Here is a 232,808-nt window from a genome sequence, read left to right as displayed (position 1 = left end):
AATTGACAGTGCCAAATTTAGGACCAATTGCTCAAACAGGGCAGTCACAGCCCTAGGCTGGGGTTTTTCCACCTCTAAGGCAAATCAAACCAGCCAGACAAAAATTACTTTGGTTTCACCCCACTGCTAACCACAAGTCACACAAGCAATTTCCTTAGACACTGCAGTCTCCCAGTATCACCACCAGTGCCACTCGTCTTGGGGATGAATGGTTATGAAAACCAACACCCCAGTAAAAGAAAAATGTTCTCTCGATCCCAAAGGACCAAGCCCCAGACCCAGGTCAATACATACATCAGATCTTGCCCACAAATCACGCTGTTGCCAATCCTTTAGAATAGAAAATCTAAAGGTTTATTCATAAAGGGAAAAAGGTAGAGATGAGAGCTAGAGTTGGTTAAATGGAATCAATTACATACAGTAATGGCAAAAGTTCTTAGTTCAGGCTTGTAGCAGTGATGGAGTAAATTGCAGGTTTAAATCAAGTCTCTGGAAAACATCCCCAGCGGGGATGGGTCATTCATTCCTTTGTGCAGAGCTTCTGTTTGTAGCAAAGTCCCTCCAGAGGTAAGAAGCAGGACTGAAGACTAGATGGAGATGAGGCATCAGCCTTATATAGGCACTTCCAGGTGTAGGAACACTTCTTTGTTCTTACTGTGGAAAATTACAGCAAAATGGAGTTTGGAGTCACATGGGCAAGTCCCTGCACTTTGCTGAGTCACAAGGCGTATCTGCCTCCTCTCAATGGGTCAATTGTGTAGCTGATGGTCCTTAATGGGCCATCAAGCAGGCTGGGCAGAGCTAACACCAACTTGTCTGGGGTGTCACCCAGAACTACAGCACCAATTTGGAATACAGACAGTATACAGTCAATACTTATAACTTCAACTACATAATGATACAGACAGCATAACCATAACCAGCAACCCAGAACCTGGTCTTAGACATCTTATATGACCATCTTTACATAAGATTTGGTGCCATTACAGGACCTTGATTGCAAGCCATGTTCTATATGGTCCCAGTTTATATCAATAACGTCACACCTCCCCACTGAGACCATTGCGCCTTGTTCTGCCACCTGGTACCACTGAGAACTGTCTCGATTCATCCTTTTTGGAACCTCCTTTCAGGTATCTGAAAGCAGCTATGAAATCCCCCCTCAATCTTCTCTTCTGCAGACTAAACAATCATGTGCTCCGGACTCCTAACCATTTTTCTGGCCCGCTGCTGGACTCTTTCCAATTTTTCCACATCCGTCTTGTAGTGTGGGGCCCAAAACTGGCCACAATACTCCAGACGGGGCCTCACCAATGTCGAATAAGTGCTTCAGAATTGATTCTTTGAGGCTCTGCTTCATGATTTTTCCAGGGACTGAGGTGAGGCTGACTGGCCTGTAGTTCCTCGGATCCGCCTCCTTCCCTTTTTCCAGCCATCCGGGACCTCTCCCGATCGCCATGACTTGTCAAAGATCATGAGGCGCTGCACTGGTTAGCTTGGCGCTGACCATTCTTTGGCCACATGGCATCCCGCTGGCATTTCCTCCTGTGCCACTCACAGCAGGTATTGTGGTGCGGGAAGCCCCTGTGGCATGGCAGGGCCTGAGCCATGCTCAGGGACTAGACAGGCCAGCGCTCACACCAGGTGTCTGCCCAGGTTGCCGGCACATTCAGCACCAGCTGGCTCATTAATGGGCACATGCCAACCTAGAGCCAAGTGCTGCCCTTTGGGCCTGGCCCAGATGGGTAGGCTCTGTGACGTTATTGATATAAACTGGGACCATATAGAACATGGTTTGCAACCAAGGGCCTGTAGTGGCACAAAATCGTATGTAAAGTGGGTCATATAAGGTGTCTAAGACCAGGTTATGGATTGCTGGTTATGATTATGCTGTCTGTATGTCTGTATCATTTTGTAGTTGAAGTTATGAATATTGGCTCTATCCTGTCTGTATTTCAAACTTGTGCTGTGTTTCTGGGAAACATCCCAGACAAGTTGGTGTTAGCGCTGCCTAGCCTGCTTGATGGCCCATTAAGGACCATCAGCTACACAATTGCTCCATGGAGAGAAGGCAGATACGCCTTGTAACTCAGCAGGCTGTGCAGGGACTTGCCCATGTGACTCCAGACTCCATGTTGCTGTAATTTTCCACAGTAAGCACAAAGAGGTTCTTACACCTGGAAAAGCCTATATAAGGCTGATGCCTCATCTCCATCTGGTCTTCAATCCTGCTTCTTACCTCTGGAGGGCCTTTGCTAAAAACTGAAGCTCTGAACAAAGGACTGAATGACCCATCCCAGCTGGGGATGTTCCAGAGACTTGATTTAAGCCTGCAGTTTTACTCCATCACTGCTACAAGCCTGAACCAAGAGCTTTGCCATTACTGTATGGAATTGATTCCATTTAACCAATTCTAGCTCTCATCTCTACCTTTTTCCCTTTATGAATAACCCTTTAGAGTTTCGATTCCAAAGGATTGGCAACAGCGTGATTTGTGGATAAGATCTGATGTGTATATTGACCTGGGTCTGGGGCTTGATTCTTTTTGGCTTTTTCCTTTATTGTGGTGTTGGTTTTCATAACCATTCATCCCCAGGACGAGTGGGACGGGTGGTGATACTGGGAAACTGGAGTGTATAAGGAAATTCCTTGTGACTTGGGGTGAGACCAAAGTCCTCTTTGTCTGGCTGATTTGGTTTAACCTTAGAGGTGGAAAAAAACCCAACCTAAGGCTGTAACTGCCCTGTTTTAAGCGATTTGTCCTGAATTGGCACTCTCATTTGGGTCCCACCAGAATCTCATCATCTAGCACAGGCTGCGATTCCTCACCCACCTCTCTCTGTGTGTGTGTGTGTGTGCGTGCGTGCGCGCGCCCTAAACCCTGCCTGTGTGGGTTACATCTGGGGCACATCACACAACTTAAAACATTCCTTGTATGTAACACTCCCCCCGTCCCCCCCACCCCGCCCCACAGCAGTGCTGAAAGCCCCTGGCCCACATGCAGCTGTGCCCATGGCCTGCAGGGGGCAGTGTTTGCACGTGGAATCGCTCGCCTGGCAGGACCAACCCAGGGCCCCTCAGCACAGATCGCGCCTGGCTGGGGAGCCCAAGCCCCACGTTTGGCCTAGAATCCCATCAGCTCCCTGGCAAAGAGCAATTACAGGGCTAGCGTGAGTGGGCTGCGGGTCAGGAGTGAGGGGCACCGGCAGAGCTGGGGGGAGGGAGGATGAACTCAGTGCTGGGCGAGCAGGGGGCTGCAGGTCGGGAGTGAGGGGCATGGGCAGCACTGGCGGGCGGGGAGGGCAGGGGGAACCTCATGTGTGCGCAGTCCCTAGGGCGCCAGACCCTCCCCATCCCCACCCCCAGCGAACAGCCCTGGGTCGGGTGAGGCTGTGCCCGCCGTCCCTGCGGGGGGGAACCAACCCCCACACCCCAGCCAGCCTCGCTCCAGCCGTGAGCCCAGTGGGCAGCTCACCCTGCCCCACCCCAAGGGCCGCAGGCCTCTGCCCTGGGACCCCCCCCAGTTGCAGCCCCGGTCTCTGGCAGGGATGCTGTGGCCGCAAGAAGTGACGCTCACCCCTGTGCTGCTGATGTGGGTGAAGCCGCGAGTGCAGGGCGGAGAGGGCAGGGGACTCTACGGGGGGGGGGGGGGGGGCGGGGAATGGGACCCTGCACTGTGGGCTTCCAAGGAGCTGCCTGGCCCCCAGCTTCCCCCCAACCTCCCTGTCACTGCCCCCCTTTTCTCTATAGCCCCCCCCCCCCCCACAGTAGGCTCCGTTTTGTGTGCACTCCCCTGCCTCCATGCAGCCATGGACACCCTGCCCCCCCCCCCCCACGTGCGGGGTGCACACCCTGCCCCACACACTGCCCCACACGTGCGTGGGGCGCACACCCTGCCCTGCCACCAACGTGCCCACACACACACACTCCCTGCCTCACTCGCGGGCCAGCCGATGCACGAGGCCAGGACACCAGCAGATCCGGGATAGACAATATATATTTTACTCTTTAAAAATAAACCTTCCAGCCCACGGCTACGGGTCTGTACAAACTACAAAAATAAACCTTTCTTCTTTGTAATATAAATAATTTATATGGCCGGGCTGGGCCGGGGCTGGGGCACCGCTCGTCTCGGGGGGGCTGGGGGCAGGCTGCCGCTTGGCGGCTCGGGGCAGTGGCCCCACGCGGTACTGACCAGCCTCACCCACTGGCCCAGGAGGGGACAATCGCTGAGAAGCTGCCCCCATTGCCGCTCTGGGCAAGGACCCCAAAGGAAAGCCCCAGGCGTGGGCTGATAGGGGCCCTGGGGCTGGGGGGGGTTAAAGTGCCAGGGAACAGAGAGACAGGTGCCAGCAATTCCACACCAACCCCCCAGGAGCCCAACTGGTCCCGGCATGCCTCCGGCGAGTGGCCCCAGCTGCAGGATCGGGGCCCGGCCGCAGGGGGTGGGGGAGCTCAGCCTAGCGGGCAGGGTAGGTTCCTGTTTTTCAAAGGCTCCCTGATCTGGCTGCAACTGCACAGGTGGGTGTGCGGTCACGCAGGGGAGTTGTGCAATCGCATGAGGGTGGGGGGGGCTATTTGGAGTACACCCCTCCCCCGCCCATCAATTTCTGTTGGGCAGCATCAAGGCCAAGGCACCCCATAAAGGGTGCAAGAGAGACATAGGCGGTACCTAGGCCTTGGATGAGGGGGGCACATCCTCCTCCAATTTGCCCCAGATCTCCTTGTTTCCCTGACCCCCTTCCTGCCAGGACCCCACCCACCCCTGGCCATCAAACACACGGGAGGAGCCCTCACAGTTTGGTCTCACAGCCGTTTACAAAGGAGGGTGGGTAGCATTGTCCCCCTGGGGAAACTGAGGCAGGAAGGGAGGAGGGGCTTTTCCCACGGAGTGGGGAGGAAAAGCCAGGTGTCCTGAGGCCCAGGCCTGTGCTCTAGCCGCTAGGCCTTGCTGGATCTGGGCCCTGCTGGTGTCAGGATTTAGGTGTTCAAGTGAGAAAATGACCTTTCCCTCAAGCACGACTTTCCCTTTTCAGTGACTAGGGTCGAGATCATTCCTGTCTCCCCAGGTGGGGGCACACGGCCCCTGTTCCAGCCCCTCGCGTGAATCCAGGGCACCCCCTGGGCCAGAGCTCAGCCCCCTGTCCCAGGCTGGGGAGGGGTCAGATCTCCCCACTGGGGCTGGCATCTCAACCCCCTGCAGGGGGGTTGCTGGGCCCATCCCCAGACACAGCTGCTCCCCATCCCGGTCTCCCGGGGAGCCCCACAACTCAGTGCTGGGGGCGGGGTAGCAAGGCACAGCCCCAGCTCATGCCCAAGGATCCGCTGAGCCCCCCACCCCTCATATGCCAGTGCGGAGTGCAGAGCCCCAGGACAAGGGAACAGCGGAGTGGGGGACAGCTGGGGTCAATGGGGAGAGGGAATGGCTGAGGGGCACGGGGGGTGGATTCTAGCTCCTTTGCCAAGGCTCCCCAGGCTGGTCCTCCAGCCCGCAGCTGCCCCCAAAGTGGTAAGGGGCTGGCGTTAGTGCTGCAGTTCCTAGGGGGCAGAAAAGACACCTGGTCTGGGAGGGCGAGGGTGAGGGGGGGATACAAACCGAGACCCCGGGCCAGGCTGGGGGCGTCACGGCAGCCCCTGGGGGGTTCGCCCAGCCACACGCACCTTGCATAGAAACCTCGATGCAGCGATTCACCAAAAGGCCCAGCTGTGCCCCCCTCCCCAGGGCAGCAGCCCCCGCCAGCCCAGCCGTCTCCTGCTGTGGGGTCAGGGGGCGCTGCCAGGCGAGGTCTCCAGCCCAGCACAGAGCAATAAAAATAAAATAATAATCATTAATCATTGGGGAATAGCAGCACAATGCAGGGATGGCGGCAGCCCTGCTCCTGCCCCCGCCCATGGGCACTGCCGTGCTGGCAGCGCCTGGCGCAGGTCACAAGTCCAACAGCTCGCTCCAGCTCAGCGTTCAGCTGGTATCCATGCAAGGGTGCCAGTGCTCGCCGCGTCTCTTCTCTGCTCTGCCCGCTCCCTGGACATGGGCGCTGGATCCGGACGCATGGCAGGCGTCAGCTAGGAACCACGGCGCTTCCCGGGGCAACCTGTGCGGACACACAAGGCAGCTGGGTTAGCCGGATCCCTCGTGCCCACCGGCTGGACTATCAGCTCTGCTGGCTTCTCCAAGGCGTCTGTTCGCAGGGGCCTCCCACACGCCACAAGCACGCATGGAGTCGACATGCTCCATGGCCCACGTGTGCACCCTGCACGTGTCCCTGTCTGCGGGCACGAGCGTGCAAGCCCACTAGGTACACTTCTATCCCGATATAACACCAATTTGGCTATAACGCGGTAAAGCAGTGCTCCGGGGGCGCGGGGCTGCGCACTCCAGCGGATCAAAGCAAGTTCGCTAGAACGCGGTTTCCCCTATAATGCAGTAAGAGTTTTTGGCTCCCGAGGACAGCGTTATATCGAGGCAGAGGTGTATGTGCGGAAGTGCACTGTGTGTGTGTGCACACCATTTGTGTGTGGTGGCATGCATGCATCCTGCACGTGTCCCTGTCTGCAGACATGAGTGTGCGAGCCCCATGGGACTATGTGGACGTGCAGCATCTGTGTGTGTGCAAGTGTGCACCATCTGTGCCTGTGGGCAGGTGTGCACCTTGTGCGTGTCACTGTTTGTGGGCACGAGCGGTGCATACACAGCTGCTGCTTTGGCATCAAATTGCCCCGTGGCACCAGGGCCTGCCAGGCACAGGGAGTGTACCCCAAAGGCAGTGCTGGCCGCAAGATAGCCCCCGGGGCAGCCGGGCACCGGCACAGCCTGGCAGGGGTGGGGCGAAGGAGCCCCTGGCAGGCTCACCTAGGGCCTCGCGGAGCCATCTGTCCGTCCCGGGTGGTGGAGCGCGAGGGTCTTGGGTGCAGTCGAGCCGGGGGTGCAGCAGGCAGGCGGGCTGGGCTCCGGGCAGTCCGACTCGCTGTCCTCGTAGCTGTCATGGGTGTAACCCTGCAGAGAGCCCGGCAGGGGTGGGTGCAGGGCCAGCGTCACAGAGGCCATGGCTGTCACCGTGGTGTAGCTGCCGCTGTAGGTGGAGAGGGCAGTCCGCAGGGGCCGGGGGGCTCGGTGCGGGGCAGTCCTGGCGCCGGGGGGGCCGGGCCGGGGCAGTCTGTGCTGGGGCAAGTCCCTGAGATCTGGGCCGGCCGATGGGAGGGAATCGCTGGCAGGCAGGGACTGGGGCTGGCTGGTGCTCGGTGGCTCTTTCTTCCCCGTCGGCTCCTGGTTCTCCTGGTAGGTTTTCACCACCTGTGCAGGGCAGAGACTCTGGTGAGTCCAGCAAGAAAGCGGGGGGGGGGGGGCAGGGGGCTGCTAACAGGGGGCAGCCGGAGGCCCCACCCGGGAGGCATGAGGACAACAGCTCCCTCCCCCTCCCCTCCCTGGCCCCACAGACAGTGCAGCCAACCCCTGGGTGCCATCCCTTCCCAAACGCTCCCTTCCAGAGCCTGGCAGGGGCTCCGCGGGTGGGTGGGGCTGGTGCTGTCTGGCAGGAGCTGAGCAGGAGGGGCACCACACCCGCACTCACCGTGATGGTGGGGAAGCTGGGATTCTTGCTGGCCTGCACCAGGACCCGGGCCGGGGCGGGTGGCAGGATGTAGGTGCCGGGGTCGTAGGGCTGGGGGTGGGTCAGCCCCGAGCCCGCAGTGCTCTCCAAGTAGTACTCCGAGTCCAAGGAGTCCGCGAAGGCACCGGGCCAGGCCGGGGGCGGCCGCATGTAGAAGCCGTGATGGCTGATGGGTGGGGGGATGGGCTCTGGTGACGGCAGGCGGCTGCCATTATCAGCTGGGATGACCTGGGGGGAGGAGGGCACAGGGTGAGACAGGAAGGCAACGGGATGCCCAGAGGGTACAGAGAACTGGGCTGGGGGCACTATCAGGGCCAGGGCTGGACTTTCTCAATGGGCTCCAGGCCTGCAGAGGCAGGCTTGGGACAGGTGCCCCCGGTCCAGCTCAATCAAGCGTTAACTCTGAAACCTAATGGTGGTGGTTTTAACTTCAGCACTGATCATTCTCCAAGAAACATCTCGCTCCCATGGGCTTGTGGGTAGAGCCTGTGGGTGTGGGCGCTGCCAGTGTGAGGCACAGACCCCTGATTCCTCCTCCCCCATCTGACCCCGGCACCCAGCAAGGCAGAGGCACCTGGTGGCCATGCACCTCTTCAGGCACTAGTCTCCACTCCCTGCCAGGCCCCATTACAGAGAGGCTCTGGGGGCTCTCACCTCAGCCGGGGGCCCGATGACTGACAGCAGGACAGGCAGCAGCACCAGGCCGTTCAGGAGGCCCAAGACAGTCAAGACGGTGAGCACGGCAAAGAAATACCTGGCAGAGGAGACGGAGTGAGAGGAGCCCGGCCGCGCCATGGGCATGGGGCATCCCAGCATGCTTTGCAAACAGGGCCCACCCCCTCAGCCCTCACAGGTAGAGCCTGAACAACGCAGAGGCAAATGGGCCTGGGGGGCGCACAGCACGCACACAGCGGGGCATTGCACCCCACATCCCATGACCCCACCCGGCCCTGCTGCCCTAGCGCGGCCTCTCTGCTCAGCCTCCCAACACCGCTGCCCTCATGCACCCCTGCACGCTTACGCACACCCATAAATCCCCCCGGGCACACCTGCATGCACCCACACTCCCAGGAACCCCTGCACGCTCACACACACCCATACACCCCTGCACGCTTACACACACACCCATACACCCTCACCCCCGGGCACAACCGCATGCACCCACACCCCCAGGAACCCCTGCACGCTCACACCCATGCACAGACACACCCCGGGATACCTCTGTACACTCACACACCCCCACTCCCGGGCATCCCTGCATGCTTGCACACAACTGCCCCATGCCTGCACACTCACCCATGCCCCCCCACACCTGTGCACCACTGCATGCTCACACACCCCACACATCCTCCCCCCGGCACTCTGGGCACATCTGCACCCCTGGTCTCAGCTGCATGCACCCCCAGGCCCCGTCTGTACACACAGGGCTGAGCTAAAGAGGCACTCTCCCCTCCCCCGCGCTGGTACCTCAGGATGAAGTCGAACTCGGAGCCGGCCAGCATGAGTAGGCCCAGCAGCGTGGAGAGCGCCCCGTCCAGCACGGGCGCCAGCGTGTGCTCCAGGGCCAGGGCCGAGCGCAGCGGCCGGCTGCCCATGGCCGTCAGGAACCCCTGGAGGCAGGACACGGCTCAGCTTTGGGCCGGCGTGGGCAGAGAGACGGACTGACCCTGCCCCTCCCCCCGGGGCCAGCCAGACTGACCCTGCCCCTCCGCCTGGGGCCGGCCAGAGGGACTGACACTGCGACCCCCCGGGTCCGGAAGGACAGAGTGACCCTTTCCCTCTCCGCTGGGGCCAGACGGACAGACTGACCCTGCCCCTCCCCCCGGACCGGCCGGACAGACCGACCCTGCCCCTCCCCCTGGGGCCAGACATACTGACCGTGCCCCTCCCCCCGGGCCGGCCAGACATACTGACCGTGCCCCTCCCCCCGGGCCGGCCGGATTCACACTGTCCCTCTCCCCAGGCCGGCTGGACAGACTGACCCTGCCCCTCCCCCTGGGGCCAGCCGGACTGACACTGTCCCTCTCCCTGGGCCAGCCGGACAGACTGACCCTGCCCCTCCGCCTGGGGCCGGCCATAGGGACTGACACTGTCCCTCTCCCTGGGCCAGCCGGACAGACTGACCCTGCCCCTCCGCCTGGGGCCAGTCATAGGGACTGACACTGTCCCTCCCCCTGGGCCGGCCAGACAGACTGACCCTGCCCCTCCCCCGGGCCGGCTGGACAGACTGACCCTGCCTCTCCCCCTGGGCTGGCCGGATTGACACTGTCCCTCCCCCCAGGCCGGCCGGACAGACTGACCCTGCCCCTCCCCCTGGGGCCAGCCAGAGGGACTGACACTGTGACCCCCCAGGTCCAGACGGACAGAGTGACCCTTTCCCTCCCCCCCGGGGCCAGATGGACAGACTGACACTGCCCCTCCCCCTGGGGCCAGCCAGACTGACACTGTCCCTCCCCCCGGGCCGGCCGGACAGACTGACACTGCCCCTCCCACCGGGCTGGCCAGACAGACTGACACTGCCTCTCCCCCTGGGGCCGGCCGGACTGACACTGCCCCTCCCCCTGGGGTCAGACGGACTGACTGACCCTTTCCCTCCCCACCAGGGCCAGACAGACAGACTGACCCTGCCCCTCCTCCTGGGCTGGCCAGACAGACTGACACTGCCCCTCCCCCCTGGGGTCAGACGGACTGACTGACCCTTTCCCTCCCCACCAGGGCCAGACAGACAGACTGACCCTGCCCCTCCTCCTGGGCCGGCCAGACAGACTGACACTGCCCCTCCCCCTGGGGCCGGCCGGACTGACACTGCCCCTCCCCCCTGGGGTCAGACGGACTGACTGACCCTTTCCCTCCCCACCAGGGCCAGACAGACAGACTGACCCTGCCCCTCCTCCTGGGCTGGCCAGACAGACTGACACTGCCCCTCCCCCCTGGGGCCAGATGGACTGACTGACACTGCCCCTCCCCCCTGCGGTCAGATAGACAGACAGCCACTGCCCCTCCCCCTGAGGCCAGCCAGACTGACACTGCCCCTCCCCCTGGGGCCAGCCAGACTGACTGACCCTTTCCCTCCTCCCCAGGGCCAGATGGACAGACTGACCCTGCCCCTCCCCCTGGGGCTGGCAGTAGAGACTGACACTGCCCTCCCCCCCAGGGCCGGACGGATGAACTGTCCCTGCCTCCACCCCTCCCCCGGGGCCGGCTGGACAGACTGACACTGCCCCTCCCCCTCTCCGCACCCCCAGGGACGGAGGGTCTCCAGCCAGCTGGGCTCTAGAGGTGGCTGGTGCTGGCCTGGGGGGCAGCTGGGCTCTGTGGGGGATGGGGGTTTGTGCCCCTTTCGCTATCGGGCCCTGAGGGCGTCTCATGGCTGAGCACTTGCGAGTGGAGCCTGCCAGTGCCCCAGGGCTTCCCAGCTAGGCTGGGGGGGGCTGGGTTGGCTGGACACCCCCAGGCTGGGGGGCGCAGGGAGACGGTGCTCAGTGGGGGGCGCTGCCAGAACAGGTGCTGCCCTGGCCCAAATGGGCTTCTCCCCATCTTTGTGGGGCTGCGCTGGGGGTGGTCCCCCCAGGGGTCCTGGCGCTGCTGGCCCAGGCGCCCCCACCCGACTCACCAGGGCCACGTGGACGGTGAACTCGACGCCGATGCCCACCGAGGCGATGAGGATCACGGCCGGGATGGCGCTCAGCTTGATGCCCATCAGCCCCATGATCCCAAAGAGCTCGACCGTCATCATGGCCAGCACGGCCACCTGCCGGGCACGGGGGAGAGTCAGCCAGAGAGCAGGGACCGCCCTACGGACCTGCCCCAATGCATCCGCCCCACGGCCCTGCCCCATGACATCCATCCCACTGCCCTGCCCCACGGCCCTGCCCCAATGCATCCGCCCCACGGCATCCATCCCACTGCCCTGGCCCAATGCATCCGCCCCACGGCTCTGCCCCATGGCATCCATCCCACTGCCCTGGTCCAATGCATCCGCCCCACGGCTCTGCCTCATGGCATCCATCCCACTGCCCTGGCCCACAGCATCTGCCCCAAGGCTCTGCCCCATGGCATCCATCCCACTGCCCTGGCCCACAGCATCTGCCCCAAGGCCCTGATCCGCCCCATGGCCCTGCCCCAATGCATCCGCCCCACGGAATCCATCCCACTGCCCTGCCCCACAGCATCTGCCCCAGTGCCTGCTGCATCACTCTGCACCCTCCTGTCTGCCCCACTGCACTGCCCCACGTCCCTCTGCCCTACTGTTCTGCCCCATGGCAGCCATCCACTCTGTCCCAGACAAGGGCCCAGATGCCAGGGTGACGGGTGCCCAATTGCCATGAACGATACCAAATACAGATGCTTTGCCCAGCTGCCTTGGAAGGACGTGCCAATGGCGGGGGGGCAGGGGGGGAGGCAATCAGATCCGCTTGCCTGGAGCCCAAGGGTCAGGGTGGGAACAGCGTTCTGGGCAGCAGAGCCGACTGCAGGGTCAGGGCCTGAAAGCCCCCAGCCCAGCCAGGGGCAGGGGAGCTATGCCAGGGACCCCCAGGCTGGGTGAGCGCCGGTGCCGGGGGGTGCAAGCCAGGCCAGGCCAGGGAAAGGCACTGGCTCCCTGTGCCCAGCTCCGGGCTGCGTCTGGGAGCTCCCGGTCCGCCCCTGGAGACGCTCGGGAGGCGCTGGAGGGTGATCCAGGCCGGGGGCCATCGGGCGCTCCAAGCGGCCCGTCCGTGAACAAGGCGCCCCAGGCGAGGTCTCGAGTGTCTGAACCCCACCCCGTGGTGTCCCAGGCCCATCCCAGCCCCGGGCGCACTCACGATGATGCCAGCGGTCCAGGGGTTGAGCAGCAGCACGGCGCACACCAGGAAGGTGCAGGCCAGCACAATGCTGACTGCCAGCAGGAACCAGTGGCGCAGGCCGATGTACTGCTCCCAGAAGAGGAAGGGGTATCCGCTGGGGTAGCTGGCCACGCCACGCTCCCGGGCCGCCTCCTCGCACACGGCCCGCACGCTCTCGATGGCTTCCACGAAGTCCGCAGTCTGGCGCAGGCCGCTCAGGTAGAAGGGGAACTGGGCGAACTCCAGGGGCTGGGCTGCAGGGACTGGGGAGAGGGGGCAGCGAGGGTCAGGCGGGGGGATGCCACGGCCCCTGTCCCCCTGACACTGCCCTCTTCCTCCTCCCACACCAGCGCCCGGGCCAGCTCAGATGGAAGGGCAACACGAGAGCGGGGAGCTCAGTACAACGAGGGTGCCAGCTGGTGTGTCCAGCTGGACCCTGTGTGGTGCGCTGGCACATGGTGGCAGGACCCTGTGTGGCACATGGGGGTGCCCGGCCGGACACTGCATGGCAAGCTGGTGCATGGGGCGGTGCCCGGCAGGACCGCATGTGGCGTGTGTGGGGTGTCTGGCAGGACGCTGCGTGGTGCGCTGGCATGTGCCCAGCCTGCATGTGCCCGCATGTGCCCAAGCATGCCCACGACCACACTCACTTCGCAGGTTCTCGCCAGTGGCATCGTACTTGTCGTGGATCCACTCGGGTGGCGGGGGGTAGAAGTTGGCATGGGAGGCGGCGACGCCCAGCGGGTCATTGCTCACCCACACAGTCAGGCAGATGTAGAAGGTCTCTGGGGGGATGATGCCGTTCTCGTCGACCAGGCGGCGTGTGGTGAGCTGCGGGGAGCAGATGGGCACGGGTGAACTGTGGGGCCGGAGGGCCAGGCCGGCTGACAGGCGAGTTCAGGGCCAGGCCAGGCTTTCGGGCAGGGCACGGGGTGAGCTGCAGGGGCCGGAGAGCCAGGCCGGCTGACAGGCGAGTTCAGGGCCGGGCCAGGCTCTCGGGCTGGGCACGGGGTGAGCTGTGGGGGCCAAAGGGCCAGGCCGGCTGACAGGCGAGTTCAGGACCAGGCCAGGCTCTCGGGCTGGGCATGGGGTGAGTTGCGGGGGCCGGAGGGCCAGGGAGGCTCAGAGACGAGTTCAGGGCCGGGCCAGGCTGTTAGGCAGGGCACGGGGTGAGCTGCGGGGGCCGGAGGGCCAGGCCGGCTCAGAGATGAGTTCAGGGCCGGGCCAGGTTCTCGGGCAGGGCTGGGCATGGGGTTGGCTCACCTGGTTGTAGTTGAACGGCTCCTTCTTGTCGCCCGTCTGGATGAGCAGCTTGTAGGCCAGCGCGCCGTCCTCGGAGCCGTTCCGGTAGCTGTCATGGGTGATGCGCCCGGCCTGCCACTCCTTGTCAAAGGCGGCCTGCAGGCCTGGGGACAGAGCGCAGGGGTTACGGGGACAGGCGGAGACCACCCCACACTGCACGGCCCTTCCCAGCCGCAGGACAGCGACACTGGATGAGCAGGGGCTGCCCGTCCTGCCTGGCTGAGCCGGCCCATGGGCACCTCCATGCCCACCCCCTGATACTGCTCAGTAACCTGAGTGCTGCTCCCAGCCCAGAGCCATGGCTGCAGCAGGGCACTGAAGGGCAGAGCGGGCACAGGAGGGGCTGGGTCCGTGTGCAAGAGAAGCACTGTGCGTATGTGGGCCCCAGGCGTGGCCGCGTGGCACAGAACTCTGGTGTGAGAGCCCAGGGGTGGGTGCATGGCACAGAACTCTGGTGTGTGAGAGCCCAGGCCATGGCCGCGTGGCACAGAACTCCTGGGTGTGAGAGCCCAGGGGTGGGTGCGTGGCACAGAACTCTGGTGTGTGAGAGCCCAGGCCATGGCCGCGTGGCACAGAACTCCTGGGTGTGAGAGCCCAGGGGTGCCCGCGTGGCACAGAACTCCTGGGTGTGAGAGCCCAGGGGTGGGTGCATGGCACAGAACTCCTGGGTGTGAGAGCCCAGGGGTGGGTGCGTGGCACAGAACTCTGGTGTGTGAGAGCCCAGGCCATGGCCGCGTGGCACAGAACTCCTGGGTGTGAGAGCCCAGGAGTGGGTGCGTGACAGCCCACGTGCAGGTACTGTGGCTGTTCCCCCCAGATTTAGAGATGCGGGGGCAGGTTATCCAAACCACGCCGGCCAAACCTGTAGGCTGGCAGCAGGACTCCAGGGCAGGTGGGGGCAGGCGGAGGCCGGCAGGGGCACACAAGGCAGGTGGAGGCTGGCAGGGACAGACAGAGCAGGCAGAGGCTGGCAGGGGCACACAGGGCACGTGGAGGCCAGCAGGGCAGGCGGAGGCCGGCAGGGGCACACAGAGCAGGCGGGGGCTGGAAGGGCACACAGGGCAGGTGGGGGCAGGTGAAAACTGGCAGGGGCACACAAGGCAGGTGGAGGCCAGCGGGGCAGGCGGGGGCCGGCAGGGGCACACAGGGCAGGTGGGGGCAGGTGAAGGCCGGCAGGGGCACACAGGGCAGGTGGGGGCAGGTGGAAGCCGGCAGGGGCACACAGGGCAGGTGGAAGCCGGCAGGGGCACACAGGGCAGGTGGGGGCAGGCAGGGGCCAGCAGGGGCACACAGGGCAGGTGGGGGCAGGTGAAGGCTGGCAGGGGCACACAGGGCAGGTGGGGGCAGGCGGGGGCCGGCAGGGGCACACAGGGCAGGTGGGGGTAGGTGGAAGCCGGCAGGGGCACACAGGGCAGGTGGGGGCAGGTGAAGGCTGGCAGGGGCACACAGGGCAGGCGGGGGCCGGCAGGGGCACACAGGGCAGGTAGGGCAGGTGAAGGCTGGCAGGGGCACACAGGGCAGGTGGGGGCAGGTGAAGGCTGGCAGGGGCACACAGGGCAGGTGGGGACAGGTGAAGGCCGGCAGGGGCACACAGGGCAGGTGGGGGGCAGGCAGGGGCCGGCAGGGGCACACAGGGCAGGTGGGGGCAGGTGGAAGCCGGCAGGGGCACACAGGGCGGGTGGGGGCAGGTGGAAGCCGGCAGGGGCACACAGGGCAGGTGGGGGCCAGTGGGGCAGGCGGGGGCCGGCAGGGGCACACAGGGCAGGTGGAAGCCGGCAGGGGCAGACAGGGAAGGCGGGGGCAGGTGGAAGCCGGCAGGGGCAGACAGGGCAAGCGGGGGCTGGCAGGGCACACAGGGCAGGTGGGGACAGGAGAAGGCCGGCAGGGGCACACAGGGCAGGTGGGGGCAGGCGGGGGCTGCCAGGGGCACACAGGGCAGGTGGGGGCAGGTGGAAGCTGGCAGGGGCACACAGGGCAGGTGGAAGCTGGCAGGGGCACACAAGGCAGGTGGAAGCCGGCAGGGGCAGACAGGGCAGGCGGGGGCAGGTGGAAGCTGGCAGGGGCACACAGGGCAGGTGGAAGCTGGCAGGGGCACACAAGGCAGGTGGAAGCCGGCAGGGGCACACAAGGCAGGTGGAAGCCGGCAGGGGCAGACAGGGCAGGCGGGGGCAGGTGGAAGCCGGCAGGGGCAGACAGGGCAAGCGGGGGCTGGCAGGGCACACAGGGCAGGTGGGGACAGGAGAAGGCCGGCAGGGGCACACAGGGCAGGTGGGGGCAGGCGGGGGCTGCCAGGGGCACACAGGGCAGGTGGGGGCAGGTGGAAGCTGGCAGGGGCACACAGGGCAGGTGGAAGCTGGCAGGGGCACACAAGGCAGGTGGAAGCCGGCAGGGGCAGACAGGGCAGGCGGGGGCAGGTGGAAGCTGGCAGGGGCACACAGGGCAGGTGGAAGCTGGCAGGGGCACACAAGGCAGGTGGAAGCCGGCAGGGGCAGACAGGGCAGGCGGGGGCAGGTGGAAGCCGGCAGGGGCAGACAGGGCAGGCGGGGGCTGGCAGGGCACACAGGGCAGGTGGGGACAGGAGAAGGCCGGCAGGGGCACACAGGGCAGGTGGGGGCAGGCGGGGGCTGCCAGGGGCACACAGGGCAGGTGGGGGCAGGTGGAAGCTGGCAGGGGCACACAGGGCAGGTGGAAGCTGGCAGGGGCACACAAGGCAGGTGGAAGCCGGCAGGGGCAGACAGGGCAGGCGGGGGCAGGTGGAAGCCGGCAGGGGCACACAGGGCAGGAGGAGGCCAGGGCAGCTGGAGGCTGGCAGGTGCACACAAGGCAGGTGGAAGCCGGCAGGGGCAGACAGGGCAGGCGGGGGCAGGCGGAGGCCGGCAGGGGCAGACAGGGCAAGCGGGGGCTGGCAGGGCACACAGGGCAGGTGGGGGCAGCTGGAGGCTGGCAGGGGCACACAGGGCAGGTGGGGGCAGCTGGAGGCTGGCAGGGGCACAGAAGGCAGGTGGAAGCCGGCAGGGGCAGACAGGGCAGGCGGGGGCTGGCAGGGCACACAGGGCAGGCGGGGGCAGGCAGGGGCCAGCAGGGGCACACAAGGCAGGGGGAAGCTGGCAGGGGCACACAAGGCAGGTTGAAGCTGGCAGGGGCACACAGGGCAGGTGGAAGCCAGCAGGGGCACACAGGGCAGGCGGGGGCAGGCAGGGGCCAGCAGGGGCACACAAGGCAGGGGGAAGCTGGCAGGGGCACACAAGGCAGGAGGAGGCCAGGGCAGCTGGAGGCTGGCAGGGGCACACAGGGCAGGTGGAATCTGGCAGGGGCACACAGAGCAGGAGGAGGCCAGGGCAGGTGGAGGCCGGCAGGGACACACAGGGCAGGTGGAAGCCGGCAGGGGCAGACAAGGCAGGAGGAGGTCAGGGCAGGCGGGGGCTGGCAGGGGCACACAAGGCAGGTGGAAGCCGGCAGGGGCACACAAGGCAGGCGGGGGCTGGCAGGGGCACACAAGGCAGGAGGAGGCCAGGGCAGTTGGAGGCCGGCAGGGGCACACAGGGCAGGAGGAGGCCAGCAGGGGCACACAAGGCAGGGAGACCAGGGCAGCTGGAGGCTGGCAGGGGCACACAGGGCAGGTGGAATCTGGCAGGGGCACACAAGGCAGGAGGAGGCCAGGGCAGGTGGAGGCCGGCAGGGACACACAGGGCAGGAGGAGGCCAGCAGGGGCACACAAGGCAGGGAGACCAGGGCAGCTGGAGGCTGGCAGGGGCACACAGGGCAGGTGGAATCTGGCAGGGGCACACAGAGCAGGAGGAGGCCAGGGCAGGTGGAGGCCGGCAGGGACACACAGGGCAGGTGGAAGCCGGCAGGGGCACACAAGGCAGGAGGAGGTCAGGGCAGGCGGGGGCTGGCAGGGGCACACAAGGCAGGTGGAAGCCGGCAGGGGCACACAAGGCAGGCGGGGGCTGGCAGGGGCACACAAGGCAGGAGGAGGCCAGGGCAGTTGGAGGCCGGCAGGGGCACACAGGGCAGGAGGAGGCCAGGGCACCTGGAGGCCAGCAGGGGCACACAAGGCAGGGAGACCAGGGCAGCTGGAGGCTGGCAGAGGCACACAAGGCAGGAGGAGGCCAGGGCAGCTGGAGGCCGGCAGGGGCACACAAGGCAGGAGGAGGCCAGGGCAGCTGGAGGCCGGCAGGGGCACACAAGGCAGGAGGAGGCCAGGGCAGCTGGAGGCCGGCAGGGGAACACAGGGCAGGTGGAGGCCAGGGCAGGCGGGGGCTGGCAGGGGCACACAAGGCAGGAGGAGGCCAGAGCAGCTGGAGGCTGGCAGGGGCACACAGGGCAGGAGGAGGCCAGGGCAGGTGGAGGCTGGCAGGGACACACAGGGCAGGTGGAAGCCGGCAGGGACACACAAGGCAGGAGGAGGCCAGGGCAGGCGGGGGCCGGCAGGGGCACACAAGGCAGGGAGGCCAGCGGGGCCAACGGGGGCCTCACCTCGCAGCCAGTCCTGGAAGTAGTGCAGCCACATCTTGGGCGGCTGGCGGGCATGGTCACGCACCACGTGCTGCAGGGCACCCAGGGCCCGGTGCAGGCCGTACAGCGCCTCCTGGGAGCTGGGGTAGTGGAAGCCGCCCTTGGTGGCGATGAAGACGTGGTAGAAGGAGAAGTACTTGGACTGGGTGGCGATGAAGGCGTGCTCCTTGGTGCCCCGTGGCACGATGTCCGTCAGGTACAGCCCGTCGTGCACCAGTGTGCTGCCATACAGGCTGAGGCCCAGCAGCGCCAGGAACAGCAGCACCACGATACCCTGGGGACGGGGAGTCCGTTAGGGGGTGCCCAGCACAGCCCCCTGCCCTGGCACCAGACCCTGCCCTGCAGCACAGGCCCACAGTGGGCACCCAGCTTCCCCCAGAGTGCCAGGGAGCCCCCAAGCATTCCCCTGCACAGCCGGGGAGTTAGCCCCAGGACTGCCAGGGTCCGCCCCAGCACCCCACCTTGCACCCCTGAGTGCTGAGGGAGATGAGGGGCCCACATGAGCCGGGGGCGGCAGGCCCAGCCCCCCTACCTTGGTCTGAGTCTGCAGCAGGAGGGGGGCGTACTTCTCCCTGGCGAAGTTGGCCAGATTCCAGCGGCACAGGGGCAGTGGCACGCACTCCCGGCCCCCCTTGGCCCCGTCCAGCTGGGCCAGCAGGTCACGGGTGGAGCTGGCTGGGGCGAAGAGCTGGGAGCCCAGCGGGTTGGCGGGAGCCAGTGGCGCAGTGCAGACCTGGGCGGTAGGCGGCAGGATGGTGACAACGTGCCGACCTGAAGGGTCGCAGCGGGCGAAGGCCTGCACCGTGGTGGTGATCTGGGTGCTGGTGGCCACGGCCGGGTGCCCGTAGGGCGAGGGGTGAGAGGCGTGGGTCTCGTTGGCATCGGCATACTCCTGCGGCTGGATCTGGATGACACGGGAGGAGCACGGGCTGGGGGAGGAGGAGCCAGGGGACGTTCAAAGAGCTGCGATGGGTCCGGTGCACCTCTGCCCACGCACGGCTGCCCTGGTGGTCGCTGCACCCACTGCTGGGGCACAGCACCGCCCCTGCTTAGCGGGGAGTGGGATTTCTCCCTGGAGCGACCCCCACTGGCTGCCCCAGGAGAGGCGCCCAGCTGCGGTCAAGCCAGGGGGCGAGGCCCCAAGCACTCCCCAGAGCCATTGCTTAGCCCTGCCAGCTGGGGCCTGATCCTGGCCTGGCAGGATGATCTGCACAGGGGCTGCCTGCGGGCGCACGCTCAAGCCCAGCCGTGCCTGGCATGTGGGCTCTGCCGCCCATCGCCGTCCCTCCCGGAGCACCGCACAGACCTGGCTCTGCTCTGGGCACCCCCAGCCTCCCTCCCAGCACAATGCACAGCCTGGCTCTGCCCTGGGCACCCCCAGTCCAGTGCCCGGAGCACCACACAGACCTGGCTTTGCCCTGGGGACTCCCAGCCCCCCTCCTGGAGCACCGCACGGGCCTGGCTCTGCCCTGGGGACCCCCAGCTCCCCTCCTGGAGCACCGCACGGGCCTGGCTCTGCCATGGGCACCCCCAGCCCCCTGCCCGGAGCACCACATGGGCCTGGCTCTGCCCTGGGCACCCCCAGCCCCCTGCCCGCAGCACCACACGAGCCTGGCTCTGCCCTGGGGGCCCCCAGCCCCCCACCCGGAGCACCACACGGGCCTGGCTCTGCCCTGGGCGCCCCCAGCCCCCCACCTGGAGCACCACACGGGCCTGGCTCTGCCTTGGGCACCCCCAGCCCTCCCGGAGCACCACACGGGCCTGGCTCTGCCCTGGGCACCCCCAGCCCCCCACCCGGAGCACCACACGGGCATGGCTCTGCCCTGGGCACCCCCAGCCCCCTGCCTGGATCACCACACGGGCCTGGCTCTGCCCTGGGCACCCCCAGCCCTCTGCCCGGAGCACCACACGGGCCTGGCTCTGCCCTGGGCACCCCCAGCCCCCCACCCGGAGCACCACACGGGCCTGGCTCTGCCCTAGGCACCCCCAGCCCCCCACCCGGAGCACCTCACGGGCCTGGCTCTGCCCTGGGCACCCCCAGCCCTCCTGGCAGCGGGAGACGGCACCTGTAGAAGCAGCACAGGACGTCGAGCCGCTGGTCCTGGCGTCGGTGCAGGTCCAGGCTGAGGATGGCCGGGAAGATCAGCAGCACCATGACGAAGTTAAACACCACCACCACGGCAGCCTGCGGGGACACGGGGCGCAGAGCTCAGGCCACGGGGCTCCAAGGGTTAAGCCCTGCTCACTACCCTGCTGGGGAGCCAGGGTCTGTGTGTCCGACACGCGTGTGAGGCCATGTCACAGCTAGGCCAGTAATGGAGCCTGGGTCTCCATGTGTGTCTGACACATGTGTGGGCCCATGTCACACCTCGGTCAGTAACAGGGCCTGGGTCTCCATTTGTGTCTGACACATGTGTGGGTCCATGTCACACCTCGGTCAGTAACAGGGCCTGGGTCTCCATGTGTGTCTGACACATGTGTGGGTCCATGTCACACCTCGGTCAGTAACGGGGCCTGGGTCTCCGTGTGTGTCTGACACGTGTGGGACCATGTCACACCTCAGTCAGTAATGGGGCCTGGGTCTCCATGTGTGTCTAACGTGTGGGGCCATGCCACCTGCAGGGAGAAGGGGCGCAGGGCGAGGGTGGGGTGTGGTGGGTGTTAGGGGCTGTACCCGCAGGGAGAAGGGGCATAGGGCAAGGGTGGGGCCCGTACCCATACGGAGAAGGGGCGCAGGGTGAGGGTGGGATGGGGTGAGTGTTGGGGGGCTGTACCCGCAGGGAGAAGGGCCGCAGGGCGAGGGTGGGGTGGGGTGGGTGTTGGGGGGCTGTGCCAGCAGGGAGAAGGGGCGCAGGGTGAGGGGGGTAGGGTGGGTGTTGGGGGGGCATATCCGCAGGGAGAAGGGGCGCAGGGCAAGGGTGGGGCCCGTACCCGCAGGGAGAAGGGGCACAGGGCGAGGGTGGGGTGAGGTGGGGGGTGGGGGGCCGTACCCGCAGGGAGAAGGGGCGCAGGGTGAGGGGGGGTAGGGTGGGTGTTGGGGGGCCATACCCGCAGGGAGAAGGGGCGCAGGGTGAGGGGGGGTAGGGTGGGTGTTGGGGGGCCATACCCGCAGGGAGAAGGGGCGCAGGGTGAGGGGGGGTAGGGTGGGTGTTGGGGGGCCATACCTGCAGGGAGAAGGGGCACAGGGCAAGGGTGGGGTAGGGTGGGTGTTGGGGGGCCATATCCGCAGGGAGAAGGGGCGCAGGGCGAGGGTGGGGCCCGTACCCACAGGGAGAAGGGGCACAGGGCGAGGGTGGGGTGGGGTGGGTGTTGGGGGGCCGTACCCGCAGGGAGAGGGGACGCAGGGTGAGGGTGGGGCCCGTACCCGCAGGGAGAAGGGGCACAGGGCGAGGCCCGTACCCGCAGGGAGAAGGGCCACAGGGCGAGGGTGGGGTGGGGTGGGTGTTGGGGGGCTGTACTAGCAGGGAGAAGGGGTGCAGGGTGAGGGGGGGTAGGGTGGGTGTTGGGGGGACATACCCGCAGGGAGAAGGGGCGCAGGGCGAGGGTGGGGTAGGGTGGGTATTGGGGGGCCATATCCGCAGGGAGAAGGGGTGCAGGGCGAGGGTGGGGCCCGTACCCGCAGGAAGAAGGGATGCAGGACGAGGGTGGGGTGGGGTGGGGGGCCGTACCCGCAGGGAGAGGGGACGCAGGGCGAGGGTGGGGCCCGTACCCGCAGGGAGAAGGGGCACAGGGCGAGGCCCGTACCCGCAGGAAGAAGGGACGCAGGGCGAGGGTGGGGTGGGTTGGGGGCCCGTACCCGCAGGAAGAAGGGACGCAGGACGAGGGTGGGGTGGAGTGGGGGGCCATACCCGCAGGGAGAGGGGACGCAGGGCGAGGATGGGGCCCGTACCTGCAGGGAGAAGGGGCACAGGGCGAGGGTGGGGTGGGTTGGGGGGCCGTACCCGCAGGGAGAGGGGACGCAGGGCGAGGGTGGGGTGGGTTGGGGGCCCGTACCCACAGGAAGAAGGGACGCAGGACGAGGGTGGGGTGGAGTGGGGGGCCGTACCCGCAGGGAGAGGGGACGCAGGGCGAGGGTGGGGCCCGTACCTGCAGGGAGAAGGCGCGCAGGGCAGGGATGGGCACCAGGGCTGCCATGAGGAAGGCGATCATGTTGCTGATCGAGGTGAGAGCCACGCTGGTGCCTGTGCGTCTCAGGCACTCACCCGTCCGCTCCTGGGGGGGCAAACAAACAGAACAGATCACCAAGTGCCCCACGCCCACCCCCATCCCCCAAGGCAGGTCCCCCAGTGCCCCGTGCCCGTCCCCGCCCCCACGGCAGGTCACCCAGCACCACGCACCCACCCCCGCCCCCCAAGGCAGGTCACCCAGTGCCACGCGCCCACCCCCGCCCCCCACAGCAGGTTGCCACGTGCCCGCCCTCGCCCCCTAAGGCAGGTCATCAAGTGCCCCTTCCCCATCCCCAAGGCAGGTCACCCAGCACCACGCGCCTGCCCCCGCCCCCTACGGCATGTCACCCAGTGCCACGCGCCCGCCCTCGCCCCCCAAGGCAGGTCACCCAGGCCAGGGTGGCCTCACCTTGAAGGGGATGTGCTGGCTGGTCTCGGTGAAGGCGTGAGCCAGGAGGAACATATCGTCCACCCCGATGCCCAGGGCCAGGAACGGCAGCACCTTTGGGGACAGAAACCAGCCTCCATGCTGAGCGTCTGCAGCCGGTCCAGCTGCCACCACCCCAGCGCTGCCTCTCCCTGCACCTGAATGCGCCCACCTCTGGGGGAGAAGCACCCACCCCAGCTCCACCCGGAGAACCCAGGATCCCATGGGAACAGGGCAAGGGATCCCCAGGAGCAACCGACACAGGCTGGGGCACAGCCCCCCCGGTCTGCCTCCCCGTAAGGGCAGCTAGCGCCCCGCACCAAGCTCAGATGCTGGGGAGAGCGCCCCCTACTGACCCCCCACCCCACTCCCTGCAGCACAGCGCCCCCTAGTGCCGCACCGCGGTATTGGGACCAGCCCTAATGGCAAGGGGGAGTGTGCCCCCTACTAACCCCCCACCCCACTCCCTGCAGCACAGTGCCCCCTAGTGCTGCACCGTGGTATTGATGGCGAGGGCAGAGTGCCCCTCCTGAGCCCCATGCCCTGCTCCACAGCACAGCGCCCCCTAGTGCCGCACTAGGGCATCAGGGCCAGCCCTGACGGAGAGGGCAGAGAGCTCATGTTATTCCCACAGGTCTCCCATAAGGCTGTGAAGCCTCTCCCAGAGGTGCCAGCTCCAGCCCCCATGCAGGAGGGTGAGCAAGGCCCGAGAGGCAGGCAGGTTCTCCCCATGGCCCTGCCTGGCCCTGGCGTGCGGTACCTGGGTGGTGGCTGCATTGAAGGAGATTCCCAGCAGCGAGCAGAGCCCGAGTCCTGATGCCACGGAGAGGGCCACCAGCAGGACACCGGCCAAGCCCACAGCCCCCTGAGACTTGGAGCAGTCCCAGCGCAGCATGGTCACACAGGCGTACGCCAGCTGGAAGCAGAGCAGAGTAGAGCAGGGGCAGGGTTAGCGCAGGCGGGCGGGGTTAGCGCGCGTGGGTGGGGAGGGAGAGTACCTACCATCAGAAGGTAGCCCCCGGCCACGCGGATGGCGCTCACATCCGAGAAGGATTTCATGATATCGCTGAGCGTGGTGGTGGAGAAGGCGTGGACACGCTGGGAGCTGTTCTGCGGGAGGGACTCCTGCGCCAGCTGGGGAGAGATGGGGCCTCAGAGACACGGCTGGAGAGCAGCGTGAGGGCAGCTCCCCGGCCATGCCACACCCCTCCCAGGGGACAGCCCTCCCACCACCCTCCGCCTTCGCAGTGGGCAGCCCACCCCTGCTACGCCACACACCTCCCAACAGCCAGTCTGCCCTCACCACGTCCCTCCTAGCAGGCACCTGACCCCCTTCTACGCCCCTCCCAATGGGCAGCCCTGCCGCCCCCCACCACACACCTCCCAGCAGCCAGTCTGCCCCCACCACGCCACTCCCAGCGGGCAGCCTGTGCCCTCCGCCACGCCACTGCCAGCATGCTCATCCCCCTCGGCACACTCACACCCCTCATGGCGTGCTCACACCCCCCTGGCATGCTGTGATGTTATTGATATAAACTGGGACCATATAGAACATGGTTGCAACCAAGGTCCTGTAGTGGCACCAAATCTTATGTAAAGGGGGTCATATAAGGTGTCTAAGACAAGGTTATGGGTTACTGGTTATGATTATGTTGTCTGTATGTATGTGTCATTTTGTAGTTGAAATTATAAGTATTGGCTCTATACTGTCTGTATTTTGTATTTGTGCTCTGCTTCTGGGTGACACCCCAGACAAGGTGGTGTTAGCTCTGCCTAGCCTGCTTGATGGCCCATTAAGGACCATCAGCTACACAATTGACCCATGGAGAGGAGGCAGATGCGCCTTGTAACTCAGCAGGGTGTGCAGGGACTTGCCCATGTGACTCCAGACTCCATGTTGCTGTAATTTTCCACAATAAGAACAAAGAAGTGTTCTTACACCTGGAAAAGCCTATATAAGGCTGATGCCTCATCTCCATCTTGTCTTCAGTCCTGCTTCCTACCTCTGGAGGGACTTTGCTACAAACTGAAGCTCTACACAAGGGACTGATGACCCATCCCAGCGGGGGATGTTCTCCAGAGACTTGATTTAAACCTGCAGTTTACTCCATCACTGCTACAAGCCTGAACTAAGAACTTTGCCATTACTGTATGTAATTGATTCCATTTAACCAATTCTAGCTCTCATCTCTACCTTTTTCCCTTTATGAATAAACCTTTAGATTTTCGATTCTAAAAGACTGGCAACAGCGTGATTTGTGGGCAAGATCTGATGTGTATATTGACCTGGGTCTGGGGCTTGGTCCTTTGGGATCGAGAGAACCGTTTTCTTTTATCGGGGTGTTGGTTTTCATAACCATTCATCCCCAGGGCGAGTGGCACTGGTGGTGATACTGGGAGACTGGAGTGTCTAAGGAAATTGCTTGTGTGACTTGTGGTTAGCCAGTGGGGTGAAACCAAAGTCTTTTTTGTCTGGTTGGTTTGGTTTGCCTTAGAGGTGGAAAAACCCCAGCCTTGGGCTGTGACTGCCCTGTTTGAGCAATTGGTCCTGAATTGGCACTCTCAGTTGGGTCCCGCCAGAACCGCATCGTCACACTTGCTCACCCCCCCCCACATGCTCACACACCCCCGGCACACTCACACCCCTGGCATGCTCACAGATCCCCGGCACACTTACACCTCCTGGCATGCTCACCCCCGCTCTGACACTCACACCCCTCCTGGCATGCTCACACCCCCCTGGCACACTCACACCCCCAGCATGCTCACACACCCCGGCACGCTCACACCCTTCCCAGCACACACAGACATGCACACAGATGTGTGCACACAGAGACCCCGCAAGTCGCACCATGCTGCACTGTTGATGAGCAGCCACCCCCCCGTCCCCTCAAAGGGTGGGGATCGGCCCCCCTCCTACCTCCACAAACTCCCTCTGCCAGGCCTCCAGGATGGCAGCCGCCTTCTCCTCACTCCAGCCGATGTCCTGGATCTCGTAGTCATCCCTGAAGTGCTCATAGAGCTGCCGCGGGCTCATGAGCAGGAACATGCTCTGCAGGGCCTCCGCGCTGCCGGGACAGGACACACCTATGGGTCCAGGCTTGGGCCCCATAGTGCCCAACGGAGCGCCCCAGCCTGCCCCGCGTCCCTCCCAAGCGCCCCAGCCTGCCCCGCGTCCCCCCGGAGCGCCCCAGCCTGCCCCGCGTCCCCCCGGAGCGCCCCAGCCCGCCCCACGTCCCTCCCAAGCGCCCCAGCCTGCCCCGCGTCCCCCCGGAGCGCCACAGCCTGCCCCGCGTCCCTCCCAAGCGCCCCAGCCTGCCCCGCGTCCCCCCGGAGCGCCCCAGCCTGCCCCGCGTCCCTCCCAAGCGCCCCAGCCTGCCCCGTGTCCCCCCCCAGCGCCCCACCCTGCCCTGCGTCCCCCGAGTGCCCCAGCTGAGTGGCCAGCCCCACCCCGCTTCCCCTCACCCTGAGCACGCCAGTCGGGCAGCCGGCCCCGCCCCCAGTGTCCCCCCACAGCTCTCCAGTCCGCCCCGCGTCCCCCCCCGAGTGCCCCAGCTGGGCGGCCGGCCCCACCCTGCGTACCCCCTTGAGCTCCCCAGTGAGGCAGCCGGCCCCACCCCGTGCCCCCCCCGAGTGCCCCAGCCGGGGGGCCAGCCCCACCCCGTGCCCCCCCCGAGTGCCCCAGCCGGGGGGCCAGCCCCACCCCGTGTCCTCCCCCGAGCGCCCCAGCCGGGCGGCCAGCCCCACCCCGTGTCCTCCCCCGAGTGCCCCAGCCGGGCGGTCAGCCCCACCCCGTGTCCCCCCCGACTGCTCCAGCCAGGTGGTCAGCCCCACCCCGAGAGCCCCAGCCGGGCGGTCAGCCCCACCCCGTGTCCCCCCCGAGTGCTCCAGTCGGACAGTCAGCCCCACCCCGAGCGCCCCAGCTGAGTGGCCGGCCCTGCCCCGTGTCCCCCCCCAGAGCGTCCCGCCCCATGTCCCCCCTCCCCAAGCGCCCCAGCTGGACAGGCGGGTGGCCCCACCCCCAGTGTCCCCTCCACAGCACTGCAGCTGGGCAGCCCCACAACGCAGCAGAGCCCTGGGCTGGCCTAGGACACACGTGGCTCGGGGGTTTGCCCGTCCCAGCGGACCCAGCCTGGGCACGCCCTGCTTGCTAGGAAGGAAATCTGGGAATCCCAAGTAGCTCGGGGGCAGAGGGTCGGGCCAGGCAGGAGAGAACTCAAAGCGCCTTCGCTCTCCCAGCCGCCGTGGGGGCTCGTCCATGGCCCCACACAGGGGGAGCCTGAGGCCCAGGCCTCCCCCACCCCCCGTGCCCATGCTTACCTCAGCAGCCTGCCCTGGGGGTCCTTCGTGGTGCCACCCAGGATCAGCTCCTCTTGCCAGTGCATGAATTTCCGGGAGAAGCCGTGGCAGCCCCCCGTCAGCTCGGCAGGGATGTCAGGATCCTGGGGGGGGCAGGGGGTGGGTGAGCACAGGCACAGGAGCCGGGGGAGCCAGGCCGTGCACCTCCCAGGCCCAAAACGTTGTGAGGGGAGGTGCAAGGGGCCCAGCTGTGCCCTCAGCTGCGCGGGTGTCAATCCGGAGCAGAGTCACCTTGGCAGGACACGGCCTGAGGCCTCCCAGCTGCCAGGAGCTGCACCAGGCAGGCAGGAGCTGGGGCAGGGTCCAGGCTGTTTACAAGACCCGAGAGACCGCCTGGCTGGCACGGCTCTCCAGCTGCCTCGAGCCATCGGGCACGGCTAAATTAGGAACCGACCTTGGGGATTCTGCACTTTACTCTGCCGGGGGAGCAAAGCCACTGGCTCTGTGGACCCGCAGGGCCCAGGGATGTGGGGCCCAGCACTGTCTGCCGGGCGGCAGAGAAATAACCCTGCCAAAGCACTAGCTGCCGGCAGAGGGCCCCACCCTTGGGGAGGCAGGGGGGTGTCTCTTCGCTCTCTGGTTCCTGCGGCCTGGCAGTCTCAGGGGTCACTGGACGCATTGCAAAGGGGTCAATGCAGCCCTGGCAGCCCCAGAAAGGGCCAGGGGACACGGCATCGAGAAAGGGATGGAGACGGAGCAAGGAGAAGCTTTGAGACTTCCCCAATTCCCTGGCAGGGTTGGAGCCGGGGCCAGGGCCACAGGGACGGCCTGTCTGAAATACACGGCCGGCTCCTCTGTGGCTGGCCACGGGGGACACCAGGGAGTGGCTGGCCCTGCATTTCACCCTGGCAGTGTCCCCCCCGCAGAGCCTGCGAGCTGAACTGAGACACACACACACACACACACACACACACACACACAAACGGAAGAGGCGGGGACACACACACACAGACAGGCAGGGGACACAGACACACACAGGCAGGGACACACAGACACACAGGCAGATACACACACACACAGGCAGGGACACGGACACAAACACACGCACACACACACAGACACAGGCAGATACATACACACACACACAGAGGCAGGGACACAGATACACAGACACAGACACACACACAGGGAAGAGGGGGTGACCCCCCTTCCCCTGTGTCCGGTGGCACCCACCTGCTGGCTCGGCCTGTTGGGGGCGCTGGCGGGGCACGCGGGCTCGCGTGGGTTGAGGCAGGGCCGCTCCACGTAGGCCTGTCCCACCTGTGCCTTGTCCAGCAGCTCCCGGAAGCCCTCCAGCGAGGTGAACTGGCCCAGCTCCTCCAGCAGCTGCACGGGGTCCAGGTTCGTCCACTGGATGTCCGGCCGCCCCCTGCCAAAACAAGAGCACACGCCCAGAGAGTCATGCACCCGGCCACTCCCCTGCAGACACCTGCCCCTGCATGGATGGGGGCCCCCTGCACTGGCACCTGCCCTCTGGCCATGCCCAGGCTAGTAATGCAGGAGGGTGCCCTCTCATGGCCCAGGGGCTGGCGGCACACAGGGCTGGTCCCCAGCCACCCAGAAACCTCTGTCCCAAATCCCTGGGTCCCTGCGCCCAGGACTCCCCTGCGGGGCCGGCCAGGCACCACCACTACCCGCTGCAGGAGGGACTAGGGAAAGGGTGGGGTGGGAACTGTAGCAATGGGGTTTTGCTGCCAGGATTTGCCAACCCCCTCCCCCCTGGCCCTCCACCCCACCCCTGTGCAAGGCGGCTACCCCCAAAGCCAGCACCAGATGCCAAGTCAAATAGCATGGCTGATCCTGTTACACGCCCCCGGCCCAGCGCTGCTCCCGGCCCCTCCTTTGTGCCACCAGTCAGGGCAATTAGCACCCGCGCCCTGATGTCTTGATAGAGGGGAGCAGACGGCCGGGACGGGGCCAGGCAGAGGGAGAGGGGCAGCACCCTGGGGCAGGCGGGGGAAAGTGAGAACAGACTGCAAACTGCCGCCCAGGACCTCCACCCCTTCTGATCCCCACTCCTCCTCACACCTTGTCCCCGCCCTGCAGTCCCCACCTCTCCTGGGCCTCCCCGTGCCTTGCCCCCCAGCTGCTGATGGTGCAGCAAGGATGTAGCAGGCACAAGGGAACAGTGTCTGGCACCTGCTGCTGACCTGCTGGGCGACCCTGGGCAAGTCCCTCCCCCCGTGCCTCAGTTTCCCCTCCCACCCTGCGCCAACCTCTTCTACGCAGGATGTAGGCTGCTTGGAGCGGGGGCTGCTTGCTGCCATGTCTGTGACCCCCCCGCAGCCTCGCCCTGCCAAGGGCAGCCCAGAGGGCATGCCAACTCCCCCCGCCCCCCCGCACACAGCACACTGGGGCTCCAACCCACAGGCTTGAGCACAGCCAGGCCCCAGAGATCCCTGGGAAATCACAAAGGGCAGGGGAAGAGCTGGTCCCCTGAAGTGTGTGGGGGGCAGCTGGCCACGCCCTGGGGGGAGGGGGTGGGAGCTGGGATGGCCTGGCTCCTCAGCCATCTCCTCACTGTCCCCAGATGCAGGGACCCAGCAAAACTCCATCCTCTGAAGCCACCTGGACCCCCAGTGCACACCATGGGCACGGTCCCAGCTTGCTCCCTGCAGCCCTCACAGACCGGCTGAGAGCCCCGTCCATCTGGACTGGGACCGGGGTGGAGAGGGACCAGCGGGGACCCACTGGCGCAGGGGCTGCAGGTAGGCAGACCGACAAGGGGTCAGACCCCAGGAATCTGGTGCCCCTGGTGTGCGGACAGGAAGTGGGGCACGTCTGAGTGGAGCAGGGGGAGCAATGCCCGGGCTGGGAGGGCTGTTATCAACTCCTCCCTCTCCCGTCAGCCTGGCCGTTCACCCCATCCTCTGCCTTGGATCAGGCCCTGCCAGCTGCCATCCATGCCATACACTAACACCACACCAGCTAGGATCTGCCGCTCGCCTGGCCCCCAAGGGATGGGCTGAGGGAGCCTGGCACGATGTCCCCGCAGCACAGCCACCTTCTTCTGCCTCCTCCAGCACCGCACGGGGGACTGCAAACCAAATCTTTGACCCGCAGCGCCTGAGAGAGATGGGCCAGGCTAAGGGCACAGCCCAGCAGGACAGGGGCACTCCACAGAGAGGGTGAAAGCCACACGTCAGCACCCAACGGACTTGGCCAGCCCGGAGGGACTTCGGTAGCCATGGGGCTGAGGCACAAGGCAGATGGCAAGCAAGAGCTCTGCATAGCTTGGGTAAGCGACACGCCTCTGGGGGGGTTAGGCGGTAACCGTCTTGGAGCACGTGAGGCGTGTGGAACCTGCAGGGGAGCAGGGAAGGGCGACCCGGGTGTCTCGACAAGTTCAGCGGGGAGCGAGCCGGCGAACACACCCCAGAAGGATCCAGCCGGGAGTGACTCCGACTGCGGGGCCGGCTTCCGAGGGCAGGGTGGGAGCCCCCGCACCAGAGACGCTGGCCTGGCCCCAGAGGTTGGCCCATAGGGCACAACCCTGCACTGGTAGCCGGGGATGAGCATGGTGGGGCCAGACCCTCTTCCTCTTCTATGGCCCTGTGGCTAGAGGTGGGCCCAGCCACCGGAGGATCGAGCTAGCACTGGAGATAGGGACTAACCCTGGCCAATGGGCACCAGCCACCATATGGCCCTGATCTCGGGCTGGCAGAAGCTGGGGTCTCCTGTGCCAAGGACTCTCCTGCTACTTTGGTCATGCAGGTCGGTCCAGCCATGCCGGCTGACGGGAGAAGGGCACCATGGGTCCAGTGTCTGCATCTGCTTGCTCCAGCTTCCAGCAGGAAGGGCCCAAGGGATTCTGGCGCGTCAGGGAGGATCCGGAGCCGGCCTTTCCTTGGACATGCCAATGCCTCTTCATCTTCCTGGTGCCCACGGGACCAGCCGGGCGCAGCAAAGCGGCGCTACCCCTTTAGATGCAGTCTGCAGCCCCGGCCCCATCTCCTGCTCCATGAGCTGTGCAGTTGGTTCCCGCCCGATGCCACAGCTCCATCCCCAGGCTTGCCGGGAGAGGGGGGAAGGAGAGCCAGGGGCCTCCGAACCACCTTGGCTAGGCCCAGCGAGGAAGTGGCAGAGATCCCGGTGGGGGAGCTGCTCCCAGTTCCTGAAGATGGCAGTGGACGTCCGTCGCAAAACGGCCACAGACCCGCATGGGGTCCGAGCCCGCAAGCACTGAGCGCCCTGTCCGCTCACAGCGTCGGCCCTTCGGTCCCTGAGCAGATGCTGCCTGATGGGGCAAAGGGTGTCTCTGGGTCTCGGCTCTGGCCTGCCCTCCGCTGTATTTCCTCCTGGTCCCACGCGAGAGCAGGAAGCAGGGATGGCATGGTCCGCGCCGGCTGGCAGGGGCCTGCGTCATGTCGGGCGAGGTCTCCTTTCTCATAACGAACCGAAGGAAAGAATAACGAGCTCTGGGAGGAGAAAGGAAGGGCAGGAGCCGGAGCGGGAGCGAGACGAGGCGGAGAAGAGCTGGGCGTGGGGAAGAAACTCCCTCCAATAATTCACGGCGGCTGGCTCGGAACTGGGCGCGCGCTTTGAGATTCCCACATACCAAACCGCACTGCTGCCGCTGCCGGAGAGCTCCTTTCTCTGCTGCTTCTTGCTTCACTGAGCCAAGGCAGCCGCTTTTGTTTTTCCAGCGAGGGCTGCGCTTTGTTCCCCCTCACGGTGCAAGGGGGAAGAGAGGCTGAGGTGGAAGCCGGGGTAGGGGGAAAAGATCGGAGAGTTCAGCCCCTGTGCACTGAGACCCGCTCACGCTCAGGACCAGGAGAGAGATCCCCTTTCCCTCCCACCCGGGGGCTGGGCGTGGGGCAGAGAGGAAGGAAGGAGTGAGGAGCTGGGCCTGGAAGAGGGGTGATCCCACCCCGGCTCTGCCTGCTCCCCGCTCCGCTGACAGCTTTGGAGCACGATCACAAGATCCCCTTTTACCAGCCAGGGTGCTGTGGCCTCCCGGCTGACTCTGACCCCCGGCATGGCAGATCACAGCCCCCCAGCCACATTTTCCCCTGCTGCCAGCACCCCGTCCTTTTGCCACCCATCCCAAAGTCAAGGGGGTGGGGGGAGTTGCCCAGGCTTTGGGGGGGAGGTTGTTTTACAATCCTTCTCTCCCTTTATCTACTAGCGTTTGAAAGCCCCCAGGCCCCCCTTCCCTCCCACTCTCGAGGGGCAGCAGGCTGAATACCACCACTATTTCATTTGTTGGGCAACTGGCGGCTTTCAGGGCGGCATTAGCATGAGAATGCGGGCGCTGCCGTTTGCTGACAAAGGGCCTCGCAGACAAACAGCCGTGTAAACAGAAAGAATGCCAAGTATTGTTCCCCACTCCCCTCCAGACCCCCCCATGCACCCTCAGGGAAACCTGAGGACCAGCCCAGGAGAGAGGCGTCAGGGCCCACGATCTGGCAGTGGAGCCTGGCGGGGGCAGCCCCAGCGGCTAATGCACCCAGCTGGGAGCTGGGTTCTCCTCCTAGCTCTGGCACTGAGCCACCAGGCAACCTTGGCCAACTCTCCCCACCTCAGTTTCCATGTCTGGATAACAGGGACAGCGACGCTGACTGCTGACATTTGGTCCCCTCTCTGAGGTGGGTGGCTATCAGTGTCCACATGTACAGATGGGGAAACTGAGGCACAGGGCAGCACCGCAACTTGCCCAGGGTCACTCAGGGAGTCAGCTGAGGAGCTGGGAACCCAGGAGTCCTGCATTCTGCTGCTCACTCACTGGGAGGCTTAATTCAAATAGTGAATAGTGCCTGTAAAATACTTAGGGGTCTCGCAGCCTCTGTACCACCCATCCCTCCAGGGGCAGCGCCAACAGGGCTGGCACATGGGCTGGGCACAGAGGAGCATCAACTCAGCTACACAGCACTGTGTCCCAGCCCAGGGCAACAGCCTGCACCATAACCAGGAGGCCCTTGGCCCTGCATCACCCGCCAGCCTGACACGTACACAGGGTCACAACCATGCCCTGCCCTGGGGTGAGATCACACGTCTGGGCTCGGCCCCACAGGCAGTGAGGGTGCGACCCCCACTGGGCCTGCTGCCCTCTGATGAGCCATGGGCCAGTCCAGGAGCAGATGGAGATGCCACATAGCCTGTTGGGCAGTAACCCTGCCCCCAGGGTCAGGCCTACAGGCCCAGCGACTATCGCCATGGGGTGCCCAGCTACTGGCGGGAACTACGGCTTCCCACAGCCTGGATCTGGGGTGGCCACCGAGAGGGGAGAGGCTGGTTAGGACATGAGGCCCCCGCACTTGATGCCCAGTGCCCAGGAGCCTCCTCACAAGCTGGGGGGCACTCAGAGGAGAGCCATAGGAAGGGTCGGGAGGCTGGAGGAGGGCTGTAAAGGGAGCAGCATGCACAGTTGGCGGAGTGGCGGTCAGGGCCACGCAAACAGTCTCGAAGAGCTGAGCAGGCACAGATCCCAGCGGGTGGGCAGAGAGAAGAGTCCTACGTTGACTAGCCTGGGAATCCTGCCAGCTCCTGCAGGGTGGCCGAAGTGGGGTACCGCACACACCAGGGTCCCCGGGCGCTGGTGCAGCAGCTAACTGGCAAGCGGTAACTGGGCAGAGCTGGTCACGTGCACTGCCCCATCGATACCCTGCCAGCCCAGCCGGGAGCCCGCAGGCAGACCCCACTGGGAAAGGGGGACCCAGCACCTCCCGCAGACCAGCGGGTGGAGGGTACTCACGGGAGGTAGGCGGAGCCTCCTTGCAGCTTGGCGCCGTCCCAGAAGCAGTCCAGCGGGGTCAGGATCACACAGGGGAAAAGCTTCTCGATCATCTGGGGGGGGGGGCGACACAAGGGGAGGGATCAGAACCACTGCTGGATCCCCGGTGGCACTATCACCGCCACCCACATGCTTCTTCCCCTGCCGGCTCCGGCCCCCACCTCCCCAGCCCTGCTCCCTGCTGCGGGGGTGAGAGCCTTCTCCTCTGCAGCTCCAGCAGCCTCCCTGGGACTGTCCCGCTACGCAGAGCCAGACCCTGCCCCCGTGCCTCTCTGTACTGCATACAGCCAGAGCAGGGCCAGGCCTGGATCTCGCACTGCGGCCAGACAAACTCTGGACCCAATCCAGCCTTTTCCCATCGCCCTCGTGCCCCAGGCTCGCTGCCCCTGCGGGTGACACCAGTGCGTGGGGCCAGCCGCCCTGCAGAGCGGGGCCTGGGCAGCAGGACGTCAGTGATTTCCCGGGCACTTCAGAGCAAGTCCTGCAGTGCCGATCCAGTCCCAGGGCCTCACCCGCTCGATCATGCCGTTCTCAATGATGGGGACACCAGATTTGTAGCAGATTTTGTTCAAATCCCAGGATCTGGGAAAATAAGCAGAGAAATGAAAGGAAGGTGAGAATGGCGGAGGGAGCTGTACGGTGCTGGGCACTGGGGGGGAATCAAGAGAGACAAGATCATTAGGAAGCATTAGGAGGAGCAGGGCACCAGGAGGGGACTGGGCTGGGGCATCAGGAGGCAGAGTGGAATCCAGACCCTGGGACCCCCATGGCCCGTGGCCCTTTTGCGTCACACTCACTTTCCATACAGCGAGACTTGCACCTTGCTGGCTGCCAGCGCCGCCTCGAGGTGCAGCTCCAGCGCCTCCTGGGTGAGGACGTTCTCCCCTTCCTGTTTCGGGGTCTGGATCAGCATTTGGGACGTGTAGATGGATTCTTCCCCCAGCTTCTCTTTCGTGTACCTGAGCTCCTGGCTGACACGGCTGCCGGCTGGGGAGAGAACGAGAGAACTCCAATTAACACGCCGCCCCCAAGGTGGCTGGGGACCCTCCCGGAGGCAGCTCCCCCCAGCGGACGCCCCCTAGAGATGAGACTGGCTGGAGCTCAGCTCTGCCCAGAGCACTTGAACGAGGGGACATCCAACGAAATGAGGAGGCAAGAAATTAGAGAACATGTTTTTACACAATGCAGGATTAACCCGTGGAACTCCCTGCAACAGGACAGCCCAGAGCTCAGCGGGGGATCAGATTTTCTGTGGATCCTGAGACCTGCTGGGCCTACAAATTTACCCCAATTGTGAGCTCAGCTGTAAAAAGTTCATCAGATGTTACAATAACCTAAAATAACCAATGCTGGTGAGCAAAGGTCCGAAAGGGCGACAGAAAAATGGCCCTAGTCTAATCCAAAAGGCCAAGCTGACCTCACCTGAGAACTGGGCTGAAATGAACTGGCGATGTGCAGCCGGAAGTTAATATGCCAAAGTTGGTACATCCGATAGTAGGCCTAACTGGTGGACAGACAGGGCTGGGCTGGCCCTTGGTGGGGCCTTAAAGAAAGAGATTTGGTGCGGAAAGACATAAAAAACAGACAGAGGCTCCTGGAGTGAGCCCCACCGTCCTAGCTGCCACCCACACTGCCTCCTGGGGCCCCGCGCCTTTGTCACGTTGATCCCAAGACGTGTCCTGACCACAGAGAGACGGACTCGGCCGATGTCGCCACCCCATCGGCTCCAGCCGCATCCCAGACACCCGCTGAGGGGACCGTTCTGACCATCTCTGAGACCATTTAAACCGACGGTCAGACGAGGGGGCTGACGGGAGGGGAATGGAGCCTGCGTTACAATAAAAGCTGTAGTTTATCTTTGGCATTTCAAAGGCTTTAGCTGGTTTCCCTTTAACGGAAGGTTAGAAGGGTTTTCAGGGTGCGTTTGCTGTGGCACAAAGTGGGCTGAGTCTCTGTCTACCAAGCCCCGGGGTTTGTGTAACCCTGGGCAATGACTGCATTACGTTATGGGGCACCTCCCGCATACACCAGAATAGAAACAGAAGAGGAAACAAACCCTCCCCCCCCCGAGCATGTCCTGCCTGAGCCGCCTTGTACGCACGGTTACGCTGCACGCACCCTGTGAGCAAGGCGCCCCACCGGTAAATACGGACACACGTGTTTGCTTTCGCAGCACCTAGCGCATGATGGCGGTTTGGCTAAACCCACCCGACCCCCGAAAAAAACCCTGGACAGATGCTGTCCTGGCTAGGCAGGATGTCTGGGAACTGACTCGATTCTCAATTCTCAACGTGCTGTCACATTCCTCTCACTCATGGGGTGCCCCAAGTCGAGACCCACCCCCCCCTTCCTGCGCTAACACAGATGTGGGAGAGCCGTCGGAGCGAGACGAGAGGGACGGGCTCTTCCCACCTAGCTGGGACCAGCTGTGGGGTTTCCGTACCCCACTGCATGCTCTCTGGGGCAGGGAATGGTCCTCTCTGTGGTGGGGCCTGGTGCTGGCTGGCCTCTGCACACTGAAACAAACAAACAACAATTCCTTCTTCTTTGCTGCTCATTAGATAAGTCAGACTGGCCCAGGAACCTGCCAGCCGCTGGGCCTCGGCTGGGCCTGTCCCTTGCTGCAGGCAAGGGGTGCGCTGTGGGTTTGACCCCAATCTCCCTCGCGCTCCTTACAAATTTCAGTCCAGTGACGGCAGCCAGATGCAAACTGCAGAGACACAGCCCACCCCAGTGGGTGGCTGGGACCCTGCACATGAACCTCCTTTGCCAGCGTCGAGCCTGAGGGCGCCTGGGGAAGAACTTGTGAGCTACCAGCCTGCGTTTCAGGATGGCGTCAGGCAGGCCTTGCTCCGCAGTGAGGCAGACAGAGGCTGGGATGGCAGCACTGGAGCTGCTCAGACAACCTCTTCGTTTTCCATTCGCTGTCCCCTAAGTTCCGCTCAGCTGTGCGGCCGCACAGCTGCCTATTAAGCCCTGCGCAGGGGCTCAGGGCTGCAGCAGGGAGAGATGCCTCTCCCCAGCGCTGACTTGCCACACCGGGCAGAGGCGCCTCTCCCTGCCACCCCAGCAGCTACCTGCCACGCTGGGGAGAGGTGCCTCTCCCTACCGGCCCCAGCACCGACCTGCCACGCTGGGGAGAGGCACCTCTCCCTGCCACCCCAGCAGCTACCTGCCACGCTGGGGAGAGGCACTTCTCCTTGCCGGCCCCAGCACCGACCTGCCGCGCCGGGGAGAGGCGCCTATCCCTGCCGGCCGCAGCACCGACCTGCCGCGCCGGGGAGAGGCGCCTATCCCTGCCGGCCGCAGCACCGACCTGCCGCGCCGGGGAGAGGCGCCTATCCCTGCCGGCCGCAGCACCGACCTGCCGCGCCGGGGAGAGGCACCTCTCCCTGCCACCCCAGCAGCTACCTGCCACGCTGGGGAGAGGCGCTTGTCCTCGCCGGCCCCAGCACCGACCTGCCGCGCCGGGGAGAGGCGCCTATCCCTGCCGGCCGCAGCACCGACCTGCCGCGCCGGGGAGAGGCACCTCTCCCTGCCACCCCAGCAGCTACCTGCCACGCTGGGGAGAGGCGCTTGTCCTCGCCGGCCCCAGCACCGACCTGCCGCGCCGGGGAGAGGCGCCTATCCCTGCCGGCCGCAGCACTGACCTGCCGCGCCGGGGAGAGGCGCCTATCCCTGCCGGCCCCAGCATCGACCTGTCACGCTGGGGAGAGGCACCTCTCCCTGCCACCCCAGCAGCTACCTGCCACGCTGGGGAAAGGCGCTTCTCCCTGCCGGCCCCAGCACCGACCTGCCGCGCCGGGGAGAGGCGCCTAATCCTGCCAGCCCCAGCACCAACCTGCCGTGCCGGGGAGAGGCGCCTATCCCTGCCGGCCGCAGCACCGACCTGCCGCGCCGGGGAGAGGCGCCTAATCCTGCCGGCCCCAGCACCGACCTGCCGTGCCGGGGAGAGGCGCTTCTCCCTGCCGGCCCCAGCACCGACCTGCCGTGCCGGGGAGAGGTGCCTCTCCCTGCTGGCCCCAGCACCGACCTGCCATGCCGGGGAGAGGCGCCTCACCCTGCCGGCCCCAGCACCTACCTGCAATGCCGGGGAGAGGCGCCTAACCCTGCCAGCCCCAGCACCGACCTGCCATGCCGGGGAGAGGCGCCTAACCCTGCCAGCCCCAGCACCGACCTGCCATGCCGGGGAGAGGCGCCTCTCCCTGCCGGCCCCAGCACCGACCTCAGAGGGGCGCCTCTCCCCTATCCCGGAACGGCTGTGGCAAGAGAGGGCTGGGGGAATCCTCTCTCCTGACTGCAGCCCTGGGGCATCCTGCACCTCAAACCCCTCATCCCTGGTCCCACCCCAGAGCCCACCCCGTGCACCCCAACCCTCTGTCCCAGCCCTGAGCCCCCTCCCGCACCCTGAGCCCATTGGCTCCACCCCCACCACACATCGCCTCCATATTGGTGCACATAACATTCAATCCGCACATGGACGTAAAGAATTAGAGGGAACATTGGTCCAGGCCCATGTCACCATCAGCCCTGCGGCTGCAGCTGGGGACGGACACGTTCAGCCCCTCCCACACAGCCCACGCTGGCTCCTCACCAGACGCAGGCTCTCCAGCCGCTCACTGCCTCCGGCCTGCACCCCTGTAGCCATCCCAGAGCGTTCCTCGTGTCGCCCCTGTCTGTCGCACGCTGGAGAAGTTTTGGTCCTTCCTTTTGGGTTGTCTCTGCTCCTGCCCCATCCAGCAGCGGGGCCAGAGCTTCTCTCCAGGGGACTCATTTCTGCAGATCGCTCCTTTGATCTCCCACACAAGGCGGCTGCAACTTTCTTATCAAGCTCGTCTTTGCCTTCCCCCTTCTACCCTTGCTCTCTGGCACATCTGACCACGACGGACTCATCTCCTGCCCTTTCCCTCGTGAGCACCCAGCCAGTGCACCGCGCTGCTGAGCGGCCCGTCTCCATACCGTTCCCATCTCCCGTCAGAGGAACAACCTGTTTTCGCTCCACTCCCTGCAGCTCCAGGCATGCCAGAGAGACACACCGCCGTGCGGCCCTGCTCCCCACTAGCCCATCTGCCATATTGACCAGCAGCTTTCACCAGTGCCACACTTAGAACCACCTTGTGAATTCAACCCAGTGGAAACCGGAAAAGCAGATTTATCCAGCTGGGCCCACCGTCCAGCAACTCCTAGATTCAGGCAGCCCCAGCCCCTCCTCTGACGGGCCCCTCGCTCCCCTCTGGTCACCACCCAAAGGCGGCCAATTGCTCCCGCCGACCACCCCCGTCTCGCCGGCTGCCAGAGACCGGACCCATTTCTACACCCTGCTGCACTTCTAGAACATTCCAGGTTTTTCCCTCCCCATAGCCTGGGGTCTGGTCGCTTCCATTTTCCCTGGAGAAGCCCTGAGATTTCCATTCCCCAGCTGAAACCGCAGCTCGATGTCTCGGCTCTAGCTGCCTTTCCCATCTCAGCTGGGGCCAGGCCAATCATTTCAGGAGAAAGAGGAGTTCAACACAATGGCAGGGGGAGGGGGGTGTTTTCTGGAAATAAAATGGGGGTTTGGCAAACCTGACACTTGCCCCTTCCTCTAAAGCAGCTGGCACCAGCACCAGGCGGGGCAGATCAGCCGCGATGCATGCGCGCTCAGCCAGCCCGACTGGGCACAGCCTCTGCCCGGTTGCCGTATTCCCTCTGCAGACTCCCCCAGTGTGCAGAAGTGGGATTTGAATCCAGTTCTCCGGAGGTCCAGGGTGCTAACCACACAGCCTCTTTCCCCTCCACGCACCCTTTCCATGGCCGCTCATCCCAAGGGTCCAGCTGGACACACGTGTGGCCAGCGCAGAGAGCGCCAGCAAGCACAGCTTTGCAATCGCTGGCTCCCTGGCCCAAACAGCGCTATTCCCAGCGTCTCCCCCTCCAGCACCAGAGCACCTGGGGGAGGAGGGTGGGACGCTGCTGGTGCGTGTCAACGTGGCGTTAGGGGCGCCGCCCGGGTGTGACTCTGCAGGAGCCTTAGGCTGCGTTTCCAGCTCTGCTACAGGACATTGGGCAAGGCTCCCCCTCTGTCCAGCACCAACTCTCCTCCCCGGGGTGGCGGCAGGCTGTGGGGGTGCTGTGATGAAAGGGGAAAGGCACAAGTGCTCTTGCTCTTCCCCCAACCAGCCAGGGCCCTCACATTCCCGTCCACCTGAAATGGACCATAGCAATGGCAGGCCCGAGAGGGGAGAGGACACCCCTCAGAACGGGCCTGGGATGGGATGGACTCCCTGCAGAACAGGGCACCCCACGGAATAGGCCCAGGATGGGATGGGGCACCCCACAGAACAGGCCAGGGACACCCCACAGAACAGGCCCAGGATGGGATGGGGCACCCCACAGAACAGGCCACGGACACTCCACGGAACAGGCGAGGGATGCCTCATGGAATGAGACTGGGACGGGACGCCATGCAAAACGGAGCACCCCATGGAACAGGAGGGGGACAGGATGCCATGCAGAAGGGAGCATCCCACGGAACAGGCAGGGGACAGGACGCCATGCAGTACGGGGCATCCCACGGAACGGGCGGGGGACGGGACGCCATGCAGAACGGGGCATCCCACGGAACGGGCGGGGGACGGGACGCCATGCAGAACGGGGCATCCCACGGAACGGGCGGGGGACGGGACGCCATGCAGAAGGGGGCATCCCACGGAACGGGCGGGGGACGGGACGCCATGCAGAACGGGGCATCCCACGGAACGGGCGGGGGACGGGACGCCATGCAGAAGGGAGCATCCCACGGAACGGGCGGGGGACGGGACGCCATGCAGAACGGGGCATCCCACGGAACGGGCGGGGGACGGGACGCCATGCAGAACGGGGCATCCCACGGAACGGGCGGGGGACGGGACGCCATGCAGAACGGGGCATCCCACGGAACGGGCGGGGGACGGGACGCCATGCAGAAGGGGGCATCCCACGGAACGGGCGGGGGACGGGACGCCATGCAGAAGGGGGCACCCCACGGAACGGGCGGGGGACGGGACGCCATGCAAAAGGGGGCACCCCACGGAACGGGCGTGGGACGGGACGCCATGCAGAAGGGGGCACCCCACGGAACGGGCGGGGGACGGGACGCCATGCAAAAGGGGGCACCCCACGGAACAGGCGTGGGACGGGACGCCATGCAGAAGGGGGCACCCCACGGAACGGGAGGGGGACGGGACGCCATGCAGAACGGGGCATCCCACGGAACGGGCGGGGGACGGGACGCCATGCAGAACGGGGCATCCCACGGAACGGGAGGGGGACGGGACGCCATGCAGAACCGGGCATTCCACGGAACGGGCGGGGGACGGGACGCCATGCAGAACGGGGCATCCCACGGAACGGGCGGGGGACGGGACGCCATGCAGAACGGGGCATCCCACGGAACGGGCGGGGGACGGGATGCCATGCAGAATGAGGCATCCCACGGAACGGGTGGGGGCTGGGACGCCATGCAGAATGGGGCACCCCACGGAACGGGCGGGGGACAGGACATCATGCAGAACAGAGCACCCCATGGAACGGGCAAGGGCCACCCCATGGAACAGCCCAGGACAGGGCACCACATGGAGGGCTGGGCCTGTCCAGGTTTCCTTTTCTCATTCTGTTTATTATGGTGGCACCTACAGCCCCCCTGCAGCCGGGGGCCCCACTGTGCCAGGCACCGCCCATGCCCCTGCCCAGATCTCACAATCTAACCCGACAGGGCACACTGAGGGAGGGGGTGGCATGCCACAGTCACCCAGCCAGGCAGTGACCCATCTGGCACCCAGCCCCCAGGCTGGCCGGCTGCTGGCCCCCCGTTTACAGTCAGTCCTTCAGGCCGCAGCCACTTGGCTCCTGGAAACGCGAGATGGATCAGTCCTGAGGCACAGCTCCCAGCAGGGAGCAGCCTGGAGCTGGGAGGGAACGCACGCAGCGGGCCCCAGCCTCAGTCCAGCCCCTGCCAAGGGAGCAGGATTGGGACCACGCTCCATCTCTCCAGCTTACGGCTCAGTGCAGCACTCTGCCAGCTCTGGCTGCCAGCCAGCGCACGGGAGGCCAAGCGCAGTGAGAGCGAGACCACAAATAAGCAACAGAATCTTCGCCTTTAATGACTTATTTCTTTCATGCTTTTATTTTTCCATCCCACCCTCCCCACAGGGCCCCAGGAACAGCTGGGGACAGTCGGATGGCAGTTGTGAAGGAGGCCATGCCAGGGAAGGCGGGGGAGCCATGGTGCCTGTGAAAGGGGACAGGGAGACGCAGGGGGTGCTGCGTGGGTGTTGGAGGAGGCATCCAAACCACTGCCAGCTGTTTGGGAGGTCAGGCAGGAGGTGCACTGAGCTGCTCCGGGCTCAGCCCAGCCACCCAGGAGAAACCCAGCATGGAGAGAGGGAAAAAGGGGAGGGGGAGAGAGATGGGGGTTATGAGGATGGACAGACAGCACCCGCTAGCGAGCGTGCAGGCCTTCTGTCTAGCCCCTCCTGCCATGCACTCCCCAGGGACCCCTCAGCGATCCTGCCCCCCCGAGCCCCGGCCATCCAGCTGCTGGGGATTTCCATGGCGCGTCTGTCGTTACCCCCCATTGCCACTGCAGGAAGAACTGCACATCTGCAAGTGTTGGGGGGGCGTCCCTTGTAATTAGTGTTAATTTGGAACAGGGCGCTCTGAGCCACGGGAGAGCTTCAAAGGCGACTGAGGAAGCCTCAAATTCCAACCTCCTAATTAACCAGGGAGCGAGATGAAAAGACAAGGCCGAAGCCCAGGCCTGCCAAGCGCACTTCAAATGGGAGGCTCGCTGGCTGGCACAGGGGGTGCGTGCCCACCCCGGCCCCCCAGATCTGAGCTGAGGGAGAGCCACCATGCCAGTCCTGGCTGGCTGCTGTAGCCCCAGGGGTGAGGGGACTGCACAGGGGGAGGGGAGCATGCAGTGGGGGGAGGGGGCTCTGCCAGCCAGCAAGATAGCAACAATGAGCATGTTAATGAGGAGCGCTATGCAAATTCGTCTTTCCTCCAATTAACAAAAGGAGCACTTGGCTTTCTCATGCACAGGGCCCCTCTGGTTCCAGCCAGCCCCCCCACCCCCAGCCCTGCATGGGGAGCAGTCGGGTTCCAATCTCCTCTGAGTCCTGAGGGCCTGGGGTGGCAGAGCCTCCCACTCCCCCTTGTGCTTCAGCATCCAGACACGGAGAGACCCTGCCGCCCCCGCCCCCCAGAAAACCCATGAGGCTGAGGATCGGGCACAGGAGCCTCGGGGCAGTGCCTGAGCCCGCCCCCCAACATGCTCCCGCAAAAGCCCAGCTCCCTATGGACCTCACCCCACACCAGACCCAGGGCTGGGTTAAAACCAGGGACCCCTCATATCACTGGCCGAGCACGGCCTGGCCCGGCACAGCGGGCAGCGGATGGACCCACCGGGACCAACAGGGCTGTGCTAGTTCTGGTGCCAATCAGCCTCCAAACACAGCTCCCGGAGGGGCCCCTATTCCCTCCCAGACAGTCGGACCCAGTGCAGTGGGAGGAGACCCGGAGCCCTCGCGGCCACGCACCCCATGGGCAGCTGCTCTGCGTGCGCCAGGCGAGGGCGGCGTGTACCCAGCCGGGGGGCAGGAGCAGACAGGCTGCACCCTGGTCTGGTGCCCAGAGCCACATGGGCTGAGGAACGCAGCCAGGAGCGGCTGCTTTCAGAGACATTCAAGCTGAGGGGGCCCTGCCCCCCAGTGTGGCACCAGCTCCCCCAGGCAGCTTTCCCAGCAGCCGCCTGGGACAGAACCGCTGACCCCTCTGGCCAGGGCGGCGTCTGCACGGCAGCCTCCCCTGCAGCCGACGATCCCCATAATTACAGCATCCTCAGCTCTCTGACAGCGCCAGGCACCTCCTCCCACTCAGCCAGGCCACCCCACTGAGCGCGCCAGGCCTGGGGAATTACCACCCCTCTGCCCATGGCTCGGTCTGGCCCTACCCCCTGCCCCTCCCCGAGCAAACTCTCTCTGGGGCATTTCCTCTGTCAGCACAACTCGCAGGCCAGCAGTGGCTGGAGGGCCCAGCTGAGCTCGGGGGCCCATTGTGCCAGGGGCTGCACCCCCGCCCCCTGCCCCACCACAGCCTCCAGTCTCAATGCTAGGCCCAGGCTTGGTGGGGAAGATGCTGGGCTAAGCTCACCCAGCAGGCAGAGCCAGGGACATGAGGCAGGCGTGCAGTAGACCACGCTGCCCCCCAGCTTCCCCCTGCAGGTGCCCAGGCCAGCAGCCGGAGCTAGGACCAGGTGCCCACGGATGGGCAGAGAGGTGGGGCTGATGCTGCGCCAGCCCAGTCCACGCTACTCTTTAGGGGCACTCTCCTTTGATTGCTATAGCAACAGCATGGCACCCACCTGCCATCATCCAGGCCTGCTCTGAGCTGGGGTGCAGATTGGTACCCCCGGAAGTGCCCCCTGCAGGGCCTGATGTTGAATGCTCCCAAAGGAGCGTCTCCTGCCCCGCCTCGCACAGGGGATGGACCCGGCCCCCTGCCGGGGGCCCTGCCCGTCTCTGAAGCAGCATTGCCCTTGGTGCCCTGCTGGCCGAGGCGTTGCCCCCCCTTGGCACGCAGCCCAGCAGTGTGGCCCAGCGGGCGGGTATTTCCTGGGGGTTGGGGCATCACCACAGGGTCCCCCTGCATCTCTCAGTGTTGGGCTCCCAAGTTCCAGGGGACGCATCAGCATGGAGCTAAATGGATGGGTAAGGGGCACCAGGGAGAGGGCTATGGACCACATCCCACCCCTCAGGCCCACTGCTCCATCGCCCCCACCCACCAAGGAGCCAGGGGGCCTCCCTGGAGAGGCTGGGCTGCAACCTGCCCTCCAAGATCTCCCCAGCCCCCCACATCCAGAAGGGGCAGGGAGGTCCCCATGGCTGCCGGAGCCCTACACACAGCTCCACTGTCTGCACCTGCCATCCATGGGTTCAGACCCAGGCTGCTGCTGCCTGGGATGGGACGTGAAAGGGGACCCGAGGCCACCCCAGCTTTTGCAGGGCAGCACACCCAGCGCTGCAGTCACTGCAGCAAGAGAGTTTTAGGGCCCCCCTGTTCAGGACGGGGGGGATCACCACAACCAGCCAGCGCCCCTACACTCAGCCTCCAGGAGCTGAATTCATGCCACAATGCACTGCCCCTCGCTGCCTCCAGCAGAGTGAGCGAGAGGATCCAGACGCTGGTGTCCTGCCCACACTGCTGCCAGCTGCAAAGCCTGGCAGACTTAGCCCCAACCTGCCACTGAGCCACCCAGGATGCCCTGAGCCATGCCCCAAAGCTGGGGAGCAGAATGCAGGCCATGTGGACACCCAGCAGCCAGCCAGCCCTACAGTGCATTCACACCCCAGCTGGGAGAGGGCAAGTGGTCGGTTGGAGGACAGGGCAGGACAGGGCTGGAGCTGGGCAGTGTGGAATTGCATACGGAGCCCAGGTGCACCGCTGTGTACGCCATCAGGAACACGGCATAGCCAGATGCAACCTAACCGGGCAGGGAGAGCCGCTCTCGCCAACGGGGCCTGTCACCACCAATACCCCTCAGCTCCTTGCCTGCCCCTTCGTGCTGCCTGCCCCCCTCCCCGGCACTCATACCTACAGCCCAGCAGTGCACCGCCTTGGGGGTCCTGAAGTCACACGCACACACCCCGGCTGGCAGCACCCCCTATCACATGCCCTGCCAGAACCAGCACTGGTGCAGAGCCAGGAGCTCAGCCTGGGACCCACCGAGCCCTGGGCCTCCCTGCTGAGGCTGCCGACAAGGGGACAGCAAGAACCAAGGGCGATGGCAACTTCTGGGCCTATGGGGAGCCTGGCTGAGCCCCCTCAACTCATCACATGAGCCACCCAAGAGCCTTGGCCGGGAGGCAGGGCTGGCAAAGGCTGGACCCCGGCACCTGCCCCTCTCCCCCAGACGCTCCCGCTCTAATGGCGGCCACACGAACGGAGCTCCCAGGAAACCTGCCCACCCGTCACAAACCCCCTTTGCCCCCAACCGCAGCATCAACCCGCCTGGCCAATTCAGGGGCATTGTGAGCTGATGGGCCTGCGAACCCGGGTCTCCCAGCGGGCTGCCCCCCACTGCACCTCCCAGAGGCTCAGAGCACCCAGCAGGGCTTCTATGGCAGGGCGCCCAAACTGCCCCCTAAACAAAAAGCCCCAAATATTGAGACTGTCCCAATAAAATCTGGTCACCCGACTTAGAAATCTATAGGCTGAGTCGCCCAGGAGTGATGATTGCAATTCCATCCCCAGCCCTGGCAGGGCAGCGAGGAGTGGGGGGACAGAGTGTCAGAACACCTGGGTTCTAGTCCCCGTGCCCCAGGTTTCCCCACTGGCAGCAATGGGACTAAAGATCCTGCAGAGCAGGGGGCGAGGCTGTGTGCCATACTGTCTGCTAAGTGCTTTGAGATCCTGGGATAAAGGGCAGAAATCCCAGGGTTGTTCCAGGCACAGACAGGGGGAAATGGCTCACCCAGATGACAGGCCCCGTGTGAAGCCAGCTGTCTCCACGCAGCTGGGGGCTGCCAGGCAGACGAAGAAAGCCAGGGCCAGGAACACAGACAGACGGCAGCCTGGGGGCTCTGGATACTGGGGCTTCCCCAGCCCACAGCCATGGAGCTGCCCGCTGGGCTGGAAACCACTATGAAGCATGGGGGTCACTCTGGCACCTGGGCACCTCCAGCTATGGGGCACACTCCCCAATACCACCCTACAACCTGCCATGGGCTTGGAGCCCTGATCAGTCCTGCTTGGGCCCCTCCCTACTGCTCAGGCTCCCAATTGCAGGAGATCTTAGCCTGAGCCCATCACCCTGGTATCTGGGTTCCGGGAATCTCCTCTCCCCTCCCTGTGACAAGCCCTGTGGTAGCAGTTACTGGCACCCATTGATTTCATGGCTCCCCCCACGGCGTGCTCAAACATTAGGGTCAGGCCTGTTCCAACGGGGCTGCCCTGCTTTCGTACCTGCGGGCAGCCGAGCGGCACCAATATGGGGCCATGGCATGGGTACAAAGTGCTGCAGGGCTCCTGGGCTGGGACAACATGGGGCACCCAAAGTCCCCCATGTGACACACAACAGCATCACACACAGCCCGCCCTCCCCCCAGCATGATAAACAACAGCGTCACACGAAGGCTGGGCCACCTGATGTAACACACAATGGCATCACATACAGCCCGGTCCCCCGCGTAACATACAATGGTGTCACACACAGCCTGCCCTTCCCCCAGCATAAGTGTCACACAAAGGCCGGGCCCAATAATGTAACACAAAACAAACAGTGTCACACGCAGCCCAGGCCCCCCACGCAACAACAATGGTATCACACACAGGCGACCCCTCCCAACACCCCCGTGTAACACACAACAGCGATGCACACAGCCCGGGCCCCCTGTGTAACACACAAAGGCCAGGCCCCCTGACATCACACACAGTCACACAGCAACACGCCAAGTGGCACCAGAGCTGGCTCACCTGAATGATTTAGATAATAATGTGGCACGGAGAGGACACTTACAGAGTCTATGGATGATACCAAGCTGGGAGGGGTTGCAAGTGCTTTGGAGGACAGGATTAAAATTCAAAACGATCTGGATAAACTGGAGAAATGGCCTGAAGTAAATAGGATGAAATTCAAGAAGGACAAATGCAAAGTGCTCCACTGAGGAAGGAACAATCAGTTGCACAGATACAAAATGGGAACTGACTGCCAAGGAAAAAGCACTGCGGAAAGGGATCTGGGGGTCAGAGTGGATCACAAGCTAAATATGAGTCGATAGTGTAACACTGTTACAAAAAAAGCAAGCAAGCATCATTCTGGGCTGTATTAGCAGGAGTGTTGTGAGCAAGACATGAGAAGTCATTCTTCCACTCTATCCGTGCTGATTAGGCCTCAACTGGAGTATTGTTTCCAGTTCTGGGAGCCACATTTCAGGAGAGATGGGAACAAATTGGAGAAAGTCCAGAGAAGAGCAACAAAAATGATTAAAGGTTTGTCATAAACAGATAGCTAAGGGTTAACGTCTCTTTCACCTGGAAAGAAGTATCTGAAACACCTGACCAGAGGACCAATCAGGAAACAGGATTTTTTCAACTCTGGGTGGAGGGTTTTTTGTGTGTGAGTCCTTTGTTCTTTGGTCTTCTGCCTGCACTCTCGGCTATGAGGGGATTTCTATTTCCTGCTTTCTAATCTTCTGTTTCCAAGTTGTGAGTACAGAGATCATAAAAACAATAGGGGTTATTGTTTTTTTCTTTTGTATTTACATGTCTATAGTTGCTGGAGTGCTTTGAATTGTATTCTTTTTGAATAAGGCTGTTTATTCATATTTCTTTTAAGCAATTGACCCTGTATTTGTCACCTTAATACAGAGAGACCATTTTTCTGTATTTTTTCTTTCTTTTTACATAAAGCTTTCTTTTTAAGACCTGTTGGAGTTTTTCTTTAGTGGGGGACTCCAGGGAATTGAGTCTGTGCTCACCAGGGAATTGGTGGGAGGAAGAAGTCAGGGGGAAATCTGTGTGTGTTAGATTTACTAGCCTGACTTTGCATACCCTCTGGGTGAAGAGGGAAGTACTTCTGTTTCCAGGACTGGAAATAGGGAGGGTGGAGTTCCTCTGTTTAGATTCACGGAGCTTGCTTCTGTGTATCTCTCCAGGAACCCAGGGAGGGAACACCTGGAGGGGGGAAGGGAAAAGGTTTATTTCCCTTTGTTGTGAGACTCAAAGGATTTGGGTCTTGGGGTCCCCAGGGAAGGTTTTTGTGGGGACCAGAGTGCCCCAAAACACTCTTAATTTTTTGGGTGGTGGCAGCTTTACCAGGTCCAAGCTGGTAACTAAGCTTGGAGGTTTTCAGCTAACCCCCATATTTTGGACGCTAAGGTCCAAATCTGGGACTAGGTTTATGACAAGGTTGAGAAAACATGAACTATGAGGGATGACTGGAAACACTGAGTTTGTTCAATGTGGAGAAGAGAAGACTGAGAGGGGACACGATCACAGTTTTCGAGTACATAAAAGGTTGTTACAAGGAGGAGGGAGGTAAATTGTTCTGAGGCTAGGACAAGAGGCAATGGGTTTAAATCGCAGCCAGGGCGGTTTAGGTTGGACATCAGGAAACACTTCCTAACTGTCAGGGTGGTTAAACACTGGAATAAATTGCCCAGGGAGGTGGTGGAATCTCCATCTCTGGAGATTTGTAAGAGCAGGTTGGACAAGGGATGGTCTAGATCAGGGGCAGTCAACAGGAGGATCATGGACCAAGTCTAGACTGCCAGACGCTTCTGGACAGACCACACAATCATCATTATTATTGTCATTGTTGTACTATTTTCTCTAGAGTCTGGACCTTGACTGTACCTGGCTCAAGAAACGTGGCCCTTGACAGTAAATAATTGATTATCGCTGGCCTAGATAATCCTTAGTTTTGCCATGAATGCAAGGGATGATCTCTCGAGGTCCCTTCCAGTCCTTCTATTCGATAAGAACCGTGACATCACACTGCATCACACGACATCACACCTTTCCGCCAGCTGGGGCAGGCTAGCCCCTAGCCCAGCCCCTTCCATGGCCCCCTCCCACGGCCACTGCTCCAGGCTAGCACCCCCAGGCCCGGAGCACCAGGAGGGCGGGTGACACGGCCCGAGCTGGGGCCACCACACAGGGGGAGCCACTCAGTGGGAAGCAGGAGGGGGGCTCTGGAGGCGGACCATGGGTGGGGACACATCTGGCTGTTTGGAGCAGCACAGCCTCCCCAGCCTACAATACCTGTCGCTCATGTCTGGCGCCTCACAATGACACACCGTGACATCATGATCCCCCACGAAAAGGCGGGGGTGGGGGAAGACACGCTGGGCTGGGGCTCCAGCAACCAGAGTTCAAATCCCCACTCTGCAATGTTGGGTAAATCCCAGGATGTGCGAGTATGCACACTGTTCCTCAGTTTACCATCCATGCAATGGGGCTAATAATCCTGCCTTTGTCTGTGTAGCCTGGGAGCTCCTTGCTGGCAGCGGCTGCCTCATTGTGTGTCCAGGCAGCACCTAACACAACAGGGCCCTGAGCTCAGCTGGGGCAGGCAGGTGCTACCATAAGATACCTGGTAAGGGCCCCACTCAGAAGTGGCCCTCGTGTGTGCATGCCCCCGGTCTCTGGGGTATTTCCCACACCCATCGGTGCGCAGGAGGCCACGCAGAGCCATGCACAAGGTTTAACAGCCCGGCCAACTTAAATACAACAATCTCCTCCTGACTGCACGCAACCCCGCCCCTGCTGGGGCCTATGGCATGACACTGCCAACCCCAGGGAGTGCCCAGCATAACAGGCCCCACTTCTGCAGCCAGGAGCAGCCCCACAGCAGCGATGGAGCTGCAGCAGCCACGCTGGCCAAACACAAGAAGGGAGGGCAATAAAGGGCTGGGGCGGCCACCTGACTGCACCAGGCCCTTGCTGGCCCACGAGGCTGCTGGGTTCTCTGCTGCTATGAGCTGAGCCAGGCTTGACTTAAGGGCACATGAAGACGGGTCCTTCGCTGCCTAGGATGTCGCCAGGCTCCCTGCTCCTCTCCTGCCATCCGTCCAGCCCCAGCAGGGGCCAGCCAAGGGCCTGCCCAAGTCCAGTTAGTCCACGGGGCCCTTTCCAACAACATGCTCGGCTCAGGCTCTAGAGAGGAGTTGCCCCATTGCACTCCGCTGGGAGCTGGCAGCCCTTCCCTGCTCCAGGACGGGCCCCAATTCCCTTTGGGACACAGCTATGAAAGCATGGGCAGGGGGGCAAACGAAAGACATGCCCCCCCCCCAGCACTCACACAGACACACACGTGCGCGCTCTGACTCAGCTTGCTAGCCCCAGCCCCGAGGGCTGCAGTGCACGCAGGCCGGGGGCCACCTTCAAAGTGTTGTGGGATGGATTAGCGGGATTAGGGAGCGGGTGAAAGGAGCCGTGCTGCTCCGGAGGAAGTCGTGCCGAGGGCAGGCTAAAAGAGCCATTTTCACCTGGCCCGCCAGCGGCCGCCAGCTTCGCCTGTCACAACACGGCCGCAGGGGCCCTGCTCTGCTCTGCAGCCCCTGTGTCCAGGGGGGGAGGGAATACTGCCAGTTGGGTGCCCAGGATGGGCACTGGAGGGGTGGGTGGCTTGCAGCCCCCCTCCAGTTCCTCCCCCTCAGACAGCCCCAGTGGGGAGTCTCCCCGCACTGCTGGAGGGGGCAGCAGCTGGGGGTCCTCCTGGTAGGCAGAGAAAACCCCGGGCTGGGGGATGAATGCCGTGGACTGTGCCCCCCACAGACCCTTCTCTAACAACCCCAGCCCCCCAAAAGCAGGTTCTCCCGCCGCCTTTCCAACCAGACAAGGCAAAGGGCGACCAGCTTCCCAAGCCAGCAGAGGAGCCGGGGACCCAGCCAGGCCTGTGCCTCTCGGCGCCAAACAAACATCTTTATCAGTAGAAAGCCCAAGGGCTGGCTTGGTGGGGGAGGGAAAAGGCCTCTCCTGAAGGAGCTCCCAGAGCCGCCGCCGGGGATGAGGGGCTGCGTGACCCCCCAAAATATGGCGGGGGGAGAGAGTCGGTTGGGAACCATTCACTGCTAAGACTCCTGTCAGCACTGACATAAATTTCCACTGGTGTTGGAATTTAGGCCCTGGCTATTTCCATATGTATAGGGCTGCCTGGACTAATTATGCTAATCATCTCCTCTGTCGGGCGCTGTGAAAAATGGCTGCATTAGGCACTCCACTGCCTGCTAATGTGCCTTAATGCAGGGCTGAAACATACATTCATCCCCCTCTGAATGGGGGAATTTTTCCACTTTGCTGCCTTCATTCAGGCACGAAATGAAGGTTTTGAACTCAGACCACTTTTCCAGGCCTGAGGAGGAAGCAGAGAATAAAACTCTTCTTGGCCCCTCTCCCTGCCCCCACCCCCACCCCAAACAGAAAACACCAAACACTAAAACCAAACACTGCTGTCCACAAAACTCTTGCTGGGTCTTTAAAAAAAAAAATCAGCAATTTTTCCATCCATCACAAGTGATCAATCGGTCACTCGGGGGTGGGAGGGGGCCCTGAGAAGAAAGCCAGGAAGATACTTCCCCCCACCATAAAAAACCCAAAGATTTCTGCCCCCACGCAGCTTTGACAGATTGAGCCGGGCTCCAACTCTGAGCTGGCTTCAGACAAGAAAGCGCCTTTCACAGACAGCCCCGGCTGCAGGGAGAAGATGCTTCAGAGCAAATGTCACAGTGGAGGGAGCAAACAAAGCAGATTTTTAAGCTAATGGAGCAGGCCGTGGGTGAGCTGGGGGGGCAAGGTGAGGATCTTCTGCTCGCTGCCTGAATACAAACCTGGTTCCCTCTTTTGCTGGTGCGGAGAGCGAGGTCTGTCCCTGAGAGCCTGGGCTAGCGTACGGGTCGACCCTCCCCCACAAAAAAGCAGGGTCGGGGGAAGGCGGCAGAGTCAGCTGAACGACACGTGAGGCAAAGGAACCAGGGCCATGCTCTGGACAGGGGCAGCAGCAAAGTGGCAGCCACAAAAAAGTCCGGAGGAAAAATGATCTTGGGATGCCAGCCAGAGGTGGGCGCACCTGCCAGTCCCCTCTCCACGGGGCAGCACATAGCAGGGGGAGGAGACACGCTCAGGCAGCTGAACTGCGCCAGGTGCAGGCTCCAGCGAGCCTCATGTCCCATTGCCAGCTCTCAATAGCCGTGGGATTTTGGGGGGCACCCAACTTGAGCCATTCCCGCGGGCTAGAGGTTCACAGGGCGGCTGCTCAGCATTTCCCGACAGAGCAACTCCCGCGGCATCACAGCGCCCCAGGTCGGGCTCCCAACTTCCCCCCGGAAAACAGAGCCTGTGCATGGTCTCCCATTCACTCTGCTGCCCTCACCCAGAGCTCCTGACTCCTTTGACCGCAGCTAGGAAGTGGCTACCAGGGGATCCAATGTGACTGCCCAGGCTGGTTGCCTGTGACCTCCACTGCCCACACCATCCAGTGACAGCCCTGATGGACTATATCCCCCCCCCCCCCAAAACGCTACTCCCCCTCCCCAGGCTAGTGCGCCGCAGCATCCACAGACACTCCCCTCCCCCCCATGCACATACTGACTCCGGTGGGCCTGGATTCCAGCAGCCTGGCTGATTCCTCGCAGCGCCTACACCTGTCCTCCCGCAGGCCGGCTCCTTGCTCAGCCGTTAGCACCCCCAGTGCCTCTCTGGAGCCTGCCATTAGCCAGGAGACCACCCAGCACTGCCAGTGCCCTCCCCTAGTCTCTGCTCTGCAGACACTGCCGCTCCCCTCCTGCTGGATTTCCTCGGCCCCGGGCCCAGCTGGGAGCACAGGCCAGGATGCAGCTCCCGGAATGTGTGCAGGCCCCCAGAACACCTCCCCAGCCCCCCACACTGACCCTTTGACAGGTGGCTTCATCCCTCCCTTGTTTTTCCTCTTTCAAGGGGCCCTGCGTGGAGATGGCAGGTCATCTCCAGCGAGATCTCCTGGACTAGGGACCCGTTGCCCAGCTCCCCCTCAGTGAGCTGCATGTGCCCAGGGGTTTGTCCCCCTCCTGCCAGCCCATTGCGGGCCAGGACAGTGCCAACGCCTCCCCGAGCAGACAGCCCCCTGAGCCATGCTGGCTCTGTCTGAAATGAAGCCAGGCAGCTACAGAGAGGCCAGCGATGCCTGCCACACCGGGCTGGCTGACAGGCCACCAGTGCCTCCTGGTCCAACCCCAGCCAGGGCCGGGCCTGGCACTCAGGGTCCAACAGCGGGGCACATGGTACCAGTCTCAGGTGCGAGGGGTCCAGCATGCACAAGGGCCTCCAGGGGGCGCTGCTGCCCAGGAGCTCGGGAGCTGTGGGGGGGACCTGCAGGTGGGATCTCGGTGACAGAGGCTGACCAGCACCTGCCAGACGGCTTCCCTCCAGCATCTGCTACCCAACTTCCCTCTGCCCTCCCGGGACCTCCTCTTCTCTCCCTTTCCCTAAGTCCCACCCCGCCCTCCCCAGGCTGATTCGCAGAGGCCAGGCTCAGAATCGCCCCTCTCTGCCCCCTTGGTCCCACATACCAGAGTTTAGGGGCAGTGAGCCCCTCACTTTCCACAGTCCTTCCGCCGGGGACAGGGAGTGAGGGCGATTCTCGCACGCCAGGTGGCTGGGAAGCTGCTGCACAGGGCACTGGGCTGCTCCAGTTAGAGGCTAACGCAGCCTTCCCCTGACCCAGCTCTTGGCCCCATAAATCACCCCAGCTCAGCAAACACACTCAGACAGCCAGGAACAGCTGTCAGGTGGCCAGAGGTAACTCAACACTCAGCCGGGGGGTTCAAAGCCTCCAAGAAGCTAATCGCTTTAGAGGCACCTAACTGAACATTTCCACAGGCAATCCCAATTTACGGGCACCGTCATCTCTTTTCCCATTCCCATTCCCCCCCCGTGGATCAGGCCGGTCAATAACCCCTTCTCCAGCACAGGCATGGCCTGTATGGCCCAGGCTGGTTTCCATCTTTCCACGTGCCACCCCTCCTGCCTCCAGCGGCAGCTGAAACCCTGCCATGTTCCCTCCCTCCACAATGGTCCCGATCCTGCTGGCCTGGCACAGGAGGCGAACTCTCACGACAGGCTCCATCATGGGAATGGAGCGGGCCCCTCACAGGCCGGTCTGATGTCAGCCTGCCCCCAAGAGGAAGTGACTGCAGTGAGAGGAGGCCGCTCGTTCGATCGCGGGTGCCCTTTAAAGTCCGATGGTAGAGAGATACCCAGATAACCCTGGCAAGTGACCTGCACCCACATGCTGCAGAGGAAGGCCAAAAAAAATCACAATGTCCCTGCCAATCTGACCAGGGGGAAATTTCTTCCTGACCTTACGTATGGCATGAACCTGTAGAAGAGGTGCTCATTGCCACCTTACAGCCCTGGCCCACCCAGCCCCATGTCTGATCTCCAGCTGGGGAAATCTCTGAGGAAGGAGACAAAAAATCCCAGAATTCATTGGGCAGGGCCGGCGCTATCATTTAGGCAGCCTAGGCAATCGCCTAAGGCGCCAGGATTATTCGGGGGGCGGCATTTTGCTCGGGGGGGTGGCAGGCGGCTCTGGTTGACCTGCCGCAGTCGTGCCTGCAGACGGTCGGCTGCTCACGCGGCTCCGTGGGACCTCCCGCAGGCATGACTGCGGCAGCTCCACCGGAGCCACGGACCAACGGACCCTCCGCAGGCATGACTGCGGCAGGTCCACCGGAGCCGCGGGATCAGCGCCGGGGGCGGCGAAATGGCCATGTGCCTAGGGCGCGAGAAACCCTAGCACTGGTCCTGGCTCTGGGGGAGGGGAAATCCCTTCCTGGCCCCTGCCAGTGGGAGTCAAACCCTGAAGCATGAGTGTTGGGAACACAAGCCCCAGGGCTGCTGAGCCTGGCCCCACTCCACCGTCACAAGCAGTCCCACCAGAGAGTCGTGTTCATACGTATCCTCCCCTCTCTTCAGACTCATTACGTTGTTTGCCCCCCACAACTCCTGTCAGGAGGTTGTTCCCGAACCTGGGCCCTCCGACGGGGAGAAACTTTCGTCTAAATTTCCAGCCTGAATTGGCCCCTGGCCAGTTCGTACCCATTTGTTCCTGTGCCAGCACCACCCTTCACGTTAACGAGCTCGTCACCCTCCCTAGGTGGCGTTTACCCCAAGCGTATTGCAAGAGAGCAAAGATCAAGTCCCCCCTCAGCTCCCCCAAGCTCCTTTCAGCAGCCAGGCCCTCAGTTCCCTGATCATCCTCACAGCTCTTTCCTGCACCAGTCCCATCCTGGGGCAGGCTCCACACAGCAGCAGGGTGTGTGGCAGGGTCTGTGCTGCATGCTGGGGCCTGCCTGCTTCCCTCCCCCCACGTAACAGCAGAGTCAGACCCATGGACCCATCCCTGCCATCACCTTCTGGAGAAGCCCAAGGCCATGGCAGCCAGCAACAAGTCCTGGGGCTTGGAGCCCCTTCCCAGGCTGGGGACTTGATCAGTTGCTGCTGTCGTCCATGGCTCCGGGGGCACCCTCTCCCCCCATAGGCATGCTCTGGGCAATGCTCTTCTGCATGCAGGGCAGCGGGTAGCTAACTGCATTGTCAGGGAGCCAAGCGCTGGTGCAAGGTACCCGCCCGACAGGACCCGCGAGCCCTTGGCTTCTCCACAGGCTAGTGTAAGCTTCCCATATAGCGTCCTCGGCCTGCGGGACACGGCCCTGCAGTGGGGAGAGGGGACTTGAGCCTGCCTGGCCCATTCTGTCCTCAGTCTCTCTAACAAAACTGCTCTAGGTCTGCTCAGTGCCCGCCACGCTGGCGGCTGGTTTGGAGAGGGACCCTTGGCACCCCCACGCCCTGGCCGACATCCGATCCCAACCCCTCCATCACCAGTGACCCGGATTCGTGGAGAACCTGCAGCTCTACTCGTGTGACCCAGTGACAAAAAGAATCAAGGACTTCAGCTGACCCAGCTCCACCCCCATCTCGGACCAGGGCTGATCTGCTCTGGCCATTCCTTTGCAGCTGATTTATCATTTGCCCCCCAGAGATACAAGCAGCAGCTGCCCTGAGCTGCCTCGTACCAGAAAATCAAACCCAGCCCTTCCCAAAACGGAAGGACCCCTCGCTGCCACCCACCCCGCCCCACTCCTCCCGAGAGGCAGGACCGGGGCCAAGCCACTGCCACAAGATCTAGCCCCCATGCCCACTTGATGAAGGGGTCAGCCCTGGCTCAGCAGACTGATGGGAATCCCCAGGGCACAGGAGTAGGGCCGGCTGACGGAAGAGCTAGACGTGGCCCAAGTCCCTGTGGCAAGGACTGTGCCATTGCCCCGCTGGGAACCAGGAGTGAAAGCCATTGGAACGGGACACCCTCAGGGAACAGCAGGCAGCAATGCCCGTGGGCAGAGTGAGCTGCCTGGGCCCTGACCAGTGCACAGAGCTTGGCTGCTTGGAGGTGTGATGGCAAAGGAATCCAGGGGGCAGCTGTTAAGCACAGACATAGTCACACCATTTACGTCCTGAGCCCAGCCACTCCTTCTCTGCAACAGCTCCTGACCTGGGCACAGCATCTCGCCCCGGCCTCCTCCTTGGGGGGCCCACCCACGACCCCTAGAGAAGGACAGCAGTAGAGTCCAGCAAACACCTCTCCTGGAACTTCCTGTCTCCTGGGTCTCCGTCCCGCATGCCCCTGCCTGGCTCCCAGGCAGCAGGAAGGGAGCTGAAGCCAGGAAACCCTGCAGAGCAGATTTCCCTGCACCGGGGTGTTTTGGTAGGATGTGAATTCCAGACTCCCAAACCCACTAGCCAAGGCCCCAATCCTCTAGCCACCGCCACAGGCGAGCTAGGCACGGACGGCCAAGGGGCTGCTGTACAGGGTGAGAGGCAGAGAGGAGCAGCTCTCTCAAGAGCAGGGCCATGGGACTAGAAAGAGTCTGACCCACATCCCACGTTAGCACTGGAAAAGCTACTGCGGCCTTCGTCTGCACCCAGGGCCCAATCCCACCCCCGGTGAAGTCAGTGGGATGGCAGGGAAGTTCTGATGGACGACGTCGCTGGGCGAGCCACTTTGATCCTACTGAACCGCAACAGAGCCAGATCGATGCCCAAGCACCTGCAGTGCCCATGCAAACACCCCAACCATCAACATCAAGGGGCCCCCCAGGACCTCGGCCACCAGAACCTTCCATCGGGTCCCGATACGCGGCCCAGCACTGTGCCAGGGGACACTGCAGCCACTGGCCTGCTCCGGATTCTCCAACAGCACTTACACCCTGCACAGCTCACGAGCAGGGCACTACACTGGGGCCCTCTTTGCACGGAGTCCCCCCCCACCATCTACCCATCTCTGAGCACCAGCACGCTCAGCACTGGCCAGACTATCACATCAAGCCACTGCTCAGAGGAGTTCAGTCTCGGAAGCACAGATCTGACTGCACATGCTAGCCTCAGCCGGGTGATCATCTCACAGCCAGAAGGTTCACATGGCATCAGCAGATCTCTCTTATCGGCAGCGCTTGGCACTACCCTCTGCCCATTCAAAGGACTGGGCAGATGTCTCCCGACGCCACCTTGCAGCGTGCTACTAAGCAGGTAAAGGCTATCATCTGCATTTCACAGATGAGGAAACTAAGGCACAGAGTGACCACTGGAAATGCCCAAGCCCAGCGTGAGAGTCAGAATTGGACCCTGCCTCCTGAACCCACGACTGTTCCTCTAACCCACACAGCCCATCGCATGCCCGAAGCACTCGCAAAGCCACTGCCATTGCTCAGAGCGCCAAACAACATCCAGGCAGCACAAAGCGGCCTCTTGGGTGAACACGAGCTAGCACAGAGCAGCCCTGAGCCAGACAGCATGGCACCCAGGCCAGCCCCTGGCACATACAGAGAATCTCAGAACAACCACAATCCTGGGCTTCTGTGTCACCTGAAACTCCCCCTGCGCTTTGAGCTCTCACACGGAGCAGCATGAGCTTCCAGCAGGATAGCGAGCTGTGTCAGCACACCTTGATTCAAAGCACCTCTCCCCACACATCTCTGCCCCCCCATGCTGCACTGTTCCTATCCCCCACTCCCCTTTGAGACTCAGAGCCCAGCTCTCATCTCCCCCAGGAGCACATCTGAGATCCTGGTTCCTTGCCCCGTTCAACAGACACCAACCTGGAAAGCTACCAACGCCAAGCCACCAAAATCCCACATGGTACAGCCTCGCTTTGCATGCAGAAAAAGGCCAGGGTGTGGGTGTGTGTGTGGTGTGGTGTATTTCCCGTCTTCAAATGCTGAACAGCTGCAGTTGGGGATGGATTTTTTTTTTGGCATTACAAATCTGTGTAATGCAGAGGAAGGACGGGGGGGAGATAAGACCTTGCCTCCTTTTCTTAACAGCCGCTCAGACACCCCTCTTCTCTGTGTGAAACAGGTGTGTAAACTTCACTGGCATTCACGGTGGGGAGGGAAGGGGGCTCTTTTAAAGGGCTGGGCCAGTAAAGTTGCTTCTATTGTTGAACAAAATCCAGGAGTAGTTCAGGACCACACATGGAGCTGGGGGGCGGGGAGGGAGGAGCGCTGTAGCTCAAAGATGGCTGACACAGCCGGAGGGTGTGAAAGTCCAACCTGATGTGGCCTCGGAGAAGGGCTGCGAGAAGAGGCTGCGCGGGTGTCCCAGCGGCAGAGAAGCCAGCGACCCTGAGAACGGAAAAGTCCTCCCGGAGCAGGAGAAGGAAAACTCGGAACACCCAGCAGCCGCGGGGAGAGCGCAGAATTCCAGGCTGAACTTATTAATAACAAAGGAATCATTTTTATCAAATGTTTCCACTAGGAAATGAGGCTTTGCTCTCCTCTGCCCCTTGCTTTCGGCTGTTTGTGTTCTCACTTGCTTCCCGTCTCCTTCTCCCCTGGGGGGCGCAGGCGCACGTGCCCCGAGCCAGCCCGTAACTGACAGCGCTGTCAGAGGTTTCATCATCTCCTCCGGCAGCACCTTCTGGATTTTCCTATCAATAACACAATATCGGAGCAGGGGCCTGGTGGTGTCTCATTCGCGGAGGGAGAATTTAATTACACACGCCTCCGCGGAGACACGGACGTGCATTGACAGCGATCCAGCTCCCACACAGAACCCCGCGCACCCACCATGGCGTGCACGCCCATGCACCTCCCCCCACCCCAGGAAAGCACTCCCATGGGTGGCCCAGAGCTACCGAAATCTTGGGGAATGCACTACTTCATCGGTCTCCTCTCCCACCGGCCCAGCTGTCATCCGAGCACCAGGAGCTGCTCTGGGAGTGTCAGAGGATTCAAGGCAGCAAACACTTCCATAAGGGGCCATGCATTGCTCTACGAATGTTTACACTGGAGGACATGTGTATGATCATGCCCGGACATATATGTTTGCACAGGTTCACATGTTCATGCATGTGCAGCGTGGGGCTCTCCCTTTATGCATTTCTCATATGGCACAGCCGAGGTGTCACAGATGAGACCGAAGTGGAGCAGAGCATGGATCATACAAACACGTATGTGAATGTGCATATGTGCCAAGTGCCCACCCACACCTTGGGAGGGCGCAGGTAGGATCCCCTCAGTAACGCTCTCAGAGCAGCTCAGAGCCGAACCCAGCTGGATTCTGGTTCAGCAGCCCAGGCTCATTCATTTCCTGCCTACAACAGCCACTATTTCCTCCTTCCCCCAGAGGGGCATGGAGATCCCCCCACAGCACCTAGACAGCCCCACAGTGCCCTCCCGCCCCACTGGGCCCAGACAGCCCTGCCCCCACGGCGCTCTCCTGCCCCACTGTGCCCAGACAGCCCGGCCCCCACGGCGCCTTCCCGCCCCACTGCGCCCAGACAGCCGAGCCTCCACGGCACCCTCCTGCCCCACTGCGCCCAGACAGCCCAACCTCCACGGCGCCCTCCTGCCCCATGACAGCCCTGCCCCCACAGTGCCCTGACAGCCCTGCCCCCACAGTGCCCTCTCACCCTACTGCGTCCTCCCGCCCCACTGCGCCCAAACAGCCCTGCCCTCACAGTGCCCTGTCAGCCTACTGTGCCCTCCTGCCCCACTGTGCCCAGACAGCCCAGCCACCACAGCGCCCTCCTGCCCTACTGCACCCAGACAACCGTGCCCCCACAGTGCCCTCCTGCCCCACTGCACCCAGACAGCCCTGCCCCCACAGTGCCCTCCCACCCTACTGCACCCTCCCACCCCACTGTGCCCAGACAGCCCAGCCCCCCACCCCACTGCACCCAGACAGCCCAGCCCCCACGTGCCCAGACAGCCCTCCCGCCCCACAGCAGCCCCCTGCCCCAGCCCGGCGCTCACCTTCCACCCACAGCTGCTCCAGGTCGGTCTCGATGGCGGCGGCCCGGAGCCCCAGGGCCAGCGCGCCGAAGAGCAGCAGCCCGGCGAGCAGCACCCTCCCGCAGTGCCGCTGGATGCTGCAGCCCAGCGCGAAGAGCAGCGCCTGGAACCGGGCCCGCAGCCACAGCGGGGCCTTGGGGCCCACGGCCTCGCCCTGCGGGGAGAGGGGCAGCGTTACCCGGCGCGCCCGGCAGGACCCCGCCCCATGGGGCCGGCTGCGGGGGGGGGGGGTGACAGGTGCTCGCATCACCCCCCCCCCGCCTGGGCCAAGGGGCAGCGCCTCGTCCGCCCGACGCAGCGCAGGGACCCCGGGGATCCCTCTTCCTCGCAGCCCCACAGGCCTGGTTCCCCCCCCCCTGCGCGCAGCATCCCCCACCGGTGCCTCTGCCCTGCGAGACAAGCTGTCCCCAGCCTCGGAGCCCCCCGCCGGCTCCCTGCGACCCCCCCACTGCCCCCGAGGGTCCCCGCGTCCCCCACCCTGCCCGGCCGGCTCCCTGCGCCCCCCCGTACTCCCCAGGGTCCCCGCGACCCCCTGCCCGGCCGGCTCCCTGCGCCCCCTCGTGCTCCCCAGGGTCCCCGCGACCCCCACCCTGACCGGCCGGCTCCCTGCGCCCCCTCGTACTCCCCAGGGTCCCCGCGTCCCCCACCCTGCCCGGCCGGCTCCCTGCGTCCCCCCCCCGTACTCCCCAGGGTCCCCGCGACCCCCCGACCGGCCGGCTCCCTGCGCCCCCCCGTACTCCCCAGGGTCCCCGAGACTCCCTGCCCGGCCGGCTCCCTGTGCCCCCCCCGTACTCCCCAGGGTCCCCGCGACCCCCCGACCGGCCGACTCCCTGCGTCCCCCCGTACTCCCCAGGATCCCCGCGACCCCCTGCCCGGCCGGCTCCCTGCGCCCCCCCGTACTCCCCAGGGTCCCCGAGACTCCCTGCCCGGCCGGCTCCCTGTGCCCCCCCGTACTCCCCAGGGTCCCCGCGACCCCCCGACCGGCCGGCTCCCTGTGCCCCCCCGTACTCCCCAGGGTCCCCGCGACCCCCCGACCGGCCGGCTCCCTGCGCCCCCCCGTACTCCCCAGGGTCCCCGCGACCCCCCGACCGGCCGGCTCCCTGCGCCCCCCCGTACTCCCCAGGGTCCCCGCGACCCCCTGCCCGGCCGGCTCCCTGTGCCCCCCCCGTACTCCCCAGGGTCCCCGCGACCCCCCGACCGGCCGACTCCCTGCGTCCCCCCGTACTCCCCAGGGTCCCCGCGACCCCCTGCCCGGCCGGCTCCCTGCGCCCCCCCGTACTCCCCAGGGTCCCCGCGACCCCCTGCCCGGCCGGCTCCCTGCGTCCCCCCGTACTCCCCAGGGTCCCCGCGACACCCCGACCGGCCGGCTCCCTGCGCCCCCCCCTTAACCCGCCATGATCCCCGCGTCCCCCCCCCGCCCAGCCGGCTCCTGGCGCCCCCCCTTAGGCAGTCCCCGCGTCCCCCTCTGCCCGGCCGGCTCCCTGCGCCCCCCTTCTGCAGTCCCCAGGCTCCACACGCATTTGCTGGGTTGTCTCCCCTCCCTTCTCTCTGCCCCCGTCAGCTCCATCCACCCTGACCCTTCCTCCCCCGGCCATTGGCTCGGGTCAGTGACGGGGGTGCAAGGTCCCCCCGGCTCCCCGCTCCGGCTCCGCGCAGCAAGGGCCAGGCTGGGCAGGGCTGGGGAGGGACCTACTGGCCGCAGAGTGTCACACGTTCCGGGGGGGGGCGCCTGAGGGCCCCGGGGGGATGCGATCGAGGGGCGAACTTCGCCCAAGTGGAGCCTGGCGCAACTCTCCCGTTTGCCTGGCGTCCCTCCCCGGACCCCCTCCAGCAAACCCGGACCCAGGGGCGCCGGCCGCGCTCCGCGCCAACCCGTCAAGGAAAGGGGGGACCGCACCCCTGTGTCCCCCCAAACGGCCGGGAAACCGAGCTTCCAGGAACCGGCCCCCCCAGCCGGGGTACAGCCAGGGCGCGCGCACCTCTCCAGGCGGCTCCCTCTCCGAGCTGCCCGGGACCAGGGCGGGGGAGATTTTAGGTGCCCCCCCGCCCGCTTGGCCGCGGCCGCCCCGTTGCCGTGTCCCCAGGGGCGCCGTGGGACAGGCTCGGCCGCCCCCTCACCTTGGAGATCCGCTTCAGCGCCGAGGCGGCTTGGGCGCAGCCGGCTCCCCGGCCGGGCGGAGCTGAGCTCGGGGCGCGCTCTCCAAAGCCGAGTTCCGAGGCCATGGTCCGGCTCCAACGAGGGTCGAGCGAGGAGGGGCGAGGACGGCGGAACGGCGAGGGCGGTAATCCAAGGGGCAGCGGGCAGCACCCGAGGGCTCCGCTCTGCTCCGGGGGGCCCCTTCCAACATTATGTGGCCAGCCCCGGGGCCATGCGAGCGGGCCCCGTGCGCCCTCCGGCTGGGCTGTGCGCTACCGCCGCGTCTCCAAGAGCACCGGGGTGCGGGGGGGAGACACCCACAGTGGAGCCACACGCAGCCCCCCACACGCGCGGGGAAAACCCCCTTCGAGCCAGCGGCAGCAGCCGATCGTCAACTCTCCCCCGTGCGCCTCGGATCCTGTCCCACCAAGATTTGGAGCGAGCCGCAGCCTCCCTTCCAGATGATGGTGGGGCGGGGGGGGTGATGGGAAAACGCTCCGGTTCCCATTGGCTAAGGAAGAGGCAAATTACTTTGCAAACATCTCCTATTATTAGCTGCTAAGCAACAGCTCACCAAAGTGGAGACGAGGGGAGACCACCCAAGCAGCCCCCTCGCTCCCTCCCTCCTGCAAATCAATGAGGGCAGAGCTGGAGGGAGCGGAGAAGAAAAAACTTCACTAAACACAGGAATTCTGCTCCAGAGCCTTTCAAATGCTGCAGCCTTCCCCAGCTCCTGGCCTGCCTCTTTTATTTGTTATTGCAAGCGGACATGGCCCCATTGAGCCAGCTGCAAACTGTCCCTTGCAAGGAGGGGAAGGGGGAAAATCAAACATCCCCCCCCTTAAACTGGAACAGGGAGAATTTCGGGGGGGGGGGAAGAGCCCCTGGGCTTGGCACTGGAGTATAATTGATTTAAAAAAGAAACACTATAAAAGTTGCAGCAAACCAGGGCAAACAGAAACCCAAGCAACTCTCCCCCTCCCAGTGGCCTGGACGACGGGGTGGCCCAGGCCCAGCCGCGGGCCCAGGCCCACAGGGAAACTGGCTGGTTCTTTTGGGAGTTTGTAGGCAATTGAGGGCACGGACTCCTGGCTCAAGGAAACTCAGCACCTCACTTGCAAGTGGTTCTGGTGGGAAAATGGACGATAGGATTCCCGTGTCCCCCTCCCCCTCACTCCCTGCTCAGGGAAAGTGGGGGGCTGCCCCTTCTATGGACGGACCCTTTGCAAAACGCAGCTGGAGCCTCCTGCACCCACTAGGAGAGTGAGTCCTTGTCCTCAGCCCACTGGAGCAACAGCAGGGTGGGGAAGGCAGAGGGCTGCACCATGCAAAGCAGAGCGCCCCCCCCCCAGCCAGGGGTTGTGGTCAGCGCCCTCCACAAGGCTTGAGGCAGGAGACAGAAAGGAAGAAAAGGATGTGCGGAGGGGGGAGCCCCAAAGGGGCTTAATTACTGCGAACAAATGACCCCTCCCTGCCCTGCTGCGTCTGTGACAAGAGACACCATGATGGGAGCAGCGTCGGGCTAAGGGCCTTGCCCGCTGGACCCCTCCTTTGAAATGCCCCTTTCCCCCTCGCCGACCGAAATGCAGGGCCCTGCCTGCCCCCCGGGAAGGAGCGGTTTTGAGGCCAACCTGCCATCTACTGCTAGATCAATTGGTTGCACTTCGTAACGTGGCGCACAGAGGGCTCCCATCCATCTGCCACAGCCCAGGGCCTTTCAGTGTGACCCCAGCTGCCCAGCCCTTGGACCCGAGGGCAGGCCCCAGGCAAGTCCTGCGCCGTTGGCTGGGCCCAGGACTCCGATAGGGTCAGGCCCCAGGCCCACTGAATCAGCATCGCCTCTCTGACAGCGGCCAGCACCACGTGCTGGGGCGAGGGGGGGGTGTCAGAACCCACCCATGGGGCTCAGCTGTTCCCGGAGCGTGAACCAGTTAAACCAAAGCCCTCCTCCTCCCCCTCCCCTGGGGGGCAGCTCCCTGCCTGCACCACCCCACCCCATCCCACCCTGCAGTGACTGGAGCATTTCATCAACTATCCCCCCCCCCCCAGTTGTGCTAGGGGAGGTTGCCAGATGGACACAATCCCCCCCCTCAGTGGTGGGGGTTGCTGCTCTGTCCCCTTGCCCCTCATTCCATACCTGGGCCGTGAGCACTGGTGTCAGATCCCTTGTGGCCGGCAGCCCCCTCCGCCCGGCTTGCCCCAGGCTGCTCGGCCTCTGCTGCCCATTAGCCAGCCAAGCCAGCCAGGAAGCAGCTGGGGCCTGGAGGGGGGGGGTTGTCCCCTTGACCTTGGTTCCACCCAGGACTGATGTGGCAGCCGCCCAGATGCTCTCCCTCGGCCATCTCCTGAGGGGCGCATGCATGGCAGCGCGTAGATCACCCCGTGCTCCCCAGCAGATTCCCAGGGGGCTGCTCCTGCTCTCCATGGCACCCCGTGGCCAAAAGCCTAGCTCCCCTGGTGGGCTGCATGGGATTGGGGCTGATTTGCTCCTCTTACTGGGAATGTCAATGACCCAACTCAAACCACGCAAAATGCAACCCGATGCCACAGTGATGGGCACCAGTAGCTAATGCCTGAAATTCCGTCCATGTGAGAGTGCTGGGCTGGCCCACACCCAGGTCCACCTCCACCAGACGGTGGCAAACACCAGCTGCAAGAAACCCCCTTGTGGACAAAACTGGCATAACCTGCCCCCAAAAAGTTGCTTCCTAACCCCCTGCAACTGGCTAACACCTGAAGCCCGGTGGGAAGCGTGGCTGCACCCCGGCCACAGAAGCGGCTCTGCTGGGCACCCTCCGAGGGCACCGGAACAGCTGGCTTTCAGAGCCAGAAATACCATTTATTCTCTTAAAAAAGAAAAGGGACAGAATCAGCGCAAGGTAACTGCCCTGACATCACTGCGACGGGACGTGGCCAAAGGCTCGCTTGGTAAACTGCGCCGGGGGGGGGGGCGCACAAGCAATATGGCTTTGAATACGGCTAAATGCAAATGTATCCATTCAGGAATAAAGAATGCCGCCCGTACACAGAGCATGGGAGACTCTATCCTGGGAAACAGTGATCCTGACAAAGATTTTGGGGGGGGGGGCCTGGTGGCTAATCAGCTGAGCCTGAACCCCCAGTGGAATCCTGTGGCCAAACAGGCTAATGCCATCCTGGGGTGTATAAATAGGGGAATCCCACGTAGGAGCAGAGAGGTTGTTTTACCTCTGGACTGGGCATTGGGGTAACCACTGCTGGAGCTGTGTGTATAGTTCGGGTGCCCACGACTCCAGAAGGTTACTGCTAAATTGGAGAGGGTTCAGAGAAGAGCCGGGAGAAGGATTAAAGGATTAGTGCCAGTGACACACTGAGCGTTCAATCTGTTTAGCTTCACAAAGAGATGGTTCAGGAGTGAGCTGATTACAGTCGCCAGCCCCACGTGAGGAACAGATAGGTAATAATGGGCTCCAGAGGGAGGTCTAACATGGGCCAATGTCTGGAAGTTGAAACTAGACAAACGGAGACTGGATATAAGACGTGTATTTGTCACAGTGAGAGTAATTAACCACAGGAACCATTTCCTGTGGGGGATGTGGAGGATTCTCCATCACTGGCCATTTTTCAGTCAAGACTGGCTGTTTTTCTAACAGATCTGTGCTAGGGATCATGCTGGGAGAACGGTCTCCGGCTTGTGGTATCTAGGGGGTCAGACTGGCCTCGTGATCCATGAAGTCTCACTCCGCAATGGAAATGATCGATCTGGACAGAACAGGAGCATCCCCACTTTCTACACTGCAGCTGGTGGCGTCACAAACTTCCAGAGATGCCAGGACTTGGAATGGGGTCTCGTCAGCAGCACCTGGCTGGAAGGGGCTGGCGGAGGGGTGCATTAGAGACCTTGACTCTGGTGTCATACGTCAGTTACAGTGCAGAGGCTGAGGGAAAAGGCCTGTGTCTCCATCTGCAGCCCCAGGACAGTGGAAGACACAGGAAGTGAGGTGGGATCGGGACTTCTTTGATGCCCTCATACATTAAGAGGATGTAGAGCCCTGGCACATTGCATCTGGTCCAGACCCCGCCCCCCTCAGCAATCTGGTAAGGAGCTTTATTAAGAAACCATCTTGGAAAGAAAAAATAATCACAGCCCATCCTTTGTCAGGGGCCTGCTTTGCAGAGAGACAATCCCACTCCAGGATTGTCTCATCCAGAGAAAGAAGAGAGACATCCTTCCTCCTTGGTTTCTGCCCAGGCAAGCAGCCACTCTCTGATTTAGAGCCCTCTGGTTCTGTCTATTCAAACAGAGCTCTCTCTCTGTCTCCACGCTTCGTGGGTTCCACCATCTGCGGTCCCTCCCCAGCTTTTTGCTGAGCTCCATACTGCCTTGGTTATTAACCTCTGAGCATGATAACATGGAGGAGCAGGATCTGGAAGCCCAGGAGAGCTGTGAAAAGCTGATTTCCCGAAGGAGAACTCCAGAAGATCTGGGGATGTGCAGAGAAGCTGCAGGACGTCTTGAGAGAGGTTCAACCAGCAAATTCCTCCCCTTGTCCTCCCTCCTGGAAGGAGATCACCCAAAAGGGCAAGGGAGAGATAAAGCTTGTGCCATCCCTCTGGGAGCGGCCCTGGGCCCAGCAGAGCTGTGGTAACCCTGACTCCAGATGGCCAGTGCAGACTCAGGGAGGCAGCTCTTCTGTACTGGAGAGCGGGTTGCACAGCAGCGTGCTGAAGTCTGGGGCAAGTTAGAAGTGGGAGTTCTGAGCATCCGGAGGGTCACCAGCAGCCGCACTCATGAGTCTTGCCAACACGTCCACCAGGACACAGGTGCCCCAGGAGATGGAGGGGATCTACACAAGGCGCTGCTAAACCCACACCTCTTGGAAGCAGCGGTGGGTTAACACCAGTCCTCTCCCAGGCAGGTTCTCTTACCCTGACATGGCAATGGGCACACTAGACACTACGTACTGGCTAACAAGACAGACTCATGGCCCCCACCACAGGCTGTTTTACAGCACGCTGCATGTGGCACAACAGTTTAAGACAGGAAGTGAATTAGCGTCCAACCCAAATGGCAGCGGCAGGCACCTTGTGCACCAAGAGACTCAGCAACGCCAGGCGTGCCTTCCTGGCAACTCAGCTCGCTCAGGGCACCCGCCGTCACCTCCCCGGCTCATCACCCCTGCTCCGTGCTCTGAACTGCTGGGCTGAGATCTCCCAGATTCACAGTGCCGTGGGGGCAGCAATCCGCGCACACGGGGCCTGGGGACTGGGCCGCCTGACCCGCTGGCTCTGGCCCTACGCTACAGGATGAAGGTCTCCATTTGCATATTATTGCTCACAGCCTCTGCAGGCCACAGCCCTGGGCTGGAGACCTCAAGCGGGCAGGACGGTGCACCCAGCAGGGGGCAGCGTTCCTCCCCCGCCCCGTAATACGTGGCGCCGTACATAACACTCTCCCATTACGGCCCACTGCGGCTCCGCTGAGCCTGACCCCGGCCCCTGCCGCCTGTCAGGGGTCTTGGAGACGAAGCCTTTGTCAGAGACGGCCCCTTGCAGCTCCAGTCATGCCAGGCTGGCTGCCCCAGGAAGAGTCACCGTAAAGTCAGGGAGAGGGGAATCAGCACCTATAGCCCAGGGCAGGGCTCTTAGGGCAGCCGGACAAGCGGAAGGGACGGTCACAGGGCAACTTCTCCTGGCTGACTCTGACCCCCCCCCACCCGTAAATTTGTCTCAGGTGGGAGCAGTGGGGTTCCCAGGCCCCAGGGCTCTGTGAAGCTGCTCCTAGGGCAGCCTCCCAAGGCTCCCAGGTCCCGAGTGAGCGCCTGCCCCGGCGAGGATCAGCCCGGAGGTGCTGGGGAAAAGCCGGCTGGGTTGGGCCCAGCCGGAGAGCAGGGAGGAACCATGGTACACAACGCAGGGAGCAGCCAGCCCCCCTCAGACTTCCATGGGGCCGGGGCTGGCGGGAAGCGCATGAGAGGGGGCCCAGCCAGTTAGCCCGTGGCCTTGGGGAGGGGATGCTGGCTAGGAGAGCCAGCAGGGACCAGATTCCTGCCGGGGGAGCCCTGCTGCCAGCGTGGCACGGTGCCTGGCGCAGATTGGGCTCCGAGTGGCTGGGAAAGCAAGAGCAGAGTGGGCAGCATGGTGGCCATGTTAACATGGGCATCGGGATCTAACCATGGTCCATACCCCCCGCCCCGCGGGAGCAGTCGATGGGCACCAGGCAGCTGTAGCGGGTAGGTTCAGTGACACTCAGCAGAGTCCAGCTCATGTCGCGTCCCCCCCCTTTCAAACTCCACCCCAGGCACTGAGCACACCAAGGGACTGGGCTGCTAATGCCTGGCCTGAGCCCAAGCCCGAGCCCCTGCCCTGCTGCGGTCCTGGGGGAGCCTCCCAGCATGCAGTGCCGGTCACATTGCTATGGGCAGCTCCGGCACACCTCCAGCGTGGCAGGCTCCGGTTCCCAGCGACAGCCCATTCACCCAGCACCCCCTGCACAGAGAGCCAGTGCTACGTGAAATGTCCCCTCTCTGCCAAGCCATTCCTGCTCCTGGCTCCAACAAGATCCCACAGCCTGGCCCGTCCTTCTTCCAGAGCCTCGCTAGATCCCGCCCCGCTGCCTGCTCCATCACTGGCGGGTCTGCTGGCCCCCCAAGGGCATATGGATTTGTCCTCACAGCACCCCTAGGAGGCAGCAGGATTAGTCCCGTTGCAATGAGCTGGCTGCTCTGCATCACCACTGCCCCCTCTTGCATGGAATCAGAACTGCTCAACGGCATGTCATAGGCCCTACACTGCCAGCAGGGATTCTCCTCTAGCTGCTGTGGGAACGGCCTGCGGCTTTGGAGCACGAGGCTGATGTGGCCATGGTGAGCAGGCCGGGGACACGCAAGATGCCACAGGAAATGAACAAAGTGAGACAACTACACCAAGGGAGGGAATGGCTTCCCCTCTGTCCCACAGCAGGTAAATGGCAGAGCAGGATCTGCACTCAGCCCTCGCGATGCACGAAGCTCTGCCCCAGGTCTGTCCCTCATGCCCCTGCTCCTCCTCAGCCCCAGCCCTGGGCCTGAGCCAGCGCTCGTTAGCCAGGAGCAGCTTCAGCAAAGCCAGTACACGTTCCTCGGGCACCCAGCTAAAGGCTACCTGCCCCGGGCACCAGCCTGCAGTGCCAGCAGTCAGTGCTAACCCAGGGCTCTGAGGCAGCAAATGGGGCCTTGTGGGGGGGGCAGCTCTGGAGGGGGAGCCACTTTGGAGCGTGGGCTGGCCTGGTGGTAATGTGGCAGGGAGCTGGTTCGGATCCCAGCCATGGCCCTTAGTGCCAGCTGGCAGGAGAGGACTTCAGAGTCACTGACCCTCTAGCAACCCCATCTGGCCAGTGAAGCGTGTGAGTCTGGAGCAGAGGCTGGGATTCAGGAGAGCTGGGCGGGGGGGGGGGTCTATTCCCAGCTCTGCCACTGAGCTGGTGGGGGTCCTTGGGCATGTCACTTCATTGCTCTCTGCCTCAGGTTCCCCTCCCACCCTTTGTTTGCCTTGACTATTTAGATTGGGAGCCCTGGCAGGATACCACTGACTAAATGCCATTGTTGGACCGATCCTCCATGAATTTATCTAGTGCTTTTTTAACCCTGTTATAGTTTTGCTCTTCACAACATCCTCTGGCAAAGAGGTCCACCGGTTGACTGTGCGCTGGGTGAAGAAATACTTCCTTTGGTTTGTGTTAAACCTGCTGCCCGTTAATTTCATTGGGTGACTCCTAGTTCTTGTGTTATGGGAAGGTGTAAATAACAACACTTCCTTAGTTACTTTCTCCACACCCGTCACGATTTTCTAGACTTCTGTCATATCCCCCCTTAGTCGTCTCCTTTCCAAGCTGAAAAGTCCCAGTCTTATTCATGACATTCTGTACCTTGGGGAAGCACCCTGTCACCCCCATATTCCTCAATTGTTTATAATTTTGACTTTACATACAAAGCAGGCCATGTAAGGGATCAGGGGAGAGGATATGATCTGCTGAAAGTCATTTCTCTCTCCATACCTGTGTATCATTAATGCCTATGAGTATTGTGTAGCTGGGTTGTCACTAAAACACACTGTACGTTGGGGAATCAGCCTGATATTAGCTCCCCAGAGGCAACAGCAAGGAAAGTAACCAACACCCAGTGGGGTGTCAAACAGCCCATCAGCAACCATTGTCCTGCAAGGGAGCTGCAATGCAATGACTCCCCTGCATGGAGCCCCACCAGAGGAATTGCTCAACCTCGCCTGGAGACTCAGCAATGGCCCCAGACGTGCCTGGCCTTGTGCTCCCCAAGCACATGGACTGAGAGTATAAAACAGGCAGAACGGACACATACTGGTCCCCTCTCCTGCCCCCACCTATGCTGCAAGCAGCCAGGACGCTGAGAAGAAGACAAGCTTCCAGCAGAGGAGACAGGCTCAGGTTTAAGGAACAATCCTGTATATTAAGGACTGCAGTATCCAGTGGGGTGAGAAAAGCTGCTGAATCTAGTTGCTGCCAGTCTAATAGGGTTGAGAGGTTTGACTGCCTGCTTGTATTTGCTTTGTTTTGGTAACTAACTCTGACTTTTTGCCTATCACTTAAGATCACTTAAAATCTACCTGTTACAGTCAATACATTTGATTATCTTTACCAGTGAGTTTGTACGAAGTGTGTGGCAAATCTGCAAAGGCTGGCGTATGTCCACTTCCATTGATGAAGTGGTGAACCAATTAATCTGCATTGCTCGTCTTGAGCACTTCCTGGGGTACAGTGCGGGGAGCTGGGAGGATTTGGCTCTGGTGCCTTTCTCTGGGTGATTCATGAGTGGCTCTGGGAGCATTCATGCAATCCAGCTGGGTGTGGGTCTCCACATGCTGTTCTCATAGACTTTAAGGTCTGAAGGGATCACTATGATCTTCCAGTCCGACCTCCTGGACTGAGAGTTCTTTGGTTCCCAGAGAAGGAACAGCAGGACCTCTGGCAGGGCGGCTCTCGAAGAGGCTGATTGGACCATGCCCAGAATGGCACCTGCGGAGCACCACGCCCCCCGCAGGAAGGTTCTGCGGAGCTGACCAGGCCTGGAAGAGGACTGGGGGGGGGACAAGGATTTATTTGTCACTTCCCCACAGTTGCAGGGAAGGCTGCACACACGGGTCCCAAGGCTGAGATGGGTAACTAGCACCTAGCACTATAATTGGCAAATATCTATCCCCTGAGTAGGAAGTGAATTAACATACAGAGCCAGGGTTAACTGCTCATGTGCACCACCACCCTCTGCTGGATGGCATAAGAACAGCCATTGCGGGTCATAGACCCCATGCTGCGAGGTGCTCACAGAGATTCACTTCCAGCTAGTGATTTGGGAGGAAAAGTCGATGGGGTCTCTGCCCAGGGTTGCTTTGCAATGCCAATGGGCAGGTGTTAGCTAGGCACGTGAAGTGCTGGAAGGGTGCGGTGCTTGCCAAGAGGGAAGAGCACATGGCTGCTGAGACCTGGAGAAGGAAGAACTCAACACCTCCCAGGTTGCTCTGTCCCAGCCCTTAGAACAATGGCCCTAGCCGAGGTACAAACATCGCCCCGTGCTGCATTATGCCATCGAAGCAAACCGCTGGGATCTCGGAGTTAGAGACGGAGCCGGGCGCTTTGGCACGACAGTGGCGCAGCACCATCGTGTGGCTCTTCCAGCAAGGGTCGGCCCAGCGTCGGAGCTGAGCCACCTTTCTGACAGGTGGCCGCGAAGGCAGTGGAAGAATCCATCCATCCACCTGGCTGACCTCCAGCAGGGCTTGGGCACCCTGACGGCATCGCAAGGGGCACGAGAGTTCTCCCAGCCCTGAGTGCTTGAGCTGCAGACTGGGCCTGGCACGAGGGGCTGAGAGGGGTGGCACGTGACCTGTATCCTTGGCATTTCTCAACATAACCCATCAACCTTTATGCTGCCCTTGGTGGGATTCTCCAATGCCCCTCTGGAGCACAAGTCTCCCCCTCCACCAGCTAATGAATCTGCCCCATCCAGGATGCAAATCCCATCCTCCGCAAGACACAGGTGGGGAAACTGAGGCAGGGGCAGTGACTTGTCCCTGGCTGGGCTCAGCACTGCTGGCCTGCGCAGAGCATGCCCCTTGCGACACAAAACAGGGAAAGAGAGAGAAGAACAATCGAAGGAGCCTCTGCTGTAACCAAAGCGCAGAAAGGGCCGACACCAGCAACCCTTGGAGCCAGGGCCAGCGGCACGCACAGACAGTCTCCTCCTGTGCCTGGGGCCAGGGCCACAGAGAAAGAGACCCACAGAGTGCCCCAGCTGCCTCTGTAAGAGACACGAATCCGGCCCTGCGAGAACCTCAGCTGGGACCGGGGCAGCGTTAGGCCTGGCAAAGCCACCAAGTGGCTGCTAGTCCCCCTGGAAGACAAAGGGAGACCCAGCGAGATGAGAGCGAGTGGCTGGATGCTCCAGGGATGGACGGACAATCCATCTCTGCTCCATTTCCACCATAACCCAGCGCGGCCTGCTCCTGCCATGTGTTCTTGTTTTCTTTTGGGAGCTGAAACCCGTGCCCCCTGGAGCTCACTGTCTGGAAGCTGGCACGTCTCCTGGCACTGCCAATATCTACCGTCTCCTGGCACGGCCGCTGCCCTCTTGGGCACCCTGGGCAAGTCCCTGCTTCCCTGGGCCTCAGTTTCCCCATCTGTGAGATAGAGACAAGAATTCCCACTGCCTGTGGGGGGCGCGGGGAGGGACTGGGCACTCTGTCTGTTGTAGCCTGTCCATATTCACTGTGCCCGCAAGGGCGTTACCGGGGCCAGAGCTGCTGAGAATTTAAGAGCGGTGGGAAGGTGGAGGGGGGGAAGGGGTAATGCCAGCTCCCTGCACTCATGGTCTTGGCAGTTTTCCCCCACACCCACTGGCTGCAGAGGTCTCTGGGGAGCGGTGTTCGCTCGTGGGAGACGCTGCCCACTGCGGGCCTGGCCCAGCCTTCAGGGCCTGTGATCCCTAGGGGCGCAAACGGGGCAGGGAGGGGGCAGAGGCTGGGGATCACACAGAAGGTTGGCACAGACTTACAGCCAGGCTCCCCAGTGCCCAGCCCCCAACAAGCCGCGCTCTTTGGGACACCCCCGGCCCCAGCGGGGGGCTGAGTCCTGCCAACATGCCAGCCGTGCCATGTGCAGGCCCACAGCCTCCAACAGGGCAAGTGAAACGCCACCCTACCGAGCTACTTGCCTGTGCGGGCACCGGGAGAGGCTGCCCCGGGCTGGCCCCTGCCCCACTGGCCTGGGCTGGAGGAGACAGAGGCGCTGCAGATGGGTGAGGCAGGAGCCGTCACCCACCCTCCACTTGGTGCACCATGGTGGGACGGGAGCCTGGCTCTGCTGCTGCTGGACACTGGGCTGGGACTCAGGAGACCTGGGCTCGATTCCCAGCTCTGTGCCTGAGTGACCTCGAGCAAGTCACGGCCCTGGTCCCTGCCTCAGTTTCCCCTCCCACACTCAGCCTGTTTAGATTGTCAGAGGACTCCAGCCACAGGAATGCCTCCTTCTCTCTCCCAGGGGGCTAGTTCCTGTCCTGTTGGCCAGCGCCTCTGGCCCCCGGCCCCCAGGCCCAAACCCACATGCTGGGCTAGAGTAGCCCACGTCCAGCTGGCCCCTGTGAGCACCCAGCCCCACGGGCTCTGCACCTGCCCTGGCTGCCCGTAGTATAGCAGGTCCTTCCAGCCCGGCAGGGATCGGAGGGTGCAGGCTGGGCACTGCCAGCTCAGCCCAACACCACAGGGAGTGGGGGGAGGGAGCAAAGTGTTCTGGGCAGGGGGCTTCTGCCCCCAGCCTGAATTCCAGCCCTCCCGGGTGGCCGGGTCTGGAGCTCCCAGCGGGCGCCCCATGCAGTTGGCACCAGCCTAACAGGCGTCGCAGGAGCCCAGGGCTGTCTAGATGGAAGCCAGTGTTCGCCTGCCCATCTGTGGGGGCTCAGACACCCCAGTGCTGGGCCCATGCAAAATGGGCATAGGCCATCTAGTGCCAGGTCTAACAGGATAGCTGCCCATTAGGAGACACAGCCTTTCATGGCCCAGTCCCACTCCTGGAGCAACCCCATCCTGTGAACCAGGCCTGATTGCTTGGCCGCACCTGACTTATTAACGGCAGGCTCGGGGGATGGCCCTGGAGGAGGCCAGGGTGCTGGAAGAGAGGTCCATGCCTATTGCTGTGCTGGCCATGTGCTTCAACATGGCACCAAGGACAGCACTTGGATCCGCCTGCTTCCAAAGCCCTTGCCCTATCAGCCCTGGGGGAATTGCTGTGAGCAGTATAGGGCATATGACACACAGTTGAGCAGTTCTGACTGCATCCAGCAGAGGAAGCGGTGTCACACCCACACTAGGCAGCCCAGTGCTAATATGGGGACACTGAGGGCCTGGCCAGGTGGGAACATCCCCGGTACTGCCAGGGAAGGTGGAAGGTTGTCAGTGCCCACTGCTGAAAGGGGTGCCCTGTGGCTTCCTGGCTTGGCCCCCGTTAGCACAGACCAGGGCACCTGCCTATGGCCTAGGGTTGCCACCAAAACACACAGGCACGGCCCAGTCGCATGAGGCTGGGGGTGAGCCAGACGGCCCTGACCCAGGCACATGATGGCGGCTTTGCATGGATCCTGCGGAGGAGACAGCTCCCCAGCATGTGCCATGGCCCGGTTCTCGCTGGGATTCGCTGCTGCCCCACGGGGGCTGAGGAAGGGCTAGGAGCACCCCTCGTGCCAACCCCTCCACAGTGCTCTGCCACCCCCACATCACAGCCCCTTCGCCTGCTGCTCTCCCCTGGCCTGTGCAGCCACCCCCCGCCCGTTCCCTGCTGCCCCTGCTGGCTTCAAACTCTACCAACCCAGGAAAAAATGGAGTTAATACCCAGCCCCTCCCCGGGCATTTTGCCAGTATCAGCAGTGAACCCGCCCGGCCCCTCTGGTGCAGCAGGCCAGGGCCATGTGCCAGTTGGGGAGGCCGTGGCAGAGCCGGGGGCTCTGGTCCCAATCCTGAGCGGAGGCTCCTGGAGCAAGCCCATCTCTTGCAGGCTGGGGAGCTGAGCACATTTGGCTCCCCCCAGAACACAGCACAAATGCTGAGGCCACGCTCCCTCCCCTACCCCCAGCAGATTCACAGGGTCGCTCTTGGGCTGGGTCACTCGCCCTTCCTCCCTCTCGACCACATGGCACACTAGCCGGGCATGAAGCCGTCGGCCCGTGGGATGCCCCAGCTTGCCCAGCTGGCGTCCGCTCAGTGACATGGGCCCTGCGAGCTCCCCCCCCCCCCCCCTGGCTAGCAAGGAGCAAGTCACGTTCAGGGTCCCAGGCCCAGTCGGTCTGAAAAAGAGCCAAGAGGGGAGAACTGGGGACACAGGGAACCTTCTGCCCTGGCCCTCGCCCAGGAACAAAACCCCCGAGGCCCACAGGCTGCCCCAAACTTGCCGAGTGCCGCACGGGGCTCTGACTGGCCTTCTCCCCCGAGGGCCCACGGGCTGCCCCCGAACCTGCTGAGCAGGGCTCCCACTGACCTTCTCCCCCCAGGGCCCATAGGCTGCCCCAAACCTTCCGAGCACCGCCTGGGGCTCCAACCAGCCTTCTCCCTCCAGGGGCACCCACTCTCACACCCACCCCCCGCACGCCCGGCTGAGCCCCATGCCCGGGGGCCCCCTGTCACACCCACCCCCCGCACGCCCGGCCGAGCCCCGTGCCCGGGACCCCCTGTCATACCCACCCCCCGCACGCCTGGCCGAGCCCCGTGCCCAGGGCCCCCTGTGGGGCAGGCACAGGGACAGATTCCTTCCTGAGCCCCAGCTATTACCCAATGGCAGCTGGCTGCCCAGAGGCCCGTTGGCTGGCAACGGGCACCACGTGTGCCAGGCTGGGCCTTGCTCAGCGCCCCACTCCCAGCAGTGCTCCCTCTGGTAGCCCTGGCTTGTGGGCTGTCTCCCTAGGGGAGAGCGGGAGGGGGATACATTGGAGCCACCCCAAACAAGCAAGGGGGTGAGGTGGGGGGCACTGTCCCTTGGCTGGAGGGGGGATTGTTTTGTTTAAGAGCTAAACATATCCTGAGCAGCCACCCTAGCGCGTGGAGGTGGGGCTGGGCATCCCCACGCCCCCTCGGGAGCCAGCGGGCCCTGCCACCCACCGCCAGCCCCCGGATTAATTATGCTAATGGATTTCTTTCTTCCTTTGTCACTCTAATGAATGGGCCCCTTTAAGATGGCGAGGCCCTTTGTCTGGCCCCTTTTTAAGGGCTAGTGGCGGGTGGGGGCAAGCAGGTGGCAGGGCCCCCAAACAGGCCCTTTTGTCATCCTTGGGGGCTTTTTTAGGGGGGCTAGTTTGGGATGCAAGGGGGGGCAGACCAGGAAACTCCTTCAACAGCGTCACAGCACTGGCCGACCCCGGTGCTGCAAACTGCCCCAGTGCTGGGGCTAAGCTCGCTGCAGTCCCATAGCCCCCCCCTCAAGAGCCCCTCCAGGAGTCCCATCCACTGCCCCCACCAAGAGTCCCCCCCACGATACCCATCCACACCCCCTACCAAGAGCCCCCCCTACAGCCCCCTCCAGGAGTCCCACCCATGGCCCCCCCCGAGGACCCCCCCAAGTCCCCCAGGAACCCTTCACTAAGATCCCCCCCACGGCCCCCTCCAGGAGTCCCACCCATGGCCCCCACTGAGAACCCCCCCAAGACCCCTCCTCGGCCCCAACTGAGAGCCCTCCATGGCTGGGTGGGACGGGGGTGGGCGGACACATTTGCCCCCTGGCAGTCGTTTGGATGAGGGCGGCTCCAGGCCGTCCTGCCCATGAGGTTCTAAGACGGGCACCGAGGCTGCCCCGGTCAGGGGTGGCTCTAGCTTTTTGCCGCCCCAAGCACGGCAGGCAGGCTGCCTTCGGCCTTCGGCAGCTCGCCTGCGGGAGGTCCCGGTCCCACAGCTTCGGCGTACCCGCCACCAAATTGCTGCCGAAGCCGTGGAGGAGGGGCAAAGCAGGGTGGCGGCCTGGGTCTTCGGCAGCACTGAAGGGCTCCCCGCCGCCAAAATGCAACCGAAGATCCAGACTGCCACCAGGCCGGGCTCGTGGGGCCCCTGTAGGGCCCGTGGCAAATTGCCCCACTTGCCCCCCACCCTGGGTGGCCCTGCCCTGCACACATCCCCTCCTCTGTTCCCACCATTTGGCTTGGCAAAAACGAAACAGGAGCCTGTGTTTGCCTGGCTTTTGACTTCGGTTTGGCATGGGGCGAAGTTCTAAGCTAGCCCCCCCAGAGCGAGCTGGACAGACACCCCCCAGCAGAGCTCCACACACACTCTGGGTTTGGGCAGGCTCCTCAGGGGCTCACTTTTCTCAGCCAAATGACCAGCGGCGCGAGCCTGGCCTCTGTTCTCACGGCTCATTGCCGCTCTGCCTCCTGGCTTATCTCACCAATCACTGGCTTGTCATGGAGCCCCAGCCCCACGGGGCGGCCCAGGGAACCGGGTGCTGGCCCAGGCCCAGTGCGACGGCAGGCAGCTGCCCGCAGCTGTGGAAGTTGGCACACGAAGGCAGACTCTGGCCACACCCAGGCGTTGCACAGCAGAGGTGACAGCTCTATGCACGCCGGGAAGGGAACGCAGGGCCAAGCGGGATGGCTGCCGTCTGGGCTGGTACTTCCGGCCCGGAATCGGGCTAAACGCTGCAGAGCCCAGGCTCCCACATGGGGGCCAGGCAGCTCGGCGCACACAGATCCCACTGACCAGCAGGTCCACACGCCCCTCGACCAGAGGAGAGGCTGAGAGATGGGGCGGCCCGAGGGCGTGACTCCCTAGCATTACCCGAGAGTAGCGAGGCCGAATCTGGGAGAAGGAGAGGGAGGGCACAGCACTGCAGGGCAGCCTGCCCCGGACATGGCCAGCGCTGACCCATGGGCACCTGGGATCCACCCCCACACCTCTGCCCCCAGCCTGAATCCCCAGCCTGCCAGGAATGTCACCTGAGCAGCCAGCTGGGCAGCAGGGCAGGGCCGGGGCTTCCCCAGGCCCACGAGGGGTGCAGAGCTGCGCTGAGGGATGGGGTCCTGGGGGCTAGAAAGATCCAGAGAAGGCAGCAGGGGGGTGGACTGAGGTGCTGGGTCAGGGGCAGGAGCATCAGAGCTTGGCTTCAAATCAGGCCTGGGAAACCCAGCTGTGGCCCAGCAGCCTCGTGATGTGATTCCTCTGCCCCGGGGTCAGGAAGCGCCACAGGGGCTGGCTGCTGCCTCTGTCCAAACCGGGCCGGCTTGGGCCAGCGGAAGCAGTTATGGCTCAGCCTGGCGAGGCACCTGGGCACAGGCAGCTGGACCAGGGTCTCAGCACAGGCCAGGCAGACGTGTAGCATGGGGAACCTCGGCACACGGCGCGGTCCAGGGGCAAGAGCCAGGCCCAGGGACCAGCTGGGGCACCGCGTGGACAGTACGGCCACGGCAGGAACTCGGGAATCCCCAGCTCACCAGGAGCGTCCCTGCCGACTGTGCCAGCTCGCGGAGCAGGGCCCAGACAGCTGGACGCCGCGGGATGTGCCCAGGCCAGCAGTGGGAACAGATCCAGCTCAGATGCTGCTGTGGATGCCGATTCCTGCCAGGTGTCCGTTAGCGACCCAAGGAAGCCAGCCCCAGCCCCAGCCCCAGCCCCAGCCCCAGAAAGGTATTCAGGCTCCTGGCTTCCCTGGAGCGTAGGGGGTTGGGAGCCTAGATGCCTTTGGGCAGCAGCTGCCCCTCCCCCCGTGCCTGGGGTGGGGCTGCCAATTTTCTAATTGCTGCAAGCCGCATACCCTTGCCCCACCTCTTCCTAAGGCCCCAACCCTGCCACGCCTCTCTAAGGCCCTGCCCCCACCCCGCCTCTCTCCAAGGCCGCACCCCCACTTCCACCTCTCCCCCTCCCTCCATCACATTCACCCCCACTCACTCACTGCCCCTCTCCCCAGACTCACCTCCTACCTGCAGAGCCAGGGGCACAGCGTGTCGGGGGGCGGCTCAGCCCCTGGAGCAAGGGGCCAGGGCCGGGTCACTTGGGGCACAGCGTGGCAGGGGGCGGCTCAGCCCCTGGAGCAAGGGGCCAGGGCCGGGGCAATTGGGGCACAGCGTGGCTGGATGCGGCTCAGTCCCTGGAGCAAGGGGCCAGGGCCGGGGCAATTGGGGCACAGCGTGGCGGGGGGCGGGTAAGTCCCTGGAGCAAGGGGCCAGGCCCGGGGCAATTGGGGCACAGCGTGGCGGGGGGCGGCTCAGTCCCTGGAGCAAGGGGCCAGGGCTGGGGCAATTGGGGCTTGGCAGGGCAGAAGGGGGAGTGACAGGCTCCCACCCCCAGGGCGGTGGCACCCACCTTTTGGAGCCCGTCCGGAGGCCAATCACTGCTCTCCGTCAGGAGGCAGCAGCTCCTCCACGTGGTTCCAGCCCCTCCCCCAGTTACTGCAACCAACTGGACTTTCAGTGTCGGGTCAGAACAGCTGACTGGACACCTGGCAACCCTAGCCTGGGAAAGCAGCATGTGCCAGGAGCCGGTGAGATGGGCTGTGGGGGTCACAGCCTGACCGTAGTGGGAAGTCCCCATCCCCAGGAATCAGCCCTCGCCTGGAGCCAGGGCTCCCATGCGTGTTTCTCACTGGACCGGCACCTTGTTTTCTCCTCCTGCCCTGCCGTGTCACAAAACGTTGCCACAGGCTCGTCCACAGCCATGCTCCTCCCCAGAGGTGGCTTCGTGCCAGAGACACCCTTCCTAGCTCCAAGGTGAAACTCCTCTTTGAGTGCCGCTGCCACAAAGCCAGTCAGAGGGGCCAGCTGCAAAGCCCTCTGCCATCCAGCCCCCAGCCTGGTCCATAGCTCGGGGGGGTGAAATTCAGGGAGCCAGCGCAGGCCCCGGCACCATGGGAACAGAGCCTAGCCCTGGCTTTGGGCTCACCCTCTGCATGGGGTGACAGGCTCCTTGGACATGCCATTGCAGAGATGCTGCTGACCATCCCCAACTGGTTTAAACTGGGGAGATGCCCCAGTGTGGCCCAGAAGCAACCCCTCTCCAAGGTGCATTCTCATCCCATCGCCCGGTCTACCCAGCCCAGCCCACTGCACCCCCTGGACATGATCTTGCTGGGGCAGGAGAGGGGTTGGTTTGCCCCAGAGATCACATCCCCCTTCGCCTGCAGCCTGCCCCTGCTGTGCTCTGCCGCCCGCTCCCCCAGCGCAGGGGAGCAGGTTCCCGGGGTGGTTGGTTTGCTGGATACTGAACTGGCAGGAAAGGCCATGGCCCACTGGAAGTACCGCTGACAACTCCCCACCACAAAGAAAACAGCAGCGCCCCCGCGCTCCCCCAATCGGGCAGGTTTGACGGATTTTTCTTGATCCCCAGCCAATCCTTGTCTCCTGCAGAGCAGCATGTTTCTCATTTTCTGTAGGTTTAACTCCAAATTAATTTGTCAGCGATCTGGCTCTCTTGTTCCCCGACAGATATCTGGGAGTGCCTGGGAGCGCTGGCAGAGGCCGGCTCAGCAGACTAGAGGAACCGCAGGAAGGCCAGAGCCCGTGACCCCTGGCGAGGAGTTAATTAGGTGTCAGGGCGAGATGTTTTCTGAAGGCACTAAGTGGATGTGACAGTGCAAGTTTGGAGTGGGGGCTAGGCAGGGCCATGCAGGGGGGATTAGACACACAGGGGAGGTGGGACGGAGGACGACATGGGCAGGTTTTGTGCCCTGTTGAGGGTCTGATCCCTTTCTCCCTGCTTAGCTTCACAGAAAGGTGCTTAGCACTGGTCAGGATCAGGGCTTGCATCCAGGGCAGGGAGCCCCACTGAGCAAAGCACAGAAGCCCAGGCTTACACCCAGCCTGAATCCAGACACCGCTTAAGAACAGGAGCAATTTGATGTCTGCGCCCAACTCTCATTGATTTCCAGGGGCTTAGCACAAGCGTAACTGCTGCTCCAAATCAGGCCCACCGCCACGTAGGCAATGTCTTATCTGCTCGGACGTGGCCGGTGCCTGCCGCGGCCAGCTGCTCCAGAGGCACTCATGGGATAACCTCGCTTTGGGGGAAATCTGCTCCGTCCCCACATCAGTCAGTGGCTGGGTTCTGTCCTGGGACAAGCCCCCATCTCCTCTGGCTCCTGTCCAGGCTTGCGTCTTTTCCTGCTTGAACCAATGTCCAGAGCTCCTTTGAATCCTGCTAAGCTCTTGGCCTCGGGAATATCTTGTGGCAGTGAGTTCCCCAGAGTATGTCACTGCAGGCAGGTCTGAGCCCTGCACCTTCTGGAGGCCATGGGAGCCCTAGAGATTGCGCAAACGAGGGCATGGCCGAGGGTCGGAGGAGACGTCCGAGGAGAGATTGAGCCCGAGAGCCAGTGGGGGGGGAGGCTCCAAGGAGACACGGTCACGGCCTGGAAGCACTTGGAAGGGGATTGGTTCCATTGCAGGCAGTGCCAGGGCAAGGATCAAAGCCTGATGCTGGGGAGGGGGGGGAATTAGGCTGGAGACCAGGGAAAACTCCTTCCCTGTCAGAGCAGCTGGGCCCAGGAACAGGCTCCTGGCCCCTGGGTGGTGGTGGGACATGTTAGGGAGGGTGGGCAGCGGGCTGGACGGCCCAGCGGATGGGGCGTCTCTGGGCCCACATCTCCGATCCACACAGGCCTGCCCCCTCAGCAATGAACCCCCGAGGGCCGGCTCCGGGGTGGGGATGGGGAGCCCAGCCCAGCCCCGGTGCCCCGGGCAGCCTGGACTCGGCCCAGGATCTGTGACACTGGCTGACCAACACCAGCCCTTTGGTCTCAGCTCTCGCTCTCTGCCCGACAGTTCGCACCCAGGGAACGCTGGGAGATCAGGTGCTGCCCAAGGATCCAGAGGGACAGGCCCTCGGCCCTCTGACCAGCCACACGCTATCTAACCCCAGGCATCTGGCCCATTGCAACTCGGACCACATCTGGCTTCCTGTTCTCTGGCCCTGAGCCCGCCCGGCCCATCGATCCTGGCTCTGGTGATCATACCCAGCCCTGCTCACTGCCTGGTCCTGGCCTTGACCCACAGACACCAGCTGGCTGCGGCCCCTGGGCCTGACCGCCTGCACCGTCGCCTGTCAGCCCGGCAGGATGCGGGCCGGCCATCACCACCTGGAGAGCTCTCAGCACCCGGCTCTCCGCTCTCGTCCATTTTCCGAGGTGCTTCGAAGGCGGCCGGCCCTGTTCCAGGCTCTCCGGTTCAGTCGAGCTGCATGGGAAGGGGTGGGGAGCACCTGGCAGGGCCCCCTGGCACCCAGCAATGCCCAGTCCCCGCCCGCCACACCCCAGGGCTCTGTGGGCAGGACCCACGCAGGAGAGAGGAAACCCCAGGGTGCGGAAGGGGAAAGGGAAGGAAACAGCGAATACGGGGGGGCAGGGCCTGATCCAACCCCTTCCACAGCCTTCACCATCACTCAGTGCTCACTCCATCCATGCACCGTATTCCGGGGTCCCCGCTCCCCCCGGCTCTGCTCCTGGGTGTTAACACCCTGCTGCTCCAACAGCTGGTATGGAGCGAGGCCTCTAACAGGTAAGTGCAGCGAGGAGCCAGGCCAGAGGTGAGGGGCTCTGGGATTCGGGATCCACGGGCAGGCTGCAGCTCTCCCCAAGCCAGCAAGGGAGCCCCCCTGAGCAGCGCCGGAGGGTAATCGCGGAAAGGCTCTGCAGAAGAATCTGCTCCCACCCCACACTTGCACAAGAAGGCAGGTGGACAGCACAGGGGCCTAAGACCCATTGGTCTTCTGGGGGGGGCCAACACCCACCTACCTTCAACTGGGGGCTGAGACCCACTGACCTTCCCAGGAGGGCCTGACACCTGCCAGCCTTCCCGGGAGGCCCAACACCCACTGACTTTCAACAGGGGGCCCCCAACACCCACCCATCTTTGATGCGGGCCCCTGACACCCACCAACTTTCAACGGTGGGCTGAGACCCACAAACCTTCCGGGGGAGGGGGGGACACCCACCCACAGACCCTCCAGGGGCCCAACACCCACAGCCATGCACAGAGGCCTGACACTGGCTCCATTTTACAACTATTCAGACGGTTATTGTGGAGCCCAACAACGTGTCGAGGTTGCGAGGGGACGCCGAGCCCCAACCGCGCCGGCTCACTGACCCTCCCTTGGCCCTGCTCCCCAGAGTTGGACTGTTCATCCCAATGTCCCGGCCAAGCTGGAAAGTCAAGTAGCCACCGGCCTTCAGTCCTGGTCCACGCGCCTCCTGCACTTTGAACTGAAGATGGTTTTCTCCAGTTCCTGTCCAAAACTGCTGGGCAGCTGCATTCAGTGGTGGAAACAGGAGAGCCTTTGGCACAAAAGGGGCCGTGTATAGAGTCAGAGTCACCTGCCAGTCCAGCGGCAATCTGGAGCCGCTCCTCTCGGTGGCTTTCTAGCTAGGGGAGTCAGGGAGGCAGGACTTCTGGTTCCAGTCCTGGCTCTGCTGCTTTGACCGTGGGCCAGTCTACATGATGGATACCCCGTTCACACCCCCGGCAAGGAGAGAGAGGGGGTGAGTGTTATCCCAGCAGGTCAGGGCGTGACCTGTGGGATCTGGGAACATTCGAACTGTGCCCGCTGTACCCCATTCAGCTCAGCCCGGGTAATGATCCCATAGCCCCTGCCAGGGCTCAGCGGAATATATGTGGCAGACAGAGTTGGGCATCACATTGTATTTAAACAGCCTGAAATTGGCAAGCGTCCCGAAGAGGACCACAAACGTGAGATGCAGTCTGGAGCATCGGGCCTGGGATCAGATGGCAAAAGGACAGGACAGGCTCCACCCCTTGAAGCAGATGTGAGGCACCTCTCTCTTGTGCAGGGTCACACTGCAAGTTAGCGGCAGGGCAGGAAAAGAATTCAGAGTCCTGCTCCCCCGACTCCCAGTCTCACTGCTAAAGCACACTGCTTCCCAAGGAGCAGAACTACAGTGAAACATGTTCACTGCCCGCAAATACAGCGGAAATGGGAGCTCAGCGTCTGGAACAATAACAGAGCTATCCACCAATGCTGGGCAAAGCTGCCCTCTTTGCCCAACTCCAGCATTGTCCTTCTGCCCGGTCGCAGCCTTTGTCCAGTGGAGGATACGGAGTCAGGCTACATTCTAAGTGTACCTGGTTATTTACCCCGGCATGGAACAGAGGTGGTCACAGACAAGACACAAGCAAATCCTTTCTTTCAGGGCTCTCAGCCCACCACCATTGCCCACTTCCTAAGGAGCAACTGCTTCAAGCATCGACTCTATTCAGAGCCCACAGCAGAGAGCAACTTCTGCAGCTGCTCGCACAGCTCCTCCTCCATGGAGTCCCTGCCTCTGCCCTGAACCGCATGTCTTCCCAAGACTGCACACTTGCTCGCACACTACAAAAAAGGGCTTAGAAGACTGTGTTTAACGGTGCCTCCTGCTGACATAACGATAACAACATCAACAGACCAGGCAATGGATCAAGCTACCAAGCGACTCAGAAATCTTCACACAGTGGCGTTTGTGGTTAGGTTTCATAGTGCATCTCTGAGGGATGAGAGATCGAATGGAATGACTCATAACAGTCACCAATCCAAATCACGCCACAGGCCTTGCATTAGGGCCGGCGTGCTGCCCCTCACGCTTGGGAGGAGCCCATGGGAACACCCCTGGAGCGGCCTCGTTATCCTCCTCAGCCCTCGCTTTTGCCATGATGCCTCCGAAAAGCCTGGCAGTGGTGTGCAGAGACCCCACCTGCCCTGCCGACCAGCACCCTCTCCTTGTTTCCTTGTACTCCCGCCTATCAGCATCCATCCATCTCTTGGCGTATCCCTGGATTGCCAGCTCTTTGGGGTAGGGGCTGTGGTCTGGGTTTATGCAGCACCTGGCACACTGGGCTCCTGGGGTCCCTGACTGGGACTCCTAGGCCCTACGGTAACACAAATACTAAATCATCATAACAAACAGTGCTGCAGCATCCACCCGGGCACTTAGCCTGGGCCACCCCTGGGGAATCTCGGGGCCTTCTCGGAGACAGGCTGACCTGATCGAGGGCGCACGAGACGCCTCAACACTATCGAAGGATACACCAGCTCAGGGGGAGCCTCTGCAGACGTGGGGGGGTGAGAGCTCTGAACACCTGGTGGTGGTTCTCTGTACCTCCCTTACACTGTTCTTGCCCCAGAACGTTTTGGGAAGATCGCTGGGCTCTGGGGCTGGCACCGGGGTGGGAGGCGGGGGAAGGAACAGTCACTTTTGGACATTACAGATCTGGACACAAAACAGACGGCTGCGTTTTCACAGTGTGAACGCGCCGCGGGCTCGCCCAGCACCTGCAGCACCAAACCAGGCCCGATCACGGCCCTCGCAGCGAGGTGATTGCTCACAGGTCCATGGTACGTGTCCCCTCCCACTGAACTCCCATCGAAGCACAGATGACAATGGTCTGAAGTGGGCATCGCTCGATAACGTCGCGTCAGTGCTTGCCACCTCCCGACCAGCACCTGCGACTTTCCCATCAGTGGCACGCAGGGCGGGGGAGTCCAAGGAGCATTTTAGCCCTCTGAAGGCCCCCCCAAAAAAAGTCAAAATTGGATTTCACCCTCCCCTGCCCGAGCCCTAAACCCGCCTCCTGCCCGAGGGTGCCTAAGAGAGATGGGTTTGAAATGTTCACAAGGCTCCCCCCCCCGCCCCCCCGAGGGGGGCATGCCACAGTGCTTTGCACTCCAAGGCCACCAGGATATGGTGGTGCCAACCCTGGGCAAACACCCAACACCCCCATGTCTAAGTGAGGAGCAAAGAGAAGCAGCCCGTGAAACCTAATGGCTCTAACAGACCCTTGGATTGCAAGGAGGCTTTGATGCCCAATATGCAAGCATACAGCCCGCCTCAGAGTTCAGCTCACGGAAAAGGCAGGCACTGACCGGATTTACATGCTGCTGGCAACCCAGAGTTAAAACTCACAACAAACCAGCAGAGGAAGATTTAAAAAACAAACCTCAAACCAATCCCAAGAATTTGTTTCATGCTTCCTGGATCCCTCCCCACACACAGCCACGTTTCCCTGGATGGCCAATTTATAATCAGCAGAATGGAATGCAGTAAATTAAATATTTTTAAACAACTTTGCTCTCTCTCTAGTGAAAGAGTGCAGAGGTTGCTCTTTCTTGTCTGTTTCGTGCTGGGTGGTCTCCCCGTCCGCCCGCACATCTTCCTCCAAACACAATTAACCATTTAGACGGTGCACAAAGGAGTAGCTTGTGCATACAACACCGGGCGCTCGTTGCTCTGACGGCAGGGGAGGGGGAGGGAAGCGGCAGGCCGCCCTTTTATTTTCTCTTAAAAACAAAAACAAGAAAATCCCTTTTTCCTCTCCAAAGCAGCCCACCATTTATTTGCCTTGAGTTGTAAAGGCGCCGATCCAGGCTCATCAGCTGTCCTTGAATTCACTCCAACAACCCTCCTGCTTTCTTTTAAAAAAGAAAAATTCAGCATTAGCCTTTTAAAAGCTGTAAACATGCAAGTTTATATAGGCTGCTAATCTCTTGCCTTACTGATTTATATTTGACCAGATTGGAGAGTTCCAGGAACTGCTGTGGGCTGATTTGTCTAAGAGGCAGGGCGGCGCTGTGCATCTTGGCTCCTGGCACCCAGGAGATGAACCAAAAACCTGCAGGGTCCAGAGAGAGACAAGAAAGAAACAGTACACGGGCCTAATCCTGCAGCGGTCACCCAGGCCGAGCTCCTGCTGCCATCAGTGGGTGCCTGGCACGTTGGTATCACCCCCCCCCCCAGTCCGTTACTGATGGAGAAAGGAGATCAAGGGGGAGGTGGCTGCCTGCAGCCGGCCCAGGAGATCTGCGTCGGTCCTGTTCCTTAGCACAAGCCCCTTTCTTCCCGATGGACAAGGGCTCAACTGAACTGACTCTGAGATGGGGGATCAATTAGCACTTCACTGTTCAACCCCTGCAAGACTCCTGCTCCCCTCACGTGTTACGGCTCCCTGGGAGGTAGTGTCGAAGTCCACTTTTGAGGCTCTATGGGAGAGGGAGCCTGTCTGTCTATTGGGAAGCTACTCATGGGGGTGCTCGGCATAATCGAAGGATAATCAAAGCTCGTGACCCAGCATGCCACCGCTAAACGCATGGGCGAAGTTCCAGGTGCTTGGGGAAGCTGACGGAATGAGGGAGTCGCTGCCACCCTTCCTAACGCAGGTCTCAGCACTGGCGGATCTTGACACGCTGACAAGGGGATTGGGGAAAATGATGGATTTGGGCACGGCCTGTGGAGACAACCCAGCTGCCCTTTTAGAACCCAGGTGAACCTGTTCTCTGACTTACGTGAAACACATTAAGATTCGGACCCAGCATTTCAGCTTCAGGTCTGGTTTTTGTGAGCTAGATCATATTGGCGTTAGCACTGTGAACAAAGCAGCCACATCACCCCAAGTAAATACCAGCCGGTCTCTGTCCTCTCCCCCCAGCAGGGCACACGGCTGCAGGAAGGAACCATCATGCTCACTGGACGTCCTGAGTGTCTGTAGCAGGAGGTCAGTTTACCTTCCTTTGTGCCCCCCAGGCTACACTCCAAGGTCCAGACGATTAGTCTCCAAAGGTCAGTGGATCTGAAAGTTCTGATTAGCACCCAGACCCATCTCCCCCTGACTGATAGGGGAGGCCCCAGGTCAATGGCAGTGGGCACAATTGGCCACAAGCTGCTTCTCTCCTCCTACCAGCCCATCATGTCTCCCGGATGGCCAGGCCACTGGTGTTACGGAGCTCACACGCCCTTGGGCTGCCTGTTTTAACAACGTGGGGCAACCGCAGGAGTGAATGGGAGCAGGGGACTAGATCGGGAGCCCTGAGTTTGCCTCCCGCTGACAGTATCTTCTCACTGTCAAGGCAAATGCTCTCTTGGGGCTCTTCCAGATTTCTCCATGCTCCTAGCCCGGTGAGCAGCAGCTGTGGCCTGAAATGCCGCCTGCTCTCTGCCTAGCCAGCAGGTTGCATTCTTTCCTGTTAGATTAAGCCAAAGCAATAGCTTTCCATGCCGTCACCCCGAGGCTGAATGTCTGCAACAAGCTCCTAGGACTGAAGGAGAAGGCCACACGAACGGTTGGCTGGCCCAGCATTCAGCGGCCAGGCCGCACATCGGCACGCCAGGTCTGACGCTGCCTCCAAGGGATGGATGTTTGTGGCACCAGGCCCTCCGCTGGTGAGCTCCCTGCCACTGGAAACGGTGAGCCCTGGCTTTGCTGCATTCTGGGCGTCCTGCAGGACTTGCCTGTTTCATGAGTCTTCTCACAACAGTGACACCAACCGCCAGCTCTGTGTCCCCTTGGAAATGCTCAAGGACAAGCCTGCTCCGAAAGTGCCAGCATCTACAGAGGGTTGGCAGGTCTGAGCCTTTCAAAGGTACGCTGCTTTGTCCATCACGGTCAGGGTGCCTCAAGACCCCAGGGATGGGCGCATTGCAAAGGGTAAGAGACACCAGCTTGCTCAATTGTTACAGCATGGGAGATCAACAGTGAGACGAGCTGCATGTATGGGGCTGTGCACTGTCTGGAAGAGTCACATTCGCACTCCCAGAGAGCCATGCGATGAAGCTCTGGGGTAATACTTTCCAAAGCACGTCAGTGACTTAGGAGCCTAAGTCCTATTTTCAAAACTCATCAAGGCGCGTAGTCACTGAGGCACTTTTGAAAATGTCACCCTGATCGCTGGTTTCGTAGATTCATCTGGTCCACGAAGTCCACGGCAGGTCAGCAAGGGTTAATTCCCGGTGCTGCCTGGGGGGTAGTGAAGGAACTACTCTTCTGAAACACTCTTCGGCATTACTGCCACACACGTCACTTCAAGAGGGACTCTTCGCTTTGATAATTTGGGCTGTGAAATCTTGCTCTGCAATCTACTTTTATCTCACAGCAAACACCTGCAGGTCGTAAAGGGAAAAGAACCCAGTGAGGGGCTGGAAAGTATCAGAGAATGTGAAATTAATACCGCAGTTCAAATCTCACAATAAAGACCCTCTGCTTCCATGAGCTAAACAGAAGGACTAAAGCGAGGTGTTACCGTAGAATTACGGCCCCAGGAGATAAAACTGAAGCTATTAACCTAGGGGAAGCTGGTATTTAAGAAGATGCGTAACATCAATAGACGGAAGGGAAGGATGGCTTTGGGCTGAAGAGGAAGCCCTGGGACTCAGGGTATCGGGACTACACACTCGGCTCTGACAGATTTCTAGCAGAACATTAAGCGAGTCTCTTAAGCCTCTCTGTGCCTGTCTCCCATCTGTAAAATGGGTATGACACTTATCTCCCGCTCAAGGCATAGCTCATTAACATACACAAAACAGCCGAGATCCTTGGAGGAAAGGGATTTGACATCTATTCACACACCAGCCTCGCAGCTGATGCTAACCTGAACTGAACTCTAGCTTGCGTTGTGCTCTCCACAGCCTGACACAGCCCTCCGAGCCAGCACACCACCCTTCCCCACACCTCCTATTATTAGGCAGGCCTTTGATGTGGGTTTTTAATGTATGAAAGGCAGGGCAGGGCTGGATTATAACCTCTCCCTCATCGTGTGGGTCAGGAAGCTGAGATTTTCCACCAGGGAGTCTGTGCCCATGAGACACGGCTTTGAATGTATCACGGAATTAATGAAATCTCTCTCCTGGCGAGTAGCTGGAAGCGCCTCTCCATGTCAAACTGCCAGGCTCAAATAAGCGTCCCACTGAATCCGACTAGGTTCCAGTCAAGGGCAGGAACCCCAGTCCAATTTGCAAAGTTGCAAGAACAGCTCGAGCCTCAATCCCATCCAGGTGCTTTCCAACCCTGGCAGGACGACCAACCACAAGGCCCTGGATTTCACATGACAGCTTGTTACTCATCTCGCCCTGTGAGTCACCCACATACAGTTTAAGTGCATGGAGAGGGACCTCACGTGTGGCTTTACACATGCTGGGCTTTCAAGCAAAGGGGCGTCCAAAGAAGGCTGATAGCGCTGATGGTGACATAACCTCTCATTATGTTCAGGTTTCCTCCTTCCCCGCTCCCCACACTTGCGGTCTTGGGCTTAATTTCAAAGCAACAGGCCAAATCCAGAGGGTATGAATGGGAACGCCTTTGGCGCACCAACCTCAATCACAGTATAGACGAAAAACAGCTGAGTAGATTCAACGTGTCTGTCTTAGCGTGTGTGTGTGTGGCGGGGGGGGCGGGGGGGCGGGCGTGTGCGTGTGTGGAGAAGCAGCAGGAACAGCAAGGAAATAACCCTGTTTTGCTGCTGGGCTCTCTCAGCCCTCCCATTGTGCATAAAGCAGCTCCGGGCTTCCCTAAGGAATCGGGAGGGTGCTGCAAGCCCCCAGAGCCTGGGTTTGTATCAGAATGAGATCAACTACATCCTTCTGAATGGGCACAGTCTGTGTGGTCCCAGCTTAGTGCTGCTGGAAGAGTACAGTGCATTCGCTCAGTGGCCAGGCACCGATACCGGCCTCCACAAAGCAGCAGGCAGACCAGCCAGGTGGGGAGGGGCCAGAGAGAGAGACAGACAAGTCGGGAAATGCTTCTTTATTAAGACATAAATACCAAGTTGCACGGGAAAGGAGCGATGACAGGGTAAGCTCTGCCAGGCCTGCTCCAGACGAAGGGTCTTCCGAAGGTGCGGGCTCTGGCTTCCTTAAAGGCATCTTTACAACCGGCATGTTAGATTTCCATCAGCTGTTCGCTGCCCACAATGACTTCGTTAACGTGTTTGGCTGAAAGATTAAAAACAAAAAGGAGGAATTGGGGTTTGTAGCAGAGTTTGGAACCCAGCACTTTTCAAATCAGCATCTTTAGGAGAAAATGGGAAAAGCAGATTCCAGTGAATTTCCACATTGCTTTGCTGATCCACCCCCCACCCCCCATCTCCATGTGTCTCAGTCACTGTCCCACACACGCACACGGCGAACCACTGACCAAACACCAGAAAGGTAATGGAATGAGATCTCACACATAGGTGTCACTTACCACCCGAGGCATAGCTGCTGCCGACAGGTGTGTGTCTAGGCACCGGCATGGAAGCGTCAAACCCAGGGGGAGACGGTGACAGGAACGTTACGTCCAGCCGGGGCCTTCAGAGGGCTGAGTGCCCACAACTTGCACTGCAGTCAGCAGGGGCTGGCAGGGGCGGCTCTAGGTATTTTGCCACCCCAAGCACGGCAGGCAGGCTGCCTTCGGCGGCGCGCCTGTGGGCAGTCCCCGGTCCCGCGGATTCGGCGGCAGCGCTTGGCGTGCTGATGCCTGGAGCCGCCCCTGGGGGCTGGATGCGCTCAGGACCCTGCAGGATCAGGCCCAGTGTCACAAGTAACTTGTAAAGGGATTGTGAGCATCTATGATCTCTGGTCAAACAGCCTCACTTTACAAGTCAAGAGGCAGGATTTTCCTTTGCTGCTTCCTGCCCCGGGGGATCCAGGAATACAGACAGGCTCTTTCCAACATCAGCAGTGAGCAAGGGGCAGTGGGGACCCTGAAGGCAGATTCCAGCTCACACTCCCATATCCCGCCTCTGGGGGAGGTGAAATTGGAAACTCCCAGCTGTCAGGTGAGTCAGAAGGGGCCCGTTTGTCAAGGCCCTGGCTACTCCCCCAGCTTTGCACCAGCTGAGTGAACATTCAGTGGCCAAGGCCCAATCATCCCTGGCTCTGCCCCAGATTCCTGTGCGACCCTGGGCAAGTCACTTAGCCTCTTGCTGTCTCAGGGCCCAGCTGTCCAGTGAGGATCACAGCCTTGCCCTGCCTCCCAAGGGGCGTGAGGACAAATCTGTTCCAAGCCGTGAGGTGCTCACACACTGCAGTGATGGGCCGAGGACAGGCAGGATGCTGGAGGGTGGGGGCCATAATAATGGTAAAGAGTCACGCTCTCTTACTTGCCCATCTCCGTTACTCCCCTGGGTGAGGAGGAGTTTGCCAGACTGCTGGAAAGCAAAGATTAAGCAAATTCTTAGCAGTCCCGATCTGCTGGCAAGTCAAGGTGTTCTCCTTGCTGCTAGTGTGCGCCGGGTACACAATTAACGCCAGGAGACCTTCCATTTTAACAGAACGCCAAGTTCCAAGGAGTCCTGGCCCCGCAAGATTCTTTCCAGCGGTCACTCTATCCCGGCACCACTCCTGTCGATCCTTCATCTCTTCAGCATGGGGGCTGCATGGGCTAATCGTGGACTCACTCCCGAGGCCCTCCCACCAGTCTAGGGAGCACAACTCAAGAGTCACCTGTGGCTTTCAGTACCATATTGGGCAACTGGTCCCTTTGCTCCTAACTGGTCTTCCAACCCCTAGGGCATGCCTCAGAGCCCCCTCCCGGATTTCCAACTTCGAAATCCAATCATCACCACTCGCTCCCATTTGGTCTGGTGTCTATTTATTGTCAGACTCCCCAATGGCCAGAGCGACAGGCCAGAGAAATTCTGGGGCTCTACATAACGAAGGACTGACTGTACTGGTACCACGTATGAATGTGATGTAGGCAGGCACCATGCAAGCGGCAGCCTGGAGTCCCAGCCTGTAGCACCTACTCCTCTTCCAGTCCTGGACCCCCCAGGTTTGCCAGCATACCTCGAACCAGACCCACAGCATGTCTTGCTATGCCATTCCTAGCCCCCTTGCAACCTTCCCAATACACCTCAGACAGGCCCTGGGGCAACTCTTGCTACTCCATTCCTGAACCTCTTCCAAGCAGATTGCCGATCATGTTGATTTGTGTGATGTGGATAAGACCTTGGCTAGATTTCAGTGGGAGTCATCACATTATAGCTTGCAGATTAAATATGTCTTCAGTGAAGTTTGTAAAGACTCATATCAATTTTGGATTCTGTATATACATTTGTTGCCAATCATGTTGATTTGTGTGATGTGGATAAGACCCTGGCTAGATTTCAGTGGGAGTCATCACATTATAGCTTGCAGATTAAATGTATCTTCAGTGAAGTTTCTAAAGACTCATGTCAGTTTTGGATTCTGTATATACATTTGTAGCACTCATCTATTCTAACAAACACCTCATTTCATTTCATCCAGTGTCCGTCACTTCCTGTCCTAAGCTTGTGGAGCTTTGCTGTATCTTGTAAAATATTTTGCCACCTTTCTGGGGAACTTTGCACTTCTACAGCTCACAAGTATTTACAATAGCTCACAATTTTTAACATCGGACAAGCTCAAAGTGCTTTGCAACAGCAGATGATTATCACCAGGACCATTTCACAGATGGGAAAATCAAGGCACGGAGAGTTTAAGAGACTCGCCCAAGCTCATGAAGTCAGTCAGTGGCACGGTAGAGAAAGAACCCATGTTCCCAGACTCCTAGCCACTTTGCTAAATTACACTGCCTGTCGGTATCACCAAGGAGAGCTGGACGGTCCAGTATGTGATGCATGGCCTTAGCAGGCCTGGGCCAATGACTCTGAAAGCCCGTTGGCTCCCCTGGGCCTTGCTGCTAGATCAGAGACTACAATGAAGCCACTAGACCCATTTTCACCTGTCTGGGGGTGAACCTTAAATCCATGTTTTGGTTTTTAATACGAAGCGGAATGGTTTGGCTATAAACTATAAGCTGAGCAGCTACCTGGCAGGCATGTAAGAGGCAGGAGAGAATACCAGGTGCTTACGCTCACTGCTTCCTCCTCCCTGACCTCTCTGGAAAGCCCTAGGTACAGATGAAAGGTCATTTGGAGTCCCTCGTGGGTGCTGATCAGAGGCTGCTAAGGAGAGCTGAATACAGACAGTGTTTCGTTAACAGACATGGCTGCTGCCCGCCAGTGGCTCAGCCTGGTCTCCGCAATTTCAGTTCATGCCGAACCCCTGGGCGTAGGGAGAGGAGCGTGGAGTGCTATCCCGCTCGCCCTTCGGGTTTCTGTGAGACTGCCAGGGTTACCGCTGCACTCAGACGGCACAGAAAGACGAGGCATTAAAGGAAGGACTTTCAAAAAGCCTGAGTATTGGACTCTGCAAACTTAAATCGCATTCGTTGAGATCTGCTCCCCTCGGGAGCATCTGGCGCTATGCAAATGCAGAGCGGTTCGACACCTTCGAATGCCCGATTAGCACTTTGCTGCAAGTTGCTGATGCGGCCCGGCCCAGATTCGGTCTGGGCGCTCAAGCCCAACGTCTGTGGAGATTTCACTGGGCGCAAATCAAAAATCTGTCACTGGTTACAGATGCGATTCTGCTTCGCAAGGCATTTGTTTACAGGCACTGTACGTCCAAGCGCCTTAGAAACGCAAGCCCGGTATGTGGGGAGCCAGACAGCCTCTGCGGTTTGATTCAAAACAAACTGTAATGCAAATAAACACAAAGGCGGAAGTGACTCTGAATCCCAGTGCAAACCCAGCCATAATCCAGGGTGCTAATGGCCCAGGGCCTTCCACTCCAGCATGGGCCACGCTTCCTGGGGGGAGGAGATGCCGCAGCATCCCGGTAAAAGCACCGTGAAAGCATCTCCTTGTTGTTTGCTCAGTTAGCCCCATGACACACTGCTGCTGCTGGTGGTGGCAGTGCTCCCTTGTAGAGGGGAAAAAACAAGGTTAGGGCGGAGGCCCAGGACCACCCCGAAGGCCCAGCCTTCGGGGGCTCCAGAAAACATTCCGTTTACTCACTCAATTACATACGCTGTTTTATAAACCTGTTAAAATCCAACAGAAAACAGTCCCTGGCACAGAATTACTGCTCCATTATACAGCAGAGAGGAAAGCCACCACCTGGCAGGGGAAGGGGAGGCTGCAGAAACCCGCAGGAAAACCCGCGCTGGGTGGCTCCTAGCAGCATCTCCCCTGGCAGAAAGGATGAGAGAGCCGGAGAGAAGCACTGCTCGCTCGGCTCTCTGCACGGACACTGTGGCTAGCCCTGGGGAGGAAGTGAAAGGAGAGCAGGATGAGGGGAAGCAGCTGCGGGGGTGGGTGGGTGGGTTGGAATGGGCATGTGGAGATAAAGAAAGGAAGCAGGTGGCAGGGGCTGAGGTGTGTGTGTTTACAAGGCAGCAGGGGATTCTCCAAGGCCTGCTCTAGCCCCCTCCGACTTGAGTTAGACAATCAGCATGCATCGGGGGAGCAAAGTGCAGCCCCCCAGAGGTGGCTCAGAGTTCTGCGGAGCAGCCTGCCCGCTCAGTCGTCTGACCCAAGGGGAGACTGCAGACTGTGCGCCTGGAGCCGAGAGCTGGGACGCCCTGGACTGGCGCTCAGGAGCCTGCAATCTCAAGCAGATGGGCATGGCTGGCCTGCCCTTCCCCCAGCAGCATAGCGGAGCCGGGCAGGCCTGGCATGAAGGAAGACAAAGAGAAAACCTGAGGGTAAGCTGTTAACTGACTCAAAGGATGCAGCAGTCACTGCTCTACCCAGCAATGCAAAGGGGCCACATGGCAGAAAGCTGGGGGTGCCCAGGAGTGAGCACCTCTGGGCCCCCGGCTGAGTGGTGGGGTCAATACTCAGCTGGCAGCAAGCCTGCATTAACACTGGTGTGCTGCTCTGCAGGATGGTACCCTCAGGATTTGGGTGAGCATAACAGAGGCATACTCAGACTGCTCAACCCGTGTTAACTCCCCAGGGGCTGGGCTGTTCGTGTTGGACGGGGTAGTGGGGAGACGACAAGGTGGTGAAGCAGATGTCCCTGTGGGTCAGATCAGATTCCCAGTGCGGGGAGAAACGGTTGGAGAGCAGAGGCCACTGGGAAGCATGGTGGGTCTGCTCTTGGGGGTCTCAGGAGGCAGGCTGGTCAAGGTGATGGGACAGGGAATCAGTGGGAGAGAGAACTTGATTGGGTGTGCGTGCGCGTGAGACGGACTATGGTGGTGTCTTTATTTAGCGGCCTAATGGAGAGAGTACAAGAAAGAGCAGTAGCTCCGGGCAGAGTCGCTCAAATTATCTGGCTGAAATGAAAGATGTTCTCACTGCACCTGCAAGAAACTAGCAGAGAAGAAATGGAAGCAGGTGCTGGATTGTTTGTTGACTCGTAGGAAGAGATCCTTGGCTCTTTTCAAGGGAACCAGAATGCTACCAGCAATTGGAGGATCGGCAAGCAGGACAGTAGATTGATTTTCCAGGGGAGCCAATCACACATTGGGACACATGGAAAAGAGGCAGCTGATGATGTGGCCAAAGTTCAGAAACTCAGGCAGGAATGACCAGGGGCGCCTCTATGTTTTTTGCCACCCCAAGCACGGCAGTCAGGCAGGTTCGGTGGCATTCCTGCGGGTGGTCCGCTGGTCACGTAGATTCGGCGGCATTTCTGCAGGTGATCTGCTGGTCCCGCACCTTCTGCGCCAGCCGCCAAATTGCCACCGAAGCCGCAGGACTGGCAGACCTCCCGGAGGCATGCCGTCAAACTCTGCCTGACTGCCGCCTTCTTGGCGACCAGCATGCCGCCCCCCGCGGCTTGCCGCCCCAGGCACGTGCTTGCTGCGCTGGTGCCCGGAGCCGCCCCAGGAATGATATTAGGGGAGGATACTGACATGCTATCAAGGAACTAAACAATGAAAAGCTAAAAGATCATCTGATCGATATCAAAGTGTCTCTGTTTCTATCATAAGATAGGGGACAGGGCACACTGCAGGAATGAAAATCAGGAGAGGTGGAACCAAGATAGATCCACACAGCACAAGGTCGGGGGCAGGTTTCAGCACCTTCCCACGCTTTGGAATGGAACACTAAGGGAAATGAAGCTCTTCAGATCTGACACCTTGGATCAAGCCTTTACAAAGCCTGTCAGAGTTGCCAGATTCATTCCTGAACTTCATGCCGATATCATTATGCTGGCACAAGACACCAACTAGCACCACCTAAGTGAGATACTTAGCATTTTGATTGTATGAAAGGTGCGGCCTACTGGGCTGAAGAATGGGAAGTGGCTTATACTTGGTTGTCCCCACACTGTTTCTGTTAATTATCAGCAAAATTACTCCTGCGGCAGGGATCTCAGAAATGTCAATTTGAAGGACTTTATTCCTCACGGCAGCATGTGCCTAGTACAAGGAGCTTGTCACCACAAGAGCTTGCTGACTGCCACGCTGAGCACACGTCGAGTTTTCCTTTCCTTGCGTAGGCAATCATCAGGGTATTTCTTCTGGCTCTTTAATGTGGCTGAATTCTAGGAGCGCACAAGTGGTTATTTTCTCTGGATGGAGCATGTGAAAATATTTCTACAAGGTTAAGAACTGAGGCCTTCTGGGTAGATTTTTCACAATCAACAGGCAGAGTATGTGGCAGTTCACTTAACCCTTTCATGCAGGAAGCCTGAATTTCTCCAGCTGAGAATCCCAGGGCTAGCAACCAAAAAGTCTACAATAGCAGAAAGTGGTAGACGAAGTGTTACTGAATGGATGTCCTAGGGAAATTACATACCACCACTGAAGGACAGATCTCATACACCATCGTTATCCAGTGTTTGGAAAACGGACCTATGGGGATCAGTTAGAAATGTGCCAATGGCTTCTTTAAGAGATGCCTGTTTTTACTGCCAAGTACCTCCTCTCCAAGGAAGCCAGCCTTCAACAATGATTTTACATGAGTTTGACATCATCTCCAGCTCGCACTGGCCTTTGACAAACTGCGCGTGTGTGTGAACTGGTTTGCCTGTGTCTGCGCTGAACTGGGAACCTGGGGGAACGGAGCCGTGGCTACCAGCACAGCAGCAAGCGCTCTGCCATCACTAGGAGGCACTCAATCATACAGGGTCAGACTCTAAATGCAATGGGTGTTATTCCAACATAGAGAGGCATTGGTAAGATCCAGCCATTCACTCGCAGATCCCTTGGCGTACACCGATTTGGCCGCCTCCTGCCTACACCAGGACGACACACGCCAAAGAGCGACTGGTGATATATTCTTGTCTACTGTAACCTTCCAGTCCTGGCTTGGACATCAGTCCCCACTGCAATACTGGCCTGCAGCTAAATGCCACTGACACAGTGGGGTATGGGTACGGCTGTACAAAATACACCTGGCTTCAGAGAATGAGTGTAGGGGAAAATACAATGGTTTGTCCTTATTAACGATATTTTTACGACTGTTCTGTTGAGGAGCTGTAGCACCTCCAGGCTTTGGAGTAGAGACCTGACAGTTTGCAGGGGGATGTTGCCCTGGTGTCAGGGCCTTTTGTCATACCTGTGAAAAACTGCCCAAATCTGGCCAAGTTATGAGACTTTGAAAAACCTCAGTTTGCACATACGCAGTAGAGACTTGTTAGTTTGGCAGCTAAATTCTCCGAAGAGTCTGTCTGCACTGAGCGTGCTCCAATCTAGGGTAGCAGGAGCTGAGCTGCACTTTCCCTGCAATTGCTGCTTCTGGCCGCTGTGACACTGGCACAAGGACCGAGTAGGGACAGTGTCTCACCTTGTGCTCAATGCTCCAGCACGGAGAAAAAACGTTGCCTGACTCAAATGCAGAAGAGACAAGAGCCTGACTTGGGAGTGGGGATGGCAGAGGGAGCTGACTGAGACAAGATGACTCGGGAAAGGAGAGGGCAGATGCTGGGACTGACTGGTCAAGGAGACTGAGAATGGGAGCTGGAGGGAAGGGTGCATCTAAGATCAGATGAGGAGCTGGGGTGGATGACTGGGTCTGGTTAGGCAGAGACTGGGACAAGGAGTGTGGTGAGGGTGGACTTGGAGTGAGATGAGGAGCGGGGAAGAGGGGAGGGACAGACAGGACAGGGACAGGTTGGAGGAGATGATGCAGAAGGGGCCAGGCTTGGAGAAACAGGGGCAGAAAGATCTGCAATGACTACACCCTCCCCTCTACAACCTGGAATGGATTCCCAGTCTCAAAAGTCCTCTACTGTCAGCAAATATCTATGACACCGGCTGGCAAAGTGCGTCTCACCCCCTTCTAGTGCTGGTCCACACAGAAGATGACAACCTACTACAGCTGTCAGTTACTCCATTAGCTGAAGTGGCAGAAGTTTTGCTGTGGAGCTAAAGGTTCCAACTCTACTGATGACCCAGCATGATTCCACTTGAGGGAATTTCTGGTTTTTTTCAGGCTTTTTTTTTTTTTTTTTTTTTTTTTTTTAAAACCTCAGAAATTACCTACAAAAACTACATTAAAAGAATGTAGTTGCAAAGTCAAGTACTCAAAAGTTCCCAAATACTGAAGCCCCCTTGTGTATATGCATTAAGACACAGTCTTTAATTACATGATCTCATACTATTTTTTCCATAGGACCCCTGCTTCATCCAGTGCACAGAATGCACCTGCTCTGGGGAAGAGTTAGGGCTGTGTAGTAAAGGAAGCAAGGAAGTGCAGGCAGAGAAAGAAATGTCGTATAGTTAAGGTAATGACGGCCATGCAGAGTTTGAGTCTATCCCTGCTTCTGCTACAGAGTTCCTGTGCGATGCTGGGCAAGTCACTTAACTCCAATGTTTCACAGGTGGCTGATAATTGCGTGTTCTTCATTTTCTGGGTGCCCAACTTGAGAGCCTGTGGCTGAGCATGCACAGCTCCAAGGGAAGTTGGCGGGAGCTGTGCTCTGAACATACAACGTGCTAGAGAATGCTAAGTGCTCTGCAGAAATGAAGTCCTCCATCTGGCCCAGATCCTCAAAGGTATCTAACTGCCAGTACTACCAATGGGCATTAAGCACCGAAATACCATAAGGAGCTGTGCTTGTGTGCTTCATCTGTAAACTAGGGATAACAACATTCCCCTCCCCTCACAGGGGTGATGGAAAATAACGCCATGTCTGTTAGTGAAGCTCTCCAACACTCTCGGGGATGAGCGCCACAAAGCAGCCAGGAGGAAAAGAAGAATTCTGTCTTCAGAGCAGGGTTGGAATAGTGCGTAAGGCCCAGAGTCACACACTGTTCAGTGAGGAGAAAACCAAATATCGAGCAGTGGCTCCCTCCATGTGCACCATCCATCCTGCGCGCTGGACACAAGACAGCCTGCGGTCCTGCCAAGATTGGCTCCTAGAGCATCGCACAAGGGGGCTGAATGAAGGGTGAACGGGCAACCTTCATTCTGGCATTTCCTAACTTCCGGGGGTTTGTTGTGCAACTGTAACGTCCTTTGCACATAGTTTTGGAGGGGTTATTATCTATACAGCTCCTAAAGCATGCTAGCTCCTTAGCACCCAAACAGACAGGCAAGGGCCCTGCCCCAGCGACAACAGGGATGAAGGCTGAGACAACAAGAGCATCAAAACCAAGGCAGCAGTGGGGATGTTTAGCGTGTGTTTTGCTAGCTCTGCACTGCTTTGAAGGGAGGCTACGCCAATTCACTACCGAAGCCTGTTTTTTGACCAACTTATACCAGATGTGTAACTTGCTTGCTGCTGAATTTGGCCTACTTACTCCCTTGGGAGTTGTACCAGAGGTCATTTGGCTAACTTTGCCCCAGGCTGGCTTCCCAACCAAGCCCCAGAAGCAGCCCTCCCTCTCTCTCACCCTACAAGACTTCAGTGTTTATAAAATATCTCTATGCCTAGGGTTCTTTTCAAACAGGCTGAGTGTAATCCTAATAACAGAGTCCTGGAAACAGTGAACTATGGAAAGCTTTGCAGAATTAAGTTCTTCTAGAACTGCCATCCATCCCTTTACCTCCCTTGTCTTAGGCACTTTGTCTTTCAAACTGCTACCCAGGCCAGGCAGCTTGCAGAAAGCTTGGCTGGTATTTCGCTGCTGACACATTCCCTGAATTAAGGCATCAAAGAGGAAAGAAAGAGGAGGGTTCCTAAGCAGGATAGTAAAATCAACAAGCAAGAGAAAGGGCTTTCAGGAACCATGCTGCACAAATTCAGATGCTTACTAAAGCGACACAGCAGCTCCATGCCCACATTGTATCAGTGGCATTTAGCTGCAGTGGGGACAGAGGTCAAGCCAGGACTGGAAGGGTGCTGCAGACAATCAGCTCTCGAGCTTCTCGGGCGCCTAATATTCTTTTGATTTTCAGGACCCTGGAGCTGGAGAAGCTTTAGCAGGCTGCCTCCAACCTACTGCCAACGGCTAATGTGAGATTGCTTCGTCTGCAGGGTTGTGCCACGCCCCGCAGGAAGTCACGGGGGCTCTCACCACTGCCCTGGGCAGGCTACTCCACAGCCTTGCAGGCCTGACTGCTAGGAAAATTTTCCAGTTTTTCAGCCCAACTTGTTTAACTCAATCTCAAGACTTCCAATTGTGCCATCCGAACCACCCTACACATGCCCCACTCCTTCTCTTTACATAAGGAGAGGGAGGTGAACTGCTGTGAGTTACATCTGCCCATTAGTTGGGGTAGCTGGTCTTCTGACATCCTGCTCACATGTAACTAGGTTTCATTTTGCAAAAGGGGTTAGAGAGTCAGCGAATCCAATGGCTCCCGTGCCCCCGACTGCTTCATCAGAGTGCTCGGGGGTCATGAGGAGAAGAGGCAGCATCTAGGTGTCGGCAGGAAGCATTCAGTGATCCATGCAAACATAGCTGGTGTTTTCAGACCCCAAACTCTCAGGACTTTGGGAAACCAGGTGTGTCTCTCATCCCTGGAAAACAGCCTCATGCCACTGATAAGTAAAAACGGGTTCATGGCAGAGACTAACAAAATGTGACACAGTTCAGCCTTGTTGACAATCTGTGCTCGATGGAGCAGCAGCAGGACTGAGGTACACTAGCAAATCTGTGAGGACATGGGGCTGGCCGGCCGGTACTGCAGTAGCAGGAGGTTCTGTAGATTCAAAAGGACTTGTATTGGCAAAGCTGCATGTGCTGCAAAACGATGATGTGCTGGCACGGCTGTGCAAACACCTGCACAGAGCCTGCCTGCTCGATCTGTGGATCACATTCATCGTACTAATACTTCCCTTTCACGAGCAACAGTTTCACTCTTAAGTTTCCAGCTAAAGAGAAAACTGTAGCGTAGGCAAGTCTACAGCAGGGCTAACACCACACAGCCCAGGCACTAGAGCCAGTTAAAATTAAAAAGTACACTCTGAACATAACAGCAAGCAACCAAATCCAGGTCAGAAGGAATGACTTCACATGGAGTTTGTCCAGACTCTCACTTTCATCATCACTCCACACCCTGAAGTAGAGATCTGCCAGTTCCCCACCCCATAAATATTCATTAGCGCCCGTTTGTGATAGGATTACGTAGATAATCTGCCCTTTGTCATCCATGAAGGCAGGACAATTCTCCTCTGGCAGTTGCCAAGATGCTAGTGCTACTATGATGTCCCGACTTTACCCACCAGGCAAGATTGTTCCCTCCTCCAGAGCCCAGAAGGTGCTTTTCATTTGCATAAAACAGAGCTGGTCGAAGCTGCCTTGATAGCTAGTATTGAGCAGATTGTAATGCAGGCAACACTCAATCCTGACTCTAACGATGTCCCCTTGCATCAAGAGAGGGACGTGCGCTGGTCCCTGTGGGCAGCAGCACTTTCAAAGGTGAGGGAGGCAGGGGACTGCACAGGCCATCTCGGTGGGCTGCGTTCGTCCCCCTGGATGTGACAAAGATTATTAGTCGAAATAACAACTCTGTGCCAATGGCAACCTGCAGGCTGACTGTGGTCTCTGGGAACAGACAGTCTCGGGGTCCAGTGCTGATCTCAGAGATGTCAGTGGGAATTTAGCCAGGGACTTCAGTGGGAGCACCAGTCCCTTAACTCCTCTTCATTCAAGAGGATGTTGCTTGGACAAAAGAATCCATCCTAACGTGACAAGGACCCACGTTGCCCATTAGCTAACTGCTGCATCCAGGTGGAAAGGAGGAGAAACCCTAGGGTAGAAAGTTTAGGAAACACCCAGTTCCTTTAATTAATTCTAAGCCCATTATAAATACAGCCCCCTGCTTACATTTGGGTTCCAGACGCTGGCTGCTTCCAATCAAACAGTCCCGGAGGTCAGCTCCCTTCTCTATCACGGCGTTATGACAGATGAGGCAGCTCTGGAGGCTGCACCTGTAAGGGAAATACAAAAAGAAGTCGGATAGAGAATTTAGCTAGAGAGTCAAGCAAGTGCAGTAACTAAGTGCCCCACGCTCTCTGATGAGCCTAACCCACGATTCTGTAGGCAAGCCGAGCTCTGATACAGCCCCATCTAGCCTGGACTTTCCCCAGATTCCACACGTTCCCTGCCTATTGCGCTACTTGCTCTGATAGAACCTGCCTGCCAGCTGTCAGAATGGGTGCACAATGAATGGGTGCATGCAGAAATTACTGGATGACAGTTACACTGAGAGAGAATTTTTGCATTTAGCTGATTGGTAACAGGGGAGCAACCAGCACCAGATACTTCAAAGAAAGTGTAAGAACCCATAGCAGGCAGATGTAGGGTAATCGGCCTCCCAAATTAGGTCTCCTCCTAAAGCATGAGGTTCAATATCCCTTCCACAAAACTATTTTTAGTATTAATTATGACAACTTTGGATATTCTTCTTATCCATATAAATGTCCCTTTTGAATCTTGTTAAGTTCTTGCTTTCAGTGATTTCCAGTGGCTTGGAGTTCCACATGTGGTGAAGTCCCCAGCCGTTTGAATCTTTGCTCATGAGCATTCCCCCCTTCTCCCCGGTTAACAGTTTCATTGTTCCGGTAGAATGCTGCAGCCATTGGAGGTCAATGGACAGGCAATCTACCATGTAGCTAGATAGAGCCAATCCCACGAGGGCTTTGAACAACAGGACGGAGCTGTAGAACTGGAGCCATGTGGATGTGGTTGTGGTGAGCCAAGACAAGACAGGCTTCCCCCACCCCCACCTGCCAGCCCTCCAAACTCACCCAGATCTCCTCCCTGCTCGCACACCATCATCAGACACAGATTCTGCCACCCAAACTTAGACAGCAATTCTCCTGCTGATGTACCAGCCAGGCAGAATCCAGCTCCCTCTGTGAGAGCTGCAGCAAGTCTGCAGGGCTGAGAGGAGCAACGCCTCACTTCAGCCAGTAGAAGTTATCAGTTCAGACCCAGGAGCATACCAGGGGAGGTCTGGGGTGTAAGAAGGGGACACCATAAACACATGCTCTGACTACAACCATGCGTGAGCCCAGTCCCTCCTCCCCCACGAGGAAGGGCGACAGGGGTTCACTCTGGAGCTATCCAGCTCAGGTTGCCTCGCCAGGCATCTATGAAAAACACGTTAATAAGATAATCAAGTAGGGAAAAGGCACCAGCCTGTCTTTGCTTTCTGTTCCCATAGCACTGTCCCAGCTGCTGCCTTTCCTGCAGCTCCAGTACTACCCAGCAGCTTGGAGGCCATCATGTTCCAGAAGAGAGCATTAGCTTAGAAATAATGTTTATCAGTAGAGGTCAGGTTAAGGATGAATCAGTTCAGCACAGACTCTCCGGTGATGCTGAGAGTTTTCCTAGCAAGGACAGAACTGCCCCCTAACTAGGAAAACCTACCCAACGCGTGCCCCACACTCAAAGAGCCTTATCAGTGTGTCAGCACTGCACGGGCCAACGCTAGAGTATGTCTCCCCAGCCTCAAATGGAGCCCAATCCTGGGTGGTCCCAGGACCCCTAACTCTTACTGACTACCAAAGGAACTGCAAGTGGTCAGCGCGTCTCGGCTTCCACCAACGGTTTATAAGCCCTTACCACTACCCACCAGTGCACATATCTGCAGAGAAGGGACTTTGGGAGTGACCGATAAGGCTCAGATAGGAGAATGCTAGATCTGAGTGTGGAGAAAATCTTGGAGGTGGCTTGATAAGGAGAAACTGGGGTTATAACTAAGAAACAGCTCACACTGTCATCTTTGCACTGCCATCAAGGATGAGCAAGTATTCCTGCAAACTGGGTGTGTGGTTGGGGTAGGCTGTGCTGATGCCAGGGAACCAGGTCAAGTGCTAGCAAACCAGGGGAAACCTGCCCTTCTTCACAGCCAGTGGTAAAAAAGAAAAAAATTACCACCTCCAATGCTTATAAAAGCACTCAAGCACACAGAATTTTAAAATCATTCGCAACATTGTCCCCCCAATCACGCAGAGTAGCAGCGGATCCAGTTTTTATTGTTCGGGTGGAGCAAAACTTCAGCAGATATAAACACATTTTGTGGGTGTTCCTTGCAATTGCTGACAGATGAAATGCAGCCATTTTGAAACCACTTGTAAATGCCTTTTTAAAAAGTATGCTCTGCAGGCTGCCAAGAGAACTATTCTGTGTGTTTATTTTATTTTTATTTATTTTGTAATGTAAAGAGCGAGGAAGGAACTTTTATTCTCTTGCAGGGTAAATGTCACATCTCAGGCCAAGTCTATTGTGTTCTCTAACTCTTTAGCCACTGCACTTTGTGGCTCTTTCAAATACTCAATACTATTTTATCCTGGTAGGAGCTCTGATAGCAGTCAGTTTGATGAACATTGATTTACTGCATCCTAATGGGAACCACACTTTTCTTCCTAAAACATAGTATATTTTTCAACTTTTCAGCACTGGGAAAATGGATATCTTCTGACCTTAAAACTCGAGGACGACATTCAAACCCACAAGAACAACTAATTTCAGTCGTTTGATTTACAGCTGAAATTTCAATTAGAATTTAAGTGCGATCGCACAGCGGAAAGTCTGGCAGCTGGGTGTTTTGCTGAAAATAAATAGACCTATACAGCATGCGGGCTGCATTCTCGAGCGAGTGTTTTACAAGTCCAGTCCTGCAGCGGTAACTGATGTAGAAAGCGTATTCATTTGAGAGAGCGAGTGTGTGTGTGTCTCAAAGACAGAAAGACTGACTTGGTTTTTAAAAAGTGGGAGGAACAAGAGGAAGAGTAGTAATGGCCAAGGAGGCAGGGGGTGGGAGGGTTACAAGGATTTAGGTCTTTAAGCTGCAGACCACCTAACAAGATCACTCTGAAATGCCACTAATTTCAGTACGGCCACACACTACCCCCCACCTCCTCTCTCCTCCTCCCCACATTGTAAACAACTAATCCCAGCAGAAAACAGAGAGCAAAATGTACACACATCGGCAACATTCCAGGCCCTTCTTTATCTTCTATTTATTTTTCTAAAAGGTCAGAGATTGTAGGGAAGGGGGGGAAGGGAGAAGAAAGCCAAAAACGCCGGCCATCTCTTGTGTGGGCCAAGCCAGTGTCCAAACACACAACATGGAGCTTTTATTGCACTAGGCAGACTTTGCTCCCTTCCCCGCCCCCCCAATTTGTGGCAAGATCTCAGAGCTTTAAACCAGAGGACAGGGTGGTCGATTGCATTTGAAAGAAATGTAAAGAATTGGGAAAGAATTCCATCTCCTGTCAAAGTTACAAATAAGGAAATATTAGTCCCAGAGACAGGCTGATTTACGCAGCCCTGGAACTGTTGACTTTCAGGCTGGCTATCAGTCTATAAATCAAACTCTTAAATCAAATCTGTCAATTGCAGTTGCAACATGCTACTTAAGAAAAGCAAAGCATCTACCACCTAAGGTACTCAGCTCTCCCAGGGATTGTGGGACTGTATTCTTCTTAACCTTTGCAAAATATGCAATCTCAGCACACAAGGAGCAGTCTGCAGGCATCCAACACACAACCCATAATTACAGGCTACCCACTGATTATTTAGGACTCCATGATTAAAGTGATGAACGTTCCTGGAAGAAAGGGGCTTAAATAACGGAGGTCAAGACCTCAAGTGGAGCGCTGGCCCTAGACATACAAGCTTAGGAAGGTATGGATGTCACAGGTTTGCCTTACAGCAAATTGGCTGAAATGGAGATGGAAAATATCAAGGGCCGCTAGCGTGATCCAGTTGTGCAACAAAAGGTGAAGTGTAACACACCTTGGTTGCCTATCGGATGGAGGATTTCTCACTGAAAGGATTGAGAAATCAAGGAGAGGTCGAGCGGGCTATGGAATGGAGATGTACAAGCTCTGAGCAATGGAGCCCGGAGCGCTGTTCGAGAGCTACACAGCCAGCTGAAGAGAGGGCAGCACTGATGCATCCCAAAGGAGGTACAGCCAGTCCTGCTTGGCCAGGAAGATGACAGCCACCACAAGAGGCCTTCACAGTGGCAGCTGAAAAGCAAGGAAACAAAGAAACGCTTGGTGCTCTAGCAGCTGCCAATACCTTCCAAAGGAGTCTCTCTTAGCCAGTGGCACGGGGACTATGACACACAGTCGAAGTGGTCAGACACTAAGATCATGGAAAAAATGGAGAGCTCCCAAGTCCATTGTCAGAAACCTAGAGAATCCTGAAAGTTCACTTTCATAAAAATACATTTTCACATGTTAATAATGAGTTGGGATAATGCAACTCCACTGTTTATACACTCAAGTAAATCCCAAAGGCTACAGTAGACGACAACTGAATGTGCTTTAATTTAAGAGAATTTTCAAAAAAACCAGTTTGTTAAAAGAATATGGGCTTTGATCTCCAGCTCTCCCCCTAGGGGAGTAACACAAAACTTCTACCAACCCCCTAAGTTCTTAAGCAATTTGTATGATCTCCGAGGGTGTATTTGCTGAGGAACTTGTTTCATGTCTCTTTTCTAGCCAGGTATATATACTGTGCTCATTACAATGGTATGATTGCATTACACTTCTCCTGCCCCACACCCTAAATATTGAACTATACACTGTGTGTACTTGCCTGCATTCATATTTTCCAGTTATAATTCATGGGATCCTTCACATAACTGACCCAGAACTGTCTCTGAGCTACCATCACTGGTGTAAAGAAGGTGAAATACAGGTTTCTGGGCAAGGTAAACTGGGAAGTGATTCCTCACCTCTGACACTTCAGTTTAGTTACCTCTTGTTGATCTTGGAGTAAGTTCATCTGTGGCCCTTCATTTAGCAAAAAGTCCAGTTGTAATACAGGACAGACTGTTGCAGCCTTTTTCATTGTAGGAACCACAGTGCATGACAACTTGTCTCTCAGGATTCAATTGTTTACAGGTCCTCATTTCAAAGGCTTGAAACTGAACAATTATTCTTTAATTTCCAACTCTGATTTAATGCACAGGTTTGCTAGCTGACCCACCCCAAGCAGTACATGACAGGATGGCACTCTCCTTGGGATTCTTCAAGTGCAGTTCTTTGCGGTATTGTGGGATGCCCCACTTAGGATGTCACATTAACCTCCATTCAAAGTGAGGCCATTTCAGAATTTTTTCTAAATGCCTGTCCTGCCGCTGGAGCTGAAACCTGACAGCCAAGCCAGGTTCTTTCCCTCTCTCACATTAGCAGTTAAAAAGGTTCTGCAGCCCAGTTCTGCCTTAGGCTACATTTGTTCACTTGTCATGGTCTTCAAATGACACTCTCCATTACACCTGTGCAACCCCATCGTTCCCACGGGAACTTGCTTAACAATTGTGTTGATGCTACAGAAGCTCACCTCGCTCTCCCATACGTAGGTGAGGGGGATTTTCAAAGGCAGTGAGCTGCAGAATTCCCATTGGAAGTCAATGGGAGTCAGGTGCTTAACTGCCACATGTGCCTTTGGAAGTCTCCCCTCTTGGATCTACATGGCTAGCAGGAGCAGAAGCTTATTAGTGTCTCTGAAGCCAGACAACTCTGACAAGACACAAGGAGCAGATCAGCAGAGCTGGAAGTGGTCATTGCACAGTCACTCTTCAGAGTGGAACAATGCTTTAAGCTTAACCTCTGCTGTCACTTTTATTTGAACCAAATGTTCTGAAAACTGGCAAGAGTTCCTTCTGCTACCAGGGAAACATCTGTATCCATGTTAACAAAGTGGTAATATATGTAATACAGCTTGATGTAAAACAATGTTAACCAAAAGTAATCTCTTTGGGGAGATTATTGATAAAAACAGCTCAAACATCCACAAGATGTAGGTATTTTATGAGGCAGAATGCCCTAAATATATATAAAGTGGACTTCAATAGAGTTGAAGGTGGCTGAAAGTCATCCCTCTGAGTAGCTCAAAGTTATTCCTTTCTAGAGGTTCCTGGAATGACCCACCTTTTCCATTTCATCATTTAGACAATATGCTCTTTGGGGCAAGGATTGTACTTTGTTCATTTGCAGGGCATGAAGCATGTGGCTGTTGGTTAACAAATAATTCACAAAAACAATAACTGATCAAATGTGCAGACAACACCCAACATTGGAGGCACAACAAACAGAGACCGAGAGAAGACAGAACCCAATTGCAGTGTTACCCAGAGAGATTAGACCTTGCAGTGGAGATTTGCTAAATGTAATGCCCTACGTTCAGGGAGAAGAAATAGAGAGCCCAGAACAGGCTGCATAACCCAGCAGCCATGCAGCTCACATTTAAGAAACTCAGGGCTCAACTTAGCAGAGCACTTACAAACCTATTTAACTTTAAGCATGTACATAAAGTCCATCCCTATTAAGCACATGCTGAAATGTTTCTCCGTAACTGCCCTAATTTGACAACTTCTACTGCTGCCACAGAGAACGTGTGGAAGTGGCGCTGGAGGAGAGAACTGCCATCTTAAAAAGTGGTGCACGATATAAAATGTTTGAGGGTCACAGCATGAGCATAATTTTATTTTCAGCTTTGCAAACTACTGGCTTCGAAGCAACTGTATGTTCTCATTCCTTCTCATGAGGGGACGTGTTGTAAAACACATTTTACAGTGCCACACAAATGGTGCCTTGGCAGTGGGATCTCTCCTTTGTACTGGTATTATCCAAAGGGAAAAATAAGACCCCTTCTATGCTGAACCCCTGTAAAATTCTTCATTCCATCCTGGATTTAATTAGAACTTTCTTCAAATCATTCCCAGTTTCATACAGCAGGTGCTGATTTAGCACTATTAAGGAAACAACCAATGAACTTCACAATCAATCTGCAGTTAGTAGTCAATCCAGCTTGCTTTGCTTGTTGTTTTCTCCCTTTGTACATGTTCTCATGGAAAGTAGCATTAAATTGGAGACATGTGGTAAACTAGAACAGCACTTAACTAGACACATGTGGTCCCTCTTAAGCCCATTTACTGAGTAACAACTACAGCAAGCATTTGTGCGCTCTGCTTCAAGACAGGTAGCTGGAACTTGTTTAACAAAATCCAACACGCAGCTTATTATCTCACTATGTCTGACCAGGGAAGATCCCAGTTTTGGTTAATATAGAATCAATGGTGATAATTCTCACTCATCTTTTGCCCTGTGCAACCAGATCATGTCCTAATCTTGCTGCTTATTCCTCTGTACAGGTTTTAAAAGTTACCAGTTTCTTTCTCCTATGCACCCAGAACGCCTATGGTTTCCCATCCTGATCACTGTAAGCGCCTCCTCTTCATCCCACCCAGCGGCGGATCCAGGCACCAGCACTCCACGCACGTGCCTGGGGCGGCAAGCCATGGGGGGTGCCCTGCTGGTCCCTCCGAGGGTGGCAGTCAGGCGCCTTCGGCGGCTTGCCTGCAGGAGATCTGCCGGTCCTGCAGATTCGGTGGCAGGTATGCCGAATCCGCGGGACAAGTGGACCTCCTGCAGGCCTGCCGCCGAATCCGCGGGATCAGGGACCTCCCGCAGGCAAGCCGCCAAAGGCTGCCTGACTGCCGTGCTTGGGGCGGCAAAAAAGCTAGAGCCGGTCCCACCTCAGGTTTATATCAGAGACAGCTGCTAAGACCTCACCTCGATCGCTGAAACCCGCAGGTTCACCACATCAGCTTCTTGTCCTCAAGGCCCTTCACAACTCCACCCCTCTGTTTGTTTGCTCATTTTTATTACACTGGCCAGCTTCTCTCACATATGTTTCTGTTCTGTCTTACTTTCAGCTCCTTACACGTGAAACAGCCTCCCTAAAGGGACACACAAATCCTCTGGATAGCTCCAAACCCACTTGCATTGCAAAGTCCCCAAGGATTCAGCCTATTCACAATGGCACAGATGGGAATTGTTGGAGCTTCATTCATATAGTTATGAAAACCTGCAAATTAATATATGCATACATATTTTGTATATACTTGATTGTATTCCTCCCCCCTTAATATGTACAGTGTCTACTTAGGTTGGTTGCTAAATGGGGCAGGCACTGTGTCTTTGAATGCATTTGCATAGTTCATTAGCACAACAGGGCCTCCATCCTAACAGCTGTTACTGAAAAATAAATAGAAATAAAAGAAGATGACGAAGAAATATAACTAAGTTTCCTTTAATGAGCCAGTATTCTTTAAAACCCTTCCCTATTCTTACTAGTGCTCTTCTGGGTTGCAAAATCAGATACAGCAATAATGTGGCATTTACTTTGTGAGAGAGAACGAGAAGTGACTGCTTTACACTAGTGGTTTTCAAGCTGTGGTCTGCGGACCCCTGGGGTCCACAGACTATGTCTAACATTTCCAAAGGGGTCCACGCCTCCATTTGAAAATTTTTAGGGATCTGTAAATGAAAAAAAAAAAAAAAAAAGGTTGAAAACCACTGCTTTACACAGATGGGCATGGTCAGATGGCTGTACAGGTGAGAATGTCTCTTCACTAGGAATGTTGGGTTCAGATATCTAATTATTGTAATGTCCAGACATTGTTGGTGTGTGGTCAAATAACAGCTGAAATTCTGTTCATTGATCTGACAGAACTTCCCTGAAAGAGACACTAAAAAGGACACAAATATGCCCCATATCTGGAAATCATCATCAACCCCTCTTTACCACACAGTCTTAGAACCAAAGGGACAAATTTCTTCCTGGCGTAATAGAGTTCAATGGAGTGGCATCTGCTTACACCAGCGGTGAATTTGACCTAAAGCATGTAGGTTTTTCTCTCTTCCCGCTCAGCACTGCTGCACTGGAAGAGAGATACCCGGAGAATCCGACCCACATTGGGTTTAGATGATATTCATATTTGTTTATCTAGTGCCAACATGTAATAGCTTTGCAAATATATAAGCTGACAAGGTCCTTGCTCAGAAGTGTTTACAATCTAATCTATAAACCATACTCCTTGCACTCAGGGATAGCATGGCATTTAATAGAGGTGGTTTTTACCTCCCTGGGAAAAACCAGTTAACCCCAGTTTAAGGCATTTTCTATTTCAAATACCATTCTATTAACCACATTACATATAGTTTTAGTTAAATATTCAAATTGTGGCTACATAAGGCAGTAGATTCATAGATTAACTTGGGGTTGTACCAATAAAACTGCAGTGGGCATAATAAGAATGTGTATAATTGTAATACTGAACATTAGAATGTCTGTATTCATTTTGGTTGGGTTTTCTCTCAAGGAAGTTCCAGGGCATGACTCATATTTCTGTTCTGAGTATTATATAAACAAAAGTCAGAAACATTCAATTGTATGAAAACACCAATAATGCAGTGCTGTAGGCTTGCAGGATTAAGCAAGCAGAAGCATGCAGCATTACAGATGACCAGTCTAGGTCCATTTGTCCATGCAGCATTCTGGTGCAGAAGACCAACTTTGATGTAGTGGACAGACCTATCCCTCAGTTCTGAATGGATGTACCTAAAGTTTGAAAAGATTCAGTCTATGCTTGCTGGACACTGATACAATTATTTTTCCTGGGGTTAAGCCTGTATTTACTGTCCTCACCTAGTTTTTCCTCAGGAAATTGCCAACTCTGCTTGCACTTGGATTTCGTGATACACCTTCTCATCGACAAGGCCTATTGGCAAGGAAAGGGCTGACTTCATAGGGCTTGCAAGATTGTCATATTTGTTACTTGTCAAATTTGACAGTGGGCCTTTAAATCTATTGCTTATACATACAATATAAAAAATAAATCTGGCTAATAGGCAGAGACTAACCAAAGTCAGAACCCTGCCAAATATGCTCACTTTAGCAATGAGCTCAACATCACTGCCACTGGTGAGGACTTCCACTAGCACAGAAATGCTGATATCATAAGCCACGCACCTAGTTATTTATGCCTTACACATTATGGTGAGAGTAAGAATCTCACTGAAATCCCGCATCTCTCTTTGCCCATGCATGTGTCACACTCCAACACACAAGAATTGAAATACATTTACGCCTTGGGTTTGCCATTGAAAAATTAGTATAATTTCACCCCCTATGGCACTTTGGTGAGTCACAATGACTCCCTAGAGTCAAGGCTTAACTGGCACATGTAACAATGTAGTCACTTACACTACATGCCTATAATGTTCTCTCATTTGAACATCCCAGAGGTTTTTTCATTGTCGTTTTGTTGCCAGAAATGACAATCTGTTTAAAATCTTAACTTTGTTACAATATTTCTTTCAACACCTAGTAAACTCCGGTTAGCTGCACTCAAACAAGCCAGGCTATAAAGAAGTCAAGCGCTTTAAACTTGACCTGAGCCACCTTCTGCAATTCCAGTCCTGCGCCTCTCCTGAGCAGAGATGGCCAATTGTGTCAGATTGGCTGGCGAGTGGTTGCTATTACTCCTTTCAGAAAGGAATCTTTTCCTGCCTGGTCCCTTTTGGCTTTTTGGCATTCTGCTTGAGGAATTAACAGCATTTTTTGTTGGGGAATCTTATGACACATCAGTTTCAAATAAATCCACGCAACTGAGACTGGGAAAAATGTGACATTTTTACAGTTGAAGGCAAAGAACTTACAGAGTTTCAAGCAAAGCATTATTGTGGAGTGGCCACATGACAGGACTGAGCACACAAGGCATGAAGGCAGATACAGCCCCGCCCCTGAGGACTGTCCAGGTTTAAACTGCATCCATGCTGGAGCATGCTGACTTCAGAGGGTAAGCGCCTCAGGACAGGAGCTGTAACTTGACAAGACTGGATCCTTCTGGTGCCCATTTTTAACAGACATGTAAGTTAAACCCTGGAATGATCTGCCAATAGGGGGCGGGGTGGATTCTGAATCACCTGAAATCTTTAGATCACAATTGGACGTCTCTTTCTGAACAATATGCTTCAGCTCAAGCAGAAACTATGGGCTGGATGCAACAATAACTGGATGAAATTCTCTACCCTGTGTTATGGATCACGGGATAATGGACCCTTCTGGCCTTAAAAAAACCCAACAACTCTGAATAATGGCTTTGCTTCCGTCCACTCTGATTAAAGCACTGCTGTAGCAGGCAGAGATTCCTGGGCTTGTACTCAGAAGGTCCAGGCCTCATAGGTGTTGATTTAATTGGGAATCCTGAGGTAATTCTGGATCATAAGCATCTTGCCATCACCTCCATGATGGCTTCCTGCTTTCTAAGGAAAGTGCCAAACACAGTATCTATGGCTGATGTGGAAACTCTTACTTACCAAGGGTTGGTTATGCCTGCCTGCTGCTTCGCTAAAGGTATTAGTCAAGGATGCAACAAAATATGTATCTTCGGTTCATAAATCTACTATATGGTTACTATGATACTGACTTCCAAAATTCAACAAGAATTCTAAAATAGTGTTTACTTATAAAGCTGGTCATGAACCTTGTGCTCCTTTGTCTGAGCTCCTGAGGTCTTGCGCCCTCAGCTAAGCTTTGAGCTACCCAAGGATGAGAATCTTCCATTATGTTCCCATCTCTCGAATTTTTCCCAGTGAAACTCTTGGATTCCATGTCCAAAGAGATTAGATGATGCACAGGGTCCTTCCGGAATTGTAACACTAAGAGTGCATTTTAAACACACACACACACACACACACAGACACAGACACACACACACCTCCAAATCTTCAACTGCCCTTTCCATGATTATTATTACCATGGCTCATAGGAGCCCAGTCATGGACCTGGACCCCCCTCCCACAGAGCAGAAACACAGTCCCTGCCCCAAAGAGTTTACAATCCAAATAAATCCCATTGTGTAGAAAACTGAAGGACCAAATCAGTCTCAAAACTTTGAGCCAAGATTTCAAAAAATGGAGGGGAGGCGCTAAAGTTAGGCTCCTAAATCCCATATTAAAACACCTAAATAAGTGGCCTGATTTTCAGAGAAGTCAAGCTTCGCTGGGAGCGATGATCTATGTAAGCGACCACTCCAGTCTACTTCCGAGGCACTACATGAAGCAAGTTTAGAGAGCTCAGTTCAGCATCGTGCTGGTTATTTACAAGCAGTACTTTCTGTTCAGCAGAGGGATCAGGATGGAACTTAGTGATACCAGCTTTCTCTGTAATCAGCAGTGTCTCCCCGGGTAACTAGTTTCAACTGTCATCAGTCTGGCACTGCCGTGGCTGCCTGCACTATAAATGACCTATAGTCAGAGGACTTTTACATCAAAGACTTTCAGACACACAAATCTCAGAACGCCTTGGTACTGCACCTCCTCCACCCCGACCAAAACAATAAGTAGAAAGGGCAGCCCCAGCTGCTAGGCCGATTGAAGATGCCCACAGCTACTGTGCAGTGTAGATAGAGAGGCAGGAGTTTTCAGGTGACCTATGATTTCAGTTCGATCAGTAGTTTTCCTCTATGTAACTCAGTGCAGCCATTTGTCACAGAGCTCCAGGGAGCTGTCCAGAGGAGAATAAGAACATTTTCCATGCTGCAGCATGTCACCTGGGCACTCAGCATCTCTCAGCACTTGCACTGTTCCATGAATTACCTCCTCTAGCAGCTTTCAGCTGCCCGTCTCTCCAAACTTGGTCAAGCATGTCCACCATTCAGCACATATGTAATATCTGTTATTTTATTGTTTAACCGATGGACGAATTCGCTTTGCAGTGGGAAACATGTTAAGGAGGAACGGCTGATTATTTCCTCTATGTTATTAACTTCTTTAATCCTTTTGTAATCTCTTATGACGGGATTCAAGTCCACCCAAATCATTTACCAAGAGCCAGGTTACAGAATAATGTCGTACTACGCCTGCTTTCTTCTGAAGATTTCACAATAAAGCTGCTTTTGGTCTGCCGGACCAAAACATGTCAATCATCAATGGAGAAATGGATCGAAATCTGAACACAGTATGAAGATGCCACTGTACAACATGGTCCAAAATTCCTTGGTTTATTTCTTTTGGAAGAAGTTGTCTCAGTCTGGAAGTATCATCCAGGTGATTACCTCAGGTTTTTGCAAGACTAGCTAACCACAACCTCAGAATGCCAATCCAGTTTTATGAGGATGCACCTTTGATAGTCCCATCTGCTCCCATGGAAGCTATTTACCCATCTCCAAGAGCTGGTGTTAAATTTCATGAGGAGGCTTCCAAAAAACTCTTTGGTTGGGAAATGGAATTTTGTGAATCCTTAAACATCAGGAAATGCAGCAGTTCTTACAGCATCTTGGATTTGCACTGTAATGACCACCGTTTGCACTATCTCCTGGAAGTGCAAGGTGGTGGTGTCCACGAGTTTCAGAGAAAAACCTCCTGGCCTCCCTTACACGTTATTTAATGAATCAAAGCCTCTGAGGTTGGCCTCAAACACTGTAACCACACACTGCAGTGTTCATGCAGGTTCTTCGGAGTGCCTTTGGCTTCACCCCTAGGTGGGCTATTACAGCGCTAACCAGCAAGATGGAGCCAGGTGCCCATGGATGCTGGAAAGTTTGCACCTCTTTCACTGACAGAGATCATGAATGGTTCCTTCCAGGAGGGCAACAGCCCTTAACCAAATGCTGACTAGGCCCTTGCTCAAGAAAGCACCCTTTGGTGATTGTGCTCTTGCCATGAGTGTGCTGCCATAAACATTCCTTTTTGGGGAAAAATTATTAGAAAGGTCACAGTGAGGCGGCTCCGGGTTGATCTAAATCACTCCGACTTCTCTAGATCCCTAGCACTCCGATATCAGGACTGGCCATAACATAGGGACTGAATTACTGTCACCACTTGATCCAACCCACAAGTTGGGGTCTGCATGTTAACTGTGTGAGCTTTTCCGGTAGCTCTTCATTTGGCTGATCATGAGCTGTTGCTGATGTGCCCAAGAGACCAGGTAGGGTGCATGGGCTTGGTTTTCGGTAACTCTTCTCCCTTCTTTTTGATAGGCCTCAGTGGGTAGTATGGAGTAGCTGCTCAGCAGCCTTAAAGGACCTCTCATACAGGGCCACTCTCTCAGCCCAGTTCAGCAGGCAGATGAAACCGTTAGACTGAAGTATCTGGGGCTGCAGTGCCACCAAAATGTTGACAACACTCATCTATTTTTCTTTTGCATTTCTAAGGCAACCATCACTGTAATATCTAGGGAACATTCTACATTACCTTTCAATCAGATTCAGATGGGGGCAGCTTCTCTGCTTTCCCTATACCTGGCAAAGATGAGAACCAGGGAAAAAAATGAACTAGCTGAGGTTCAATCCAGAAATGCGAGTGGTGAAGACCGGTTGGCAAGGGGAAGGAAGCAAGAAAAGGTATTACCAAGGGCAGTGACACCTGTCCCTAGACTATCAACACACCTTCCTGATAGGCTCAGAATGTTGGGCTACTTTGAGGCACCCATCAGCTCTTAGGTTCCCAAAGAGCAGCAGTGGCTCACTTGACTTTTACATCTTTTGGTTAGCCAAGTAAGCTTTCTCTCCTTTCCTTGATACAAACTTTGCAACAATATGCCTGTGTTCTACAAACAGCACTGCTTTCCATCTGCTTCAAGCTGCAATTCAAAGGCGTCGCGTCTCATATCTAAAAACCTACCTGGTGATGGATCTGGCTTGCCTTAGGACTGCCTCTCTTCCTAGGCAACACCAACATGGCTTAGATATGCTGTGGCACTTCTACTGGAAGTCATTTGCACAGCTTTGGGGGACTGGAGGCAGAACATTGTCACTGGATAGTCCTCATGTGAGAAAATCATTCCCTCTGCTGGTACAGAAGAGCCAGAGTTTACTGATTTTCTGACCACAGTGCAAGACATCATTTTATCAAGTACTTTCTGGGATGATTGCTGGGTTACTTACAGATGTTTGAAGCACGAGAGATAGGGAAGCTGTTTGTGGAGGGGAGCTGTCTATTGGGGGTAGTTTAAAACACCATCAGCAAAGTTAATTTATGTGCTGCATCCAGATGCTACAGCCACGGACAAATCACAAAAAAACCCACCAGCTGTGATTAAGGATTTGAAAGAAATGAAGGTCAAAATAACAGCAGCCATTTTTCCTTTTCATTAAGTTCTGAGTAGGGTTTCTCTTACCAAAACTCAGCTTCCAGATACATTTCCAAACCTTCCAAGATGTTCATCAGAGGCTTCCCACGCCAGCAAACCCAAGAGATTTACATAATGTGACACAGGAATAAAGTATCAGCACAATATTTATACAAGCTTATCACACACAATATGAACCATGTTGCACTTTGAAACAAACCTTTATAGTGTATAATGTACATTCCACACAGAGAAAAGGCACCGAGACTCTTCTGGTGCATCAAAAGTCAACAGCAACAAAGTGGTTGAGCTGATGGACTTTTGCAACTCGCAGGGCTGTTGCTACGTTTTGGAGCATGACTGATTGCTGAGAGCGACTGCACAAGCTTTGTTACAATAATGGCTAGGAGGAGGAGGTTAGTCAAAACAAAACCAGTGTGCTCACAATGGTATTTTGCTTTCAAATCAATATTCGAACACACTGGAAGGCACACTCTGAATAAGGATTATTAGGATAACAATCCCTATTGAGGGTTTAGAACAGAACATTGCTGTATATTCAAAGCAGAGGAACACATGCAGATTTTGTTAGCTACTTTTGTTAGCTACCTATTTATACATTTAGCCCCCTTTGTGACTTCATCATTGAGCAGCTTACCTCGTACGCAAACCCTGCCAGAATGCCTGTGGTACCAATCATTAATCAAGACAACAGTGTAGCTCGTTGTCAAATCAGAGTATTTCCTAGTACTTAGAGGACGGCGAATTCTGTGAAACTGCCATACTGGAGCCATTTACGAGTCAACTGGAGACCAGCTATTATCTACACACCAAGGAATTCTGATTTATGATGTGCTGGAAATTACTGTGGATTTCTATTAAAGACTAAATGCTTGGCAGTGATGTACCATACTTACTTACCTGTAATTTAGCTCTGTAACAGTAGTATTCTCCACAGACCCAACATCCTTTGGTTTTTTGTTTTCAAGCATGTGACCGCGAGAGCCAACTGGGCATTTTTAAGGGTTTGACTTCTCCCACAAGGACCCTCAGCAAACCTCATGGCATGAAGGAGCAGGGAATTAATATAGGCCTGTACAGACTCAAATGAGCAGTTTCTTTTCCACTGACACCCACAGGAAGCCGGCTCGTAAAAGGAGGTGGGAACTTTCAGGCAGCAACTGGTTGGTTTTCCGCTCACTGAAGAGTCAAGGGATGTTTCAGTAGCACAACACAAACAAGTGGGATAAATATCATCTATCTTGGAGACTAGGAGCAGAGTGAGCGCCTCCCTGAATATATAATACAAGTAATACAAAGCAATGTTTACATGCACCTAGGTCACTTCTCAAAGACACTCAGAGAACAGGAGCCCCAGAATGTGTGTGTATTGGGGGGCAGGGGGAACCTATGGAAGATAAGTTTGGGAATCATTGGATGACTAGGCTGATTCTTCTTCTGATCTGTGAAGCAGATCATCTCATGAAGAGGACATTGCAAGTAAGTAATGACTCACTTTCCAGGCTTGGGAAGCACCGAGGAAGGATGGAAGATCAACTAGCTTCAAAACTTTTCATTTTATTGGTTTAATCTTTTACAGTTTGCAAGCCCTTCCAGCTAACAAGTCTGCTCCTGTCCTGCCATAGTGATCAGCTAGAATTTTAATGGTGTCAGGACAGAGAAGGTCTCCTTTTTAAGTGTCCAAATATCAGTGGTGACTGTTTGTGTGGATACCCCTTCATTAGCTAGAGTCTCATAGCCAAGGAACCTCTACTGGATGACAGATTTCCTTTTGGAAAAGCTTATTTATTTGCCCTGTTTTCCAGCAACTGTAATGCTAACGTTAAGATTCAAGGTGACAATGAAAAGACCTGAGAGAATGTCAGTGGAAGCTCTCAAAATACCAAGGGCGTAGGAAGATTTTTATTGGTAAATGTGGAATTTTTAAAATCCGCAACTTTATAGGAGTATAAGATTTTTGGTATAAATATCTGCAAAGTCTAAACCATTAAAATAAGCTTTCAGTACTGGAAGGATGCGACCTAACCTCCTACAGACCAGTGAATCCATTCCATCTATACGACTTAAAATAAGTTGTGCAGATGACAGGCTCTCCACAAGGATGAGATGGAATTAATCCTCCCCATCTGGACCCCTCTAGTTAACTCTCGCCCCTGTTATTAGCATCCTATTGATACTAGACAAAACTTATTTCTGATTCATTCTTACATCCTACAGGAGATGAGAAACAAGCTTCTTCCTGAGATCAACTGCCATGGCCGGGAATCTCTCACAGGACAGCCAGCACCCCAGTGCCTTTCTAAGAGAGGGAAACAAGCAGCTTACGACAGGGAGATACAAAGAAGTAACATACCCTTCCTCGATTGTGACAGAGTTCATGATGATGCAGTTAGTTATTTTAACTCTGTCTTTTATGGTGCACGTGGAGCCGATGATGGAGTGTTTAATGGATGTCTTCTCTCCAACCTGCGTGGATGAACCAATGATGCTGTCAGATCCAACCTAGAGAGGAACAGAGTGGAAACTTAGTCAAACCACCATGGCTGTATATTAAGTTATCTCAAAAATCAATGTTCTTCATATAGGATCTCTATCAAAAAAACATGACTATTCTCCATACACCTAGACATCATGAATAATACAAGCTATAGGTCAGTGATAGGCCTTGTTTACTTGTGCCCACACAAGACACTTCCATAGTTACTGGCATCAACATAAAATATCTTCAGAAAAACCTAGCAAACATCAAAATTCAAACTACCCAAAGGCTTGTAATGTCTTCTCAGTCTAGAGCACATTTAAGGGTAAGAAATTATTTTTTTATCGTGTTAACTAAAGCAAAGATCTCATCTGTACGGTGCTTCTCTCATAAATCGATAGCATAACCAGGAGTGAATGATGACGCCTTTGCTCATAGATGAGAACACCACTTAAAAGTGACCCTTCATAGGTCAACTATCTTACTCTTGACTAAGGGGAAGATGTTTTCCCCAGTATGCAGTTTTGGAAGTAAAGCATATACCTCAAAGAAGTGAGTATGTGTGGGTGAGGCCTGATGGACATGTCTAAAGAGTGCTGTATGATCTGTAGGGTGCAGATATAAAAGAGTAATCTATGGACTTGTCTTCATGAACACTTAGTTTGCAGGAAGCCCTCCCACACTAAGTGGACCCTGTAGTGCGCTTTGATGTATCCCGCTTTGAAATGGGACTAGATCAAAGCACAATAGGGAATTGTTAGCGTGCGGCAGCAGGGTCTACATGGATACATAGTGAGCGACAGGCTAGTGCGGGGGAAATTCACACCCCAGCTTGCTGCAAGCTAAATGTTCCCGGAGACAAGCCGTGTGTTGAAACAGGCAGTCACAGAGCAATACTGCATCAAAAAAAGAATAGGAAATACCGGAAGTGGCAGAGGGATAAGATATTACCTTTGAATACATGCAAAGCAGGGCCTTGTTGATCTGAATGTCTTGGAGAACACCTAAGATCTCTATAGATTCCAGGGTTTGGATAAATTGAGGTGGCCCACTCAACAGGATCCAGCCTGGTGACCATTCCCCGAACAGATAGCTGGCCAGTTTCCCCAAGCCTCCCGTATACAGGGCCCCAGCTGTGTAACTCTTAGCCATGAAGGCAAGGACCTATGTGAGTTGTCCTAGTTAAGTCAGTGGGACTATTTGTGTGAGTTCAGCGCTCACCAAAGTGGGCCCAAAGCATAGGGGTTTAGGGCTGGGATGCAGCTAATACACTTTAGCTAAGAGCCAGCACTAAAAAAACTAAACCCCGCTAAGCTTGCTGGCCTTTGGAAAGCCAACTGATTGTCTATCTTCATCTGCCAAACCTCACATCAGCCTGCTGAGGGACAAGATGCTGCAGGGGTTTGGGGTAAAATTTGTATAGTATCAAACAGTAGAGCACAAACAGTAAAACATGTTTTTAATGAATAAAGATTGAAGGGCAGGAACTGAAGGATAAGGACACGTGGGTGCTTTGGGTTGTTTTCCATTACTCTGTTTGACTCAGTAGTACTTAGAATACGCAGCTGAAGGAGAACACACAATCGGGACATTTTAGTTTGCATTCAGTCACATCTCAGCTCAGTGCTTTAGAACCTCGGCTACGTTTTTGAGACAGAAGTTAATTACAAGAGGCAGCTCTTGAAATTGAGGCCTAGCAGATAGTTCCTCCTCCGCTCACACATTCCACCAGAACAGTCCCTCACCAGGCCTCTGTCGGTGACTTGAGCGAACACGTGAACCAATGGTTCTTCTGGACACACAAGAGCAGGTAACAGCTTAGGAACCTAGAAGAGGAGATCCCAAGTCACAGGTGAACAAGGTAATGATACATCAGTATATTACATGGACAAATCCAATCAGGCTTATGTTTCACGGCACTTCGGTATATACTGTAAACATGCTCACTTACAGAAGACACTGTATCACCTGTGGTTTACGCTTGCAACAAATGCGTGGTAGTTACCCTCTTCGCTCCACAGGAGAAGACAGCCGGCACTATACCAGTACAGTCCATTAGTATGTCTCCTCTTTGCACACCCTGATCTAATCAGGAATCAGCAGCAAGCTGCCAGGTTCCCACAGAACTCGAAGGACACGCAGTATTTGAGTTCGTACAGAATGTAACTCAGCATGCTGTAACACAACACAGTACACAGCTAAGTACTCGGACATCCTAGGATGACTAAGTTAAAGCATTTAGTAGAAGGGAGCGAGCTGAAGCACAGGCAAGGGAGAAGAACTATTTCAGGTGTGTGAGGGGAAAACACAAAGGTGATGAGGTGTCTGTTCCAGAGAGCAGATGCTGCAGAGGAAAAGGTGGGTGCTAGAGAAGCAGACATGGCAGAGAAGGTAATAGAGAGTGAGAAGGTCCAGGAAGTAGCCAAGGACAAATCCATGGAGAGTAATTTTGAACTGGCTCCTGAAATGAATGGGGAGCTAGGGTTATAGAAGGACAGGATATCCCACCCTTCCTCTGTGTGCAGGAGGGAAGGCAGGCTAGGGCATCCTGTACCCGCTGGAGTCAGCCTGGAGCAGGCGGGCATAGGAGATGAGAGTGTGGCTGAGGACTGCAGCGGACGGGCAGTGGGGCACACAGGCAATGCTGCAGAGGTGGCCGGGGCAGATTGACATGCAAGATGCAGGAGGAGAACAGTTCAGAGTTGGGAATGATGCCAAGGTCATGGACACTGAAAGGTCCATGTTGAGAAGAGAGCGGTCATGGGGCTGTGTTTCAGGATACTCAGGCTTCTTTCAAGATATTCAGGTAAATGGAGCTGAGAGAAAGCCACATTCACTTAAGATAGACAGAGGAGTCTGAGTAGCACCTTTGTACGGACAACCAAGTATCAAGTCAAGTGTGGCAGTGAAGGTAAAAGTAGAAGTACAATCACCAAAAGGAAGATGGTGAGTAAAGAAAAGCAGAAGGCAGAGAACATCTCAGGGGATTTCATCAGGTGGGAGGTATAGGGAGCAGATAAAAGAAAATAACCTGTTGTCTCACAATGAGATGCCATTCGCAGTGGATTGTGCAGAGATGATCAGCCCTCTCCCTTCTGACATGCTCTGATCACCAGAGAAAAACAGTTCACAACGCTGGCTTTTAAACTGTCGTAAGGGTTCAGAGTGGACCCCGCAATGAGATTAATGGCTAAATTCACCACTCTCAGAGAGCAACCATTTCAGGTTGCCAGCAGACCCAGGCAGGCATTGCTGCACCTGTCACTCTTCACATCTTGAAGGTTGTCTCTGCCACCATCAGGGCTAGAGACGGAGCTGTTTAAAGGATGAAAGGTGAGATCCTGATGCATAAGACACAGCCATTATTGAAAAGCAACAGCTCACTGGGCCATCCCAACAAGGCCAATTTTACCCCAGGGTGCTGCTTCGGCACAGGGATGCTGCCATAGCTTGAGACACAGTAGCGCAGGCATGACAGAAGGGATCCCAGAGAGAAATGAACAGCTATGAAGTAGCCCGGAATGATCCATTGTGTCCAAGGCTGTTCTGAGAGATGAGGAGGGAGAAGCAGCCTGGATCAGCGGAAAGGAGGAGGTGGTTACATACATGAAGAATGATTTCTCATCTGTGGCCAGGGCAAACCCCAGATTGAAATCAGTCAAGGGTAGCACAGCATGGGAGGGGACCGGAATGATTAGAGAAGGCTACTAGCGCAAGCATTTCTGCTCTGAAAGGGAAGGCTAGCGATGAGGTGGGAGCTAGAGGGAGTGTCTGGGTCAAGGGAAAGTTTAATATTTTGCTTTTAATTCATCTTAGAAGGAAACTATTTCCTGCTATTGAAGCTAACTCCCCTCTGAACCCACTGCCCACGCATTGGCTTCAGCTGGAAGCGAAACAATTCAGGTCCAGCGTCTCCTCCTCACGAGGGCAATGGCTTAGAACACTGCTCCTCTTCTGGCCGTAGCAGCGCCGCTCGCTTTGAGCTGCCAGCAGCAGCCTTAGAAAGAAGGCATCAGAACTGTCCACAAAGCCCAAGAGGGGAGCAATTGAGACTCAAAGGGTCTCAGAGCAGAACAAAATAGAGGTGAAAACCACAGATAAAATGAAGGATGCATCTTTTACCAGCAGCGGTAAGAGAAACAAAATGCAGCAGGACTGAGGACAAGAGCTCCCTTTCCAGGGCTCCTGGTTCAGTTCTGTTAAATGATTCACCTCCGCAGAGTTTCCTTAGGAACCTTACCATTCTGGAAAGTTAAAAATTCAAGGAAAATCTTCCGCAGCATTGCAGGTCCCGGAGTGAATTCAAAGCACTAACTTTACGTACCACCCAGGAGCAAATGCATTTCCAGCACTGACCAAAATGTAGAATATTTAGCTTAAAAAAACCCCAAACCACATGGAGCCTGACTGGCTCAACTCAATAACTTTTCACTAAAGCAGCTGCTGCCAAATGCACATGCTCACTTCCGCTAGCAAGTGGTGCTCTCCCTTAACCCTTCCGACCCACTTGTCCTTGGGTTTAGAAGAGAACGCGCTGGCTGCCCTCTGTCAGCAGCACTGTGCCCTTTCTACCTTCTGTGTGCTCGACTACAGCTCCTCCCCACCCAGCGCATGCAGAGCCTTTAAGCCCCCAACTCCTGGGTTCACACCAGTTCTGCCCTGCCCCCAGTTATGGTTTGCATTCATTCACCCATCCATTCCAATGAGATACCACAAACGGAACCACGAGGCAGAGACAGGACTGGCCACCCCTAGGAATACCAATCCAGCCCCTTCATCTCCCAGCCACAGTCCCCGATTCCTCCCCCGTGGCATCCCTCCAGTCCTAGCCAGACTCCTCAAACTCCAAAGAAAGTCAGTCAGTCCTGCCTGCGTACACCCCATCACTTGATAGGTGAAGTGAGGATGTGTACAGGGCAGGTGCCAGTTTGGCAGAAAATAGGGTTTTAAGGGGGTTAAAGCTTTTGTTCCTCAGGTCACTAATGCCTACTACTGACACCGCACTCTCTCTCTAGCCTTCCCTTTGATCCCATATGTAATGAAGTTCTCTACCAGGGTAAATGTGCACTGGAATTGTGCCTGATCGACATTATCTTCTCTGTCAGCTGGAGCGCCCTGCGTTACATTGTTTACACCGGACAGAAATCTGCTCAAGCAATGGTGCATTTAGAATGGAAGCTATTATGCAGCCTAAATATGTGGGTTGTTATCAGCGCCCCCCAATAACAATCACAATTGTTTTCATCCGTAGCTCTCGGGGTGGGTATCCTCATCCCCAGCTTACAATGGGGGAAGTGAGGGGCAGGTTTACATGACTTGCCCAAGGTTGCCCAGCAAGTCCCAAGTCGCAGACCCTCTGCAACTGACCATGCTGCATTGCCCTATGCTGCTAAAAGGTGTGATGTGCTTGGTCAGCAGCTGGATACTTGAGGCAGTCCCCATGCAATCCTCACCAGAAGGAGGGGTGTCGCTGATGAAGCGATCCCTACAGATAACATTACACACACACACACACACGCATGCTCTAGTCCCATATACAATTTTTATATTTTCCTTACCTGTCTGTTTGCTTCAATGTATAACCCAAGAGTGTTCACTCGGTAGCAGAGCCCCTCTTTCATGATATGGACATAGCAACGTACTTTTCCTCCGTGGAAGGCTTCATTCAGATCTGCGCTGTGACTATTCCAACATGATTTATCAGGAGCAAATTCCAGCAAGCTATCACTCTTCACATAACTGAAGATGTCTGCAAAACATATACAGGCAATGTGAGACGGGCTTCACAGAGACAGCAACACTCTCCACAGAAGGGTTCTAGACACAGCAGTTTTAAAATACCCTTGGGGAGGGGAAACCCGTCCAGGGCCCTCACCTGAGTCCTTGACAGTTACCAAGGATTTTCTCCCATACGGTAGGGAAGTGCGACCATCGCCATGTTACAGCTGAGGAACTGGGGCCCCGGGTAGGTTAAGTGACTTGCCTATGGTCACAGAGAAAGTCTGTGGCTGACCCAGAGCAGAAGCCAAGGCTCAAATCCCAGGCTAGTGTCCTACCCACTACCCATATTTTCACAAATATATTGATTTGCACTGTGGCACAGGAAGAAAAACACAGAGCCAGAATCTGGTTGACTCATTGACTACAATGGAGTTACTCCTGATTTACAACAACATAAGGGAGATCAGGATAAACCCCATAATGCATCCTCCTGACCCAGCGGGGAAGAAGCCTGTATCTCAGAAACTCCCCTGCGATGCCAAGGAAGTTTGACTTTCCAACCCCTGAACAAGGGGAAATCCAGAAAGCACACCAAGAAATCTTGGGGTTCTAAGTCTGTCAAAAGAGCAGGCAAACAAAACAGGGAATAGTTCTGGTTTTTATGTCGCTTGAAATGACATCAGCCAACCATAATATGTTTGACTTGCAATGATGGGTTAGAGGAGGCTCTCAGAGACAGAGCTCCGTAGGCCACCCTGCTATATGCTAGTCCCACCTATGACCACAAGCGTTTGCCTACATTGCCTCTTGCCAACAAAACAAAGCAAGAAAATAATCACCTTAGCTGTAAAATCATCAAACATTTTTGGTACACAAACGGACAGCTAAGTGGTGCAGGTTTTAGGGCCTGATTCTACAAACTCTGTGCATGACTGCCTATTGACATCAATGGGAACTCCGAATTAGGCCCTTAATTCCACATTACTTGGCATACCCTAATATAATCCTATGGGATTTAAAGTCTGCCTGGTGGGTCAGTGATCAGAGAACTGGCTTTTCAACTCTGGGAATCAGTTCTACCCCTGCCTTTAAATTCGAAATCACAGAGGTCAGATTTCCCAGCCCACTGCCTGTGTCAGTTCCACAGGCCCCACCACGACAAGCTCCACGCTGTTCACCTGGGATAAGCCAGCTGGGTGCAGCTAAGTGTTGGCTGGATAGCAGCTTAGCTCTGGGGCCGGGGAGGGAGCGTAAGAAAACCTGCTCATGAGAACAGAGGCAGCGCTGCCTCTCACCCCACGCGGAGTATGGCTTTTTGGGCTGGGGACTGAGGTGACTGACAGAACAGGGTGCAGTATTTTACCCCAGCACTATCCGGAAATGTACCAATTAAAATGGCCTACAACAAATTTTTACTGTCATATGGGCTTGGGAGAAAACTGCAGAGATGAGCCAGAAGAGACCCCAGCCGAAAGGGGTGGAAGCACCCAAACCGGAGACCTTTGGCCATTCAGAGAACTTTCTATAGTTTTGACTGGACTTTGCCCTGGGCTAACTGGCTGTTTTTGTCAACTCTCCCACTCTCGACCTCTGCTTCAGTGCACACTGACCCCTCTTATCCTCTTCTCCCCTTCCTCCTGCCAAAGACCTTAAGAACGGTCATACTGGGTCAGACCAAAGGTCCATCTAGCCCAGTATCCTGTCTTCTGACAGTGGCAAATGCCAGGTGCCCCAGAGGGAATGAACAGAACAGGGAAACATAAGGGGATGATTCCCTGTCACCCCCTCCCAGCTTCTGGCAAACAGAGACACCATCTCTGCCCATCCTAGCTAATAGCCACTGATGGACCTATGCTCCATGAACTTATCTAGCTCCTGTTTGAACCCTGTCTTGTCCTTCACAACATCCTCTGGTAAAGAGTTCCACAGGCTGACTGTGCGTTGTATGATAAAAATACTTCCTTTTGTTTGTTTTAAACCTGCTGCCTATTAATTTCATTTGGTGACCCCTAGTTCTTGTGTTATGTGAAGGCGTAAATAACACTTCCTTAGTTACTTTCTTCACACCCAGCATAATTTTATAGACTTCTATCATATCCCCCTTTAGTTGGCTATTTTCCAAGCTAAAAAGTCCCAGTCTTATTAATCTCTCCTCATATGGCAGCTGTTCCACATCCCTAATAATTTTTGTTGCCCTTTTCTGAATCTTTTCCAATTCCAGTATATCTTTTTGGAGATGGGGTGACCACATCAACACAGGATTCAAAATGTGGGCGTACCATGGATCTGTATAGAGATAACACGATATTTTCTGTCTTATCATCTATCCCTTTCTCAATGATTCCCAACACTCTGTTTGCCTTTTTGACTGCCTCAGCACGAGTGGATGTTTTCAGAGAACTATCCATGACGACTCCCAAGATCTCTTTCTTGAATGGCAACAGCTAATTTAGACCCCATCATTTTACAGGGATAGTTGGGATTGTGTTTTCCGATGTGCATTACTTTGCATTTATCAATACTGAATTTCATCTGCCATTTTGTTGCGCAGCGACATAGTTTTGTGAGATCCTTTTATAACACTTTGCAGTCTGCTTTGGACTTAACTATCTTGAGTAGTTTTGTATCATCTGCAAATTTTGCCATCTCACTGCTTACCCCTTTTTCCAGGTCATTTATGAATATGTTGCACAGCACTGGTCCCAATACCGATCCCTGGGAGACACCACTATTTACCTCTCTCCATTCTGAAAACTGACCATTTATTCCTACCCTTTGTTTCCTATCTTTAAACCAGTTACCGATCCATGAGAGGTCCTTCTCTCGTATCCCATGACAGTTTACTTTGCTTAAAAGCCTTTTGTGAGGGACTTTGTCAAATGTTTTCTGAAAATCTAAGTACACTATATCTCCTCTGTCCACATGCTTGTTGACCCCCTCAAAGAATTCTAGTAGATTGGTGAGGCATGATTTCCCTTTACAAAAACCATTTTGACTTTCCCCTAACTAATTATGCCCTTCCATTTAGCTTATCCCCTCTTAAGTAACTCCTCAATCCCTCTCCCCAGAAGAATGGAACTAACACGACATTTACCACCATGACACTATTCTTCCTGCTTGTGTGTTCCACCTCTTCCCTAACCCTGCACCTGTCTTGGCTGTTTAGACTGTAAGCTCTATGGGGCAGGGACCGTCTACCACTGTGTGTTAGTGCAGTGGTTTGCACAGTGGTGTTCCACTCTTGCCTGATCCTTAAGCATTACCATAATAAGCATGTTGAATACACAAAAAAGAAAAGGACCCACTGATTTAGACAAACTCTGGAGTCTATCCAGTAGCTCAACTGCAGCATGAATGCTTCAAGATCTTCATTAAACCAGTCAATTCTTGCACTCACCTAATGACTTTTGATCCTTCTTTTGATCCTGCTCTTTGTTGTCCTGTCCTTGTCGTAATGATGCAGGAGAGGAAAACTGTTTCCTAACTAGATATGGAATCAGTTCACTTCGAATAGATGTTAATGACCTAGGAAAAAACCATGTCCACAAATGAAATCAATGAACATTAAGTGCTGACATCCATTTGATTTCTTCACAGATCTACCAAACATTTTGCAAGTTGCTTATTTAGCAGAAATAAAAATGCCAGAAGCTCAAGAGCATCTGGTACCCAGACAGCTTCCATTAAATGTGTGCTTTTTAACTATATATGAATCTAGGAGGGACTTCACTCAACCTTCTTTGTGAGACAGGGAATCAAAACAACCTTCTGACCTTCCCAGCAAATTCCCCATTTCTCTAACTTAAATCCCTCAGGTCTGCAAAAGGAGTGTAAAACACCACTGGATCACAATGGTGATGCTTGGAACCCACTCTCCATGGCTGCAAACGACGACATAAAGTGGGGCCAGGAAAATAAGGGAATCCAACGCCTGCTGCAACGCCCTTCTCAGGGAAAAACAATAAAGAAACTACTTGTTTAACAATGAAACATTCAAGAATATTTGAAATACTCAATCCTTAAATGAAAACAATGAATCACAAGCCATAACGGTGTCCTGTTCCACTGCACATCTGAAAACCCAAAGAACATTTTCAGACTTATTTCCTCAACCAAAGAAAGTTCAACACATATCTTAACAAGTTCAGGAATGAGGTGTCATATTCTTTAAGGGCCTCAATCCAACAGCCATACGGGTCAATGGAAGGGGCCCGACTGACTTTACTGGGCATTGGTTCTCTCTGTCTTATGTACGTATCTGGCCCCAGTATCGAAGAAACGCAGCACCTCACAATCTTTTGTTGTATTTACCCTCAAAACCTCATCCCGTCTGAGGCCAGCCAGGGCTGTTATCCCCATTGTACAGATGGAGACTGAGGCAGAGAGAGATGAAGTGACTTGCCCAAAGGGATACAGGCAGTAAGTGGCAGAGCAGGATTACAGCCAGGTCTCCAAAGTCCTAGGCTAGTGCCCTCCATTGGGCTACTCCTTTGCTTTTATACAACGACAAATAAAGCCTGCTTCTCCCCCCACTCCCAGAAAGGCCAATGTTGTGTCTATTGCACATGAGCTTGGGAGGCTACTACTTTACTGGAGAGTTAACTTTGGAAGATCATTTGAAGTTGCAATAAAAAGTGTTTGAAAATAACACACATGTAATCATTGATGTACTACGTGAGGAGAAGTAGTCCGTGGCCTATAACTTCCTTACATTAGGTCTGAAACCAGTTTTATTGTTATTGCTTCATTACTTTAACAATATGCATTTTGTTGCTGGCCTGTTAATTATTTAAAAACTGGGAAAACCATTCAGCAAACTAATCCAACTTGACCTATACAAAGGGGATTGTATAACTTCTGTAATGTACGAGGAAAGGTTAAAAGAAACAAATATGTATAGCTTGGTTAAATGATAGCAAGAGATATCCATAATCAGCAGAAAGGTGCAGCCAGCAGAGGAAGAAAGGGGGTACCCAGGGCAGAACTAGGAGTTAACTATGGATTCAATTAAAGGAGGAATTATTTAGGTTGAATATTAGGAAAACGCTTTCTGGACAGTGAGATCTATTAGACGTCAGAGCAGACTCAAGTGTTGGAAGTCCTGAAAAATATGCAGCACAGAACAATCCTGCACCAGTACACTCTGCGACGTGTGACACTGGAATGGGTTTGGGAGCCAAAAAGGACTTCTCCATCTGTAGCTTCCCTAGGCAAATTCAGATTAGCTCATCAGACCTACCACCAAGGCCAGAATGAAGCACTATCCTGGCATACTGACAACAGAGGTTGGAAGGCAACGTTTGTGTTAAATATCGTGCCCTGTAATTTTTTAGGTTTTGCATATGGAACCATCTGAACCATCCCAAATCTAACCCTTTGATCGTCTCACTTTTGTCGTGAGCGAGAGCCCATGTGCTCTATCCGGCAATCTGTCCTTAATCTCCAAAACAACATAATTATATATCATCTTGAGGTAGCCATATTTCAGGAACTAATGAAGCAAAACTCTTCGTTCTTTAATCACAAAGTCTCTCACCGCTAACCATTTACAGACTCTCTGTGTCATGGTCTCCAAGCCCTGCACTCTGACATACGTGTGGGTATGCAGATGGGCAGTTTACTAGCTTAAAATGTTTGCCTGCAGCTGTGCCATTCAGCAACGATTTCCTGCTTGGGTTTTCTGCTCTGTCCAAAACCGACAATCATGTTTTTCCCTCAGAGGCTGGCCAGAGCATTTATGTGATCCATTACCTATAAAATATCTGAGTATTTGGCACACAGTCTTAAGCAGTCTGAAGCAGAGAACGACACAACAGAGTAGGACGTGAAAGAGGTGGAAATGGGGAAAGACAAAGTTTTGCCCTACTTTGGATGTTTTATTCTTTCCTGGCCATACTTCTACAGTCTTCCCAGCAGTCTCTGAAGTGCTATCCATGTTCCTCACTTACAAGGTGGGCCAAATGCCAGTCACCTATTGAATATCTCACTCTCACACTGTTTAAACAGGATTTCATGGAACTGTTAAAGTGAATTTGCTTTTGGATGGTCTTAAAATATTAGCAGTGAGGCCTTTGGTAATCAAGATTTGGAAATTTCTCTTGACATGTTTTGCATATGTGGCTAGTCAAAGTGGCCATGTAAGAACAATTTTTGAGAGTCTGAAAAGTGGCAAACATCTGGCTGGGGTGAGAATGAAGGTGAGGAATGAGAAAGACACAAGGATTAGGTCTGAAAAATCTTAATCAGGAAAAACAAAAAATTAACAAGAATTTGGGCGGAGGCCACCTGGCCTGCACGTAGAGTCAGGAAAATTAAAGAAGAAAGGGTTTCTGGCCCAGCGCTATAAAAAATATTCTTATAATAATAAAATCCTAAAGAGCAGTTACAAGAGCCTATGGAAAGAGTCAGAGAAGAAAGGACACGCTTGTTAGATCTGGGAAAAGGAGTCTCACCTCTTTGATCACCATGGCGTCTGTATTAGTACCGCCCTGACTCAAGCACCAAGGAAGGCCGAAACACACAATGAAAATGACATAAGGAAACCTCTGCTGTTTCCAGAGTGAAGAAGTGAGGGGTAATGCAAAGTTAAGGGGAAAAGCCTGTCAAAAGCCATGGCGGGATGACTGTGTTCTGACACTCAACAGAAAAATATGGGGGCTAAGAAGCAGATGTACCTGCTTTTAAGAAACAATTGCTAAAACAAATGGACTTTCATAAATTGTAACTAAAGTAACAGGCCATTTTCATCTTCCATTCCCACGATTTTATTTTTAAATGTGCGTATCTGTCTGTTTTCACCTCAGCAGAAACAGGATTTCAATATAGCTGCCCAAGTGTTAGAAATGCTACTCCTCTACCAAGTGTGAAGAGAGTGAACAAAATAGTGGCGCTCCAGTCCCACTGAGAACAATGGGAGATGGTGGCTCTTTTGAAAGGGGTCAATTCGTAATGACTCAAACTTTCAGTTATGAAAAATAACGGCCAAAAATGACTATTAAACCCAAATACCTTCAAAAGTTACTCAACAGGCAGGCCAGAAGGAAGAGGGAAACAAGGGTGTATTGATGTGTGTTTGAAGGTGATGTAGAGAGGAGGGGGGGAAGCTGGGATGCATGGGCAGGGGAATTTGATGGCGTGTGGACAGGGGAACATAAGGAGGTGCAAGAGGCAAGTGGAATTTTGAGTGGTCTGTGTACAAAATCTTTAAAAAAAATGTCCAAACAAAAACTACATTAAAATGGAGTTAAAGTTGAGTAATATCAGTAACTTGGGTTAAACTACAATACCAGCATGTTGCAATCATCCCAAAACTAAGGCATTCTAAACCTAAGAAATGCACAATTAAAAGTTACATTTTAAAAAATCCAAACACATTAAGGTATGGAACAGAAGAGTTAGAGTATCCAAACAACCTTAACTCTGCCCTCTGATGACACCATGGTGCGGGGGGGAGAGAATCCAATGGGTCTTTAAGAATTGCTGTAATTTAATCAGGGTCCCACACACTAGAATGCCTTAATCACAATTGTTTGATTTTTGCATGGTGTCACTATAGGGCAGAGTTTAGGTTTTTGCTAGAAGAGAAACTTTCAGTTATGAAGAAGAATAAGGATAAAAATTACCATTAATTCCCCAAACAGTACTCAAATGTAGCCTTTGCACAAGATCGCCATGAGTTTTAACTGTACAGAAAGTTAGAGGTGTCTGTGACAGAGCAGAGTTAAGGTTGTTTGAGTGCCCTGATTTTGCTGTGCATTTCTAGACATTCTCTCTCTCTCTTACACACACACACACACATATTTACAGACACACAGAATACACACAGACACACAAACAGAAGAATCACTTCAAGCCACCAAATGCAGCCACATCTTGAATGGAACATGGCAGCACTGGAGCTTGTGAAAACATTACATAAAAGGAAGTGAAGAACAATGGATCCAGCTGAAGCAGAAGGTGGAGTTGAGGCAGAATATGATCAGCTAACCTGGAATTTAGTCTGTTTGCTATAAAATGTATGATGTGATTTTTATTACTCAAAACTGATTAGAACCTTGATTTCCTGTGTCACAATACTCCTTAACATCGTTAACAAACAAACAAAAAATCGCAAACCACATTGCCTATTTAAACACATCATTTGATGTATCCCCCGCCTGAAAATGCATGAAGTCTAGGTGCTAGGATGGTGCCACTGGTTTGACCCACAGCAGGAATGGAAGCACCCACAGCCTTTATTTCCCTGTGCTAGTTTTCACTTGCTGGATGTTTGTAACAGAAGTGTCAGTCCCATTTACTGGCTGTCATTCATTTTTATTTTCCATGTTTAACATTGAACACCATAAAACAGTACTAATGAGAATGTTCATGTTAATACACCACCCCTCCCCCTGCCTTTTTTCATTTATCTGTGAGGAAGCGTGAAATCTACTGTTATTGCCAGGACCCACCTGTAAAATCTGTCACCCTTCTCCACGGTTAGTTCCTGGGGGGCAGAGGGGTTGTCTCACTTAGAATCAGCTATTTCCATAGGTGCAGACAGTGTTTGATTCACAACCACAAAGCAGAACTTGTTTGTGTTTTCCTTATCTAGCATTGTACCTTTCTTTGTGAGCAGTATAAATGTTAGCTCTTGTACTGCTATGTAACACAGTGGGTCAGATTCTGATCTCCGTTATCAGAACGATTCCATTGACTTCGCTGCAGATAGTCCAGAGTCACATCAAAAGTAGAACATGGTGCAATATTTCAAATCAGAACTTCTGGTTACAGTTCAAAGTGCCTACACATACACAACTAAACAAATCCTATGGAATATTACAGCATCGGCCAAAATGAGCTTTGCATGTTCATATAGGATAATAAAGATCTAAGAAAAAGGGAAAGAGGAAGAAAATAGAGGGGTGGACGAAGAAAGAGGAAACTTAATGATGAAGCTTGTAGGTAACATAGTTCACGGTTCTCACTGTTTAAGGGATAAAGCCAAACAACGTTTAAAAATGCCATGTAAGCCAGGAGCTCTCTTGTTGAATCTCAATGTTATTTTCTCCTGATCCTTTGATGGAGATTAAAAATTTCCATGTGAATACAAAGAAAGAAACAACAGTTACCATGATTTCCCCTCAAGCTTTGAATTCTCTGAACTAGAGAGCAGCCACCATTCCCATCCCCTCCTCCCCCCACCACTCTCCCTTAAAGAAAAAAGTCAACTCACTTTGAAGAAAAAGACAAAACAAGGCCAGGGCAAGGAGGATTAGGGAAATGATATTTATATCATGGACCAAATTAAAATGTCAATGCAAGAGGCAGGCAAACAGCCCTTGCCATATAGACACGCCAGGCATGTTTCCTCAAGGAAATAGGAAAGAGATTTGAAAAGAGTTAATGCAGTCCTGAGTTAATACCACCTGCCGCAGACTCAACATCACTTAAAAGACAGTGTTTGGGTTCATTTCCCACAATGTGGTTTTAACGAGCACAATGGAAGAAGCAATTACAAGTCTTTTTCCCATCTCCTTATTGATTCAGGGCAAAAAACGCTGGAATTTCTGAGACATGCTAAGAATTTGGAGCTAGCAGATGTGGGTTATATGCAGAAGGGGAAAAAAAGAAGCAAAAATTAAACAGCATGATCGGGGGCGGGGGGGGGGGTTCTGCTGCATTCTGCTTTAAGACATTTTGCCCCACATCTCTCAACAACCTCTCTCCCTATTCATTTTCCTCTAACCCAGTGGTTCCCAAACTTTAACAACCTGTGAACCCCTTTCACTAAAATGTCAAGTCTCGCAAACCCCCTCCTAAAAATGAATATTTCCAGGGATTCTCTCCTTTACTTGAGTATAAATGATAAAAGCAGTGAAATATAAAATTTGTTTTTGTGGCATGCTTATTACACACTATTTATTATTAATTATTATCTATCATTACAGTATTTTTATTACATTATGAAAACGGCAACACTCTTCCAAGATCTCACTTTCGTAGCTTGTATCACTTTGAATAAGCCTGTTATAAGCTAACCTATGTTTCGTCAAGGAGTATCAGATGGGAAACAGCATGAAGGTATTTAAGAAGCCAACTCAAAGAGTTCCTCCTGCACAAGCATTCAGGTCTTGAGCAGTCCAGGCAAACAACGCACGTTAGAACAAAGCTTAAACTTGTTCTTCATAATCATTTAAAAAACAAGACTAGCTGCCTATTTCATTGTAAAAACAGCAAAAAATACCCACCTCTCTTTCCATTTCTTATAAGGAATCTTGAAGTTTAAATCTCCTCAGCGTGATAGACGTGCTTGCTTTGATCTGCTTAGCTCTTGGAAGTCCAGAGGCTTTGGGCTGCTGGCCCCAGGCTGCCCAGGGTTCCTAGGGACAGCTCTGTCAGCCATTAGAGAATTTCTTCCCAGGAAACCCCTGTAACATTTCGCAAACCCTAGTTTGGGAACCACTGTTCTAAACCAAGACTAATTTTAACCAATAAAAGAACAACTCCAAAGAAACTAGGTGGGTCATTAAACTGTTAGGCAGTTCCTTGTACCTAACCTAATAACCAACAGCATTAACCAGGGCACTGAACAAACATTAGTGCTTCTTTCATTTTTGTCCCTGTTTTGCTACAAAAATGTTTGATGAGAAGAGAGTAAATCTATATTTTTCAAATCTCACGTTAATTAGGAAATTTGTCAGTGTCTCTTGTATTATTGGAACTAAAAATCCACAAACGAGTCATGGAAACTTTGAGAAACATTCTGTTGAAAGACAATGTCTCCTGCCTGCTGCCATCCTTGTTGTCCCAGATTTTCAATAACTAGGACCTCCAGTTCTGACAAGTTGACCACCTGCATGTGACTCTTTCTACAGCCATCATTCAGCATTCCTGCCTAGCCTCAGGCTTTTGACCTTAGACCGAAGTTTCTGAGTGAATTTCTCAAACCCCCAGGATTGCCTCTAAAAATCTCAGGACTCTTGGTGGTGATGACTGGCCAGAGGGAGCACACATGCTATGATCACAGACAGCACAACCTGAAAGTAGGGTGGACTAAATTATGGAAGGGACAGCGCGAAGGCAGGACACAGCAAAACTGTTCTTGAGTTCCTCAATGTTTGGGTTCACTTAGGCCAGTAGTCACATTCCCAGGGACCTACTTCAGCCAAATAACATTAAGAGAACTAGGTAGCTTTCTAAAAAACAAACTATGGAAATGAAGGTTCCTCTTAACTAAAAGCCCAAACCATTTGAAAGTATGCACGCATGCACGCGCACACACACACACACACACAGGATCACCCAAACACCCCTAACTCTGCCCACCTAGAGCCACCCAGAAAACAACACCACCACCAGACAGCTCCAGGTTAACCAAATACTTTTCCTGGGAATGCCAACAGCTTTTCAGAATTGCTCTTTAACGGAAGTCTCTGCTGCCCTTGAAGGCCACCCAGGGAGTTTGGCAGTCCTCACCAACTGCTCAGTAATGGATCACAATCTTTCCCAGACAGCATCCTCTTCTTCTGCCAGATCAGCCTCACCTGCGGTTCCCTGCCAGCACCTCCCCCGCATCATGTGTATCTGAGCCACACACTGTCTGCAAACTGCCTGAGGGGCCAGGCTCAATTTGCAAAGTGTACATCAAACAGAGGCTTTCTGATATCACACCTAGACAACGTGTGTATATAACGCAGCAGACAAACTGGTGTCTGTACATCAAAAAATGGTGTATTATGTAAACTTAAGATACATATGTATCCATTTAGATAAATGTATATAAAATACACCTTGAAAGATGTATCTATAGAACGTATACACTTCAAAATATAGACATATCTATAGTAAGTGGACCGCTGTATATACATTTATTTTTCATTTTATATTCTCTCATTACATGTCTGTGTTTCGTATTTTTGCAAGAGCACCAAAAATATCTCCATAATCTCCACAAGCTAAGAAAGTACCTACTGCTTGTGAAGGAGCGGCGGGCTTCGCCGGCAGTAGGTCATTTCCCACTGCACCTGTCAGCTGTAGTGCACTTCCCCATTGTTTCAGCTAACCCTGCCACAGAGCACTACAGAAACGGGTTTAGAGTTATGAGGAAACCAAACACTTTTAGAAAAATCTTCAGAGAGAAACTGGGGAATTGTTACAGTTTTCCTTAATTTTCCAGAAAAAATCAAGCTTTGGCTGAGAGGAAATCGAGTGGTGGATCAGACTGTTTGTGATGGATCTGGGGTGGAGAGAAAAGACCTGAAGCCAGCCTCCAAGTTAATCCTGGAGGGAGGGACTAGTGCTCCCCATAATTATTTTCCTAGTATAAACATGGGGAAATTATGTCAGTTTTTAATTCTAATGGGAGAAAAAAACCTGGGAGAGGAAAGTATTCGGCTATTCAATTCACAGCTGTAAATGGGTATCGTATGCTGTCACGTCATACACAGGGGATTGTGTCATCAAGTGAGGAACGCATGGCAGGAGTAAATGAACCTTTTCCACACAGTGCCACTTGTGTATAAGGCACGATTTTTGTGTGGCAAAGAACAAGGTATTACACAATGATATGAGGCGGTTTGTATAATATTGTCCAGGAGACAAGATTAAAAAGTCTAGAGGAGACAGGCCCAATAGAGTCACACAACTGGCTCAAAAAACATACTAAGGGTTACAGGGAGATAAAGTTCAATTGGACCAGGGGCTAATCACTGAGGCTATCGGTGGCTGAATAATGCAAAAAGAATCCCATCAAAACTGCTTTAATTGTTAAGTGAATCAGCACTGGCCATTTTCATGTCCTTTTGGAATTCACTTTCCGCAGGTAGAGTCAATAGGCCCAATCCTCAGCCAGAGTGCCTCCACTGGAGTTCATGGCTAAGGATCAGGCCTACTGAATCGTACTAGCACAAATGCTCATGCCCGGCAAATTTCAACACCATACACACACGTATTTACAGAAACCAAATAGGAACATTTTCACTTCCAAGTATTTGTCACAGAGGTGCCTGCATGCTCACCCAGTTAGGGATCAGAAACAATACTATATGACTTTGGAGCAGTCGTAACCAACCAGCATGCTTCAAATTTCAAATATGGCATATTGAGTTCTCACACCAAAGGATCTATGTATGATCAAACCACAAAATTAAACTGACCCAATGAAATAAGCAAACGCACAGAAGCTGAGCTCTGCTTGTGGATACTCCACACACAGAAAGAGAAGTTGCATTCATCAGAGAAACGATTTGTTGAGAATTATTTGCTCAGGTCAAGTTTAAACAGTTGAGGTTTTTTCCATTTAAGTTTCAATAAAGGAATTTTGCATGAACAAGCTGAATCAATACCAGAAAAAGACGATGATCTGGCAAGTTCTGAGTCTTGTCACGCCTGGTACGGGGCAACATCTGATGTGAAAGGAAAATGGAGAAGATAAACACACATTTCATGTTCTAATTGCTTAAATGCACATGGCTGGGTGAGGTTGGGATTTTTTTTGCTTGTTTGGAGAGCTACAATCTATTTTCTCTGTCTACATACAGTACACTTCCTGCAGGACCTGTTTGTTTATTTACCCATTTGGATCACAAGGAAAGTATTCATTATAAACCCCTCTTTAAAGCGAAGAAGAAAACATTCCAACCATACGGTTGACACATGTTAACTTGCAGGTATGCACAGAGCAGGTTCTGTTTTTAAGGCCGTACAAAGACCACCAAGCCGGGAGTTTAGCTCTGCCAGACCTCCCCCAGCCAGCAGCTCTTGCCAGAAAACACAGGTGACAGTCTGAATGATAAAAAGGCATTTACAGGGGAAAAAGGAAAAAACGCACTGGGTTAGTCAGCATCTCAACATAAATTTGCAAGAGGCATCTGTGTACAATCTACCACACAGCCATCCAAGCGGGAGCGTTCATACAAATCCACCCTCACCCCCAGTTTTAAAAGACCCATGTCGTCTCTCTGCTGTCCCGCTTTTTTCCACAGGGGAGGAGAAAAAGCCTGGTTTATTCCTATTTATTTCAGCAGTGCAAAAGGCAACTGTTAGCTTCATTAAAAGTGAGCTAGCGGATCGAGCTGGACTTTCACTACACAGTTTGTTGCAAAGGAAAGTAACTACGCAAGGGAAAATGCAATATGGTATCTACTTTCTGAAAACTCAGGCCCTAAGTTGCCATGTATGTTTATTATAGGCAAGTGGTACTACCCAAAGTTAAGGTTGACCAACACTTTCCAGTAGAAGGCCTTGTTTTTACTTGCTTATAAACTTTGTCAAACGTTAACCATTTCAGCTGAAACTAACTACCATAACAGGTGTTTGCCTCAGGCTGATATTTTTTTTGGAAAGTTTCAGCAAAAATAGTTCAATTGTTTCCAAGAATGAGAGTAGGGACAAATATGTTGTTTTGTCCATGTTAAAAAACAAAACAAAACAAAAAACAAAACAAAAACAAATCCCCGCCCCCCGCCGTCCCTTACAAAACCAAAAACATGTAGTTGAGAAGCTTTAGCACACCTCCATGCTTTGGTGCAGAGACTTGACATTTGGCACAAGTTCACCTTTGTGTCAGGGACGTGTCGTTTGCTGTCCCCATGAAAAATGTCCAAATCTGGCCAAGTTATAAGGATGCAAAAAAAATCACAGTTCACACATGCTCAGAAGAGACTTTGTTTTTCAGCTAAATTCTTCTAAAAGTCAATCTGCACTGGGCATGCGCTACCCGCTCACAATGCCTATACGATGAATGGCCTGTGCAAGGGCCATTGCCTAGTCCAGTACTGAGAGGAGCAGTGAAGGAGGCTTAAAAGCGTATCTCGGTGCCGCGAAAGGTTCTGGCGCCAGCATGGAAGTTGGCACAATTGGGCCAGACTCTCTCAGCCTCAATTTCTCTTGTGGTGTAATGCTGAGGGCTTCTTCCTTGACCTAGAGTTCTCCCTGTGGGGTGGATGCGTTGCCCACTTAAAGCTGTTTATGCCTGGTGCGGATGTACCTTCCCCTGAAAGGTGACAGAGCTGAGTCTCTCTGCCCTGGAGTGGGGCCGAGGTTAATGCAGCCAGTGTCAGGGATGTTGTCAGAGGTTCTGGCACCTTTGTTTCCCTGCTGGAAGTGAGCGTGGTGCCCAGCAGCCAAAGGGCTCGCTGAGATGATAGAGAGGGTTACTCACCTGGTGCAGTACCTGACATTCTTTGAGATGTGTCCCCCGGTGGGTGCTTCACTTCAGGTGACGGTGCATCCTGGCGCCATTGATTGGAGGTTTTTCCATAGCAGTGCTCGGCCAGGCCAGCTGTGTCTTGTGGTGCCTGTCTGTCCCACTGAGTGCACATGCGCTACCCCCCACCCCCGGTTCCTTCTCTACCGTAGAGTCCTAGTATCAAACTCCAAAGTAGAGGGGAGGAGGATGGATAGTGGAGCAGCCACAGGGACAACCATCTCCAAGAACCTCAGTTACTGCACAAGGTGAGTAAGCTTCTTCTTCTTCTTCGAGTGCTGTCCCTGTGGGTGCTCCACTTCAGGTGAATGTAAAGCAGAACCCATGAAGGATGGGGAGACTTTGGAGATATATGGCTAACGAAAGTAGAGAGGACCGGAAGGCCAAGTATGCCATTGTCCCTGGAGTGTTGTGTAATGGCGTAGTGATCGGTAAAGGTATGCTCTGATGCCCAAGTGGTGGCTTTGCAAATTTCTGAAATGGGCACATTGTGAAGAAAAGCCACAGAAGTTGCCATCACATGTATGAAATGGGATCTGATGACCATAGGGGGTTCTAGTTCCCTTGTTTCGTAGCACAGACAAACCCAGTTTGATATCAATTTTGAAAGTCGTTGTTTGGATATTGCTGACCCTTTGGATCATTCCGTTGTCGAGACAAAGAGTCTCGGTGATTTTCAGAAAGATCTCGTCCTGTCCAGGTAGAAGGCTACTGCCCCGTCTGACATCTAGGCTGTGTAGTGCTGCATCCTGTGAGCACGTGCGCTCTTTGGGATAGAATGTGGGAAGGTGAATGGGTTGGTTGATATGGAAGGTTGATGACACTTTGGGGAGAAATTTTGGATGGGGTCATAATATGACCTTGTCCTTGAAAAAGATGGGGTAGGGTGGATTGGCCATTAGTGCGCCAATCTCACTAACTCATCTAGTGGAAGTAATGGCTACTAGGAAAACGACCTTCGTGGACAGGTGAAATAAGGGGCAGGTAGCCACTGGTTCGAAAGGAGATCCCATGTGGGAGTGGGGGAATGTATCTCCAGATAGAGGTTTTGTAGACCAAGCATGAAGTGCTTTGTAATAGGGTGTGTGAAAACTGAAAAGCCCTTGATTGTGTCATGGAAAGTATTAATCGCCGTGAGATGAACTTTGATAGAGTTTAGTGATAGTCCTGAATTCTTCAATTCGACCAAATAGTCTAGTACTGGTGATAATGGTGCGGTACACGTAGTGATCTGTTTGTTTGAACACCACGTGGAGAAACACTTCCATTTCTGCAGGTAAGCAGTGCGTTTAGATTGGCATCTGCTGTTTAGTAAAATATTTTTCACTTGTTCTGAACAGTGGAACCATGGAGGAACCACGGAGGAACCACGCTTTCAGGTGGAGCTTCTCTAGTTGTGGACGTAGGACTTGTCCGTTGTCCTGCAATAGAATGGGAGAGTCTGTGGCAGACAGAACAACAGACGTAACAAGTAAGTGTACCATGTTTGTCTGGGCCACGCTGGAACAATCAGAATGATTGTGGCGTTATCTTCCTTTATTTTGCATAGGACTCTGTGGATTCGTGGTAGGAATGCGTACATAAGTGAGTTGTCCCATCGAATTAGAAAGGCATCCCCCTAGGGATCGGGGGCAGAGTCCCGCTCTGGAACAGAACCGGGTACATTTGCGGTTCCAGGGCACGGCAAATAAATCAATGGAAGGGAACCCCCATCATCTGAATAGTTGGTGGAGGGTTGTGGGGGTCATTTCCCATTTGTGTTCCCGTGAGAAGTGTCTGCTGAGGGTGTCGGCGGTGGTGTTTTGGCATCCAGGAAGCTAAGAGGTTGAGATGTCTATATTGTAGCGGCTGCACCAGTCCCATAGCATTATGGCTTCGGTGCACAGGGAATGGGATCGAGCCCCCCCCTTGTTTGTTGATGTAGAACATGCCTGCTACGTTGTCTGTCATGACTCAGATGGATTTGTTCCTTATTAGGGGGAGGAAGTGATTAGGGGATCCTTGTCTGATCCTGGGAGAAGTGATTTCTCCATTAGGATCATCTTCAGGCGGAGGTCCCAGTCTTGGTGGGCTCATGCCCTCAAGTTGCTGCAATGAACACACTTAGAAGGAATGTGCATCTCTCCGAGGCACCTCACACACTGAGTGTGTCCATCAGATCTAGGCATTGCCTCGCAGCAGGAGTTGCATCTCTTCAAACCTGGGGAACCTGGCATAGTCATTAACGTTAATGTTCATGCCCTGAGGGGGGACTATGAACTAAGGAGAACTAACAAATTTAAGTACTGGAGAAATTTTTTTAAAAACGAACTACGAATCTACAATAAAAGAAAATTTATTTAACTATTAATTTCTATTTTTTTAATACTCTAGGGAGAAAGGGCTGTCACACTGCAGAGAGCTCCGTCTTCAGCCAAGCATGGTTGAGAAGGAACCGGGGGGGAGGGGGAGGAGGTGGCTGCGCACGTGCGCTCAACGGGACAGACAGGCGCCATGAGACAGCTGGAGAGTGCATGCATGGCCCGGACAAACATTGCTATGGAAAAGCCTAAGATCAACAGTGCTGGGATGCACCACCACCTGAAGTGGATCCCCTACAAGGACAGCGCTTGAAGAATCCTGGAGGACAGCCAAGATCCTGGAGCTGAAGTTACCCTCATGGGTTGCTCCAAGAGGGGTAACTTGAGGCTCATATCTCAGGACTTTCGCATGCAAGACAAAAAGGAGCAGCAGGGGACATGCTGGGGACATGTGCTTCCCCGAGACAGAACAGGCAGCTGCTGTCTTCTTCTAGGGTGGATTCAGGGTTTAAACCCCGAAGATTTGGAGTCTGCCATAGCTAGCGGTTGTCTCATCGCACTGTACAGGGAGGTCTTCCCTCTGTCTGTTCTAACTGCTCTCTCTCTCTCTTTTTTTGGGGGGTGCGGGTGGGGGCCGGAAGAAGGCACACAAATTATGTTGGAATTGGAAAAGGTTCAGAAAAGGGCAACAAAAATGATTAGGAGTATGGAACGGCTGCCATACGAGAAGACATAAATAAGACTGGGACTTTTCAGCTTGGAACAGAGATGGCTAAGGGGAGATAAGATTGAGGTCTATAAAATCATGACTGGTGTAGAGAAAGTAGATAAGGATGTGTTGCTTACTACTTCTCATAACTCAAGAACTAGGGGTCACCAATTGAAATTAATAGGCAGCAGGTTTAAAACAAAAGGAAGTATTTCTTTACACAACACACAGTCAACCTGTGGAACTCCTTGCCAGAGGATGTTGTGAAGGCCAAGTTCATAACAGAGTTCAAAAAAGAACTAGATACATTCATGGAGGATAGGCCCATCAATCACTATTAGCCGGGATGGGCAAGGATGGTGTCCCTAGCCTCTGTCTGCCAGAAGCTAGGAATGGGAAAGAGGGGATGGATCACTTGCTGATTCCCTGTTCTGTTCATTCCCTCTGGGGCACCTGGCATCGGTAGACAGCATACTGGGCTAGATGGACCTCTGGTCTGACCCAGTAGGGCCGTTCTTATGTTCTTAGAGAAAATTAAAATAAAGAAAGGAATAAAAAGGAATCAGGGATGAACCTTCTTTACTGAAGTAAGGTTTGAAAGTCAGAACCGGGTCAGATACAGTCCCCCTCGCATCTCATTGCCACGAGTGGTAAGAGGGAATTGAACAGCGCAGGGCCGCTTAGCTCTTTAAGTCTTCTCATGGGAGCATGAGGTGACTCAGGACACATGCGCGGCCCAGACACAGCCTGTCATAACTCTCCTACTCAGATCTGAACCTTAGAGTTCAGAACATGAGAAGCTAGCATGAAACCTCCAAACTTAATTACCAGCTTGGATCTGATATCGCTGCCACCAGCCAGAATTCCAGTGTCTGGCTCACTCTGGTCTCCCCAAAACCTTCCCTGGGGAACCCCAAGACTCAGATGCCCTGAGTCTCACCACAAAGGGAAATAACCCACTTCCCTTCCCCCTCTTTACCTCCTCCCAGATTTCCCCGCCCTGGGTACTCTAGGAGACCCCCTGCTTCAAGTCCTTGAAACACCATACCGAGAAATCAAATATTTCTCTCCCCTCACCCAGAGGTTATGCAAATTCAGGCTTAGTAAATCTAACACAAAGAGATTCTCTCTTCCCCCCTGTCTTCTTCCTCCCGCCAATTCCCTGGTGAGCTGCAGACTCAACCCCCTAGAGCCCCCACTAAAAAAAAAAATCCAACAGGTCTTAAAAAGAAAGCTTTATATAAAAAGAAAGAAAAAGACACAAAATGGTCTCTGTATCAAGGTGACAATATACAGGGTCAATTGCTTAAAAGAAAAAATGAATAAACAGCCTTATCCAAAAAGAATACAATTTAACACATTCCAGCAACTACACACATGTAAATACAAAAAACAATATAAACCTATTGTCTTACTATTCTTGTACTTACAACTTGGAAACAGAAGATTAGAAAGCCTGGAGATTCCTGTGGTCACTCTCAGAGCCCAGAAAGAGAACAGACCAAGAACAAGGGACTCACACTCAAAACTTCCCTCCACCCAGATTTGAAAAAGTCTTGTTTCCTGATTGGTCCTCTGGTCAGGTGTTGTTTGTTACCCCTTTCCAGGTGAAAGAGACATTAACCCTTAGCTATGTGTTTATGACACAGCCTGGTAGGCAAAAGATTCCAAGTGTGCATGCATGAGGTGCATGTTCAGCTCCAGTGGGATCCACATGGACACGGCCTCGAAGGAGAACATGTATTTTATGGGGTCAGAAAAAATCTGCAGTAGGATGAAGTCTGACAAAAGTGATCTTAGCCAAGAACCACATTTTTTCATATATTATATATACAATAAAAATGATTTGGGGGGAAAATTATAAGTAGGGCTATATTTGTTAAAGAAGCCTCAACTTGGCCTCTAATTTACTGCTCACCATCAATTGAGGGTGAAAATGACAGCATTCAGCCGACGAGGCCTCATTTGTGGGGACAATCAAGTAGTTAGCCATCTACCATAAATGCTATCCTTTGTGCCTGCAACTGACTGTGGGCATGATATTATTGATACATCCTGTGTACTATAAACACACATTGCACGCACGCACGTGCACAAATCCATGCCTATTGCACAGACCCCCATTCTCCACTCTGCCAGCACAAATTCACAAAAGGAGTTTTGAGGTGTCAATGATAAACTCTGTAAAGCAGAAAAGTTGCTGTATTATTTTTTTAAACAGAAATTCTGCCAGGGTAGAGCTTTGGAAATATTTTGGAAACGGAACAAATGAAAATCGACCATGTTATTTCATGTAGATCACTATTTTTCCACTGAAAGTTTCCTGGGGATTGTAAGCAAGCCAACTTTGAGCACGTACTGCATTGATATTAACACCTGCCTATACAGCATGCCTGCTCGAAGAGCACAGGCTCTGATCCTCCCTCTGCTACCGACTGTGCTCATAAGGGAAAAGGGAATAAGGACTCTTTTTCCATTTCCCCTGCAAGCAGGAGCAAGGCAGGATTCCAACCTAGTGCTCAAGAGAGAGTGCCAGAAAAGGGGACTGGCTACCGTGCTGGCCAGCACCACGGAGCCCAGGGATGTGAGGCCTGCCAGCTGTGGGGTGTGAGCATGCCCCCAAGCCAGCTACAGCCTCTGCAGCTGTCTGCAGCATGCTGGCCTTTGCTGCATGCTGATCCTTTTAAGAGAAGCAATACTGTGCACTTCTCTTTGAGGTGCAGGTGTTCACCATGAGCCATCCAGCCCCACACTGGCAGAATGGCTCCTGTAATTAACACACGGCCAGCAGTGTTCCACTTCTCCCTCACCACTCCGAGGGACTCCTAGCACTAACAATTTGGCCTTCAAGTTATCTTTATCCTCATAAAGGAGGCTTTATTTTATTTATTTATTTATTTATTTTTAAAAAGGAAAAACTTTCTCATAGGTGCCATGTTTTGGACCCTGCATAGAGAAGCAAGATCTTCTATTGAGTCACACTGGTATCAGGGTCTAGGGATCTAGCTCAGTGGTCTGAGCATTGGCCTACTAAACCCAGGGTTGTGTGTTCAATCCTTGAGGGGGCCGCTTAGGGATCTAGGGCAAAATCAGTACTTGGTCCTGCTAGTGAAGGCAGGGGGCTGGACTTGATGACCCTTCAGGGTCCCTTCCAGTTCTAGGAGAGAGACAGTTATGTAGAGGTATTCTGCTGACTCACCATGGCACCACTACCGAGGTGGTCCCATTAGCTCCAATCTCTCGGAGGCAGAGGGAACAGAAGGTCCTGCAGGGAAAATCCCAAGGAACAGCCTACCTCAGGGTAAATTGTAGACCAAGTCTGTTTCTTGTTGTTTAAGTTTACATTATAGGTAACTCCCCAGGAAGACAGCAAGTTTGGACCATCTTAGTGTAATGTGTGTATTGTGCCAGGGCAAGGTGGGACTGTCACAAGTTTATAGGCCTGTTCCGCTGGAATTCAGAATTGGGATAGTGTTAGAGAGTTGCGTGGGATTTGGGGGGGCCATTTTAACTGCCAAAAAGATCTACTTTTTCACACGCAAAGTGTGTTTTTCCTTCTGTGAAGAAATAAATCCTGAAAAACCTTTGCCAGGTTTAAACAAATAATAGCAAGGGTGTATGACCTCTTGACTGTACAAGGACACAAACAGTGCAGTACTTGATGTACACATAATACATAAGACAAAAATAATGGCAGTTTTCACTGACCATCATTCAAATGCACTAGGGAACCCTGCTTTTCGGAAGCTCTAGAACTTATTTTCTTTGCCAACAGACTTTGCTGTAACATAACAGAATTTCTAGTGGGAATATCAATTACTCGTTCACATTTAATATATTATCAAGCCTGAAGTTCTGCGAGCCGAGTTATGGACTGGTCAATAAGAATCAGCGCTCTCACAGTATCGTCCATCAGAGAGTTCTAAGCATTTTACAAACATTGATTAATTTAGTCTCCCAACAGTCCTGGGTAGAGGAGGACACTGAGGCTCAGTGGTTTGAGCATTGGCCTGCTAAACCCAAGGTTATGAGTTCAATCCTTGAGGCGGCCATTTAGGAATCCAGGGCAAAAATCAGTACTTGGTCCTGCTAGTGAAGGTAGGGGGCTGGATTCAATGACCTTTCAAGGTCCCTTCCAGCTCTAGGAGATTGGTATATCTCCAATTATTACTATTATATTTTTAGGGGGGAGGGATAGCTCAGTGGTTTGAGCATCGGCCTGCTAAACCTAGGGTTGTGAGCTCAGTCCTTGAGGGGATCATTTAGGGATCTGGGGTAAAAATCTGCCTGGGGATTGGTCCTGTTTTGAGCAGGCGGTTGGACTAGATGACCTCCTGAGGTCCCTTCCAAACTTGCTATTCTATGAAGGCGTGGCAGAGCTGGTAACAGAATGCCAGAATCCAGACACTGCATCCTGTTCTTGAAGCACAAGACCAGTGCCTTCTCTAGAAATCTTGCACTACTGGATGGCTTCTCTGGGGTCTGACCTTTTCATATCCAAAGCAACAATCATACTTCAACCAACTGTGAACTGCTTAAGCTGCTGTTAAAGGACATTTCTCCCCCTTTATAGCTGATGCTCAGTTTAAGACATTCAATCAATTCAAATTGATTTAATCACCCCCCCCCAATCCAAAGGCGCATTGATGTAATTAAACTAGTTTAAAACTCACATCTTCAATTAAACTGGCACTACTTTGTGTGTAGACCAGGCCCCTATGCTATCTGGAATGACAGGCATTCTGTGCTCCCCAGGTGATCCCACAACCTGCCAGTAATCATAATCTTTCTCTGCAACATGCTGCACCATAGCTGGCCCTAGGAGCCAAGGCTTTAACTGATAGGCAAGGTGTTTTCTGCTTGCGTATGTTAAAATACAATGAAAACAAAATCTGGATCCCTCACTGATACTGCAACAATGAAAAAAGACAAGTTATTCCTACCACCACATCCCCAAGTTCCAATATTAACAGAGTGTAAATATTGCAATACCAAGGAAGTACACTGTGTCAGTGCTTCCTGGCACAGTACAACAGCTTCACTGTTCACTTCAGGCCCTGCTGTTAGTTTTAACCACACTCAAACTTAAACAAGGCATTTGAGCTTCTCCAACCCCAGCGCGGAATTGAAGAAAAGTAAAATCTTAATGAAAGTTTTTTCTCTACACTGACAAACAATCAATCATATAAACGTCAGTACTTTTGAGGCAAAAATATTCCACAGGATCTTTCAAAAGTCCTGGAATACTGCTACTGAGCATGGAAAGATCTGAGTATGCACTGTCCTTCCCTTCCCCTAGAAAAGAAAAACAAGCTGAGAATGCCCACCAGTGCCGGAAGCCTGAAAACCGGGTTATTCATTGTGGCAGGAATCCCATTTTTTAAGCATGGCGATACTGTACTATGATTGGCTCTCTCACAGTTGGTTATTGGTTGAATAATAAACATGTAGCTGAATAAAGATAAACTAGCGACCACCTGTGGGTGGTAATCTGAGTTTTGTTATCAAGCCTTGAAAATGTTAACTAAATGGTCTGATACATGAAGTCAAGAAGTCAATTATAATTTAAAGGGCTTAGAAAATAAAACCTAATTGAAGAGATGTGGGCATGTTCAGCATACAGCTAATGGACAGCCAACGATCACTGCACAAATGAATAGGCCAGGGAGCCATTACAGGTATGGAGAACAGAATTTGGCATTTTCATAACAGAAAGTGCAATCCTGCTCTTGCTGAAGTCAAACCTCTACCTGGCTTCATGCTACAAGCCTTAAAAATATTACGAGCCAAATTTTCAAAAATGAGATCTAATTTTGCACAGGCCTTTTATGGATGCCAATAAAAAATGCTGATTTCTATCCCTCTGAAATTATTATTTGTATACACACAGGGACCAGAACCGAGCTATGCGAGGCACTGGTGGCCCAGAGTTTACCAGCTATGTTTAAGACAAGACACAGACAAGGAGGGCACAATATAGGCAGTGAGGCAGTGAAAGGCATGAGACATCTAACATTCTCGTTTGCGCCTGTAAAACTAAATGGGCTGAGGCCTTTGTGAAAATATGGCCCTATGTGTTCACTAAGGAAAGAAAGGCACAAACTACGTTTCACTCTGATGTCATGTGACCCACAAACATGACTCCACAAATGCCACCTGCCTTCCAAAATGAACTATAATCGAGCACTGGGAGCTTCGGCTGCTCCAAGTACTAGCTACCTGTGGCCAATCAAGATTTGTTACCAATGCCTACGATTAATTCAACTGATCCCAAGTGCCAGTCCCAGCAATGGAGAAGCACTACACTCAACAGCGGTGAGAGTCCCCTGGGGATTTGTCACCGATTTTCCATTTAAAAGAGACACACAAACAGTCCTGATCCTGCAGACTTTCCACATGTGGAACCTCCAACCAAATACCCAAGAGAGGGCATGCATCATGAGAACCTGTATTTGTGCCTTCCTTTGTGATCAAGGCCACTAGAAGTTTCTTCCTTCCTCAATGTTCTCTCTTCTGTCAGTTTCTCTGCTAAGAAATATGGCTATGAATTCAACATCTAGTAATGACCTTTAGCCTCCATCTCACTTCAAAGGGGGAAAATATATCTGAGAACTTACTGAACATTCTCTATCTGGAGTGGGCATGACAGATGCCACAGAAGATCTAGGAACTGAAAGTCATCCCCAGGCTGAACTACTAGCTGCGTTTGGTTTAAGGTAAACACATTGATTTTTTTTTTCCTGTTTCATGAAATGTTATAGCCAAGATCACTCTCGTCTTCTATAAATGGATGTTTTCCTTACCCTTGGTGGGTGGTCTCAGAGTTTCCACACAGAAACAACACAAACTAAGAACACAGGATGCTACAGAGATAGCAGGTGGGGAGGGGGAGAGAAAAGGTGATTACTGAGCATGTACTGAAGAAAAAGAAATAGCCATGAAATGTATTTACATCTCTACACACTTAGGAAACTCTAGAAGAAATGACTAGCCTATGAAGTACAGCTGTGTAGGTAGAAGCAAGGAACACGGTGAGATTATCAGAACAGAAGCAAATTTGTCTGCTTTTTAATTCTGCTGTTGCAGGATTTAAAACAAAGGCTCAGAAATTAATAGAAATCAGAGCTTTTTAAACACAGCTAAGTGTTTGGACAAGTTATTTGATTTTAGAAACGGTTGAATAATGCTGCAGAAAGACAGCTACGTATCACATTAAAGGTCTGGCATCACCACCTCCCTCTGCCCATTCCTTACCTGTTTTCTGCAAGGAAGTCCACCACGTATTTCTTCAGGCAGTATAGATGGGCATCCGCCAGCCCTGTCCTGATGTGCATTCGAGGATGCCTGGAAGGGAAAAAAAACAGGGAACTCACACCACAGCCATTTTTAAGAGCTCTACCTTGTTGTTAAAGCAATGGATGTAAAAGTTTATAAGGGGCAAACGTATTCCTACCCATCTACAGCAGGCTTCACAAAGAGCCCATCACTGGAATCTGTCTATAAACGTACACCTGCTGGCTCTGCACTGACCGATTACACAACACTTCCCTCCAAAAGTCATTATTTCTGCTACCTTTCCTTTGTAAGCAGAGATTGTACGCTGCTGGAGAAAAAGCCAAGGTAACAGGCCCAGCCTGTTCCAACTTATAGCGAGTAACGTCAGGGTACCATCATTTAAAGACTAACCTGTGGCACTGCAGCTCCAGCCCCCTTTAATGTCATACTCCTCTAATGAACACAACTCACTTCAAGGAGGCAACAACTGTATTTCTTCCAACACCACGGTGGGGAGGCCTTTGAGAGAAGGGAGCGGCTCTCCTTTCCCACTGGAACACCATACTAGGTCACAGCTCGAGTCCAGAGCATATGGTTATGTGATGTAGTCACGCAGAAAAGGCCATTCAAATACTCTCTCATCACTGGCCCTCACTGACCAGCTGTGAATGCGGAGGTCCTACCTATAACTGGTGGCAGCGACAGCATTTCTGGTAACTCTCAGTATTCTCGAGTGATTCGAATCTGGGTTAAGAACAAAGGGCAGTTCACATCCTCTAGAGCAGTAAGGCCCATTCATTCCTTCCTCCTGCACATCCTCTTTCCCTCTAAAGACACTGTGAAGCCCTGTACTGAAGAACTCTGGCATTTCACATTGATTTTGCTTTCCCCTCCATACTAAACTTGTCTCATTCAAAAATGTTCTGGCACAAGGAAAGGGATGTCTGATCCTCTTTCCTATTCCCAGAGCAAAACATAGGCACTGTGCTAGGCTAGTCAATAACAATAAAACACTATCAAATATTTTTAACGAGACTCATCAAGCAAGAAGAGTTAGTAAGGAGGGAAACTCCCACCCACACCTGAATCTGACTTTATTTTTAGCTCTTTCCCCTTTGATGTCTGAATTCAATTACGAAGCTTGACCCAACACATCCTACCAGTGTGCGCTCTCCCTACACCACCCCACACCCTTGTTCTGCTTTCCCCAGGATCAAGAGCACTTGCTTTTTACTTGTGTTAGTTAGGCCAGGAAAAGGATCACTTTACAACTCTGGGCAGGTTGTCTTGGGATGAGGTGGAAAGAGCAGTTCTCTGTACAGAGCATGACAGAAACCCACAATACTAGTAGGCAGGGAACAGTCTTTACAACTGACTACGGTGAGTGTTCTGTTGAAAGTGTTTTTCTGCGTATGTCCCTTATTTATTGGATTGGACTGGACTATCAAGGCACATAAGCAGGACAATTCTACTTTCATTTAGGAGCATTTCTCAAGTGCGTCATTGAGCCCAAGCTAAAGGTATTATGAACTAAGTATTCACTGTCTTAACATCCCACTTGTAAAGGAAAGATCTTACAATACTAGGGTAACACTTTACTGTAACGTAAAGCGTGTTACACTAAAAACTGATATATAAACATGGATGGGATTACTTCACTAACAGAAACATGAGCTCACCTACTAATGCTCCAGGACCGATGTTATCAATGGGCCGGATGTGGCTATGAAAGGAAGCCCTAATAGCAATGTTCTCTATGCAAAGAGGATAGGGAATCCCACTAGTTTTAAAGAGACTGGACTCCCACTAGTTTTAATGACTGGAAGTTAGCTAATGTAACACCAATATTTAAAAAGGGCTCTAGAGGTGATCCTGGCAATTACAGACCGGTAAGTCTAACGTCAGTACCGGGCAAATTAGTTAAAACAATAGTTAAGAATAAAATTGTCAGACACATAGAAAAACAAACTGTTGAGCAATAGTCAACATGGTTTCTGTAAAGGGAAATCATGTCTTACTAATCTATTAGAGTTCTTTGAAGGGGTCAACAAACATGTGGACAAGGGGGATCCAGTGGATATAAGTGTGTATGCGCTGGTTAGGCCTCAACTGGAGTACTGTGTCCAGTTCTGGGCATTGCATTTCAAGAAATATGTAGAGAAACTGGAGAGGGTCCAGAGAAGAGCAACAAGAATGATTAAAGGTCTTGAGAACATGACCTATGAAGGAAGGCTGAAAGAATTGGGTTTTAGTTTGGAAAAGAAAAGACTGAGAAGGGACTCGATAGCAGTTTTCAGGTATCTAAAAGGGTGTCATCAGGAGGAGGGAGAAAACTTGTTCACCTTAGCCTCCTTTGATAGAACAACAAGCAATGGGCTTAAACTGCAGCAAGGGAGATTTAGGTTGGACATTAGGAAAAAGTTCCTAACTGTCAGGGTAGTTAAACACTGGAATAAATTGCCCAGGGAGGTTGTGGAATCTCCATCTCTGGAGATATTTAAGAGTAGGTTAGATAAATGTCTATCAGGGATGGTCTAGATAGTATTTGGTCCTGCCATGAGGGCAGGGGACTGGACTCGATGACCTCTCGAGGTCCCTTCCAGTCCTAGAGTCTATGAATCTATGAATCTATAAGTGTACTTAGATTTCCAGAAAGCATATGACAAGGTCCCGCACCAAAGACTCTTATGTAAATTAAGCTGTCATGGGATAAAAGGGAAGGTCCTTTCATGGACTGAGAACTGGTTAAAAGACAGAGAACAAAGGGTAGGAATTAATGGTAAATTCTCAGAATGGAGAGGGGTAACTAGTGGTGTTCCCCAAGGGTCAGTCCTAGGACCAATTCTATTCAATTTATTCATAAATGATCTGGAGCAAGGGGGTAAACAGTGAGGTGGCAAAGTTTGCAGATGATACTAAACTACTCAAGATAGTTAAGACCAAAGCAGATTGTGAAGAACTTCAAAAAGATCTCACAAAACTAGAGTGACTGGGCAACAAAATGGCAAATGAAATATAATGTGGACAAATGTAAAGTAATGCACATTGGAAAAATAACCCCAACTATACATACAATATGATGGGGGCTAATTTAGCTACGATGAGTCAGGAAAAAGATCTTGGAGTCATCATGGATAGTTCTCTGAAGATGTTCAAGCAGTGCGCAGAGGCGGTCAAAAAGGCAAACAAGATGTTAGGAATCATTAAAAAGGGGACAGAGAATAAGACTGAGAATATATTATTGCCCTTATATAAATCCATGGTACGCCCGCATCTCGAATACTGTGTACAGATGTGGTCTCCTCACCTTAAAAAAGATATTCTAGCACTAGAAAAGGTTCAGAAAAGGGCAACTAAAATGATTAGGGGTTTGGAGAGGGTCCCATATGAGGAAAGATTAAAGAGGCTAGGACTCTTCAGCTTGGAAAAGAGGAGACTAAGGGGGGATATGATAGAGGTATATAAAATCATGAGTGATGTGGAGAAAGTGGATAAGGAAAAGTTATGTACTTATTCCCATAATACAAGAACTAGGGGTCACCAAATGAAATTAATAGGTAGCAGGTTTAAAACAAATAAAAGGAAGTTCTTCTTCACACAGCGCACAGTCAACTTGTGGAACTCCTTATCTGAGGAGGTTGTGAAGGCTGGGACTATAACAATGTTTAAAAGGGAACTGGATAAATTCATGGTGGCTAAGTCCATAAATGGCTATTAGCCAGGAAGGGTAAAAAACGGTGTCCCTAGCCTCTGTTCATCAGAGGATGGAGATGGATGGCAGGAGAGAGATCACTTGATCATTGCCTGTTAGCTTCACTCCCTCTGGGGCACCTGGCATTGGCCACTGTCGGTAGACAGATACTAGGCTAGATGGACCTTTGGTCTGACCCGGTATGGCCGTTCTTATGTTCTTATGTAGAGTTTTGAGGTCTTGCATTTGAAAGCCAGAGGACTCCCTCCTGCACAGCATCCTCGGAAAGATTTCCTCCTTTCTATGGAGGATGGAGAATTCTGATAGTCTCTCTCATGAAACCAGGTTTGCAAAAGGCCAGGACCATTGCCCCCGAGAAAATATGAAGGTGACACAGAGAAAGGAAAGGGAGCAAGCAGAAGGGCAGGGGGGACAAGAGAAATGATGGGAGGAGACAACAGATGTGTGAGAAAGGAAGATGGAAAAGACAGCTGAGCAGCAGAAAGACATAAAAAGCAGGGGGAAAGCAGGGAAAACAATGCGAGACAATTCCTAGCTTTAGGGTCTAATTCAAGAAGCCCAATTCCTCTACACAATGCTGGGTTTCCCCTTCCTGAATGCACATGGCCTGGCAATCCCCGTTAAGTGCAAAGATGAAGGGTGGAGGCTGCCTGGGCTACAAAGTTCTAGTAAATACTATCAGAGTGGCTTGCCCTAAGGGCTGGAAGGCCTGGAGCCAGCCGCCAGCCAGCCCTGAATACTATGGAGCCGCACCTGGGAGAGATCAGGTGATTGCCCTACAAAGAGCAGCAGGAAGCTGCAAAGAAAGGGAAGGAAGCTCAGGAAACTGCATAGAGAAAGGCTCCCGCAGGGACCACGCGGACATCAGGGGAGTTTGGAGGCCAGAGCCCAGGAGGCTCCTGGGGGAACCGAGATTGAGTTTGGGCTTGAGGCCAGAGCCAGAAGGCTGAGTTCCAGCTAGGAAGAGCTGGGAGGACAGGCTGTAAGAACAGACTGGGAAGATGAGCTCTGGCTAGAAGATGCCAGAGCTAAGTTTGAGCTTTTGGGTTGTGGCGATGAACTTTAATTTGGGACCCTGAGGAATTCTGAACTGTTTGCGTCATTAAACCAGCCCCAGGCAGGCGTGGCTTTAACCCAGAGAGAAGCCTATGTACCATTCTTAAGAGGCCCTGAAGAGAGGGAAACAGAGGCATGGTGCTGCAGAATGGGTGCTCAGGGGCAGCCAACCCTATTACATGGCTCAAACAGAAGAGTGGAAACCAGGAACTCCTCAGTTAATACTGGCTTAGACACTAAATTCACGTGTGGCCCAGGGTCAGTCACAACCTCTGGGTTTCCATTTCCCCACTGGCAAGATGGAGACAATAGTACTTACCTCCCTGTGATGTTGCGAGCGTTTACAAGCTGATCTTTGAAACATTTTGAAACAAATCTATTTAAGTCCAAGTATCATTATTACAAAATTACAGTCCTGAACACTACATAGCCAGAAGCAAAAGGATATCCTGCTCACAACTCCATCAAATAATATTCGCTAAACCAACAAGACAAACTGATGGTAAGTATGAAGGTTAGCGTTCAGAACTGGACAAGAACAGAACAATAGGCTGGCTAATGCAGGGAGATCTCTTGATGAGGACTCCTGTGCTCCAGAGGTCACCTAAGTGATCTGCAACAGAACAGAGTCACTGATGACATCTGAAGCTGTGATAACGTCAAGTGGATGAAGCTCTGGTCTAAGTAACGTAAACCTGTGGTGAGGAGAGCCAAGCTAAACTAGACTGATACTACTACTCTATCATAACAGGCCACTAAGAAAAAAATGTGATTTAATGTATTACTGTTTAAGTCAAGGTTACCTTCGGGTGAAAGTAACAAGAGGCAAGTAATCTAATCAATTCACAGGGCAGCAAACTCCATCACCAGTTCAAACGAGCAGGTGGTAACAAAGATCAAAAGCAGGATGGCATCCTGCTACACAGCCACAAGAGCCAGCCGATAGAGAGAGAAACAAATACTGACTAACCCTGTCTTGAGCACTGATACACCCAGGTTCAGCAGCCTGAAAAGATAAGGCAGCAGGCCTTTAATTATAGCATCAAAGTCACATAGTATTTGCTGGGAGGAGCTGGTTGCAGCTGGGTAAGCGTTAAATAATTAATGCCGGTTTGTTTGTTTGTTAGTTAAAAAACTTGCCAGACATTTCTCTGGGCAGAGCATTAGATGGGCAGTGATTACAGCCTCCACTGTTTGAATTCCTTTATGTCACACATGAAATCGCACCAAGCTGCTAAGCAACACTTTAGCCCAGCAAATGCTACTGAATTTAGGGCTTGATCCTGCCTTACTGAAATGAAATGGCAAAACTCCCACTGAACGCAATGGTGCAGGATCAGGTTACAGTGCTTACTACTGTGCGTATTTCCATGGATGTCAACAGGGCTGCTCACAGCAGTAAGCACCTTGCGTGGCGGTACGGGTTTGAAGGATCAAGCCCAAATGATGAGGTCTGAGGAGCTCACTGGAGGGAAATCTACAATGGCGAAGTTACGAGAAGTCAGGGGAAGATGGGGGATGAAAAGAAGAGGCTTGCAATGAATGAAAAAAGTCATTTCATTTGTCAAATCAGTGCTCAGCGGCAGGTGGCTCTATAAAATCCTGTGTTTGGATGTGTCTGCACTAAGTTCCCCATGAGCAGTCAGAAAAGTCTGTGCATGCAGTTCCTCACACACCACTCAGAAACGGTAAGCAGCACCAACCGCAGTCTTGCAGACATCTCCCCTCCCACCACTTTGAAAATGGAGCTCTACGCTTTTTCTTCCTGATAACCCCTCTCTCAGGATTTCCTCCCTCAGGGAAATCAGCCACTGATAGTGGAGACTCCTCTTGTTTGAAGAAAAAAAAGGGACATTTGTTTGAACTGTAAACTAATTAAGAGAGACAACCACAAAGAGCTTAAGGTTCAAACCAGCCTTGCACTCCCACGGACAGTGAGGTAATTCCAGTCTGGGGTCAAAATCATAAATCTAGAGGGAGCAGAGGGAATGTTTAAAGCCGAAAAGTCTCTCTGCTCAGCATGGGATATTGCCACATTAACCCCACCACCTCACAAATAAACCAGCTGAGCACGAGGAATCCTGTGGCCTCTCCCCATAACTTCGTACAGCTGTGGATGGAGAGCAGAAATACCCTTGATGAAGCCCAAGGACTTGAAGCTGTCCATATTCCAGTGCCAATCTGAGCACTGTCCTAAGGCAAAGGCACTCACACCTGCAGTGATGAATCTGGCCTCTGACCTTTGAACTAACTGACGTGATCTCTGGGCATCCCATAGTCCTGGGCAGTTAGGGTGTGTTGTTTCCCTTTAAAAAAAAAAAAACACCATGAAATGCTCTAAGTATGCATCACATTCCTCACTCAACCTCCTTCTTAACTCAAGGACATACAGCACTTCTCATCTGTATAACCCACACACTGTACCAGGTCTTTCATATCTCCTGCACTACACGCTAGGTTCTTACACTCACAGGGGCAGCACCTGTTCCAAATGTACATCCCTGTTCCTCGATTGTTTACCCAGAGATGCCGTTCACACATAAAGCTGTGGATGTGAAAGCAATGTGCAGCTCAGTGCTAACAGAAATCTTACAGTAAAAGCTGCTAGCCAACCTTTAAATAGCTCAGGCATTCCTTTTTTTAGAGAAGGAAAGTCCATAGAAAATGTATGGCTCATTTACAGTACAGTTTTTGGCTGGAAAAATTACCAGTAAAAAAAACCAACACTCTTACTTCAGCTCTTCAAAATCACAGCCACTTTATGACCTCAGTTTGATACAGCGCCTTTCATCCAAAGAGATCCCAAAGCACGTAACAAAATGAATGTACCTACTTGTAACTAAGGAGCACTTTGCCCACCAGCGAAATGCTGCCACCTCTGGGCTGAAATGCAGTAGCTGTTTACCGTGCACAGTTTAAGGACAGCCCTGCAAAATTCTATTCACTCCCACACCCCAGACCAGACATGGTTTTGGATGGTGAGTAAAATAGCAGTAGTAGATTTTGTGCCTGCACTGGTAAGTTTTCATGACAAGTTTGGAAGACTGGTTTACAATTAGCAGTGAATACTCAATCCAAAGGAAACTGTGGGAGGAATGTAAATGAGCAGAGATGGGATTACCCGAACTGGAATTTAACAAGGACACGGGCTACTACTGCTAGTCTTATAAAATGTGCTGACAGCATGTGTGACCGGGATCTGTTTTATATCTCATCCAAAATACAGCACCTGCAGCAGCTCCAGACTCCCTCAAACCATGCTAGAACATTAACTACTGACAACAGAGGAAAGACGCAACTTGGTTTCTTAGGACAGTTATAAAGAATGGATATGCTAAATTCACAAATTAATTCCAGTAGCAGATTACCACCAGCTGATGGGAGAGATCTTAAAAAATTACACGAGGAATATTATTTTTTGCACCTAGCTATTTAATACACTATTGCTTTAAAAGAGATACTGCATTTGTATAGCACCTGCAATGGGAAGGTGGTTTTATTTACCATAACGGTTTGTGATGCATTTTTGTCAGAAATAAAGGTCTCCGGATATTATGATTCAGAATGTCTCTCTCCCAACTTCTAGATATGATGCAAGTGATAAATCAAAGGATAAAGCCATAGCTCTCGATTTCCTTAAACTGAAACAATAGTCATTATTAAGAATGCCATACAACACTGGTCATTACAACCATGAAACTGTTTGATAAACAATGCCTCTCAACAGAGCACTTCTTACAGCTGATTACCCTTGAGAAATGACAAACATTTCTACCCAAGGCATAGGCTAATGGTCAGAGCATAGGATTAATAGAGTTTTAGGCCAGAGTGATATGTGAACATAAGAATGGCCCTACTGGGTCAGACCAAAGGTCCATCTAGCCCAGTATCCTGTCTTCCGACAGTGGCCAATGCCAGGTGCCCCAGAGGGAATGAACAGAACAGGGAATCATCAAGTGATCCATCCCCAGTCGCCCATTCCTAGCTTCTGGCAAACAGAGACTAGGGACACCATCCCTGCCCATCCTGGCTAACAGCCATTGATGGACCTATCCTCCATGAATTTATCTAGTTCTTTTTTGAACCCTTGAACTTGATGATCAAGTCTGACCTTCTGCATAACATGGGCCAGAGAATTTCATCCAGCGTCTCTTGCATCTACGTTTTGGACAGGGACACTGTCTGACCTTATACAAATCATTTACTCTGCTCCAGTTCCTCCGTCTGTAAAATGGTAATAGCGATACTATCTACCTCCTTAATTCCCAGGGACACTAAGTGCCATTGCTTGCGGCTGGTTCTGTAGATGAGTGCCCATGCTCTCTACTCAGCTAAATGCCTGCTGCTGAAGAGAGCGCTTTCCTCCACTTGGCTTTGCAGGTCCTCCTGGCCATTCCCAGGGCCAGTGGCTGAATGGAGGTGGGTGGGTGATGGCTCTGTACAATTTATTAATTCCAATTGATACTGTGACGTTGTGTTATGAAAGACTGCTGTATTCTGAGTGCCTGTCTGTATGTGGATCCATTACTGTGGATGGGGCCTGTAGCAGATAGCCCCAGACAGGTACAAAGCAAAAGACTTAAGGCTGACAGCAGTACTTAAGCCTCAAAGGTTATGCATCCATAGGGGGAAAAAGAGTTTAGGTGACTTCTCTGAAGGGAGGCAGTAAGGTAGGATTAGTGGACATTTATCAAGAGAAGAACAAAAAGGGCCAGAGACCAGGAGGGGTTTAAAAAGTAAGAGAAACACAGTAACAGGGGCCAGACAGGAAGAGGAAGCTCAGGCCAGAAGACAGCAGGGTCGCAGAAGCTGGATACGTATAATGGAACATAAAAGTGTTAGGCTGTGCAAAGCATACATGTGCAAAGAGACTTGCACTATGAACTCCAACCTGTGGGTGCAGTTCTGGCAGAGTGTTTAAGTGACTGGGGTACCTCAGGCAGTGCTGACCTTGGGGGCTGAGGACAGACTGGCTGAAGAGCCTCATTTCCACAGAGTCAGTGCCCTGGAAACAAGCCAGGGAGAAACCAGTGCTGCAGTCTGCGGAGGCTCTAGGAGCTTAACACAGCCCTGGGGATCCAGAACAGCAGAGGCTCGGATTCCCCTCCTGGGGGCGCTCACTGGCAACAGTGACAGGGGAAAAGGGGGCACAGAGTTCCCCTTATCCCATTCACCCCTCTCTGATCTTTCTCTTGCTTACACACGCATGCCAAAAAAAAGGGATGCAGAGAAAGGGATGGAAAGGTGAAGTGAGATAGGCAGCGGAAAGACTTGCCTGCACTGGGGTAATTTTGCACCAGTGTAGCTGCACTGATGCAATCCCCTAGCATAGACATGTTGTTCTGCTGTAGCTTACTTGGGACAGCGAAAGGGAGAGAGCATGTGCCAGAGAGGCGGCACTAAGCAATGGAGGGGTTAGTATGAATGAGGGGGTAGGCTGACTAGAGAAGCAGCCCAGTGAAACGGGGAAGGAATGGGAGAGGGCAAGATGGCATTCACAGATCTTAAACTGGAACCCTGGCAGTTATTTGTTCCATACACAACGGGAAAAGTTCCTTCTCATGTTTGCCAAGCGCTGTGAACATGTAGAGCACTGCCCACAAATGGCAAGCACCAATATTATACACATTCCATATAACATCTGAAACTACACCTAGAATCGGGCCAAGAGCAAAGCCATTTATTGCATACTAAAAGTGATTCAATTCTAACTAGAACGGAACTTAATTTAGTCCGTTTGGATCAGATCCAGTCTCCAAGTTCATTTTTCTTATGTTGGGCTAGAAAATGATTTAAGGAAGATAATCCAGCGTTGGAAGACTCTCTGTTTTATTGAGGAAGGAGTAACAACTGAAGCTCTGCAACTTAGAGACTTACAACCTTTAGCTCCTTTTATCCCTCCCAACACATGTGCTCACGTGGAAAGTCACTTGGGTAAAGAATTATTCCATGAAATCAACAGGACTGAAGAGATGGCAACCCATAAGGGGAACAAGCTTTACGCAAACATGAGAAGTCAAAGGATTGTAGGGATGCTACTGAAGAACAGCAGCTCCAGTTGCTCGCTCCTACGCCAGTTCCCAAAGGGCCAAGCAGTAGACAGCCGATATATTTTCTTAAATCAAATAATTACAGTGAATGCATGGGAAACAGTGAAACTAAAAACTGGGTCGAAGCTGTAGGTCGTTGTAACGTGGACCTGCCTCCAGCCCCATCCTCTTCCCTGCAGAAACTGCAACGAGTCCTCCAGGTGTGCTCTTGGTGAAGCTCTCTTTCAAGACCTCTTCACCAATGTCATCTCCAAGATTAGGTAGATTTTACTAGGGTTGGCTCAAAGGATAGAAGAATGGGCTGGATGAATGGACTATAAGGTTGATAGAAAGCTGGCTAGGTCGTTGGGTTCAACGGGTAGTGATCAATGGCTCCACGTCTAATTGGCAGCTGGTATCAAGCAGCATGCTCCAAGGATTGGTCCTGGGGCCGGTTTTGTTCAATATCTTCATTAATGATCTAGAGGATGGTGTGGACTGCACTCTCAGCAAGTTTACAGATGACACTAAAATGGCAGGAGTGGTAAATACGCTCGAGGGTAGGGATAGGATACAGAGGGACCTAGACAAATTAGAGGATTGGCCCAAAAGAAATATGATGAGGTTCAACAAGGACAAGTACAGAGTCCTGCACTTAGGAAGAAAGAATCCCATGCACTGCTACAGACTAGGGACCGAGCGGCTAGGCAGCAGTTCTGCAGAAAAAAGACCTAGGGGTTACAGTGGACGAGAAGCTGTATATGAGTTGACAGTGTGCCCTTGTTGCTAAGAAGAAAAATGGCATTTTGGACTGCATAAGTAGGAGCATTGCCAGCAGATCGAGGGATGTGATCATTCCCCTCTATTTGGCATTGGTGAGGCCTCATCTGGAGTACTGTGTCCAGTTTTGGGCCCACACTACAAGAAGGATATAGAAAAATTGGAGAGAGTCCAGCAGAGGGCAACAAAAATGATTAGGGGGCTGGAGCACATGACTTATGAGGAGAGGCTGAGGGAACTGGGATTGTTTAGTCTGCAGAAGAGAAGAATGAGGGGGGATTTGATAGCTGCTTTCAACTACCTGAAAGGGGGCTCCAAAGAGGATGGATCTAGACTGTTCTCAGTGGTACCAGATGACAGAACAAGGAGTAATGGTCTCAAGTTGCAGTGCGGGAGGTTTACATTGGATATTAAGGAAAACTTTTTTGACTAGGAGGGTGGCAAAGCACTGGAATGGGTTACCTAGGGAGGTGGTGGAATCTCCTTCCTTAGAGGTTTTTTAAGTCAGGCTTGACAAAGCCCTAGCTGGGATGATTTAGTTTGGAATTGGTCCTGCTTTGAGCAGGGGGTGGGACTAGATACCTCCTGAGGTCCCTTCCAACCCTGATATTCTATGATTCTATTAAAGGAAATCTATACTCTGTAAAATCTGCAAATTTAAAGCAATTGTTGGGCTCCACACTGTAAATAAAACTAACACCCTAAACTGCAACTAAAATAGTCACACTGCAACTAAAAACTTAACTGGGGACAGAAAAGACAAGGTGAAAATGAGTGCGTTCCTTTTACTGGATGGTGCCAGCAGCAGGATAACATCAACAGCCTTCACAGCGTTCTATGGCTCCCACTGGGTGCCAACCTAATGGACATCCAATCAAAGCCATCCCCTTCTGTCCAATTAATTAATTGGAGACTTGAAAACCCCTCCACCCCCTGCCCCTGTTGTGCCCAGCCCCATACACGGGCAGAGGGACAGTGAGTGCTACAGAGCTGAAATCCTCTTTTGGAAAGAATGGGGTTTTTCAAGACTGAACTTGTGTAGTCTTAAAAGAGCGTCTTTTACAAGAGCGTTTGAAGCTAAAAGTGGCATGTTCATAAAACGCCAGCAAATACCGCTCCTCTTCACATGCTGCATTTATAACGCAAACAAAATTTAATTTCATAACTATTGTGGCTGCTCAGTGCCAGAGGCCACCAAACCTGTGGGATGCCAGTAGCACCATGACTCAGGGAGGCACTGGAGTTGCTTCAGAAGCTGGGCCTTGTAGGCGCTAACCCCGGTAGGTCCCAATAACCACTCAGACACACGTGGCTAAGGGAAGGGGTATTTTACTAGGGCGGGCAGGAAAGGAAAAGGTTGCAAATACTGTAGGTTCAGAGGCTTAGACAGTTACAATTCAAAGTGAACAGCAGCAGTGATTGTGGGTCCCTTGGGCAGCCCAGTAAAGAGTCAAGACTCTTCAGGGATAATGCCCGGGGTGCCCTCCCCAGTCCAGTCTCTGTTCAAGCGTTTACCAGGCTCAGTTACCATCTCTCACGGGGGCGCCTCTGCACTGACTCCCTGCCAACCACTGCAGCTCCCCAGCAAGTCCCACACAGGCCTGCCCCCAGCTGTACGGTCTGGTGGCAACAGCCTGTTCCACATGCGGCTCTCAGTGCAGTTCTAGGGATTCCGCCTCTCTCCAGATCCCTGCTTGCCACCCAGCTGCTGCTTCAGCTTTTCTGCAGCTCCTGGCTAGCCAACGTACAGCAGAGGCTTCCACACTGAGCCCAGCCATCCCTGCTCTAGGACCTTCCCCTTCACCTGGTCAGGAGAAAGGGGATGCATAGTGGGAAGCAGGCTGAAGGGAGTTGGAGTCCCCTGCTTGGCAAATCCATCACAACACATCTCTTTCCATGGGGCCCAAGAAGAGCCTGCAACAACTGGCTGGTAGAAGAAGAGGTTTTTTCTGGGCTTTTAAAAAAAAAAAAAAAAAAAAAGAACAACTCCTCATTTTTATGATATTATTTAGTGCGGTGAGCATGGTGCTGTATAAAACTTGGGTAAGACGGTCTCTGGCCCCACAAAAAGCTTACAGCATAGGAGGGAAGAGAGGGCAGACAGGAAGCATGTATAAACCCGAAGAGAAAAACTCAAGTATTCTTATGTTTTACATTATTAAAGGTGCCTCAGTCTAAGCCCATACAGGACTTCCCCCGCAGTAAATCTGGTACACGGTCACTTCCTTGGACCTTGATCTATGGTGAGGGAAGTACTGTCATTTCATGTTCCCTGTGGTCACTCTCTGCTGAACTAGTGTTCTGAACCTCAATTCCCTTCGACTTCCCTACGCAAGGATTTAAAACAAAGACGACAAATAGATTCACATAGCAGATTCACAGAACTGCTGCAATCAAGTAACACATCAGCCCCATCTTGCTCCTTGACAGATCTCACTCAGTATGTATGAATGGAAAGATATTTAGTCTGTCAGGTCAGGGCAATCAACTGAATGGCTCCAGCCTAGCCAGAAGTTAATGAACATCACTGGGTATGTCTTCACTGCAGAGGAGCCTAGGCTTCCCCTCGGTGATACATCCCTACTAGAAAGCCCTACTGAGGTAAAGGGCAACAAAATACATCCAGCTGGAATTGTGGAAGGCTTTGGTCGACATCCAAGCTTGATTAGCCTGCATCCTCATTGCAAAATAGGTGGGTTGCCAGTCCAGGCTTCAGTGAAACCCTGGACCAAGCCTATTCCTCAGTCATGCATGCTAGCCTGGGCTAACAAGCCCAGGTGAGAGGTGTGTGGATGGCAGGGGATAGGAGCAACACCCGGATTAGAGCCCTGCAGTGAAGTTATTACGGAAAGGGTATAAGGGCTACAAACACACACTAGGATATTTAAATAATATTTCCCTCAACAGCCATAAATTACACAGGATATATTTGTTTCTTGTCTAACGATATTCCAAAGGTATAAAAAAACAAGTTAATGAAAACTAAACTAGTAATTAGAAAAGACAGAACTCTAATACGATTGCCATCTCTAACCAGACTTAAAAACAAAGCAAAGTTGGAATTAAATTAAAACCAATTAACAGAGATCTCAGATCATCACTTTAATTCAGATAGAACTCTCTGCATGTAAACATTTTAATTATTAATTAGTTTATAAAGAACAACCTCAGAAATACCATGAGGCCATGGATGTGTCAGCGGAAAAAAAGCTCAAGAAAAATCTATCGTACTGCAAAAAGAATAGGATGTTCACCAAGAGTTCAAATTAACATTTTTAAACACATAATTACAGTGGTTGGAACCACACTGGCTTATTTTCTGTTTAGAATAGATTACTCATGATTTAAAATTTCCAGATCTTTTAATGGCAATAACAGAAGTCACTGCATCATATTACTTACTAGGAAGAAACGAGCTTACACCTAAAATGCTTTTGGGAGGATGTTACAGTTGGAACCCTACATCCTTAAACCCCAACTGAATGTCAACATACCATATATACCGCACACTGAAGACAGGTCTAGGTATTTAAAGAGTCTTTCTCATCTTTCATCCGCTTACCAGGGCCTGCATAACTGCTCAAGAATGAGAGCTGGTAATTTTGTTCCTTTTGCAAAGTGACCAGACTGCAGTTAAAATACAATAGTGGACAGAGGAAAACTAGAGCAGGAATCTTGGCTAACCCGATGGATTAAGCCAGTGTTTAGAGCAGTAGGGTACTTTCCTTCCTCTGTATGACTACTGCAGAATAGGAGCTCCATTGAAACAGAACCTTATTCTTCACTTGTTAACTTATTTAATGCAGAAGACTGGTTGAGGGAGGGGGAATTGCTTTTAGAATAAATAGAAGAGATTTTTGCAGTGTTGTTGTTGCTGGTCCTAGGATACGAGAGAGACAAGGTGGGTGAAGAAGTATCTTCTATTGGACCAACTTTTCTGTTGGTGGAAGAGGCAAGTTTTTTGAGCTCCACAGAGCAGAGATTTTGTCTGTTTAAAGAAACATTTTTAAAAAAGAAAAGCAGCTGACCTGAAAGCCAACAAGATGGTGCCCATCACTGTATTTTTAAAATGTAAATGCTGGTGTCATTTCCTTGTTTTATGTGGTTGCGATTACAAAGTCTGGTTTCTAGTGTAACTACTAAGAGCTTTATGGTTTTCTAGTGGGTGTACTGGCATATTGCTTGTCTGGAGACATACCATGACTGTCATGCTTAAACTGGTAGAAGAGATGTTACTAATCCACACTTAAAATAGTCCCTGAATATTAGTGCAATGGCACAGAATGGCCTTTTGCACACAGGACACGTATCACAGACCACAGGATGGGACTGAGGAGCAAAAACACAAACAGCAACTGATGCTTTTACTGTTTAGCTTGCCCATTTGTGGCACCAACCCAAAGGTTCACGGCTAGAGGAAACGTACTGGCAATGACTGGCTGCTGAACTCAAATGCCTCTGTCATCTGATCTTTAAAAAATCTGCATGCAAGTACCACAGTAGCAACAAATCAGATCCTTGCACTTCAATGAGGATAAATGCCATGTCGGACAATTCTCCCATCTTGAACCATTTAGCATTACAAACAGTAAAAAGGACCCTTGTGGTTGATGACCTGCAGATTATCACTTACAATTTTTTTAAACAATCTCAAATGTTATTAAAAACAAAAAACAACTCCCATTTCCCTTCTTGCCTGGAAGACACTGGGTCGATTCCCCAGATGTGGCTAAGACCTGCCTCGGTATTCTCCAGCAGCCCCAACGAGACGAGTATCAGAAGTAGGTTTTCAATGGTTTGAGGTTTATAGGAATGAAAGAAGGAAGAATTAAATTTGAAACTCTGCTTGTTTACTAGCACTAATTAAATATGCCAGATTTCTGGGCAAGGCTTCTTAGCCTGTGGCTCCTAAGTTACTGGCTTGTAAAACAGTCAAAAATTACACAAGTGCAGAGTGAAAGTACACCAATAGAGTGTTTCATGTCCAGTCCTGCCCTCAGCTTGTAAAGAGAGAAATGTGTTAGAAACCATCTGAAACTATAAAGACCTATGCTGGCTTCCTACACTGTAATACAGACTGCTAAAGGGTTGACTTGACAACGATTCCTTCTGAGGCGTGAAGGATCAAGTAGGAGGGGTTAAGAACCAGTGGCCAGCACACAAAATGAACCTTAAAATTCAGCGGCATGCTTACTCCTAAAATACAAGGGCTCCAATTCTGCTCCCACTGAAATTCATGGGAGTTTTTCCATTTACTTCAACAGGAGCAGGGTGGATCCAGTATCTGAACTGAAGAATCTGCAGTTCTCAGAGCAGGATTGTTAATTTACTCAGTGATTCACTGAAAATTGGCTCGTTCCCCCCCCTGGCCACACACACTTGGGATTCCAAATTTAAATCCAACTAAAGGCCACAGCCAATTTGCATAATCCACTGAGACTGTAACCTCTTTGGGGCAGGCAGGGTGACTTTGCTCTGAGTTTGTGCAGCACCTAGGCACTACTTCAGTAGTGACCGCTTGGGAGACTGCTCATCTCAATGTACAAGGGAGATAAAATGGAATCACGTATGTTGGGATTTGTAATGTCCACAGGCATTAAAAGTTAAGGCAAGGCGGGGGGGAACTAAAATTCCATGGACCACAGGTGGCACTTTTAACACTTTTTACACTCCTGCACTATAGGGACAAGCTTCCCAATTACTATCAGAGACTGAAATGGACGTTTCTGCAAAGAGTGGCAGAAACACTCGAGTGATCAAGAAACACTTAGAAATGAGACCCGCAGCCCTGATGTCCTACAAAATTGCACAAGATCTTATGATGAATGTGAAATTCACAAACGTCACCACTGTCCAGTAGTTTTGCTCGGTTTTAATGAAGGCTTGAGTTATGCTGCAACAAAAATATTCTGCTATAAAAATAAGGGGATAAACACATAACACTCAAACTCCCAGAATAATGTTCACAAGCCAGAGAGAAACTATACAAAAAATAGGTCTATGTTTATAACTGAGATTTACAAAAGCAATTCCAGAAACTGCAAGTTCTTCCACGGAGGCATTAATTTAATTAGCCTGCATAGCACACTGGGTTTGTAGTACAGCTTCCAATGTATACTTGCCAGAAAAAAAAGGGGGGGGGGAAGGGGGAGGGGGGGGAGAAGGAAGGGTATTTAGAAGCATGACTATTTACTGAACTATTTTAAAAATGACCACGTGCAGATAAGAAGTCTCCCAAACATACTCCCACAAGATCCCTTTTACAAGCAAATAATATATATTTTACATGCATTCAGACTATATGCTTTAAATTAAAAATGTGACTGGATCATATAATCATATAATCTTGCAAACCTGCCAAAAATCAATTGCAAATTAAATGAAGGAATTTCTGGAAATACAACCCCTACAGCGCTGCAGTATCATGTCTTGTAAAGAGGATGACGTTCCCTTTTAAAATGAATCCAGAAGCGACAGTACAGTATAAAATACCACCACACTTTGATATAATGATATCAATAAAGGAGCCTCACAAGAATTAGAACATATGAATGGCCATACTGGATCAGACCAAAGGTCCATCTAGCCCAGTATCCTGTCTTCCAACAGTGGCCAATGCCAGGTGCTTCAGAGTGAATTGACAGAACAGGCAGATTTACTGTGTGTGATCCATCCCCTGTCGTCCAGTCAGAGGTTTAGGGACACCCAGAGCATTGGGCAGCAAAGAGGCAGTTAGCTCAGTGGTTTGAGCATTGGCCTGCTAAACTCAGGGTTGTGAGCTCAATTCTTGAGGTGGCCAGTTAGGGATCTGTGGCAAAATCAGTACTTGGTCCTGCTAGTGAAGGCAGGGGGCTGGACTTAATGACCTCTGGAGTCCCTTCCAGCTCTATAAGATAGGTATAGCACCATATTTTATTTATTTATTTTATGTGGCTGCATCTCTGTCCATCTTGGCCAATAGCCATTGATGGACTTCTCCTCCATGGACCTTATCTAATTCTTTTTAACCCAATTAAACTTTTGGCCTTCACAACATCCCCTGGGGCAATGAGTTCCACATGTTGACTCTGCATTACCTGAAGAAGTACTTCCTTATGTTTGTTTTAAACCTGCTGCCTAGTAATTTAATTGGGTCACCCTTGGTTCCTGGGTTATGTGAAGGGCTAAATAACACTTTCCTATTCACTTTCTCCACATCATTCGTGATTTTATGGATCATCATATCACCCCTTAGTTTGCTTCTTTTCTAAGCTGACCAGTCTCAGTCTTTTCAATTGCTCCTCATATGGAAGCTGTTACATCCCCCTCATCAGTTTTGCTGCCCTTCTCTGTACCTTTTCCAATTCTAATATATCTTTTTTTGAGATTGGGCAACCTGAACTGCACGCAGTATTCAAGGTTTGGGTGTATCATGGATTTCTGCAGTGGCATTATGGTAATTTCTGCCTTATTATCGATCTCTTTCCTAATGGTTCCTAACACTGTGTTAGCTTTTTTGACTGCTACTGCACTTTGAGCAGATGTTTTCAAAGAACTATCCAGGATGACTGCAAGATCTCTTTCTTAAGTGGTAACAGCTAATTTAGACCCTATCATTTTGTATGTATAGTTGGGATATTTTCCAGCGTGCATTACTTTGCATTCATCAGTACTGAATTTCAGATGCCATTTTATTGCCCAGTCACCCAGTTCCGTGAGATCCCTTTGTGACTCTTTGTACAAATCTTGATTAATTTAGTATCTTCAGACTTTGCCATCTCACTGTTTACTCTTTTGCCCAGATCATTTATGAATATATTCAACAGCACTGCCCCAGTACAGATCTTTGGGGGACCTGACTATTTACACTACTGTAGCAAGCAGCAAACAAACAATTCTGACAAGTCAACCCAATTTAGAGAAGTCGGATTTGGTTTTTAAAGACTTGGCCTGCTATCTTTCAGCTGGATGTGCTGATGCCATCCTTGACCCTCTCACACGGCAAGCCCTTTGCTGCAGTCTAAAGAAAATGAATGGTGTATATTTTTTTCTTGAATGTTTGAATAATTCCTGGCAAGAAGTTGCAGAAAGCAGGCTTCAACATCCTCCCAGGAGGGGATATCTGTGATACTGCGCAAGAATTCTGAGCAGAGTGGTGGGAATAGAACAGTTTGGGAGAGGAACAAAGAGGGCAAGAGAAAATATTTCTGTACCACAGGAAAGGTTAAGGACAAAGACAATTCAGAGAGACCAAGAGAGGATCAGAAAGAGGTATAATTTTGTTCTCCTTCCGTCTGACAAAGGTGCCTGGACTTAAAACACCATATGAATAGGGCTTTCTGCAGAATCGTTACAATGTAGTATCTTCCTGCCACTCTCACTGATTCCAACGGATGTATTATTGTTTTTGCAGATTAAGGGCTCAATCTGGCAAGGCACCGACTGCCTCTCTATTACCCAATAACCTGCAAAGTGCTGATCACTGTCAACATCCGGATACCATTGTGAGAGGCTGCTGTCGAATATCCAGAGCAAGACAGACAAGAGAATTAGCACTCCTCTGGATTAAAGTTTAGGACTGTTTTTCTTAGTGCCTTGTGAGGAAGGCTGTTAGTGATGAAGCTGGCAACTTAACAAGTATGAAGATTGGAATCTTCAGAAACGGTGAACAAAATCATATGGACAACTTCTCAATGGACACACTCCACCCTCAGTGTGCTGCGACCACTGCTTGTCACCTTTAAGAGTAGTGTCTCATTGTTTCCTTGGACTCCCCCATCTGGTGTATCCATCTGTTGTCTCTTGTCTTGAATTTAGCTTGGCAGCTCTTTGTTCAGTGTGTACATTACCTAGAACAAAAGGGTCCTGGTCCACAAGTTGGGCTCCTAGGTGCTACTGTAATAGGAATATTTAATGATATCATCAATTGAGTGAGGGGGAGGAAATCAGGAAACGTATACACTAATTTGCAAACTGACCTTGGACCTTCACCACTGTAAAGGTGAGAAGATGGCCAGATGTGATTCACTCAACGCTGTCCTGATAAAAGCTTTGGAAGAACTGAAGCGAGGAGTAACATGAAGCCCAGCTTTCTGAGGAATAACTGCTCTGTCCTGCTGCAGTATCTGAGGAGACAACAAGTCTAGGTTGGCAGGGAGATGCGTTAGCTGATCTAACATGTCCTTCCCCATCTCTAATTTCTAGTATTCTGTGGTTTATTTTGACAGTCATCTGACAAGAATGTATTATTTTGATCAGATTCTTCTGAGTGGCCAAAAATCCTTGCTGTTCTCCACATCTGCACCATGAAAGCTAAGACACTGAGAAGGAATGAGACTTACAAGACCTGGAACAGAACACCTCTCTCCTAAGGCTCTCGCTTGGCATGAAAGGATTTCCTGTACTATAAAAAGTTGTGAAGAATCAGTCATCTTACTAAGAACAGCTGTGTACCTGTAATTCTGAAGTATTCAGTGAATGTTCTGAGCATGGAATAAAGTTCAAGAAAGAGGCAGTTGCCACCCTTTCCAAACGGAGCACACTCCTAGCTATACCCAGGATGTAGCTAAGAGATTCTGCTTACCTAGCACAGCATGCCACATCCTTCCTGTTCCATAATCACAGTGTTCACATTTACATAAGACAGAACAAGAAACCCCCTGTTCAGTAAAGGGAGGTAACAAGCTCTGTAGTGCCACCCTCCTCATGAGACAATCGAGTATGAATGATTCCTTAGAAGAAAAGATAGACAAATGTAAGTGGTAGAAACACAACAGCAATAGCCTACTTCTGTGATTTATAAAACCCACCTGTTACTGACTGACGCAGAAACCAGAAGCGCATTCAGCAAAGAAGCTAGAACAGCTACTCTGTGGAACCACATAACCGTGTTACTATTATCTGCAAAGCTACCTCATTGTCCCCATGAAAGCTCTCCTTTTCTATGATGCCTCCACCAGTTACAATGAGAAACTTAAGGAGCTCAATCTGTGTCGCTTCGTTGCCTGCACTGTGCTGCAGCACATACCGCGGGGCAGACAACTGCAGAGTGCATTGCTGGGGCGAACTAACAGATACTCAGCTCACATTAAGGTAGCCCTGAGGACTATGTTAATGTGAACCAGGTACCTTTTAGTTCATGTCAACAGCATCACACAAGGCAGTCGGCGTGCAACACTTTGGTGCACTCTGGAATTCACACCCCCATGCTCTGCAGAGTAGTGTAGACACACCAAAGAGAAACTTAAACAGTGACTTGATCACCATTTACAAGCACTACACAGGATGAGGTCTGATACTACAGGGCTCTTCAGCCTAACCATAAAAAACATAAGATTCAGTGACTGGAAGCTGAAATTAGAAAAATTCAAACTAGAAAAAAACAAGTACATTTTAAAGCAAGGATAATTACCCAAACATCTTATCAAGGTGTGCGGTGGATTCTCCATCACTCACAGTCTGTAAATCAAGATAGGATGCCTTTCTAAAACATACACCAGTTCAAGCACTAGGTATTGACCTTGCAGCAGAAATTACTGGATGAAGTTCTATGGCCTTTGTTATGCAGAAGATCAGAACGAATAATAATGGTCCTCTTTTGGCCTTAGACTCTAAGGATAAAAAGCCACCAACATGGACCTCCTTCCTCCATGTTGTTCTCAATTCTACTCCCAGCCCCAGCCCCACCCCCAGTTTGGGGTTTCTTCCATTTATAGCATTCTTGACCTATGATGTATTTGTTATATCTTCACTTATGAAACTGACCTTTCATGAGGTCATTACTTAGCAAAGCAAGCCATTACTTGTTTTGTTTCTAGTTTGCCATTTCATACATAAAATATTCATTAATAAGACATGCAAGAAGCCCAAACAGCAGCCCAAACGAACAGGGCAAAAGAGAATAGAAAACAAGACTAGGTATAGGGGAACTGTTGGCAGGTTTTTAAAAACACTGGTTAGAAGAAACGTGCAGGAGAAGAAGCGTTGACAGACTGTTGCAGATGAAATCAATCTCTGGATAATTCATTTCATATTGAAAGTAAACTAGCCAAAGCGAGAGAAACGATAGATTTTTGTTATTATTGAACATTTGTACCATAGTAGCATCTGGAGGCCCGACCCAAGGCTGTACAATGAAAAGCCAGCCCCCACCCCAAGGAGCATAGGTCCCCTTAAAAACTTAACATTGGGTCAACCTGTCTAGAAGTAAATGACTGGAAAACAAACACTAGGGTTAACAAATATTGGGCAAAACCAATGGCTGTGCCAGTAATTCACTCCACATCGTTAATGTTTTATTGTGAACATTCGGAAAATAAAGTAATCTGAAAAGAAATTACATGCACTGGGATAATTACATTAACAGTAGTATGGAACATTACAGTATGTAATAAACCATACAATCATATATTTAAATATTAGAGGACTGAAACAGAAAATCCAAAGTCAAGACTGAAAATCCAGGTTTAAATATGACCCTTAATTCATGATGTATACAAGTATGAAATGTTAGAGCAGCTGCTTCTTGTTGGTTATGTTTGAACAATTATTATCTGGATTCTAAAAAGTAGCAAGTCTGTAATAATACTACTTTTTACTTATACACCAGTGGTGCCCAAATTTTTCCTGTCGCCCCCCCCCATGCGCCCTTACCAGCAATGGAATCTGTCCACACGCTCCACCCCCCCATTACTGCACAGCCAAAGCTTCCTCAAGAGCAGAGCTTGGGCTGAAGGTGGAGCTGGGGGCAGAACTGAGGAGAGGTGAGGAGCTGAGACTAGAGGCGGAGCTGGCCTGGAGAAGGAATGAAGCAGGGGGCGGAGCGAGGCTATGGCTAGGACCAGTGGTGGAGGTCAGAGTGGAACTGCAGCTGGGGGGGTGGAGCTGGGCGGCACTCCCTCCCTACCCACCCCTCGGGCCCCATTGTGTGCCCCCCGCACCTCTCTAGGGAAACGGCCCAGTCTGGGACCACTGTTAAGATAGAATTTTGCATGTAAGGAGCTTACATAAATAATATGAATTAAGTCTTGACCCTCTGATAAGGAAGGCAAGTATTATTACCTGTTCAGGCACCAGAGCACATACACAGAAGGAAACCCCAGGGGAAGCCGAAAAGATAGAGGCTTTCATCGCAGTGACTGTCTATAGTCAACCAAAAATTTAACTTCTGTATTTCTCAACAAACGAACGAACAGAGCACTCCGAAGTTGATGTTTTGACTAAGACCAGACAATCTTTCTGCAATATCAGAGTTTAAAAAAAGATGAAGAGCTCAGTCCTACTCCCAAGCACCACTACGCTCGAGGTTCTCTGTGCTAGAGCTCGCAGCCGGTGTAACAGTTTACTCGTCTTGTGTCTTGCCTTCCCCTTTTTCAGCTAGATAAAATCTAATGCTACAGTGAGATTTGTCAGAGTCCAAACGTTGCAGGTCTCTGCCGCCATACAGTACGCCATCTTTAAAACTACATTCTACAGCTACATTCTCAGCGCTTATGCAGTTATAGCTGAAAAAAACAAATGCAAACGATATGGTCGTCAGACTTTAGATATGTGCTATTTTTGAAGTGGAAAGATATCGAAAACATACCAGAAAGTAGTAATTGGGCTCATGGAGCTGTGCCCTCAATAAACAGATGTAACTTGTCTTTGCTGTTAAGTGTGCGCTGATCTACAAGGAATCTAACTTCTGTAAATCAATCACTTGGGAAGGATTTTATGTTTGGGAAAGGGAAAGGAGGAAGAAACAGAACGTAAGCAGGGAAATAAAATGATTTGACACAACGGTGGCTCCAGAGTCCTGGCAGTGTGGATATGAAGAATGGAGTTGAACGTGGGAAGAGCCCATTATTCTTTCAATAGCGTCTGGGTGCTGCTAAATATGTGCTCACATACTTTCCTACTTGAAAAGCTTAAATCTATAATAGCAGTTTGGTCTGGGAAAATGAAACTCATTCAAATGCTAAACTGGGGAACTAGGAAGGAGACCTACCTGAGGAACAATATTTTTCAAGTGCTCTTAGAAGCAAAGATGGACAGAAAGAGCAGAAGCTTGGAGAAGTCTCATTCACAGGGGATTTTATCCATTCTGTCTGGTGCCTGCCCCTCAGGTGCCGTTCTCAGCACATATCCCTAACACATTCTATTGCATGAATGGAAATAGAGCCCCTCTGCAAATAATCACACTTGCTGAAAGACCTGCCCTGCATAAATATCCTTAATAACAGTACAAACAGAAATCAGCATTTTTTTCTATAGTCTAGTTGAAATTTATAGCACTGCTGGCCTTGGTTCTGTTATTACTGTTCTACCTGGCTGAGACTCAAAATCACAAACTGGGAAGTTGAGAAATATTTTCAGCAGTGCTATAGTTCATTAGACAAAAGACAAAAACCCAGTTCTATGAATGCCGTATTAATACATTAGGAAGGACTAATGCATATAATAGACATCAAATCATAAAAATGTCGGGCTCGAAGGGACATTAAGAGATTATCTAGTCCAGGCCTCTAGGCTCAGGCAGGACCAAATAAGCCTAAATCATCCCTGGTAGATGTTTGTCTAACCGGGTCTTAAAAACCTCCAGTGATGGGGATCTCAAAACTTCCCTTGGAAGCCTGTTCCAGAGCTTAATTATCCTTATAGTTAGAAAGTTTTTCCTAATAGATAACCTAAATCTCCCTTCCTGCAGATTAAACCCACTACCTCTTGTCCTACCTTCAACAGACATGGAGAACCACTGATCACCATCCTCTTTATAACAACCCTTAGAATAGCTGAATACTTATTAGGTCCTGTCGCCCCCCGGTCCATCATCTTTGGCAAGACTAACTATGCCGTTTTAACCTTTCCTCAGCAGTCAGGTTTTCCAAATATTTTTTTTTCATTTTTGTTGCTCTCCTCTGCACCCTTTCCAGTTCACACACATCTTTAAGTGTGATGCCCAAAATGGGACACAATACTCCTGCTGGGGCCTCACCAGTGCTGAGCAGAGCGGGGCCATTACCTCCCATGTCTTACATGCAACACTCCTGTTAATATATCCCTGAAAGATATTAGCCTTTTTCGGAACTGCATCACATTATTGACTCATATTCAAGTTGAGATCCACTATAATCCCTAGATCCTTTCCAACAGCACTGCTGTATTTGTGCATTTGAGTTTTCCTTTCCCAGACTCATTGCATTTGTGCAGAGACATCTAAGGTGCCAAACGGATTGTCCCACGGTTTCTCCTCTGTTTGCTCCTATGGCACTACTGTAATTTCCCATGTCTCCAGTAACATCTAGCCCTCTGTTAAGATCACCTTTTTCTTTTTCTTATGCCTTCCAGTGAGCTTTTGTTGCCTGACCCCTCTGAACCAAGTTTAACGCCCTCCTTGCTAGCTTGGTGAGTTATCAAAAGATGCTCTTCCCTTTCTTGGTCAGTACATCCCATCTTTTCCCAGCAGTCTCCTTCCCAGAATAGCATCCCAGGGTTGATGGAGCCAAAACCTTCCCATTGATACCATCTGTGCTGCCACGCATTAATCTCCAGAATGTGCGTGTCCCCACCCGGGCCCTTATCCTCACCCAGAAGGATAGATGAGTACACCACCTCTGCCCCGACTCCTTCACCCTCGCTCCCAGACCCCCATAGTCACTACTGATATGAGGGGGAGAGAAGTTAACATATGATGCAAATACTTAAGGTCTCCAAACTGATATCTAATGCTGTGACTTGGGGCTCGTAAGGCAAGGAAATTCAAAGGGGAGTCTGAAAGACAGAGTCCTTCACGCCTTTGTAAAGTTCACCAGCTGCTCAAAGAATTATATACAGGAAACAAGAGGATAAGTTCAACTGTAACTTAGGCTCTCCCTTGCTTTTTACTGATTTGTATCCAACCTCTGGAGTTAAGATCCATCAGCCAAAGTTTTAAATGTGAGAGCCTAAAGTTAGGCTCCTAAATATTTATTTAGGCAACTAAATAAAGTGGCCAAATTTTCAGACGTGCCAACTACCCACCAGCTCCCACTGATCTCAATTTAAGGACATGGATTTTTTTCCAGATGAAAGGATTTCAAGATGACCAGTCAGCAAAATACTACTAGATATTATTGCCCAAGGTTTAAATATATGAAAATTATGTTTAATATGCAAAATAGTGGATGGCGCAGTGCTCTGAATAGCCATTTAGGAGATCCAGTTTGTGATAATCTCTGGAATCCCAGGTAGGGAAGGGCACAATACAATAAAGTACGTCAGATTGAGCCACTGGGGAAGGAGAGCCTTATATCACCTAAAAGCGATCTCCTGGACCATTTAAGAAGAGAATTTGCTACCTAAAAAAGAACTTCCATCTAAGCTTCCCAGCAGCATCAAGACGAATTAGAGAGGGGAAGTATCTAAAGTCAGGGAACATGCAGGGAATTTTCTGGATGAGACAGAAATGCAAAGGACATACTGTCTTTAGAAAAAGATCTGCATTATTTATTCCATCCACTGGAAGAACTCATGGGAAGCACGTCTTAGCAAGAGAAAAGAAAATCTGTTATGCTCTTCATTTCCTGTGTAATGCCAGCACAATTCTGTTTTGGGAGAGTCACACAATGGCTATTTAACAGGGCATGGAGAATTTTAGCCTGAGTGGAATCATTTAAAAAGATACATCATTACAGTAAGTAAAACAGAATGCTCACTTTGTAAGGGTCTCAGGCACATCTATCTAACTTTACACAAGCTAATTGTGTATTCTGATCCTTTCCATTATCGATTTTTATGATCTGAGTTTAGCACTAAGAACAAGTCATTCACAATCTAGAGCCCCAGCAGACAACATAGTAGGTGTAACAAATTGGAATTTAAAGGATTATGTAACAGTTTGTTCAATCAAATGGCTGCTAATTTTAACATGAGACCACTGTTCTGTACCCCTGCATTACAGTCTATTTGAGATCTGAATGACTATGCTTAAGAAAGAGTTCTTTAAGGTCAAGATTTCTTAGTGTGAGATAGATGAATGGTGCTTTGCAAAAATTCCACAGGTATTTCCATCCTGCCAGCTGAAAACCCTTCTGTTATGCATGACATTAAGGAATTTAAAAAAAAAAAAAAAAGTACAGAATAGTAAGACAACCACAAGCATGAGCTCTGGCCAGGGTTGGGAGTCAGAACCTCAGCTCCAAGAAGAACTGAACCTTTTAACTTTTATAGAATTTTATATGCTTAATTTCACCCTTGCTTTGCTTTAAAACTAGGTGATTTTTTTTCTCCCCTGCATTCCTGCCTGCTTTGCGTCATGGAGTTCCATAATTCACTGATGAGTAACACATGTCTAACATGTGGCAGAGGAGAATCTGACAGCATTCAAACAGGCACAGATAACTCCTCTGACCTTTGATGTCCATCCCAACAGCACAGTAATGCAGTTGTGCCTCTATTACCTACTGGTTATTTCAGGAACATAGTCCACAAACTGAGATCCCTAAGATTTCAGCAGGCTGCTCTGCTGCACACCACAAAATATACTCTGTGCATCAAAATATAAGCCCAAAGAGAAAATGTTTAATAGTGCTGTGTCTTTTCTCAAAGTATTCATAGGAACAGCTGGTTTGATTAGAGTTAACATACCATAAAAACAGCCAACAACGATGGGCATACTTCCCACTGCCCCCATGACACACACTAACTCGTTCCATTACTAAAGACCCCAGACACAGTGATGAATATTTTAAGGTATCAGAAGTTCTCTTTAAAACAAACAAAATATTGATCAAGTTTTCAAGATCCAGGCCTCTGGTAGGGTAGTGATGGGAATTAGTGTATATATTGTCTAAGGGGATACGCTCACACAAAATATTGTATCACCAGGCACATACCTTCTAAGATGTCCAAGCAACACAATAATTTCTTCCTCTTCTGGAAACTCTGAATAGTAAAACAGACTCTCAGGACAAGTGCTGGTCTAAAACCAAGCCCGAATGACATGGACAAGTGACAGTCAATTCAGCACAAACTCAGTAACAATTAGAAACCAAATACCGAATCTCTCCTCTCCTTTTCTCATCTTGCAATTTTTGTAATGCCAGTAATAATCCTATAATAAAATGAAATTAATCTCACATCTTTTTTCTAGCTACATTCAATAAACGGTCTTGCAAATATTTCTAGATTTGATTCTTATGTCCCAGAACGCTATTTTTCGGTTCGCAATTCAACTACCTGGAAGCGGGCATGCTCCTTTTTCCAGAAATAAAGGAAGGTTACGTTCCATATTCCTCTCAATCTTTTCCTCTCCCCCATGCCTGAATAGCAAAACATACCAACATCCATACCAATCATTAATGTAAATGGATTCCCCAAAACAGCGAGCTCAACACTCAGTAAACGGCTTTTGGAATATACCTGGGTTCGTTGGACAAGCACAAAACAAAAGAACACAGCACTGAACAGAAAAATGACATCTTCCCCTACTATTTCTATTTGGTTTCAGTACCTATTTAAGAACCATAAAAAAGTAATTCAGAAGTATGTCAGTGTGTGAAGTCGGAGACTATATCCATCCCCAATGTATTTTCAGCAAGGAGCAACTAAAGTTAAGCAAAGTTTAAAAGCATAACAACAATGCAGACTTGTTGAAAAAAATGAATGTCTTTCAGCTGATGGCAGTTATTCTGAATGAACTGAGAAACTTATAATCAGGCAAGCAAGAGCTACAAAGAGTACCTTGAGAATGTCTGTCCCCTACCAGGGGCTGATACAGCAGCTAACCTGCCAATATCCTGTTGCTGAACTATTCAGCAAGATGTTCATTTGTAAAGCAATATGATTAAAGCCATACCATGCTTTTTAAAGTGTGGTTTTACTCTGAAAAGTTAGTATGTAAAAATCACAGCTTTTTATTCAATAGACCTGGTCCCCTGGTTTAATTCAGAGTCAGTTCTGCTTACTTTCCTGGCAAAAATGTAACTACACTTTAACTGCTGCTAGCACTATGGAGCCAATGCAGCCCTGAGAAAGGGAGCAGGATTCTTTTCTGCTCATGCATCAGCAACAGGCTCATTAATAACTGAATTCGTATCAGAAAATGTTCATTTTCAGCGATACATGAGCAGAAAGAACCCAGCTTGACTTTCAGACGTCAATTAATAAACTGCACAAATCTGGAGACCCTGAAAAGACAAATATAGACTCGCACGTTGTTCTTAAAAAGTGACTTTTCAGAGCAGAACCACAACATTAAACATCTTTCCACAATGATTTCCAATCCCTCGCTGCTTGCAAAGAGAAGACAGACTTTTTTAAAGAAAGTTTGAATGCTGAAGCCTTCCAATTTTACCAACGTAAGTGAACAGTGACAAACTAATGTAAAATATTTTATCCAACGGGAGTCACTGCATTTGTGTATGTCTCACACACACGGCCCTCCGTTCTCATGGCGTTACATTTGAGGATAAAAGGCAGATGAGTCAGTAACACTAAGTGTCATGGAGTATTTCAGAAGATAACTTTCTGACTGGAGCACGGCTGCACAGATCAGAAATATTCAGAAAGAAGGCAGGATCTTATGGCAATACAACAGAAACAATATGTACCAATGCTCTTTCTGAACTCCTATTAGGCACCTGGCACGATGTTGACTTTTTCCTATTAGCAGATCCTTAAAGTGAGGCTATTTCATTAATCTGTATCCTCACAGCCTGAGGGGGAAGGGAAGAAAAGAATTCTCCAACTCTACCCACTCCTCCCTGCTTTTTTATATTAAAAAAAAAAAAAGATCTTAAAAACAAGTCTGCAGTGCTACTTCAGAGTTATTCCCATAATTACTACATACATTGATATATGAGGGATTCTTTTCTGTCGAAGCACATGAGGTAATGAGTAGCTGAGATTGTCCTGGTGATTTATTAGCATATCCTCTAGGAGAAGCACAACACCTGCGTTTACACAGATGGAACACCCACGAAGACGGATGGTTCATTAGGGACGACTCACCCTGAAACATCCCATGGTATCTTAAAAGGAAATGCTCCAAATTTAGACCTGCTTCAACAGGTGTCTTTTACTATCTTACTTGTGACCATAAATGTCTAAGGTGGAGAAAACAAATGCTTCAGCCTCCTCTTTCAAGGGGGGCGGGGGGAAGCCCATGGAATTCTCATTATTTTCTCAGTCTTACGGCCTGCCAAGCCCCAAGTCAGAGAGATGTGACTGGTGAATTCAAGCTTCAGGGATGAGCACACTGCCTTCATTTCTTTCTCTAAAGGACCCCAGCTTGGCTCAGAAGTTTCTCCAAGGCATTTCCTTTGGTCTTATGCCTCATTTCTCAGCCATTTACCACAATTCACCTAATGAAGGGCCCACACAGTTTATTCATATATTTTCTAAAAAGCCCCTATTACCCAAGCAGGAAATCTCTTCCTTGAACATTCCTTCCCCAACAGCACTGCTCTCTCTAGGTGCTCTCAACGAATTTGCTTACCTGCCCCCTCCTGATGTTTTGTTATATATCTACAAATGGGGCTGAACATGGATATCTGACCCTGCTGCATCTGTTACAATATGTACTCCTGGGGGAATTCAGGACCACTGCGTACGTGCAGAATGTGTGTCTCTCGCGGATTTCCTCGGTTCCCTACAAAAAATGACTTTCTGATGGGGAAGCAAAGGGAAGCCACCACAGTGGTCATGCAGCCCTCCCCAGCAGTATGTTTCGGGTGCCCAGGCAGCCAGCAGAGAAGTAAATCACTGTGTGGCAGGGGGTGGGACTGGGGAAGACCTGGCTGGCTCCTACCCTGCGCCAAGCTCAGCTGCTAGTCCCAGCTTGGCTGAGAAGGACAGGACTTCCTCTTCTCCTGAACAGCATCTGGGGCCCACGTCAGACCCACCCCCAGATTTCTCCCCCAGCTGTAGGAAGCTCTGCAAACTCCCTCACCCCCCACGTCCTGCACCCATCTCTCCTCAGCTGCAGGGGAAGGGATCACTGTGCAGGGAGTTGCTTCCCCACTCGCCCAACCCTCATGCATCCAGACCTCCCGGCCGAGCCTCACACCCTCCTCCCACACTCAGAACCCCCTCGATGAGCCCCACTCCCCCTGCACCTGGACTGCCCCAATAAGCCACCTTCACCTGGATCCCCACCCCACTGAGCCCCAACCAGCTGCACCTGGATCCCCACCTTACTAAGCCCCACCCCCCCAACATCTGGACCCCCTCCACTTGTGCTCCCCACACCCAGACCCCCTACTGACTTCTATCCCTCTCCTGAGCCCCAACCACCTTCACCTGGGCCCCCCTGCAGAGTCCCATTATTGTTGCACCCAGAGCCCTCCAACAAGCCCCTGGGCATCCAGATACTCCCGACCCAGATCCCCCACTGAGCTTCCCACACCCAGATTGCCCCACACAGAGCCCTCTCAACCCACACCTGGATCCCCCCCCCCCACACACACACACACTAAGCCCCTCCACACTTGGATCCTGCCTTGCTGAGCTTGCTTGCCCATACCTGGTGCACCTGGCACAGAGGGGCAGGGCCCTGGGGTGTTTCGGGGGCAGGCCGGGTCCTTGCGCTGTGTCAGAGGCGGGTAAAGCCTCACTACTGAGTCTCTGTCACCGGGGGGGAGGGGGAGCTGCAGTGTGATCTCCCACCTCTGTGCAGCCAGTGGCCTGTGCCCCCCAATGCTATGCTGGAGCCTCCATATTTATTTGATAAATAAAATTTGCAGAATTTTAAAATATTTTGGCACAGAATTTTTTAGTTTTTTGGCGCAGAATGCCCTCAGGAGTAGCTATGAAGCCTTGATCGAGAGAAATTAGATATATCAGCAACAGGAGAAGAAGATACTTTATCAAAATGTGGCTTGATGTTTTCACGATTGAAGCAGCAACGTCCAGAATCACATGTCTGATGTATAAGGTTGCACAGCTTCCCTTTGTTAATCACAGCTGCTGCCCACAGCTAGCAGAAAGTGAACACTACTTCAACGAAATCCTACGCCAAACTGAATAGCAGAATATTAGGGAGAAAACCAGATCACTAGGTAAACTTTTCCTTTGCCTCAAAAAAGGTTCATTCTGCAGCAATTTAGTTACTGCTGACCTCCTCTGGGCAAGGAGCAAATGAATATTTAATCCACAACAGTCAGAGGGGTAGCCCGTGTCAGTCTAGATCTGTAAAAAGCGACAGAGTCCTGTGGCACCTTACAGACTAACAGATGTATTGGAGCATGAGCTTTCATAGGTGAATACATGCATGCGTCTGACAAAGTGGGTATTCACCCATGACGTCTATTAGTCTATAAGGTGCCACAGGACTGTCACTAATCCACAACAGGCACTCAGGAAAGTCTGCATTTCCCCCTTTCCCACTGCAGGGCAGGGGTCAGAACAAAGGATTTTCTGGTGTTAATAAGTTAATAAGTGTTCTACAGCTTTGGCTCTTTTGCCAGAGGAGCTTCCCACTTGTGACAGGTGGAAGCGAAGTTCCTTTGACCAGCTCTTGCATCAGACCTAGATTCTTGTCATGGGTAAACAAAGAGGTCAACGAAGTTCTGACAACAACTTCTCCTGGTGCGACAGTGTAAAAGAAAATTCATCCCCTTACCCTCCACCCCCCAAACACAAACGAGAAATGAAGAGCAGACCATGTATTGAGAGCATTCTCCTTGAATTTTTGAGTATAACAATCATGCAACAAGGTCACCAAAACTTTTCAAAGTATTGATAGAAAGACAGAAAGAAATCTGTTTCACTTTCTAGGGAAATCAAACGTGCCCTGGAAATTCTTCTCTCTCAACATGAGATCAATGGGCTATAATTCTACTAAATGAGGAAAATTCAAAGAACAAGACGCGATCAACACAGCAGAGACTAGCTGAAGGATGGTGACCTACAATGGGAAGTAAGATTGGGCACATACCCTTTTCATAGAGGTCATCCAGTCCAACTCCCTGCTCAAAGCAGGACTAACACCAACTAAATCATCCCAGCCAGGGCTTTCAGGGCTTTAAGAACTTCTAAAGATGGAGATTCCACCATCTCCCTAGATAACCATTCCAGTGCTTCTCCACCCTCCTAGTGAAATAGTGTTTCCTAATATCCAACCTAGACCTCCCCCACTGCAACTTGAGACTTTTGCTCCTTGTTCTGTCATCTGCCACCACTGAGAACAGCCGAGCTCCATCCTCGTTGGAACCTCCGTTCAGGTAGCTGAAGGCTGCTATCAAATCCCCTCCTCACTCTTCTCTTCTGCGGACTAAACAAGCCCAGTTCCCTCAGTCTCTTCTCATAAGTCATGTGCTCCAGCCCCCTGATCATTTTTGTTGCCTTCCGCTAGACACTCTCCCATTTTTGTAGTAGGGGGCCCAAAACTGGACAGTGTACTCCAGATGAGGGCTCAGCAATGTCGAATAGAGGGGAATAATCACTTCCCTCGATCTGCTGGCAATGCCCCTACTAATGCAGCCCAATACGCCGTTAGCCTTCTTAGCAACAAGGGCACACTGCTGACTCATATCCAGCTTCTTGTCCACTGTAATCCCCAGATTCCACTTTACGATGATGTTTAAAAGAGGCTTCAAAGGTTATTTAATTTAAATGTTTTGCTCGTTTCTCACCTGAAAAATTCAGGTCTTGAACAAGTTAGTTTCAGAGCAGGTCTAGACAACACAGTGATTAACCTGTCATTGGCTGCCAGCATTTTGTCTCTGAGAGCACTCCTTCAATGGCTACCCCCGTGGAAGCACACCACTGGGAAATTTTAAGGAAAAGGCTTTTCCTACGCTACACTATTTGACTTAAAATTTCCCCAAGACGGAAGCGGTTCTCAAACTTCTTTTTTTGTCAACAGACCCCTTTTCAATTGCAACATTAATCACGGACTCCCAACTGAGAAACTGAAGGACAAAGGTATACGTGTACTTCATATAAACATGTACTGTTAGCAACGCTTTAAGAAAAAAAGCAGAGTACTTAGAGACGTCAGTCAGAGGGGTGTGCCTGCTTCTCACTGCAGAATCTATCGCTGGCGTGATTGTTGCCATTTTGAGGACTCTCCATGCAATCTCTAAGGACCCCAGTTTGAGAACCATTGCACGAGGGTACACAAAACACTGGTGGCCACTCTGAGTAGTGCAGACGACACAACACAGTGGTGCTGGTGATTCAATAAGCGGTGCTGCCTTCTCTGAATCAGTCAGGCCTCAGTGTGGTGCTCAAGAATGCCACACCGCTGCAAGTGTCACCTACAGGGTGAGGCGTGAAACCAAGGTCTTGGCCACTTGTGCATTACAAGAAGCAAACTCCACATATACTCTCAACTCCCTTAAGCGGAGTGCTGTGAAGCTTAAAATAGGGTTTCCTCCAAAATATGATGTACAAATGGTCTTCTCTTAGCAGATCTTCTCCCTGCACACGTGCAGAATCCCATGTGCTGACCTGAATGACAAAAGTAAGTGTTTACTGCTTTTTTCTGCCTGCACAACTACCACAGGCAAGAGGGAGAGAACTGCAGAGGCCATCCCAGCTTGTACATCGTCAATACGACTATTAATTAAGTTCCAAACTACTGAAGGCAATGGAGTTGAGTGGGTATCCCTGAGGTCTGCAGGACGACCACTGAGTAAGTCTCACGCTGGAAGCTAAATTAAGTGAGGTAACAGGAGTGAAAATCCACTGGTGAGATAAATCTGTAAAATCAATCATAGGTCAACTAAAATCACATATGTTGCAGCAACTGCTAAGCTGTCATACCATAGCCACCCATACATGCAATGACAACACACACCTAGAAAAGCCTCCAATAACAACAGCTGCAGTATTCTTTACCAGCTCCACAGAGAATGACTAGTGTTGGTTCTCTAATAATCACAGTCACAGAACACAACTCTAAAAACAAGCACGTCAATTGGGAACCAGTTGTAACAATTCTGTGGCCGCTTTGGATATCAATGAGACAAATTTTTCATTTACATCGACGGCTCTATCCAGGGGTGAAAGTAACTTAAAGGACCTACCAGTACTCCAGAGTCCTGCGGAGGGGGAGGGGCTCAAGCTGAAGAGGCATGGCCTCTATTGGAAGAGGTGGGGCCTTTAAATCCTGGAGCTTTTAAATCAGGATTTAAAGGACTCAGGGATTCGGCTGAAGCTAGGAGCCAGGCCCTTTAAATTAACCCCGGAGCTACCAGCTGCAGAGGCGGCTGGGAGCCCTGGGGATTGGAAGGGGTGAAAGTAATTTACATTTCTTACCCATATGGTCCAATCGCAAGCAACCCACCCACCTCTCCTATGTACTTCATGGATCCCTGCCTTTGCACGACATAGATAGAGAAAATAAAGCTACTATTACTACTACCAGTACTGTCTGTAATAAAACTTTACTATTGGAATAAGCCTGAAAAAGTGAAAACTCACTGTCACATTTTTTTCTGTCTTCCTTCCTCCTCCTCCAGCCAGGCTGCCGATGCTAGGCTCTGTGCTTTCTCCCTGCCTGGCACTCAGCAGCTGCTGCAGAGGCTTCCCTCTAGCTTGCAGCAGGGAGACTGCCTCCTGCATAAGAACAGTTTAAACTCAGTTGTTCCCTGATGGTTCACCCCCCAGGGTTAAGAGAGGTTTCTGGCATCTTTGTTAATTTCACTCCCAGTTGTTCGGGGGTACGGGGGAACTGTGTGTGACCATGACAGGGGCAGTTCTTTTCTGCCCCCTGGATGAGGGGATCTCCAATACTACTAAAATACAATAGTAGAGGCCGGTTGCTGGAGTCAGGGCAGTTGGCGGCAGGCTGCAGCTGCATTGTTTGTGACACATTCATACACATACATACTGTATGTGTATGAATGTGTCACAAACAATGCAGCTGCAGCCTGCCACCGACCAGCAGCGACCCCAGCAACCAGCCCCTGTGAGCTGCTGCCTGCAGAGCCAGCAGGTGGGCTGAGTCTGCCAAGGAGTAAGTAACCAAGGCAAAAACCACAGCCAGCCAGCCAGCCAGGGAGGGAGCCCTGGGCAGAAGGAGGAGAGGAAGGGAAAATCAGGGGTGAATGAAGGACAACTGGAACAGCCTTCATGAAATATACAAGATATTTAAATAAAGTTTTATCAATTTCAGCCTCTGCACTCTGCAGGCAGGACAAAACAAAAAGAGATCTGAGATTGCACCTGCTGTCCTAAGGACATTTCAGGTGTTTTCATTCCAATCCACCCTCTTTCTATATTGATTTAAACTACTATTTCTTTCAAAGGAAGCACAATAATTTCGCTGAATATTCAGTTTTCCCCTCCAATCCCTTTGTGGTTTTGTCTATTGGGGCTATTTGCTTTCCTTGTAAATCTTTAGTTGCTTTAGCAAAATTGCTTTGCTCAAAATAAACCCTAATCATCATGACATATCTTTCCACCATGTTCTCCATGTTTTTTGTGGTGTTTTTTTTTTAAACAGTAACATTTCAAAGAGGATCTGCAAGCAGTTTGGACATCACAACCATGATCCTCTGCTGGGGAGGGAATGGGATAAATTTGAACTTGGAAATGGTTCCTGATTTTGATTGTGTTTAGGAGATCCCCTCATCCCAGGGGCAGAAAAGAACTGCCCCTGCCGTGGTCATACACACTCAACAACAACTGGCAGTGAAATTAACAAGGATGCCAGAAAAGGCTCCTAACTCTGGGCACTGAACTGCACAGGGAACAGCTGAGTTTAAACTGTTCTTTTGCAGGCAGCAATAGCAGGCATCTCAGCCAGTGTCCCTATTGCAAGCTAGAGCCTAGAGGAAAACCCCTGCTTGGGGGAATGGGGAGGAATTCAGAGCCTTGTCTGCAGCCTGGCTGGAGGAGGGGGAGGGAGGAGACGAGAAACCAATGTGACAGTGAGTTTTCCCCTTCCACCTGCTTTTATTAGCTCAGGATTTAAGCCGTGCAGCCAAATGCTTGTATTTGTTGTATATATTTGTAGGAGAGATCCCCTCATCCCCGGGGGCAGACAGGGACTGCCCCTGCCATGGTCAAACACACCCTCCGCTCGACCTCCTCCCGCCAGCTACTGTGAGTGAAATTAACAAGGAGGCCAGAAACCTAGTCCTGGGGGCTGAACCATCAGGGAACAGCTGAGTTTAAACTATTCTTATGCAGGGAGCAGGCTTCTCTTTCCCTCCCTCAGTCAGTCTCCTTTTCTCAGGGGTCCTCCCTACCAGAGCGTACCAGCTTACTTTCACCTCTGGCTCTATCACAAATATAAACTATTGAATTTGAACAACATCTGAATTTAGCCACCCTGGCTTTTCTTAAAAACCACATGGCTCTTTCACTCATCCTTTTCTCCTTCTCTGCTCTTTTTCATGACAATCCTTCTGTTCTTGCAGAACAAGGACACCAGCCAGTTGTAGGTGCAAAATACTTCCCACTGAAAAATAACCCTGTGCTTTCATTGTCATTTATGGGAGCCACCTATCATGCATCAAGAAAAGTTCCTTCCCCCCTCCTCTCCCTAACCCAGTTTCATCTTTCGCCATCAATCCCATCCCCAATATTTTTCTCCACTCCAAGCTAAATTTCCATTAAAAGGACCGCAGAGGGCTTACTTCTGAAGGAGGGATCTCTTAATGACAAGTTCTTCATCCAAGTCAGCTTCATTAGCCATGAAGAGCAACCGCTTTCCTGTGTCATCCACTCCAATGAAGTCACGCTGCTCCACTGAAGTAGAAAATCAAACACAGCCATTTTACAGTCTTATCTTAATGGAATCTGGAAACAAGAAGGATTGATCAAATTGCCCTGGACTTCAAAACACAAACATAAGCAGAGATTAACCCATCAAGCCAAAGAACCTGCATTAATGCTCTACGACATACATTTATTTCATCCTTTCAACCAGGGTAGCCAAAATGCGGCTCATGACGTTCTAAAACATGGCCCCTGAAACCACCCATATCTTTATATGAAGATGCCAACTGTGGAGACAGCAGGTCCCAGCATGCAATACTTCATCTTGATTGAGCTCATGCTACTTCTCTTCCTTTTCTTTCCTACTACTTCAATTTGCACTAAAAAGAATCCATGATAATTAATAGCTCATCCGAGCCAGTTCCTCCTCCTTCACCATAAATCACTCCTTTTCTCATGTCGCAATTAGCTGGTGAGGAGAGGATTACGGATTTCAGACAAGACTTTGCAACTACTATCCTGTTTTCATAAACGTTTTGTTAGTAATAAACATCTAGGCTACACGCACACACAGCTCCAGACTCCTAATACTTGGATGCCCGAGGACACGTATTGGTTTAAAAAGGGCACCCACCCAAAGGGTGTCTATTATGTCAATCTCTCTCTAGAGTAATGCTACTGAAATCAATGGCAATACACTAGGAGTGAGTTTAGCCTAATGGTCTAGAGTACTTTCTTTTCGAACAGTCTGTCCCGAGCATTGCACACACCGAGGGCAGAACTCCGTTCTCACAAATGTCTCTGGATATGGGTCAAACCATCTCTAGAGTAAATTGCTCAGAAGAGCTGGGGGAAAGCAATTGGAAGGTGATTTCACTTTGCAATGAATATGGAATGCAACACAACTTTGGTGGTATCCACAAGCTGTTCCCTTACCCTGAAGCTGAAAGCACAGGAATATCTCAATGGCACAATTCTGACGCAAACTTTTCTTTTTCTTCCCAGAGACGGTATATTTGGTCAAATGCTGGCATATGCTTACCCTCCCCAATTCCTAAAACTCACACCAACCTTGTGTGAGAAATGAATGCCTTGGGAGAAGTAATTTCTTTACAGTCTTCTTTTTTCCAGCCAAACTGCATTTTAACTCCACTTTTCCTCCTTCGCTTTCTTTCTATTTGCATCTTAATAGCTGCCATAGTAACAGCCACCACCAAAATAAGGTCAAAACTATGTAGCTGTTGAAAGCTTCCCCACTGGCAGCCTTTGATCCAAATGGTCAAGCTAGCTCCCTTCAGAAGCTTCCCCTCAAATTAATTATATAGCTAAGGAGCACAAAAATAGGCCCTGAACACATAACAATGTGAAAAATTAAAGCACAATTAGGATCAAGCTAACCAACTTACAAAATTCTTGAGAGCAGTGGTTCTATTCATTCTAGGTAGTAAATCAAGCTACAAGCCATGGTCCTAATTCTAAGCAGAGATAAACAAATGCCTGCTGCACCTAACCCTTTGAAATCCTTGTCTGCGCCTACATACAGAATAGCGACAGGTTTCTCAATAAGGGCATTCTGCTTCTTAAATTAAAGTCAGGTTGTAAGCCACTGTCTAGTCTACTGTATCTTTATATCTGTACAGCAAAGAGCCTGTCTACAATAAAAAACAGAACCATGATTAAAACAGGATTGTGCAACACGGTTGTGGCCAAACAAGTTTTTCTCTTCCCTGCGTGCATAGAGAAAAAAAGGCATAAATATGTTAGTGAACTGTTTTACTCCTAGGAGAAACCTAGATAATGTGCTCTTCCATGCACAGGCAAGAGAGATTGTTATTTTTGTGCTGAGACCAGGCAAAATGTATCACCAAACCCTGTAGTGTAAAAGGACAGTTCTGAAATGCACTGACGTTAACAGGCTGGGTGCAGGCAGATAACTAGTTTAATTAGTCCCTGAGGGAACGGAAGGGAAAAAGGGAGAATGTGCAGGAATGGTAACTTAAAAGATGACCCACAAAGGGGAAAAAAACGGATTTGTACCCTGGTCTGTATTTTGATGTCGTGTAAAGATGGCTTGAAAGATTTTTGTCCCAATAAAAAATAGTTCTACTTGGGGTATGTCTACATTACCCACATTACAGCACGGCCACGGCAGCGCTGTGACGTGGGCTGTGTAGTCATGCTTTATCGCCGGGGGAGAGCTCTCACGGCGATGATAAAAAAAAAAAAAACCCAATGAGCGGTGGTAGCTTTATCATCGGCAGGGCAGCTCCCAACGATAAAGCACCGTCTATACTGGCACTTTTCAGCGCTAAAACTTTTGTCGCTCAGGGGAATGTTTTTTTCACACCCCTGAATGACAAAAGTTTTAGCGCTGAAAGTGGCAGTGTAGACCCAGCCTTAGTTAGAAATCCAGGCTCTGTCTACCTTGGGGACTTTGAAGAGTGGAGAAATGATGACATCACAAGAGAGTGACGCTGAGCAATTCAGGGGAGGAATTGTTAGTCAAATTTCTAAATCTTTGTTTTTAAACAAACCTATTTAACTCCAATGCCTAATTGACATATGGGGAAAATGTCTTTAAAAATTCAGAACTCCTGCCCCTTTTCGATTTAGGTGAGAGAACTCAGATGACACATCCATCATGAGGTCGTTCCACAACCATACCAATGATCCTCAGTGACATTCCTAAGATCTTTAAGGTAAGAAAAATGAGCAGGAAAGAACCACACCCTCACAATCCTTTCAGACTTTCTTTACACATATAAAGACATGGGACTGTCTGGGGGAGGACAATGGGTCTGGGACATAGAACCAGGGATGGGAAGAGACAGGACTGACATCAGATGCCAGGACAGGTTTAAGGCACATATTTTGGGTCTAGCCTGGATGTTTGAACTTCTCATACTGACAGTCTCAAAAAAATCATGGCAGGCACATTTGGCATGTATGCCTTGGTCTTTGCCTCAATGCCCAGAGATAAGAATATACTGGCTTAGCACCCTAATACTGGAGTTCATTCTTCGTACATTCTCTGCCTATCTAGGTTACTATCACTCCTCAGGGTCCTACTATGTTTGCATTGCTTCCTATGACTACGTTCCACAGGTGTTAAGGGCAGAAGGGACCGTTATGATCACTAGCCTGACCTCCTACATAAGAAGCCAAAGAACTTCACCCAGCACTTGCTGCAGTGACCCCATAACTTGTGGTTGAACTACAGCCTACATTTTAAAAAGACATTAAGGTGCACAAGAATTATTAAAGGAGGTCAGTGTTTTAGCCTCTATAACTAACACCTCTGTTTAAAGCTGTGACACTGTACCCCATAATGGGAATATGACATAACTGGAGTAAGTTTTGTGCTGCCTGTGCCATGTAAAATATCTCTGTAAAGGTTATGGTCTACTATATCTCTTCATTCTATTTGTACACATATATCATTTTGTAGTTGAGGTTAAGAATATTGGCTGTACACCTGCTTGATTTCTGAGGCCTTGGCTACACTCACACTTTACAGCGCTGCAACTGGGGTGTGAAAAAACACCCCCCTGAGCGCTGCAAGATACAGCGCTGTAAAGCGTCAGTGTAATCAGGGCAGCAGCGCTGGGAGCGCGGCTCCCAGCGCTGCACGCTACACCCGTAAGGGATGTGGTTTACATGCAGCGCTGGGAGAGCTCTCTCCCAGTGCTGCCGCTTTGACTACACTCACACTTCAAAGCGCTGCCGGGGCAGTGCTTTGAAATTCCAAATGTAGCCATACCCTGTGTCATAAACAGATAGCTAAGGGTTAATGTCTCTTCCACCTGAAGCACCTGACCAGAGGACCAATCAGGAAACCGGATTTTTTCAACTCTGGGTGGAGGGAGTTTGTATCTGAGTCTTTTGTCTTTGTTTTCCGTCTGCCTGCTTTCTCTGAGCTTTGGAGAAGTAGTTCTACTTTCTAGTCTTCTGTTTCTAAGTGTAAGGACAAAGAGATCAGCTAGTAAGTTATATGGTTTCTTTTCTTTGGTATTTGCATGAATATAAGTGCTGGAGTGCTTTGATTTGTATTCTTTTGGAATAAGGCTGTTTATTCAATATTCTTTTAAGCAATTGACCCTGTGTTGTATCATCTTAATACAGAGAGAACATTTGTACTTATTTTTCTTTCTTTTTATATAAAACTTTCTTTTAAGACCTGTTGGAGTTTTTCTTTACTTCAGGGAAATTGAGTCTGTACTCACCAGGGAATTGGTGGGAGGAAGAAATCAAGGGGAGATTTGTGTGTTGGATCGCTAGCCTGATTTTGCATTCCCTCTGGGGAAATAGGAAAGTACTTTTGTTTCCAGGATTGGGAACGGAGAGGGGGAGTCCCTCTGTGTAGTTTCACAGAGCTTGTGTCTGTGTATCTCTCCAGGAGCACCTGGAGGGGGGAAGGGAAAAAGGATTATTTCCCTTGGTTGTGAGACTCAAGGGATTTGGGTCTTGGGGTCCCCAGGGAAGGTTTTTCAGAGGGACCAGAGTGCCCCAAAACACTCTAATTTTTTGGGTGGTGGCAGCAGGTACCAGGTCCAAGCTGGTAGCTAAGCTTGGAGGTTTTCATGCTAACCCCCATATTTTGGACGCTAAGGTCCAAATCTGGGACTGAGTCACACATGGACATGTGACTTGCCCAGGTGATTCCAGAACTCCATCTTGCATAGGAGTGAGGAGGAGGTCTCCATCCACAAGAGAAAGTCTATTTAAACCCCTGGGAGACCCCTCCATTTGGTCTTAAGCTGGCTAAAGAGGGAGCCTCTCCCCCTCACCCCCACCCCATACTTGAAAGAAACTGGAACAAAGGACAGTAATACAGGGGGTGAGAGTGATTGCTGGACCCAGGCTAAAAGGAGATTAGTCTGTAAAAGGGAGCATTCTGGAACTGGTGAGGATCTTATCTGTATTCAGTTTGATTAGACATAGATTTGCGCATTTTATTTTATTTTGCGTGGTGACTTACTTTGTTCTTCTGTCTGTTACTACTTGGAACCACTTACATCCTACTTTCTGTATTTAATAAATCACTTTTTACTTATTAATTAACTCAGAGTATGTGTTAATACCTGGGGGAGCAAACAACTGTGCATCTCTCTCTACCAGTGTTATAGAGGGCAAACAATTTACGAGTTTACATCCTGCATAAGCTTTATCTGGGTAAAACGGATTTATTTGGGTTTCGACACCATTGGGAGTTGGCAGGTCCCAGGGGGTTCCTGTGATCCAACCCGCCACACTGACTACAGTGGCAAATTCATCCTGATTACGGCTACACAGTTTATTTCTTAACTTTTCTCTCCAGCAGAGATATTAAACAGCTAGAAAGCAATGAAAAGATAGAAAATGGCCCACAGGGAATAACTATCAGCCTGGGGTGATCTGGTAGCTCTCTCCCATCTCTGACAGCTACAAATTTATGAACTGATGACAACATTTATTGTTAGTTTAACAGAGCTCCCCAGGACTCAGGGTCCACAGGCAACCTTAACTGTGGCATTCCCTAAGCTTTGAGTGCTTGGCTTTGCAACCTAAACCGCATACTTGTAACAGAGTGTTTTGTAATAATTTTCCAGGGTTTTTAAAAAAAGAGCAAATTGTAAAACAACAGATTCCATCATGTGGCACCATGCTGAGATCCACATGGCTCATCAGCAGGGTTCCAACCTTTAGATTTACTGAACAGACCAGGGCTGTCCCTATCCATATGCAAAATATGCAGCTGCATAGGGCACCATGAAACCTGGGGCACCAAACTGCCTAGTACTCTACGCAGCTGCGTGCTGCTCCAGCGTTCAGCCCAATCCCCCAGTCGGCTGAGCTGCCCAGGAAAGCTGCCCCCCACCCCTGCTCGGACCCGCCTCTTCCCGCCCTTGCTCCGCCCCCACCCCACCCCTTCCCCTGAGGACTGCTGCAGAGGTCGGGCTTGCCCTGCACTCATTACAGTGGTAAGTGGAGCAACCCAACCCCAGCCTGCTCTGCACAGCCGGTTTCCAGCCACGTCGCCGGTGAGTGCTGGGGAGCAGTTCCCCCCTGCCCTCCAAGTCCTAAGGCTAGGAGCCAGGGGAGTAGAGAAGAGCAGGCTGGGACCAGTCACACCACTACCTGCTGCCCCGTAAGTGTGGGGTCGGGCCTGCCCTGCAATCACCGGGCGGCAGGAAGTGGAGTGACCTGGCCACAGCCTGCTCCACTAGTGAGTGCTGGGGGGCAGTTTCCCACTTAACCCCCATACCTGCCCTCCCCACGGAGGCCTGGGCCAACCCCCCACCCCACCCCGCCCCATGGAGGCCTGGGGACGCCCCCCTTCCTAGGGCACCAAAATGCCTAGGGACGGCCCTGGAACAGATCTCCACCACGAGTTAATGGAGTAAAACTGATAGCAACAGTAGGTTGTCATCCTCTAAGTGGACCAGCACTGGAGGGCGATTAGACACACGCTTTGCCAGGGGTTTTCACAGAGATTTGCTGTTAGCAGAGGAATGGTGAGACTCGGGGATCTTGGGTTATTTTCCAGGCTCTGGAGGGGAGTGTGCTCTAGTGGGCACAGACTCTTCTGCCCATTCCTTTCAAGCTTGACTCTTTCTGCCTCATCCCCTCCAAACCAGTCCCTGCCCCACCCTGCCCCCAGTCCCATTCTCCTCATCTAGTCAGTCCCTGTCTCCTCAGGCTTCTCACCACACTTCTAGGATCCCCTTCTCTGGCTCTCTGCAGGGGGTGGAACTAGATACCTCCTGAGGTCCCCTCCAACCCTGACAGTCTATGATTCTCCTTGCCCAGTCTTCTTTGATCAATGGGGTAAAACCAGCAAGTCTCCCTGTGCGTATGTCTTGGCAGACAGCCTTTCATTACATGATCACATACTATTTTTTCCACGGGACCTTTGCCCCTCTCAGTGTCCAGGCTGGATGGTGCTCACTTAATGAGCTATTTCAGATTTTGTTCTATCCCCATTGCTCAATGTGCACCATTTCTTAACTTCAGAGTGCTTGCCTGAGAAACTGCCACCTTAGAAGGGCGTTATTACATTCTGTGGTCACTCATCCACCCGCGCTTTACAAAGCAGTGTTTCTTTCAGAGGCCTTCAGAGGAGGGATGATCCCAGCTTTCATTTCAGTCCTGTTCCCTGTCCTTAAATCCTTTAGTCTAAAGCAGGAGCCCAACAAAATAGTTTCAGCTGTCTTCTTTTAAAGTCCCTCCGTCCTGGGGCACACATTAAGGCCACTTGTTGGCTTGGCCCCTTCATTCTACATTGGTATTACATTATTGTTATTCTTTTGTTTGACTTTAGTGCTGAGGAGCCGGGACCCCACTGTGCTGGATTTGTAGTTTGCTCAGGTGCACGGAGTCAGGAAGAACATTGTTAATCTACTTACCTGGCTTTTTTTTCCCTTTCTGTCCTGGTACCATTTCTGTGGGTTCATGAGCTTTTTTCATCAACATGGAGAGTGTGGCATCATGGGCTCGAAACAAATCCACAACCTCATGTAAAGCAACATCTGTGATCAGATCACAGCTTAGTACCAAGACATCAGTCTGCCAAAACACAGAAGAAAAAATAAACATTTCAAAGACAGACCATGCCACATACTTGTCAACTTGCTCCAAAACGTCTGTTAGTCTATAAGGTGCCACAGGATTCTTTGCTGCTTTGTCAACTTGGGATACCTTAGCAACAAACAGTCTGTAATGTTTCATGGCTTTCCCATGTGAGAGCCACATTAAGCCACCAGCCAGAGTTGCGGGTGTATGTTTTTACTGGCATGAAGAGGATATCTAGCGGTAAGGTTATTGAATTTGTTACCATTGCCAGAGCACATCCAAAAATGGGACATAAAGTTCATGCAACCATCCAGTTTGTCATCCTCTCCTTGCAACCCAAGGAGCAGGATCATGGACACACAGATGAGTTCACAGCCTTCAGTGCTGCCATTAAGTTCTGCAACACTTGCCATGGCTATTTTACGTTAATTAATAATAATGACCTTTCTGGAGTAATCTTAGTAGCTGACTTCCCATCTTGCCTAAACAATTTAAAAATATATTTAAATGAAGTCACTCTTATTGGAAAATCAAATGCTGGACAAATTTGGCACCTGATTTACTCAGAAATCACACCTCAGTTTGCTCACTTTGGAAGTATGCCCTCTAAAAGCCAACATCGTCCTGCAGCAAATTTTAATAAGCAAACTCCTAATACATTTAACTTTGATCTCAAGGGATCCCAAAGTGCTTTGCAAACTATACAAGGGAACCACTTCACTCACCACTAAAGTACAGCCACTTCTGAGGTGAAACACGATCAATTCCCCACTATTGCCAATTACAAATACGCATGTCAAACCAGATGCTCTCTTGTTTAGGATCAGCTTTCAATTTCCTATGAGTGGCAAAAACTACTTTTCCAAAAACAAACTAGCCAGACAGTTATCCTCGCCTCATTTCAATTGCTCCTAACACCCCATTTCTAGAGCTTTGTCAACAGCACAATTAGTGAGTTTGGACTTTATCTGTTAATTTTAGTCAATCATTTTGCTCCTAAATGGTGTAATCACAACACTGTGTTTCAGGGACACAGTTCTTTTTCCCTCCCTGGTGTTTGTTATTTTCATTTTTTCATCAGTCCATAGTTTAATATGCAAGCTCTATGGCACAGAGACACTGATGTTTTTTGTGAAGCTCCTACCATAGGATACGTCGCTGTGACAGGAGTTGAATTACTTTATTCATTATTTCTACTTTGAATTGATGTGATGTTCACAGTTAAAGAGAAAACATGAGTATGCACTTTTTAGTTTGGAAGGGATTGCAAGATAGCCCTTCACCCAATATTAGGAGATGTGAAAGTCATAACTAGGAATAACGTTGAGGTTTGATATACTGAAGGGCCTGCAGGGTCTTTCCCCAAGAGTGTTTGGAGATTTTTAGGTGTTTGGGGAATTCATCATGCAACAGACTGCGACACAGCTACAGCGTTAGCATGCTGTACATGGAAGATGTCTGGTACCTTGCAGAGCCACGCCTATCATTTTTAGTGTAGTATATCTGCACTAATAATTTATTAAGATGAAGATTATGGCCACTTAGTTTGAAGGGATAACATCCAGGTTGGAAGTCTGTCGGGTCCAAATTGTGACCTACCTCTCTCCATCTAATGTTGCTTATCAAAATCCATATTTTATATGGAGGTTTTGCCTCGGAGAAATGCTATGATTATCTCATCTGAAAAACAAACCAAACAATCCAATGGCAGCTTCCCACCACTCAAGAGCAACTCTATATCAGCAAACCAATATGCACAAATAATGGAAGAAAAATCTGGCAAACAAGATTTCAGCCTGCAGCTTTATGACTGCAAAGAGTGAGACATGCAATGAATGTCTTTCAGAGTATGTAACATTCAGTCTTTTTAAGCTGTAAAACTTCCAACTATTTGGTTTTGTGCAAGAGCATGAATTTAGTCGCAATACTTTCAAAGAAGGGCAAAGATTTGTCAAGGGTGTTTAAAAACAGACCGACTTTTCTTCTTCTACCTAGTTTTGTAGAGGGAAAGGATCACTGTTTAAATCTAAATACATTCACTCCAACGGTGAATAAAGAGACAGACCAGATATATTGTAAGGAACAACTATCTTGACTTGTAAAACAAATCTCATAATTATTTAACATTTTACTAAGTGCTTTAATCTGTCATTGGAGTAAACTGCCAACAAGCCTTTCGTAATTGCGAACAGGCCCCTGGGTTTTTTCCCCCTCTCACTTTAGGACGAGCTTTTGCAAAGACTGAATGCAAGACCCCTGAGGAGCGCAGCGGAACAGAACCACCAAATGTCTGGTTGCCATCTGTTCTACCCATTTACTCTCCTAATATGTAAATAAACGTCAGCGAGCACAGGGACCAGTGAAACACACAGCTGCTCTGTAAAGCCCACATTTCTGCCTCTCCTCCTGATGAGCAGAGCGCTGGCCTCAGAAGCATGCTGAGAATACACCGTGAAAGGCTCTTTGGGGACTCGACAGCCTCCCCTTTGAAACACCACTCCCCCCATAAATAAAGCCCTCACTGTCTAATGGATGCACTTTTTTCCGGCATTGAGCCCATGAAAGAATAAACTAATGGCTGAATGAAAAAATAAACTCTACTAGCACCCTAGTAGAAGTGTGTGTTTTTCTTTACTTTCTTAAGGCTGGTGCAGTAGAAAGAAAACAAATGGTTCAGCTTGTATTTGTTCAAATATGTACTCCATATACATGCTCTAAGTACAGTGCACCGTCCTGACAAAGCATCGATATAAAGGAGACATACTGTAGGCACACATGTGCATTCACATCCCCTTAGCACTCGAATTAATGAATTATGCCAACACTGAACAAACATCAAAATCTTTACACAATTAAATGCAACACTGATTACATCAACCCCAAACTATTATACAAACACGATAAGCAACAACATGAACTGGTTAAAAAAAAAACCCAGCATATGCCATACTTAATAAGCACACACCCTGCAAGCTCAGTTGCCACAAGGGAAAGAAGAAAAAAAAAAAGCAACTTATTATTCATTATTCAGACTGAGTGGATAAAAGATGAGGTGAGGATAGCCCAGACAGGGATGATGGTCCAGTGGTTAGAGTGGTAAAATCACCAAAAATCTCCTGTGTAACTTTGGGTAAGTTATTCAGGGCTTGTCTACACCGTGCCTTCATCTGTACCAGCGGGAGGGGGGGGGGGAGTAAATTCAGTGCATACATGCTGGCGTGCATTAAACTAGCTTGTGTGGATGCTGCTGTTGTACATTAATCTAGTCCTGTTTCAAAACACGACTACATTAACGCACACTAAGGAACTTTCTAGTGTGCGCCAGCGGGGTCCACATGGACTAGTTACCGAGCGAGATGCTGATGCACATTAGAATTTACACCCCTGCAGGGGCGCATTAAGGTACCATGTATACAAATTCTTCATTTCTTAACTGTACTTCCCCACAACGCATTATAACTGAGACGTATCCAGGTACTACAGGGGCCGTGTAAGTATCCTTCTTCTTCTGTGTGGCTTAATGACAGCAATGTTAAATGTCCAAGTCTAGGGTGGCAATCCAATTGATTGCTTGAGGTGATGTGGAACGGATGGCAGAGAGACCATCAGGATATGATCGTTTGGGACACTGTTGACGAGGTGTTACATAGTTAAGTCCCTTTCCACAGCTGCAAATAGGATTGTGTCTCAGCCGCAATTTATGGAGGAGGTAGGTGGACCTGTCATGTGATGTGTAGATGCAGTTCAAAGTGGACCATTTTTCACAGGGGAGAAAAGCCACTGGTTTCTTCAGTTGTGTCCTTGATCAGCCATTTGTTCAGGATGTGAATCCTTCCACTTCGCTTGCCATTGATCTTTGGGGGAAACCCAGAGTTGTCAAGCTCTTGAGCTGCAAGCCAAAAAGGTTTTCTGAATTTGAGTCAGGCTCTTGGTATATTATATTATGTGGGTCTTCATGTATTGAAAATCCTTGTTCCCTTGAATACAATGGAACTCCCAAAGGATTCTCATGGTAAGTAAATCCCGTGCAGTCATAACGTCATCAGCATAGATAAATTTCCATGATGATGTTCAGGGAAGGTCACTGGTTTAAGTACTTACCAGGATTGGTGCTAGGACTGATCCCTGTGGTAGGCCATTGTTGATCATGTATGGCCTGCTGACTTGGTCACCAAGGAAAACGCAAAACAATTTTCCGAACTCTTGGGAAGAAATTTTATTATTGCATTGCATGGGATCATTTTGATGGCTTTCAAGAGAAGGGCGTTCGTTCCTGCTTACAGCGTCATAGGTGGCAGATAAGTATAAGAAAGCTGCCCCAGTCTTAAGTTTTCACTGGAATCCCACCTTGATGCATGTTTTTAAAAGGTGAATACTTGGTCGGTGCAGCAGCAGCCTAGTCGGAAACCCAATTATTCATTCAGCAACATTGCTTCTAAAAGCGGCATAATTCTTACCGGTAATATTACGTAAGTATTTCAGATTTATTTATCCATCACACCATACCACACCAGGCATCAACAGGACAGAATGCAATCCAAAACATCAAGATATTCATGGAAGTTTTGATACGATGGTGACAGGCACCATAAAAAAAAAAACAACCTATAAAAGACATATTGCCAAGAACTGCCCACCATGGGATGCCTACACAATGACGAAAATAAGTCCCTAAAAGATCTTAAGATTTCAACACGAGATTGACTTAAAAATAGAAAACACATTTTGAACTGGAATTAACTCACAATATAGATCAAAGGAGGTATACAACGACTATATAGTATTGTATCCCAGCCTAAATCAAAAACCTTGGATTTGCTCACACCCCGTATACAATGGACACCATTAAAAACTCCATGTCCCGCTCAGCAGTGATTGAAGAATCTCTCCTGCTCTAATAATAGGAAGATATCAAGGTAACCACAGACAACTGGCAATGAATGTTGAGTTACAGAATGAAGTAAAGTTACAGAAAAAGGGCTGGACCTTTGTAGACTAAAAACAGCCACCTAAACACCAGTCCAAAAAATCAGAAAACATATGAAAGAAGGAAAATCTCTAATTCAGACAAGATCAGCATTGAGAGAAAAAGAACAAATTTCAGTAGATTAACATACAATTTAAATGAACACATAACCACTAGAGGGAATAAACAGTTTCTAAGGGAACTAAAGAAAGATGTGCTAAATACAAAAAAAAAAAAAAATATGGTAATGCAATATTACACTTGAGATGTCACAGGAACAAAAGGCAGGAAGTTGAAAGGTTTGGTTTCTATAGCAAGCACAACTCAATTTATTTACACAAATGAAATATTTTGCATTACTTTATATAGCATTCATACCTTAATATAGTATAACCCAAATGGGGCCACGTTACAGTTACTGTTGGAATCAGGACTTTGATGTTCCTTACTTTTGGGAAGACAATGTCTCAACTATATGTTGCATTATCATCAGATTATGTATCAAGTGTCCCTGTAACTCTAAAAATGGAGGAAAGAGAACAGTTCTCCTGTGGCCAAACTGCTTGGATTAAGCAACTGCCTCCATGGCTTACATTAAGAATCTAACTGCATCCAAGGAGGCAGTAAAACCTGCTGCCCCCTCAGTCTCTAAACAGCCCCTCCAATTACCACATCCATGACCTTTTTAGGGTATTTGAGGCTCTCTGGCCGCTGCTGTAAGTGCAGCAGGGAATCTGTACGTCACCTTCTGCTTTGATTTTTCAGAATCTATAGGATTTTATCACTTACTGAAACGTCCACCTTCGGTGGGGAATTACCACTGCTACTCAATGGCAGTATTTTGCACCAAGCCAAGATTTCCTATCTAGTAATAAAATAAAAATAAAATAAAAAATGTTCACCTGCTGTGCACTTAGCCTCAAGTGCTAGAGTTTACTGGTAGTCTAGAGTGTTAGCCACTCTTGTGAGTATAGTCTCAAGCAGTTCAGGAGGATAAATTCTGTCCTACAAGCTAAGCTCTTTCTCATGAGGTCCCAGAGCTTGGGCTCTAGCCTGAACCTGAACATCTGCACTGCATTTTACAGCCCCATAGCCCGAGCCCTGAGAACCTGAGTCAGCTGATCCGAGGCAGCCTTAGGTGTTTAATTGCTCAGTAGATGTACTGTACCCTGAATCAGAAAACTGTTTTTCCTTAGCAGGCAGGGGATGAAGACTTAAGAAGAGTCTGATCCCCTTTGAAAAAACAAAAACAAAAAAAACCCCAAAACAAAACTACAGATTCTTCTGGAAAAAGAGGAAGAAATAGGGAAAGTATCAGTCACCAGGGCAGGTCCCTGAAGTCCCAGGTGGGGTGAAGCTATCTTGAGGCAATGTAAACACTTTCACCTACATAACCTGCCAATTTCACTGCCTGTCCTCTGCCAGTGAGCTGAAGAAAAGCCACCAAGGGCTTGGGAGGAGACCCAACTCGTATCCTTTAGTACAGATCATCCTACCCACCACCTCAGGAGGGATCTCACAAGGCAAACACTGTTCTATCTTAACATCTCAAGAACAGCCATGCAAAATTCCAATTTTTTAAAAGTTCACATAGGCTGAGAATAAGAATGAGCCATTTCAGTCCAGAGTTTATTACCAAAATTGACATCTGGGATGGAAAAAGTAACTTAAAAAAACCAGGAGCTTAAGGATGAACATATCGAGTTCATGCATGTATTAGGAATGCTTTCAAAATAGAACTTCAGTGTAGTGACATTATTAAAATGTGAGAAACAGTCACAAGATTTGAAGTCTGGAAAACATGCCTTACAATACATTTGTTTCTCTGCTCTTGACAAATGCAATCGTGCCCCACTTATACCCATTCAGAATGGTGCTGCAAAGATCATTTTCCTATGACCAAGTCAATCCTTTCTTGGCATCTCTTCGCTGGCTAATCCTTCTCTATGCATCAAACATAAGTGACTCGTCTTCATTTTCAAGGTCCTTCACAACCTATCCTCATGCTCCTGAGCATCTTTCACCACTTAGATGTTGATTCATGCCTCACCACTGGGCTGAGATCATAGCCTGTCATCCTGGCCAATCTTGTCTCATTGGGTCCTTGTACAAATATAAGAATGACCATACAGGCCATACCAAAGGTCCATCCAGCTCTGTATCCAAGGTCGCCTAAATGGTTGCACCGGCCCTGCATGCACTGCTACAGACTAGGGACCAAAGTGGCTAGGCAGCAGTTCTGCAGAAAAGGACCTAGGGGTTACGGTGGACGAGAAGCTGGATATAAGTCAACAGTGTGTCCTTTTTGCCAAGCAGGCTAACGGCATTTTGGGCTGTATAAGTAGGAGCATTGCCAGCAGATCGAGGGATGTGATCATTCCCCTTTATTTGGCATTGGTGAGGCCTCATCTGGAGTACTATGTCCAGTTTTGAACCCACGCTACAAGAAGGATGTGGAAAAATTGGAAAGAGTCCGGCAGAGGGCAACAAAATTGATTAGGGGGCTGGAGCAAATGACTTATGAGGAGAGGATGATGGAACTGGGATTATTTAGTCTGCAGAAGAGAAGACTGAGGGGGATTTGATAGCTGCTTTCAACTACCTGAAAGAGGGTTCCAAAGAGGATGGATCTAGACTGTTCTCAGTGGTACCAGATGACAGAATAAGGAGCAATGATCCCAAGTTGCAGTGGGGGAGGTTTAGATTGGATATTAGGAAAACCCTTTTTCACTAGGAGGGTGGTGAAGCACTGAAATGGGTTACCTAGGGAGGTGGTGGAATCTCCTTCCTGAGAGGTTTTTAAGGTCAGGCTTGACAAAGCCCTGGCTGGGATGATTTGGTTGGGGATTGGTCCTCCTTTGAGCAGGGGGTTGGACTAGATGACTATCCAACCCTGATAGTCTATGATTCTATGATAAGGTCAAGATCCAGTGGGTAGAAACTGAAGCCAGCAAAGTTCAAACTGGAAATAAGACAAACATTTAAGAGGGAGGATAAACAACTAATGGAACAAGTTATCAAAGGATCTGATCGATTCTCCATCACTTGGAGTCCTTAAGGCAAGATGAGATGCTTTTCTGAAAGATTGTCTAGCACAATCACAAGGTGTTGGGCTAAATGCAAGAATCACTAGGTGAAATTGTCTATTCTGTATCAAGCAGGTCAAACCAAATGATCGTAATGGTCTCTTCTGATCCTCAAATCTATGAATATAAAACAGCAGCAGCACGCAAGATTAAAAGACACATACGTAACAGAGGCCTCTACATTTCTTCAATCATTATCAGTTTGATTCTAAAACAAAATATGCTGCTTTTGGGTGGTGCAGGGGAGAAGGAATATGTTTATCTCCCAGATCAAACCCTCAAAGAAGTCACTGTGCCAAGAACAATTTCAGCTTTGCTTTGACGAACAGAAACACCATGGCCTCGTCAGTTAGGCCGAATGAATCACTGAGACCTTGAAACGTACTCAACTGTATGGGGCTTTCAGGACTTCTTCCTTTGAACTGAGAGCTACATCTTCCCCCAGAACTGTTCATGGTGACATGACTGGCCTTACGGGAATAAAGAGAGCTGCCACAGAGATAAATCAAAATTATGGGTGCTCAACTACTTATGTAATCCAACCCATTGTTCTGCTGTATCCACACCATCCTCTCTCTGAATATTCCTAAACCAGTTTGTTCTCCAGGTCAGCTGTCCAATTTTTCAGAGACTCACAGTCCGCAATGTTCGTTATTTAATAACCTGTTCGTTATTAAATAAGGCTTTGAGATCTTCATTGTTTTCTCCAACATCATACGGGTTTCCAGAGTCCTCAGATTTCTTGTCTACTATTGAGGCCTAAATGACAGAAGAATGCATGAATTTCTTCAGACAAATCTAGCACTTGGTGATGTGTCATTTCTCCAGTGTTTGGCCGAGTAAAAACAAACACAGAAATATCTAGGTCTTGAGCAGACACACAGCTGAATTCTTGCGCAGCAATTTCAGTTACCCTCAACAGGGCCTTCAACAAGGTAGAAGACCATGGAAAAAGGGCAATAAGTAAACGGCATCCTCAATCTCATACTGTTGAGATCACATCTTTCCCCATCATCACCATTTAACTACAGCTGGTAACAGCACCAAATTGCAAATTCAGAAAGTAGGAGAATCCTTTTTGGAGGATCCTTTTTAGGAGGACGTGTGTTCGTTTCATTGTTACCTACTCCCCCATTCACTTTTCAACAAACTGGGACTATCTAAACTTAAGGTTAACATGTACTTTCCCATTACATTGTTTTTATTTTCCTCAGTTTAACTCTTAGATCTCAATTCTTCTGTTTATTTGTGTGTCAATTTAATGCTTATAAAAATGCCACTCAACATAACTGGAATTGGTGGACAGAGCCCAGCAAAGCAACAAAAGCCTTCACCCCCCAAGGAAGCAACTGGCCACAGAACCCAGAAATCCATCATTTACAGGGAACAAAAAATGAACAATCAGGGACAGTGTGAAGGTCAAGAAATAAAAAAATGAAAGAACTGAATGGGGACACCAAGCAGAGAAACCTGGACAATGACCACTGCTCCGAGGTGGCATTGCAGGAGTCCATGGACACTACCTAGTGGAAGTTCCAGATGGCCAGTCGCACAGAATGAAGTTCTCTATTTTTCTTGGTAATAGGAACAGCATGGACAACTCTCTCATCCCAGATATGGCCTCAAACCTGACCTGAAGGGTGAGAGAGTAGTTAGGTCTCCAAGGCTCATTCAACCCTTGGCCTCTCCACTGAGATGGCCAAGGAGGTTGCCAATTACTGGCAGTAGTGTCTGAGATAGATACGTTTGTGTAAGAACACAAGAACAGCCATACTGGGTCAGACCAACGGTCCATCTAGCCCAGTATCCTGTCTTCTGACCAGGGCTGTGGAGTGGAGCCCAGAGGTGAAGCATGGAGCAGCTCCGGAGCAGTGGAGCTGCAGGTTTTTCCTGGAGCTGGAGTGAAGCCAGAGCACAACTCCAAAGCCCTGCTTCCAAAAGTGGCCAATATCAGGTGACCCACAGGGAATGAGCAGAACAGGTAATCATCAAGTGATCCATGATCCCGTCGCCCATTTCGAACTTCTCTCAAACAGAGGCTAGGGACACCATCTCTGCCCATCCTGGCTAATAGCCGCTGAACTAAATTGTGTAGATTCTTAACTAAGATTGTATAGATTTTTACACCTTCATAACAGCAGAGTATCTTCTGGGAATGAGGTCACCAAACTCATTTCATACAAGCCTCTGAATATGCATCAAATTCAACAACTTCTAATCACTACAAATATGAATTTGAACTAGCAACCTAGAAGTGAAACATTCTGTATTCCATTATCAACCCCCAAGCCATACAGTCCTTTAATCTCAATTCCCTTAAAACACTTGGTCTGGATACCTCTATGAAAGCTAGATATAAATATTTTTATAGAGAAGTTCTAAATGAGATTTATTCCGATTAATTTTTACTTAAGACTTTTTATTTTTAAAATATTCCCCTTTCACTCATATTAATTCTTCCTAAAACACACATTGCAATAAAATATTTATGCAAAAAGTTGTGATTTATTTTAAATGAGGAAAACATGAGCTGATTGCAAAAGGCTTTACTAATAAAGAGGAAAACTATTTTAACTTCTGCTGTTTGTGCCATTAAATGAAAACTACAATGGGAACACACGAAGCCTGCACTGCTCTGGAATAAAATCATTATTTTTCAGGATCACTTTAGCAATGCTATTTTAATTATACACTTTTGTAAAGAGTCCAGTACTTCTGCAATTCAAATACCATCTTGTTTGGGGAACTCACATGGAAATGTATATGAGTGTCTAGATGGGAAAACATACATATTAACATGGGCAAAAAACAGCGACAATTAAAATCAATAAAGGACTTCCAAGTGCAAACAAGCTTCAGAGAGGTACAGTCTAGTGGACTGGGCACAGGACTGGATGCCTGGAACTTTAGGCCCTCAGAACAAGTGATACAGCAATCTAGCGACTCCCTCGGGGCACCCGCGGGGGTATCTAAATGCACCCGCATCCTGGCTGGTGGTCGAGCATCTGCCAAAATGCCGCCGAAATTCAGCAGCGATGCCTCTGGATGATGTCGCTTGCTGCTGACAAGTGATGTCATCCAGAGGCATCGCCACCAAATTTCAGCGAATGCTCGACTGCTGCCACGGTCCTTCGTCTGGCACCCGTCAGACAAAAAGTTTGGGGATCACTGCTCTAGGACCTTGCAGATGCAGGGAGTTTACCAGCTCCCATTTCATCTTCCCCACATGAGATTGCGTGAGGACTCAGCATTTGTGAGGCACTGTAAAAGCGTCAGAAGTCATCATCATTATTCACAGCTCTGTGGGTTAAAATCAATTGCCTCGTGCAAGCTTCTAACGTTTTGTTACTAATCCACAGTAAACAGGCAGCAAAATAAGTAGCCATATCATTTTAAAGCTGCGCAACTTTGGCTTTTTTTTTGGTTTTGGGGTTTTGTTTTTTTTAAGTTTGGAAAAAGACAATTTAACTCTGGAAATGTGCCAGACAGAACACAATTAGAGGGAGCCCTGTATATAGCCACCAAATAGGTACAGCAAGGACAACAGCACTGCAGGCTTCCCCCACACAGCATCACCAGCCTGCTTCAGAGGCCCATGGAGCAGGGACAGGGGGCAAAAGCTGTCTGTCAGGATCTGTACTTCACCACCAAGACTGTCAGCTGCGGTGACTGTGGTTTGGGGATGTCCGCTGTCCATTAGGAACTGGCCAATGACATACAACCCACAATTTATTTCACTTCAGCCATCCAACAGCCATCAGACGGTAGTAACTCTTAGTCACTTCTACCTTGGCTGGATGTGACGCTGAGACAGAGGTGAAACACTGCACATCCACTGCCAACCCCTTGAGCCATCTAGTTCTGCTGTGCAGCATGTTAACGTCACGTGAAAAGCAGAACAGTCTCTTTGGAGTCATCAAAACAGAGAGGTGAGACAGGGCTTTTTTTACTTGCATTTTGTATTTGCTGCCAGCCATGCTGAAGAGACTGGTGAAATGCTTTTAACTGAGCTAAACGTTCTGTTTATCTATTTCAAAATGAAGTGCTGCTTAGAAAGAGATCCTGTTTGTCTCTCTACAGATGAATTTCACTCTTCTTTTTTATTTCCACTGACAGTACAAAAATCTCTCTCTGTATATTACGGGGATTCAAGTTTTTCTTCCACGGTCACCAAATGTTGCTCAACTGTACAAGGAGGATTCAGATTCCCCCTTCCAGCCGTTAGAGTGAGCTTACTTACATCATGTGTTTGGAAAGGAGATTTTTCAACAGAGGAAGTGAAGCGCTTAGCCATGCTGTCCAAGACTATACGGATCAGTGACCCGCAGCAGCATACAGACCACCACTATGACATCACAATTTCCACAACATGGCTAAAAAGATGCACATACCAGGAGAATCTGGAGTTTCAATCTTTGTTAATTTGTTCGGGGAGGGAATTTTTTCTCCTTAATGGTCGACCTTTATTACAATTTTTGGAAATTTTACTTTAGAAACTGGGAAAACCAGGTGGACCACCTGAGATGGAACATTTCATATGCAAGCACTTACCGGTGATAGTAGCAGAAGGCATGCTCATTAGTTCACAGTATATTAGTCAGGGCTTCCATTAACACAACTAAGGGCTCATCAAGGAAGGAAAACGTGAAATCGTTTCATTGCTATTACTCTCCTGGAATGCCACATTTTAACAGCTGGCCAGAGTACAGTCGGGTGACACAAGGCAGAGGAAAGCTTAATACAAGATTAAAAAATATGGACTTAGTGAAGACAAATGTTTAACACAGGTATACTCACCCTCCCTCCGCCCCAAAACCCAGAGTTCATTACCTAACCAGGTTTCTCAACCTGCCACCTAGCGGGCTCCAGCATGAGAGGGTGGCACCAGACAGCAGCTGCATGGGGTTGATGAAACCTGGCATCAAAACAGGATGGCCAAAAATTAAAGAAGCCCAAGTTTAAGAACTCATTTTTAAATTACACTCTCATAAAGAAAAGCCGATCACAGAAAGTTTTGAAGCAGTTTTGATTAATGGTATGAGCAGCTCAAAGAATTAACCCAGAGGACGTGATCACATCAAGTGCCTGCCAGAACACTGCAGTCAAACACAGCATCATGATTTTGGTGTTGGTCAGTTACCCAATGGAGAGGCTACAATTTTACCTTTGCTTAGCCCTTGCTTTGGAAGAACCACAATTTAGAAGATTCTTCCTCCTCAGTTATGATTAAAAAAAATAAAAACAACCTTTCAAAACTTATTTTTTCTATCTGTAGTACATTAAAAGTACCTCCAAGAGCTCAACACGATGTTATCCTTTGTAGCTTTTAATTAGTGTTGTTAAACTGCTTTTTTGTTCCAAAAAATGAGACACAATTCAGACAAGGCCAACACAAAAAGGGCTGTGGAGAGATTGACATGTAAGAAAATTAAACAGGAGGTAAATATGTATAGCTTAGCTAAATGGCAACTAAGTGAGAAAATAACCATCTAACAGCAGCTGTACAAGGGAACATATAACTAGGAGTGATGGGACGAAATCAACGGAAAGAAAATTTAAGCTGAATATTAGAAAAAAACCCATCCTGACCACAAGAACTAGTAGACTGTGGAACAGTCCCTACAGGGAAGTGGTGGAAACGTCTGTTGGCGGACTCTGAAACTACACCAAACAAAGCACTGGGAAATGTATTGGATGGAGCTAACCTACCTAGCCCCTATGGATGGAATAGATGACCTAATAGCAGGGCCTGAAAAACCATTCACTCACACCAGCTGAGTGGGAAGCCTGCTCTGTTGAAAATGGATATATATCAACTACTTCCAAATCTAAGCTTTCTGAGCATGTTAATAGAGATCACAAGAAATTAAAAGACAGTCTAGTTCTTATGCTTGTGAAGGTAACCATGTAAACATGAACCACCTGTAAACCAATGCAGTACCATTCTCCTGAGCCTGCAGCACACATCACCAGCAGCTTTCCTGCTGCTAAGACCCTTGTCAAGTAGCAGGCATGAAACCGACAGGACTCAGTTTCCCTGCTGCTATTCAGATTCATGTCAATTTCATACTCCAGAAGCTGCTGGCTTGGTAAAACACCTTGGGCAGCAACACAGGTAAGTAGTAGAAACAGATACCAGGGAGGAGTAAAAAACAAAACAAAAACCACCAAAGGCTGGGGAAGGTCGAATGGACACCTCCTCCTGGGTGACCCCAGCAGCAGACAACAAGCACCAGAGGTAGAGAAGAAACAGAAAGCACCTTCCTCTTTCTAGCAGCTACAAGAGTGCAAAGTTCCAAATTTATAAGACCAAGTTCAGCATCTTCTTAATTCCAGGTATCTGCTGTCAGGACAGCCATGCACTCTTCCTGGACCTCACACACAAAGCTCTTTTCTCATCTCTCCCCACTTATCTTATGTAATTACCTCTGAATTAGGAGATGTCTTAAATGTTTCGAGATCCACCTAATAGGTCTTCTCCATCCCTAACTCTATAACCATGCTATTTTCCCCCACGCTAACTATGTAGAGTGAATCTTCTTGTTGCTGTTCTTCAAAACTTTAAATGATTCTACCACCAGCAGTAACTGAGATTACATAATTTAGGTGCATTAAACAAATAAAGTTACTGGGCCGTGATCTTACAAATGTTGACACATAAACATTGTTACTCCTATGCATAATTCCAGAGAAATCAAAGTTGTAAATTCCAAGAAAGATTCCAGCGCCCCAGATTCTGATAAAGATGCCAATCACTGTGTACAAGTCCCTTCTACTTAGCCACACAATGCTATCGTTTCTTAAAGTAATATTGCTACTTATGAGGCAGAAATACTAATAAATTTGCTTGCCTGACCAATATTAGAGACTTCCATTAACAATTCCAAAGCTGAAAATATGATGCTGCAAGTCGCTGAGGACCTCCTGCAAGGTGCTGAATACTTTCTGCTCCCATGGCCACTTAACCACCATAGTCAGGCTCTACAGTCTTACTGTAAGACAATTTCTATTATAAACCTGGTTTTGATCCAACTCTAATTCAAATTAAAAATTCTCAAACCTGACCTATAATGCATGCTTCATTTTACTCCAGAGAATTTGGGGAAAGTTGGTTCATTTCTGGTCTGCTCACAAATCAAATAGATTGGCCTAGTTCATGCTTGCTAAAAATTATTTTCACATTTATCCCCAATGAAAACCAGGACTTTGGATGACTTAACTTTTTAGAGTGCCTATTCTTCGGAAATTTAGTTATTTTTCCACTAACAAAGTCTACAGGCATCCTGGTAAAGCAAATGCCACCTGCTTCGTATATCCAGAGATCAGGGAAGATAGACACAAACACACACACACACAGATATTCCAGAGCCCAGTGGTTATAGCACTGACCTGGTAGGTGAAGATAAAGGGTCCAGCCCCTCTGGTCCAATCACGGTTTAATTACTCACGCAAAGAGGAACAGCTTTGAGAAGAGAGATTGAGGCAGGCTCCACATCAGACTCTCCCATAGCTCAGTGGTTAGCACACCCTAACCCTCTTCTGCCCCGCTCAGGCAGAAGAAAGTGAATCTTCGCCTCCCGCATCCCAGACAAGTGCTCTCTGCACTGGTCTAAAGGTATACGGTGGGCCCCACCACCTCTTCCCAATTTTGTGCAGTGAGGCAGGGATCTAACTCATGCCCAAGTAGGTTCTTGCAGGAATGATTACTGACAGAGATAGGGGCCTCCCTGCCGCCTGGACTTAGGCACCCGGACTAGTGGATCACTTTCCTCCTCCACCATGTACTGTACAGGTAGCTGAGGTGCCTACCTCAGGCTTTGTGGATCACAAAGTTGTTCCTGTAATTTTCTAGGGGCCTAAAAGTTAGTCCTCCTGACACCGAGCATTGCAATGCTCAAGTTCCTTCATGGATCCAGGCCTTACGGTCTAACTTAAAAGGAAAGATGTGACAAGTGGATGCAATCGATCAGAAGGAGGGTGGGTAACAGTGATAGGAAAATATGGTTACATACACTGTGCACCATCTACATCAAGAAGAAAATTTCAGTGACAACTTCTGGCTACCTGTCTACAGTATGGAAAACTCTAGCAGGCAGATATAGCAGAAGTTGTCTTAGTTATTTAAACTACTGAATTTACACTCCTAGTCTTTATAGACACTCAAATTTCTGAAAATCAGAAGAATGGAATATTAACATATTGTACAAGATAAATAGCATGTTGTGGCTGCTTCTGACTTCACTGCAGTATAACTGGAGGCCAAATACACAACTGCTTTATTTCTCTCCTGCAGAATGCAGCAAAGCCACTTGTTTGTGACTAAACAGTTAAACTACGTTATTCAATGCAGGATGTTGTTCCCTTACTTTATGCAGCTTTTTCAGTGCTGTCAACAAAACAATGTGGATGAAAACCACAGGAGTTTCATTTTGTTGTATGTATCCATCTAAGTTTTGTACACTGCAGGGTTTGAAGTTTTCTACTCCACTGGTGATGCAACTATCAAAACATCACAGAAAATACTGGAGTCTTCCATAAATAACAGTAGAGGACGACACTGCTGCAACATTATATTTGCACATTTAAGAGAAAAAAGAAAATGAGCCAAGAAATGCAAAATTCAAAACCTGCACAATATTAACTCAGTCAAGAGGTTTTATGTTTTATAAATATACTGTTTAATACACTATAAAAATACCATCAACTTGAAATCTAGTCAATTTTCTGAAACCTGAGTTAAAATTAGTTTCTGATATGATAACTGCCCGAGCCCTCTTTTGGACTTTTTAGTTTTATAATCACACTTTATTTTACAAAAAAAATTTCTCACTGCACTGTTGCTGTGTGAAAGATACATACATATCAAGGAAACTGATTATATACAGACAGCAATGAAATTGACCAAACACACGGACAAAATTTTATATTTTTTCAGTATACTTGAAATATTTGACATCTTAAAACCCCAGTCATGCAAACTGCTCCTTGCAGGCATCACCCCTAGACCTACACACAACCCTGTTGAATTCAGCCACGTTCTGCACAGGGTACACTACATGGCAGCCATGAAGGACTGGGTTGTTAGATGTTAATTGTAACAATCAGTACAAAGTTTTCAGACAGAAATAAAATCCTTAAGTGTCCCTTTACAACTTTACAAGGAAGGCTTAAGAAATACAAGAATAGCAGCACTGCATATGTGCAACCTAGCCAGCTTAACTTTTGTATTTCATAACCTCGTGATTTGAAATGTGTGATCTTAATGTTACATTAACATCAATGTTTTGCATTTAATTAATGTCAGCATTAACAATCCCAATTAGAGTTTGAAGTTCAAATTATTTGTAGCAGATTCTACTGCATGGGCTCAGAAATGATTCTTCAATTACTTATACAAATTTAGACAGAAAGTCAGACTCCCGCTAAACCAAGTTTTACTTTTGCTCCACTTTTAAGTGCTCATTAAACCATTGTGTCTTGAGGGCTTGCAGCTCTATTTGGTACAGCATTTCAGTAGTTTCCAACAAAAAAGCAACTTCAGCAGTAATCTCTGATCTTGTGTATTGTAGTTATCCACCTTGAACAAGCTGGCATCTCACACATGGAAGAGAGGGAGGAGAATCTTGTGGTGAAGGCATTGGTCTAGGATTTTAGAGATTGGGGTTCAATTATCCGCTCTGCCACAGACTGCCTGTGTGATGTTGGGCACTTGAGTTCATTTTTCTGTGCCTCGGTTCTCCACCTGCAAAGTGGCAATACCACTCCCCTACTTCACACGAGTGTTGTGAAGTTAAACCTGTTACTGGTTGTCAGGGGTTCAAATACCAGTGTTAAACACCACAGAAGGTCTTGAAAAGGAATTAATTATAGACTCATAGAAGAAGGTTGAGGGGGGATATGATTGCTCTTCATAAATATATCAGAGGGATAAATATTAGGGCAAGAGAGGAATTATTTAAGCTTAGTACCAATGTGGACACAAGAACAAATGGATATAAACTGGACACTAGGAAGTTTAGACTTGAAATTAGATGAAGGTTTCTAACTATTAGAGGACTGAAGTTCTGTAACAGCCTTCCAAGGGGAGTAGTGGGGGCGAAAGACATATCTGGCTTTAAGACTAAGCTTGATAAGTTTATGGAGGGGATGGGCTGATGGGGTAGCCTAATTTTGGCAACTGATCTTTGATTATCAGCAGGTAAATATGCCCAGTGGTCTGTGATGGGATGGGATCTGAGTTACTACAGAGAATTCTTTCCTGGGTGCTGGCTGATGAGTCTTGCCCACATGCTCAGGGTGTGACTGACTGCCATATTTGGGCTCGGGAAGGAATTTTCCTCCAGGGCAGATTGGCAGAGGCCCTGGAGGTTTTTCGCCTTCCTCTGCAGCATGGGGCACTGGTCACTTGCTGGAGGATTCTCTGCAGCTTGAGGTTTTCAAACCACAATTTGAGGACTTCAATAACTCAGATGTAGGTTAGGGGTTTGTTATAGAAGTGGATGGGTGAGATTGTGTGGCCTGTGTTCTGAAGGAGCTAATTTAGGCAAAGAAAGGACAGATCCAGATGTCTTTACCTAGGAACTCTAAGCCTAGAACTCATGGGATTAAGTTATCAGCATTGTCCATTAACTCCCAAATACAGATGTTTAAGGATAAGAGCCTTACTAAGGAAGGGCTGTCGCAGGAAGAATTTACTGTATTGACAAGATGCACATCATGAGGGCTGGTGATTGAATCATTATGAAACACGAGATGTTGGCTGAGTGGTAGAGCTTACTGGCTAGACCGATGTTCCAATCCAGCATAAACACCAACATTCTGAGTCAACTCTCAAAGCAGACATGCCTGACAGATAAAGGCAGAGGGTGCAAAGGCAGAGGTGAAATGGAGACTGAGGAAATTGTGCACAAGTTTGCTTTGCCCTCATTCATTTCAATAAATGGGGGACAGAGCCTGAAACGAGTGGAACCAGCTGCTTGCTGCTCTCAGCTGTGAGAGTTTGTCTTGTGTTTGAATAATCAAGGCTGATACTGTAACAATGGATAGAGGAAAGATGGTCCAGTGGTTAGGGCTAGGGAGACAGGTTCAATTCCTCTGTGACCTTGGGCAGGTCATTTAGTGTCTCTTTGCACTTCAGTTCCTCATGTGTGAAATGGGGATGATCATACTTCACAGGGCTGTTGTGAGAACAAATGCATTCAAGATCGTGAGGCACTCAAATACCACAGTGATAGAGGCCAGGTAAGTATGAGAAAGGAGAAAGTCTTTTTCCTACAGCACTTACAGGCTCTGCAGACCTGAGCTCTTCTGATATCAGGGTACAAAGTTTCTGAAGTCAAATCTTGGCAGACTCATCTAGCCTTTGCAGAACCAAACTGTTTACTTTAACTATGGTTGAAATAGCTGAGCTTCCACTATATTGCAGTGTGCTGAGACAAGGGGTCATAACAGCGTGACATCCCTGCATAGAAGAACATACAGAACAGCTAGTTCATGTGTATTTCATGATTTCCAGTGGTCTAATACCTATTCATAACTTACTGAGGTTTGCACTCATGTGTTGAACTGGCTTGGGGGTTATTTCTCACTGTGTTGTATAATCTTGGCTTTACTCTCCCTCACCTGCACTAAATACAGACAAATTGTCTAGAGTGTTACCTCATTTTTAGTGTGTTAAATAGACTTGTTCTTCTGTTGGGGGTAATTAACTCAAATTGGGACAAATAAATATGTCAACAACCAGTACAGACTTCTCACCAGTTTTTGGCAGTGCCTGTGATAAGGCTGCCAGCAAACTGCTGCCACAAGCATCAACTGTTTCAGCACGGAAACTTCAGATTCTCCAACCAGGTCCTCTCCTGTTATGCCCGAGCTCTACTAGACAGACTCGGCAAATGTTCAGCTTCCTCGACTGTGCAGTTCTCTCACCTATTCCAGACAGGAGATGACGTACCCCGTAAGAGGTATACCAATTGTATGCATTAACCAGTGGAATGGCTCCAAAATACACACCATGCAGCAATCTGCTCAAGAATTCAGTGTCAAATTATTTGCAATGAGAGGGCACTATTTCCATCTTTGCTGGGCAAACAAACATGGGGAGCAGAAGGAACTGCAGGTGACTGCCAATACATTCACATACTGCAAACCTTTACTACAGCAAAGCCTCACACTGATTTCAACTCTCACCCTCAATTCCTCTCCGGGCCGTCTTTAGTCTCTTTGCAAAATATACTTCCACGAAGCAGTATGTCCTTTTCCATGTCTCTCCTTACCCTTTACCCTCTTCACTGCTGTCTCCCTAAGTCTCCAAAAGAGAGGTGCAAGAATGGCCAAAAAGAGGGATGTAGGGATAGACCCAGCCAGCCAATACAACTAATAGAGCAGTAGTCCTGCTTCATTACTGCATTCACACACGTGGGTCAGAATATCACCCAAACAGCTCCAAACTGTGACTTGCACTTCAGTGCTCTTTGTACCACAGCTCTGCCCACTGGAGTTATTTTGTTCTGTATACTCATCCTACAAATCACCTTTCCCAAATTACTCCCATTATGTGTATCCAGAACGTAGGTTTGCCCTGTAGAGTACGTCTACACAGCAAAGAAAAACTCCTGGTTGGCCCATGACAGGTTGCAGGGGGGGCGGGGAAGCAGCATGTGTGTGTAGATTTCCAGGATTGGGCTAAAACGCAGGCTCTCAGACCTCACGGTCTACATAGCAATGAAATAGCCCCACAGCCCGAGCCAGCTGGCATGGGCCAGCCGCAAGTTTTTCTTTGCTGTGTAAATATACCCTAAGAGTCTCATCTTGTCTTTGTGGGTTCTGCACCTAGAAAGGAAAAGTCTCTGCTTATACTTGGGTTTCTTTTTTCCAATACCATATCTGAAGAGGGAAAAAAAAGATACTTGAAATCTTAACTGGCCATTGGCATTCTATTGGAAACAAAAAGAGCATTTAATGCCATGAGTTGACAAGGGAGTTAAAGAAACGGGGGTGGGAGGGAAAGGAGAGGGAGAGAGAGAGAGAGAGAGAGAGAAAAACAACCAAACAAGTTAGAACATTAAGCATTTGACTTCAATCCACAAAACCAAATTCAATATTAAGGCAGAAATTCTTTCCCTAACCTACACAGTATGCCTAGGTATTGGAGAGAGCTCCAAATAGATTATACGTACTGAAATAAGTAGACATAACAGACAATTCTGAACCTATCTCAGAACTTCCTTACTACTGTAGTTTTAAGTTAATTCATTTGCATGCCTATTTGTATTATAGGCCCCAACCAAAATCATAGCCCTGTTGTTCTGCGCGTTGTATGGCACACAATGGAGATAGTCATATCATTACACAGTAGAATTCCTAAAGAACTGCTAAAATTTTAATTCACATGTGAAAGAAAAATCTTAAAGGAGACATCCTTTAGCCAAGGTAAAAGAGTTGTACCTTAATTTTCTGATGAACATGCCTTAGTGAGTCTGCAGTACCCATGTCTGCATCATCAGGGATACACACTATATCTAATTTCATCTTTGTGTCTAGGTTTAGTAGCTTCTGGACTTCTTTGGTTGTAACCACAATGACCTCTGTAGTAGAAAAGAAGAGAAGGGTGAGGGGAAAACAACAAGGCAACAAATATTAATGTATTCATCTATCCAACGCACAGGATACACACACACACATTTTCAAACTTTCTCCAACTTCCACTGTGCTTTATGAATGGATTTAGCCCTTTAGCAGAGTTCTTCAAATCCAAAAAAACTAGTTCCAGATTAATAATAATAATTAATTTCACAGATTAATAAATTTCACAGAACTACATTTTTGACAGACATGAAAGTAACCTCTTGTACATTTTTTTTTATTATAAGAGACAAAATCACTGCTCATAAAATTTGTTGCTAACACAACGATAGGCAGAGTGGTAAATAATGAGGAGGATAAGGCAGTCACACAAAGCAATCTAGATTGCTCAGTAACCTGGGCCTGCCTAAATAAAATTCATTTAATTACAGCCAAATGCAAAGGCATACAACTAGGAACATACAATGCAGGCCATACTGACAGACTGGGGAACTGTATCCTGGAAAGCGATGACTCTGGAAAGGATTTAGGGGTCATAGCCGATAAACAACTCAACAGAGCTCCCAAGGCAATGCTGTGGCAAAACGGGCTAATGCAACCCTTTGATGTATAAACAGGGGAGTAATGAGGAGGAATAGAGTGGTGATTTTACCTCTATCTACAGCACTGGTGAGAAAGATGCTAGAATATTGTGTACCATTCTGTTGTCCACATTTTAAAAAGGATATTGAAAAACTGGAGATAGTGCAGAAAAGAGCCACAAAAGTATCTGAGAGATGGAGAAAATGGCTTACAGTGAGAGACTTAAGGAGCTAAATCTCTTTATCTCGCCAAAAAGATTGAGAAACGACTTGATTACAGTGTATAAGTACTTTCCTGGGAAGAAAATAACAGGTACTAACAGGCTCTTTAATGCAGTGGAAAAAGGCAGAACAAGAACAAATGGCTGGAAGTTGAAGCCAGAAAAATACAAATTAGAAATTAGTCACATTTTTTTTTTAATAGTGAGGGTGACTAACTACTGGAGCAAATTACCAAGAGAAGTAGTGCTTCTCCATCTCTGGATGTCTTAAAATCAAGACTGAATGCCTTTTTAGAAGCAATGCTTTGGTCAAGTACAAGATGTTGGGGCTCAATGTATGGGTAACTATATGAAATTCTATGGTCGGACTAGATCTAACTGGCCCCTTCTGGCCTTTAAATCTATGAAACTATTAAGTAATTTTAAAATATTAACATTGGAAAAATATGAACTAATACAGATGGAGAAAAATAATCTAAAAAACGAACTGTGGAAAAAACAGAGATAAGGACAATTTACAAGTGTATGAATGGTTTCCACGAAGCAGGAAGAGGAATTATTTAGGGTGTTACAAAGGATATAATTTGGAATAATGGATAAAATTAAGAAAAGGAAAATGTAGGCTGAATATGAGGAGAAACTTCTTGTTTGGCTATAGAACAGCCTCCAAAGGGATGGGATGGAAATCCCATTGTTTTGCACACCTGAAGGTAGAAGAGTTAAAGCCAGAATAAATACTGTATTATTTGGCTTGGAAGGATTCGAGTCAATTCCACCATACACAACTTGACAAAACACTTTTCCATTGACAATAAAAGACATTTACAGCAAGCTAGGCAAAGTAAGACAAATGCTGCTTGAGAACTTATACGAGTTGAGTTAAGATATTTACTTTGTATATTTTGACATGTGATGTTGATAATTTGTTTTTTAACAGTTATAAAGCTTTAACTTTTTGAAACAATGTCTACTGTCATTAAGTAATTATTGTCTGGCCCCCAATAATTTCTCACAACTGTTTAAATTTAAATGAAAATTACAGTTTAAAACACATAATTTTACAGAACTGTAAACATTAAAATAAAATCTAAATTATCGTTACAAATAAACATCCATATTATCCATGAAAATTATAAGTTAGGAAAAAAACCACTGAATTTCTGCCAAGCCTGTGTGTCATGCAGAGAACTACCCTACACTGACAGCAAAATGGATAAGTTAACCTATGGGTTAGCAACTGAAAATCTCTCACCTTCAAATCCGCTTCGCTCTAACAAATTTAATGGGTACCAGATTAAAGGTTTGTTGCCTACTGGCAGGAGGGGCTTAGGGATGCTGGAAGTTAGGTCCATCATTCGGGATCCCCCACCTGCCGCCATCACCACTGCTTGAAACTCCATCTTTACAAACTGCAACTGCAAACATAGGGTGTTTTTAGCACCATAGAATAAAACTTTCAACCCCTCCTCATAATCACCCAAATGATACCAGAACATTTCAGTTCAAAGTCCCCCACTTGGGGAAACTATTCATTCCCCAGTACCAAATCAGCCATTCTTTCTTAGCAGATTTCAGACAATAGTTTTCTGATGCTTGAACATTAACAAATTAAACAACACACAAACATGTAATGAAACCTCAAATACCAACAAATGCTGAGATCTTCAGCGTATGGAGAGTCAAGAACGGTTTAGGCCTGTATGTGTTCAAGAATTCAAAATACCAGTTTCTGCCTGGCATGAGCATATTATGTAAAGAAGCAGGGCTGCTACGACATGCAGAGATCCACAGCAGCGTCACCCCCTAACAGCGGCCCAGCAGCACTGGACGGACTGACAGCCCATCCTCTGATGCTATCCCAACAGCACAGAATCTGAGCACCTGGCGTGCCGCAGAGATGCCATTCCCGGCCGCTCCAGCCACTGTGTTTATCAGCTACCAGGCATTGCCTGTGTCAGAAGTGCCACCTCCTGTCAGGGCAGCTCGACCCTGCAACGGGGCACTCGGCACCCCCAACACAGGCCCCCGGGGCAATTCTCACAGTGTTGGGGTCACCGGCAATCAACTGTTACACCCCCGTCCCCAGGCCGGGCCCGGCCCCTTGCAGCACGAGCAGAGCTGGTCCTGTGCAGGGGTGATACCTGCACGCGACCCCCCGCCGGCCCGGCCCGGCCCGGCCCGGCCACCGCCCTCCCTCCCCCCGCAGCGAGGGGGGCCCGGCCCTGCCCGACCCCCTGGCAGGGGATTAGCCCGGGTCTGTCGGCCGGAGAAAAGCGGCTCCTCTGCCCCGCCCCGCCGTTACCTCAGGTGCCGCTTCTACCGGCTTCTCCCTCCCGGGATCCTCGCCCTGACAGGACAGCAATGGCGGCACCGGCAGCTACTGCGCCTGCGCTGCGGTTACCAACGAGCGCCGAGAGAATCGATAAGTGGCCGGAAACTACGGGAGGGAAGATGGAAGTGAGGAGCGCCGAGCTATAGATCCCCCAGGAGAGAAGGCAGCAAGGACAGAGGAGGAGCACAGAGTCATCGATCCCCCAGCAGCAAGCTGCGGGGAAGGGGAGGAGCACAGAGTCATCGCTCCCCAGGAGCCTGCTGCAGGGTGCAGGCCTAGAGAGGGAGGAGGCCCTGGAGTGCAGAGGGGGGGAGCAGCAGGGGTAGCTCCCTGGCTGGGGGCAGAAGGGGCTCATCGAGCCAGTCCCCTGCAGTGGTTGGGCAGGGACGCACATGCTGCAATGGAGGGGGGCTTTAAGGCAGCTGTGGCTCTTGGGGTGGGATCCCCCTGCAGAGATACTCGGCTGGCTAACAGCAGCCCGATACTGCAGGGAGGGGCCATGCCTGGGTGAAGGGGACCCCATTTCCAGTCAAGTGGGGGGGCTTCCTTGCCGGCTCCGTTTCCTACAGTGTCAGAAGCAGCATGCGCAGCCCACGCATTCAAACCTCAGCAGTCAGGCCATAGGTGATCCTGAGATCGGCCTAGCCATCAGGAGATTTGGGGGTTCTTTCTTTGCCTGCTGGTTCCTGAGCTTTAGGGTCACACGTGGCTCCCATTTTGTAGCTTTTCTGCCCACACAGGAGGGCTAGAGGCTTGCCTGCATTTTAAATGGAAGTTGAGATTCTCACACAATTCCAGACACTGGGGCTTTAAGAAACCACCAAATACCATGATAGACAAAAGCACATGGTCAAAACGTGCTGGCGGCATTGTTACCTCAACAGCACCATGTGTGTATTTCTCAGAGTGGAGAATATTCCCCCCACCCCATAAATGTTATGATCGAGTTTGTCAGGAAACACTGAACAAGCCTTGTTAACATCCTCATTTACTGAACTTTAGTCTTTGCTCCAAGCACCATTCATCACGCTCAGGGTTTGTTCCACGGGGCACCTATTGTCTGGTAAACACCTGATTTTATAAGGACAGTTCTGATATTTGGGGCTATTAGGACCCACCCCCTCCCACTTATTAATATTTACAATCTGGTAACCCTACTCCCCAACTGCTGTTATTTTTGTTATTTCCAAATTCCTATTTGATAAGTTGCATGTGGTATTGGAAATATTTTGTGATCAGACAGGGCTCTGTTTCCAATTTGAGCTAAACCGCTGAATATGGACCCCAGACCTCTTTCCTGGCATTTGAACCCGACTTTCCTTCCAAGGCACTCCATTTAAGAAGCATCTGCACTGCTGGATCAATAGAAACTATTTGCACAGATGAATAATATTTTCAAGTCCAATCCAGTAGGGTTCTGGGAAAGAGCCAGAGTTTCCTGACAACAGCTAAAATTATTATAACTGTCTTAATTTCTCCCAGAAGAGGCATTGTTGCAGCCAGTCAGAGACCTCACTGATGCTTGGAAGGATATCTCAGGACCACCAACTAAGCCCACAGGTTACCTTCTGAACTTAGCAAAGCAGACAACCACTGCTTGCTGTAGCAGCCAGAAACCCCTGCTGGCTCCAAATTCGAATCCAAGGAACAGGTTTATTTCAGCATAGGTACAGAATGCCACTCCCCAGGGATCAGTTGGGAGTAACAGGCCAAACAAAGGCTATATATAAAGGCAAAGGCTTTATCTCAGCACACTCTTTTTATACCCAAGAGGACACCTTACTTTTATCATCACCCCCTCCTCTGATTCGTTGCCTAGTAGTTATGGCCATAAAATTCCACATTATACACTAGATTATATAACATATCTACTTGTGACACTCTGTACCTCGGGGGAACATCGTACACCCTCATGTTCATCCCCTTGATTGTGTGGTATCCAGTGCAAAGTTTGTCATGTTGGGTGTCTTCAGAAGGCTCATGAGCATGGTTGTTATAGTGATGTTATAGTAATTGTTGTTACAGTGTTATAGTAATGTTACAGGTTATAATTTAATATATATAGTTATGAGGCTGAATATGTGTCTTCATGGCTTAAAATAAATAAGCCCAGGCAAAAACTCTCCAAGAGTAGAGAGGCAGTTCACACCTCATCAGGGCATGTATGGGACAAACCCAGACCAGCCTCACAGGAACAAAGGATGCTGGCCTAGGCAGCAATGAAAGGATCAATTGGACTCTTGAGTGAATCACCCCCCTTCCTTTGGTCAGTTTGGGACTGCAATGAGGTAATGCTCCCCTGACTCTGAAGGGGGTGGGAGGCAAAGCTAAGAGGGAAGAAGGAACATGATAAAGGGGAGAGATATTTGCCATGCTCTTCCTCTCTTCAGTCTCTACAGAAACCACACCAAGTGACTGAAGCGCTGATCAAAGGGGAGAGCCTGGCTGAAGAGCCACCAGCCAGCCTGTGGTGAGAAGCATCTAAGTTTGTAAGGGCACTGAAAGGGTTAAGATCAGCTTAGAATGCGTTTTGCTTTTATTTCATTTTCCCCTTTCGATGACCTAAATGGCAGCACTTTGGCCTCTGGCGCTGCTCAGAGAAGGGAGCTGCTTATACAACCAAACCCAAGTTAAATTCTGGAGAGCAAAATGCAAGCTGGTGCACAGGAGTCAGCGTGAAAATACGGCAGCGCGTCCTAGAGCTGAGCAGCCCCGGGGCTGCAGGCACAAGCAGCTGCTCTGCTCTGACCGGGGCCTGGCCAGCGGCAGAAGCCCCTGACCCTGAGTCGGGGCATTTCCCACATGAGAGGAGAATTGGTCCTTCTCTCCCAGCCATGGAGGGCAAGACGCTAGAATTGGATCCCAGGTCTCCCATGCACTGCCTGGTGCTCGTGCATTGCCTCTGAGCAGACACAAGATCCCTGGATCCTCCATGGGGAGTGACAGCCCACTGGACTCTGGGAAAGCAGGTCACCAGCAGAGTCAGGCCTGGAACCCAGGTCTCCTAAGTCCCGGACCAGTGCCTGAACCTGGACTGCCCTGCTTCCCAAAGGGCAGCAGGATTAGACCCAGTTCCAGGGGCAAGACTTGATGGGAGTGCACAGGCTGCCTGGCCCAGAACAAAGCAGAATGATCACACTGCTGCTGTGCAATACTAATGCGTAAGGCTCCGTGGGCTGAGCCAGCAGCAGTAGGTATGGGGAACCAGTGGGGGAATATATGCTCAGCCGCTTTGCAGGGCACTCTGTGGCCAGGCAGCTGGGAGCAGTTTCATGTTAGGACAAAGGCCTTGGCTACACTCACACTTTACAGCGCTGCAACTGGGGTGTGAAAAAACACCCCCCTGAGCGCTGCAAGATACAGCGCTGTAAAGCGTCAGTGTAATCAGGGCAGCAGCGCTGGGAGCACGGCTCCCAGCGCTGCACGCTACACTCGTAAGGGATGTGGTTTACATGCAGCGCTGGGAGAGCTCTCTCCCAGCGCTGCCGCTCTGACTACACTCACACTTCAAAGCGCTGCCGCGGCAGCACTCCCGCAGCGCTGCCGGGGCAGCGCTTTGAAATTCCAAATGTAGCCATACCCAAAGTCACCATGGGGTGCTGCATTCCCATCCCGAGCCACCCTTGCCGATAATGCACTGGGACACATCTCATCAGAGGGCTGAGCGCAGAGCCAAAGGAGCCAACGCCCATCTTGATAAGCGACTCGCTCAAAGCCCCTTGTAAGCAACTGATGAGTGGATAAGGCCTCTCCGGCCAGGGTGCAACATGATCTTCCTTGACTGAAACACCAGCCAGCAGAGCACTCCCAGGGCCGCAAGCTGGCTTCGCTGGTAAACTCCACCTCCATGGCTGCACTCAGGACTTCACAGCAAGAACTCAGAGCTCCCTGCTGCAAAAGCCTCGACCACTTCAACTGAAGGGGAATCTCTATTAGCAGTGCAGGGCCTGGGTCACACAGGGAAGCAGATCTGATTCCATCCAGCAGAGGGCAGCACTGCACAGTCACACCAGCCTGCTGAGTACACTGTGGAGATACACCATACCAGGTGTGCTGCTTGCTCCAGGGTGTTGAATTCAAGCTGAAGCAAGCGAGCACCCAGCAGGATCAGGCTGGATTCTTCACCCATGCAAGCTCATAAGAGCTCCTTGCCCTCTACCGTCTTCCCTGCTCCCTGACTCAGTCACTCAGCACCCTCTAGTGCCCAGGTAGGTATTGCATGCACAGGACTCACACCATGCTAGTCAGACAGCAGTGGCTAGCACAGAGGGCTCTTAGCAAACAAAAGATCAGGGCCGCCCAGAGGATTCTGGGGGCCTGGGGCCATCGGCGGCAGGCGGCTCCGGTGGACCTCCCGCAGGCGTGCCTGCGGAGGGTCCGCTGGTCCTGTGGCTCCGGTGGAGCATCCGCAGCCATGCCTGCGGGAAGTCCACTGGAGCCGCGGGACCGGCAAGCGGCAGGGCGCCCCCCGTGCGGCGAAAATCTAGAGCCGGCCCTGTTCGGCAGCGGGGGCCCCTTCCATTCTGGGACCTGCCGCCGAAGTGCCCCGAAGACCCGTGGCGGGGGCCCTCTCACGGCGAATTACCGCCGAAGCGGGACCTGCCGCCGAAGTGCAGCCCGCTCTTCGGTGGTAATTCGGTGGCAGGGGACCACTGCCGCGGGTCTTCGGGGCACTTCGGCGGCGGGTCCCGGAACGGAAGGGCCCCCCACCGCTGAATTACCACCGAAGACCGGGTGGCACTTCAGCGGCAGGTCCCGCTTCGGCAGTAATTCGCTGGCGAGGGGTCCTCCCCCCTGGAGCAGAAGGACCCCCCCGCCGGCAAAGACCGGGAGCGGAAGAAGCTCTGGGGCCTGGCCCCGCAAGAGTTTTCCGGGCCCCCTGGAGCAAGTGAAGGACCCCGCTCCAGGGGCCCCGAAAAACTCTCATGGGGGCCCCTGTGGAGCCCGGGGCCTGGGGCAAATTGCCCCTCTTGCCCCCCCCTCTGGGCGGCCCTGCAAAAGATAGAGGTAAAACAAGCCCCGATGGGGAATCAGACAAGCCACAAAACTGGTTTTCAGTATAAAATTGGTCATTTGACAAAATGAAATGTTTCCTGCAAAGCGCCTGCTTTCTGCAGGAAATTTCAATGTATTAAAGCCCAAACATTTGGCAGTAGCATGGCCCAAAGCCTGCAATACTTCCGTTTGGCTAGGCTGCTATGGAGCCTCATGGAATTAATCATAGTCCAGTTTCCCCTTGTCTCCTTTCTCTTGCCTGGGCCAGGCTTCCCAGCCAAACTACATCTCCCACGATGCATAATGGCCATGGACTCCCAGGATGCAACTGGCATACTTTACCATAGGGAAGTCCATGGTGCACCATGGGAGATTGAGTCCAACCAAGGAGACCAACCTATGGAGGAGAACAGGAAAATGAGGCACTCAAACTATAGCTCCCATGATGCACTGCAGCAGCATTTCCAAATACAGATATTTACAGGCTTTTTAGTTTTCACCAGAAAGTCAAACTTAAGATAGAAATTTTCAACAAAACATTTTTTAAATCAAAACTTTTCATGGAGAAAAAAAAAACAACACTCCTGTTCAGCGCAGGAGAAAGTAGATGCTGTGTTATCTCTGGGGGTCCATGGAATTAGCTGAGGTTTCCTGGCCTCTCACGTCAGTAAACAGTTCAGTGCCAGTTGAAAGCCCTGGATGGAGAGCTTGTTAGCACTGGAGCCCCCCCTACATTTGTTTGCAATTTGAATGTCTTTTTTAGCAAGCTGGGGCAGGATGTGCCAACTCCCTGTTTCCATTTTATCGCCACACAGAGCTCGCCTGTCAGTTTTGTTTCACTCAGGGAGCTAACCTAGGCATTTCTCTGCACACCCATCTCCAAAGCAGCATTGGGCCCCTGATTCCATCCCTGCCCCCAGGACAGCACCCACCATCAGGAGGCCGGGGGAACCCCAGCCACGTCAGAGGAGAGGGTGGTCCCAGCCCGTGCTGCCGTTCTCCTGACCCAGAGAGTCCTTTGTGCCCATTAACTCACCAACTGAGTGTATGGGAGAGCGAGAGGCCTGTCTACAATGGGCTAATCCCCCTGCCGACCCCCATCCTCCTCATTAGGGGCTGCGGTAGGATCAATGGGGGTTTCTCCTCTCACCAACATGCCTTTTTTCTCTGAGGGGAAACAACTTCCAATGTAGCCAGGAAACCCCACCCTCACCCCCTGCACCTCTGCTATTAGCTGCTGGTTTGTTTGGGTGCCATTAATTATCGGCCCTGCCGCTCAGACATCCGCTTGTGGTGTTCTAGGGAAAAGGGGGCTGGTAAAGAGCAAAGGAGAATGAGCAGCTGGAGAAGGGAGCCCAGCCTTCTGAGTGGCTGGCAGGGGCCCCAGGCCTGCCCTCTGCCCTGGGTTCCAGCCCAGGGACCCTGTAACCAGCAGCCAAGTCTACACAGTCCCCACAATGCCTCTGGGATTGACCCTTCCTCTAGGGCTAGGACCCGGGAGCTCATTCCCCCCACAGGCTCTCCCCTTGGCTCTGCTCCCAGAGGGTGCCCGCGGCCTCAGGCAGGCATCGCTACATTGGTTACACTGAGGTCAAAGGGATGGACACTCAGTGTGGGTGTTTTTAAATGGAAGGAGGATGTGGACATACACTGCTGTGTGGGTCCCCGCGCTATTGGCTCAGATCTCTCTGTTAATGCTTTGAGAGCTTAGCTGGCTGGAGCCGTTCGAGGCACTAGCTGAGCCCCCTCAGTTCCAAGCAGGGCCCAGGTGGCCCATCCAGCCAAGGAGCAGCCAATGAAGGGTGCTGGCTGTTTGTCACCGGCGCACCTGCACTTTGGCTGAAGGGGGGTGCTCTGGGCGTGCAGAGGGCGGGAGGCAGACAGAGGGAAAAGATTCATTCCCAAGGTTTTGTTAATAACCGTCTCACTCCTGCCCGACCTCCCCCAGGATGGCTGTGGGGGAAATGCAGCTCGGCGCAGATGAGTCACCTGGCTGGTTGAGGCCTGCCCTCAGACACCCTGGTTCTTAGCTGCCATAAATCATCCCCTCAGCGGCCACCCGCATACAAAGGGGCCCAGTGAGACGCGAGGGGAGGGGGGTTGTTGTTGTTTGTGTGAAATCCGAAGAATGGCAGCTCTCTCGCTGATTACTGGGGGGCCTGATACCCACGCCTGGCACGTGAAACCCGCTGCCCCGTCTACCAGCCATCCCCGAACCGGGGCGAGGCTCTGACATGCCACGACGGGCACTGGGGCGCGGAACCATGATCACGCCTCCCATCAATCTTGCTAGGCCCTGTCTCCAGCCACCAATTTCTTTATGAATCTCCCACTTGGGGAGCAGCGCAGGTTCTTGTTGGAGTCACATGAAAAACGTAATTAACATCAAACCAGGCTTGGAAATCAGACGGGCCTTACGCAGCTTGCTCTGGGGCTGGGCACGGCCGCTCTGACGCAACACACGGCAACAAGACTGCAAAACCAGAAAGTTGTGTCAAATTGAAAGTGCGAGGACGGGGGTAGTTCGGGAGGAGAGAGGAAGTCCCAGGTCGCCGCATCTGCGACCGTTGGCCGTTACGTCTCGTGACCATTCCCGCTGTCTGAGGAAATCACACATCTTGTCATGGGGGTTGGGGAACCCCACGCTACCTGCAACTCAGCCAAAGAGGCGGCCTTGGCAGGAAGCCGGTGGATGTGTGAAATAAATAGCCCCAGGTGAAGCAAGATGAAGAGGACACACGGAGGTTGCTTTTTCCTTTGAAGAAGATGATGCTAAGAAAGGAGAGAATGCCATGTGGGGAAGCCCAGGCATTTGCACAGCACTGGGGCTAGCATCCCCTCCACAGCAGTGGGACTGGCAAAAAGTAAAGGACAGTTTCACCTTTACTCTGCCCCCTGGTGCATACACCTTCAAACCGGACAGCTCTGTAGCGAGTGAGATGGTGTTAAATCAAGCAGTGCAAACTGGTAGAGAGGGCAGTAGACTTGGGTCACCTGGGGCAAATCCCTTCCCCCTCTCTCCAGGCCTCAGTTTCCTTCCCACCCTCTGCCTTCCTTGTCAGAGCTTTTCAGGCAGGGAATCTCTCTCGCTCTGGGTTTGTCCAGCGCCTGGTGCAAAAGGAGAGCTGATATGGGCTGGGGGTTCAGCTGTACTGCAATATCTGACGTACAGTGGGACCGTGGCAGGGAAAAGCCCCGTGTGCTGGGACCGTGTGTGTAGCAGCTGGATTGATCGAGCTGGAAGTGCCCGTCATCTGAGGACACAAAGGCGGTGAAGTTCAAAGGAGATTGACCATACGCCTACACACACACGCTAATGAGAAGGCACATGCAATGCACCTGTGTGTCTAGGAAACCCTGGCTGGCGTAGGATTTAGGACCAGCAAAGGCCTGGGGCCCCCAGCCCATGTCCCTCAAGTCTCTGACATGCTGCTGAACAGTTCCAGCTCCTCCCAGTAGAGGCCACGTGCACCAGGTACACACTAGGCAGCTCGTCACCGTACTGCGGCAGGTGGTTCGCCCCTCGTCCTGAAGGGGGTGCCAGAGAGCACAGCAGGTGGCTCCAGACTATGCTTGCAACGCCCTGGTTACTGACCGGTCCAGACGGGGCACAGAGCCCGTGGGCTGTGCCATCAAGGCAGCGTCTCCTCCAGCCCCCACAAGCAGCTGCTGGCTCTGGGTGGTCCAGGGTCGCAACTCACCACCGAGCACATGGGGCTGCGTGTGAGTGAGGTGGGGGTGCACGGGGGGACGGACAGGTTGTTCTTCTTGGGTTATTGGTGGGGGGGGTGGGGGAATGGGTTGTTACTGTAGGGCTGCTGGTGAGTGCAGAGCCTGGGTGTTGTCAGGTTGTTGGTGAGCATGGGAAGGGTGTTACGGCTGGTTTGTTGGTGAGCCCGCTGGGTCTGGTTGTTGTCAGGCTGTTGGTGAGTGTGCAATGGGCTGCGTGTTGGTTAGTGCTGGGGCAGGTGTTCAGTTTTTGGTGAACACAGGGCGGGTGTTGTTGTCAGGCTGTTGGTGAGTGCGGGGGCAGAGCTTGTTGTTGGGCTGTTGATGAGCTCAGGTGCAGGCGCTGTTTGGCTGCTGGTGACTGTAGGGGCCAGGGGTTGTGGATGAACACAAGGGCAGGGGTTTTGTTGGGCTGTTGGTGAGCGTGGGGGTGGGTGTTGTTGGTGGGCTGTTGGTGAGCGCAGGGGCTGATGATGTTGTCAGGCCGTTGGTGATCATAGGGAGTGGGTGTTGGTGGTGAGCACAGAGGCAGAGGTTTTTGGGCTGTTGGTCAGCGCAGGGGCAGATGATGTCAGGCTGTTGGTGAGCATGGGGGCAGGTGTTGTTGTCGAGCTGTTGGTGATCGTAGGGAGTGGATGTTGTTGGTGAGCACAGGGGCAGAGGTTTTTGGGCTGTTGGTCAGCGCAGGGGCAGATGATGTCAGGCTGTTGGTGAGCACGGGGGCAAGTGTTGTCATCGGGCCGTTGGTGATCATAGGGAGTGGGTGTTGGTGGTGAGCACAGGGGCAGAGGTTTTTGGGCTGTTGGTCAGCGCAGGGGCAGATGATGTCAGGCTGTTGGTGAGCACGGGGGCAGGTGTTGTCATCGGGCTGTTGGTGATCATAGGGAGTGGGTGTTGTTGGTGAGCACAGGGGCAGAGGTTGTTGGGCTGTTGGTCAGCGCAGGGGCAGATGATGTCAGGCTGTTGGTGAGCATGGGGGCAGGTGTTGTCGAGCTGTTGGTGATCGTAGGGAGTGGATGTTGTTGGTGAGCACAGGGGCAGAGGTTTTTGGGCTGTTGGTCAGCGCAGGGGCAGACGATGTCAAGCTGTTGGTGAGCACAGGGGCAGGTGATCGTAGGGCTGTTGGTGATCGTAGGGAGCGGGTGTTGTTGGTGAGCACAGGAGCAGAGGTTGGTGGGCTCTTGATGAGCTCAGGTG

The 232,808-nt window shown here is 52.0% G+C and overlaps 2 protein-coding genes and 1 long non-coding RNA gene across 6 annotated transcripts; all 3 read right to left on the bottom strand.

The window, feature by feature from the left end:
* Positions 1–4,693: 4,693 nt before the first annotated feature.
* PTCH2 (patched 2) lies at positions 4,694–59,099 on the bottom strand. Its single transcript, XM_050961113.1, has 23 exons — positions 59,039–59,099; positions 34,733–34,922; positions 34,448–34,517; positions 33,897–33,988; positions 28,376–28,571; positions 27,164–27,285; positions 25,764–25,911; positions 23,846–23,977; positions 23,604–23,759; positions 22,826–22,918; positions 22,337–22,462; positions 20,317–20,435; positions 18,783–19,179; positions 18,212–18,524; positions 13,694–13,836; positions 13,081–13,261; positions 12,410–12,693; positions 11,221–11,358; positions 9,075–9,217; positions 8,262–8,361; positions 7,569–7,835; positions 6,851–7,291; positions 4,694–6,092 (listed from the first exon to the last, which is right to left on the bottom strand). Exons 2-22 carry the CDS (start codon positions 34,846–34,848, stop codon positions 6,851–6,853), a joined length of 3,777 nt encoding a protein of 1,258 aa, XP_050817070.1. The 5' UTR covers positions 34,849–34,922; positions 59,039–59,099; the 3' UTR covers positions 4,694–6,092.
* Positions 59,100–87,144: 28,045 nt separating this feature from the next.
* Positions 87,145–87,608, bottom strand: LOC127054904 (uncharacterized). The gene is made up of 2 exons (XR_007775366.1): positions 87,399–87,608; positions 87,145–87,314 (listed from the first exon to the last, which is right to left on the bottom strand). It is a non-coding gene; the product is annotated as an uncharacterized LOC127054904 (long non-coding RNA).
* A 1,485-nt stretch (positions 87,609–89,093) lies between these two features.
* EIF2B3 (eukaryotic translation initiation factor 2B subunit gamma) lies at positions 89,094–222,973 on the bottom strand. 4 transcript variants are annotated; one of them, XR_007775353.1, is made up of 13 exons: positions 222,858–222,973; positions 221,808–221,970; positions 219,616–219,755; positions 197,952–198,111; positions 190,485–190,596; positions 152,359–152,448; positions 130,306–130,433; positions 126,746–126,936; positions 122,933–123,013; positions 121,062–121,210; positions 103,631–103,734; positions 91,433–91,602; positions 89,094–89,775 (listed from the first exon to the last, which is right to left on the bottom strand). XR_007775353.1 is itself a non-coding variant. In XM_050961180.1 (12 exons), exons 2-12 carry the CDS (start codon positions 221,953–221,955, stop codon positions 91,550–91,552), a joined length of 1,356 nt encoding a protein of 451 aa, XP_050817137.1. In that variant the 5' UTR covers positions 221,956–221,970; positions 222,858–222,973; the 3' UTR covers positions 91,400–91,549. The 4 variants fall into 4 exon arrangements, 3 of the variants coding, with proteins under 3 accessions (XP_050817137.1, XP_050817138.1, XP_050817139.1); XM_050961180.1 differs by lacking the exon at positions 89,094–89,775 and having other exon boundaries at positions 91,400–91,602; XM_050961181.1 differs by lacking the exons at positions 89,094–89,775; positions 222,858–222,973 and adding an exon at positions 222,437–222,571 and having other exon boundaries at positions 91,400–91,602.
* Between the last annotated feature and the right edge of the window lie 9,835 nt (positions 222,974–232,808).

This window comes from Gopherus flavomarginatus, chromosome 7, assembly GCF_025201925.1.
Source record: "Gopherus flavomarginatus isolate rGopFla2 chromosome 7, rGopFla2.mat.asm, whole genome shotgun sequence".
Lineage (NCBI taxonomy): Eukaryota > Metazoa > Chordata > Testudines > Testudinidae > Gopherus > Gopherus flavomarginatus.
This window is presented reverse-complemented; position numbering and strand designations above follow the sequence as displayed.

Coding starts and splice junctions, on each gene's coding strand:
- EIF2B3 (XM_050961180.1), bottom strand. CDS start 221,955: ATGGAGTTTCAAGCAGTGGTGATGGCGGCAGGTGGGGGATCCCGAATG. Junction 152,449..190,484: donor AAGAGATCCCTCCTTCAGAA/GTAAGCCCTCTG, acceptor TTTCCCTTCCAG/GCATCCTCGAATGCACATCA. Junction 121,211..122,932: donor AAGTCACCGACAGAGGCCTG/GTGAGGGACTGT, acceptor GTTCCTCTCTAG/GTTGGATCTGACAGCATCAT.
- PTCH2 (XM_050961113.1), bottom strand. CDS start 34,848: ATGCTGATCCAGACCCCGAAACAGGAAGGGGAGAACGTCCTCACCCAG. Junction 33,989..34,447: donor AGAACGGCATGATCGAGCGG/GTGAGGCCCTGG, acceptor CCCCCCCCCCAG/ATGATCGAGAAGCTTTTCCC. Junction 25,912..27,163: donor CCCCAGGGCAGGCTGCTGAG/GTAAGCATGGGC, acceptor CTGTCCCGGCAG/CGCGGAGGCCCTGCAGAGCA.